This window comes from Choloepus didactylus, chromosome 3, assembly GCF_015220235.1.
Source record: "Choloepus didactylus isolate mChoDid1 chromosome 3, mChoDid1.pri, whole genome shotgun sequence".
NCBI lineage: Eukaryota > Metazoa > Chordata > Mammalia > Pilosa > Megalonychidae > Choloepus > Choloepus didactylus.
Window position 1 is genome coordinate 187,917,118 of NC_051309.1, and position 288,358 is coordinate 188,205,475.

At 37.5% G+C, this 288,358-nt stretch overlaps 4 protein-coding genes across 5 annotated transcripts in view; 2 read left to right on the forward strand and 2 right to left on the reverse strand.

The window, feature by feature from the left end:
* Positions 1–60,840: 60,840 nt before the first annotated feature.
* On the forward strand, positions 60,841–215,874 carry GALNT7 (polypeptide N-acetylgalactosaminyltransferase 7). Its single transcript, XM_037831018.1, is given in 13 exon segments — positions 60,841–61,058; positions 148,062–148,522; positions 190,161–190,327; positions 194,114–194,244; positions 194,830–194,909; positions 196,848–197,030; positions 200,245–200,362; positions 201,845–201,927; positions 201,929–201,968; positions 205,737–205,955; positions 209,043–209,141; positions 209,871–209,999; positions 213,471–215,874. Coding segments are annotated over 13 exon segments (1,974 nt in total). The 5' UTR covers positions 60,841–60,932; the 3' UTR covers positions 213,609–215,874.
* A 6,166-nt stretch (positions 215,875–222,040) lies between these two features.
* HMGB2 (high mobility group box 2) lies at positions 222,041–224,773 on the reverse strand. Of its 2 annotated transcripts, none has more exons than XM_037831020.1 (5): positions 224,620–224,773; positions 223,849–224,018; positions 223,381–223,526; positions 223,129–223,303; positions 222,041–222,568 (listed from the first exon to the last, which is right to left on the reverse strand). In XM_037831020.1, exons 2-5 carry the CDS (start codon positions 223,996–223,998, stop codon positions 222,407–222,409), a joined length of 633 nt encoding a protein of 210 aa, XP_037686948.1. In that variant the 5' UTR covers positions 223,999–224,018; positions 224,620–224,773; the 3' UTR covers positions 222,041–222,406. The 2 variants fall into 2 exon arrangements, with proteins under 2 accessions (XP_037686948.1, XP_037686949.1); XM_037831021.1 differs by having other exon boundaries at positions 223,849–224,014; positions 224,620–224,744.
* A 42,507-nt stretch (positions 224,774–267,280) lies between these two features.
* SAP30 (Sin3A associated protein 30) lies at positions 267,281–272,453 on the forward strand. The gene is made up of 4 exons (XM_037831019.1): positions 267,281–267,946; positions 269,461–269,586; positions 269,998–270,096; positions 272,118–272,453. The coding sequence occupies exons 1-4, from the start codon at positions 267,632–267,634 to the stop codon at positions 272,238–272,240; spliced, it is 663 nt and encodes a 220-aa protein (XP_037686947.1). The 5' UTR covers positions 267,281–267,631; the 3' UTR covers positions 272,241–272,453.
* Positions 272,454–283,174: 10,721 nt separating this feature from the next.
* Positions 283,175–288,358, reverse strand: part of SCRG1 (stimulator of chondrogenesis 1) — a 23,661-nt gene continuing 18,477 nt past the window's right edge. The window contains exons 2-3 of the mRNA XM_037831022.1: positions 285,198–285,452; positions 283,175–283,398 (exon numbers count right to left, since the gene is read on the reverse strand). Coding sequence (XP_037686950.1) covers positions 283,344–283,398; positions 285,198–285,445 — 303 coding nt within the window. The 5' untranslated portion in view covers positions 285,446–285,452 and the 3' untranslated portion in view covers positions 283,175–283,343. The remainder of the gene's footprint in view (positions 283,399–285,197; positions 285,453–288,358) is intronic.

Here is a 288,358-nt window from a genome sequence, read left to right on the forward strand (position 1 = left end):
TGTTTAAACCAACTCACACAGCAGCACTGGCAAGCTAAGATAGATACCTTTAAATATAGAAAATAAGAAATAGACTAAAATCTACCATATTTGTCAATAATTTGCTACTTATAATTTTATGGTATAAAGCAATAGGGTCTTTGCAGTGTACATAGTCCCTAGGAGTAAAGACTCTGGTGCTAGATATGTCAAGGTTCAAATCCTAGCTCTTCCACCTACTAGCTGTGTGACCTTAGGCAAGTCACTTAAGCTCTCTGTGCTTCAGTTCTCTCATTGTCGAAATAGGGGTAGCAATAACTCCTACTTCACAGGATTGTTGGGAGGATTAAATGAGCTAAACAGAAATGCTTAGAGAAGTGTCTGAGACATAGTCAGTGCTACTTTCATTTTTGCTCTAATTATAATTTCTAATATTTCCATGTTAGCTCCTGTGGCAGGCAGACCCTAACATGGTTCCCAGTGTTCCCCACTTCCTGGTGTTCACACCTTTGTGTGATCCCCTCCCCTTGTGTGTATGTATGTAGCAGGGGGGACCTGTGATGTGCTTCTAATCAATAGAATATAGCAATGGTGATGGGATGGATGCCACCCCCACAATTCGGTTACATAAAATGGAGACTTCTGCCTGGTGGGTGGCCTCTCTCGACTGCCTTCTCAGCTTGCACACTCTGATGAAGCAAGCTGCCATACTGGGGAGGCCCATGTGGCAAAGGACAGATAGGAATGGAGGTCCCAGGCCCACCACCCTCAAGGAAGTCAATTCTGCTGAAAACCACATGAGCTTGGAAGCAAACCCTTTCCCAGTAGATCATTCAGATGAGACTGCAGCCTGCTCCCTGAGGGCAGCCTGATAAGATCCTGAGCAGAGGAGCCAGCTAAGTCCTGCCCAGATTCCCACCCCACAGAAACTACAACAAAAGGAATGTGTTGCTTTATGCTGCTGAGTTTCTGTGGTACTTTGTTAGTCTGCAATAGATAACTAATATACCTACTTAGTGCTTAACACGAAGTCATTGTTCAATAATTGTTATTTTTCTCTCCCTCTTTCTTTATATTAATTTTTTTAATGTGATTTTACCTCAAGACCATTCTTTAAAGCATTGTTTACCATAACAAAGGCACAGGATGGGCCTGAACTGGGCTTTTGGTCTCTTGGTGAGCATTATTTTTCTCTCTTTGCTACAGTTTCTTCAACAACACTAATCGCTCTTTATGGAGTGCTTCCGTGTGGCAGGCACAGACACTGTGCTACACACCCTACCCGCGTCACCTCATCCAATCTGCACACAAACCCCAAAAGGTGAGTGATATTACCTTCTGTTCACAGATTCGCACCTCCCACACACAGGACGAGCGTTCCACGAGACTGAACTGAACCCTTTTACCAGGGTGACACCTAGACACCACAAATTTTCAAAACAAAACAAAACAGAAGCCACTGCTGTTTATGATCACAGCTGTTCCCAGGATGAATGTTGTCTTAGCACAAATAGTCCATAGTCCACAAAGACATAGTCCAAGATGCTATTTCCCTTCTTTCCTCCTTTCTTTCATCTAGAAAATACATATGCATCAAAGACCACTCAATCTGCCTCTCTCTGTGTAGTGACACTGCAATCCAGGCAATTGGATTGCAATGCCATCTGGCTGGTGTCCAATGTGAAGCGACATCTTGATACACAGCTATATCTGAAAAAATTAGATGGTGACTTCAATTGCTTAGAATCAAGCCAAATGCTATCATCACAATATGCAAAGTGGACTCAAAAACATTTTTCTGCCTAAGTTAAAGGCTTAGGCAGAAACAGAGCTGAGATTTATGCCCACAAACATCAAGTTCAAAATTATGGTTCCCATGACAGCCATAACTCATCCTCAAGCACACAAGCAGTATTTTTAGTCATTAGGTTATAGTAGGAATACTGCAGCTTAAAATATATGTGTGATGTGGTTAGATTGCAGCTAATACAAGATTGGTTAATTTAGGTTTCCTTTACTCTAAGGTTGTTTATATTTATACATAAACTGATTCACTTGAGTGTGATTTTCACACTTAAAGAAAGATGCATTTCGAAATTCAAGGGGTAATAATTACTTGCAAATTTAAATTAAAGTACTTAGAGCTTAAAATAGGTAGTGTTTGAGCTAAACAGTCAATGTCGTTCAATGACAGGTAGTGGGAATAAAATAACCTCAGAGCATATTTAAGTTAAGAAGTTTCAGTAGGAAGGAGGGCTGTTTCATTTATAATGTAGGAGAGAAACCTCAAGGCTGAAATAAACCATACAGCTCAATACGTGCAATTTCTTTCATTAAGTTTCATGTCCTAATGATCAAGATACAATCATACAAGTTATTCTTGTACATGGATCTCTAAAAACATAGCATAATGTAAATAGGAACATTTAATCTTGAAAACTAGCATGTAATCATGTGTCCATGCCTGGAAATAAATCCCAGGAAAGAAAAGAGAAACAGGATGTAAGACAAAAGGAAGCATTATAGATTTAGTCTTTTCTTCTGTTTTGGTTTCTTAGGTACAGTTGGCTAATTTTGGAAAACCATGTGTGGATTGACTTCAGTAGATGATTAAATTACGTAAATTAGTCTCAGAAAACGCTGTAGAAATTTGTCTGATACATAGCATTTTGGGGCCTTTTAATCTTGTAGAAACAGATTTCTCAAACAATGATTAGGTATCCAAATCTTCTTTGCCTTTACATACCACATATTTATATATCCAAAGATACATAAAATGAAGTATTTTGTCCCTTCTTTCAAAATTTGATCTATGTGAAAATATTGAGATCCAGAAGGCAACAAAGGGTATAAGAGCACTCAGGAGTGGAAGAAAGATTTGGAATTCTTTTAAATGGGCAGAAAGCATGGAAGGGGTTACTTAAAACTTAAAACCATTGGAATGATGGAAATGTTTTGGTAATGCTTGATGGTGATGGTAGCACAACATTGTGAATGCAATTAGCAGCTCTGAAATATATATCTGAATATGATTAAAAGGGGAAACGTTAGATTGTATATATGGTAACAAAATAAAATTTTAAAAAAATCCATGGGCACCACTACAAAAACAATGAACCCTAAGCTAAACCATGGACTTTAATTAATAGTACAATTATAAAGATGTGCTATCATCAATTGTAACAATGGTTCACACCAATGCAAGGTGTTGGAGGTGGGGTGGAGTCTAGGAATCCCATATTTTATGCATGATTATTCCGTAAAAACCCATAACTTCTCTGATAAAGACAAAAAGATCATAAAAAAACTTAAAACTAGCATTTTAGTTGTCCTTCCCTTCAGCTTTGAACAACAAATTATCAAAAACTTGTAGTATAAAAACTAAAATTTGTTAAAATGAATCAACCTTCTGAAATTAGATCAATATGATAAACCACATTGCACTCCTTACTGAAAGTCCACTAAATGATAGAAATGACATTTAAAACAGTGATTCTCAAAATGTGGCTCCCAGCCACCAGCATCAGCTTCACCTGGGAACTTACCAGAAAGGCAAATTTCTTGAGCTACTCCCTACAGAAGCACTAGGGGTGGAGCCAAGCAATCTGCTTTAACAAGCCCTTCAGGTGATTATGACGTAAGCTAAAGTTTGAGAACACATAATATAAAATCCATAACAGCCCATAAACTTAAGAAAGAATATAATCAGAAGACCAAAGCTTTTGAGACATTTCTGAGAAATTGCAAGCTGACCAGATCAGATCCTCAAAGCAAAAATACAAGGGGAAAGTACAATCTTCATCACATGCAAAAGAAAGTGTGTAGTTGGCACAAGCAGTTCTGGTAAAGGCTCATTTTACCAGGGGAACCCTTGGTGATGAATTAAGCTGCTTAATTAATCAATTAATTGAAGCAGATGGACGGGGTTAACCATTCACCTCATCCCCTCTGTCCCCCAGACAGCCATGGCCTTGCCCTTCACAACAGTGGAAACAACAGAGCAGGCCTGGGCCCCAGGTGCTCACTGACGAGAGATATAAGTGGCCCCACACCAAGGACATGCCACTGCCCCTCCCCAGCATCATGTGTCACTTCTCCCCAACAATCATTATTCACAGAAAAAAGTAATCTCTACAATTAGGAAGTTAGGGCTTCTTAAATGAAGAGATGAGCCATCACCTAAGAATTGTAAGTCACTTGACACCATGAAAGAGGAGGACCAAAGTCAATAAGCTGAGGATCTAAAACTAAGAAAAAAATAAGTTAATAGAGCAAACAGAAGAGAACTTTAAAATCAGCTGTTATTGATCAGGGAGTGCAAATGGCTATGTATAACAGAAAACCCAATTAGAAGTGAACTGAACTATTAAAAGTTTCTTTGTGTCATATAAAGAGAAGGTTGGAGGTAGGTAGTTCAAAGCTAGTGTAGCTGTTCGATGAAACTATCAAGATCTAGGCTCTCGTCATCTTTCTGCTCTGCATCCTTAGAGTGTGGCATAAGTTCTACTGGTGCAAGATAGCTACTAAAGCTCCAGACTGCATGACTGCATCCCAGGAAGGGAGAAGGAAGTAAAAAGACAGCATCAACAAACTTGGACCTATATCTCACCAGCCAGAATTATAGCTTACAGCCACATCCAAGAGTAAGATTTTTTTAAATTACAACACCTAGGATAGAGATAAGCAAGGAGTGAACCTACAGAGTACTGCATAAGCGTAATTATTTTATTCAGAGAGATTGAGAAGATATTGCAGTTGTGAAAATTAAAAAATGTAATTGGCAAAATAAAAATTCAATTGATGGACAGAATAGCAGAGTGAACACAGCTGAAGAGCAACTTAGTAAGTTAGGAGATCACACTAAAAATGTTAGAAAATTTTCCAGAGCTGAAGATTCACTACATATCTTTCTTTAGAAAGAAAGACCGAGTTTCAAGCAGGGAAATTGAAAACTATCCACTGAGAAATCGTAGAAGAATTTCAGAACACCAAAGATAAAATAAAGTAATCCAAAGAGCTTCTAAAGACACCAAGCAGGCTACCCACTCATGTTAGCTGAGGATAAGACCTTTCTGTTGTCTTTTCCTCCAACTTGCCATCGCTAAGTAAGCAAGGCCAGCACTGAAGTCCAGGAGCACTTGAGTTGATTAAAGATTCCCACCCTCAGACAGCTGTAACAACGTGGTTCGTTCCTAGTTGTTATTTGAGCATTATGCAGAACAGGAAACACAGAGCAGGTGAACCCATTTCTGATCTCGATCACATGGCATTTCTCTTACTGCAAGCAAAAAAAATAAAATTATGAGATGAACCAGAGAGGTGTAGGCAGCCTTAGGTTTGGCAGACCTTAAAACAACAAAATTACACAAGTAAGTTAAAAATAAAGGAATATAAAAAGGTGCATCAGATAAATTTGGGCAAAAAAGTAGATGCTGCGATATTAACATTTGACAAAATAGAATCGTAAAGAAAAAGCATTTACTGGTTTAAAAGAGGCATATTTTATACAGATACAATATACAAACCACAAAGAATGTATCACTTGTAAATTCTTATGCACTGCCGACATAGCTATGAAAGCATAAAACAAAAGCTGATAGAGATTCAGTAAGAGTTGAAAAATTTTACAATTAAAATGTGAGATTTTGATACTTCTTTCTTAGAAATACAGACCAAGTCAGATGAAAAATAATAAATGTGATATAATTTATATTAGTTCTCTCTGTGTGTATCTTTATGTATGTATGTACATGTACATATATATCTCAGTGTACCCAACAGTGAAAATACATCCTTTTCAAACACATACAGAATATGCATAAATATTTACCTTAAATTTGGGCATAAAGAAAAACCCAATAAATCCTTCGAGGCCAATATCACATAGTCTACCTTCTCTGACAACAAAACAGTAAAATTAAAAACCAGTAACAAAATGACAGCCTAAAGTACACAAACAAAAGCCCTATCCATTCCAAAACTTTAAAATACCAATTTGATTAATTGCTGGGTAAAAAGAAAATAAAACAAAATAAACAAGAATTTTCAGAATGCTATAAATCAAAATAGATGGCATGCTGAGTAAAAATTGTTATAGCTTATATACAATTGATAGAAAGACAGAGAGATTAAAAATAACTTTACCAAGCATTCACCTCGATAGAGTATAAAAAGAATAATAAAGCATAGCCAAAGAAAGTAGGAAGATGGGATCAATAAAAATAAAGCAAAATTTTGTAAAGTAAAATTGACTTGATCAATGTAAACAAAAGTTAACAGCATGGAAAGACAAATAAAATACACAAACTTTTGACAAGAAAATAAGAGAAAAACTGCAAAGACAGAACATTATAAAGTAGAATGGAGTATGACCTCAGATACAGACAAGATTTTTTTAATTATAAGAGAAGATAAAGTATAATTTTGCTCCAATAAATCAAAAATCCTAGATAACAGATGATGTTCAAGAAGGAAAAAAACTGACTCAAAAACAGATAAAAACTTAATACACCAATATCCATAGAAGTTTAAAAGATGGAATGAAAAACAACCCCTAAAGTATGCCATTACCTGGACATTTTAAGGCAAGTCCACAAAATAAGGAACAGATCATTTCTGTGCCACATAAACCAATCAAGAGAATAGAAAAATGTGAGAAACTTGGCAGCTCATTTTGATACCAAAGCTAGACAATACCATACAAAAATTAAAATGTATGTCAGTATTACTCATAAATATAGACAAAATTGATAACAAATATTAGCAAATTAAAATTCTCTTACTGTATGTGTAAGTGGAGCTTATACATGGAATGCAAGGAAGATTTACTACACTAAAAGAGAACTTGAGAAAAACAATCATTAAACTTGGGAGCCAGAAGATCTGTGTTCTATCAGATCAGACATATCATTTAGCCTTTCTGAATTGTGGTGATGTTTATCTTTAAAATCCCTTCCAACTTTAAAATAATATATGAAAAATAAGATTTCAGTGAGTAGAAAAACTCTTTTTTTATATAATGCCCTCAAAAAGATCATAAAGTTAGGTATCTTAACTATAAAAAAACAAAAAGGAATGGAACTCGTGAGTCATATTTGTTGGACAACTGCTCAACAATTTAACTAAACAGGATTTCTCAAGTGGAAGGAGGATCAGAGTCAAGTAGTACTTACAATATGCTGATTATTCAAAAAGTAGTTATAGAAGGTAAGTAACTGGGTGAACTTGTAAATTAAGCACTCTTAATTCTCAAGTGAGTCTAGAAGAAAGACAAAGGAATCTGAGAACCATTAGGTCAAGCAATTTAGGTCAAATGTTGAATTTTCTAGGCACAGTGAGAAATACCTTTTCCCTGACACTTACCTAATGCTCCCAAACTTTTCTTCTGAAGTTGTCCTCTATAAGATATTGGTAATGAGTGTTTATTCAACTTTATAAAGCATCATGGCTTCATGGGAGAGCCACAGGATGGAACATGATGCAACCAACAAAAATGAAGTTTATGAAGAATAAAAATATGAGAATGCCTGTAAAATGATGTTCATTTTTAAAAAGCAGAAAATAAAATTATAAATACAATGTGATACCACTCTATTCAAAATACACGTATTTTATCTATACATAAAATATATAGTATATATAAGCTTAGGGTCTTTAACATTACAGCTATTTCCTTCAAAGCCAAAATGATATAATGCCTTCCTCAATTTTTCTCAAGATTCCTGGGGACAATTAGGGAGGTTATATTCTTCTTGAAACAGCTCTTCCAGCTTTTTCTTGCCCCTCCAATTTTGTGTATTGCTCTCTTCTCCTGGCCCCCCATCTTTAAGGGCAGGCATCCTTAATTGCACTATTCCTTATAGTACCACCAACACAAAGCCATTGTGTATAAAGACCTTTACTAAAAGTTGAGGATTATAGAGAGGAATTCCTATTGCATATATAGGAAACTACCTAAAACTAGTAAAAATAAGGAGAGATTGTCCAATTGTGTATTAAAAGTTATTGTAAAGCTACAATAATTAAAGCATTATGGTACAGTATCCAGAATAGATGGATGGAATAAATACTATGTCCAAAAATTAAATCAAATATATATAAGAATTTTGTTCACAATAACAAAAGTATTCCTAAGCAGAAGGGAAATGATGGCTTCTTTAATTGTCAGTAAGACTACTGGCAAACTACTTTTTAAAATTAATTTAGATACCCGTCTCATGTTGTATTCCAAAATAAACTCAAGATGGATTGAAGATTTACATATACAAAGTTGAAATACACAAATTTAGACATTAATAAAGCAAACATCGATAAAATCTTGGAGTAAGGGAAGGATTTTAAACATAAGAGAAAAACCTGAAACTTTGAAAGGAACTAGTAAATACACTTCCAACAGTTGGTCCAAAGGAAATAATTAGGCAAGAAGACAAAGGTTGTGGTAGTGTTGTTTATAAAAACTAAACATTTGAACTACTTTAAATACTCAATAGGATTTAGTTAAGTAATTTATGGTATATCCATATAATTGAATACTGGGTAGCAATTAAAATGATATATGTTTATATTTGTAGATACGGAAAGATGTCCTCTAAATGTTTATAAGTGAGGGGAAAAGTAGTTACAAAAGCAGTGAACAGATTTTTTAAATGTTCAAACATACAAGGAAAATTGCATCACTTCCCTCATCACAAAGCTTGCTGTGGTTTCCTAAAAACTGCAGAACAGTGAGTCTTTTTAGCATGACATTCAAAGCATTCTATATCTAACACTCCTTTTCCTCACTCCAGAGAATACACTTCATTCACACAAACCAATTCTCCTGTTCCAAAGTACAGCATGCTGTCACATTTCCATAATGCATATGCTGTTCTGTCAGTCTGGAAGGAGAAATCTTTCACCTTTGATGAGGAAATTCTCCTCATCCTTGAAGCAAATGTCACCTTCTGCTTGAAGCCATTACTGAACCCATCCCCATTCCTTCCCCACATTCTCACTGGACAATATTTATATGCCTTTTAAACATTAAAAATTTTGTTGTGTCTGTGTGTATAATTTTTCTACAAAAAATGGCATCATACTAGCAAAATTTTTATCAGATTTGCAAGGTTACTCTCCCTAACCTCTTGATGAGAAAAGTATAGAATAGTGTATTTCTTCAAAATTCTTCTCCCTAGATTAAACTAGATACCTGCTTTTAATTTTATTTGACCCCACCTATAAATCCACGATTTGCCAGGCACTTTCACAATAAGAAGGCAATAATTAATTGTGACTCAGCTTGTCTGTTGGGACCTGTCTGTCTGTCTGACTCATGCCTTTCACCCAGTCTTTGAGCCTTGGATCAACTGGCTCTGGGCTTATGTGGTCCTAATTTTGTATTAGTGAGGTACACACAGAAATCACGCAGTGTGATGGTTAAATTCATGTGTCAGCTTGGCCAGGTTATGGTGCCGAGTTGTTTGGCACCATGTGAGGACATTTCGTGGACTTAAATCATTAGTATGTTGATTGCATCTATAGCTGATTACATCTGCAATCAACTGAGGAGATGGTCTTCAACAATGAGAGACGTCTCATCCAATCAGTTGACGTCTTTAAAAAGGAGAAGTGATGATTTCAGCAGTCAGAAGAAAGAATTTCCACCTCTACTTCATCAGCCAGCCTTTCCTGGGAATTCATAGAAAACCTTCTTCAGAGTTCCCAGCTTGCAGCCTGCCTTATGGAATTTGGACTTGTGCAAACCCAAAGTCGTGTGAGATAATTCTTATGAAAATCTCATAACATTTACAGATATTTCCTGTTGGTTCTGTTTCCCTAGAGAATCCTGACTAATACACATAGTACCTGTCTCTTAAGCATTAGCTTAAGGCTTTATAGAACGAGAACTAGGCTGGTGATCAAATCCACAAACTTTAGTGACCGCAAATGATTAGTCCCCTAGATGTCTGTCTCAGTTTCTTAATTGATGAATGAATGAGTGGACATTAGAAACTTTCAAAATGTGCTCCAAATAGCTCTAGAAATCTGAGAACATGCCCCAGAGATTTCCAAGAGAAAGGCAGAGGAGAAGAAACTTATTTAATAGATAATTAATTAATAGAAAAATCAGTGAGTCAAATATTTTATCTTGGGAATCATTAAAAGAACTGTAGGCAGCATATTTATCCCTAATGCCTAGCAGTGTGTGGCATTTAGTAGAAACCAATCATCTGTTTGTTAAGGAGTAAAACTTAGGTAGCATCAAGCATAATCTTTAAAAGTTATTTAAAATTTAAAATACATCCTTTTGTTGTTGCTATTGTTTCACTCCATCTCTATATCCTGCCCCCACTTCACCCCCCAATCTCTTCTAAAAATGAGATCTCACACCAACTTAGCATCACCTGAATATTAAGTTTCTAAGCTTGATACAAATAATGTAATAGAAAGAGTTCTGGATTCAACCAGGCAGGGAACCTGAATCTGAGTCTCAAATCTACTACTAAATTGTTTTTGACCTTGAAAAACTCACTTACCTCTCTGGAGCTGTTCCTTCAGGCAATTGTTTATCAATCAGTTATTGAGTGCCTATCATATACCTGCTACTAAACTAAATGTTGGGAATGCTTTGGTTGATATGACCCCAACCCAGTCTCCAGGAGCTCACATTGTGATTGGAGAAGGTAGAGAGACACATAACCACAAATACACAAAAGTCAATGGGAAGAAAAGCAAAAAGACAGCTTTGTGAAAGTATGGCCATGGGATGGCCAAATCACTTTCAAACTCTACAAGTATACAGCTCTGTGAAAAGAATAAGGTTTATTTCTTCAGGAATGTAAATATTACATAGGTTTCCTGCTCAAAACTCTGAAAAAAAAAATAAGGCTAGGACTTACAAATATGTAATGTGTGTTAACTGGCACCTTCCCCAAAATATCCCTCCCAAGGTGTCTGAAATTGCCCCCAACAGTCAGACACCAGAGGCAGGGATGCCATCACCAGTGTCTGGCACATGGCTGGATCTCAATAAATATTTGTTGGGTTAATTAATGCCAAACAGGAAGGATAGGGGCCAGAGCAGAGGGAAGCGTCTAACTTTTTTCTATTGGTATGGACTTGGTGAAAGCTAAGAAATAGAAAATGTTACCTTGGAGAGAGAAGAAGAGCATAAAAGGCACTCCTTGGACGTGAAACTGGAAAGTTGCTCATTCCTGCTGTGTTCACAAAGCCAATTTTCCAGCAAAATGATGATGATGGTAGTGGAGGTGGTGGTGGTGACGATTCTGCAGGCTGGGAGATAATTGCCAGACCTCCTAGAGTTATTGGTGAACATTTTGGCATACAACAAAGTAAAATTTTTTCAAACATGGAATTTGTCTTTACATTTAGCAATCATACCACAGACCTCTGATTGAAAGCAGATGTTCATATTTTGGTTAAGTCATTTAAAAATGACCGTGAGTTTCAGGTATGTGCAGGGAAGAGTGGTGATGGACTTTTTCACGGTGTGCATCACCTAGTTTGGCTGGTCTAGTGACATTCTACACGTCCAGGTGTGGCATCGAAGCAGGAAAGTGTTTCGGCAGGACTGCAGCATACAGCAGCTGTCTCGGGAGCAGATTCAAAGCACAGCTGTTTGACTCAGAGAGCGGCAGATAAAAAGAACGCTTCTGCCTGCCACAGAAGTCAGCTGGGATATCTGCTATTCTTGCAAACTGGTCTATATTAAATACGTAATTTGGGGACTAAAATTAAAACTAAAATGAACTTACAATTTCTGGAGCAGCCTTCAACCATTCTTGTCATAGCAGCATTTCTTTTAAGACAGCTGCCATCTTCCTAGGCTAAAAAGAAATTTTTTCTAAGCAGAGAAGTCTGAAGAGAGTTCTTCAAAGATCTTTGAGGGGAATTCGTTCTGAGAGCCAGAAAGGAAAGTTTAAGATGCCTCAGAGACTACATTTATGGAGAAATACTTTAGGCTGTCAAGGTGAGAGGAGATCAACTTAGAAGATACATGAAAACACAGTCTCCAGGTTAGAAATACTGCTCAAAACTAAAAGAGCAAGAATACTATTAGAGATATAACCTTATAAAACAAGGACCCAAGAACACATATACTTATGTGAAATACGTTATATGTGTGTGCATAAATGTAAATGCAGGAGTGATGTCCAAAATATTAAACTGTTATTGCAGCATAGGGTGACCAACTGTCCTGATTTGCCTGGGACTAAGAGGTTTCCTGTGAAGCAAGATTTTTTCTCAGTGCCAAAACTGAGATAGTCCTGGCTAAACTGGGACAGTTTTTCACCCTAAGCAAGGGCACTAACCAACCTGAACAGATGCCAGCTCTGAACAACTGATACAGCCTTACTGATTCTAAGCCTGATGCTCTCACCCTGGGTATCTGTGCCAGTTTGTATGTATTATATCCCCCAGAAAAAGCCATGTTCTTTGGTGCAGTCTTGTGGGGGCAGACATATTGGTGTTTATTAGGGTGGAATGTTTGGATTGGATTGTTTCCATGGAGATGCGCCCCACCCAAATGTGGGTGATAACTCTGGTTGGATGGTTTCCATGGAGGCATGGCCCCACCCATTCAGAATGGGCCTTGATTAGTTCACTGGAGCCCTATAAAAGCTTAAACAGAAGGAGTAGCTTACTACAGCCAAGAGGGCACTTTGAAGAATGCTCAGGAGCTGAGAGAGGAACTTCAGCTTACAGAGACATTTTGGAGATGGCCTTTGAAAGCAGACTTTTGCTCTGGAGAAGCTAAGAGAGGACAAATGCCCCAAGAGCAACTAAGAGTGACATTTTTGAGGAGCTGAAGCCTAGGGAGGAACGTCCTGGGAGAAAGCCATTTTGAAACCAGAACTCCGGGGCAGACGCCAGCCATGTGCCTTTCCAGGTAACAGAGGTTTTCTGGACGCCAACTGGCCATCCTCCAGTGAAGGTACCCAATTGTCGATGTGTTACATTGGACACTTTATGGCCTTAAGACTGTAGCTGAGGAACCAAATAAACCCCCTTTTATAAAAGCCAGTCCATCTCTGGTGTTTTGCATCCCAGCAGCATTAGCAAACTAGAACAGTAGCTTTGGGTGTCAGTACCAAATAGACCTGTGCTCAGTTGCCCAAACTGCTCCTGCCTCTGAGCCTTTGCACACACTGTTTCTGCCACCTAGAAAACCCTTTCCTGGCTGAATTAGGTAACTCTCCAAGGGTCTTCCATAGGACATTATATTTACTTCAGAATTTGGGGCAAAGGTGAAGCAGAAAGAAACAAGACTTTCCAAAGAAACAGGACTGTTAATCCCAATTTACTTACAAACGAGGAAGAATCAAAGAATCGAAGATCATCTCCCCAAATCCCCACCCCCAAATTCTGAATCAAAGGATTTTTGTTACAGTTGGCAATGTTATCCAGGGAGCCACTAAATCTACTGTGGCCTTTTGGTCATGCTCCCAGGCCCCCTGGCAAAGCAGAAAATCATCAAGTCCGGTGATTTTAGGCACCATAATGAAGACCCACTGTTTCTGCAGGTCTGGGCCAAAACCCTGCTAATACTAAAGGAAATGTTTTTTCTTCAGATTAGGCTGGTCTATGTTGTCTCTGAGAAAATATCTAATGCATGTCCTTCAAATTTGTAATTAGTTATTAAGGCACTAGCAAAGCCTCCTAAATAAAAGACCCTCGTGCACACTTCCTCTCTCCCTAGGCCCACAGTCCTACTTGAGACTGCAGGATTGGAAAGAATAGAGTTAAATGTTCCCCTTCTATGGAAGGGAGTCGAGTTTGCCCAAGAAGGAGGTGAGGCATGGGTATGAGCTGAAGGTAGAACCAGGTCAGGGTGGGGACCCAGAAGGGCAGTTTCAATTAGGGTCCTAGCAGGAAACAAATGGCATACTTGTGACAGGAAAATCCAAGGAGAGTTTAATAAATGGCCTATTTACAAAGGTGTGGGCAGGGTGTAGAGAAACCACAAGGGATTAGCACAATTCCTGCAGCTGGTACAGCAGGTGTTACCGTACCTGGCCCGAAGAGGTGAAGGTTGGAAATGGTTATCAGAACCCAAGACAGAGAGGGCAGTGTGGAGAAGGCTGTTGGACAGGAGGCTGACACCTGTGTGGAGGGGCTCAGCCAGTGGGCAGTGACTGGCAGAAGTAAGTACCCTGCCCTCACCACCCCTCCCCACAGTCCCCTGCTAATGCTCCCCTTGAGGTCAAAGGGTAAGGGAGCCATCCGTGTAATCCAAGATTATTCTCAGGGCACAAACTGAGTGTGGAAGGGTAGAGAGGGGTCTGGAGGGGCAGACAGAAGATGTTCAGCACATGGACACTTGTTTTGTGAAAGCCTGCATCTTGACGTCATTTCCTTCAAACATGCAAAGAGAAAGCCAAGTGACTTAGAACTTGAATATTGGCAGGGGTTAAAAGCATTGTGAAACTGCCCAGGTTAAAATCCAAGCTCCACCATTAACTAGCTGTGTAGCCTGCGGCATGTTGCTTTAGCCCTCCAAGGCTTGGTTCACTCACCTATAAAACAGGCCTGATAATGGTACATACTCATAGAACCATTGAGATTCAGTAAAGTACCCAACATAGAGAAATGGTGCATAGCAAGTGCTTAAAACTATTAATATTAATTTTCTTATTATCACTATTATTGTTTTGTTATACATTATACAAGCCAAGTCATCTGACGTTTTCCTATTAAAAAGGCTAAAGGGTCAAGAGAACAAAGGAAAAAATAAAGGCATCTTTGCTATCCCATTGTTTCTAGCATCAATAGAAAAGAGGAGCCGGGTCCCTGGATGTGCCAAAACACAGAGACTATTGTGGCAGACAAGAAACTCAGAGAATCCCAGAGACACAAAGGGGATATGCGGAAGAGAGACGGTAGGTCCAAACCTTCCTAATTGTCCCAAGTGTGTTAAATATTACCCTCTGAGTGCAGACAGGGTTGAGAGGCTCACAAATTCCTGTATTATATTTAAAAGATGAAATAAATTTGGGTTATTTCCACTCTCTGACTAAGGTGAACAGTTTTGCTACAAACATTCATTTACAAGTTTCTGGGTGGACATATGCTTTCATTTTTCTTGGCTAATACCTAGTAATGGAATTGTTGGGTCTTATGATAGGTGACTCTATGTTTAATCATTTGAGGAACTTCCAGACAGTTTTCTAAATTCCCATGACTCCTTTGTTTTTTCTACTACCTTTAGTCCTGTTATAATCCTAATCAACTTAATATCTAAGTTTAAGCACAAAATGCTAGATTGGTCCCTACTCCAGTCACATCCAAAAAGAATTATCTCCCAGAATAAAGATTCTGTTCCCACTTCCCCATCCATTCTGAAATCTTTACTCAGTCTCTTTAATAAGTCACAGTAAATCTTGTGAGGGACTCAAACAAGAGCTGTGTAGTCCTTTGTAGCAGCTCTGTGAGATGCATTCATCCTATTTATTTTATTTTCAGAAAAATAAGTGAAACAGGCAGGAGGATTATGATTATCTCCTTTAAACAGATAAGGAAACCAAAACATAGGAAAATTTATAACTTGCCTTAAGGAACTTCTAAGTGATAATGCCACGGATATCATTACATTTTTCAATCTCTGCCCTCAAGGAAATTATAATCCAATAGTAGAAATGATAAACGCTTAAGAAAAATAATAATGCAAGATGCATATACAATGAATCAAATGGATCATATGAGCCAAGATGTAATAAGAGCAAGGTGAGAGCAGATGGATGTGAGTGAATATTGGGGAGGAAGGAGGAAGAGACAAGGAAGAAGAAGAGAAAGTGGCCCTGGAGGTGGGCCTTGGAGGATGCATATGTGTTCTGAGAGTTTGACGGGCCAAGTTGAGAGAAGGTGCTGCTGGTCTACAAAGCAGCAGGACCAATGGCTTGGAAAATACAAGCATAGGCAGGAAACAGGGGGTAGTCCAATTTGAGTGGAAAATATTCCCTTATTTGTAGTTGAGTAGTGTGAGGAAGTTAAGGACACACTCAGTGGCCATTTCTCAGCCCCCGCCTACCCCCTTCCCTTTTCTTCTCTTGTTTGCTTGCATGCAGTTGTTTAGTGTGTTTACATTTGTGCTTGTTTGCTTGCAGGGGTTTGGTATATTTCTATTTCCAAGAGACCTCAGGCAGCCAGGGGAGGTTTTAAATCTTAATCAACCCCAGCTGCTTTCCAGAGCATGAAGTTTGCTCATTGGCAGATCCCCCTCCCCCTAGATGTATAAAAGCTCAGGAATCAGTCTGAGCAGGTATCCCTCATCTCTGGAGTGAAGAGGGGTGTGTGGAGCTGCCATCCACTGACACTGACCTGAGTAGTTGCTCTCCCTGGGGGACTGGCCAAGATGGGATTTTTTTCCCCTTCTCTTTTGGACCCCTTGTGCTATGCAAGCAATAAAGTGGACATTTGTTGATAGCCTCTGTTGTCCCCAAGCCTGTGTTCCCAAAATGCACTGTGTAGCAACTCACTCCACAAACAGCAATCCATTATGTTAGAAATGTAGGTTGGGTCTGATTACAGAAGCCAGATTAAAGAATTTGGTCTGTATTCAACAGGCAGTAGAGGAAAATCAAAAGAACTTTTATCAAAGGATTGTCATAATCAATATGGTGCTTTAATAATATTACTTTGCCAGTTCTGCTTGGAAAAGATTAAAAGGACAGGACTTGAGAGCAGAAACACTGTTTAAAAACTCACAATAGCCCAAGTGTAAGATAACAAACGTCTAAACCAGTGGTTCTTCACCAGGGGCTATCTTGCCGCCCCAAGAGGCATTTGCAATATTTGGAGACATTTCAGTTGTCTCAACTGGGGCAATATGCTGTTGGTATCCAGTGAGTAGAGACTTAGGAATGAGGCTAAACATCCTACAGTGTGCAGGACAGCATCTGGCTCAGAATGCCAAGAGGGCCAAAGTTGAGAAAATGGGTCTAAATCAAACCAGTTGCAATGGAAAGAAAAGCAAATGACAGATATCAGAATTGTTTTCAAGGAAGAAGTGATAAGATTTTATGATTGATTAGGTCTGGGGGCAAAAGATACAGAGCAGCAGGTTTATAACTTGCATGATTAACAAAATTATAATAGCAAAGGAAAAAATTTTAAAGGGGGAAGAGAGAGTGTAATCAATATGTTTTTTTTTTTTAATTTCCTCAGTATCTCTTCCTCTGAAAACAACTTCCTTCCCAAATTATAATAATTCTGAACCATCCATGTAACTTGGGTAGGCAAGATATGCACCAATCCCACCCCGCAGGGTACTTTCCCGACTTCAGTCTGGCCTATCAAATTCCACTGCACACGTAGTCTTACTGGATTGTTTTCTAGGTGGGCATGTGCTTTGCAAGCCAGACTAATCAGAGTTCTTCCTGGAACTCAACAAGACCATACAGAAATATACTAACCTGTCTATGGAATTGCAGGCTCTATAAGGATAGTATAGGTTTGGGACTGCTAGTGAGCGTCTTGTCACACATGAAGCCAACCTGTGTAAGAATGCTATCAAACAAAAGGTAGCAGAGTAGAGAAAGAGAGAGAAAGAGACAGAGAGACATAATTAGTGATATTGTTTATACCATATCCAGCTATGCCTGAAATACAATATTTCAATTTCCCAGTTAGATTAAGCCAATAATTTCCTACTTAGCTTAAGATAGTTTGAGTTGGATTTCTGTTATTTGTAAATGAGAAAGTATCAGCCAGCTAACAAAAGAATGAGATTAGATTCAAATGTGTAAACAGGTATGATTCACTGAGTAGGTACAAATGGGAGAGCTAGAATTTAGGCAACTAGATTGAGTTAGGAAATATATTTCAGAAACTTTTTCTTTGGAAGTGACAGTTGCATGTGAAAATAGTTGCAATCAATGCAAGAGTGGTTGCAATCATTTTGGAACAGGCTAAGGATAGAAAACAAGACTTGGCACTTTGAGGAGATAAAACCAGAGCTGGACTCTAAAGGCTGGAAAACCAAACAGTAGAAAGCAGAATTAGAGATAGCATTATGTGGAACAAAGGACAGAGTGAGGAAGCAGGAATAGGAGGGTGTGTTCATGGAAGTCTGAAAGAGGAAAAAGTATCCATTGTCTAATTAATGAAGCACAGAACAAAGGGGTCTGAAAGCTGGCTTTTATTCCTATTACCCAACCCACTTTATAATCTTAAAATCTTTAGGGTCTCAATTGCCTAATTTGCAGGGAGAGATAATAATAAGTGAGGTTCATCTAAAAAGGTTAAGATTTTTGTTGTTGTTTTCCAGATTATTAGGTATTTTTAAGATTGTTTCTCTATGCCTGATCTTATGCTAGGCCTAAGATTATGAGGTTAGTTCTCTTTTTTCCAATGTCCAATTTACTCCTACATAATAAAGATGACTGTAGGTTGCATAACAGTAACCAGACAGACAGTGTTTCCTCCACATACATCTAGTTCTAGAACATGCTGGTTAGAGTGGTAACTCTGACCTTAAAAAATCAAACACCCACCAGGAAGTGTTTTAGGCCCAAGGAGTGGGGGAACCTATATTGATCAATAAACCTCTTAAAAGTGCCATACTAAAAAAAAATATTTTATATATAATTTTAGAGTGGAAGAAATGAAACAACACTTTTACCATAGTTTATTAATTGCTTTGTACAAGTGGAAGCAAACATAAACCCAAGAATAGAGCACATCATTTGAAATTTGATGTATATTTTGAGAATGAAAATGGAAAGAAACATTAATGAAAGGATTAAAAATTATTTTAGGACTATAAGTGGATTAGCTTGACAGGTGGCTGATGAAATAAAATTCTACATCCCATTTTATATTAAAGTGAATTTGTTTTGTCATATGTATTATAATTCACATTAGAAAAGCTAGTAATCATTCTACTGTTACCTCCACTTTTATTGTGGAAAGAACCCAGAAGAGCAATAGCTTAGCTCTTACACAGTGCCAGGAATGAATTGCAGTTGGAACAAACAAAAGATTTAATTATAGGCTTTAAGTGAAAGCAGGAAAAGAACACGTGGAACTGAGATTTTATCCAAACAAATTTATTCTTTTAAAAAAGAAAGAGAATAAAAGAAGGGAAAGCCAACTGGAATTCTAGCATTTGGAAAAAGAATTCAAGATTAATTTCTACCCTTCTATAAATTGATATTACTATAAAAATTAGGTTAGTTTTCTTTTTTCCAATGTCCAATTTACTCCTACATAATAAAGATGCCTGTAGGTTGCATAACAGTAACCAGACAGAGGGTGTTTCCTCCACACACACCTAGTTCTAGAACATGCTGAATCGAGTGGTAACTCTGACCTTAAAAAATCAGTCTATGAAAAGGATTTTCATCTAAGTTTGAGTTCATTTTTTGTTACCTTCCCCCAAATCAGTGTTTCAGAACAGATAATAAAAGGGATACAGTAGATATATGTAGTCAACGTGACTTTATGGAATAAAAACACATATATGACTTGGGCATGGTTTGCAAAATATGTAATTTCATTTATGGCTTAAGCTGGGGGCAAAGTGCATTTAATAGAAAACACATACAATAGACCTTTCAACAGAAGGCAAGTTAGAATTTACAAGAATCACATAATCAAGTCATTTGGTAAAATGAACAGGCCAGGAAATGAAGATACATTAACCCAAAGGCATTTGCAGTTCTGAATAACAACATAGCAAGTCAAGTCAGCTTAACTATGGCACTTCTATGCTATGATGATACTGAGCCGTCTCCTGGGTTTTACAAGATTTTCAGCTAACCCTTAATTGTTAAGTCATTATAACAACTACAGTTGTGTCATCCCTGCTATAATTGCTTCAGGCTCTTTTCAGCACCTGTTTTGCATTTACTGTTGGTATTAAGAGATTTAACACAAATATAAAATGAGACTATTTTGTCAACTGCTTGTATACATTTGTTATAAAACATTAACAAAAGAGAAACAGTGCAATGGAATTAGCCTGCATCTCTTTGCTGTGCAAATGGGACTGACTCTTTGATTTCTGGAGGTCAAAAATTGTAAAAAGAAAAAAACAAAAGCAACTGAGGACAACAAAGAAACTCATGCAGTCAATCCAAAAGTAATTTCATAAAAACTTTGAAAAGAGAAGAAAGGAACATTTCTCACATAGCCAATTTATTGTTAGGGAAGAGGATTTACCTTGGTAGTCACTACATCCTCCCCCCTTCCTAAAAAGCCTATTCCTCAACATTATTTATGTAGCCAAACCTGCTTTCAATTCATCCTTGTGGCCCACAGAAAGACTGGAACATAGAGGCTGACAAGTCATGGAAAGTGAAATCTCTGGAAGCAGAAGACGAGCCACTGCTTCCCTGGGTCGTGTCTGCTGCTGTAAGGGGCAGATGGCTCATAAAATAAAATAAAGCCCTTGATAATCACCTTTTCAAATTCCTGTGCTTTCTGCAGTCTCTAAAAATTGCATTTGTCCTTATCTGAATACCTTTAAATTGAATTTATGCAGAGAATATGCATGAATAGTTTGATCTACACTGATTCAAATTGAGGTTTCATGGGATATAACTATAGTCTCAATTGTAAAAGCCTTGATGTCCTTTGTCAGTAGCCCCAGAATAACTTATTCTCATCATAGCATTAAAAATACATGTAAAGGATGTAGCTGTGGGACCTAAATACCATTGACTTTCAGATCTCCTCTCTCTTCTCCGGAGGAACAAGAAAATGCCTTTACTCTGAGTATTAGGTCAGCGTGGATCACAGACCAGTGTGGCCAGAGACAACACTTCTGTGACAAGAACTGTTACGTGCTGGTTAGATTGGCCGTGGGACCCACAGAGTTCCACCAGTCCCACGCTGATTACCACCTTCACGTTGGTGCCCCAGTGTTGGCATATAGCTGATCATCCACGGGGATATGATTTTGAAACCCTTCTGATAATTCCTCAGCCCCAGAGTTGAAGTTAACTTGTTTTAGAGCTGATGTTTCAATTTTTCCCTTAACATGAAATCTCAGTGGATCGATAGGAGTTCTGATAATCTGAATGTAGAAAGATTTATCAACTATAGTCTATTTTGTCATCACTTGAGAGAAGCGTAGACAGCATACCTCCCAACATGAACAATCTAGAAAAGAAGGGAATTAAAATAAACCATGTAAGAGAGGTATTACATTACATGAAAGCAAAAACAACAACCACAACACACAAAAAACAGCAGTGGCTATCCAGGATATAATTTTTTTTTATATTGGTAACAAAAATAATATGGTATAAAGTCAGCACCTAAAATAGCAGTACTGGGAAATGAAGCCACAATATACACTATTTTAAAAAAACCCTCTAAAATTCTCTTAGAAGAAAATACAATGCTGAGAGGTCTCAAAGCTTTTTTTGTATACCTACTTTACTAAATAAATGGCAGAGTATATTTTTCAGAAAGAGAATCAATTCACAAGACACCAAGAGGTTGTCAAAGATGACAGCAAGGTTGTTCTTGATTTCCAATCTCCAAACTCGCTTCTCTAACCACAGTTGTCTTACAGGTCACTTTACATGAGAGCATGTTCTTTTTCATTGCCAAAGAAAAAGAAACAAAAGATTTTCTACCAAATATATTGGAGCAGGTTTAGGTATTAGAGGGGAAAAAAATCACTTACTGTTTGTTGTAGCTGCCTTAATGCCCTATGGACTCATTTTCTTAACGGTACAAGCCACTAAAATGTATTACTTTGCACATTTTTTAGAAGCCAGTTGAAAGTCAGCAGATAATTTCTTTCACAATGGCCTTGATAGGCAGTTTTTCTGATCTCTAACATTGTGATGGATGAGGTATAATTTGTAGCACAAGAATTTTATGACAGACTGTGAGGATAGAAGAAAGAAACAGGTGTCAGGTGATATAAAGTTAGACTTGAAACACCATTTCTATTTTTTCTGACTTGAAAGTAAGAAAGGGGCTTACTCCCTATAGAGAGCAGATTTCTGAAGATGAAATGCAAAATTGAGTGTTTCAAACTTAAACTGTCTCTCCGTCATAGAAAATGCATGAGTTTCATGGCTTTTGGAGAAGATTAAGGGAGAGATGGGTCTTTGAGAAAGACCTGCTAAGTATATGAATTGTTAGGTTACAATAGTGCAAGTATGGCAAATTCTTCTACTCTGTGTGAATGGCACAGAAGGAGATATATAATTGTATCTGTGGATTTAAAAGGCATTCTAAAGATTTATGACTTAAAATGAATGAAAATATGAGTCTAGGAATGTCTGCTTTTTGCAGTTATTGCAGGTTTGATTTGCAAATGCATTTGATTTGGAGAAATGGCACTTTGTAATTTATCCACTGGCATAATAGATGATCGAGCATTCATTTAATCCTTTCTCCATACTGCTAACAAAACACGTGATTTAGCCAAATTAACAGGCATTTGGAGGTGCAGGGGCTGGGGAAATTTGAGGTGAGAAAGGGCTGTACTACCGAATGATGCCTTATGGGAAATAACCTTGCCTTAGGGTGATATAAAATGATCACCCGGTAAAGACAGTTATAGAAATTCTCATATTTGTTTTTCTCAGCTGAGTCTGGTAATACCTGATGGTTGGTATTAACAGTACGCACACTCAACTATATTGCATTTCTCTTGCTTTTCCTCTCCTCTTATTTAATATTCCTTCACAACTTTTCACTTAAAACAGTGCATGAAGATGTAGAAAGAAAATCATGTAGTTGCATAAATAATTCATGCACACCTGAAGGCATAAAAATCATGCTAGACAAAAACAAGTCGTAAGAAAGGTGAACAAGAAGTTAAATTTAAATGTTGTTAGGAAAAAATACACCCCATTGGAAATTTAACTTAAGGAGTCTGAAAACTAATAAAAAAATGACATTGCTCTCTCAACAAGGATGTATGTAATCTTGCTCTTGGCCCACATTGTGACAATTGAATTAATTCATCAGGGATCGTCTTGGACTTGAATGGCTTCAGTGTCTGGAAGACTGTTAATGTTAAGGTACAAAATTGTCAGCTCAATACAAAAAGGTTTCCAACTTTATTTACCCAAGGTTCTTCTTTACTTTAGAATAACATTCTGAACCATGCCCATGCTTCTTAGAAGCACTTGTCAATCCACTTACAAACTTCAATGGCAATAGCATCTTGCCTCCAGACTTTAGAATACTAGAGATTCTAGTACTGAACAAAAGACAGCGACTGCACTCTCTAAAGATAGTATATGTGTTTAAAACATGAAAAATATGTTGAAGGAGAAAAAATTGTAATAGCCTTAGATATGATGATACTTTTCAAAGCATTTAATCATTTTTCATATAGTACTATAGCGTGGAAGTATTTAATAATTTTTTCCTGAAAGTATTGAAGCATATACAAAAATGGAAAACTAATACATAGTAATCTAAAATCTCAAAAAAAATTTTAGTATGCATATGTAAAAGGGAGCTGAATTACCTTTTTATTAGTGTTACCCTTGCCTATGTTTATATTTCCTTTTATTCTGTATACTGACAGATTAATGATAATAATAATAGTTAACAGTCAATATTTACTATGTGCCAGATACTATGAGTTATCCCATTTAATCTTTCTAACAACTGTCTGAATTAGCCCCAATTTATAGATGAGGGAAATTAGTCTGGATGATGGAATGTGGATAAGAAACTTGTCCAAAGTCTTACAGCTGGTAAATGATAGAGTTGGATTGATATTTTAGCAGTTTGAATCCTTTAATATGTGCTCTTGTATACTATGTTATTTTCTGGGCCCATCAGAGAAGAAATTATCTTTGTTCCTATTGTTATGAGGTAAAATTTGGTATATTTTGAGTATGTCTTAAATCCTTATCAGTGTGGTCTACTGAACTTAAAAGACTTCATTTCAAAGCATGGATATAAAAGATTATGAAATTACAGTTTTCCACACCATTATCTTCCAATCATAATATCTCATTTTTTCATTCAACGAGCATTTATTGATCATTTACTATGTACCTGGCTTCTAAAAAATAGTAGGAAGGATAGGACAGGAAATAAACTATACAGACATTTTATCTGGCTAGTTATCTTTCAGCAAATTTCATTGATATTTTTCATGCTCAGCTTCATTTAAAAAATAAGTAATGCTTTTAATGACAGAATTTTCTGGAATCCAAATACACTAGACTTTCTCTCTGCCTTTGATCATTCTTCCTTCCTTATAATGAAAGGAAAAGGGAAATAGCACATACCTATTTAGAATTTCCTTTTCTGTGACAGTTTAGGTTTGTTTCTTAATTACCTTCAGCCTGGGTAAGGAATACTCAAGGAGATAACAGTTGTGGCCTGAAAATCATTTCAGACTCCTCACAGGACTGGAGGTTCAGTGTGTACCAACTGACCTGGCCTAAGGGAAGTAAAGAGAGCAAGAGAAGGGGAAAAGGTGGAGAACTCAAAGGAGGGGTAGAGCAGCAGTGATCCTGCCTAGCTCTACAATTTCTCTATACTATTCAGTGGCAAACACTTTATTTTTTTATTTTTTTTAATCATCATTTTATTGAGATATATTCACATACCACGCAGTCATACAAAACAAATCGTACTTTCGATTGTTTACAGTACCATTACATAGTGGTACATTCATCACCTAAATCAATCCCTGACACCTTCATTAGCACACACACAAAAATAACAAGAATAATAATTAGAGTGAAAAAGAGCAATTGAAGTAAAAAAGAACACTGGGTATCTTTGTCTGTTTGTTTCCTTCCCCTATTTTTCTACTCATCCATCCATAAACTAGACAAAGTGGAGTGTGGTCCTTATGGCTTTCCCAATCCCATTGTCAACCCTCATAAGCTACATTTTTATACAACTGTCTTCGAGATTCATGGGTTCTGGGTTGTAGTTTGATAGTTTCAGGTATCCACCGCCAGCTACCCCAATTCTTTAGAACCTAAAAAGGGTTGTCTAAAGTGTGCGTAAGAGTGCCCTCCAGAGTGACCTCTCGGCTCGTTTTGGAATCTCTCTGCCACTGAAGCTTATTTCATTTCCTTTCACATCCTCCTTTTGGTCAAGAAGATGTTCTCCGTCCCACAATGCCGGGTCTACATTCCTCCCCGGGAGTCATATTCTACGTTGCCAGGGAGATTCACTCCCCTGGGTGTCTGATCCCACGTAGGGGGGAGGGCAGTGATTTCACCTTTCAAGTTGGCTTAGCCAGAGAGAGAGGGCCACATCTGAGCAACAAAGAGGCATTCAGGAGGAGACTCTTAGGCACAAATATAGGGAGGCCTAGCCTCTCCTTTGCAGCAACCGTCTTCCCAAGGGTAAAACTTATCGTAGAGGGCTCAACCCATCAAACCACCAGTCCCCTATGTCTGTGGTCATGTTAGCAACCATGGAGGTGGGTTAGGCAAATACCCCTGCACTCTCCACAGGCTCCTCAAGGGGGCACTACATCTTTTTTTTTTCCTTGTTTTTCTTTCTTTTTTTTTTTTTTTTTAATTTTCCCTTCTTTTTTAAGTCAACTATATGAAAAAAAAGTTAAAAAGAAAACAAACATACAATAAAAGAACATTTCAAAGAGACCATAACAAGGGAGTAAGAAAAAGACAACTAACCTAAGATAACTGCTTAACTTCCAACATGTTCCTACTTTACCCCAAGAAAGTTACATAATATAGCAACATTTCTGTGAACTTGTTCCTACTATACCCATCAGAATTTAAAAGACCATAGTCATTTCTGGGCATGCCGAGAACGTTAAATAGCTTATCTGTTCTTCTTGGATTATTGTTCCCCCTTCCTTAATTGCTCTCTACTGCTAGTTCCCCTACATACTACATTATAAACCATTTGTTTTACATTTTTCAAAGTTCACATTAGTGGTAGCATATAATATTTCTCTTTTTGTGCCTGGCTTATTTCACTCAGCATTATGTCTTCAAGGTTCATCCATGTTGTCATATGTTTCACGAGATCGTTCCTTCTTACTGCCGCGTAGTATTCCATCGTGTGTATATACCACATTTTATTTATCCACTCATCTGTTGAAGGACATTTCGGTTGTTTCCATCTCTTGGCAATTGTGAATAATGCTGCTATGAACATTGGCGTGCAGGTATCTGTTCGTGTCACTGCTTTCCGATCTTCCGGGTATATACCGAGAAGTGCAATCGCTGGATCAAATTGTAGCTCTATACCTAGTTTTCTAAGGAACTGCCAGACTGACTTCCAGAGTGGCTGAACCATTATACAGTCCCACCAACAATGAATAAGAGTTCCAATTTCTCCACATCCCCTCCAGCATTTGTAGTTTCCTGTTTGTTTAATGGCAGCCATTCTAACCGGTGTTAGATGGTATCTCATTGTGGTTTTAATTTGCATTTCTCTAATAGCTAGTGAAGCTGAACATTTTTTCATGTGTTTCTTGGCCATTTGTATTTCCTCTTCAGAAAACTGTCTTTTCATATTTTTTGCCCATTTTATAATTGGGCTGTCTGTACTATTGTCATTGAGTTGTAGGATTTCTTTGTATATGCAAGATATCAGTCTTTTGTCAGATACATGGTTTCCAAAAATTTTTTCCCATTGAGTTGGCTGCCTCTTTACCTTTTTGAGAAATTCCTTTGAGGTGCAGAAACTTCTAAGCTTGAGGAGTTCCCATTTATCTATTTTCTCTTTTGTTGCTTGTGCTTTGGGTGTAAAGTCTAGGAAGTGGCCGCCTAATACAAGGTTTTGAAGATGTTTTCCTACATTATCTTCTAGGAGTTTTATGGTACTTTCTTTTATATTGAGATCTTTGGTCCATTTTGAGTTAATTTTTGTGTAGGGTGTGAGGTAGGGGTCCTCTTTCATTCTTTTGGATATGGATATCCAATTCTCCCAGCCCCATTTGTTGAAAAGACCATTATGACTCAGTTCAGTGACTTTGCGGGCCTTATCAAAGATCAGTCGGCCATAGATCTGAGGGTCTATCTCCGAATTCTCAATTCGATTCCATTGATCTATATGTCTATCTTTGTGCCAGTACCATGCTGTTTTGGCAACTGTGGCTTTATAATAAGCTTCAAAGTCAGGGAGTGTAAGTCCTCCCACTTCGTTTTTCTTTTTTAGAGTGTCTTTAGCAATTCGAGGCATCTTCCCTTTCCAAATAAATTTGATAACTAGCTTTTCCAAGTCTGCAAAGTAGGTTGTTGGAATTTTGATTGGGATTGCATTGAATCTGTAGATGAGTTTGGGTAGAATTGACATCTTAATGACATTTAGCCTTCCTATCCATGAACATGGAATATTTTTCCATCTTTTAAGGTCCCCTTCTATTTCTTTTAGTAGAGTTATGTAGTTTTCTTTGTATAGGTCTTTTACATCTTTGGTTAAGTTTATTCCTAGGTACTTGATTTTTTTAGTTGCTATTGAAAAAGGTATCTTTTTCTTGAGTGTCTCTTCAGTTTGTTCATTTCTAGCATATAGAAACATTACTGACTTATGTGCATTAATCTTGTATCCCGCTACTTTGCTAAATTTGTTTATTAGCTCTAGTAGCTGTATCGTCGATTTCTCAGGGTTTTCTAGATATAAGATCATATCATCTGCAAACAATGACAGTTTTACTTCTTCTTTTCCAATTTGGATGCCTTTTATTTCTTTGTCTTGCCGGATTGCCCTGGCTAGCACTTCCAGCACAATGTTGAATAACAGTGGTGACAGCGGGCATCCTTGTCTTGTTCCTGATCTTAGAGGGAAGGCTTTCAGTTCCTCACCATTGGGTACTATGCTGGCTGTGGGTTTTTCATATATGCTCTTTATCATGTTGAGGAAGTTTCCTTCAATTCCTACCTTTTGAAGTGTTTTTATCAAAAAGGGATGTTGGATTTTGTCAAATGCTTTTTCAGCATCTATTGAGATGATCAATTGATTTTTCCCTTTTGACTTGTTAATGTGTTGTAATACATTGATTGTTTTTCTTATGTTGAACCATCCTTGCATGCCTGGAATGAACCCCACTTGGTCATGGTGTACGATTTTTTTAATGTGTCTTTGGATTCGATTTGCAAGTATTTTGTTGAGGATTTTTGCATCTATATTCATTAGGGAGATTGGCCGGTAGTTTTCCTTTTTTGTAGCATCTTTGCCTGGTTTTGGTATTAGATTGATGTTAGCTTCATAAAATGAGTTAGGTAGTGTTCCATTTTCTTCAATGTTTTGAAAGAGTTTGAGTAAGATTGGTGTCAGTTCTTTCTGGAAAGTTTGGTAGAATTCCCCTGTGAAGCCATCTGGCCCTGGGCATTTATTTGTGGGAAGATTTTTGATGACTGATTGGATCTCTTTGCTTGTGATGGCTTGGTTGAGGTCTTCTATTTCTTCTCTGGTCAGTCTAGGTTGTTCATATGTTTCCAGGAAATTGTCCATTTCCTCTACATTATCCAGTTTGTTGCCATACAGTTGTTCATAGTATCCTCTTATAATTTTTTTAATTTCTTCAGGATCTGCAGTTATGTCACCTTTTTCATTCATTATTTTGTTTATATGGGTCTTCTCTCTTTTTGATTTTGTCAGTCTAGCTAGGGGCTTGTCAATCTTGTTGATCTTCTCAAAGAACCAACTTTTGGTGATATTTATCCTCTCTATTGTTTTTTTGTTCTCTACGTCATTTATTTCTGCTTTAATCCTTGTTATTTCTTTTCTTCTACTTGGTTTAGGATTGGTTTGCTGTTCATTTTCTAGCTTCTTCAGTTGATCCATTAGTTCTTTGATTTTGGCTCTTTCTTCCTTTTTAATATATGCGTTTAGTGCTATAAATTTCCCCCTTAGCACTGCTTTTGCTGCATCCCATAGGTTTTGGTATGTTGTGTTCTCATTTTCATTCGTCTCTATATATTTAGCAATTTCTCTTGCTATTTCTTCTTTAACCCACTGATTGTTTAGGAGTGTGTTGTTTAACCTCCAGGTATTTGTGAATTTTCTAAGTCTCTGATGGTTATTGACTTCTAATTGTATTCCATTGCGGTCAGAGAATGTGCTTTGAATAATTTCAATCTTTTTAAATTTATTGAGGCTTGTTTTATGTCCCAGCATATGATCTATTCTGGAGAAAGTTCCGTGAGCACTAGAAAAGTATGTGTATCCTGGTGATTTGGGATGTAATGTCCTGTATATGTCTGTTAAATCTAATTCATTTATCAGATTGTTTAGGTTTTCAATTTCCTTATTGGTCTTCTGTCTGGTTGATCTATCTATAGGAGAGAGTGATGTGTTGAAGTCTCCCACAATTATTGTGGAAACATCAATTGCTTCCTTTAGTTTTGCCAGTGTTTTTCTCACATATTTTGTGGCACCTTGATTGGGTGCATAGACATTTACGATTGTTATTACTTCTTGCTGAATTGCCCCTTTTATTAGTATGTAGTGGCCTTCTTTGTCTCTCAAAACATCCCTGCATTTGAAGTCTGTTTTATCTGAGATTAATATTGCTACACCTGCTTTCTTTTGGCTGCAGCTTGCATGAAATATTTTTTTCCATCCTTTCACTTTCAGTTTCTTTGTGTCCCTGTGTCTAAGATGAGTCTCTTGTATGCAACATATTGATGGTTCATTTTTTTTGATCCATTCTGCGAATCTATATCTTTTAATTGGGGAGTTTAATCCATTTACATTCAACGTTATAACCGTGAAGGCATTTCTTGAATCGGCCATCTTATCCTTTGGTTTATGTTTGCCATATTTTTCCCTCTCTCTATTAATATCCTTTATTGTACCCATACCAAATCTCTTTAGTACTGAACCTTTCTCCAAGTCTCTCTGTCCTGTCTTTGTTTCTCTGTCTGTAGGGCTCCCTTTAGTATCTCCAGTAGGGCAGGTCTCTTGTTAGCAAATTCTCTCAGCATTTGTTTGTCTGTGAAAAATTTAAGCTCTCCCTGAAATTTGAAGGAGAGCTTTGCTGGATAAAGTATTCTTGGCTGGAAATTTTTCTCGCTCAGAATTTTAAATATATCGTGCCACTGCCTTCTTGCCTCCATGGTGGCTGCTGAGTAGTCACTACTTAGTCTTATGCTGTTTCCTTTGTATGTGGTGAACTGCTTTTCTCTTGCTGCTTTCAGAACTTGCTCCTTCTCTTCTGTGTTTGACAGTGTGATCAGTATATGTCTCGGAGTGGGTTTATTTGGATTTATTCTATTTGGAGTTCGCTGAGCATTTATGATTTGTGTATTTATGTTGTTTAGAAGATTTGGGAAGTTTTCCCCAACAATTTCTTTGAATACTCTTCCTAGACCTTTACCCTTTTCTTCCCCTTCTGGGACACCAATGAGTCTTATATTTGGACGTTTCATATTATCTATCATATCCCTGAGGTCCATTTCGATTTTTTCAATTTTTTCCCCATTCTTTCTTTTATGCTTTCATTTTCCATTCTGTCATCTTCCAGGTCACTGATTTGTTGTTCAACTTCCTCTAGTCTTGTACTATGAGTGTCCAGAATCTTTTCAATTTGGTCAACAGTTTCTTTAATTTCCGTAAGATCATCCATTTTTTTATTTAGTCTTGCAATGTCTTCTTTATGCTCTTCTAGAGTCTTCTTGATTTCCTTTATCTCCCATACTATGGTCTCATTGTTCATCTTTAGTTCTTTGAGTAGCTGCTCTAGGTGCTGTGTCTCTTCTGGTCTTTTGATTTGTGTGCTTGGGCTTGGGTTATCCATATCGTCTGGTTTTTTCATATGCTTTATAATTTTCTGTTGTTTTTGGCCTCGTGGCATTTGCTGAACTTGATAGGGTTCTTTTAGGGTTTGTAGACCAGTTGAAGTCCTTATCTCTAATTTATCAGATCTACAGCTTCGTGGAGTACACTTTCTCTAACTAACCAGCAGGTGGCGTCCACGAGCCACCTGTTCTCCACAAGCCAGTTCTCCCCTGCTTAGCCTTTTTGGTGAGTGGGGGAGTGAGTCTTGTGGGGTCCAATTGGTGTACCAAGCTTGCGTGTGTAGTTGGTGTTGCCTGCCCTGTATATGGGGCGTGTTTCTGGGCAGTCGGGGACGGGGGGTGGCCCTAACAATCAAATCTCCCTGGTGATCCTAGAGTTTTAAAGCTGCTGCAATAGTCTAATCCTTCAGTTCAGTCCTGCCACAGTTTGTCTCTGCCACTGACCCACAAGTCCTTGGTATTGGTGTATGGCTCCTGAGACCTGCAAGTGGGCCCCTCTTCCAGGCTGTGCACCCCGGGTCCTCTGTTGAGGGATGACTGTGCTATGTCACAGGTGAGTGCCATCCCCCCAGGGCAGTTCTGTGCTGCTGGGCTGTGTAGGGAGGCTCCCAGTCTGCTCAAATGATGGCTGAGTGGGGCTTTGGTAATTCACACTGCTCCACCTTCCCAACTCTGGGACAATCAGCTGAGGTTGCAGGGAAGGCTAATGTCCACGCCCAGTTTTGTGGTGTGTGCCTGTTATTTGAAGCACTTGCGTCACACTGGGTTGTCTGGGGCAGTTCTGGGCTATGGGACTGGCGATGGGCAGGAGTGTTTCCTGTCCACCAGGATGGTGGCTGTGAGCGGACACCCCCCTTTTCTTGGGAAGTTGTGGTGTTTAGTGAATTTTCTCAGCCACTGGATTATTGCCTTTTGTCTCAGAGCTCTCTTAGTTCTGCTCTTGACTTGACGTGCCCAAATTGAAAGTCTTTGAAGCTTTCTGTATTGGGCTTCTTAGAGTAATTGTTTTAGAAAAAGAAAAAAGGATTAAAAAAAAAAAAAAAAAAAAAGGGCCCTCCTCAGAGATCTAATGGGTTATTGAAATGCTAATAGACAAAGCAACCAGGGCCATTAAGGAAAGGTCCACAGGGCAGAGAGATCAGCTTTTCTTTGGGATTTGCATATGCGCCTGAAGGCCTGAGCTCCGCCCTTCCCCTTTCTGTGTTCACCAGAACTCCAAAAATCCTCTGCTTTTATTTTGGAGTTTTTCGTGTTGTTTTTTTTTTTCTATGCCTGTCTCCTCTCTGCTGGGCTGGCTGCTCTCAGATCCTCTGGTGTCTGGTCTCCGTCTATCTATGGTTGGAGTTTGGATCAGTAGAATGAGTTTCCAATAAGGGCTGCCACTGCAGTTCTCCCTTCTCCTTCCCGGAGCTGACAGCCCCTCCTCCCACGGGACTGAGCCTGGCAGGGAGGGGCGCGGGTCCCCTGGCTGCAAAAACTTACAGATTTCGCAGATCTCAGCAGTTCGACATTTTCATGAGTGTTGTATGAAGTATGCCCAAAGACAGATTGCTCTGTGGTGTCCAGTCCACGCAGTTCCTGGCTTTCTACCTACTTTCCTGGAGAAGTAACTAAAACATACAGCTCACCAGTCTGCCATCTTGCCCCGCCTCCCCAAACTCTTTATTTTAATCCTCATGTGCTCTGTCAAGAATGAAAATATTCTGCTTAAAGACAATCCTTAATTTCTAAGAATAGTTGCTATTCTAAAGCAGAAATGGTAGTGTCCACATGAAAGAGGTGGTGGGGAAAATGTAAGGGGCATCCCCCTATACCCCCCAAAAGCAGTAAAACACAGGAGAAAACCTGAAAATAAATATAGTACTTTCTCCTACATGCACCTTAACAAAAACTCATTAAGAATTACTTAAACCATTCCCCAAATGAGGCAATCTATGGGCTCTAAAATTTCTTATCAATTGTCACCCATTCACTTCTTTGGGAAGTATCCAGGAAAGGAGTAGAACCTCTTTGTTGTATCCCAGACCTCCTGATGATGGAGGTTTGAGACTGTATTCAGTTTCCAGAATGAATGTATTTCCCAAACAACAACACAGTTTTCTGAGAAAGGCACTTGCAAACTCTGGAGAACTATTCGTTCTTCTCTCTTGGAAGTGGACTCTTGATCCATATGACTTAGTCCAAAACACAAATCTCTCTTAAGAAAGTACATGTGAGAGAAATATTTCTAACATAATCTTCTCATGCTTTTTTCTTACCACATGTTCCAACCCAGTTTATCCCCAAGACCAAAGAACACGCCTGGCACAGAGTTACCTATGAGTTTAATTAGGGACTTACAAAACAGATCTTTCCCGATAGCAGTGGGTCGGGAGAGTGAAGTCAGCTTTCCGCCATTTCTCAGAAAGAGAAAGAGGAGTGCCAAGGTAGGGGGGTGCTTATAAAAGTTTGTGACAATGGAGTTTCTCATGAGATTTGGTTACTAACAGTGATTAGGGGAGGGAAGTTTTAGTGCTTCCCTCCTGGTGGGGAGGGCCCGTTGCCTGGTCATGTAGGCGGCTGTGTGTATCTCAGTAATGCTGGAGGGAGCGGGGCCCCAGGTCCTGGGCCCTCACACCTATCATATTCTTGAAGCTGGGAATAAAGTCAGGGGTCATTAAAGCAGGAGTCTCCTCTAAAGTTTCGTAGGAAGCAGTCACTTCAGTGTTTACTCAACACTGTGATGGGAAATTCTGTCTTCATGAGATTGTCCATTTCTTCCTTATGCTGAAATCAAGTCTGTCTTCTTTCACAATTTCACTCATAGCTACTAGATCTACCTCTTGAAGCATTAGAAATTTCTAATCTCTCTGCCACAGAGCAATTCTTTAACATTGAAAACAGTATGTGCACATAAGCTCATTCTTTCTTACTATTTTGCAGAGACATGAACATAGGATTTGAGGTCAATCTTAGATTGAAAACCTGGCTCTGCCATTTACATTTATTTAGATCTGTATATTGTATTTATTGTGTTTAAACCTCAGTTTTCTTAATGAAAAAGTAGAGGAAATAACAGCTATCTTGTTGGGTTTTTGTACGGATTAAATTAGTTAATTTGTGCAAAGTACCATACTTTGGAGGTTCTGCATTGACTGTGGTGTGTATTGTTATTAACACTGTTACTAATACTGCTTCAAGTCCCTTTCTTTCATCCCAACTGTTGTTATCCCAACACAAAGTCAGAGCTTCCCACAAGTGTATTACAAGCTGCCAAAATATTATCCGTTTCTGTGGGTGTCATGGCCTTGGTGTGTGTGAGGAAGAAAGCATTGAATTCACTTTTATGTTCTCTCCTATGCATCATAGCTTTTTTAGAATTTAAAAAAGTCTCTCTCCCTTCTCATATAAGCATTCCTCTGTCATCAGCATTTTAATAGCAACTTCTATAGAAATACAGGATTCTCTAAGAGAAATATTTTATTTCTTGACAATGTTTCAGTCCCTTAGCCCTAAACGTGGTCCAGCAAGGCCTTTTTAGCCCCTTGTATCCTACATATATTATCACTTTCTTGGGGACAGTATGATGTAAAATGTTAGGGAAATTGCAATAGAATTTATTAGAGTTTGTCTTAGTAAGTGGTACTAGAATTAACTAAACATTATACTCCAAAAGGCTTAAGTAGAATGAATTGTATTTTTTTATTTGTCCTGGATTTGATACTTACATTATTGCAACTTAAAATGGCATATGGGTTTTCAAAGAGCCACATCGGACTATTAACACACATTGACCTTGCAGGTAATGAAAGCTTCTAGCAAAAAGACAGATTCATTCATCTGTTCAAAAAATACTTATTTTTATCTATTTCCTCTGTGCAGTATTCCAGGTAGAGGGTTGTAGAGTTGAACAAGATCAACAAGATTCCTTCCCTCATGAAATTAAAATTATACATGGAAAACACAGACCACAGACAAGTAAACCAATAAAAGTTTCTGAAAATGATTAATGCTCTAAGAAGGACAATATGATGAAGAGATGAGGGCATGGGGAGGCAAACTCTGTTGAATAGGGAGGTCTGGGAGCTCCTCTCTAAGAGGATGACATCTGAGATCTGAGGCGGAAAGCTGGCCTGTGTACAGAAGGTAGCGAATGAGAAAGCGAGCCAGGCAAGGCATGACTAGAGAGAGGCAGTGAGTGAGCTATGTGACTTTTCCGATTCACACATTGTATCAGTGATTGGAGCGAAAATTCCACTCTTCCTTCTGCTTTCCACATACTTTTTCATTTTCAATGTGGAACTACAGTGAGCTGGTACAACTAAAAAATTCTGTTTTTGTAGGGCATGATTCCATCATATGTTGTCTCTTCCCACAGCGTTGTAGAGTTGCCTCCACTCGTATAATCACTGACTTTTAACCGTTGAGAATTTGAATCCTGAAACAATAGGAAAAGGATAGGGCAGATGAAGGAGTGGAATCTGCTGCTGATGGTAAACTGTGAGGAGGTTCATTGACTTTGTGTAATTCCTTTAGATGTGTTTAATTCAAAACTTGGAAAACCTTAAAAGTTAATAAAATTTTAATTAAAGTCAGTGGTGTCTACAGTGCATTTTGGGTTTTTGTTTTGTTTTGTTTTGTTTTGTTTAAATAAGGACTTCCAAGTTGCTGCCCTGGCTCATTTCTGGTCAGGAGTATTAATATCAGAGCCCAAATGGAATGGGGAAAAACTACTTTAAAATGTAAATGCCAATATTTCTCCTTTCAACTTAATATAAATAAGTGCATAAGAATGCCCAATAATGGGCTTGTCTCACATAGCTAGCATTCTTCCAGCTATTGTGTTTTATAATATGCAACATCTATCCATCCCCATTTCACTAGCCGCATCTGTATTAATATTCAAACTACTTGACATAATTTGGGACATCTTTGTCATAGCATCCATGGGTGTTTCTTTTGATAAAACAAAATGGAGACAGAGAATCTGTCCTTATCTCACTCTCAATGATAAGGATTGATTCTTTTATACTTCTATGTATAGTAGGATAGGCTACGTTGTGCCATAGTGACAAACTCCACAATCTCAGTGTCTTAAAGCCACAAATTTTATTACTCCTCACTTGTGCTATGTTTCTAACACAGGTTGGGAGGGAGACTGTGCTTAGACAATCACTCAGGGATCCTGGCTGGACCTGCAGCTGCCATCTTAAATATTGCCAGTCACTGAGCCAAAGGGGAAAAAAATGATGTGGTGAAGGATACACTGGCTCTTAAAGCTTTTATTTTCTCTAGCCAGAAAAATTACCACACCTAATTCCAAGGACACAGGGAAGTACATTCCTACCATGTGTTGAGAAAGAGAGAGTCTGGAATTTATGAATTGTGATAATGGTTACCATAGGAGCACTATTTATTAATGGTACTTTTCCCTCCCAAAGTAATATTACTTTCAACTGTACAGCATCTTACTTTGACATTTAAGCTAACATGATCAATTGGTGCGATTTATAATAGTGCCTCAAATTTAATAAAGTTCTTATATTATCTGTCAGGTGTCGTAATAAGTCTTGACTCTATTCTCTACTTATATATTTCACTTCTTAATGTCAAAGAAGTAAATCATTTTATACTTTGTTGTAGATGATATTGATATAAAACACATAACTTAGGTCCCTGTGAGGTATGAATAAGTCTACAATAATGTCACCGTCTCACCTTGGACTGTAATTTTCTCTACTGCTAAAATGACATTAATTCACTGCAATAAATGGTTTTTAAGTGATTTTTGGAATTTTTCTAATATTTCCTTAAATCCTTTCATTCATATTTTTGTGGGAAAAATATGAGGCACTCATGGCTTGTCAATGAATTGGATTTTGGGAATTTATCAATTGTAGATGATTTTGGATGGCCTGAATGGTAACAATGGCAAAATATTTTGTGATCTCTCCCGTGGTCCTGTTGGGCTCCTTTTAACTGAACCACTCTCTGAAGCTCAGTTTGTAAAGATGTGTCTGGCTAATAGTTTTTTCAGACTTAGCTTTCTTTTCTGAAAATTCGGTTGCAAATAACATTATATTTTCTTTCTAAAATTCACCTCTAAAGAACCTGATTTTGATCTTCCTTCCCTAGTTTTCCCCAGGCATTCCGGCTTGTGCCTATTTTGTTTGTGTTGATGCTCTATTTCTTGTACTTTCAATAGAAGTGAATATTTTTGTTACAATTTGTTTAATACAGAAGGCTGCACTGTGCACTTTCCTCTTTTACCAGAATGCATTTCAAACAGAGTTTCAGAACTCCCACATGAGTACGACAATGAAAGTAGTCAGAAATTTGTTGATGAAAGCTTTGGAAATTCTGCATCATACAATAAAATTGAATTGTTAAGAACAAAAGCTGGTCCCTTATTGTTCTTTGTATTCCAAGAAGGCTTACAGGAAACTCAGGTATAGTCTGAGCATGTTATTGTTAAAATTTGGCAAACGCAAAAGAATACACACAATCTGATAAAAATTAACAATATAATTAAATCTTTAGACGTCTAGAAAATATTCTCTCTGAGATTATAGGGTGTTCAGATATTTAAGAACTGAGTTAGATTGGAGAAGATTTACCCATCTTTTCATTCACTATTGCCATAAAGTCTCCACAATTATCTACTGTTTCTATGAAATTTTTACAATTTTTTGAAGGCTTATGTCTTTGTTGGGAGCAAAAATTGAATCTAACAGCTTGTCCAACTTATGAGTTCATTTATTCCCTACATCATTAGGTTTGATATAATTTTAAAAAAATCCTACAGTACAAAAAGAAAACAATAATTGAGCAAATACAGTATATAAGAAAAATATGAATAAGAAAAATAAATCTATGCCAGCCATTAAAACTGAGAATCACGTGTAAAAAATTGAACTTGGAACCAGATCTCTGAGTCTCTGAATTACTAAAGTTTACACTAAAATTTCAAATAATGAAACTTCTTAATTCATGTTGCTCTCACTAAACATAATTGTTAATCAGATAATATTTAAGAGCAAAAATATTTGTGCTCTTATTAAATAATATAAAAAGTATTTTTGTATTTAATTTAATTTTTTTTTAATCTTAAATACTCATAATACGGTAGCAAAGTATTTCTTGTATTTGATAAATACATCTAGGGGATATGGATAGCAGGGACACAGCTGGGGAGAGCTAGGCCATTAAAAGGTTCTAGGTAATGAGGGTGAGGGCATGATTAGATTTACATTTTGGTGGCTGTGTGGAAGATGAAATCTGAGAGAATACCAGCGAGAAAGCCATTACAGTAGTCCAGATGAGAAATAAAGGTGTGAAATAAGGAAAAAGTAAAAGAGATGGCAAATTCAAGAAATATATAGGAGGGAAGTCATGGTTTAACAGATATAAAAGTTGTCTTAATTTTGCATGTCTCCCCAATGTGTAGACTCCTTACACATTTCTAAAATGTTTTGCTCCTTACACATCTCTAAAATGTTTTGCTTTGTATATCACGCATACAAAGGGTTTATAATATATATGTACAGTCTAAAGAATAACAAAATGAACACTTTTTCCCTACCACCCAGCTGAAGTAAGGGAATATTATCAGCAACTTGGAAGCCCCCTACATACCCCTCAGCAATCACAGCCCCTTACTGCCTCTAGAGCCACCATGCTGAAACTTGTGTTAAGCATTCTTTTGTCTTTCCTTAGAGTTTTATCACATGTATTGTTAAAGATGGCATCCCCAAACAACGTATTGTTTAGTTTTGCCTGCTTTTGAGTCTTATATCAATGGAATTGTGTCATACGTATTATTGAGATATGTTTCTTTCGTTCTGCCTTTTTCATGAGAGCCATCCATATTGATACATGTGATGGGGTGAATACTTGTAGGATTATACCAGTTTACTTACCCATTCTCCTATTTATGGATAGTTGAGATGTTTCTAGTTTATTCCTATTAAGAATAATGCCCTATAAACATTTAACATATCAGCTGGTCAAGACATGCAAGAGAGTATATATCTAAATGCAAAATTATTGCGCCATGGGTTATGCAGATGTACAACTTCTCTAAGTAATGAAAAATTGCTTTCCAAAGGGAATGCACTAGTTTACACTTCCACCAGTAGTTATGAATGTTCACATTGCTACATATCCTTGATAAATATTTAGTATTATAAAATATTTTTGCTTTGGCTGTTCTAATGGGTATATCATTGCCTTTAATTTTCATCTCCCTGATTACTTATGTGGCTGAGCATCTTTTTATGTTTATGGCCATCTATATTTCTTCTTCTCTGAAATGCCTGTTCATAGATTTTGTCGAATTTTTTTACTGGGCTGTACATCTTTGTAAGAATTGTATATATCCTAGATATTAATCTTTTGTCAGTTATATGTGTAACAAAAGTCGTTACCAGTTTGTCTTTTCAAGTTTCTTAAATTATATTTTGATGAGAAGTTTGAGATATAGTCAAAATTCTAATCTTTTCTTTTGTGATTTGCAATTTTTATGTTTTGATGAAGAAATTCTTCTAAGATCATAATGATAACCTCTATGTTTGCTTCTCAAACTTTTAAATTTCTGCATTTCATATATGTCAAAATACTGTTTTAATATCATTTAAAATAATTCCTCTTTGTATGTCTATGTCACCAATTTTATATATTCAATATTTGTTTCATTTGGTTTTCAAAATTTAGGGATTGCTTATTTAAAATTTAATTTTTTAAAATTACATACAATACTTAACATGATTATAAAGTAAATTCTACAACACAAGGTATATTAGAGAAATCCACCTTCTATCCTTGTCCCCACTACCCTTTCCCCTTTCTTTACCTATAAGTAACTTGTTTTTTGTATTTTTAAATATATATATTCATATCCTCTCTCTTTTCTTAGACAACTGGCAGAATCCTATGCACATTTTTTCCCACCTTACTTTTCTTCACCTAACAATATAGTCTGGAATTATTCCATAGCAGCATATAAAGATAATTAATGAATGTGGCAAAAAAGGAGGTTAGAATGGATCTGTATAGACCATGCGCCCCAAACTGGAGAAGACACATTGTTTTTAAGCATTCACAATATGTCCCAGTTATTAATGGGGTGTAACAATCCCAAACTGAGTGGCATAAAACAACCTTGGTTAAATGCCAGCAAATATTGACCATATGAAACGATAACAATAATGTCTAATTTAGGAGTTTAAAAAACACTAACAGTAGTGCCAAAATCCTGGCCAACAATAGCATGTAAGTGGGCAAGGTTTGAGTGAAAAAATGTGACATAATGATTGAAAAAGAGAGAGAGAGAGATTTTGGAAGACGCTGTGCTGCTGGCTTTGAAGATGGAGGATGGCGTCATGAGCCAAGGAACACAGTTGGCTTCTCAAAGACGGAAAAACAACGAAATGGATTCTTCGCTAGAGCCTCCAGAAGGAAAACAGCTCTGCCGACATTTTGTTTTGGGGACTTCTGACCTCCCAAACTACAAGAGAATAAATTGTTGTTGTTGTTTTAAGCACGTAAAAAAAAATTATAAGCATTGCCAAAATCCTAGCCAACAATAGCATGTAAGTGGGCAAAAGATGAAGGAGGGAGGCAGCAATTCGAGTTAAAGTATTGTAAAATCTTTCATTTATTTGGAAGGAGATTAAATATATTGACTAACTTTAAACTTTGTGATACATATATACATTTATATATGTATATGTTAAATTTTCTGGCATATCCACTGAAAGAACAGTTAGCAGTCCCAAGAAAGCCCAGCCCAGCCTTTGAGTCATTTCATCCCAGACAGCAAACATGTGAGAGAAGCCTCCAGAAACCCCCCACTGCTTGAATCACCCATTTTTCAATTCTTAATAGCTGAGGCTTCCCACATTATAGAGTAAGTGATCTCCATTGAGCCTTGTCTGAACTCATGACTCACAGAATCCATGAACATAACAACATGATTCATTATTTTCAAAGAAGTAGTTAACTTAAAAACTGAAAAGAATTTTCTTGACAATTTTGAAATGGAATGCACATTGTGAAGCAAGATAATCAAGGAGAAAATGTGAGTGGAAGAATAAATAACTGGTCTCCAAGGACAAGTCAATAGCTATATATGTGGGGAAATATGACACAGATGATCAGAACTTGTGTTTGAATGAAAAGTAGCTGATAGTAAGGTATTCAACTGCAATTGAAACCTAACATATTGGCTTGGTAACTTCTTACTTACATCTGACATTTATATGACTTTGTTATTGCCATATTCATTTCCAACAGAGTAATATGAACTTAGTATCAAACTTTAAGGCAAGGATATTTGCTTTCTCATGTAAACCACCCTCTTCCTTTACCAACTGTATTATTTATTGTGTAGTAACTGCTAGGTTAAACAATCCCAAACCTCAAGGGCATAATGCAATATACATTAATTTCTTGCTCAAGTCCAATGCAGGTGCAGTGGGAGGAAGAAAGGGAAAACTATTTCACACACTCATTTAGAGTGCCTCTTCGATCCTCTAGACCTGTCTTTCCTTGAACTCCGAGCACCTGAACAAAAGCAGACATGAAAAGAGACAGAACTTGAAGAACTGTGCAAGAGGACTTCTAGGGGCTTGGCTTGCAAGTGGTGGGCATCATTTCCATTGGCTAGAACTCAGGCACACGAGAACATCAAGGGCATCTGGGAAGCATACTATAGCTGTGTGCCCAGGAAGACAAGGAGAGTTTAGTGAATGCACAGTGGTCTCTACATATCTATTGGCCCACCTGGGGATATAAATCTGCGCTCTGATGAAACTCCTCCCACAAACCCTAAGTGATTAGTTCTTCAATTTATAATTTTCTTGTATTTTACACTTTGAAACAGTGATTCTTCCAAATTTATAGAAATAAGAAGGGGGGTTTTTGAATCTTAGCTAAGGCTACCCAATAAGCTCTGAACTAGATAGTAGATAATAGGCTCCCAATGAACGGAACCACTTGTGCTCAAACTCTGGGTGATCAATAAATGCAAGTTCATTGAAACTACATGGTAAAGTTCCTCTTTTAACTCACTGATCCTGAAGTATGATCAGTTTTTTTAAATGTCTACTTTTACTAGGCAGGTGTGAATTCTTATGCATAGCACCTTCTATTTGTGGCAATTAACATTTTTTAAAAACCTACCAAGTAACACAATCTGCACTTTAAGTTTACATATAATACTATGAATTCAATAAACTGTCACTGGAGACTATTTGAAGAAGAAAAGATTAATGTAATGAAAAAGTCTGATTTCTAATGATGAGATTTCAAAATTAAAGAGGAATAAAATCTAAAACCTCCAAGTCAACCGATTTGATCTACTATTTTTTCCCCTTTGATTGATTTGTTTATTAAGCATTAAATGACTCATGAAATCAGACACCAAATACTCCTTTGCAATCATTTATTTAATTGACCTATTTCCAGGCGAGGGACATATTTCTAGTCACTTGGTAGACTTCACGTGAGCAATTGGTGCCTGAAATTTTATTTAATGCTGAATTAAGAAATTGCAATAAATTATTTCCACCTGTTAACATATTGTTTTAGTTTCCTGGCTGCTAAAACAAATACCATATGATAGGTTGGTTTAAACAATGGGTATTGGCTTATGATTTTGAGGCTAGGAGAAGTTCAAAATCCATGTGTCAACAGGGTGATGCTTTCTCCCCAAAGACTGTCTTTCTGGGGCTGGCTGTCCATGATCCTTGGTTCTTGGCTTTTTTTTTACGTGGCAGTGCACCTGGCACCATCTTCTCCATTCTCCTCTGGTTCCACTGACTTCCAGCTTCTGGCTGCTTCCAATGGCTTCTCTTTCTTTGTCCAATTTCCTTTACTTATAAGGATTTCAGTCATATTGGATTAAGCCCACCCTCTTTCAGTTTGGGTATACCTTAACTAACTAACATCTTCAAAGGTATTATTTACAAATGGTTCACACCCACAGGAGCAAGGGTTGGGACCTGAACATGTGTTTTGTGGTGGACAAGATTCAATCCCTGACACATTACTATTTAGGCTCTTCCCAATTCTTTGCTTATGTAATCGAGGATTTTATTTAGATTGCATTGCCTGATCATTAACCTGTTTTCCCAGCCTTGGCTGCAAACAATTCTGATTTGCTGTAGAATTCTATTGATACTTCATTTTTTCTCTTTTCTGTGTTCCCAAATCACTGCTCAAAAAAAAAAATTTAAATAATTATTATTTAATTATTTAATTTTTTTTTTCTTTTCTTATTACACATCACCCATAAAGAGCTTCAGCGGTACCTATGTTCATTAGCATTTTTCTTCTTTTCCTTTTTTTTGAAACTTAAAGAGTTAACCAGGTGTGAATCATAACAGTGAATCTCCTTGATAAGTTCATGGTGGAAACCATTATGGCATAAAATAAATGAAAGATAACTAGAAAAGTGTTTTCACAGAATCTAATAGAAAAAAAAAGGAATATATTTAAAATACTAGTAAAATGTGATCTTAACTTAAAAAAAAACGTTAAAGATAATAGCAAGGAGAATGGCCAAGCAAAAGATTAACTTTCTTTAACCATTAGTCATTCAGTTCAGATTCTCCAGCTTGTAAATTCCTTAAGGGTTGGACATTGTATCTTCTCTCTGGTACAATTAGTCACTTGATATTTATTGAATGACTACATCATGAAATCAGATATGAATGGTGAAAGCTATGCATGTTTCAAATAAAACCAGAAACCTTTTCCTGTGGAGATATGAAAATTGGTGTGTATCAGTAAGAAGAAAGCTATACAAATCCTTTTAATACTATGAAAAAGGTCATTTGAATTTTTAAAAAAAAGAAAGCAAACTGGACATTTCTATAAAATTTTCTGGAACCTAGTCCATTGGTTGATTTTCTTTAACCTGTGCTGACAGAAAACTGTCTGATCACACTCAAAATGTCTCCTGATGATTAAAACAATTTCATTTCAGGAGTGACATTTGCCACCCATTCTTTTTCTAATTATCCAAAGACTAATTCCCCAGACAGGTAGTGGCTCATCACTTTTATTACTTTATTCGACATTTTATTATATTTAGAAAATTTTATAAAATAGGGATGTTTTGGTTTTCAACCATTCTGTTTAAAATTGTGTAAATAGACTGCCGTCCCCCCTACATGGGAACTGACACCCAGGGGAGTGAATCTCCCTGGCAACGTGGAATATGACTCCCAGGGAGGAATCTAGACCCGGCATCGTGGGAAGGAGAACATCTTCTTGACCAAAAGGGGGATGTGAAAGGAAATGAAATAAGCTTCAGTGGCAGAGAGATTCCAAAAGGAGCCAAGGGATCACTGTGGTGGGCACTCTTACGCACAATATAGACAACACTTTTTAGGTTCTAATGAATTGGAATAGCTAGCAGTAAATACCTGAAACTATCGAATTACGACCAGGAACCCATGAATCTTGAAGAGATTGTATAAAAATGTAGCTTATGAGGGGTGACAATGTGATTGGGAGAGCCATGTGGACCACACTGCCCTTTGTCTAGTTTATGGATGAATGAGTAGAAAAATGGGGGAAGGAAAAAAGAAACAAAACTACAACAAAAAAGGCACTCAGTGTTTTTACTTCAGTTGTTCTTTTTCACTTTAATTTTTATTCTTATTATTTTTGTGTGTGTGGTAATGAAAATGTCAAAAGTTAATTTTGGTGATGAATGCACAACTATATAATGGTACTGTAAACAATTGAATGTATGCTTTGTTTTGTATGACTGCATGGTATATGAATATATCTCAATAAAATGAATTAAAAAATTGTGTAAATAGAAAAAATGCAGAATATACATTCCTCTCATTTTTATAAAGTATGAGGGAACAAATTAACAAATTACCTAGTTTCCCACATTGCTTTGTTAACCTGCTTATCATATATTTTCACTATATGCATATGTACTTGTTCATATGTCTATAGCTCCCTCTAATTTGTAAGTTTTCTGAGGACAGGAAAAATGCCCTCAATTTGTGTAATATAAAACTGAATCTAGTTCTTAATTTAAGAAAAAAATCATAGATTCAAAATCCAAAGAAAACCAAAAATTATCTTATGTTTGGATGTAATCCTTAGATCTACTTGGTTGTTTATTAAAACAGTAAGCAGTCTGATGATACCTGTTTGTAGATACTATTCTATACTTGAATATAGTTTTCCTTGTGATTTTGGCCTAGCACTTTCATTTTGTTTTGTCCTATCTTCCCATCAGATTAATGTAAAAAAAGGCCCTCTGTTTCACGTATAATAACCACAACTCTAAGAGTATAATAGGCAAGCAGAGACACCCAATAAATGTTTACTAGCTCACTGAATCTTCAATAGTGCCTAAAACATTGTGGTAGATCCCTTGAATACAGCAGATATTCCATTAACATATAGGGAATAAATTGAAGGATAGCATCAAGTGAAAAAGCACTGGCTTCTCTTTCTTCCAGTTTACTTTCAGGAAACTAAATATTTGGGTACCCATAGCTTTATCAGATAAGATGAAGTGAGAGGGGCTCTGATATGAATCATGCATATTCTGGAGTGCTTAGGAAATGCTAATGCTTTCTGTGGCTCTCAATCCATATTTATTGACTGCCTGTTTTCTCCTCTCTGATTGTGCCTTCACTTCCCATTGCCTTTAGGATTACTTCTAAAATCCTTGGTTTTGCTATTACCCACCCTGGAACACTCACTCCACTATATGGAGTCATCTCAATTCCTCTATCCTGTCTCAGGAATTCTGCACATTCTCCTTCAAACCCCACCCACTTGATAGGGGAATACCTATTCATCTGTGAGGTCTTCTTTTAAATGCCACTTCTTCCAGAAGGCCTTTCTGATTCACTAGAACCAATTAGGTGCTGCAAGGTGCTCCTACAGTACCCTGCACTGGATCAAAACATATCTCTTATCAAAATGCTCATCATATCATTTAATGTTTGTCTTTCTTCTGGTCCATAAGCTTTGTACAGACAGGGAAATTTTTCTATCTTGTCCACCACTATATCTCCAGCACCCATGCTCAGTTTAGAACTACTTAATTAAATTTAACAAACTAGTCACGTCTTCAACTTGAAATAGGAGATCCAGCAGAGTAAAGGGAATCCTAGACTGGGAATCTGTAAAAATGGGTTCAGATCCTATTATAGGCACAGTGTGATCTCAGCTCAGTTATTTCGACCCTCATCCCCTCCTTCTGTGAAAAACCTAGTTACATAGCTTAATTTATCTTGCCCATATCATAGTTTATGAAGCTAAGAGATACACTATCAAGAGAGGAGAGGTAATTTGGTTCACCTGAAGATGACTGCTGTCTATGCAATGTGGCTGAAAAGGCCAACATTCAAACAATAGCGTTTCCCTCATAGCAGTGGGAGACTATCCTTGGAGGTGCAGTTGGAACCACTCACAGTGTAACGAGCTAGGGTTGCAGTTCTGCCTCTTGGGGATGCACTGCCTAGAATGGGTCAAGGGGTACATCTGTTAGTTTTCCCAGCAGTCCATGTAAGAGAATAATTTCTATTATTTTATTTATGAACTCTAGCCATTATACCTCAGTACCAGAACAACTGAAACAAACATCTGCGGGTCTCTATTCTCATATAAAGTCTAATGAGATCGGTCAAAACTGAGGCCAAATTCACCATCTATTATTTGTTGTTTATATCCAATGTCAAAAAGGATGAAGCCATCTAGGCTAATATTCACATGAAATAGGCTATTTAAATCAAATATTAAAAAGAGAAAAGATCCAATACTGTTAGAGGAGAGGAAGAAAAGTATGCCAGGACATTGACCTCTGAAATTATAAATGGTAGGGGTCAGGCTTCAAGCAGGTGAAACACAGAGTTAGGGTGACATTTACCACAGACTCTTGATCCAGGGTGTTTCATTCCCCTATTTTCTTGCCGTTTTTCCTTTATTTTGTACGTATACAAATATTACTTTTCAGATTTCAAAGGGAAAAAGAAAGTGATTCATAGTTTCTTATTAGTAAGGCAATACTAGGTGCCCTTCTTTCCAATTATTCATTTCTTGGTTCAATAATTAAAATACACTCAAAGGTTGACTCACATGAGTGAATGACCATATATAATAGAAGCTCAGTCACATCTAAGTGGTAATAATGACAACTAGCCTAGCCAATGTGTTTATGATGATGAGCCAATGTGTTTATGATGATGAGTATTCAGTATTTTGGCTTATTCCAAAAATCTGTGCTCCGCGGTGAATGCTGGTCCTCATTAACCAACTGTTGTTCTATGGGATCCTCCATGGACCGTGTAGATGGAATTTGTGTTAAAGATTTTTATGTCTTTTCTTTTCAAAACACAGGTAAAGAAAATCTAACCAAATTTCACTTAAAGTACTTTGTTTAACAACTGCTTAGGTATGCTTCTCAATTATTATTTTGCTGACTTCACCCTGTCTTGGCCCTGCTTCCACCCCTTTCTTAATAGTTGGCTTAAAAAAAAGAGTGATTTAATCATAATAATCACAAAGCCAGGAAAAAACTAGAAACCAAATCCATACTTTACACAATACATAAAACATCCCAAACAGGATTTCTTCAGACAGAGATTCTATAATTGCCTTCATATTTTCTTAAGCATCTCACAATCCAAAGCTTGACTTTTCTATGTTTGTCATTCAAAAAGAAATTTTTATTGAAAATGTAAAAGTAATGATCATTTTTTGTTTTTTATTTAGTTAAGTCCTCTGGGAACAGAATTATGATCTCAAGAAACAGCAGACACTTCTATTTTACTCATTTGAACTATGTTCGAAGCAAAGAATGCTGGCCTCCTAAAAAATGTTTCATATATTAACCAACTTATTAAGTTTCACCATAGAAACATTCTATGTCATATCAGTGGACTTCCACCAAAAATGGGGTCGGGGCAGGGAGGGGAAGATAAAGATTGTTTAAAAAAAAAAGGTCATTAAAAAAAAAAAAAAACCAGTCTGTATAATTCCTTTTAAGCACTCACTTTTTGGTACCTATATAAGAACATAAATCATAAACTAGGCCATAAATCATGAAACCAGATTTTCTACCAGCTGAGCAAAACGTGTATTTTTCATGGTCCACAAACACATAGACATTTGAACCAAAATATAAAACATTAAATAGGTAAATACAACACATGATGGGTCAGTGATTCCCAAAAGGTGGTAAACCTGGGGGTAAAAGAGATGATTAAGTGCAACACAAATATTTTAAACTTTGATAATTATGATAATTATTATAATATGTGCAGAAAAATTAATACCACAAATCTGAGAATTTACTGGTATTATTATTTGGTACAAAGTTAAATTTAACTTTATAAAATGTAACTAATTCTAATGAAAAATATTAAAACAATTGTATATGTGCTACTCCAGGTGTGACTGAAAATTGTAGAAATAGTACCAAAATGGAAAAAGTTCAGGAAACACTAAGATAGGTAATTTACTAGTATTGGTATCATATCTACAGTACAATTTAAGTGTAAAACTGAAATCAGGGTAATCATATACAGAAAAAAGTGTGGTAATTTGGCTCATCAGTTACCACATTTTAAATAGCATTAGTAGGGAAATAACAGTTTCTTAACATTTTGTTCTTGGGCTTTTTACATTTAATTACTTGGTGTACATTGATTCAAGCAATGACTATTTATTAAGCATTTACTCTGTACAAGGCCCTCTGATAGGTGATTTCTGGGTAAAAAGAAACCTTTTAAAGACACTATTTTCTTTCTTTAAAAATATTTTTGGTAAAGTTTATCTTAAAATATAACGGTTTCATTGGAAGTAATTTAGATAATACAGGAAAATCTTTGGAAGAAGATTCCCAACAATCCCACTACTCAGACATAGATCAAAGTGCTAACAAGGTGGTTCCTTATAGTTGTTTAAAATTAATATATGGTTTATTTTATTAACAGAATCAGAGTACATTCACTTTTGCATCATAATGTTTTTTCCCCACTTAATACTTCACTTTTCCTTTTCCCTGTTACTAAATATTTTTAAAAAACATGATTTGAAGGACCATATTAAATTGTTTAACTTTTCACCTACCACTAGGCACATGGCTGAACCCTGGCCGATAAAATGTGGGCAGAAGGGAAGTTTGCCATCTCTAGGTCTGGTCTTAAAACAACTCCTGGTGATTGATGCTGCATGTGCTTTTTTCCCTCAAATGCCAGCTGTATACAAATAATCCAGTGGAGGACTTTGAATCTCCAGGGAGTCTGTCACATGGCAATGCACACAGTGGCCTTTCCCGTCTTTCTGTTCCCTTGACTTTCAGCTTCTGGCTGCTCCCTCTGTGCCTTTCTCTCTGTCTGAATTTCATTCTGCTTATAAAGGACTGCAGTAGTAGGATTCGGTTGGGCCACAAATTCACTGAAGTAACTTCATCAAAATGTTCTACTTACAATGGGTTCACACCCATAGGAATGGATCAAGTTTATGAACCTGTTTTTCTGGGGTACCAACATAGGTGCAAAGGAAAATGTCAGTGATAGAGTGGTCCTGACTTGTGAATAATTAAATCTGGAAGGATAAAATGGAAGAAACTCTGTGAGATGTCTTAGAAATTTCTTGTTTGTATCAGTGGCTAACTCAGGAGCCTAGTAAAAATAGATTTGTTGGGATAAATAAATGAATTTCACTCTGGAAATGCAGACTTGGCAGAACTAATGGAACGTTCAAGTAGAAAATGTCCTGTGCATCTGTCTAATGCTCAGAAAATAAGTCTGTGCTAAAAGTTTAGATTTGGTAATTATTAACATAGTTGAAGCCTTGTGAATGGGCTAATTCTGGAAATAATTAAAAACTGAGGAAAAGAAAAAAACTAGAACTGAATTCCAATTGGTGCCTTCTTTTTAGCTATAGTAATAGAATCAAAGAGAATAAGTGGCTTGAAAGATAAAAAAAGAATCAAGAGAGCCAAAGAAGCCAAGGGATATAAAAATTACAATTATTCTAATAGGCTGTTTAACCTTTCCATTAACTTTAAAAATTTTAATTCTTATATTTTTTATTTCTAGAAATTAGGACTTTTCTGTTTTACTGGTATTTTCAGGGCTCTCTTTATTTCTTGAAATATATTAAACATACTTATTTTATATTCTGTGTCTGATAATATCATCTGCCAAATTTTTATGTATCATACCTTGTCTATTTTTTCTGCTGGCTCTCTCTCATGGGGCCTTGGGTGTTTAGTGATTCTGAACTGTGAGCTACTCATTTTCTTAGACCATATGAACAGAACATTTTCAAAGCCTGAGGTGAAAGGGTCCCTTCAGAAAAGGTTTGTACTTTCTAGTCAGATGCTTGGTGACATTATTGGTGTGGGACCCTGTGCTGATTTGAATCTTTTATGTACCCCCAGAAAAACCTATGCGCTTTTAATCCAATCTTGTGGGGGAAGACTGCTGTGGGTGGGACCTTTTGATTAGGTTGTTTCCATGGAGATGGCCCCACCCATTCAAGGTGAGTCTGAATCCCCTTGCTGGAGTCCTCTAAGAGAGTATAAAAGGCAGAGACATTTTGGAGAGAGCTCACAAAAGCTAGGAAATGTAATCCAGAGTTTGCCCCTGGGAGAAGCGAGGAGCACCCACAGGAGCTCAGAGAGCCATTTTGAAACCAGAAGCCGGCATATCAGCAGATGTCTCCATGTGCCTTCCTATGTGACATGGGGACCCCGAATGCCAGCTGCCTTTCTTCACATTGGGTATTGTACTGTTGATGCCTTAATCGGGACATTTTCATGGCCATAGAACTGTAAATTTGTGAACTAATAAACCCCCATTGTAAAAGTCAATCCATTTCTGGTATATTGCATTCCAGCAGCTTTTAGCAAACCCTAACAGACCACTTCAAACTAAATTCTTCATTTGTGGTTGTTCTTGCCATCCAGATTGTGTGAATTCAAGCTGCAAACCAGCAAGAGGGCCAGTTTATGATTACTAATTTCTTAGATATTGTGGGTATGTATGGGGGAGGTTTCTCTACAGGAGATAGGGAAAGTGGGTTAATTTTAATCCTCTCTTGCCTTGGGGATGGGGCTCTTTGGGGGGGGTCCTAGTTTTTGATGTCCTATTAGACTTTCCATTTTGAAAGGAGGGCCCTGGAATTGTTTTCTGCCTCTAAACCCATGAACACAGAATATAAATGATACTCAGGTACCTCAGGTTTGGCCAAAGCCCTTACGATGAAAGCCAGCTTCAGGGCTCAGCTTACTTCCTTTACTGAGTCTCTCAACTTAGTATTCTTTCTTTTCCTTTTTTTTTTTGTTTGTTTTCCATGAATACACTTAAAAGATTTTTAAAAAAATATTTACCTGGCATTTTCAGTTATTTTCATTAGATTAGCTGATCCTTGCACCTAAACTTCCACGTTACATGGGAAATTTATTTCCAACACAGATTGTACCATTTGAAATATTCTGTCTAGATAAAAACCTAAACAAAGGAAGTTAATTGTCGTGTACCTTTCTTTAAATAAGGTGTTGCCAGAGCATTTAAAGAGTTTGTTTACAGGTTATTAACTACTTACAGGGAGCCCTAATAGTTGAAGAAGAATCAAATATATCCAGATTCTGACCTATTCTAACCACTTCACCACTTCACTGCCATAACCCTATTTTCTTGCTACCATGATCCCTTGCCTGGATTATTAAAATAGCCTCCTCACTGGTCTAAGCCACCTATTCCAAGCTGCCAGAGTCTGAGATCCTATTAACGTATAAATTTAGATCACGTCACTCCCCTGCTCAATGTCTTCCCATCTCACTCAAAGTAAAAGCCACAGTGATTGCTATGACCTAATGCTGTCCCCTCACTCACTCAGCTATAGAGCTCTCCTAACATCCTTGCTTTTCTCAAACTTGTAGAAAACGTTCTTACCTTAGGGGCTTTACACTTGCTGCTACTTCTGCTTGGAGCCATCTCCGTTCAGAATATACCCATACGGCTAGTCCCCTCATCCCCTTCAGATGTTGTTCAGTGTTATCTTCTCAATGAGAGTTGTCTCAGACGATTTAAAAATTGATTTTCCCTTTCCCCTATCTATTCTGGATTCAGCATTGTTCTCACTTCCCTGCTTTCTTTGTCTCCACAGCATTTTTCTTTTAATATACTATCTGAATAATTAGTTAATCTTTGTAAACTCTTCAAACAATTTATCTTGTTTATTGTCTGACTGCCACAAGAGCAAATATTTCTGCTTTTTAGTTTATTTATACTAAAAAACATCTATAAATATACATTAAAAAGATCATAGAAAATGATTCATTTATTAAAGATCATTTTATACAGTTTGAAAAATAGAAGTCATCCCATAAGACCAAGTCCTCAAAGACCACTCTTGAAAAAGAAATGTAATTAAAATTCAAATTTCAAAACTCTCTGTAGTATTCCAAAAGGTATATTTACTTAAACTATAGTCTTTTGAGTTTCCCTAAAGATCAGCACTCTTGGCTCACAACTCCCTGGCACAGTTCTCCAAATAATCATTTAACATGTTCAAATAAAGAGAAAATGTACTTGTTCATTGTTTAGTTGTTAGAAAAACAACTAAAGAAAAAATTAAATTCCCAGGTATCAGCAAGATACAGTATGGCATAGTTGGAGAATAAAGTTTTGGGAATGACTCTGTCCTGCCTCTAATTACTGGATCATTAGGATAATCTCAACATAATCTCTTCATGGTCTCTATTTTGTATGCAATCCTGTTTATCTCCCCTGAAATATCTGAAAAGGGCTATTTGCATTGTTCCATTACTAAAAATAACTGAATCTTATTGATAACTAATCAAAAAACATTCAGAAGATGGTGCAAAGCACTTTGTTATTCCCATCATGTCTTTTAGACTGCGGCATCTTGCCTTGCATATCCCTCCAGAGATCCAGTTTATCCAGCTACTGCCCTTTGGGGTCAAGGCCACAGAGATTCAGTAAAACTCGTTGCCCAGAACTTCACATTCTTTAATGTGGGGACCTGGCACCTACAAACAATCTAGTCCCTCTCTTACCAATACTGATAATCTGTTAGAGCATGACTTTGATGTAATGGGGATGGAATGGAAAGAAACGAAAGTTAGTAAAGGGGACAGAGAACCCCCTCTGCCACATGTAAGTGAGGGGTTTGGTTAGATTCTAATTTCTAGTTGTCCCTTCAAGTGCCAAAATTCCATAAAATTTGAGTATGAAATTCACTGAAGAAGTTCTGAGAGATTCTGAAGTAATGGTTTAAATGACGTGAAAAAAATCCTCAAAACTGAAAGTTGTCAAGGTATTACTGTAAGTCCTGTAACAGTGTATGCATGTAAACCTCCACATCAGTTAACAGATCGGTAGTTTCAAAGAGCTATCACTTTATTATCAAAGAATTATAGCACTCATTTTGGTTGGATAAAAATCTAGAATATGTACATACCCTCCTATCCCAACCCCCAAACAAGGGCAAAGTAACCTACCTGTAAAATACTTCTGCAAAAATGCAGATATTACTGTCTTTTAAAATCTGTTATTCATACTTATTAAAGGATGGGGAAGAAAAAGTATTTCTACTTCTATAAGCCCTATCAAGTTGTATTAAGACTCCAAAATTCAAAAAGTTTAGAAAAAAATAAGTAAAGGATTAAATTGGGGGTGGAATGGGGATGGGAGGAGTATGTGGCAATGGAACTTTAGTTTCTAAGATTTTTTTTTTTTTTAGTGGCAAAACTGCCTGGTATGTACAAGCAACACAACTTGTATTACACAATGCTTTTAATCTTCTCTATGCTTAAAACAGCAGACATATGAAATATACTTTCACTCATTAACTATCTCAAATACTGAGCATCTCCCAGGCATGGTGAACATCTAGAAATATATTACAAATGAGACAAACATGGTCCTTGCCCTTGAGAATCTTGTCCTAGTAGGGTGACTGACAATTGAAAAAACGATGACAAAGTAGGGCTCTATATACCATGAGAGAGAAAGTACAGGGTGCTCTGTGAGCATCAAGCAGGGGTTCCTAACCTTTCAAGAGTCACCCTGAAGAGAATCAGAGGCTTCTGAGAGAATTGACGAGTGAATTGAAATCTGAAGGGAAAATCAGGAGTTAAGGGGGTGGGAGGATCAGTGCAGAAACTACTAAGAGAGTGTCCCAGGCAAGGAAATAAAGTGTGAAAGCCTGGAAAGGAGAAAGAACTTGCCTGTTTGAGAAACAGAGATGGTCAACATGGCTGTGAATTAAGTTGGAGGAGGTGACTGACCAGCCATTAAGCCGTGGAAGTGAGCAGAGGCAAGCTCACAGACGTCTTCATAATAAATTAAGGAGTTTAGGCTTACTTCTAAGAGCAGCAGGAAGCTGTTGAAGAGGTTCAAACAAGAGTGGTAAGATCCAGTTAAATCTGTTTCAATAACCTCTTAAATGGTTAAATCAGAAGAGCAACTTCTTAATTATTCATAAATTCAGCACTGAATTATGATTCAGTGCTGAATTATGAAGAGGTAGTATTCTGCAGTGTTAAATCTAAGAGGGATTTTAAATAAGCATTTTGCTTTCAAAACACTATGGGAGACCATTAACCTCATTAAATGCAAACCCTAGTAACAACAGCCTTTTATTCCAGATGAGCACAATTCTGGAATTACTCATCTCTTAACCTTATGATAGAAATAGCAATACATCAGCAGAAAGGACAAAGGTAGAATTTGACTTTGTTGTATTCCAACAATATATTAGCATTCTAGGAGAATCACAGAATTTCAGAGTTGGAAGGAATGTTAAGGATAATCCAGTCCAACCCTTTCATTTTGTAGATGAAGACAGTATATGGAAGTATTTCTTTGCAAGGTAATCATAAATAAGCAATTATTTAAGACCAGAACTTTTTGAAAGACTTCAGCATCTCATATTGGTAACTGAATTGCCACAAATAATAAACAGAAAAACAAAACAACTAGTATTCTAACCCAGATATTTGATTTCAAAGACTCTTCTTAAGTCTCCAAAATGTCTCCCAATGATCCCAACCTCCTGATATTTGCATCCTTGTTTATCCTTTCCCACACTGTACCAGACCTAGGCTTCTATCTTGAGTTCTTTCTCTCTCTCTTTCTCCCTCCCTCCCTCCTTTGCATTGCTCACTCTGGGGAAAGCAAGCTGCCAGGTCATGAACAACCCTATGGAGAAGCTAACAGCATGGCAGGAAACAGGCTTCCTGCCAACACCCAGCAAGGAGGTGAGGCCTGCCAACAACCTGAGAGTGAGCTTGGAAGCAGATTCTCTAGCCCCAGTTGAGCTTTGAAATGACTGTTTGCTCAGCTTGACAGCTTGGCAACAACCTCATGAGAGACCCTGAGCCATTCAGCTAAACCACTCCTGAATTCCTGACCCTCCAAAACTGTCTGAAATAATAAATATTCATTGTTTTAAGCTGCTAAAAGTTGGGATAATTTGTTACACAGTAAGAGATAACTAATAAAAACTACACAAAATTAATATATTCTTAACAAACTTAAACTACAGACACTTTTCTTAATATCTGAATAGTGATCCTTTTTCTAAAGAAAAAATATATTGTGACTTAAAAATACTAGCACTGGAGTCCTTCTTTGAGGTGATAAATGGTTTACAGAATAGTTAATAGGATATTTAACTTGCTATATATGTCTGTGTCATTTAACCTGAGTTCTTGGCAAACAGATGTAGGCTAAAATTGAAGTATCATTATAGGTATTAATTACCTGTGGCTACATTTTCCCATCTCAATACAACTTAAAAAAAAAAAAAAACTCAGTTGATATGAAAATCTGAATATAAATTAAAACTAAATATTACTTTCTTCTTAGCTTTGAGTAGACTTACTAGGATGCTGAGTAAGGAGAAAACAACAACCTATAAATTGATGATGATGTGTAAAATTATCACTTTTCTAATTAAATAAAACCTCCAAAGTTTTTATCCCTAGAAGGAAAACCTCCAGGAAAAGAGAAACAGCAGTTGAAGTAGCCCTGATCCCTCTTCTAAGTTTCATCTTCCCTTTATAGTTCTCAATCAAATGATTCATTCAACATTCTATTAAAAAGTAATTACTGAACCCTTAGACACAGGTATACAATAGTGAACTAGAAAGACAAAGCTCCAGGCCTCCTCATGTACATTTTCATGTTAGTGGAAAAAAGAAATTAAGCAATTACAAAGTAGAGATAATTATTGATGTAAGAGAAGCAGAAGGTACAATGGAAGTATCTAGCAGGGCCCCTACCGTAATATGTCAGGACGGCGGGTGTAGGGTGGTGGGATGGTGTGGAGGGTGCTTAGGGAAAGCTTTTTGTAACTGACATCTGAGCGGAACACTCAAGGATGAGAGGGAGCCAATCAGGCTAAGACGGGTTAAAATGTCAGAAGATACTTCAGGCAAAAAGAACTCCTCGTACAAAAGCCTGAAGGCAAGTGAGCTCAAGATTCATTTAGAAACTCAGAAGTTCAGCTTGGCTGCCCTGAAGAGAAGGAGGGATAGAGTGGTGAGAACCCCAGGAGGATGCAGTACACCTTCAAACTACAGCCCAGGAATGAGCAAAAATCCTTTTGGTTGGTTCCCCTTTAGCGGAGTTGACATGGTGAAGAATTAAAAAACTAACAGATCTTTAGGCCCTGACCTTTTTTTTTTTTAATCTTCATTTTATTGAGATATATTCACATACCACGCAGTCATACAAAACAAATCGTACATTCGATTGTTCACAGTACCTTCACATAGTTGTACATGCATCACCTAAATCAATCCCTGACACCTTCATTAGCACACACACAAAAATAATAAGAATAATAGTTAAAGTGAAAAAGAGCAATTGAAGTAAAAAAGAACACTGGGTACCTTTGTTTGTTTGTTTGTTTCGTTCCCCTATTTTTCTACTCATCCATCCATAAACTACACAAAGTGGAGTGTGGTCCTTATGGCTTTCCCAATCCCCTTGTCACCCCTCATAAGCTACATTTTTATACAATTGTCTTCGAGATTCATGGGTTCTGGGTTGTAGTTTGATAGTTTCAGGTATCCACCACCAGCTACCCCAATTCTTTAGAACCTAAAAAGGGTTGTCTAAATTGTGCGTTAAGAGTGCCCACCAGAGTGACCTCTCGGCTCCTTTTGGAATCTCTCTGACACTGAAGCTTATTTCATTTCCTTTCACATCTCCCTTTTGGTCAAGAAGATGTTCTCCGTCCCACGATGCCAGGTCTACATTCCTCCCCAGGAGTCATATTCCATGTTGCCAGGGAGATTCACTCCCCTGGGTGTCTGATCCCATGTAGGGGGGAGGGCAGTGATTTCACCTTTCAAGTTGGCTTAGGTAGAGAGAGAGGGCCACATCTGAGCAACAAAGAGGCATTTGGGAGGAGGCTCTTAGGCACAGTTATAGGGAGGCCTAGCCTCTCCTTTGCAGCAACCGTCTTCCCAAGGGTAAAACCTACGGTAGAGGGCTCAACCCATCAAACCACCAGTCCCCTATGTCTGTGGTCATGTTAGCAACCATTGAGGTGGGGTAGGCCAATACCCCTGCCTTCTCCACAGGCTCCTCAAGGGTAGGCCCTGACCTTTTGCATCCTATTTGATAACACTTGTTTCTATGCCAGGCCCAGAAGGCTAGTATAGCTTGGCAAGGATTATATATGTAGTGGCAAGAGCTCGGAGGTCAGGAGACCCACTTTGAATCCTAACAGTAATACCAACCTCAGTTTGTGTAAAGGTCAAATTAACTAACACACCCAGGTGCTCAAAAAAAAAGTTCTCTTCCTTCCTAGTCACCTTGCTGGCCTGCTGGCTGAACGCACAATGTCACCACCCACTGCTTGTGACCTTATAATCTGGCAGGGGAAAATGTTTCTTTCTGCCATCCTCTATGTCCCTCCCATTCAATTAAAGTCTCTATCCTCTTCCTGGTGAACATTATCCTGGGCTAGACAAGCCAGAAATATTCCAGCGTAACAATCTCTGTCATCCAATTACTGTAGCATTCATAAAGTAAGAATTACACCCATACGGAACCGGAGACTTGTCCCATCACACCATCTGTGCTTTTTATTTGCATACACTTACTTGATCTTGATTATTCCTTTTATAATATTGTGAGGTAAGGATTGTTATCTCCATATGGCGGATGAGGGCCCTAGGTTCAGAGAGGATATGTGACCTATCCTGACCTGAGCCTAGAATGCAGCTCATTTCCTAAACTGAGTTCTGTCACCTTGTAGGAAAGCTGCCTCCCTAAAGTTGCAAAGAATATATGTTAAGGTATACTTTTTAGCTCCGTTTAAACATTGTTAGAACACAGAGAAACGAGGCCTTTTACAATTACATGCCCTATTCATCAGTTCCCAACATTGTGTCCTTTCAATGAATATTTTAAATTCTCTATGTGAAAAACTGAGTGCTTGTGGGGGTGGGGGGTGGAGTGGGGGGGTAGTGGTGGCAGGATCTTCTCAGAATACTATTTCTGCCAAAGAACCATTCCAATCAATTTGTGATAAGTACCACTTTCAATTTACATACCTGCCCAACTGTGCAGAATAGTAAAAATAAAACTTCCTGTGTTCTTAATAGTAAAACACTATCTCCTCTGACTGAAAATGAGAGCACAAATGAAAGGCTTAATTACTCCTGACGGACATCATCTGCTGATTTCATATGAAACTATTCCCTTATGTGACCATAATCAGGACTCTTGAAGGTCACCTTGTCCAAGCCCAGTCTCTGCCTAGGGAAATCCCTACTTTGCAAAGGAGTCCACCTCATTTCTGAACACCTAAAGTTCCTAGAAGCTGGGTCCATAAATGGTCCTATCCCTTCCTTCCAAAGATGCCTAAATAAATCTTTCCCCACCTACCCCATCCTTTCAGGTTTTCTCAGGAGGTGGTGCACAGATTACTCAGGTCAGAAACACCTGGGTACTTATTAATAGCAGATTCCTCAGTCCTAACATTAGCTAAATCCTTATCCTGGAGTGGGGCGCTATTTGTATGCATGTATGTATGTATTTATTTATTTCTTTGGCATCACATGGTCTTGAGCTCAGTCTCCCACATCTTATACTTAAAGCAAGGGATTTTTCAGTCAACCAAGAACACATATAACTATATTGTCATCCATTCTACATTTCCCCATCTTGTCAGTGAGCATGACTTTGAATATTTCATGTAAATTCTGATATTATAGCATCTACATAATTCCCCAACATACCAAGCATTGTAATTCAAACAGTGAACATATGAAATTAGTTTGGTGTAGTTCTTTATCTTGATGATTCAAATTTCCTATATCATCCTAAAATTTTAAATACCCAGATTTTTCTTGTTTTAAAGTACTCCTAGATATGAAACAGGGTGCTCCAGTTTGCTAATGCTGCCGAAACGCGAAACACCAAAAATGGACTGGCTCTGATAAAGGGGGTTTATTTGGTTACAAAGTTACAGGCCATAAAGTGTCCAAGGTAATGCATCAACAAGCAGGTACCTTCACTGAAGGATAGCCGTTGGTGTTCGGAAAACCCGTTAGCTTGGAAGGCACATGGCTGGTGTCTGCTTGCTCCCAGGTGGCATTTCAAAACGGTGTTCCCGAAGTGTTGCTCTTGGGGCATTTTATCATCTCTTAGCTGCAGCTGCTCTTCAAAATGTCACTCTTAACTGCTCCAAGTTCCCTCTGTCTGTCAGCTCATTTATATGGCGCCAATGATTTAACTCAGATCCACACTGAATTGGTGGGGTAACACCTCCATGGAAATTGTCCAATCAAAGTATCACCCAGTTGACTGAGTCACATCTCCGTGGAAACACTCAGTCAAAGATTCCAACCTAATCAACACTAATATGTCTGCCCCATAAAATTACATCAAAGATAATGGTGTTTGGGGGGACATAATACATCCAAACTGGCACACAGGGGGTCTTTCAATATCAGGAAAAAGAACAGACTTTCATCACCTTAAAATTTAGGATGAAGTCTTAAATTAGGCATTTCCAGGGGGTGGTACACTGAAAATGTAATTACATACTATTCCCTGATATAGTAAAGTGATAGACATTTTTATTGGAAGATATTGATGTAACCATTTATTCATTCCAAGTGGGCATTTTGCTAAACATTTCACAGTTACCTTCTCTGAAAATTTTAGGTTTCACAGGCAGAAATGGTCTTTGAAAATTATAAATCAAGGAGCCTTCATCAAGGGAAAAAAAAATCAGATCTGAGGGAGGTAATGAAATGCAGTATTGTTTTAAAAATCCGAAATCCTTGGTCCTCCCCAAAGAAACGTATTAGCCCGTGAAAACTGTTGATATTCTATTTATTAGCATGGTGGAAGAGGTAAGGTTGGCTTTCTTCTAATTAGCTCAAGGGAAAATGAAATGCCGGCTTTCCAAGGGAGCTCCTCTAGACGAGTGATATTTGCACATCTCACCTGGGCCTTTCAGTTACAAATCCACCTCCTTAGGAGCCGTGTGAAAAAGCAAGAACAATCAATAAAAAAAATCCTCCCAGCTATAAATCAGCCACGTGGAGCTGCTGTTGCTGCGGTAGCCCTGACTTCCTGGTTTGCTTCCTCCAAGTCTCTCAGCGGGGGGCCCAGGGCAGTGGGTGTAAAAGAAGAGGGGTGCGACAAAGGGTGGCTCCAGGTCCGCCGAAGGGGGCGGCGGGTCCGGGAATACTGGAGGGCACAGGCGTTAAGGACGGAGTAATGGTCCACAATTACAATAAAAGTTTGGGAATCTGGTAGCTTTAAGGAGCTGAGCTTTGGGGCAAAGGCTAAGTACCAGACCCGGGGAAAAGTCTAAGTTAGTTATAAGGTAACGAATAAAACACCAGGAACTGCGAAGGCGGTCGTGTGGACAGTGGTGTAGGAAAGAGGGGACTGCGGATCTCGAGGCGGGGTGGGGGGGCAGGCTGGAGAGAAAGGAAGCTTGGAAGAGCCAGGCAGTTGGGGTCGGTCGGAGCTCTGCGGAGGCCGCCGCAGCGGAAGGGGCCGCGGCGGCCGAGCGCGGTCCCAGCCGGCCGGTCGGCCCCGGGGAGGGGCGGAGGGAAGAGCCAGGGGAAGGTAGAGCCGAGGGGAGTTCCGGATCTGGAGCTGGAAAGGGCAGGCAGCAGAGAGGGCGGCAGCCGAAGCTGCAGGGTGGGGGGAGGAGGAGGAGGAGAGCCGGAGGAGGGGGAAAGAGGGAGGGGAGAGCTGTGGCGGCGGCTGCGCCGGGCTGTGTGTCTCTCGCCGCCGGAGGAAGATGAGGCTGAAGATTGGGTTCATCTTACGCAGTTTGCTGGTGGTGGGAAGCTTCCTGGGGCTAGTGGTCCTCTGGTCTTCCCTCTCCCCGCGGCCGGACGACCCGAGCTCGCCGAGCAGGATGAGGGTGAGTGACCCGCCCGGCCCCCCTCCGGCGGGGGCAACCTGCAACTTGTTTTGTTTGCGCGCGCGTGTGTGGCGGGAGCAGGGGCGGCGGCGGGGTCGAGGAGCGGCGTTGGCGCCGCAGCTCCGCAGGTGGTGCAGACGCAGCGCGAGCCGGTCGGGGGCGCCGAGCCCCGCGCACACCCGGTTCCCCGTCGCTGGCCCGCCCCCTCGCCGCCCCTTCCTCCCGCGCTTCCCCGCCCGGGACTCTGCCGCCTACACCAGCGCTGCGGCGGCGATTAGGGCGGCCACACTCTGTGTCAGAACTGCCAGGCGGAGAAGGAGGAGAGCGGGGGCCGGGAGCCGCGACCGCCCAGCGCCCGACTCTTTCGTCCTGGGTCCGCCACGGCCGCAGGCGGGGGACGCGGGATTGGTCCAGGTTGCGGCCTGTGGCGCGTGCAGGCCTGAAGGAGGCGAGATGCCGCTTCCGCTGCCGCGGGTCCAATGGGCCAGGCCCCTCGGTCCAGCCTTTCCTCCCGCCGCTGCCCGCCCGGGGTGCTCGCAGCCGGGGTTCTCCCCCAGCCCGGGCGCCCGCCGGGAAGTGGGACGGCGATGGCGCCCCGCCTCCAGCTCTTACGGAGAGCGCCGCCTCTCCTCAACTCCCGTGGCCGGGAGATGGGTGGGATGAGCTGCTGAGGCCTCGCCCTGGACTGGCCCTTCCTCTCACCGCCCTTGACGAGGAGGGGCGGTTGGTCCGGGGAGCGGCCGATGCCCCCGCCCGCTCGTCTCCTTTCCTCCCGGGGACGGCGCTTGGTGTAGCCCGCTAGCCTCCTGAGGCCGGAGTGGTCCGGGGGTCGTGGAGCCAGTTCGTCTTCCCCCGGCTGCGGCAGGGCCGCTCCGGCCGGAAAACTAACTTGCGCCGGCGCCCCGCGGTGGCTGCCTGCTCGCTAAGCCAGACGCCGGGGGATGCCCGGCGCGGAGCTCCCGGTGGCTCCTCAGGGACGCATTTGTCTATCGCCCAAGGCTCCAGTATTAGCTTTGACACTCCCTTGCTTTTGAGGGTTTAGTCGGGCGCCTCTGAACATTAGTTAACCGTCAGCTGCGCCGGGAAGGGGCCACGGAGACTGCGGCTTCGCTGACCCATCAGGTCGGCGGCGCGACCGAGCGGCCCCTGATCGGCCGCGCCCCCCAGCCTGATCTGCTTCCACTAAGAATGAACCACTGCGGATCCCCTTTGCCAGTCCTCCAAGCTTGGGGTGTCCCCCTGGGCAGCTGTCCGTAGGGTGGGGGAGGGCGTGAGTTCAGGACCACAATAGGTTGAGGGACATGGGGGAGATGAGCGTTCTGTTGTGGTGTCTTCTGCAAATATTATCTACATTCTATCTGTGATCTCTTTTATAACTTTCCTTCTGAAAAGTTAGTATTAGGAAGTTAGGTTGAGAAGGCTTGTGGCATCCTTTCTCGAGAGTAAGAATCCCAGAAGGAGATCCCCTTTTCAGTTTTTGCCTGTATCTTAAGATTGGACTTACTTTAAGTATTTGAAGTCTTTACTGCAGTGGAATCCCTTTATAATATCTGGAGTGGATGGGACATTAAGTCATCTAAGTTAATGATAATAAAAAGTACCAAGTTTTCCTTTTCAGTGTGTTTGTGGTTTTCTACTTCTCTGTTCTGGAGTGGTGGTGACCTTTTTATAAGATTTTGCTTTCCAAATGATTTGTTGACAAAGGATGACTGAATATTGCAATTGTTTGAGAATATTTGTGATGTCATCAAACAACCTTTTACATAGAGACAGAAAGGTTAAAACTCCATTTTCTAGAGGAGAAATTGAGGAAAAAAGGACAAAACTAGCCATGTTCAGTATGTCCTGCAGTTCAAATGGTGTCTTTCAAGATGTGGGGGAATATCTCCAATTCCCAACTCTTGAAATATAATTTTAGTAGTGCTGATGTAGACAAGTACTAAGCCACCGTGCCCATTTAATAACTGTATAAGGTGGTGATAGCTTGATTTTTGATCTACCTTGTTTGATAAAGTTTGTCAGTTCATCCGGTGTAATTTGCATCATTTGCCAAAGACAGAAGCTAACTTAAGACTTTCAAACATAATTAACATTAAAAAGAATGCTTGTGAATCAGGAAAGCGAAACCTTTTTAGTAACTTTCCAGGCAAATGATAATTTAAGCGATTTAAGATATAACTTATAAATCACAAGAGCATAAATAAGGAACTATTGGCTGCCCATTAATTAAAATGATCCTACGAGTAACTGAGATGCAGTACTGTTATCTTCCTTTGGGGAAGATTCTGACCAAATTATTGATTCTGACTCCTGAGTTTCCCCTTCACGTTCTGGTTCTTTTACTTTGATTATGACTGCAGCCATCTCTGCCCTGTTCCTTCTTTAATGCTGATCACACATGGACTTCTTTGGATTCCTTTAAATGACCTAAAAGAGGCTGAAACAATCCAATTTACCAATATAGGTTCTGCCTCTACTCCAGCAAGCTTGTACTCTGTGGCTCTACCTTGTGCTAATTGTAAAGTCTGTTACAATTTAGTCCATCCTCACCTGGACTTTATCTTACCTTTTGACCTGCCCACCCTTGGAGGGCACTATTGCAAAGAGTATGACCCACGGTCATGACAAGAGAAACACCATCCTTATGTTTCTCCCAGCTCGGGGCCTCTTACCCTTTCTCTGAGGTGAGTGATGTGAAAAATGACCTTATTCCAACTGTATTCTCCGTTATGTGATTTTTCACCGATTTATTTGACAAACATTTTTGAGTGTCTACTATGTACCAGGCTCAGGGCTAGCTAAGGAAACATTCCTTGCCCCTAACTTCATGAATCTTGCAGTCCACTGAGAAAGACACATGTTAATCAAGACTCCACAAATAAAAATTGTGCTACATGCTATGAAGGAAGACAATAGAGGGCAAGGAAATGGAGGAGCTTGGCCCTAAAAGCATTACCTGAGAAATTGACTTTTGAGTTGATAGCTGAAGATCTGAAAAAGAATAGTTGTTGATCAGTGTGTGTGTGTGTGGGGGGGCACTCCCAAGACAGAGCAGTGTGTGCAAGGTCCTGAGGCAAGAGACAGATAGCATGGTGAGCTGAGAAAATGGAAGAAGACTAATTTAGATGGAGCATGAAGAAAGGGGAGTAGTGGAGATTAGGCTGCAAAGGTTAACTATGGCTCTTATAGACCATGCTAAGGGTTAGGTCTTAAGAACAGTCAGAAGCCACTGAAGGATTTTAAGTAGGAGAGAGACGTGGTTAGATTTGTGTTTTGAAAAGATCACTTTGGTTGCAGAAAGTACAAATTGACCTACAGCAAGAGCAGATAGTAGGTGTCCTGTTGGAGGTTGTTATAATAGTTCAGGTGAGACATGATGTTACCTGGTTTGGCGAGATTACAGTAGAGATGGAGAAAAATAGTGATTCGAATGATTAAAGATGCAAGGCATCAGGATTTGGTGATTGGATGTGGATTGAAGGAGAAGGTGTGAAGGAGGCCCAGGATGATAGATTATTTATTATGTTATTGGACGTTCTGAAGAGAAAACTTACACATCCTTATGCTCTATTTCATGATTATGAGAAGGCTTGTTTTTTTAGTCTTTGTCCTCTTGATATTTTAAGATCAGCATTTAAGGCCTTCTGTTCTCACTTGGAAAGTGCAGAAAGTTCCCTTAAATAAATTGTAGTATTTCCCTGACTGCAATGGTGATTTCAAAAGATCTTTAGGTTCAGCGGTTCTCTTACAACATATTCCATACTGGTGAGAAACTGCATGTAAATGGATGATTCTCTTCATGTGAAAATGCTGCTTTAGTCAAGCCATTAATGCCACTTAGGTTCAGGGTATTCACAGTAGGAATAATTCTGGAACCACTCCTAATCAAGTTAAGACAGGTTTGAAAGGAATATCACTGAAATGAAGTTAAGTGACTCTGAATTGATTACCCTCAGTCAAGTTCAGCCCTATTCAATAAGTTTGGTTGTAACCTGCAAAGTTTTGCCTTTGACCATGTGATTTCATTTCAGATGGAAGCTCCATTTATACTACTCGGAATGGAGCTATCACTTAGTAGCAAAAATGTAGTGTCTTTAGTGGTCACTGTTCTCTCAGTTTCCCAGCTTTCCTGCCTGAGGTTTGATTTTTATTTTCTTTTTCTTTTCCCTCAGTTCCTCTCACCTTCCCCTGCACCCTTAACAATAAATAATCCCATATTACCAAGTCTAAGAAATCTGGGGTTTACAGACTTCCTGAAATTAATGCAAAAATTTGTGTACATATGCATTTCCCTGGGGTGAGAATCAGAAGCTTTCATGTTCCTTACAGGTGCCTATAAACCAAACAAGGCTGTAAGCCACTCACTAGCATGTAAGTCCTTTGGAGGCACAGGATTCGTGTTTCCTGCTCATTGAGTATCTTCCTAGTCTGTGTCCATGCTGAGCTTACAGAGGCACATTTTAAATTTTTGTCAGAGTGAAGTATGACATATTCATTTATGTCTCCCCCATAGGTCCAGGGATCTTGCAGTTGTTGGGTGAATTCCTAAGAATTCCACAGTATCTGTCAGTTCTGTGGAAGTGTTTCCCATCCAGTGGTCTAAGGTCATGCATCGGTCCTGTTACTTCCCCCCTCAACCCTGAGTCAGGCCCCATGGGAGAATACCTGAAGTAAAATCCATGCTCTCAAGGGCCAGCATCCTCCTTGAAGAAAAAAATGCAACAGTCACGTGGTCTGAGTTCTCCTCTCTCCCTGTTTTCCCTTCTTTCTTAATTCAGTAGCAGTATAAAAACAACATGAGAGCCAGCATAAAGATTGATTAGTAGATAAACCAGTAGGTGGAGAAGGTTTACAATAGCCATTTGGGAAATGCACAATTATTAGTAAAGAGAGAGTGAGAACTTCGTTGAACAACAGTTGCATTTAGATCACTACTTTATGATTTATGACAACAGTGTGGAATGGGAGATAAGGTGTGGGATACAACTTAGATCTCTGTATTTGCCACATTAGATTAGTTGATAGTAAATTGAAGAAAGAGGGAGAGAGAAGATAATGCATCGTGAATGAAAATGAAACTTCTGAGCTTGGGCCATTTGTAAGCAGAATATTTGTAATTCTAACTTCAGAGTTATAAAAAAAGATTTGGACAGAGAGATTTGAATAGCTACTGAATGCAGGAAAATAACTGTTTAACTTCAACCTAGATAATTGTCTTTGTTCATATTTTGTATTCTAATTCTCATTCCCCAAAAATAAACACATAATCTGACAGAAGGAGAAAAGTAGTTAAATTAAGAAATAAAAATATTTAGTACATAATGGACAAAACTTGAGGCCATAAAAGGCATGATTTTATAGTTGGTCTATATATATTAGAAGTGGGGGAAGAATGAGGAGGGAATATATGTTAACAATGTGGACAGAAGTCTTTGTAAGATTTAGGAGATATGTATATATATATTATAAACATGGCATGTCTAAAAAGAGCTTTACTCTTTATAAAAAGATATTTTGGTAAAAAGATTCAAATAAAAGAGTCAAAGGAAAAAGTAAAACCTCAAATTCAATCAACCAAAGATGAATACTGTTAACATTTAAGTGAATAGTGGAATAGAAAACTCTGTGTGGATATATATAAATACATATTGCTATCATACTGAGCGTAATTGTTAATGACTATAGAGCATTCCCTTATATGGATGTGCCATAATTTATTTAAGCAGTATCTTATCTGTGGACATTTAGATAGCCTTATTATTTTTTTAATTCAATTTTACTGAGATGTATTCACACAACATACAGTCATCTAAAGTGTACAATCAGTTGTTCACAGTACCATATATACTTGTGCATTCATCACCACAATCAACTTTTGAACATTTTCATTACTCCACAAAAATAAAAATAAGAATAAAAATTAAAGTAAAAAAGAGCAACCAAAACATCCCGTACCCACATCCCACCCTCTGTTCTGGTTTGCTAATGCTGCCATTATGCAAAATACCAGAAATGGATTGGCTTTGATAAAGGGGGATTTATTTGGTTACACAGTTCCAGTCTGAAGGCCATAAAGTATCCAAGGTAAGGCATCAACAATCGGGTACCTTTACTGGCGGATGGCCAGTGGCGTCCAGAAAACCTGTTAGCTGCGAAGTCACATGGTGGTGTCTGCTCTGGAGTTAGGTTTCGAAATGGCGTTCTCCAAAATGTTGCTCTTGGGGTATTTTGTCCTCTCTTAGTTGCAGCTCCTCTTCAAAATGTCACTCTCAGTTGCTCTGAGTCTGGGCCTGTGTGGCTCTTTTAAGTACTCTGGTGATCCAACAAAGACTTATCCTGAATGGGTTGGGCAACACCTCCATAGAAATAATCCAATGAAAGGTCTGGCCCATAGTTGATTGAGTCACATCTCCAAGGAAACAGTGAACCAATAGGTTCCAACCTAATCAACACTAATAGATCTGCCCCCACAAGATTGCATCAGAGATAATGGCATTTTGGGGGACATAATACGTCCAAACTGGCACCCCCCCATTATTCATTTCATTTTTGTTCCCATTTTTCTACTCATCTGTCCATACACTGAATAAAGGGAGTGTGAGTCACAAGGTTTTCATAATTGTACAGACAAACCATGTAAGCTTTATAGTTATACAATTATCTTCAAGAATCAAGGCTACTGGGTTCAACAGTTTCAGGTTTTTCCTTCTAGCTATTCCAATACACTAAAAACTAAAAAGGGATATCTGTATAACACCTGAGAATAATCTACAGAATGACCTCTCAACTCCATTTGAAATCTCTCAGCCACTGAAACTTTATTTTGTTTCATTTCTCCTCCCCTTTTTGGTACAAGAAGGCTTTCTCACTCAGATATGTCGGGTGCAGGCTCATCCCCTGGAGTCATGTCCCACGTTGTCAGGAGATTTACATCTTTGGGAGTCATGTCCCACGTTGGGGGGAGGCAGTGAGTTCACCTGCTGAGTGGACTTAGAGAGAGACCACATTTGAGCAAGAAAAGAGGTTTTCTGGGGGTGACTCTTAGGCACAATTATAGGTAGGCTTAGCTTCTCTTTTGCAGTAACAAGCTTCATAAAGGCAAACCCTAAGATCGAGGGCTTGACCTTCTAAATTGGTAGTCCCCAGTGCTTGTGAGAATATCAGTAATTCCCCAGGTGAGGAAGTTTAATATTTCCACATTTTTCAAAGCCAGTCCCTCAAGGAGGCTTTACAAATACATTTTTATTCCCTTCCCAAATTACTCTGTAATGTATCGGTTTTAAGGCCATAAAGTATCCAAGGTAAGGCATCAACAGTCGGGTACCTTCACTGGCGGATGGCCAGTGGCGTCCAGAAAACCTGTTAGCTGCGAAGTCACACGGTGGTGTCTGCTCTGGAGTTATGTTTCGAAATGGCGTTCTCCAAAATGTTGCTCTTGCGGTTTTTTGTCCTCTCTTAGCTGCAGCTCCTCTTCAGAATGTCACTCTCAGTTGCTCTGGGTCTGCTCCTGTGTGGCTCTTTTAAGTACTCCGGTGATCCAACAAAGACTCATCCTGAATGGGTGGGGCAACACCTCCATAGAAATAATCCAGTGAAAGGTCTGGCCCATAGTTGATTGAGTCACATCTCCAAGGAAGCAATGAACCAATAGGGGCTTCACACGAACCTATAAAAACCAACGAGATCTCACTCCTTATTCAAAGTTCTCTGTAATTATGGTGTTTGAATAATTTGACCATACATGTTAATTTATATAGTGTGCTACAGAAAAATAGAGATTTTGCACTGAATAAACACCTTTTCCTTTGGTCTCACACAGAATTTGAAGTTTGAAAACACCGTCAATATCGTCCTTTACCCTTTAGTCTGATTAACCTTATTCCTAACCAAGTCCATTTCATTCATACCTGTAATTAAAGTCTGATCTCTTTTTCAGCCTGTTTAACATTTGCTGTATGGGGTAATGCTGATATTCATAGCTGCTGAACTCTGGCTCTGAGACTCAGGTGTTACGCAGAAACCCATAGTGCCAGGGACTGACCAGGTTGTACACAAAAAGCTCAGCATCTCAGAATTTAGAAATAACTATTACAACTCAGGAATAGATGTAACTGATGTAAGAGCTTACAATCTAGGAATCTTTAGTATATGCCTTTCCCTGATAGCCTATGTTCTCGGATTCAATTCTCAGGGTTTATCCATTATAGTTAGTCCATATTATTGAGGTGTTATAATGTTTGTCTTTTCATTTCTATTTTGCTCAACATACTGTCCTCAAGGTCCATTTACCTAGTTGCATACCTCAACACTTCATTCCTTCTTGCCACCACTCAGTATTCCATTGTATGTGTATACCACAGTTCACCATTTTGTTCATCAGTTGATGTACCCTTAGGCCACCCCCATCCATTGCAAATTGTGAATACTGCCACCATAAATACAGGTATACAAATGTCCATTCATGTCCCTGATCTCAGTTCTACCAACTATATACCCAACAATGGAGTTTCAGGACCATATGGTAACCCCATAGTTAGCTTCCTGTGGAACCACCACACTGCCCTCCAGATGGACTGCACCCTTCTACTTTCCTACCAACATGATTGGTATGAATGACTAGGTACATTTCTCTCTTTTGGAGGCTTTTGAAGTGGAATCAAAGGAGTGGTGACACACATGTACTCACCAACTCTTGATTCAATCATTCACTTCTCATATGAAGTATTTCAGATATTTATTGTTTACTAAGTGCCATCCTTTGCTCTAGGCACTGGAGATATTACACAGTGGTAAATAATAGCAACAATAATAGCATTTGTCTCCATCTAAAATTATCCTTCTATTATCCATATATCCCCCGCTTCTAACTTGCAGGGGTTTGCCTCTCTTGTTAAAAGCTGTAGTGTAGGGTCAAAGTGCAGCTCTCAAGTCAGAAGGCCTGGGATTGAATCCTGGCTCTACCACTTACTAAGTGGATGTCCTCGGGCAATTAGGTCACCTCTGTATACCTCAGTGGCATCTCGAAAGTAGGGATTAGATCATACTTGGATTAGAGGGTGGTTGTTAAAATTAAAGAACATACCACGTAGAGAGTGTTGACCTGATACAAAGTAAGGGATATGTAGAAAATAAAAAGATCATTCCAGATAGGGAGAAATGCTGTGAAGACAGTGCAACCTAACATGAAAGAGACTTGAGCTGGAGGAAAGATCAGGGAAGGTGATGGCTCAGCTGAAGTCTAAAGAATGAGCATAAGCCTGTTACCCAAATCTGAGGGAAGAGCATTCCAGGTAGAGGGAATAGGAAGTGCAAAGCTCCTGAGGCTGAATGAGGCTGCAATGTTAGAGAAATAGATAGAAAGCTAGTATGGCTGGATCACAGTGAGTTTGGAGGGAGTGCAGGACTTGGTGAACTCACTGATGTAGGCAGGGCCCAAATCATGTGGGCCTTCCACTCCATTATTAGGGTGATTATTTGTTTTAATTTACATTCATTGTCCCATAGCAATTATTAATAGTGCCCTCTTTCACTCTCAAAATTTTCTGTGTTGGATAATAAATTATATGGTCATCTCACTTGCTATGTATGGTCCTAGATAAGCAAAATGAGTAAGAAAGCCTTTTGACATGGATTTTTGGGCCAGATGCACATATAAACAATTGCAGTATGGTGAGACAACTCTACCAGCTAAGTCCACTGGGTCCTAGGGGATCACAGAGACAGGGGCATCTAGTTTAAGCATCTGGGTGCTGTCAGAGAGCTTATTTTAGAAAAGGGCATGTTGGAAGGATGAGTATGTGTTTCTCAAATGAACAATCCCAAGCAGCGGGAGAGTGTGTGCAAAAACATGAACGATTGTGGCAAATTCTAGGGACTGCATGGCTGCAACATTGGATTGGGAGTGGGCTAGAAAGATACATAGAATTTAAATCATGAAAGACTTTGAATGCCATGAATGGGCAGAGCTGGGCAATACAAGGAATAAGCTGGAAACATGGTGTACGATAGATTTCCATGAGGACAGATTTGTCTCTGAGAGATAATGAGGCCAGAACTTGGAGAGGGGCCAGGGGATGGATATGAGGAGAGAGGTATTATGGAAGTAGAATTACCCAGTGTGGCTGGTGGGAGGAGTCATTACTGGATGGATGGGGAAAGGATGCTGATGCCTTTAGAAGGAATCGGACTGTCTAAAGCAGAGGCTTTCAAACATCTGCAGACATGAGAAAATCTCCTGGAGGGTATTAAACCACAGGTTGCTGGGTCACAGATTGCTCAGTTTCTGATTCTGTAGACCTGGGCTGGGGTGGAGAATTTGCACTTCTAACAAGTTCCCACTTTCCCAGCAGCATTAACTGCTGGTCCAGGGATCACACTTTGAGGAGCACTAGTCTAGAGGAAGTGGAGATTTGGGAGGACTGCACAACAACAAAAAGTTGTTTGATTTGGGGCATATAGTATTTTATGGACCACAGGTCAGTCAAGTGGAGGTGGCTAACAGGTAGATGGAGTTTGGAACTAGATCCACAGAGTGCAAGTCATTGGCAGAAACGTGATGGCTGAAGCTCCAGGAGCAGACTGTTATGTTAAGGGAGCAAATGTGGATGAAGGAGAAAAACCTGGGTAGGGAGAAAATGCTAAGGAGAATGTCTTCTTTTAGGCCCTGCAGAGAGAGCTATGAAAGAGGGCATGGGCAAAGGTAAATGATTTGGAGAGTATATCCCTGTAGAAAGCATGGGCAAAAATAATTTCTCAAAGAACAGGGTCATCAACAATTTCAAGTGCTACAATATTTGGGAAAGAACCAATCAGAATTAAGGATTCAGCAAATGGCTGTGGAAGCGTTACCTGCCTGGTATATTACCCAGTAGTACTTCTGTCTAAAGAGGGACTATAATAGCATCTTCATTGGCCTGTCAGTAAAGATGACCCAGGAGGACTGGCTCAGATGAGAAAGAAGTTCAGATGGTGAACAATCATCTTCACTTGGGGAGAAATACAAACAGAAAAAGGAAGGGTTTTGTTAGAGAACCATGATTGTCAAAGAGAAACCTAACCTCCTTTTGGTTATATCTGTTCTGCCTAATTAGGCACCTCTCTACTGTGTGTATGTGTGTGTGTGTGTGTAGACACGTATGTATATATTTTCTAAGTTGGGCCATAATCATAATCATGTAGTGGTGATATTATATAGTAATAAATACTATATATAATATTATGATATTGTATGATTGTAATACATATTAGGCATTTTTGCATTCTTTTGATCTGAAATCCGGTAACTTGAAAAGCAGTTTAATATTTGAAGTTGGAAAATAAATTTTATCCTGAGTGTATCAGGCAATTTAACTTTTAATACATTAATTTGGCTGATATGCATTTAAAGGAAAAAAATAATAGCTAAACTGTATGCTCAGCATTTCAATAATCTTAGAAAAATGAGGTCTGCTATTTAATTCTGGTTCAGCTGTGTGATCCCAAAAGCAGCACTGAGGCAACGTGAACTGCAATTACGCAGGGCTTAAGTCTTTTTGGAGAGGGAGGAACTTTCAGTTGCTTCATTTGCTAAGAATCGTGAATATTTCAAAATGAGAAATGTTCTCATTTCTGTTCCGTTATAAGTTCCCTTCTGGGCTCCCAGCCTTCTAACAATTTCAAGTGTTGCTCCTGAGAAGCATTTAAACATGCCAATAGGGAGAACTGATTCAGTTCACTGAGTATAAGAACTGGTACACTGAAACTTGAGGAAAAAATTAACTTTGCATTATCTAATTAGGTTTATAGAATTGCTACAAAGCAGCCTGGTTTCCTAAATCTAGAAGGTACAATTAGCTTCAGTATTATATCAATACCAACTAGTCTGTTAATAGGCTTCCAAGCAAAGCAATTGGAAATTGTTATTACCGAGGATATTTTAAACTAGATGAATTAAAATTAAATCATGTACTTTTGGGAACAGTTCTGTATGAGCATTGAATAGATGACCTAATCATGGTTTCATCTTTAATTTTTATTGATTCCCTGAGTTTAGGAATACATTTGGACTCTGAGAGCTATTGTCTTCAACAGTAAGGTTACATGCTTAATGATTATCTGGCTTACACATAATTTTAGCATTTATACTTATTACCTTTATAAAATATTTTATAATATGCTTTAGTGCTTAAGTATTAAGGTACTTACCATGAAAACTATGTATTCACTGGTGTATACCTTAAAAAAAGACATAGTTGGTATTAATTAAAGAGTAAGAGTGACTTAAATAAATAGTCACTAACTGAGAAATTGCCAAAACTATTCTTTGCCACTCTTAGGAGAAACTGGGTATGTCAACATTTCTATTTATTAAACTGTCTGTAAATATTTATCTTTGACTTCAGATTTTCCTTTTAATTAAACCTCCCCCCCCCCAAAAAAAACCCAAAACCTATGATAAGATACTCCCTTTAATGTGAGCAAGGTTTGCATTGCAAGTAGTTCTTGCAACTATGCAAATACCTAAATATTTCTTCCACTCGAACCATTGATTTAAGACTAACTCTTTGATTCTGGCTAAATGAAGCAGTAGACTCTTAATGTTGTATAAGAGACACCTGAATGTTACGGAATTTTAAGAAATAATGGTTTTTGAAAAGTGATATAGTAGCAACATAATTGAAATATCTCTTATGTTTCTATGATAATTTCTTTACTGATAAAGTGTTCAGAAAACTTAAGAGAAAAAATAGAACTAGGCACATTTGTACATGCAAAAAAGTTTCCCTAAGTCATGATGCTTGAAGTGCTCTAGAGGTTCTTTGCTGGTCAACATTTCTTATTGCACTTTAAGTTCTTTATTCTCTTGAATTTGAAGTGAATATTTCATATATGTTTTTATTAGCATCTATTATTGTAAAAAAAACAATACCCTTCTAACCCTAACACAAAACAAAACTATCAGTATACGTAAGTGAATCATACCAGTGTTATTTTGCCAGAATGTATCAAAGATATCCAGATGAAGATGTTCATATATTAAATATCAAAAAGAGAAGCATGGTATGGAGATTCCATTTCTATTTAAATTTGTAACAGTTTATGGTCAATTGTATAAACATCTCAAAAATTACTCAGGAACAATCTAGGGAGGTGTTTGTTTAATACCGCTATGAAAAATATATATTTGTGATGGGAAATGTTTGCCTGAAAGAATTTGCCATGTGTTCTAGTTCACTAAGGCTGCTGGAATGCTATATACCAGAAATGGACTGGCTTTTAACAGTGGGGATTTATTAGCTTACACGCTTACAATTATAAAGCTGTGAAAATGTCCAAATTAAGGCATCAACAGGATGATACCTTCTCTGAAGACTGGTTACTGGTGAGCTTGGGCTCCTTTGTCACATGGCCAGGCACAGCAACATCTGCTGGTCCTTCCCTCCCAGGTTTCACTGCTTCCAGCTTCTGGCTTCAGTGGCTTCGTCTCTTCGCTTCTGTGGGCATGTCCTTGTATCTCAGCTTCCCTCTGTAGCTCTTTTTCTGTGAGCTTCTCTCAATTTCATCTCTATGTGTTTTATCCTCTTATGAAGGACTGCAGTAAGAGGATTAAGACCAACACTGGGGCAAGCCTCAACTGAAATAACCTTATCAAAAGGTCCCACTCACAAAAGGTCTGCACCCACAGGATGGATTAAAAGACCATGGCCTTTTCTGGGGTACATAATAGCTTCAAGCTTCCATGCCATGCAGCCAGTATATTATATTGCACTAAAGTTCTTTGTCAGTAGCGACCCATTTACCTATTAAATCAAAAGTCGATTTTATATAACCATTTCAAAACTTGTCGTAGGCATTTTCTAATGTATTTGACTTACTAGATACAGCTTGTTAATTATGCTCATTTGAGATGACCTAAATCCTCCCCCCAAATTATTCTCAATATTTGTTACCTTTGCACTCTGTTTGCCAGATTTTACATAGTTTCTTTTGAAAGAACTCATTTAAAACCCTCTGATCAAAACTGCTAATTCTTGCCAGGGTAATCTAAAATGAATAAAAAATCCATTAGATTTTTGGCAAGTAAGCTCTCAATTATGGTACAGAATAAATGACTACAGAGTGCTTTTTAGATTAACAGAAAGCAATGACTGAAATCATATTACTTTACACATGCAGATTTTTATACTATGGTAGCGTGCTTAGTTTTGAAACTAAAAGATTACTGTCAAGATTGGGAAGTGAAAATTTTGATCACTTAAAATATACAATTATATTTTGACATTTCAGTAAAGGATTGGTAGGATGAGAAAATACAGACATACAGTTTCATTTACTCTTGCTCCCTTAGTGATGGTGCTCAGAAGACATTCCAAGTCAAGTATATGTAAAAGGAGGTAGGGGGACAATATGTCCATTCTGGGGTTCAATTAAAATAAATTTTCTTGCAGTCCAGGGAGATCATAGTGGGTGGTAAAGAGAAAAAATACCAAGGTGTTTGGAAATCACCCCCTTTTAGCACATTTGTAGGACAGAAAATTTTAGAAAATTATTTGCTAAAACACCTTGGTATTTTAAAGAACTAAATTTTCTTTATGAAATTAAGAAACCCTTGCTCCTCTTTTTGTAGCTAATATTTATACCCAGATCCATGGCACATAGGACACTTGTATTTAAAAATAAATGTTGGATACATGGAAGCACAGTTGTTAACTTTGAAAATTTTGAAAAGTGATATCAAATCTGCAAACCTAAGAGAGCCAGAAATACCATGCCTTTTCCAGGTCCTGCTGTTTTCTTAGGTTGAGAAAAGAACTGCTGGTATCATCTGAATTATGGATGTGTATATATATATACTACACTACATGGCTTCTCTCAGATTGTTTTTCTCAATGTCGTCTTTGAAAATTCTGAGGAAGGTTTTAATTAACATGGCTTCCTTTTACTTTCCATGAATTACTACTGTAGGAAGAATGCCAGCCACTCTTGTTTGAGCAGCCTATACCTGTGACTAAATTGAAGAAAATCACAGCCAGAGTCCAATAAATAATTTCACAGTGGTACAATTATGGCCGTTATCATCCTTGACCTCCACTCAATTAGCTAATGACACCAAGGGAAAAGTAAATGTTAAAATCTTTGTTATATGTTGGCAAAAATTGCTTCCTGAAGATAAGGTGAATGACTTAAAACATTTATTCTGATTTACATCTACTTCTTTAGCTTATGTAACAGGTGCCTGTGTTTAAAAGCAAACATGTCTTCTGTAATGATTTATGACTTAGAGGGGCTGATAAAATGCAGAGTAGCTAAAGGGAAGTTGTTGTAAGTGACATTTAAAGGATAGATGATTTTTTAATATTATGGACAATCAGAGACATAAGTTAATAACAAAGGTAATATATGTTGCTCAGTATTTTTGCTTTCTAATGAACTGAGTCATCTTTCATACTATTCCTTCAATTTTCCAAGAAAATAACTGTAATATATTTAACTATTTTTTCTCCCTTAGGACAGAGGATTCCTTCCTCTGAGAAGGCCTGGCATTTACTGAGTGATTGGTGGGTTTCTTTGGGTTCCAGTGGGTGTTAAATGTAAGAATGATGCCTTCAGGGTTAAAAATGCCAGTCTTACATTTTATTGACTACTAGAAGGTAACTAGAAAAACCAACCCTGTCATTTGGGCACACAGCATGTTGTTTCTGAATGATGAGGTGAACAGCTTACTTGTAATTTTCAAACATGGAGAGAGAGGTTGCATTTTCTGAATATACCTAATACTTTTTGATTAAAGATAGCCAAAACTTCTCAGTCTTCTGTCATACCCATGACTCTTGTATGACAGGGTTAATGAGAAAATAAAATTTCATTTCTAGAAATAAATATCATGAAACTTTTTGTTATTGTTGTTCTGTGTGATCACTGAGTACCTCTTCCCCACTACTCCTCTCACATGCCTCACTTTTTTTATCTTCATTTTATTGAGACATATTCACATACCGCACAGTCATACAAAACAAATCGTACATTCAATTGTTCACAGCACCATTACATAGTTGTACATTCATCATCTAAATCAATCCCTGACACCTTCATTAGCACACACACAAAAATAACAAGAATAATAATTAAAGTGAAAAAGAGCAATTGAAGTAAAAAAGAACACTGGGTACCTTTGTCTGTTTGTTTGTTTGTTTGTTTCCTTCCCCTATTTTTCTACTCATCCATCCATAAACTAGACACAGGGGAGTGTGGTCCTTATGGCTTTCCCAATCCCATTGTCACCCCTCATAAGCTACATTTTTATACAGTTGTCTTCGAGATTCATGGGTTCTGGGTTGTAGTTTGATAGTTTCAGGTATCTACCACCAGCTACCTCAATTCTTCAGAACCTAAAAAGGGTTGTCTATATTGTGCATAAGAGTGCCCACCAGAGTGACCTCTCGGCTCCTTTTGGAATCTCTCTGCCACTGAAGCTTATTTCATTTCCTTTCACATTCCCCTTTTGGTCAAGAAGATGTTCTCCATCCCACGATGCTGGGTCTACATTCCTCCCCGGGAGTCATATTCCACGTTGCCAGGGAGATTCACTCCCCTGGGTGTCTGATCCCACGTAGCAGGGAGGGCAGTGATTTCACCTTTCAAGTTGGCTTAGGTAGAGAGAGAGGACATGCCTCACTTTTTAAGAAATTACTTTAAGAGGCTGTTGCATCCTGTGAAATGCCACACATATTGGGAGGAATAAATGTTTAAAGTTAAGCACTCAGATGATTGACTAGGAGTGGAGGAAAGATTAGGGATTTGTTTTCTTGCATAAGAATTCTTTCTTTCATAGGACTGCTGATCTTCCGGATGGCATGGGCTTAATTTAAAATCGTCTCATATATGCAATGATGAAATAGATATTAAATGAGTTAGTGGAATATTTTCTTGATGATATTTATAAGAAACAGATTTAGAACAGTGTTCTTGGTACTTTGAAATAATAATATTTTGAAAGTTGAACACTGAAGTTTCAGTTACCATCTCCCCATCCCCACCACCTCTCAGCAGTTGACCATAAGCACTGGTTCACTTGTCATACAGTTTTCCATAGTAACCACTTTTAAGTGGAAAAAAAAGACCGGAAAATCTATAGTACTTTATTAAGTCACAGTCCTGATTTGTTTCTAGTGCCTGTTATTTAGATCTATATTCATCTTATTTTATTACCTAAATACATGGGTCATACTGGTATTCCTGGCTGTCTTTATTTAGAATATTGAATGTGTACATTTAAAAACATATCTGTAATAAATGACTGATACCCAAAATAGTAAACAAACAAAACAAAACAAAACAAAACAAAAATTTTTAACTGGCTTTCAGTAAGCAAAAAGCATGAGAAATCTGCTGCATTTCAATCCGCTTGTTATCAGTTGGAAATCACATTTGCCTTGCCCAGAGAAAACTTAGTGTTGGTTTAATTCTCTTAACTGTTCTGTGAAAGCACAGAGCATCATACGTAACACTCATTAAATACGTTTAAAGAATGAATGGTGCGCCTTGTGGCACTGGGCATCTTGAAAGGACAGCGTCTGTTAGATGCCTAACTTAATACAAGGGGTAAAGATGAGCCTAGGGAAAACTAAGATCAATAAGTCTCAAAAAGAAAAGTGGAAAAATTCATCTTGGGGTTGGGGGAGCTAGTATAAAATTGGGTCTTGATCACTACAATTACTTCACTGAAAGAATTACCTGATTTTACAACAATATACGTATTGCGTTTGTATGATTTTCCAACACAGTTTAAATGTTTCCTGTCCCAGGCATTATAATGCAATAAAATGCATTTGATATTTAGCACAAGCAATAAAGACCTACAGCTCAGGAACAGTTAATTTAGAATTTTATATTGTGAAATCGTTACCAGGAAGTACTGGAGGTTAAATCTGTGCTATTGGGAAAGTTTAATCTCCTCTTATAAACCTTGCAGGCTAGCCTACGGGTCTCCTACTTTTGCTGTTGTTATGTGAACTGTATGAAAGTCAAGTAAGAGATAGAAGCTCTGATTAGGTTCAAGAGATTCGGTAATCTCATGGTTTTGGAATAATCTGATATTCTGGTGGTGTTTTCTTGTCACTGTCTCATCTTGATTTTGCAAACCCCAAACAAGTCCATAACTAATTGAAGGGATTCCTAGGTATATTCAAGTTGATTATAACATTCTTTACTGGTTAAGCATAATAATTTGTACATAGTTTCAAGGGTGCTTAAAAGAAATGATACAAATTTTTAATAAATTCACTAGTTTCATTTGTAAGGGGCTGGATCTCATCTTAACTCCTAGTCTTTTAGACTTTTGCCTTGAAAGTTATATCCCTACAATGAACCAATATTCTAAAAAGAGGAAAGAGAGATACTATCATTTATTTAATTTTAAATATATTCTTTCTTTCTAAATGTAAATCTATGTTCATTGTAGAAAATTAAAAAATGAAAGCAAATAAGAAAGTAAGAATCACCTATAATCTACCCCACCCAAAGATAATTACCATTATTAACTGTTTGATGTATTCCTTACCCCAATTTAAATATATATAGACATATAGACCTCAATATATACACTATCTTGTGAATTAACTTTTTTATTTCACTGTAGAAATAATTTATACATGGTTTTTCTGGATATATATGTTTTGTAAAATAATTCTTTTAATATCTGGTCATTGTAGTACTGAGATGGTTTAAGGAAAGAGGACATTTTAAAAATAAAGGAAGAAATACCTGTCTGCTGGTTAATTACAGATCCTAAATCGTCATGAACACTACATTCGCTAAATTATTTTTCACCCGCCCCTTTAAAAAAGCTTATGGTATACTTCCATGTTGTGTAAGATGGTTTGTTTGATTGCTGTTTAAGCTAATATGGGGTGTTTCCTGGTTAAACTGCCAGTCAGATGGAGACAAACAGAAGGAATCTAAGGGAGAACAAAACTGGAAGGGCAGCTATTTTATGGAAGTCAGTTATTTCACTATCTCTTCCTTATTTCCTCCCCAGCATAGTCCACAATTTAATTTTGAGTTGTAGTAGCTCAACACTCTAAAGCTTTAAAGCTTTTAAACATCTGCTTAGTAAATAAGGATAAAGAAATCTAAGTCACAGCCATGGGGTTTAGTAAATGCATTGTTTTCTTGCTTTTATTTGATTATCTAGTTCCTGTCGTTTCTGTGTTGTGAAGAATAATTTATCCTTTCTACTGATTCCTTCAGCTACTTGTGGATTTTCTCAAATGTTTTTCTCCATATTATAAACTCTTTAAAAATGAAAATTGTGCCCTTTCTTTTAGTTGACACATTGTTGAGCTTCATTCATTTCACTGTGCAGTGAAAGGTCTCTTCTTTCCTGTGTCCTTAAGTTGTGTGTGTGTGTGTACATACTTACACACACATTTAATTGATTAACATATTTATAAGTAGTAATGCCATGGGGTCAGCATAGTGTCTCTCTACCCATGTAGGGGACTGAATTCTAGTCCGAAGATTGATTGGTGAGCATCAAATAATCACTGATTTTTATTGAACTCTCACTATGCCTTCTTGCAAAACACGATTACATTCTCAGTTTAACTGTCTTCTGACATTTCACAAATCAGGAAATTTGAGGCTCAGGGAAGTTAAACACCTTGCCTGAGGTCACTTGGCCTTGTAGGTTGTGGAACCAGAATTTAAACCACACTGCAGAGCCCACCCTCTCGGGCACTATTCAGTACCACCGAGCAGCACTTCCCAACTGTGTTCTATGAGCCAGGATGTATTAGCAGGTGTTATTTTAAAAAGAATTCTTGGACCACTAAGTTTGAGAAATGTTGCATATTGTATCATCTCTTCAGAATATACAGTGCACGCTGGTATGTAAAAAGCTCCCAGGAGTCCTAGAGACTTTTCGAAGAACATGTAGTGTTCTGAGACAATTCGCTAAGCTGAAACAAAGGAAAAAAATTACCTGGCTGGTGTTACTGGCCAGTGCTTGATCTGTCTCCAAGGGAGGAATCTAGCTGTTGGTGGCTTGCAAAACTCTGCGTTTGGTTCTTTACCTACATGTTCAAGTTTGGCATGTCATCCACCAGCTGTCTAAATGTTAGCCTTCCTTCATAGTCACTTCAGGTTTTACCTCTTCTCTGAAGCTTTTTTTTTACCACTTTTGTCCACACTGCTATCTTCCGTCTCAGAAAGTTTTCTCATTTTGGTACATGATGATAACATTGTTCTTTAGCAATGGCTGTTTCCCCAGTTGATCCTAACTAAGCTCCTTGAGGACAGGCCCTATTTTACACTACTACCTTGGTCTGCAGCTCATGAGCCCCTGGTCTTACCGTCCCAGAGGAGAGGCTCCAAGTTGTTCTGGTGCCTTTTGTTCAGTTGATGAATAGGCACTCTATCCCTGGTCACAACCCCTAGTGAGACCTGCACTTATTCTTAAACCTTAACCTTGAGGAATTCATGTAATCATTTTACAAAGCACTGACATCAGCAGTCATGCTTCCTTTATTGCTTTCCAACTGGATACAGCTCACTGATCTTGCTCTATTATTAACCAAAATGATTTCAGTTCTATAAATTCTCACACACAGCACGTATTTCACAATTACAGAAAATTCTACTGACCAGTTAAAATAGGTTTCCTAGAGCAGCCCCTGGTTGGCAGTCTCCTACATCTTTCTCCATTGCCTCAGCAGCCTGATGAATCTGCTAAGTATTTATATTTAAGAATTTCTTTTTTTTAATCTTCATTTTATTGAGATATATTCACATACCACACAGTCATACAAAACAAATCATGCATTTGATTGTTCACAGTACCATTACATAGTTGTACATTCACCACCAAAATCAATCCCTGACACCTTCATTACCACACACACAAAAATAACAAGAATAATAATTAAAGTGAAAAAGAGCAATTAAAGTAAAAAAGAACACTGGTTTAGTATGGAGTTGGATAAATTCTGGGGTCTGGGATCACTTCATCTGTCATGGTGCCTTTGTCTGTTTGTTTGTTTGTTTCCTTCCCCTATTTTTCTACTCATCCATCCATAAACTAGACAAAAGGGAGTGTGATCCTTATGGCTTTCCTAATCCCATTGTCCCCCCTCATAAACTACATTTTTATACAATTGTCTTCAAGATTCATGGGTTCTGGATTGTAGTTTGATAGTTTCAGGTATCTACCACCAGCTACTCCAATTCATTAGAACCTGAAAAGGGTTGTCTATATTGTGCATAAGAGTGCCCACCAGAGTGACCTCTCGGCTCCTTTTGGAATCTCTGTGCCACTCAAGCTTATTTAATTTCCTTTCACATCCCTCTTTTGGTCAAGAAGATGTTCTCCGTCCCACGATGCCAGGTCTACATTCCTCCCCGGGAGTCATATTCCACGTTGCCAGGGAGATTCACTCCCCTGGGTGTCTGATCCCACGTAGGGGGGAGGGCAGTGATTTCACCTTTCAAGTTGGCTTAGCTAGAGAGAGAGGGCCACATCTGAGCAACAGAGGCATTCGGGAGGAGGCTCTTAGGCACAGTTATAGGGAGGCCTAGCCTCTCCTTTGCAGCAACCGTCTTCCCAAGGGCAAATTCCGTGGTAGAGGGCTCAACCCATCAAACCACCAGTCCCCTATGTCTGTGGGCATGTTAGCAACCATCAAGGTAGGGCAGGCCAATACCCCTGCATTTAAGAATTTCTTTTATACAGAGAATCCCAACATGAGGTGTTCCTTAACTTTGGTTATAAGATGAATGGTTTTAAGTATAACCCTTATTAGATTGCTATCCATATAGAAGTAGATAGATGTCCAGTATATAAATTGCATTTTTACTGGAAACTCATATCATGAAAATATCAAAATAGTTCCCCCCAAACCAAGTAGATTCTTTTGAAAACATTTTGCAGGCTTGTAAAACCAAAGCCATATTCATGTATGTTTTTCCAATAATTTTTTTTGTGTGAGTAGGCAAGATTGAGTGAAGCTTCTCAGAAATATGAGTCTAATAAAGTTTGTACTGAAAGTGCCACCTTTTGGAACCTCTCTACAGTAATCATGGATATTCTTCTTTTGCTGTAAGGAACTTCTGTGTACAAAATTAACATCATTTGTCTTGAACATTTTCTACTTCCTATTCAGTGTGCACAGATGCTTCTGGAAGTGTTTGAACGGTACCTTCTGGGAAACAGATGATTTCTACCACCATCCCAGCCTTCCCTGTGGAAATAGGTGAAGGACGGGCCAACTGTTCAGTTATCAGTTAGCTCTCTTGGGCTTTATGTGACTGTTAAGGGGTGGTAGCTAGATATTTAGGGTTTAAATTAATTAGAATATATATTCAGCTACTGTAACAGAAATCCAAACAGGTGTTTTTTCTCTTAAGCAGACTGATATGGCAACTCTTCATAATCCTATATGACCTCATCAGAGATCATGCCACTTCTATCTTGTTTTTTTTCATTCCTAGAGAGTTGCTCTCATCTTCATGGTCTGAAATTTCACTGCTTTGTCCACTTTCCAGCAGTAGGAAGGAAAAAAACAGAATGGGGAATTTGCTTCACCCATTTGTTCATATCACTTTGAGCTACATCCTATTGTCAAAATGTCGTCAGTTTGAGAGAAGTTGGAAATGTTTATGCTGGGTGGCCATGTGCATAGCTAAAAATTGGTGAGGGGTGAAAATTATTTAATAAGAGAGAAGGGGAGGAAAGATATTGGAAGGAATAGTAGTCTTTGCCACAAGGTAGTAGCATAGACTTTATAGACTTTATATTTATAACATTGTGGAAGCAAGGGTGTGAAGTAACTTATAGTTCAACTTTTAGTTCCATCTAACTTCTCTTTCCCTGGAAAGATCAGCATGGTATTGGTATCTTGTGTAGGTTTAATTGTCTTATCCAAACATAAAATTTGTCACTTTTTGTATTACTTGATTAACTGTTGATTCCAGCTTCCTTTTCAAACTTGTCTCCCAAGCTTGTACCAACAAAACCAGGTGTTAAGTTTCTCTTATGCACCCATTATCACTAAGCAGTGCTTTTAAACATAGATGTTCAATAAATTAGTATCAAATTGAATTATGATCTAGTAAAATTCTATTTTGTTTGTTTAGTTGTTAATAGATTTAAATGGTCTCTTGTCTTTTTTTTTTCTGCCAATTGGAGCACATCCCTTTCATCAGATACTTTTATCTACAATCAGAAACGTAGAGGAGGTATGGAATTTTCAGAGTTGGAAGAGATGTTTTACCATAGAGTTATTCTCAGGCCCTTTGGTGTTCGTAGCAGTTAGAGGACCTTGGAAGGGGTTTTGGTCATTGGAGGAGTGGACAAAAGTCTGGATTTTCATAACAACATTAAGGGGTGGGTTACAATGTATAGAAGAACAGAAAAAAAATGGGATTATTGAGGAGAGAGAGATAGTGATTGCAAGAAGAGCTACCACCTTTAAGACTAGGGGGATAAAAGGAAGAGGTTGGGATTATCAAAATTTAGAAGCTTAGGGGAGGGCCCTGCAAGGAGGACTTCAGACCTCAGGAGGTGGAGTTGGGGGCACTGGTTGGCTGCTTGTTGTATCTTAGAATGCAATGAGGCTGGTTTAGGATGGAGTTGGATAAATTCTGGGGTCTGGGATCACTTCACCTGTCACGGTGAAGTGCCTTTACTGGGGTAATTTGACAGCAAACAGCAAATCTCTTCTGTCACCAGCCTTTCTGCTTCCCTTTGGTGCCCCCTGTTGGTGAAGCTTAACAGGGAGACAGTTGGCAAAGGAGAAAGGATTGCACTGTTCTAGACCCAGCTCCGCAAAGCAGAATTTAAGAAGAGTGGGTTTGAAGCTGAAAGATAATATAGTTTAATAATCGTCACGTTACTGGACATAAAGTCTTTCTTTGAAGAGTTCATTTTGGAAGTTTGGGGCCAAACAGTACTTTGAAAGGAATTAGAGGGGTAGATCTGGACTGGACATGTCATGGACAAGATAGACTTCTTGATATGGGCAAGAACAGATTTCCTTATCTGAGTGCCACTTATTTGCATACAAAGTAGACCAGTGGTTCACTCAGTCTTGTATTCTGTTTTACATCCCTACCAAAGCCACTTTTATGAAGAACATGCTTTCCATGCCTTCATCCTTATAGGTTAAGGATGCAGCCTATATTTTCCTTTCTTTCCTTTAGAAACCCATTATGAACTGTTATGCATAAATTTTCCTTGAGGCTTTTTAAAATTTGTTTCTTTCTAGTGCCTGTGACTCATTTAAGAAACTATTTAGTGAGACTTTCTAGGTTTCTTGCATTGTGTTGGGCCTTGAGGATACAAAGATGACTAAGATACAGTCTCTCTCCTCAGGGAAGTCACAACCTAGTTTCTAGTACAAGGCCAGTGTGAAGAAACTTGTATATTAAATATTAAAATAGAGTGAATTGTGCCTTGCAAGTCAAATAGGGCAGGCCCTTGGGAAGGAATTAACTTTTTGAGCATCAGTTTCAATAGTAAGACTTTGCCAGGCTGAGGGAGAAGTTTGGGTAGGTGTGTGTTGGGAGGGGAGGAGAGGACAGGAAGTAGAAACTACAAATTTAAAGCGAAAGGGGAAAATAATTATTAAGATGACAAGTTGCTATATGTTTTCCAGTTGCTGTATAAAGAAGTGTTATTCATCTGCCTTAAAAATTTCCTTGTATTGATTTTGAATTTGTTGAGCATTCCCCCATCTGTTACGATTTTCTGTACTTTAGCCGTATCTTCACTGAGGTTTTTACCTTTATGAGCAAAACAGTCTATTATTTTTTACTTTATCTTTAAGTTGAAGCAGTATCATTCCTGTTTTTATATTAATTGCCATTTGCAGAAGAATTTCTAGTTTCTTTATGTAGGCCTCCCTGCTTATTAAAGGTTGTCTTGAGAGGTATCAGAATCACTGAAAATGAAAGATGCCCCAAATGCCATGCCACCAGAAAGGGGCATACAATGTCAACTTTATATGTAGAGTTGTGTTCTTAAATTGTCATCATTAACTCGAAAAGCAGCAGAGTTAACTTGTAGGGAAAGAATCAAAATGTCCCTGCCAGAGACTTTCTCCCTTTGTCTTCATCTTTGTTTCGGTGGGTTAATTTGTCATCTGTATAACATTTGAATTCATCAGGACCTTGTAATACAGGTGCCTATTATATCATTTTAAGCCACATCTGTTCTGAGGTTTTTGTACCTGTCTGTGGCTTGGAAGGAACATCCCTGTCCCATGGACATGGCTGATTGGAATAGTGGTATCCACACTAGATCATTTTGATTCTTCTAGGGTTTTTGAGTCATGTGGCATTGCCTGTTAGAGATGGGGAAGAGTCAATCTGTGGACATGGAGCCAGGGTCAACTCCTTAAGCATCAAAGTCACATACGAGACAGAGGTTTGGGGAGAAAACCTAAAAGCCCTGCCAAGGAAGCAGGTCGGCAATATGAAGCACACTTTCTTTCAAGAAGCAGAGACAAAAGATGATGTGGAGAGGGACAGACGGAAAAATAGACTCTGCCTCTGCCTGAGGATCTTCTAAGTCCCATGGACCCATCTTTGCTTCCTGCAAATTAGGTTCCATGACATTTGCTGGAATCCTTACAAATACCATTTTTCTTAAGTTAACTTGAATGGGTTTCTGTACCTTGTATGCATATGGTTCTAGAGTAGCATATACCCCATAGAGAAATAAATAATATTCTGCTTTAACCTAAAGTAATTACTATTATGGAAATTTCATAGGTAAGCCAGAGAGGGAGATTCTGGAGCAGGACCCTCAAATCACATATATGAAGTTGCTGCCCAGCCACCATATGTCACTCTGTTGCTACCTCTAGCTTTATCTCTCTCCCAACCCAACTTATTTTTTTAAGGTGTGGCATTCAAGGAAGATGAAGCATGTTTTTATGCAAGTTTAAAGTTTGTTTTTCTACAACTTTTTATGATGCTTGGCTTTTTGTTACTCTCTTTTGACAATATAGAGACATTAACTGTGATATACAGTATGAAATTTGTAGAAGGTTCTGGGTAAATGAATGATAAAACTAGAAGGCAACAAAATAGAAAAAGACAGGAAATTGCTCGCCTCTCAACTTGTTGGCATTTAGTTAATGTTGTTGATAAATGGTACATTTGCTCTAACCAAGACCCCAAAACTTAAATTTTTTTCTGGTTAAGGAAAAATATCAATTTTAACTAGCTTTCTAAAGAATGTGAATTTAGTGAGTTTGAAATAAATCTGCCATTTACTAGGGAGGTATCTGAATAGCTTATGAGATAGGTTAACCTAAAACCATAGGTTGTTAAGTTAAAAAGAGGGGAAGTGAGGCTAAATATATTCAGTATGTTAACAAAACTAATAATTAACAAAACTTTAATTACTCTGAATTTGGTTAATGTAAATTTGTTCATATGCGACATAGTTATAGAATTGTATAATAAAAGCAATTAGACTTTAGTTTTCAACCTTCCTATTTGTAAATGGATTTAAGTTCTTTTTGATGGTCTAGGAACTAATTAAATATTTCTTTAATGGTTTGACTAATTGCTTCATGACTTTATTATTTATTTTACTGTATTTGGTTATGGTGCAGAGAATTAAAAGCATTAAAAGATAATAGAGAGTTAAGGAGACTAATGATGTAAACTAATTGGGCCTCTTATTTGTCATACTTAATATAACATGTTAATACACAGCCTTTATAGAGTCATGTTTTGTACATGCCCTGGATTGTTTAAAGGGGCTTGAGTAGGTAATTTTTTTATCTACTTAGAAAGTCTGTTTTACTGCCTGCGGATTAGTATACACCATATTGCAACTTTAAAAAAATGTTTGAAAAGCTGTTGTGAACTTTCTCGCCAACATTTTCAGATTCACAGTAATGTTCTGTGGCTTTGAATTTAAAATCAGGAATCCTTTATATTCAGAAACAAGGGAGAGATGATGTTAGTGAGAATAAAATGAAACTAATAGCAGGTTTTGAATCTAAGCACTTGTTTTGGAGGTGATTTTCTTTGAGTCTTTGATTAGAATTTAATCTTACAGGAGGTAAATTTAATCTGGTTATCAACCATAGAAGCATTCACACTGAACCTTGAAAATGTTTTTGTTGCTATTAAAGAGATCAATGAAGGGTTTTGTAAACCAGAGAACTTCTGGCTTAGATTCCCTTAGCTAAAGTTTTTACCACGGATCACTGGTTAAGTGGCAGTTCTGTAATAATAATGGATTATCCAAACAGTAACCCTAAGGCACTAAAAGATTTGCCATGTTCCTTCTAAACCAACAAAAGTTAAAATTTATTTGGAATGGTTTTAGCACTCTATTGATTCCTAATTCTTAGAAAATTGGCAGTTCATGGATAGAATAGGAAAGTCTCAGTTGCAGCAAACATTCAGTTAACTCAAAGAACCCATTCCCTAACCATTTTAGATAAATACAAGATTTTTATAAAGCTAAAGAAATTATTAAAGTTCTATTTGTACAGGGAAGAAGCCGTTTAGTTAACAAGTTACATATCTAGCTTCTGCAGCAACCCTTCAGAATTAATCTAATTACATTCTATTGAAAGTCACTCACTTTTTGAACATGACAATTTTATGCCAAGAAAATGAAATGTCAAGTCTTTTCATTAAAAAGTGCCAAATTTCCCCTGGATTATTTAGGGCACATAGAAAGCTATTCATATTAATCTAGTTTTAAACTATTTTTAGTTACCATATACACATGCTTCCATAATTCTAAACCACTTTGTTCTTGGATATGCTTTCCAGAATCTATAGACTTCTACTCTTTAAGAAAAGACAAAAATGAATATCTCACTTGATATGCCATCTTATTGTGGAGAATCCTAATTAGCACACAAATATCAGAGAACTGACAACCTCCTACATATTTTAGGGTTTCATGTGCAAGACCATGTTATTATAGCTATTTGAATAGTATATATTTTCTACAACTTGTCATTCATATATATATTTTTTAATTTTTAAATTTATGCCTGTCTGGTCTGTAGAGTATGCTAAGGAGTGGGAGATAAGTGTATTTTCATAAAGGATTTTGCAGCAGTTATATTTTGCAGGATATAGTTATTTCTGATTTTTTATAAAGGTTCTACAATCCTGAAATTCTGTATTGTAGAATGTATTGTGTGTTGCTTTTTATATTAAGTGAAACAAAAATAACATTCTGAATGAAAAAAGGATTAGAATAACATTTCTCAAATAATCACTTTTGAATCTCAGCTTAAAATAGAGACATGCATCACAGAAAGGTCTAAGAGAAAGGAAAGAAAGAACATTTATGAAATAGCTAATTAGTGCTAGGTTTTCTTCACAGAGATGTGTAATTGTTGCTACAGACCTTCAAGATCAGTGATATTATCCATCACAAACTTGTTCAGAGTAAGTGTATTACTTGATTTGTTTTATGAACTATTGCTTTTGTCTTTGTTTTAACTTTTGGGAAGTTCAGAGCCTTTTTTTTTTTTTTTTTTTTTTTTTTTGTCTACTTTTAGCAACTATTGGACATTCTATAATGAATTTTGTTTTCCTTTTTTTTTTCATGATTTTATGCCCTCTTTTTTTCTCTCCATTTTTAAAAAATTTTATTTTTACTCTTATGTTTTTAAATAGGCCACCTCGTATTCTTTTCAATATAAGATGGGATTTTAAATTTATGAAGTAACTAATTACAAACTTGGCCAAAGTCACACAGGTAGGAAATGGGAGAGCTAGATATTATTACAGACTTGAATCTGATTAATTTCTAAGTACTTACTATTCCCAATTCACCTTGCTGCCTTATGAAATCAAGATAAAAATAAAGAAAAAAATTAAGTGCTTTGACAGGATTCACAGTTATTTGTATGACTAGCATACAGTCTATTTTGGAGCAAAGAGAACTGGGTTATATGCTATTTCTATTTTGAGCCCAAACCAGTAAATCATTTTCAGTCTATAGGAGTCAATTCAACATTGTATTAACATTAATAGAAATGCCAATTCCTATTCAGAGCAGATGACCCACAGGTGATAACGCAGAAGACATTTTAGAAAACACCCTTATTTCTAGTAACTGCTGATTGTGTCCTATAGCCTTCCGTGTTACTAGCTTTAAGTGCCTGGGTAGTGCAGCCATTTTGTCCAAAACTACAGGCATCTTTTTTTTTCCTTGCAATTTTATTGAGATATAGTCACATACCATACAGTCATCCAAAGTGTACAATCAGATGTTCACAGTATCATCATATAGTTGTGCATTCATCACCACAATCAATTTTTGAACATTTTCATTACTTAAATAAATAAATAAATAAATGTAAAAAAGAACACCCAAAACAACCCATCCATCCCCCCGTTATTAATTTACTTTTTTGTCCTCATTTTTCTACTCATCTGCCATACACTGGATAAAGAGAGTGTGAGCCACAAGTTTCACAATCACATGGTCCCACTGTATAATCTATATAGTTATACACTCATCTTCAAGAATCAAGGCCACTGGGTTGCAGTTCAACAGTTTCAGGTATTTCCTTCTAGCTATTCTAATACCCTAAAAACTAAAATGAGTATCTATATAACGCATAAGAATAACTTCCAGAATGACCTCTTGACTCATTTGAACTCTCTTAGCCCATGAAACTTTACTTTGTTTCATTTTTCTTCCCCCTTTTGGTCCAAGAAGGGTTTCTCAATCCCACGATGCGGGTCCAGACTCATACCCGGGAGTCATGTCCCATGTTGCCAGGGAGATTTACACCCCTGGGAGTCATGTCCCACATAGAGGGGAGGGCAGTGAGTTCACCTGCCAACTTGGCTTAGAGAGAGGCCACATCTGAGCAACAAAAGAGGTTATCTGGGGGTGACTCTTAGGCACAATTATAAGTAGGCTTAGCCTCTTCTTTGCAGTTACAGGCTTCATAAGGGCAAGCCCCAAGATCAAGGGCTCGGCCTACTAAATTGGTAGTCCCCAATGTTTGAGAGAATATAAGGAATCCCCAGGTCGGTAAATTTAATATTTCCACATTTTTCCCCAGTCCTTCAAGGGGCTTTTCAAATACTTCTTTATCCTCTGCTCAGATTACTCTGGGACATATCAGGGCTTACACTAACCTGTACAAAACAAACCAGATCTCCCTCCTTATTCAAGTTTCCATGTAATTATAGTGTTTGAATAAACTGACCATACAAGTTAAATTATATAGCATGCTACAGAAAATAAAGATTTTCCACCAAATAAAAGTTTCTACTTTTGGTCTCACACAAATGTTGAAGTTTTAAAACACAGTCAATATCATCCTTTACCTTTAGTGTGATTTACCTTAATCGTAACCAAGGCCATTTCATTCATATCTCTGATTGAAGTCACAGACATTTTTTTATCAACCCGTTAGGATACTATGTAGCCTTTCCTTAACAGGAAGGCAAAAGACTCTGAGACCCTGATATCTCTTGGTGGATTGTGAAGTTTTGAGAAAAATAGACGGTTTACTGTAAATGGATGCATGGTCTTATACTTCTGAAGAGAGGAAAATCTTTCTGAAAGAAAACATAGCAGATCCTATGTTTATGAATTAGTTATCAGGTAGTCTGGTTTTGCTTAAGGCAGCTTTGCTGGGCTAGAAAGTTCATAATATTTATTGATTTTTCTTCCCTCTGATCTTGTTATTTCTTAGTATTGTTGATATTATATAATATATGTATTGTTTTTATTTTGCCAAAGGGTAACACTTCTGTGTTTCTGAAACCAAGAAGCAAGCAGTATGTAAAGTGCTTTCTCTTGTTCATACCCAGTATTGGGCATATGGCATGGTCCCAAGGAAGGTTACTCTGACATCTGGGGTGCTGTTGAATGGGTCTTCTGAAAAAGAAGCGCAGATCACTGTGGGTCAGACATTTCAGAAGGCAGAAACGACTACTACCTACTTCTTCCTAAGTGTAGTAGACATGAGAGGGAGGCAGAGCCTGTGAAATGGATTCCTCGCGTAGTTGTGCAAGGGCCATGGAGCCTCAGAGGTCACTGAAAAATAGGGCTGGCTCTGACTTCCTGCCTTTGGTCATGCTGTTGCCTTTTCTTGGATTACTCTCTTCACTTTTTGGCTTCTTCCATCCCTATCTAGCTGTCAAAGTATAGTTCAAATCCTACTTCCTCTAGGAAGCCTTCCTTACCTGCTCATTCTAGCTCATCATAATCTCTTCTTTCTTGGCCATTTTCAGCATTTGTGTGACTACATAATTTGGCTTTTGATTGCACACTGCCTGGTATTTCCTTTCATTAGTTACCTTTTTGTTATATACCTATTATGTGCTGGTAAAATTATTAAATCAATCCTCTATTTAGGTTGTTTCCAACAGTTTTGTGGTAAGAGTCGATATAGCTAATTATTTGTGTACATTTTAAATACTGCATTTCTTCTTTCTTTCTGGTTGCTTTTTTCATTTTTTTAAGTAATGTATATCTACATGAGTGGAGTAACTAAGTTGCTCTCCCCCCAATCCAAAGCCTCATGATTTTCTTAGAATGTTTCTACATTTCTAGAATTTTAATTGTTGGGTCAGAGGTATACAGTATAAAATTTTAAATCACTTGCCTTTCAGAAAGGTTATGTAAGTTTACTCTTAGCAGTAACTGAAAACCTCGCCAACACTGGATATTATTTCAGTTTTTGTTTGAAGAAAGGAATCTCATTGTTTCATTTCACAGTTTTGTTTTTAAATTAGTAGTGGAGCTGAATATCTTTTTAATTTACTTATTGGCCATTTGGGTGTTATTTCTTTTGTAAATTGCTTATTTATGTTTTCTACCATTTTTTCCATAAATACATTCATTTTTTTCTATTAAGAGATTTTTGGGGGGAGGTGGAGATTTAAGAATATTAACACTTTGGGTACCATATATATTACAAATATTTCTCCCAATGTTATCTTTTCTATTATTTGTGGCATTTTAAATCAAAATATTACTCATGGCTAACAAAGATTTAAAAGCTAGAAATGAAAAGCTGCAGTTTATTGCTGTTTCTCTGTTTTCTATTTAACATTAAAAATATGCAGTTTTTCCTATTTTTGCTTCAATGTTAGATTTTTATTGACTCCTTGTCACAGCCTGAGGGGGCTTTGCCAGTCAAAAGACCAAAGAAGATGCCAAGCATTTTCTGAAACATGAGCTTTATTTGGGGCTTACTCACAGGGAGGCAGAAATCAAACAGCTTTTTTCTTGCTAGGCGGGAAATTGGCCGCACAATTCAAAGAGGACAGCAAGCCAGTTATAAGGGTTTAAGACAAAGACATTCCTAAGGGTGGGAGAGCATCCTGACATGGGGATGGTTCAGGAAGGAAAGAATTATAGGATGGAGCTTTGTAGATAACCTCAAGAGTGATAACAGGGCGGGGCAAGATGGCAGACTGGTGAGCTGTATGTTTTAGTTACTCCTCCAGGAAAGTAGGTAAAAAGCCAGGAACTGCGTGGACTGGACACCACAGAGCAATCTGTCTTTGGGCATACTTCATACAACACTCATGAAAACGTGGAACTGCTGAGATCAGCGAAATCTGTAAGTTTTTGCGGCCAGGGGACCCGCGCCCCTCCCTGCCAGGCTCAGTCCCGGGGGAGGAGGGGCTGTCAGCTCCAGGAAGGAGAAGGGAGAATTGCAGTGGCTGCTCTTATCGGAAACTCATTCTACTGATTCAAACTCCAACCATAGATAGACTGAGACCAGACACCAGAGACTCTGAGAGCAGCCAGCCCAGCAGAGAGGAGACAGGCATAGAAAAAAAACAACACGAAAAACTCCAAAATAAAAGCGGAGGATTTTTGGAGTTCTGGTGAACACAGAAAGGGGAAGGGCGGAGATCAGGCCTTGAGGCGCATATGCAAATCCTGAAGCAAGGCTGATCTCTCTGCCCTGTGCACCTTTCCTTAATGGCCCTGGTTGCTTTGTCTATTAGCATTTCAATAACCCATTAGATCTCTGAGGAGGGCCGTTTTTTGTTTGTTTTTTTTTTTTTAAATCCTTTTTGCTTTTTCTAAAACAATTACTCTAAGAAGCTCAATACAGAAAGCTTCAAAGAATTGAAATTTGGGCACGTCAAGTCAAGAGCAGAACTAAGAGAGCTCTGAGACAAAAGGCAATAATCCAGTGGCTGAGAAAATTCACTAAACAACACAACTTCCCAAGAAAAGGGGGGTGTCCGCTCACAGCCACCATCCTGGTGGACAGGAAACACTCCTGCCCATCGCCAGCCCCATAGCCCAGAGCTGCCCCAGACAACCCAGTGTGACGGAAGTGCTTCAAATAACAGGCACACACCACAAAACTGGGCGTGGACATTAGCCTTCCCTGCAACCTCAGCTGAATGTCCCAGAGCTGGGAAGGGGGAGCAGTGTGAATTAACAGAGCCCCATTCAGCCATCATTTGAGCAGACTGGGAGCCTCCCAACACAGCCCAGCAGCCCAGAACTGCCCTGGGGGGACGGCACTCACCTGTGACATAGCACAGTCATCCCTCAACAGAGGACCCGGGGTGCACAGCCTGGAAGAGGGGCCCACTTGCAAGTCTCAGGAGCCATACGCCAATACCAAAGACTTGTGGGTCAGTGGCAGAGACAAACTGTGGCAGGACTGAACTGAAGGATTAGACTATTGCAGTAGCTTTAAAACTCTAGGATCATCAGGGAGATTTGATTGTTAGGGCCACCCCCCCTCCCCGACTGCCCAGAAACACGCCCCACATACAGGGCAGGCAACACCAACTACACACGCAAGCTTGGTACACCAATTGGGCCCCACAAGACTCACTCCCCCACTCACCAAAAAGGCTAAGCAGGGGAGATCTGGCTTGTGGAGAACAGGTGGCTCGTGGACGCCACCTGCTGGTTAGTTAGAGAAAGTGTACTCCACGAAGCTGTAGATCTGATAAATTAGAGATAAGGACTTCAACTGGTCTACAAACCCTAAAAGAACCCTATCAAGTTCAGCAAATGCCACGAGGCCAAAAACAACAGAAAATTATAAAGCATATGAAAAAACCAGACGATATGGATAACCCAAGCCCAAGCACCCAAATCAAAAGACCAGAAGAGACACACCTAGAGCAGCTACTCAAAGAACTAAAGATGAACAATGAGACCATAGTACGGGATATGAAGGAAATCAAGAAGACCCTAGAAGAGCATAAAGAAGACATTGCAAGACTAAATAAAAAAATGGATGATCTTATGGAAATTAAAGAAACTGTTGACCAAATTAAAAAGATTCTGGACACTCATAGTACAAGACTAGAGGAAGTTGAACAACGAATCAGTGACCTGGAAGATGACAGAATGGAAAATGAAAGCATAAAAGAAAGAATGGGGAAAAAAATTGAAAAACTCGAAATGGACCTCAGGGATATGATAGATAATATGAAACGTCCGAATATAAGACTCATTGGTGTCCCAGAAGGGGAAGAAAAGGGTAAAGGTCTAGGAAGAGTATTCAAAGAAATTGTTGGGGAAAACTTCCCAAATCTTCTAAACAGCATAAATACACAAATCATAAATGCTCAGCGAACTCCAAATAGAATAAATCCAAAAAAACCCACTCCGAGACATATACTGATCACACTGTCAAACATAGAAGAGAAGGAGCAAGTTCTGAAAGCAGCAAGAGAAAAGCAATTCACCACATACAAAGGAAACAGCATAAGACTAAGTAGTGACTACTCAGCAGCCACCATGGAGGCAAGAAGGCAGTGGCACGATATATTTAAAATTCTGAGTGAGAGGAATTTCCAGCCAAGAATACTTTATCCAGCAAAGCTCTCCTTCAAATTTGAGGGAGAGCTTAAATTTTTCACAGACAAAGAAATGCTGAGAGAATTTGCTAACAAGAGACCTGCCCTACTGGAGATACTAAAGGGAGCCCTACAGACAGAGAAACAAAGACAGGACAGAGAGACTTGGAGAAAGGTTCAGTACTATAGAGATTCAGTATGGGTACAATAAAGGATATTAATAGAGAGAGGGAAAAATATGGCAAACATAATCCAAAGGATAAGATGGCCGATTCAAGAAAAGCCTTCACGGTTTTAACGTTGAATGTAAATGGATTAAACTCCCCAATTAAAAGATATAGATTCGCAGAATGGATCAAAAAAAATGAACCATCAATATGTTGCATACAAGAGACTCATCTTAGACACAGGGACACAAAGAAACTGAAAGTGAAAGGATGGAAAAAAATATTTCATGCAAGCTACAGCCAAAAGAAAGCAGGTGTAGCAATATTAATCTCAGATAAAATAGACTTCAAATGCAGGGATGTTTTGAGAGACAAAGAAGGCCACTACATACTAATAAAAGGGGCAATTCAGCAAGAAGAAATAACAATCGTAAATGTCTATGCACCCAATCAAGGTGCCACAAAATACATGAGAGAAACATTGGCAAAACTAAAGGAAGCAATTGATGTTTCCACAATAATTGTGGGAGACTTCAACACATCACTCTCTCCTATAGATAGATCAACCAGACAGAAGACCAATAAGGAAATTGAAAACCTAAACAATCTGATAAATGAATTAGATTTAACAGACATCTACAGGACATTACATCCCAAATCACCAGGATACACATACTTTTCTAGTGCTCACGGAACTTTCTCCAGAATAGATCATATGCTGGGACATAAAACAAGCCTCAATAAATTTAAAAAGATTGAAATTATTCAAAGCACATTCTCTGACCACAATGGAATACAATTAGAAGTCAATAACCATCAGAGACTTAGAAAATTCACAAATACCTGGAGGTTAAACAACACACTCCTAAACAATCAGTGGGTTAAAGAAGAAATAGCAAGAGAAATTGCTAAATATATAGAGACGAATGAAAATGAGAACACAACATACCAAAACCTATGGGATGCAGCAAAAGCAGTGCTAAGGGGGAAATTTATAGCACTAAACGCATATATTAAAAAGGAAGAAAGAGCCAAAATCAAAGAACTAACGGATCAACTGAAGAAGCTAGAAAATGAACAGCAAACCAATCCTAAACCAAGTACAAGAAAAGAAATAACAAGGATTAAAGCAGAAATAAATGACATAGAGAACAAAAAAACAATAGAAAGGATAAATATCACCAAAAGTTGGTTCTTTGAGAAGATCAACAAGATTGACAAGCCCCTAGCTAGACTGACAAAATCAAAAAGAGAGAAGACCCATATAAACAAAATAATGAATAAAAAAGGTGACATAACTGCAGATCCTGAAGAAATTAAAAAAATTATAAGAGGATATTATGAACAACTGTATGGCAACAAACTGGATAATGTAGAAGAAATGGACAATTTCCTGGAAACATATGAACAACCTATACTGACCAGAGAAGAAATAGAAGACCTCAACCAACCCATCACAAGCAAAGAGATCCAATCAGTCATCAAAAATCTTCCCACAAATAAATGCCCAGGGCCAGATGGCTTCACAGGGGAATTCTACCAAACTTTCCAGAAAGAACTGACACCAATCTTACTCAAACTCTTTCAAAACATTGAAAAAAATGGAACACTACCTAACTCATTTTATGAAGCTAACATCAATCTAATACCAAAACCAGGCAAAGATGCTACAAAAAAGGAAAACTACCGGCCAATCTCCCTAATGAATATAGATGCAAAAATCCTCAACAAAATACTTGCAAATCGAATCCAAAGACACATTAAAAACATCATACACCATGACCAAGTGGGGTTCATGCCAGGCATGCAAGGATGGTTCAACATAAGAAAAACAATCAATGTATTACAACACATTAAAAACTCGAAAGGGAAAAATCAATTGATCATCTCAATAGATGCTGAAAAAGCATTTGACAAAATCCAACATCCCTTTTTGATAAAAACACTTCAAAAGGTAGGAATTGAAGGAAACTTCCTCAACATGATAAAGAGCATATATGAAAAACCCACAGCCAGCATAGTACTCAATGGTGAGAGACTGAAAGCCTTCGCTCTAAGATCAGGAAGAAGACAAGGATGCCCGCTGTCACCACTGTTATTCAACATTGTGCTGGAAGTGCTAGCCAGGGCAATCCGGCAAGACAAAGAAATCAAAGGCATCCAAATTGGAAAAGAAGAAGTAAAACTGTCATTGTTTGCAGATGATATGATCTTATATCTAGAAAACCCTGAGAAATCGACGATACAGCTACTAGAGCTAATAAACAAATTTAGCAAAGTAGCGGGATACAAGATTAATGCACATAAGTCAGTAATGTTTCTATATGCTAGAAATGAACAAACTGAAGAGACACTCAAGAAAAAGATACCATTTTCAATAGCAACTAAAAAAATCAAGTACCTAGGAATAAACTTAACCAAAGATGTAAAAGACCTATACAAAGAAAACTACATAACTCTACTAAAAGAAATAGAAGGGGACCTTAAAAGATGGAAAAATATTCCATGTTCATGGATAGGAAGGCTAAATGTCATTAAGATGTCAATTCTACCCAAACTCATCTACAGATTCAATGCAATCCCAATCAAAATTCCAACAACCTACTTTGCAGACTTGGAAAAGCTAGTTATCAAATTTATTTGGAAAGGGAAGATGCCTCGAATTGCTAAAGACACTCTAAAAAAGAAAAACGAAGTGGGAGGACTTACACTCCCTGACTTTGAAGCTTATTATAAAGCCACAGTTGCCAAAACAGCATGGTACTGGCACAAAGATAGACATATAGATCAATGGAATCGAATTGAGAATTCAGAGATAGACCCTCAGATCTATGGCCGACTGATCTTTGATAAGGCCCCCAAAGTCACCGAACTGAGCCATAATGGTCTTTTCAACAAATGGGGCTGGGAGAGTTGGATATCCATATCCAAAAGAATGAAAGAGGACCCCTACCTCACCCCCTACACAAAAATTAACTCAAAATGGACCAAAGATCTCAATATAAAAGAAAGTACCATAAAACTCCTAGAAGATAATGTAGGAAAACATCTTCAAGACCGTGTATTAGGAGGCCACTTCCTAGACTTTACACCCAAAGCACAAGCAACAAAAGAGAAAATAGATAAATGGGAACTCCTCAAGCTTAGAAGTTTCTGCACCTCAAAGGAATTTCTCAAAAAGGTAAAGAGGCAGCCAACTCAATGGGAAAAAATTTTTGGAAACCATGTATCTGACAAAAGACTGATATCTTGCATATACAAAGAAATCCTACAACTCAATGACAATAGTACAGACAGCCCAATTATAAAATGGGCAAAAGATATGAAAAGACAGTTCTCTGAAGAGGAAATACAAATGGCCAAGAAACACATGAAAAAATGTTCAGCTTCACTAGCTATTAGAGAGATGCAAATTAAGACCACAATGAGATACCATCTAACACCGGTTAGAATGGCTGCCATTAAACAAACAGGAAACTACAAATGCTGGAGGGGATGTGGAGAAATTGGAACTCTTATTCATTGTTGGTGGGACTGTATAATGGTTCAGCCACTCTGGAAGTCAGTCTGGCAGTTCCTTAGAAAACTAGATATAGAGCTACCATTCGATCCAGCGATTGCACTTCTCGGTATATACCCGGAAGATCGGAAAGCAGTGACACGAACAGATATCTGCACGCCAATGTTCATAGCAGCATTATTCACAATTGCCAAGAGATGGAAACAACCCAAATGTCCTTCAACAGATGAGTGGATAAATAAAATGTGGTATATACACACGATGGAATACTACGCGGCAGTAAGAAGGAACGATCTGGTGAAACATATGACAACATGGATGAACCTTGAAGACATAATGCTGAGCGAAATAAGCCAGGCACAAAAAGAGAAATATTATATGCTACCACTAATGTGAACTTTGAAAAATGTAAAACAAATGGTTTATAATGTAGAATGTAGGGGAACTAGCAGTAGAGAGCAATTAAGGAAGGGGGAACAATAATCCAAGAAGAACAGATAAGCTATTTAACGTTCTGGGGATGCCCAGAAATGACTATGGTCTGTTAATTTCTGATGGATGTAGTAGGAACAAGTTCACTGAAATGTTGCTATATTATGTAACTTTCTTGGGGTAAAGTAGGAACATGTTGGAAGTTAAGCAGTTATCTTAGGTTAGTTGTCTTTTTCTTACTCCCTTGTTATGGTCTCTTTGAAATGTTCTTTTATTGTATGTTTGTTTTCTTTTTAACTTTTTTTTTCATACAGTTGATTTAAAAAAGAAGGGAAAGTTAAAAAAAAAAAAAAAAAAAAGAAAAAAGACAAACAAGGAAAAAAAAAAAAGATGTAGTGCCCCCTTGAGGAGCCTGTGGAGAATGCAGGGGTATTCGCCTACCCCACCTCCATGGTTGCTAACATGACCACAGACATAGGGGACTGGTGGTTTGATGGGTTGAGCCCTCTACCATAAGTTTTACCCTTGGGAAGATGGTTGCTGCAAAGGAGAGGCTAGGCCTCCCTGTATTTGTGCCTAAGAGTCTCCTCCTGAATGCCTCTTTGTTGCTCAGATGTGGCCCTCTCTCTCTGGCTAAGCCAACTTGAAAGGTGAAATCACTGCCCTCCCCCCTACGTGGGATCAGACACCCAGGGAAGTGAATCTCCCTGGCAACGTGGAATATGACTCCCGGGGAGGAATGTAGACCCGGCATCGTGGGATGGAGATCATCTTCTTGACCAAAAGGAGGATGTGAAAGGAAATGAAATAAGCTTCAGTGGCAGAGAGATTCTAAAACGAGCCGAGAGATCACTCTGGTGGGCACTCTTACGCACACTTTAGACAACCTTTTTTAGGTTCTAAAGAATTGGGGTAGCTGGTGGTGGATACCTGAAACTATTAAACTACAACCCAGAACCCATGAATCTCGAAGACAGTTGTATAAAAATGTAGCTTATGAGGGGTGACAGTGGGATTGGGAATGCCATAAGGACCAAACTCCACTTTGTCTAGTTTATGGACGGATGTGTAGAAAAGTAGGGGAAGCAAACAAACAGACAAAGGTACCCAGTGTTCTTTTTTACTTCAATTGCTCTTTTTCACTCTAATTATTATTCTTGTTATTTTTGTGTGTGTGCTAATGAAGGTGTCAGGGATTGATTTAGGTGATGAATGTACAACTATGTAATGGTACTGTAAACAATCGAAAGTACAATTTGTTTTGTATGACTGCGTGGTATGTGAATATATCTCAATAAAATGATGATTAAAAAAAAAAAAAAAAAAAAGAGTGATAACAGTTGGGTCCAGGAAGCAGGTAGACTAGATTAACATCCTTGCTCTTTGGTGAGACCGAGTTTCTCACCTCCTGCTTACTTTCCATTTAAAGTTACAATTTACCCTTTTTCTCTTTACTGGCTTACAAAGATGATAGGTTGAACTTTAGCTGCCTAAGTCACACAGACTGCTGTGTGCCAAGGTCCACAGGCCTGTTTTGTTCAGGACAGGAGCTGCCACACTCCTTGATATAAAAGTTGATAATTTGACCTACCCTTTTCTGTTCACCTCTCATCCTACTAGTATTTGAGATTTTAAAAAATGCATCTCATTAATTTTTGACTTGAAACTATGCACCTAATCCTCTACTTTTTATTCCATTATCATTCAACAACATCTTTTAACTCCCCACTTCATAGGATAAGAATATTAACACCGCTTCCCTTTCTTCCACTCCCTTCCCTTTTTCCACATTCCTTTTACATCTTTACTTTCATGTTGTCAAGACTGTTAATATTTCTTCTGTACTGCAGCCACAAGCAGGTCTTCTGTTCCTTGTTCAAACACTGAGTGCTTACATGTCATACTTTGTGAATATTGCCCCACACTGGCCCACAGAGGTCAGATCACCTTTCCTTTTCTGCTGGTCCAATGTTAGCCCCTCGGCCACTCAGGAGAGGTTTCAATAATGACAAGGTCAAATGAGTTATCTTTTCTCACATGCCATACTTTGTTTTTTAATATCATCTCTTCCTTTAGTGCGCTGATGTTTTTAGAGCAATGCGTAGGCATTGGTCTTTTTTCCAGTCATTGTGCTAGATGTGTAGTAGATTCTTTCAGTTTAATAGTTTATGTCTGCTTTCCTTTTTTAATTCCTTGATAATTTCCCCTCTTCTGTTTTCTTCCTATCTTTTTGAAAAGAATCTTCTGTTAATTGGGTATTGAACCTCCTGTTTTGGCCCTTTGTAACTGTTCGCTTTTTTGCCTCCCTCATATTTTCTATTTCTTTTTACTCTATTCTCAAATATTTCCTTGACTCTGATTTTATCTTTGGAAGGATAATATTTATTTTGTTTTGTTTTCTCTTTCACAGCATCATATTTTTAGTTTATGGATTTATCAGATACCTTTCCAAAAAAGAAAACTGCAGGCACAGATGGTTTTATTGGTCAGTTTTAATGTCATCAATGTAGTAATTCTGAAATCACTGAAGGTATTTTGTTTTTGAATTTTAGTTTTTGTTTGTTTTCCCTGTTGACCAAGCTGTCTCTATGTCTTCTAGGATTCATTTTCTCATTATTTATTTTGTTGTTGTTTTCTTTCTTTCATGCTTGTTTTTTTCATATACCTGACAATGCTTTTGTGGACTTTTTATATTTACAACAGATGAACTGGAAAATTTTTGTGTGGGCTTTCTGTGCTTTTGTACAATAGGTCTGTTTTCTGGCTTCTCCTGCAGGAAAATTGGAGGCAGACTGGGTGGTACAGGTTCTGCTTTGAGGTGAAAAAATGAGTGGAAACTCCCTCACCTTTACCCTCTCTCCTCCCATGCCAGACTGAGAAGGGTGTTGTTCCGAGGCAACATCTTTGCTAGAATCCTTAGCTTTCTACAGCTTTAGTGCTCTTCAACATTTTGTTGAATTTCTTCAGAGACTGGCTGCCCTGTATTTTGCCTGGGGTTAAAAGCCTGCTCTGAATGGGAAGGATGAGGCCGGGGTGCCAATCATTGCAAATGTCTCACACATTATTTAAATTAGTCCCCTGCTTTCTGTCCCTTTCTCTCTCCTGCCAGCCACACCTGCAGACAGCGCACAGAGCTTTTCCAAGTTCTCTAAGGCATATTAGCTTCCTCCTCTTCCAAGTCTCCATGGGAAGCTTCCATCTCCACTGCAGCTCTTTCAGCCTGTTTCAACTCCCAGCCCACGATCATCTGCTTTCTGTCTTCCCAAAAGACTTCCTTCTGTCCTCTGCGTTGCTCTTCCCTGTTAAAGGGTTTCTTCCTTAAATCTTTGTCTTTTTATTTAAAGGGGTTCTCAGGAAGATAAAGCTGAACATGCCTAGCCTGCCATCTTGAACTGAGCCTTACGTGCACTTTGGATGTACAGAATTTTAAAAATTTTTATGTAACGAAATCTACTGATGTTTCCTTTTGGCTTCCATCTTTGGTGTCATGTTTAGAAAGCCATTCTCCAATTTTAAGATTATGTTTTCTTTTAGTACTTTTATGAAGTCTTCCTTACATTTGAATTTTTATTAATCTCCAGAATTTATTTTGGTGAGTAAAATAGTTCGGAGATTTACCTTTTGTCCAAATGATTAACCAGTTGCCCCAATATCATTTATTAAATAATCCAAAGGTTTGAAGTACCACCTTTTATTAAATACTAAATTCTTACAAATATTTGTGTCTGTTTCTGAACTTTGTTCAGAATCTGTTATCTACAATAGTGTCAAACTTTTAATTATTGTGATTTAAGAATTCATTTTATATCTGAAGGACAAGTTCTCTTCTTTTTCAAAATATTTCTTTTCTTTTTGAAAATATTCTTAGCTACTCTTGTGTTCTCTCTTGCCTTCTGCAACAAGAAAAGTTTACCATACTATACATGTTTGAATGAGACTACAGTGAGTCTTTCCTTCTCTTAGCTCTTCTTCAGTATTTTTTTCCAGCTGTGTGGAAAAAGTAGAACTTCTCTGTTACACTATTTCTCTGTCCCACCCAGATTTTGTTCTCACTTGCTCCCAGGGGTAGGACTGAAAAAGGCAGTATATGCCAATAACTCTAGTCGTCCCTGGATATACACCTACATCGACACTCATGCATGGTTACTTGGAACCAAAAAGAAAATGGCCACTTAGCTAGATTTCACTCTCAACCCTGCAGGTGTGCTCCCACTGCCTGGCACCTGCCAGTACCGCCGCAGTCCACCTAACCCATCTCCCTGTCTCTGGCAGTCTGGCTCAGCCTCCGTTACAGCGTTCCTCAGGAATATCTACATGGCCTTAAGGCCATTTTGTCAAGACTCTGTCTTTCCCGCCCCATCTGCCTTCCTTCCCAGTGTGTCAGCATAGAAAATTTCTAACCTCAGGTGCCTCAGTGCACAGGCAAAGCTGGGGCACCTAGCCGTTCAATAAATACTTAATTAAACTCACACAGAAACATTGTAGCGTAAACATGCAGCGGCCAGATAAGTACTTGTTTCCTGGCAGGAAGGATGCCAAGAAACCAGTGCTTTGGAGTCTGTGGGCATGGAGCCTGTGCTTGAGGTAGATAGAATTTCATCCGTCGGAAACTCACCTTCACAGATTCTTTCATAAGCATACTTAGAACTAAGTGAAATCTGGCCCCCTTTGCACAAATCTCTCTTCAACAAAAAATTAAAATGTTAAAATTAAATGTTTTCTGTAGAAGATATTCTGTTGAAACCCTATTCCCGTGCTGTCCAGTTAAAAAATAGAAATATAACAAGCAAGCCACTTACGTGCTTTAAATTTTCTAGTAGCCACATTTTAAAAAGTTAATTAAAAACAGTTGAAATTAAATTAAACATTTTTTATTAACCCATTGTATCCAAATATTATATCATCATATAGTCAATATAAAAAATATTGAGATACTTCAAATTCTTTTTTATTTGAAAATCTTTTTCTTATTTGTAAATTTTACACTTAGAGCACATCTGAATTTGGACTAGCTACATTCCAAGGGCTCCGTTGCCATGTGGATTTGGTGGCTACCCTGTTAGACAGCACAGCCTTCTAATTCTGGGATCATCTTACTTTTTCTTGTTTTGAAAATAACCATTTCTAGCAGTTCCCAACTCAGGGTGCATGCACAGAACTACCTGGGGGCTTTTTCTAAATATGTATCCCTGTTTGTACCCCTCACTAGATCCATTGATGTGAAAATCTCTGGGGTGAGCCCAGGCATGTGTGTTTTGAAAAAGGCACAAAGATGATTCTGATGAATATTCTTAGTAAGACCCACTGAACAGGTTCAGTGTTTGTTTTTTGTTTTTTTTGTTGTTGTTTGTTTGTTTTTTGTTTTCCTATGGAAACACATCAGCATGATCCAGCAACTTTCATGTGATTATACAGAAAATAAAGATATAAACCTGAGTCCCTTGTTGACAACTCTGGCATCCTTTCTGCTCTCTTACGTTTCTCATCATTTCTACCATACTGGATAAGAAAGACTAATATTGGACCCAGATTCTCAATAACAAGAGTTGGCAGCAAAGGGATTTTCAAGTTAATCTTTCATTTACCAGAAAATATAGAATACCATACTCGTGCTTGTGTGTGCATGTGCGAGTGCGTGTACACACACACTGCCTGAATATTCTTGTTAATTGAAATGTCACTGTGATGGGCATTTTATACACACTTCCATTCTCTTGATGTCTTTCAGAGCTAGCTTGTGAACCAATGAATTTTTGGAAACCGCTTTTAAAAATCTATATCAAGATAGCAGTTGGTGACTATGTAATTATTTTAATGTATCTCTGACCATCATGACCTAATATAAATGTTTTTTAATCTACTGATTTTCAAAGTGTGAAGAACACACTCAACTGAGTGTTCAGGTTAAAATTTGTATCTTTAATAACAAAACTGCCTGATAGCTGTTGGCAGTGTGGTTCATCACTGTGTATTTTATGGGAATTCTTTATAGGGTGAGTCACAATGGCTTCCTTCTCTCTTTCACTTAGAGCTGACAAGGGCAGCACAAATACTACACTGAAAGATAATAAATCTCAGAAAGGTCATCCAAAGTTAAGACAAGAATTATTTCAGACAAGTTGAAGGAGAAAGTGCTTTTAACAATGTTTGCCTGAAGTGACTAAACTTAAAGATTATCCAATAGTTGTATACAAGTCAAGTTAGTTTAGCACTTAAGTATTTCCTAGTTTTAAAATTAATCCATATTCTTGTTGCAACTAATTAACAAGGCCAGTTAAATAAAATAATGCTATCCATAGTAGTCTACAAATAACTACCAGATGTAAAAAAACACACGCAACATTTTAAAGGTCCAGGCTGTTTAAATAGATTTTTAAGAGTAATCAGACTGTTTTATGGATCCTAATTGAATAGAGGCTTGAGTTTAGATTATCTAGACTCTTTTTTAACAAATGAAAAATTCAGACTGAGACCCAAAAAAAGGTGAGGGGATTGGCTCCAGGTCACGTGGGGATTCCTTCCAATTCTGGCTCTGCCATTGTCTTCTGACTCGCATTACTGGCTTTTCTTTTTTATCAGCTGTGATGACTTTCTTTTGTAGAATGTAATAGAGTAGTAAGGTGTGGTTATTTGCTATAACGAAATGGTTACAAATATTTTGAGATATATTTATTTGCCTTATCAATACAGTAAAATAAAGATAATCGCAGCATGACTGTCTGTGTTTCAGAGTTCTTCCAGTTATTTCCTTCTGTGTGTCTAGTATGGAGTATTGAGTAGAATAAGAATGATTATTTTGTCAAAGATAGGCTTCAGATGACCAAATACAAGGGCCAAATTTTATAATACCTTTTATGGAAAATACCAAAATTTGAGACCACAACCCTGTGTTTCTAATTTAACATACTTGAACACTTTAGGAAAAAAATCCACTTTAAGCAAGTGGATATAGTTGTGTGTATAATGCACTGGGAAGTACTAGTTACTATCCTAATGTATTAAAAATCTGAGGAAATTTTTAACATTAAAAATCTGAGGGAAAATGTACATTTTTTATTAGTAATTTTACGTTGACCAAATAATAAACAAAAGACTTCTTATTTGGAGGGCTCTGATGTATTCTTAGTACTCAAATTCTCATCTTATCCAGTGTTGTTTTTTTTTTTTTAAATGCTGAATGATGTTTTTATTGTAGAATTAAAACTGATAAACCTGGTCCTCAACTCTGTTTGCTATTGAGGTTCTCCCAGTGAGGAATTGCTCCCCATAAACCTGGGAGTTTGTTAGAAGGTACTTCATTCAGGAGGTATTAGGATTAAGCATTTGCCATTAGAGAAGGTTAAGGAGACTAGGCTGGGAGCTGGCAAGAAAAAAGTTATTATTTCTGTGCCAATATCTGTAAAACTGGTCAGGCAATGAAACAGTAGTCTGATACATATGAGCTATGATGGACAAACATAAATAATCATAAATTTTCTTAGAAGAGTCCCAGATTGATATTTTTATTATGCACAGTAGTTTGCAATCAAATAAAGGAACCTGTTTGTACATATCCTGAAGACTGTAATTTGCTAACTATATAGTGGTTATTTCTTGGTAATTTTTGAATGTCTGTCAACAAAAAAAAAGTTTGTAATAAAATTTGGTTTTACTAAATTAAAGATTAAGTTACAAAAAATACAACTGTTCAGATAACTATTAAAACACTGACATGCATACAGCACATCAAATCTAGCTGTTTACAGGTCATTATAGTTTTTTCCAACTTTAAAAGTCCTCTTTTTCCCCTTGAGTGAGTTACATATACATCCTTTCTTATTATTACTGAAAATAATTCCCCATAATTTTTATAGAACTTTTAGTTTTAGACTGAGGGCCTTTAGATACTCTTAAATGAATTGTTCCACTGTGCCTTTCTAAAATGTTGACCCCTGTAATTTACAAATGTTATATATTTACTTTAAAAGTTAATCTAGGGGCTTTTCTATTGCTCCAAGCAAATTCAGTAAATCTCAATTTCTGGTTTGCAAAGAAGAGCAGGATGCCTCTGGAAATAACAAATGGCCCAAGGTTAATTATTTCTTTTTGTAAGACATAACTAGAAATGTGATCATTAAATAATATGTTAAGTCTCCTGCTTAAAAAAAAATATATATATATATATATACAATGGGTTGGCTTAGCAACAGGAATTTATTGGCTCATGGTTTCAGAGGCTAGAAGGCTTACTTTCCCCCCAGGGTCATTGTCTTCTGGCTGGCTGCCAGTCTTTGAGGTTCCTTGGCTTTTCTGTCACATGGCCACTTGGCAATGCACCTAGCTGCGTCTTCTCATCTTTCTTCCAGGTTCTTTTAAATTATAGCTTCTGGCTGCTCCCTGGAGCTTCTCTTTCTATATCCAATTTCCTTTGCTTATATGGATTTCAGCCACATTGGATTAAGGCCCACCCTCATGCAGTTTGGGCACAGCTTAACTAATAATGTCTTTAAGGTCCTGTTTACAAATAGGTTCATTCACATGCCCAGCGATTGTTGGAACCTGAACATGCCTTTTGTGGGGGATATAATTCAATCCTCAACAGCCTGCCCTCTGGGTCCCAAAAGACATGTTCTTCCCACATGCAAAATACATGTATTCCATCAATATATCCCCAAAGCCTTAAGCCATTTTAAAACAATGCTAAGTGCAGTCTCATCAGTTATGGGTATGGTCCATCCTAGGAAAAAACTCCATCTTATTGACCAGTGAAGCCTAGAACACAAGTTACCTGCTTCCAATATACACTGGAGGGACAGTCATAGGATAGACATTCCTATTCCCAAAGGAAGAAATTAGAAGGAAAACAGGGAACACGGGTTCCAAACAAGCCTGTAACCCACCATTGGTATTAAGGCCTGAGAGTCATCTTTGAATCGATGTTTTGTCATCTGGGCCTGCTAGACCGACAGCCCCACCCCTTCCAAGTGCTTTCATGGTGGCGATGTTCTTCCTGAATACAGGAGTGAAGGCCCTGCCCTCTCCAAGCATTGGGGTGGCAGCACTTTCCTGAAGAACCTGGCTCAGGAACTGTCCCCTCTGAGCACTGGGGCAGATGGCCTGCCCTTCCAAGCACAGAAGCAGACCTGCACTTTCCACATACATGCTCTCTTGGTTCAAGGAGATCTTTTTGATCCAGACTTTTGCTTCCAGGGTTCTGTCCTTGAAGTCATTCTTCCTTTAATACATCCCTTTTCTGTCCCTTTCAATCTAAGCTGGCAGTGCTTCTGTTCATACAAATTGTGCAAACACCTTGTTGACTTTGCATACAGTTCACAGGGGTCCAGAGCATTAGACGGAAGGACTTTCTGTAGATCCTGCTGGATAACTGCATTTCTTATCCTGATTTCCTCTGAAATGACTGATGGATTCATGAGTCATATGCATAATCTCTTTAGCACAGGGCTATTCAGCTAAACCCTTGCATAGAGCCATATTCTCTGGGGGCTCACTTCTTGGAAGCCCAGGGAGATCCTTGGTAGAGCTGCTTCTAGCCCTAGTCTCTATCACACTATCTGGATAGGTTGAGAATTTTCCAAATCGTCAATTGCTGGTTCCTTTGTGCTTAATAGCTTTTGTTTTCTTTTTAAATTAATTTTTTTATTAGAGCATTTGCAGGTTTACAGAAATATCATGCAGGAAGTGCAAAGTTCCCATATACCCATTTCTCCTATTATTAGCATTTTGCATTAGAGTGGCACCTTTGTTACAATATTAATGTTTTACGCTATTAATTTTTTATGCTATTAACTTTAGCACACTGTTTACATTGTGTTGTACAGTTCTATGGGTTTGTGTGTGTGTGTAACTTACATACAACATAAATTTCCCTTTTCAAATGTACAATTCAGTAGTATTAATTACATAGTCAAAGTTGCATCTCCATCTCCATCATTCATTACCAAAACTTTTCCAGCACCCCTTCAGAAACTCCATACCAATTAAACATTTAACTCCCCATTCTCCTCCACATGGCCCCTGGTAACCTCTATTCTGGTTTCTGACTTCATGAATATGCTTATTCTGCTTATTTCATATAAGTGAGATCATATAGTATTTGTCCCTTTGTGTCTCACTTGTTTCATGCAACATTATGTCTTCAAGGTTCATCTGTGTTATGGCATGCATCAGAACTTCATTTCTTTTTACAGCTGAATAATATTCCATTGTACATATATACCACATTTTGTTTATCCATTAATCTGTTGACCATTAATCTGTTGATGACACTTGTTTCCACCTTTGCCAATTGTGAATAATGCCACTATGGATGTGTGTGAGCAAATGACTGTTTGAGTTCTTGCTTTCAGTTCTTTGGGGTGTATACCTAGAAGTGAGATTGGCAGGTCATGTAGTAACTCTCGGATTGATCCCTTTTTATCCCTTTCTGTATATAGTTTAAATATTTGTGGTTACCCTGGCGTTTGTGTTAAATATCTTAAGTCTATAACCTAGTAGTTGTAAAGATAATTTAACCAGTAGTGTACAAAAACTCTGCTCATATCTATTTCCCTTCTTTATATCATTTTTGTCACACATTGTCTCTTTATATTTTGTATGTCTGTTATGAGGAAATATGATTATTTCTTATTGAATTGCATTCTAAATCTTATAGGAAATAAAGAATAGAGTTATATACTGAGGCTATAGTATATTGGGTTTTCTTTTACCTTTACTGGAGATCTTCATTTTTTCATAGTGCTCCAAGCCACTGTCTCCTGGGCTTACTTTTCAACCTGAAGAACTCCCTTTAGCATTGCTCGTAGGACAGGTCTTTTGGTGATAAGTTCTTGGTTTTTGTTTACCTGTGAATGTCTTGAACTCACACTCATTTTTTTAATACATTTATATGCTTTGTCATTTTATTATGAATATTTTCAAACATACAGGAAAGTTAAAGGAATTTTACATTGAAACTTTGTATAATCACCACCTAGATTTTATCAGTAACATTCTACTATATTTGCTTTATCACATAGCAATCCATCAATCCACTCTTCTATCCATCTATCAATCTTAATTTTTGTATTTAAATAAACTTTTTGTTTTAAAGTAGTTTCATATTCACCCTCATTTTTGAAGGACAGTTTGCAGGATAAAGAATTTTGGGGTGGCAGTTTTGCTCTTTCAGTACCTTAAGTGTGTCATACCACGGCCTTTTTGCCCCCTATGGTTGCTAATGAGAAATTGGCACTTAATCTTATTGAGGATCTCTTGTATGTCACTAATCACTTTTCTCTTGCTGCTTTCAGAATTCTCTCTTTATCTCTGGCGTTTGACATTTTGATTAGAATGTGTCTTGCAGTAGGTCTATTAGGGTTTATCCTGTTTGGAGTATGTTGTGCTTCTTAGATATGTATATTTATGTCTTTCATTAGAGTTGGGAAATTTGGGCCCATTGTTTCCTCAAATATTCTTTCTACACCTTTTCTCCTCTTTTCTCCTTCTGGTACTCCCATAATGCGTATGTTGGTTTGCTTCATGTTGTTCCAAATTCTCTGCTCACTTTTTGAAATTTTTTTCTCCATTTGTTCTGCCAACTATTTGGTTTTGATTGTCCTATCTTATAGTTCACTGTTTCTTCTGCCTATTCAGATTTTTTATTGTAGGCCTCTACTGTATTTTAATCTCCATTATGAGGAAATATGATTATTTCTTATTGAATTACATTCTAAATCTTATAGGAAGTAAAGAATAGAGTTATATACTGAGTCTATAGTATATTGAATTTTCCCTATAAGTTCTATTATGTTTTTTTCCCCTATAAGTTCTATTATGTTCCTTTTAAGACTTTCTAATTCTTCTTTTTGTTTACACATTTTCTTCTTAATATCCTTTAGCTTTATATCCGTATTTAGTTTATTTCTATCAATATTTTTCTTTTGCTCCTTGAATTGATTTAGGAAATTTGTTTGAACTTCTTTGATTAGTTATTCCAGTGTTCCTGTTTCCACTGAAGTGTTAATTTGTTCTCTTGAATGAGCCTTGTCTTCTTGTTTCTTTGTGTGGCTTGTGATTTTCTTTGCTTATGTCTGGGCTTTTGATTTTTTGATGTGCTAACTCTGGAAGTCAGTTTCTCCCTCTTGCCTAGGGTTTTATTGTAGATTGGCTATCTATTAAGGCTTTTCTTCAACGTGTAGTCACCGTATACTGAATCTTTATAGCAGCCCCTGTTTAACTGTTCAGATTTTCTCAGGTCTCCTACACCTGTCTCTTGCCCTGGGCAGCATTGCAGCTTTTAAGATTACCCTATTACGTGCAACTTTCACCTCCAAGAGAAGATTTTCTTTCCCTTGTTCTTCCTTGGGGAATCCTGGGCTCTTTTGTTTGTTTTTATGCAAATTTTCCTCCCCAGTGGTCATGATTTGCTGAACCGCTCTCCCATTCTCAGGGCTTGCTACAGCTTTCAGTCCTATGTTCACTCTGCCTTATAGCAGTACAGTTTTCCCCTTTTTCCTGTGCAGCTTTTCTGCTTCTGGTAACTCCCACCCCAGGGAGTCTGATTGCTTTGTACCTGATAGTTTAATTCTCATCTTATCCCTTTACTCCTGCATTTTACTTTAAACTGCAAGGAGAAGCCAGGCTGTACCTTCTATGCTTAGTTTGGAAATCTACTCAGCTAAATGTCCAAATTCATTGCTTTCAAAATTTTCCCTTCCATCCAGCATCAAAACACAATTTTGCCAAGTCCTTTGTTACTTTACAAAAGAATCACCTTTCCTCCAGTTTCCAACAATACTTTCATCATTTCTTTCTAAGGCCTTGTTGGAAGTACCTTTAAGGTCCATATTTCTACTCACAGGCTTTTTCAAAGCAATCTAAACTTTTTCTGTCAAGCACTTAACAGTTCTTTCAGCCTCTTCCCATCACCCAATTCCAAAGCTGTTTCCATATTTTTAGGTATTTGTCATAGCAGCACCCCACTTTCTGGTACCAAAAACTGTTTTTATTTTCCTAGCTGCTAAGACAAATACCATGCAATGGGTTGGCATAACAACAGGCTCTTGGTTTCAGAGGCTAGAAAACTTGCTTTCTCCTGGGGTTAGTATCTTCTGGGTGGCCATCAGTCTTTGGGGTTCCTTGGCTTTTCTGTCACCTGGCTATATTCGTGGTGGCATCTTCTCCTGTCTCTGCTGGATTCTATTGACTTCCAGCTTCTGGCTGCTCCCTGTGCCTTCTCTTTCTGTGTCCTATTTCAGCCACAATGGATTAAGACTTCAGCCACAATGGATTAAGGCCCACCTTTACACAGCTTAGGCACACCTTAACTACTAACATCTTCCAAGCCCTTATTTACAAATAGGTTCACAACGACAGGCCAAGGTGTTGGGACTTGAATATGACTTTTGTGGGGGACTTGCTTCAATCCCCAATACCAGTGGATCCTTAATCTTGATGTTTTTTATAGAAGTTCAAGTGTTTCCTATAAGCAATAAAATTCGGTGCAGAAGACAGAATAAATTAAAAAAGAAAAACACCCCTTAGAATCTACATTGTGATAGTATTTTCAGTCTTCGGATTCTGATAACCTAAGAAGCTTTATTTTGAGAAGTCATTAATTTCTGGTTTGGCCCAGATCATTCTTTAAGATCTTGGAGCTTCAGGTCTCTTACCTTTAACTGGTCTGCCCCTGGGACACAAAGTATGTTCCTAGAGAAAGGGCAAGATCTCAAATTGAGTCCACAGGGGACTGAGGGCCTTGAGGAAACACCAGATTTTAAGAAATCATGGAACAGAAAAGGGATTGACAGAACCAGATGAGCCCTAAGGCAAAGTGAACTGCTTATTGCCGTGTACACATTATGTGCACTCTCAGAAGACGATTCCAACCACGAATCCAGCTCCAGTTCTCAAGCCTGGTAGAGTCCAGTTACTGGCACTTGGCAGGAAAGTGTAATGCCTTGGTGGAATCAAGTAGTAACCTGTCATGCTTGCTTTCTTTTTTGCTTTATGGATTTTTTTAACTTATACTCCTTCCAGCTCCTGCAATTGGTTAGCATTTTCTGAAATGTTATTTAACACCTCTCTACCAGAGGCTGTAATAGCACATTCTGGCATCTAGCCCACAGTTGTACTTCAGGAATATACCGACTGCCTCAGTGATGGCCCAATGCCAAGTTGTGGTTTGGACACATGAACCCATTCCTTTCTGCAGTCATATCATAGTAGCCTGATTTCTTTACATCCCCACCCCCACACCCCAATCTAAGCTCTTAGAAGGCAACTGCTATGACTTTTATCTCCTGAACTGAGTCAGCCAGGAACATGGTGGGTACACAAAGAAAGTTTGTTAAAGGAACAAATCCATCTACCCAAGAGGTTCTGAATTAGCTGCCCTCAGATCTCTGCTTTTCTTATTTTAATACACTGGTGTCCTAGTGGGGACTGGACTAAAATAAGGATCAGAACTTCTAGTTGGATAAGGACCACTGCTGACCTTAACCCTGAATAGTCCTGGATATGGAGTTTTGTCAGGCTCAAGGACTGACAATTATTTTGGCCCTCTGCTTTGGGGCTCCTAAAAGTTGTAGAATTGTTCCAACGGCTGGGATTAGGGTTCCAGCAGTAGTGATACTGGCATTTTTCTGTAGCAGTAAATACGGTAATCTTAAATTTAAAACAAAAAACAGTCAACCAACCAGCCAACCAAATAAAGGCCTGTATTCGAATCTACTTATTTGGATGATCTTATGAAGGCATAAAGTTAAAACATACTGAAGTCTCCATTCTTGAGAAGGATAAAATTATATGAAATTTATGAAAAATCCAGGAAATAGGGTAATGTAATTATGGAAAATCTAGTAGTGTGTTAGGTTTAGCTATCACAGACAGGGTGCTAATCTCAAAGCTTCTTCAGAGATGTAAAATAGTAAAATTTTACTGTTTTGAATTAACTAATAAGATCATGTTTATGGAGTTACTGAAATGTTAGAATTATAGAATCACATAAAATGCTACTCTTCCAGTAATCAAGATTGGGCTTGACAATATCAACAATGCATTTTTACGAACATTCAGATCTTTGAAACTGGTTTTCATGATTACTATGAATGATATCCATATGTCGTTTCTTTGTAAGATGTTAACCCTCCCTGGCTTTAATATTGTTTCAACAAGATTTACTTTAGCAAATGCTTTATTCAAAAAAGTGCAAAAGTAAACTTAAATCATATAAAGGTCAATGACTTCAAATCATTAGAATCTAAATGAATGCAGTGTTTTATAAAAAAATCTAAATGCTTAAAATAGATAGTTTTGAATAGTATTCAATCTTAGTGATTTTAGGGAGATAATATGTTACTAGAGAAAGCGTGGGCTTGTAACATCAAAGATACCTGTGTTTGAAACCCAGCTCTGCTGCTTATTAGTTGTATTGAGTTCGACAAATCATTTCACCTTTCTGAGTCTTCATTTGTCAAAACTATAGTTGTCAACAGGATTGCATGAGATAACTATACACAAAAGCACCTACTAGCATGTTTTAAAGCATTTAGTACACATTGGCAAGTTTGTGATGTTGTCTTCCCCAGAGTATTATTGGTTGCAAGGGTTGGCAGTTTGAGACTACACTGTTTCATTCTGGTATATAGTTTATGAAATTTAATCTGTAGAAAATCTGGTTCTTGCTTTTTTGCCACATTTTCAAATCTCTCATCCATCTACTATGGGGACATTGAAAGGAATGCATAGTCAGTTGGCTCAGTCACCCAGGGCATGGTGCCATTAAAGGGAGGAAAAAGTGCATACAAAAGTGTAGTCTTGATCCTCTTATAGATTAATTTTGCCTAGCTATAGGGTCACAGATCAAATCCTCACCCATCACTCTTCTTACAAATGTGACCCTTGCTCATAGTGGGGACAGAGTTTGTAAGTAAGGGTAGTTGGTGCCAATCTAATGCCACCATTGGAAAAAAATGTCAAAATATGAAATTATGTGTTCTACTTACTTTAGTCAAAAAGTGCTGTATTCTTTTTATATGATAATAGCACATTAATTTGCCCTAATATTACCTAGTAGATATTTGACATCTACTAAGATATAAGGTTGAAATGAAGAATTAAATTTAATACACATCCAATTTCTGTGCAGATTTGGTGAGGCACAGATATTATGCAGCCTGATTTCACTCTGCCAGTCATTATGGAATGGGGTGATGCATTTACAGTCCTGCTTACAGAGGATTGGCCCTATTATAAGATAATCTCTCTTAGAGGAGAACAATGTTAAGGGTGCTGACAATTGTTTATAAAATGCCATCATAAAGCCATTAGGCTCTGGAGAGTTCTTGGATTAAATTTCATAATAACCTTAATTTCTCTGACTGAATTGTTTCATTAAATTTCCTCCTGGCTTCAGGGGACAGGGTGGGAAGACAGTATGTTATTCAATGGTCTTGGCAGACTTTCTGAACAAATTTGAGTAATGGTAAAGATAGATTATAAACTCTGGTTTATCTCCAGATCTTAGCAAAGACATTTTGTGTAGACTAGAAGTCATTTCATTTGTGAATGAAATATGGCTTCTGGTATAAAAAAAATTCATTTTATTCAACTCATGCTGGATTAGAAAAGATTGTTGGAATTTGGGCGTGGGGTAGTTTAATTCTAAATTCTCTTTTAATTGAATAAACTTGAGGTTTTCTGAAAAGTTAAAGAGCTTTATCTATACTAAAAGTGAATTTGGGGGAATTTTTTTTTTTTTTTAATGGAGAGCAAGAGAGTGTCACACTTACTTAAAATTTTCCTGGAATATTTTGTTTCCTTTGCTGTAGAAACAACATCCAACAGTAACCTATGAGAATCGGGTGTGGTGGTGGGGGATGCTTTAATGGAGGGTGTTTAAAGGAAATTCTATACATATCCTCTAAAAAGAGCAACTCAGGTGAGTTTCTCAGCCACTTAGATTTCCTATTCCATTTTAGTTTGAGCATTATTATTCACTTTATGTTGCTTGTGAAAAGGATTGCTAGCATGCAGTACAGAAAATAACAGTAAATAAATTTTCTGCTCAGAATTAATTGTAGAGTAAATATTAAAATATCTTAAGTAGAGTGAAAAGCATATGTATTCTTTTAAATTTTGGCCACTGCCCAGTGCTCTCATTCATTCGTTTGTTTATTTTATTCAACAAGTGTTTATTGACTCTCCTGCTGTTTCTAGTACTGTGCTACACCCTTGGTTTGCAAAGATGAATGAGTCATGCTTCCTCCCCTCAAGGAGCCCCACCAGCTTCTAAATGCTTGGTCATTTTAGTTATTTTATTTTTATTTCTTTTCATCAACATGCTGTCTTCCTGGAGATATGCTAAGTGCTGAGGATATAGCAGTAAAAAGACAGAAGTATTCTCTTCCATTATGGACTTATTCTCTTGCCTGAGAATAAAAATTAAAATAAATAAAATACAGAAGCAATCAATATTGAGCTGAATTTTCTGATAGAGTAGAGCTATCAGTCATATTACTACAGAGAGGCAATCCTTTGTTAAGAGACCGTTTAATAAATGAAACAAAATTGGAGGATTTTTTTAAAAAGAATAATTGAAATTATGGAACCAACAATAGAGAACAAGACTACATTCTAAAATTGCACTTTCTAGACTCAAACTTGGAAGGTTCTTTAAGTTAACTTAGCATTTGACTTATCGAGAACTTTGATATTTCAATAGTTAATATTGCTCAATATTAATATTTCACTAGTTATTTGAAGAAAAGTTAAAAGGCAGACTTACCAGTTTTAAAATCCAGCTCTGACTCAAATGTTGGCAAGTTTTGTTGTCACCATCCAGACTTTATTATTGAGGCAAATATTTAAATTAATTGCAGTTATTTCACCGATATGTCATTCAGATTTATTCCATCCCACCCACTCTTTAATTGCTATTGTTCACAGAGCTTGCTCTAGTGAGAGATACATTTAAATTTTAACATGACTTATAAAAAGGGCCAGATACTTTGTTTTCACCACCTTATGCTCTATAGTAGTGCTTCTCAAACTATCTGTGGTAAGGAACCACATTGGTTTTTTTGTTTTGTTTTCAATCTCCAGTTAGCCATAGACCAATACTTCTATACAATACAATCAAAATAAATTACTAAAATAATGTAAATTTAAAAAGAAGCATGGAAAGTACAAGCCCAAATCAGATTTAGAAAACACAAAATTAAGCTGTCAAATTCCTTTAAAGCTTCCAAGTGCTGACTTTTACCTTTTATATTTCTCTCATCCTGGAGCTGCAGAGTTGCACTGTTCTACAGCATCAGCACATGCTTAGAAGTCCCTCAGTAAATGTTTGCGTGAGTGCAGTGTTTGTTTCACAGAGAAGATCTCAACATTATTTCAATAGTCTATTCCCTAGACTTAATGTTTGGTATTGGTTTTTTTGTTTTTTTTTTTAATTGATTTATTTTTATTTTGAAATAAATAAATAAATTCAAAGTTACAGGAACAGTTGCAAAAACAATACTAACCCCATACACAGAATTCCATCATACCCTGATCCCCCCCCCCCTCCGGATAGCTCAATCCACCAACCTTAACATGCTGTCACATCACTATTTCTTTCCCTCGCTCCCTCCCTCCCTTTCTATCATCCATCATCTATTGCTCTGTCTTCTGAACATATGTGAGCTAGCTGCACACATCCTTGAACATACACTATAATTCACTTATACACTTCCCATGAAGAAGAACATTCTTTTATGCAATCCCATTAAGCGCAGCTAAGAAGTACAAGAGATTCAACAATGATACAAAGCTTACATTCTGTACTTCCTTTACCTTATGTCTCAACTGTGTCCCTTTGAGCCACCTGTCCTCTGTCCTCCAATCCCATCCAAGTTCATCCTTGGCATTCAATTATCATCTATTTAGACTGTCTTTTCTTTTTTTTTTTTTTTTTTTTTCAGTTGTGGAAACGTATATACAGCCTAAATCTTCCCATTCCATCCCCCCTCCCTATCCTTCCATTAGTGGGATTAATCACATTTAGAATGTTGTAATGCTCTTTCCCACCATCCATTACTGGAAATTTCCTTTCACCTCAAACAGCAACTCTTCACTCATTTCTTAACTCCCCATTGCCTCTTCCCCCATTTCTCTTAACCCAAACTCTACATTTCATCTCTATGGTTATATTCTCTGATAATTTCTTTGTGTTTACTGTGGGGCTTAAAATTAACCTCTTAAATCCATATCAATCTTGTTTTTCTTTGATACCACCTTCACTTCAATAGGACACATAAACTATGTTCCTATACTCCTCCATTCCCCCACCTTTATATAGTTGTCTAAAATTACATATTTTACATTGAGTTCAAAACCACTGATTTGTCATTAGAGTTTGTGTATTTTATATCATGTAGGAAGTAAATCGTGGAGTTACAGTTCAGAAATTATTGACTTCTATTTGTATTCCATTGTGGTTGGAGAACGTGCTTTGAGTATATTCAATTTTTTTTTTTTTTTTTTAAATTTCTTGAGGCTTGTTTTATGTCCCAAGTTATGGTCCCTTCTGGAGAAAGATCCGTGATCACTAGAGAAAAATGAGTGTCCTGGTGATTTAGGATGTAAGGTTCTATATATGTCTGATAAAATTCTCTATATCTCTTTCTCCTTTCTTTGTTTCTCTGTTTGTAGGGCTCCCTTTAGAATCTGAAGCAGGGCAGGTCTTTTATTGGCAAAGTCTCTCAGCATTTGTTTGTCTGTGAAAAATTTAAGCTCTCCCTCAAATTTGAAGGAGAGTTTTGCTGGATAAAGTATTCTTGGTTGGAAATTTTTCTCTCTCAGAATTTTAAATATGTCATGCCACTGCATTCTCGCCTCCATGGTGGCTGCTGAGTAGTCACAACTTAGTCTTATGTTCTTACCTTTGTGTGTGGTGAATTGCTTTTCTCTTGCTGCTTTCAGAACTTGCTCCTTCTCTTCAGTATTTGAGAGTCTGATTAGAATATGTCTCGGAGTGGATTTATTTGGATTTATTCTATTTGGAGTTCACTGGGCATTTATGCTTCGTGTATTTATATTGTGTAGAAGGTTGAGGATGTTTTCCCCAACAATTTCTTTGAATACTCTTTCTAGACCTTTATCCTTCTTTTCCTCTTCTGGGACACCAATGAGTCTTAAGTTTGGACATTTTATTTTATCTATCATATCCCTGAAATCCATTTTGATTTTTTCAGTTTTTTTCTCCATTCTTTCTTTTGTTCTTTCATTTTCTGTTCTTTGGACTTCTAGGACACTGAGATGTTGTTCAGCTTCCTCTAGTCTTGTATTGTGACTATCCAGAGTCTTTTTAATTTGGCCAACAGTTTCTTTTATTTCCATAAGATCTTCTATTTTTTTATTTACTCTTGCAATGTCTTCTTTATGCTCTTCTAGGGTCTTCTTTATGTCACTTATATCCTGGGCCATGGTCTTCTTGATGTCCTTTAAATCCTTTGCCATGTTTTCGTTCCTCGATTGTAGTTCTTTGATTAATTGTGCGAGGTACTCTGTCTCTTCTGATATCTTGATTTGTGTGTTTGGAGTTGGATTCTCCATATCTTCTGGTTTTATCATGTGCATTAAGATTTTCTGTTGTTTTTGGCCTCTTGGCATTTGCTTTGCTTGATAGGGTTCTTTCAAGTTGTAAAAAAAAAATAACTATCTAATTTTTCAGAAACACAGTTTGGTGGCGTACACTTTCTCTAACTAACCAGCAGATAGTGTCTGTGAGTCACCTATACCCCTCAAGTCAGTTCTCCACCTTATCCCCACGGTGTGTGGGGAAATGATTCTTGTGGGGTTCAGTTGGAGAACTCAGTTTGGGTGTGTTACTGGAGCCATCTGCCCTGAATGTGGGGTGTGTGTACGGGTGGCTGGGGAGGAAGGACAGCTTTAATATTTAAATCCCCCGGGTTCCCAGAGATTCAAGGCCGCCGCAAGAGTCTAAGACTTCATTTCATTTCAGCCCCAGACCCTCTCTCTCGCTGTCCCACAAACCACTGGACTTGGCATAGAATCCCTGGGTTCTCCGAGCAGGTCCCCCTCCCAGCCATGATCCTCCAGGGCCTCTGCCGACGGAATGCCGTGCTACATCACCAGTGCGTGCCGTCCCTCAAGGGAAGCCCTGGGCCGCCGGGCCATGCCAGGGCGCTTTCAGCCTGATGCAAAGATGGCCGAACGGGGCATCTCCACACCCCCCTCCTCGCACAGCTCCTCCTTCCCAGCTCCGGGACAACTGGCGGGGCTCTGGGCTGTGGGCACGGCCCTGGGCAAGAGTTTATCCAGCCTCCAGGGAGCCAGCTGTTAGCCGTGGGGTTTCTTTCTGCTTCCGGCTCTCCCCTCCATTCCCCCGGCCCCAAGGGTATCTGCAGCAGGCTATCTTCCAGGCCAGACACCGAGAGGCCAACCCAGCCCCCTCTTGCTGTGTTTTGCTGTGTGGTTCCCACTATCGCAGCTGCAGCCACTCCTGGATTTTTCCCTTCTTTTTTTATTTAAAGAGCCAGTTGGTCTCCAAACGCCAAACCCTGGCTTCCCCAGACCGCTGTGCAGCTGCGGGTCTTCCAGCCAGCTTGCTCACTCGTTTCAGAATGCAGACTCCCGGTTTCACCAAGTATACGGCCCCTGGGAACTAGCAGACCTCGTCCAGCTGGCGCATCACTGTAACCGGTATTCTGGGTCACTTTCTGGTTTTTATCTAGTGTTTTTCATGGAGGTGTTTTTTTGCCCTGTCTCACCTAGCCGCCATCTTAGTTTCTCCTCTGGTTTGCTTTTAAAGGGGCTTTTTTTTTTTTAATTATGGGTTTGAAACAGTAGGTTTATATATTCTGAACACTTTTTTAGAAATTTTCACCTACCATCTCCCCATCTTAATCTATTACATTTAAATAAGACTTTTATATAACATAGTCTCACCTACATTATCTCATTTGATCCTCTCCACAGCTCTGTTGGTTGGACAATTATTATTACTCCCATTTTATTAATGAGTTGAGTCAATTTACCAGAGATTATATAGATAATTAGTGGGATATATGGGCTAGAATCTAGAATTCCTCACTCCTGTTTTAGAGCTGAAATAAATTCCCTTCTTTAATTGACCTCCATAAATGTTTTAAATAAAATTGCTACCAATCAATGCACCAAACTGCTCATTTCTAGTGCTGGGTCTTTTTGAGCACTAGTAGCATAATTTTCTTCACCATGAGAATCAACCTAAAAAGAAATGTCCTATTCTACCCTCAGTACTTCTTTAAATGAGTTCCAGGAACCACATTCATGCTTCCGTGCATGCTTATCCTTAAACATGCCTAGGGATAAGCAATGATTTCATTTCCACCAAAAGGGAGCCCTTGGAAAGCTGCCTAATGAGTGGGTTTGAGAATTATGATCATTGATGCTTACCCTAATCATCAAAAGGTCAAATCAGACAGTCTTTATACTCTGCATAGGATTCCATTCAGTTTTAAATGCAATAGTCCTTCATACCCCCTTTTTAATACCATATCCTGCCTAAATTAAATAGTGTAGATTTTTTTAAATTAATAAAAGCAAGATGTCTAAGGTTGAATTACATCTGTAATTTCACTTTGATCTAAGAGACACAGATCATGCTAGCTCTTATGTAAAACAATTCTGTAATTCTAGAGTAATTCTAGAATAAAATACATTATTACTGAATTAAAAAGACCCACACAATGCATTCTTTTGTGTATGCTTTGTATGGGAATTCTTTTACTTCACTTTTGGAGGAAATTTAACTCTCCTATAAATGAGACCCCCTAGTCTAGAATTTGTGTATATGTGTATCTATAATACTGGGTTGAATAGCATTCCCCAAAATTCATGTCCACCCCCCACCCTGGAATCTCCAAATATGACATTATTTGGAAAGTATCTTTACAGATGTAAGTATTCAAGGATCTCAAGATGAAATTATCCTAGAATTAGGGTGGGCCCCAAATTCAATGATTGGTGTCCTTATAAGATGAGAGATCATCCAGAGACACTCAAAGAGAAGAGTCCTGTGAAGACAGAGGCAGAGATTGGAGAGATGCTGCTACCAACCAAGGATTGCCAAGGATTGCCAAGGATTGCCATGAATCGCTGAACACTGGAAGATGCATGGAAGGATTTTTCCTTAGAGCCTTCAGAGGGAGCATGGCCCTCCTGACACCTTGATTTTGGATTGCTGGTCTCCAGAACTGAGAGGGAATAATTTTTTATTGTTTTAAGTCACCTAGTTTGTGATAATTTGATACAGCATCCCTGGGAAACTAATATATACATGTGACTCTTCATATTTTCAGAGTCTCATTATCTAAAACATCTTCTCTGTGCTTCTTCAGAAGATTTTAAACATTACACTCTGTTTTGAAAAACATTTTACATTTATTTGGCCTAACACTTAATACATACTTGTTCTTGCTAGGCATTCAAAGTGCACTCAAAGTATTTTATACATGACCTCATTTAATACTTGCACTAACTCTGTGTTCACATATTATTATTCCAATTTTAGAAATGAGGAAATTTACTTAAATATTTGTAGTCTCTGCTTATTGAACTACTTTACAAGGAAAAAATAAGTTTTCTCTTCTGCCACAGGTTGGGTTATCCAGGAAGCAGACTCTGAGATGGCAGTTATTACACGGGAATTTATGGGGGCTTGGGGGTTGCTTCTTTGGGTCAACACCTTCAGAAAAAAGGGGACAGAAGCACCATTGCACGGAGAAGCTGAGCCAGGAAACAGTTTCTGCAAAGTCCTTGGCCAAGTCCACAGAGAGCTCTGGAGCTAAAATAGTCAATTTGAGTTGTCACATTTTGGGGTGAAGGCGCTGGACCTTTTTAGACTCAGCATTCACTAGTCGTGCACAGGCTGCCCCTGGAAGGAGGGTTGATCTTGAGGGAGGCAGTTTCCTCAGCAGAGGCATCCCCAACAAGGGCTGACAGCCGAGGACCACCCTCCCTCAGCACTCCCAGCAGCTGGAGAGTAAGTCCTGAAGGGGCATGGGGCAGTCATCTGTGTCTATCATGTCATCAGTGTCTATCTCATCTCCAGTGAATTTGCTATACTTTCTCTGAAATAATATGCTCTTGACAAAGACTTTTTTTTCTATTGGATGTTCTTTTCTTTTCTTTTTTTCTATTAAAGAATACATATTCAAAGAAATTTGCTCTTATATGCCATTCACCATAATCCTAGAGTCAGTCTTTCAACCCAGTTTTATCAACGCTTAAAACTCCTTATACGATATTGGTTGGACCAAAATGTTTACATGCAAGTAACTTTTTACTATTTTTCTAAATATCAAGTGTTTAGCATCTCTAATCCAGTCCTCAAAATTTTACTCTGCTTCCCTTTATAACCATGCTTGAGAAAGTGCTCAGGGAGATCAATGCAAGAGAAAGTCCTTATTTAATCAAGCCTAAGACCTCCTGACTTTCAGATCCTTTGTTAAGCATCCTCTGTGACACTCAACATCCATCCTTCTGCCATGACTTTCTAATAAAGAAAGTTACCTCAGCCTTCTCCCCATCTGTTCCAATAGTCTGTCCTCTATTTGAACCTGGAGGCAGAAGGGCTGTGTGCTCTCTTACCCCCTGGGACACAGAGACCCCCTTCCACCTGTTCATCTGGGCCTGTGCATGCCGGGGCTGGAAGCACGGCGTCTGTGACAGCTGCCTGCCACGCACCTCCTGCCTGGTTTACTTCGTCCCTCATACATGGGACTGAGTCCTCTCACCAAAAGAAAGCCCTGATTTTTCATTTGATTTAGGTCAGGCTGTATATTATAAATGTGCTGTTTATCTTCTTGTTTGGAGAGTATATCTGGTCTTGACTTTTATTGGAAGATCTCCAAATGCTTTTAATATTTCTCCTATGTAGTTTTTAAAAGTAAACCATCTCTGAGTGTACTGAAGTTTGGCACCAAGCAACATAAGTTGTTTGCTTTCCAATATTTATATAAACTAGAAATGAGATGCTTTAAAGTTGTGCATATGTCAAATATACTTTACTAAGTGGTTAAAAGCTAATATGATAATTTAAAAAAAAAAACTAAAAATTAATGCTGAAGTTCAACCACTCTTTTTAATTCCTTCTTTCTAAGTTACCATGTATTTCTACTGATGTGGAGAGAAGTCACAATAAGAACTTTTAATTTAAACTTTAATTTTTAAAGTAAAATTTTAAACTTAACTTCTTTTAAAGAAATATCTTGAGGAAGATTTAACTGAGAGCAGGTTGAAGTAGGAGATATCAGTAGAGAACAAAGTGTAGTATATAGCATTTGTTTTCTTCTTTAAAAAAGATGGCCGCATCTTCACATAAAGCCGTGTAGTGTAGAACTTGGGCTTCTCCTTCATGAATGCCTCATTTTGGAAGATTTCATGCAGCATAATTCTCTCTTTACGTTTAAGTGATTGAAAGTTGAAGAAATTAATAATGGCACTCTCTAAATTTGTGTTTTTTGCACTTAATTTTGTTTTTTAATTTGCTAAAGCTGTTTTTTGTTTTTGTTTTTAACACTTCCTAGTTTGGTTATGTTCTCAAATTAAGAATATTCCTAGCTATACTCTGTGCACGAACTTGAGCCCCATCCTTATGTGGTCATAACTGTTGTTTCTCAACTGTGCTTTTCTTCTTCTCCTTAAACTGAGTACAGTGACCTCTTTGGCAACCAACAAATTTAACTGGTAACTGTGAAGCAGAGCTTCCTTTGTTGTAAGTAGTTGCCAAAGGCAAACCTTGTAGTATGATGAAAAAGCAAAATCAAGAGACATTAAAGCATGCATTAATTGGACATTTTTAAAGCCTTCCGCCCCTCAATTATTTTTGTAAATTTCTCAGTTCCTAGGAAGTAAAAATCTTTATCCAGTTTGCAGTGATTTAGCCCTGTAACTAAATGCTCAGAATTAGGAGTTACAGAGACCAGGGTTCAAGTCCTAGTTCTGTAACATACTATTTGGGTGACATTGGACATGCTATTTAGTCTCTCTGATCTTCAGCCTCCGCAATGGTAAGATGTGGGAATAAAATTACAGGATCTATCCCACAGGGTTGTTGTGAGGACTGAAGTATGTAATGCACTTAACAGTGTCTGGTTATTTTAATTTTTTTAAATCCAATTTCCATTATTGTTCTCCCCAAATCCACTTTAAAAACATAAGACAGGCCATTCTTTTGAAACATGGAGCCCAGGAGACATCGTATTTCCTTTTGAATGGGTGTTACTATTGTTTATGGGGTTAAAAATTAGAAAAAGAGAAATGGTAGAGAATTTAGGGAAAAGGATACATAATAGAAACTCTTGCTGTGCAAAAGTAGCCAAAGACATAAGACTCTTCTCAACTAGAGCTTTCAGTCTGTTTGGGAAAGAAAAACAAAGATATAGTACAGTTAGAGAAGTGTAAAAATGTTAAGGAGTAAAAATTCATAAAAGTGGGGAAAATCACTGGAACTGGGTCAGAAGGAGGGGGCTGAATCTTTATAAATGGAATTGGAACTGAACCTAGAAACAAAGAGGAGGAAAATAGGGCAGTACTGTCGGCTGAGATTGATAATCTGAGCCAAACCCTAGGGGCAGGACTGAATGTGATTTTTTATGATCTCCTGAAGAGCCACAGCTGACTGAAGAGTAAGGAAAAAGCTTGAGTGAGTACACAATGGGGGACACTTGAATGCCAGGCAAAGGGGTTTGAGCCTGATGTCATAGAAGTCTATAGGACTTTTTTAACACCTAGTGCAGTATGTCGGGTAGATAATGGAGGAGAATGTGAAGGCAGAAATGCAGAGGCTTTTGGAGTAATACAGACAGCAGTGATGACAATTTGAATCCAGACAGCAGCCGTGGGAATGGAGGAAGAGAAACGAGTCTGTCTGCACCTATTCCCTCCTCCTTATTACAATAGAGGTGTGTCGTCCTCCCCAGCAGCTAGTCCTCCACCTCTGCTTTGGTTTCCATCCTCTCCCACATACTGTGGAACTTTCCACTCTCGATTTCTCCTTGCACGTGTATTTTAAATCTTTCCCTTGCTGTTGGCTTTTAAAACGGCTTAGGACTCTCCCGTTAAAAACAAAACAAACAAACCAAAATCCCTCACACTACCTCGTGTTTTCTCCAGCTGCCTCTCTCTCCATCTCTATCCTTCCCTTCCCGGACAAGCTTTTCACAAATGTGTATTCTTCCTTGCTCCATTTCCACACATCCTAGTTATTCCTCAAACCACTCAAATTGGGCTTGACTCCATTACACCACCAAAATATCTCTCTAAAGTTATCAGTCACCTCCACATCACCAAATAAAATCTTCATCTTACTCACTGCTAAATAGCATTAAGACTGTCTCCTGTTCCCTCTGTCTTGAACACACTGTCTTGGTTTTTGGTTTTCTTCCTTTATTGTACCAGTCCTGTATCCTTGGTCATCTCACTCCTCTACCTATCTTTTTTTTTTTTTTTGTCTTCATTTTATTGAGATATATTCACATACCACGCAGTCATAAAAAACAAATCGTACATTCGATTGTTCACAGTACCATTACATAGTTGTATATTCATCACCTAAATCAATCCCTGACACCTTCATTAGCACACACACAAAAATAATAAGAATAATAATTAAAGTGAAAAAGAGCAATTGAAGTAAAAAAGAACACTGGGTACCTTTGTCTGTTTGTTTGTTTGTTTCCTTCCCCTATTTTTCTACTCATCCATCCATAAACTAGACAAAGTGGAGAGTGATCCTTCTGGCTTTCCCAATCCCATTGTCACCCCTCATAAGCTACATTTTTATACAATTGTCTTCGAGATTCATGGGTTCTGGGTTGTAGTTTGATAGTTTCAGGTATCTACCACCAGCTACCCCAATTCTTTGGAACCTAAAAAGAGTTCTCTAAAGTGTGCGTAAGAGTGCCCACCAGAGTGACCTCTCGGCTCGTTTTGGAATCTCTCTGCCCCTGAAGCTTATTTCATTTCCTTTCACATCCCCCTTTTGGTCAAGAAGATGTTCTCCATCCCACGATGCCGGGTCTACATTCTTCCCCGGGAGTCATATTCCACGTTGCCAGGGAGATTCACTCCCCTGGGTGTCTGATCCCACGTAGGGGGGAGGGCAGTGATATCACCTTTCAAGTTGGCTTAGCTAGAGAGAGAGGGCCACATCTGAGCAACAAAGTTCGGGAGGAGGCTCCTAGGCACAATTATAGGGAGGCCTAGCCTCTCCTTTGCAGCAACCATCTTCCCAAGGGTAAAACCTACGGTAGAGGGCTCAACCCATCAAACCACCAGTTCCCTATGTCTGTGATCATGTTAGCAACCATTGAGGTGGGGTAGGCCAATACCCCTGCATTCTCCACAGGCTCCTCAAGGGGGCACTACGTATTTTTTTTCCTTGTTTTTTTTTAATCTTTTTTTCCTTTTTAAATGAACTGTATGGAAAAATAAAAATAAAAAAAACAAAAACAAAAAAGAAAAACATACAATAAAAGAACATTTCAAAGAGACCATAACAAGGGAGTAAGATAAAGACAACTAACCTAAGATAACTGCTTTACTTCCAACCTGTTCCTACTTTACCCCAAGAAAGTTACCTAATATAGCAACATTTCTGTTAACTTGCTCCTACTATATCCATCAGAAATTAACAAACCATAGTCATTCCTGGGCATCCCCAGAACGTTAAATAGCTTATCTGTTCTTCTTGGATTACTGTTCCCCTTCCTTAATTGCTCTCTATTGCTAGTTCCCCTACATTCTACATTATAAACCATTTGTTTTACATTTTTCAAAGTTCACATTAGTGGTAGCATATAATATTTCTCTTTTTGTGCCTGGCTTATTTCACTCAGCATTATGTCTTCAAGGTTCATCCATGTTGTCATATGTTTCACAAGGTCGTTCCTTCTTACTGCCGTGTAGTATTCCATCGTGTGTATATACCACATTTTATTTATCCACTCATCTGTTGAAGGACATTTGGGTTGTTTCCATCTCTTGGCAATTGTGAATAATGCTGCTATGAACATTGGCGTGCAGATATCTGTTCGTGTCACTGCTTTCCGATCTTCCGGTTATATACCAAGAAGTGCAATCGCTGGATCGAATGGTAACTCTATATCTAGTTTTCTAAGGATCTGCCAGACTGATTTCCAGAGTCGCTAAACCATTATACAGTCCCGCCAACAATGAATAAGAGTTCCAATTTCTCCACATCCCCTCCAGCATTTGTAGTTTCCTGTTTGTTTAATGGCAGCCATTCTAATCGGTGTGAGATGGTATCTTATTGTGGTCTTAATTTGCATCTCTCTAATAGCTAGTGAAGCTGAACATTTTTTCATGTGTTTCTTGGCCATTTGTATTTCGTCTTCAGAGAACTGTCTTTTCATATCTTTTGCCCATTTTATAATTGGGCTGTCTGTACTATTGTCATTGAGTTGTAGGATTTCTTTATATATGCAAGATATCAGTCTTTTGTCAGATACATGGTTTCCCAAATTTTTTTCCCATTCAGTTGGCTGCCTCTTTACCTTTTTGAGAAATTCCTTTGAGGTGCAGAAACTTCTAAGCTTGAGGAGTTCCCATTTATCTATTTTTTCTTTTGTTGCTTGTGCTTTGGGTGTAAAGTTTAGGAAGTGGCTGCCTAATACAAGGTTTTGAAGATGTTTTCCTACATTATCTTCTAGGAGTTTTATGGTACTTTCTTTTATATTGAGATCTTTCATCCATTTTGAGTTAATTTTTGTGTAGGGTGTGAGGTAGGGGTCCTCTTTCATTCTTTTGGATATGGATATCCAACTCTCCCAGCCCCATTTGTTGAAAAGACCATTATGACTCAGTTCAGTGACTTTGGGGGCCTTATCAAAGATCAGTCGGCCATAGATCTGAGGGTCTATCTCTGAATTCTCAATTCGATTCCATTCATTTGTATGTCTGTCTTTGTGCCAGTACCATGCTGTTTTGACAACTGTGGCTTTATAATAAGCTTCAAAGTCAGGGAGTGTAAGTCCTCCCACTTTGTTTTTCTTTTTTAGAGTGTCTTTAGCAATTCGAGGCATCTTCCCTTTCCAAATAAATTTGATAACTAGCTTTTCCAAGTCTGCAAAGTAGGTTGTTGGAATTTTGATTGGGATTGCATTGAATCTGTAGATGAGTTTTGGTAGAATTGACATCTTAATGACATTTAGCCTTCCTATCCATGAACATGGAATATTTTCCATCTTTTAAGGTCCCCTTCTATTTCTTTTAGTAGAGTTATGTAGTTTTCTTTGTATAGGTCTTTTACATCTTTGGTTAAGTTTATTCCTAGGTATTTGATTTTTTTAGTTGCTATTGAAAATGGTATCTTTTTCTTGAGTGTCTCTTCAGTTTGTTCATTTCTAGCATATACAAACATTACTGACTTATGTGCATTCATCTTGTATCCCGCTACTTTGCTAAATTTGTTTATTAGCTCTAGTAGCTGTATCGTCGATTTCTCAGGGTTTTCCAGATATAAGATCATATCATCTGTAAACAATGACAGTTTTACTTCTTCATTTCCAATTTGGATGCCTTTTATTTCTTTGTCTTGCCAGATTGCCCTGGCTAGCACTTCCAGTACAATGTTGAATAACAGTGGTGACAGCGGGCATCCTTGTCTTGTTCCTGATCTTAGAGGGAAGGCTTTCAGTCTCTCACCATTGAGTACTATGCTAGCTGTGGGTTTTTCATATATGCTCTTTATCATGTTGAGGAAGTTTCCTTCAATTCCTACCTTTTGAAGTGTTTTTATCAAAAACGGATGTTGGATTTTGTCAAATGCTTTTTCAGCATCTATTGAGATGATCATTTGATTTTTCCCTTTCGAATTTTTAATGTGTTGTAATACATTGATTGATTTTCTTATGTTGAACCATCCTTGCATGCCTGGAATGAACCCCACTTAGTCATGGTGTATGATTTTTTTAATGTGTCTTTGGATTCAATTTGCAAGTATTTTGTTGAGGATTTTTGCATCTATATTCATTAGGGAGATTGGCCGGTAGTTTTCCTTTTTTGTAGCATCTTTGCCTGGTTTTGGTATTAGATTGATGTTAGCTTCATAAAATGAGTTAGGTAGTGTTCCATTTTCTTCAATGTTTTAAAAGAGTTTGAGTAAGATTGGTGTCAGTTCTTTCTGGAAGGTTTGGTAGAATTCCCCTATGAAACCATCAGGCCCTGGGCATTTATTTGTGGGAAGATTTTTGATGACTGATTGGATCTCTTTGCTTGTGATGGGTTGGTTGAGGTCTTCTATTTCTTCTCTGGTCAGTCTAGGTTGTTCATATGTTTCCAGGAAATTGTCCATTTCTTCTACATTATCCACTTTGTTGCCATACAGTTGTTCATAGTATCCTCTTATAATTTTTTTAATTTCTTCAGGATCTGCAGTTATGTCACCTTTTTCATTCATTATTTTGTTTATATGGGTCTTCTGTCTTTTTGATTTTGTCAGTCTAGCTAGGGGCTTGTCAATCTTGTTGATCTTCTCAAAGAACCAACTTTTGGTGATATTTATCCTCTCTATTGTTTTCTTGTTCTTTATGTCATTTATTTCTGCTTTAATCCTTGTTATTTCTTTTCTTGTACTTGGTTTAGGATTGGTTTGCTGTTCATTTTCTAGCTTCTTCAGTTGATCCATTAGTTCTTTGATTTTGGCTCTTTCTTCCTTTTTAATATATGCGTTTAGTGCTATAAATTTCCCCCTCAGCACTGCTTCTGCTGCATCCCATAGGTTTTGGTATGTTGTGTTCTCATTTTCATTCGTCTCTATATATTTAGCAATTTCTCTTGCTATTTCTTCTTTAACCCACTGATTGTTTAGGAGTGTGCTGTTTAACCTCCAGGTATTTGTGCATTTTCTAAGTCTCTGATGGTTATTGACTTCTAATTGTATTCCATTGTGGTCAGAGAATGTGCTTTGAATAATTTCAATCTTTTTAAATTTATTGAGGCTTGTTTTATGTCCCAGCATGTGATATATTCTGGAGAAAGTTCCGTGAGCACTAGAAAAGTATGTGTATCCTGGTGATTTGGGATGTAATGTTCTGTATATGTCTGTTAAATCTAATTCATTTATCAGATTGTTTAGGTTTTCAGTTTCCTCATTGGTCCTCTGTCTGGTTGATCTATCTATAGGAGAGAGTGATATGTTGAAGTCTCCCACAATTATTGTGGAAACATCAATTGCTTCCTTTAGTTTTGCCAGTGTTTCTCTCATGTATTTTGTGGCACCTTGATTGGGTGCATAGACATTTACGATTGTTATTTCTTCCTGTTGAATTGCCCCTTTTATTAGTATGTGGTGGCCTTCTTTGTCTCTCAAAACATCCCTGCATTTAAAGTCTATTTTATCTAAGATTAACATTGCTACACCTGCTTTCTTATGGCTGTACCTTGCATGAAATATTTTTTTCCATCCTTTCACTTTCAATTTCTTTGTGTCCCTGTGTCTAAGATGAGTCTCTTGTATGCAACATATTGATGGTTCATTTTTTTTGATCCATTCTGCGAATCTGTATCTTTTAATTGGGGAGTTTAATCCATTTACATTCAACGTTATAACTGTGAAGGCATTTCTTGAATCAGCCATCTTATCCTTTGGTTTATGTTTGTCATATATATTTTTCCCCTCTCTCTATTAATATCCTTTATTGTACCCATACCGAATCTCTTTAGTACTGAACCTTTCTCCAAGTCTCTCTGTCCTTTCTTTGTTTCTCTGTCTGTAGGGCTCCCTTTAGTATCTCCAGTAGGGCAGGTCTCTTGTTAGCAAATTCTCTCAGCATTTGTTTGTCTGTGAAAAATTTAAGCTCTCCCTCAAATTTGAAGGAGAGCTTTGCTGGATAAAGTATTCTTGGCTGGAAATTTTTCTGACTCAGAATGTTAAATATATCGTGCCACTGCCTTCTCGCCTCCATGGTGGCTGCTGAGTAGTCACTACTTAGTCTTACGCTGTTTCCTTTGTATGTGGTGAATTGCTTTTCTCTTGCTGCTTTCAGAACTTGCTCCTTCTCTTCTGTGTTTGACAGTGTGATCAGAATATGTCTCGGAGTGGGTTTATTTGGATTTATTCTATTTGGAGTTTGCTGAGCATTTATGATTTGTGTATTTATGTTGTTTAGAAGATTTGGGAAGTTTTCCCCAACAATTTCTTTGAATACTCTTCCTAGACCTTTACCCTTTTCTTCCCCTTCTGGAACACCAATGAGTCTTATATTCGGAAGTTTTATATTATCTATAATATCCCTGAGGTCTGTTTCGATTTTTTCAATTTTTTTCCCCATTCTTTCTTTTATGCTTTCATTTTCCATTCTGTCATCTTCCAGGTCACTGATTCGTTGTTCAGCTTCCTCTAGTCTTGTACTATGAGTGTCCAGAATCTTTTTAATTTGGTCAACAGTTTCTTTAATTTCCATAAGATCATGTATTTTTTTTATTTAGTCTTGCAGTGTCTTCTTTACGCTCTTCTAGGGTCTTCTTGATATCCTTTATATCCCGTACTATGGTCTCATTGTTCATCTTTAGTTCTTTGAGTAGCTGCTGTAGGTGCTGTGTCTCTTCTGATCTTTTGATTTGGGTGCTTGGGCTTGGGTTATCCATATCGTCTGGTTTTTTCATATGCTTTATAATTTTCTGTTGTTTTTTGCCTCTTGGCATTTGCTGAACTTTATAGGGTTCTTTTAGGATTTGTAGACCAATTGAAGTCCTTATCTCTAATTTATCAGATCTGCAGCTTCGTGGAGTACACTTTCTCTAACTAACCAGCAAGTGGCGTCCACGAGCCACCTGTTCTCCACAAGCCAGTTCTCCCCTGCTTTGACTTTGTGGTGAGTGGGGGAGTGAGTCTTGTGGGGTGCAATTGGTGTACCAAGCTTGCGTGTGTAGTTGGTGTTGCCCGCCCTGTATATGGGGCGTGTTTCTGGTCAGTCAGGGAGGGGGGGTGGCTCTAACAATCAAATCTCCCTGGTGATCCTGGAGTTTTAAAGCTGCTGCAATAGTCTAATCCTTCAGTTCAGTCCGGCCACAGTTTGTCTCTGCCACTGACCCATAAGTCCTTGGTATTGGCGTATGTCTCCTGAGACTTCCAAGTGGGTCACTCTTCCAGGCTGTGCACCCCCTGGTCCTCTGTTGAGGGATGACTGTGCTATGTCACAAGTGAGTGCCGTCCCCCCAGGGCAGTTCTGGGCTGCTGGGCTGTGTAGGGAGGCTCCCAGTCTGCTGAAATGATGGCTGAATGGGGCTTTGTTAATTCACACTGCTCCACCTTCCCAACTCTGGGACAATCAGCTGAGGTTGCAGGGAAGGCTAATGTCCACGCCCAGTTTTGTGGAGTGTGCCTGTTATTTGAAGCACTTCCGTCACACTAGGTTGTGTGGGGCAGCTCTGGGCTATGGGGCTTGCGATGGTCAGGAGTGTTTCCTGTTCACCAGGATGATGGCTGTGAGTAGACACCCCCCTTTTCTTGGGAAGTTGTGGTGTTATTGAATTTTCTCAGCCACTGGATTATTGCCTTTTGTCTCAGAGGTCTCTTAGTTCTGCTCTTGTCTTGACCTGCCCAAATTGCAAGTCTTTGAAGCTTTCTGTATTGGGCTTCTTAGAGTAATTGTTTTAGAAAAAGAAAAAAGGATTTTAAAAAAAAAAAAAAGGGCCCTCCTCACAGATCTAATGGGTTATTGAAATGCTAAGAGACAAAGCAATTAGGGCCATTAAGGAAAGGTCCACAGGGCAGAGAGATCAGTTTTTCTTCGGGATTTGCATATGAGCCTCAGGGCCTGAGCTCTGCCCTTCCCCTTTCTATGTTCACCAGAACTCCAAAAATCCTCCGCTTTTATTTTGGAGTTTTTCGTGCTGTTTTTTTCTTTGCCTGTCTCCTCTCTGCTGGTCTGGCTGCTCTCAGATTCTCTGGTGTCTGGTCTCAGTCTATCTATGGTTGAAGTTTGGATCAGTAGAATGAGTTTCCAATAAGGGCTGCCACTGCAGTTCTCCCTTCTCCTTCCCGGAGCTGACAGCCCCTCCTCCCACAGGACTGAGCCTGACCGCAAAAACTTACAGATTTCACTGATCTCAGCAGTTCCACATTTTCATGAGTGTTGTATGAAGTATGCCCAAAGTCAGATTGCTCTGTGGTGTCCAGTCCACGCAGTTCCTGGCTTTCTATCTACTTTCCTGGAGGAGTAACTAAAACATATAGCTCACCAGTCTGCCATCTTGCCCCGCCTCTCCCTCTACCTATCTTTTAATGGTTGGATTCCTTAAGGCAGGGTCTAAGGTCCTCTGCACTTCTCAGTTTATGCTCTCTTCATGAATAGTTTCATTGAGGTCCGTGTGTCGATTATTATCTACATAAAGATGTCTACCAAATTTACATGCTCCACTGCAGACCTCTCCACTGAAATTCAGGTTCTGTGTTTCCATCTCTTCTTGGATGTTTCAAAAATGCCCCAAACTCAGCCCAGCATATCCAAAAAGGATCTCATGATCTTCAATACTGGTCTTTTTCATTTTTTCCTTTCTTATTAAATACATCCAGTTATATGAGTTACAAACCTTAAAGTCATCCCTGACACCTTCCTTTCATCATATTTGTTGATTTTACTTCCTAATTAACTCTTGAATCTCCAAGTCTCTCTCTCTACCACCAAGATGCTCATCTAGATTACCACCTTTCTGTTCCCTGATCTATCCTTGTCCACCCTGGCCACTTTAGTGAAAATGCTCTTTTAAAATGTGCCTGCCTATCCCTTCCAGGTACATTGACGCTATTAGTCGGCTTCTCAGTGCTTTTATATTAAGACCAAACTCCTTCCCATGGACCCCAGATCTTGCTTGGTCTGGCCACTGCCAGTCTTCATGCTGCCTCTTCTGGCCCCAGGCCCCAGGCCTCCGGCCCCCCTCACTCCTTGCTCTGTACCCACCTTTAGTCCTTCTTGCTTGCCGTAGGCCTTCCTGCTTCAGGGACTTGGCACAACACCATGCTCTACCTGGAATCCTCTTCTCTCCTCTCTTTGCCTAGTTAACTTCTCTCATTCTTCAGCTCTCTGCTCAGTGATGCCTCATTCTCATGAAAGCCTTCCCTAACTTCCTAGGTTAGATCATCTCTCCTTAAAGGCTCTTAGCACACAGTGTTTGTGTGATTATTTGATTCTCTGACTTCCCCTCTGGACTAAAAGCTCCATGAGGACCGGGAGGGCCTACATCTGTGTGTGCTCATCATTGGATTTCTGTGGCCTGCCTGGTACATAGTAGGCACTTAATAAATATTTGAAGAATAAATATTAGTGAATTATTCAATTCATCAGTTAGACATTTCAAAGGAATGTCTAGGGCAGAACTGCAATAGTATCACAGTATGTAATGCCTGGTATACCCTAGATGAATAGAGGCTAGTATGATATTACCATTTGCAGCTGGGTAAGAGATAATTGTGTGGAGTCCTGAGGCTTCTCTAGAGCCACGTTCCTGGGCCTCCGCGAGTGCTTTGCATCACAGAGCTGCCGAGGGAGTCCGGCTGCAGAACTGAGACTAAAGTACTTCCCTGGCCTACCCCTTCAGGCCTCATAATTCTTATTAATTTAACATCACGCCTGCAGTTGTTTTTATAAGCTCTGTTGACCACTCCTTCTTTCTTGAAATTCTCTCCCTCATTGGCTCCTCTGCTATTTTATTTCTAATTTTTTTCTTATCCTTCTGAAAGCATCTCGGCTCCTCCTCCTCTTGATTTTCTACATCAGAGTGCTCATTCCAAAATTCAATTGTGATCTGGCATGCTCCCCTCTCATGGCTCCCATGTCCAAGAGTATAAAATCTGACCCTCTTGGCATTTTGTAAGAGGCCGTGTGACACACTTGCCAATATCTTGAGTCTCGTCTCCTTTCACCTCTACTCATTATAAAAAAAGTATTTGGATTGCCCTGAACATTCCACATTATAAAAAATTATTTGGATTTCCCTGAATATTCCACATTCTTCTATGCCTTTGTGCCTGTGCCTCAGCCCAGAATGAATGTGACGCCACGTTTCTCACCCCCACCTCCATACCTGCCAACCTTCCCTACCACCTCCGTGCTAGGGAGGGGCTGCTGCTTTTAAAGCATAGATCAAGTCACTCAGAGCCTTCACAGGCCTTCCCCTTCCCCAGGCAGTGACTCCCTTAGAAGTACGGTCTTTTTCAATAACACAGCACTTTATATTGTCTGGCATATACAGACCTGTAATAAATATGTGGATACTAAAAGAACAGTGCTTTTATCTTTTTAACGATGCATATAAATACTAATCTGAATGCCAAATAAGACTCATGCTAAACTAGAGTATCATTGGAAAAGCATTCCCTCTTGAGATCAGGCCTGTTGATAGTTGAATACTAAAATTTATTACATAAATGACCTCAATCTACTCTGAATGTATTTTTTCTGTCACACAGGGTTACGTTTCCTTGTCACATCCTCCTAAAATAGATTTCTAGTCATGACATGGTAGTGAAATATTGTTCCATACTTTAAAATGATGTATCTTCCCTAAAAACGTGAAGGAATTTTCTTTCCTGGAGTGATTTTTTTTTTTTCAAATTTGCAAGAGAAGATTATCTTATACCATCAAAATGCATGTGTTCTAAAGCCCCATATTGCAATACTTTTTATGAGCTGTTATGGAAGCTAAGCTTCAGGGCAAAGCAAGGAAGCACTAAAGGAAGAGCTGTTTCATGCATTTCCCAGTTGCAGAAAGTAGTAACACTTTGTGTGGGAGTGCTGTATTCATTCTAGAATTTCTCCCCTGGAGGGATAATAGGACACTGCTTTTTTGTTTTTCAAAATGGTATTACAAAACATTCCCTCCCAACACAAAGACCACATTGACCTCATTCTGCTCTCACTCTATAAAATGTTTTTTCTTAATAATTCCTAAAAAGAATTATTGAAGAGTGTTGGTGACACAATTTCATATAAGGTTTTCAGGAAGATTTGGAAATCGTATGGTTTCAACTGGGATTGTCAGATGTGAAGGAAGATTAAGAATTAAACAGTCTGCTTGGCTTTGGCTGGTGTTAAATTATTAAAGGCCTCATCATAGGGAACAGGAATCAAAGGATAGGAAAAATAAACACTTCCCTGAATAAAGACATGTGAACAGTGGGGTTCTCAAGGATTGATGTTGAAATTGCTCTTTAAACCATTATGAAGACAATCTAGAAAAGAATGAAGAGAGCTTCTAAGCTCCTCTAGGTAAGCAAGTAGAGCTGATTGGAACGAGCCAAAAGAAAGTTCCAAAACGCTGTGTGAGTGGGCAGAAAAGGAGCAGATGTGACCTCATTTTCAATAAATTCAGCTTTTAAATCATTCCTCTCTTCTCTACCTGATGAAATTCTGTGATTGTTCTTTTGAAGGGTGTATTCAACAGGGTGAATTTCTTATTTCTTATCCTACTAAGCTATTCAGTTTTAAAATGTATATTTCCTGTCTTCGTGTACATACATAATATATGTGTATATATAAATTATTCATGTGTTTAAGAATCTTCAGACTGTTTTATAATCTTTCCATCATTGCCTTGCTTCATTTTTTTCTACTCACTCTTTCCCAATAACTTTCTTATTTTTAGACAGGCTATTTTGTAGGAATAATGTAGGATTTTTATTGTAAAATATTGACAGTTTTATTAAAATATTTTATGTAACTCTTTTCTATATTATTTTTAGAGTGAAAATGCCACTTAAGAGGTTTCTTTTTAAAATTCTGTAATTATTTAGACCCCAGAGAGTTGACTTCTACTCACTGTAGCCTTTTAAGATTTCCAAGTGGTATCATAATCTGCCCTTGTCTACCTGTGGGAGACGGGGCTTTTAAATAACATTGGTATTCCTTGTATTTATAGCCCTGTCTTGACATCTGTGCTCTTACCCTGAAATGACTGCATTTAATGACTATCGCTTCATCACCTTTTGAAATAAACTACAAAAAGATTTATTGAGCATTTATTTAATGCTCATATTTGATTCTTGAATTTCAGTGAAAATCAGCTAAAAATATAACATTAAATATTCACAGTGAGGAAGATTTTTTTAAATATATATGATTCAGTGTATATATATGAATAAAGTATATATATGATTCAATTCATGAATTAAGGCATGAATCCTTATTAAAGTCTCTGGAAAGTAATTACTTGGTTTTCACAAATATGTTTAAATTTCAAGTGTTTCATAGGCATCTTGGTTAGTTCTTTATGACAGTAACTCTGCTCTGGGTCATTAACAGTCTTGCAAATAAAGGTTTTTTGTGTTTTTTTTTTTTGCAAAAGGATAATCAATTTGTTGTTTGTTGTTTTCCTATTGTAGGCATTAACCTGTATTTTGTCCTTTAATTGCCCATTTCGTTTTCTCATTTATTCCCCCTTGAGGATTACCCAGTATTTTTCTGACCTGATTTAGAATCTCTGTCCTGTTACTCTTTTACAACAAGGACCAAATTTAGCAGGAAACTATTTCCAAGATAAATTGGCCTTGAGGACTTAAGACTTACACCAGCAGAGTTACTTTTTCATGTTTAAATAAAGTATGTGTTTTCCATGAAACACCAAATTGCACTTGCAGATGAGTTTATCCAAATCTGATGAAGAAAAGAAACTAAAAAAAGGGTTATTTAGATTTTAGATTTGTAAGGAAAGTAATGTTTTTAGTTATCTCATTTGGATTCCCAAAATGCTGGCTTAAACCAAGCCAAAGGAGTGGTATAAAAGAATGGATCCAAAGTCAGTTTGTAATCCAGCAAGGTAATAGCAGATGACTCATATCTAGGTATTTATTACTTATTCAGTCTGTGAACAAACAGGCACTGAGTACCTACTGCATACCAGGAGCTTGGGTCACACAGATAAATAATATGCACTGGCGATCCTCAAAGAGTCCTCAATTCGGTTGGGGAGACGCATGTAAATAGATAAGGCAGTGCAGGAAGAGCTGTGTTAGAAATATTTGCAGGGGCCTTTGAGGCAGAGAGTGGGGTGGGGTGGTTTCCTTGAGCTATGATTCCTGAGTTTAAAGCTACTTATTTGAACTACTGTGTGCTTAAATGGAAATTCCACATTTACAAAATAAAGCATTACAGGTTATAGTTGATACAGAGAAGAATTTTGTGTGAAATCTACCTTTTTCCAGTTGTATTTTTACTTTACATGCTGGAAATGGAAAGCTTTTTATTATTAAGGAATTTGCTATTTATTTTGATACCCTTAAAATATACAGTGCATTGACATGGTTTTTAAAAAGTAAACTTCAGCATAATTTTAACCAGTTCAATCATCTACTTTAGTTTGGATGAACTAGTTGTTTACAATTGTGCTATATACTTCTAAGGAAATGTAATGAATTTCTTACCTAGGTTTACTAATATCACTGCTAACTCTACTTTTAAACTTTACCTAATAACTGCAATAATTTAAAGTCCCAGTAGATCAAACTTAAAATAGAGTATTTTTATATTTTAGAAGTTTTCCTTGTTAATAGAACTTATTGTTTATGAAACACTTCAAATAGATGAATGTCCTATAGAGAAATTGAAATTTGTCCACAAAGTTTGGGTTCTGGTGAAACAAAGGTGGTATTTCTTGTCAGTTGAAGGGTGATTTTCCTAAACCCTGAATGAAGAGAAAAGTATATTCACATCAAGTATCCAATAATGTTAATAGATTAGATGTGAAAAACTTACAGAAATATTTGAAATAAACATGGAAATGGACACTGGCTAATTTAAAATTTGGGATGCCATCAGTGCTTAATAATTATCTAAAGATGGAACAGTATGTTTCAGTACTTTTATAAATACTAAGTTGAAAAAAAAAAGTTGACTTGGTGGGAATAAACCTGTTTAACCCTGTTTAAATCTGTTTAAATCCTTAATTTAAATCTATGATTTTTAAACACTCGGAGGGATCAGAGTTTTCCACTCTAGGCAGGCAGATTTCATCATTTATCTGGAGAAAGAGGCCTTCAGTGGACTAAAAACAGCTGGATGACAGTGTGTATCATTGCCTTCTGCCTAAAAAGGGAACCCACAAAGGATGTTTGGAGCAGGATAAATGAGGAGCCCATTCCAGGCATTTCACATTCAGGAAAAGTAGATAATTTTAGTTGGAGTTATTTTCAATAACTCAAATAGTTTATTTTTCAAAAGTAGTTTGTATTTTCCTATCGAGTATATAGTATTTTTAGTATATTTCGTTTTCTGATTAAGTCAGACAGATCAAAAAATTATGTTATCTCATCCTGATAATGAGGAATAAATAACTCCAAACTTAGTTGAAACTGAGCAAAAAGAGCCAAAGGCTTAAAACCAGCCATCTCTAAAGACTCTATAGTTGAGCATGATTATTCTGCAACATACACAGAGATCTTCAGAAATTTATTATGTCAGAACTGATGGGTACCTCTTTTAAAAATACCAAGTGGTTCACATGACAATCCAAATCTACAGATACTGGTTAACTGTCAACTATGAGATTTTCCTGGTAGATATTCTTTTGTAATGGAAAATCTTGCTTTTATTTGAATGATTAATGTTCAAAAGTGTGAAATGACCATCTTCTTAGGAAGACATCTATTAATTTCAGCATTATTGAGTATAATATGGTATAGATCTGTATTATATACTGTATTTTACAGGTCTGTCCTGTAAAACTGGACTGGGAAGTTTGCTTATTTGGTTAGGGGCCGGTGGTATTTTGATGGGCTCAAAATATCCCCTTAGAAACCAGGTAAAAAAATTTTCCAGTAGGTGGTTAAAACTACAGCTCTACCTTACCTGCTTATAACTGTGGTTGCCACAGTTTATCAGATGGAGGTTTTGAGAGAATATAAAAGGAGTTACCATTACCTGTTATGCAATAGACACATCTCCATAGTCCAGAGTCTGGTAAGTTTGGATTAGATTAAACTTGTTTGCTTTTGACTAGTGGTCGCCCTGCCAAAGTACAATATAGAATACTAGAATTGCTACCTTGGATTCCTTTTGTAGAGCAGTTACTATGATGTCAACCATGCTATTTTCTCCATTCTCTTTTATTTTAGTTTATATCTTAACCTGGCACTTAAAAAAAAAAAAGAAAGAAAGAAAAAAAAAGAATAGGAATCCCTCCTGAGTCTATTTCTTTCAGCAGATAATTCTTCTTATCAGACTATCACACTTTATTGGTGTACCTTACTGAGCGCTTATATAGAATTTTTATATTTACACAAAGTCACATAAAGGCACTCCCTTCTTTGTTGTTCTGCACTAGTTGGTAACAGGCAATGCCATTGGATAATTTACGGTTTTAAAATGTACTTGGAATTGGATCCTTCCTGGTAAGTGAAGACATCCTAGATATTCAAGGGCTGATAAGGTCTCTGATCTTAGGTAGTCCATTTTATACCCTGATTAAGCACAAATTGCTTGACCCACACCCCTCCTCCCATGCACAGCAGGGCCACTGACACATGGTGAGTCAACTTTCAGCCCTCTAAAAGGAGCAAAGCTTGAAGGTGTTCAGGAAGTGCAAAATGTCAGCAGGGGAACAATTGGCTTAGAATCCAGCTCTAGCTAATCAGCAGGAAACGAGGGTGCTGATGCTGAAGCACCCCACACTGCTTCCACGTGTTGGTGAGAATGGGGAGTCCCAGGCTATGAGAACACCCTCTTTTCTTAACTTTGGTCCCTGCTTTATTTTTAACACCTCCTTTTCTGGTCTTCTGTCCTCGTTTCTTATTCTCCTTCTAGGTGAGTGAATAAGCATAGTTAGAGGAAGGATACTGGTGTGATTTTTTTCTAATTTAAAGTGCCTTTAATCAAGAGGGTTTTTAAATCACAGAATGAAATTTGACTTGTGTTCCAGTTTGCTGAGGCTGCCATTATTGCAAAATACTAGAAATGGATTGGCTTTTATAAAGGGGATTTATTAGGCTGCAAATTTACAGATCTAAGGCCATAAGGGTGTCCAAACTGAGGCATCAACAATGGGATACCTTCAATGAAGAACAGCCGATGGTGTCCGGAATACTTCTGTCAGCTGGGAAGGCACATGGCTGGCATCTGCTGGTCGTTTGCTCCTGGGTTGCATTTCAAAATGGCTTTCTCCAAAATGTCTCTGGGCTTTTGACTCTGTTAGCTTCTCTCAGCTCTCTGCTTGGTTCTCCTAGGGCATTTCTCCCTAAGCATCTAGGAGTCCTCTCTTAGCTTCTCCAGGGCAAACTCTGGCTTCATCTCCTAGCTTAGCATCTCCAAAATTCCTTCTGTCTGCATCTCCAAGGGTCTCCAAGCGTCAGCGTCTGTGTCAGCTTTTTAGCTCTTATAAGTACTCCAATGAACTAATCAAGACCCATCCTTGAATGGGAAGAGTGTGCCAGTTTGGATATATTATGTCCCGCAGAAAAAGCCATATTCTTTAATTCAATCTCGTGGGGGCAGATTTATTAATCTTTCTGATTATGGTGTGACCTCTTGATTGAGCGTTGCCATGGAGATGTGACTCACCCAACCATAGGTAATACCTTTGATTAGATTATTTCAGCTTAGGTCTTGATTAGTTTACTGGAGTCCTTTAAAAAGAGCAGCACAGGCCCAGATACTTGCTGATGCTGATGCTTAGAGATTCTTGGAGCTGCAGACAGAAGGACGTTTGGAGATGTTAGGCTAAGAGATGAAGCCCAGAGTTTGCTCCAGAGAAGCTAAGACAGGACCACCAGGTGCTTAGAGAGAAGCATCCTGGGAGAAAGAACCAAGAACACACAGGAGATCAGAGAGGAACTGAAACACAACCTGGGATCAGCAGATGGCAGCCACATGCCTTCCCAGCTAACAGAGATTTTCTGGACGCCATTGGCCATCCTCCAATGAAGGTACCCTATTGTTGATTCCTTAGTTTGGACACTTTTACTGCCTTAGGACAGTAACTTTGTAAGCAAATAAACCCCTTTATAAAAGCCAGTCCATTTCTGTTATTGTGCATAACAGCAGCATTAGCAAACCGGAACACAGGGTCACACCTCCATGTAAATAATTTAATCAAAAGTTCCACCCTAATCAAGAGACTAGTAAGTCTGTCCCCATAAGATTGCATTAAAGAACATGGCTTTTGTGGGTGATACGATAGTCAAACCAGCACAGCTTGTTATGCTTTTTAAGTTCTGTGGATCATAAATGATAAGTAAACAGTGTGCATATTGTTCACTTGTGGCCGTTTCCTAAAGCTAAATGTTAATTCCTCGAGATAGCTTGTGACTGTGCACAAGCTCTTCATGAAGAACTTAGTTTTCTAGAATTCACCTATGATTTCAAATCCAAACAAGCCTAGGTAACTTTCATTTGCTCTAAGGACCATTTTTCTAAATCCCTTTGGATTCATATCATTTCTACCAAGACATGACCATCTTGGAAAAATATTATACATAATCTAAGATATATATATATTTTGCTTTGTAAAGTACAAAGTAGATAGTGAATAGTCTAACCTGATTTCTGATAATCCATAATTACCATCTGATAAGTGATTATACCTTTCAGAACATTTCCACCTATGTGAACATATACTGATCTTGGAAGATTACCTACTGCTTCTTTTTTCCATTTCTAGTCGACAATGATTCATTGATTTTGGCTGTACATTAAATCAGCTGGCACTTATGAAGGTATCATAGAACCAGGGAATCACGAATGCAACTACTGATTCTCATTCATGCTCAAGAAGGAGTGTAGTTTTCCTTCTCAGGGGAGTTAAATATTACAGTGCTTTATAGCCATTCCTTGAATCATATAACTTTAAGATTTGACATGATTATTTTTAATTGACTTGTGGTTAGACAGGCAATTCTACTATTTAGTTTTGCCTTTATATTTAATGACATCCAGGTTTTGAGAAGTGAGCAAATTCAGTTTTTCTGATGACTATTGTATAGCTTTATTGAGAGTATATACTGTGCAGAGAATTTAAAGTTTTGTGTCCTGTTCTCTTGCTGGATTCATAAAGTATTGCCAGAAAGGTTCTATCTGATCTAAGACCCTCTCTCCTACTGCATTTTCTCCATTCTCTCTCCTTCCCTTTTTTTCTCAGAGTCTCTCTCATAACCAAAGCAGAAATTTTAGGATTCATTTATTTATGAAGTAAATATTTATTAAGGAATTACTGCGTGCCTGGCTAAGCATCAGGGACTCAATGATGCATACGATGGACATGACCCTTGCACGTTCACAGAAACTTACAGTCTATTGCAGGGGTCAGCAAACTACAACTTTGGCCAAATCTAACCCACAGCCTTTTTTTGTAAATGAAGTTTTATTGGGAAAATGGCCACGCCCATTCATTTACTCATGAATGTCTATGGCTGCTTTCCCTCTATAAATAGCAGAGTTGACTCATTGTGACAGAGAACTTATGGTCTACAGAGCCTAAAATGTTTACTGTTGGGACTTTTTACAGAATATGTTAGTCAGTCTCTAGTCTGGTAGGTAATGGTGAAGAGGTAAATGCAGGCCAGAGCCTGGAAGGCCTCAGTAACCCTGTTTCGGAGGATAAACTCTTCTGAGGACATTGAGACACCAGTGGAATGTTTTAAGCGTGGAAAGTAACATGTTAATGTTTGAATTTTAGAAAAGTCTCCATGGCTGCTGTGTAGGAAAATAATAAAGGGAGGCAGTAAGTACATATGTTAGGATGAGAAGCGGTAAATTATAAAGAGAATGGGCTCGTGAGCCAGACTATCTGGATTCAAATTTTTGCTCTCCTACTTACTGATTCTGACCTTGGGTAACTTCTATGTCACAGTTTTCTGTCTGTAAAATTGGGAAGATATTTCATGGTATTAAAGAAGTTAATAATATATCTGAAGCTGTTAGAACATAGTGTTTGCAATCGTCACTGTTACTATTACTATTGTTGTTATCTTGATAAGAGATGAGGGTGGCCTGAACTAAGGCAGTGGCAGTGAAGATAAAGAGAAACAGCCAATTTCAAGAGCTACGCAGGTGAAAGAATTGACAGGAATTAGTAATTAATTTAATGCCAGCAGGGTAGATAAAAGGGAACAAGAAGTTGAGGATGAGTCACAGGTCTTGGACTTGATCCGTTGAATGGATGGTGGTTCCAGTCCCTGAGACAGGGAACATGGTAAACCAAGCAGGTTTGCAACGTGGAGTAGATGATAAGTTCATTTTAGGGTACATTAATTTAGGTGCCACAAAGGTATAAGTAGAAATGTTTGGGAAACAATTGTGAGGGTTGGAGATAAATCTGAAATGCAGGCTAGAGAATGGATGTAAAAATTATCAGTATAAAACTGGTCACTGAACTTGGCAAAAAATCAGACAGCCCAGAATGAGCTAGAATGCAAGTAGTCTTCTAACAGAATCCCAAAGAACATTAATGATTTGGACAAAGAACCCTAAAGTCAGCAGGCAGGAGTAAAATAACTTTTGGAGGAAGACAAGCATAACATTTGAATCCATTAAAAATTCTCTTGTTATTTATACACATGAATGTTTGTAAATGCATATAACATTTCTAGAGGCATGCAGAAGAAACTGATAGGCATGGTTGCCTCTGCAGAAGGGAAGGCAGAAAAACTTGTTTTTCACTATATACACTTTTGGGTCTTTTGAAGTTTTATCATATGTTTATGTTACCAAAACAAGTAGAGATTTTAAAAATCATTATTATTGAACTCTTTAAAAGCAATCCTTCTTTAGCCAGTCCTTACCATAACATCAACATCAACTAAATTCACATCTGAAGTAACTTGCTTTTCTGTAGAGATTTTTGTGTCTGAATGAACTACCAGTGGATAAGAACCTACATATCAACATCATATTTGGAGCCTTAATTCTCTCTTTTTTTAAAAAAAAAAGAAACTTGAAACATTGCATTTCAAGAAAGTTCTAACACTGTAGAACAGTTTTGATCAGATGGTGCTAATTCTATTATTAACCTGTGAAGGAATCACATATTCTTAGCGTGGAGTGAAGTGGCAGACCAGTTAGCCTAGTTTGCAGTTGCTCTCAGTTCCCCTTGCCTTTTCCCCAGCTGTGCACACTCCACAATCCCCTTGTCTAATTATAGCTAGCGGCTTTGCACGTAAGCCAGTGGTTCTCAAGCTTGGATGCATATGAAAATCACCTATGGAGCTTTTAAAAATGTGATGCCCAGACCAATTAGATCACAATTTCTGAGAGTGGGACAGAGGCATCAGTATATTTTAAAGCCACCAAGCTAATGCTAATGTTGAGAAACACTGCTCTGTGCAGAAGCATCACATTTAATACTTCAGAACCAAAGGCACTTAGGATTTCTGACAGCAAGATCTGATGAGGTGATGAGGAGGGTCCAGTTAGAAAAGGGAGCATCCTTCACCAAATATTCTGTCTTGCAGAATCTGTTTTTACCTGCATTACCTGGCATGGGCCAAAATAGGTATTGGGTGTAGTTTTATAAAGCCCAAGCTGATCTGGTTACAATTATTAAAGTCTTTATAGTTTTGAATTCAGCTAAACCCTCACTGCGTAGAAAATACTGAATTGGGACCATTGAGTGCACATCTCCACCTTGTTCTCCTGCCATTTAGGGCACAGAGCTGGCCTTGTGATAGGTGACATCTGATACCACTGCCACCACATTGCTGTATCACTGTCAAAATGTTATGTTTATCATACACTGGATGTCTGGAAAAAGCAAATTCTGTACAACATGACCTGTTTTTAGGTGCCTGTTTTAATCAAAGGTCCTAGAACCTGTTCAAACTCTTAACAATCTGTGTTAAGAGGTCTTTGATACGGAGTAGGGTTTACAAGGAAGGAAGTAAAAAATTCATCCATTCATTTATTTTGGAGTGGTAAAGTGAGGAAATAGCCTATTTCTTAGTATTTCCTTTCCAGCCTGGAAGATATCTTCTAATATGATAGGAGTCTTGATTAATAGCCTACTTCTGTTTCATGTTTTAACCCATTTTATTATTGCCTCGGCCTTTTTTTTATTTTAACAAGAAAACCATAAACTCTGCTGTGGTGGTTTGCCTTCATGTACTCATTGTATATCCCCCTCCCTTTTGTATAGGAAGACAGAGATGTCAATAACCCCATGCCTAACCGAGGAGGCAATGGATTAGCTCCCGGGGATGACAGATTCAAACCTGTGGTACCATGGCCTCATGTTGAAGGAGTAGAAGTGGACTTAGAGTCTATTAGAAGAAAAAATAAGGCCAAAAATGAACACGAGCACCATGCTGGAGGAGATTCCCAGAAAGACGTAATACAGAGGCAATATCTCACATTTAAGCCTCAGACTTTCACCTACCATGACCCTGTGCTACGCCCAGGAATCCTCGGTAACTTTGAACCCAAAGAACCTGAACCTCATGGAGTGGTTGGTGGTCCTGGAGAGAAAGCCAAGCCATTGGTTTTGGGACCAGAATTCAAACATGCTGTTCAAGCCAGCATTAAAGAGTTTGGATTTAACATGGTGGCAAGTGACATGATCTCCCTGGACCGCAGCGTCAATGACTTGCGTCAAGAAGAGTAAGCACACATCCTCTTCTTTTTAAAGTGGGGCAGCTTTTGTTTTGATAGATATATAGGTTTAGATAGAGTGTTAGAGTGGGAAAAATATTTATACCTTTATTTCAAGGAGAAGAGAGGATCTTTGATTAGCAAGATGGTCAGGAGGAGGAGCTCGCTCCTTTTATGCCATCATACTGAGGATAGCACATATAAAAGCCATGTGGTCCTCAGGCTTGCACCAGTCTGTGAACTTTTTGTTACCAGTCAACAATGAGAAAATGAGTTTGCAGCAGAATGTAACTCAACCACACCATCATTTACTTTGTTTAGCTCAGCCGACAATTTTTTAATAGCAAAATTTTCTTGAAATGTTGACTTACATTCTGGAGCAAGGTCCTTGTCTTGTTGGGGGGCAATAACAAATAATAACACTAATCTAGATATCTCTGCTATAATTAACTGGATATTTATATTTCCTGTATTTTTTTCTCTCAGTACTGAAACTGGAAATTGAAACACCTAAGTATGGGCAAAAGGAGCACTGAAACAGATAAACCTATGGCCTAAACTTTCAAATTATTTTCATATAATTTGATTTTAACATGAAAGATTTCTGACTTTTAACTTATGACAGACAATAATTATTGAATGAACTCAAAGCTTTTTTCCTTCAGTTTATTCAATAACCAGTTTTATTGCTATAAGATCTTAATAGCCTCTATTAAGTGGATGCAAATTCAATTCACTGCTACTAGAAAACTCTCAAAACTGTATTCCCAATGATGTATTATCAGCATATTCTTTATTTTAAAAGGTTAACACAGCGTACATACATGTACCAGCAGGCTTCATGACCATTAAGTATAAGTCCATGCCTAATATAGTGCCACTCAGTAGACTTCTGGCATTGATATATTTATTGGTAAAAGTGAGAAAGGATGAATGAAATATGTGAAGAAAGTAGGAGTGCAAATATAGAACCATGATGGTGAGAAATATGACTTTCTATTGCACAGAGCAGAGGTAGAATGTCTCGAGAGGCTGCCGGAGAAGAGTCTTGGGGCATTTTAATCCTAATCAAAGTAGACACTTGCCTAGTTGTAAGGTTGTCAGATTTGGCAAAAAAAAAAAAAAAAAAAATACTGGGTACCCAGTTAAAGATGGATTTCAGATAAACAATGAAAAAATTGTAGCATAGGTATGTCCCAAATACTACATGAAACATACTTATACTAAAAAAAAAAGAAATTATTTGTTCATCTGAAATTCATATTTAATTCAGTGTCCTGTTATTTTACCCGGCAACCCTACTAGTCAGTGGGTGTGGTGGTGGTTGTGGAGTTAGAACAGCCATGTGAGTACCTGTTAGGACCTATAATAGGATCTGCAGTCCCTCATCTGGGGTTTGTCCTGGGGATATTATCCCAGTTATCTTAAATATAGCACTCAATCATTCTACTCTTCCCTGTTACAAAAGTTAGTTTGAGAAGCTCTTATCGCTTTAATGGGAAAGAAGCGAAGAGGGGGAGAGAACAAGTCTAATATTTATTGATTTTCTATTATACACCAGAGCTTTTACTATTTGTTATCTTATGCAATTCTCACAACCGAATAGTGGAGTTATTATCTGAGTATGTCGGATCTGAAGCTCAGAGAGTTGTGAATTCTCTGCATTCACCTAGCCAAGTGGCAAAGCTGAGATGCAGCGCTTGGTGGTTTGGTTTGAAATCCCCTTCTTTCCACCACACCACACCTCAAGGTGTGTCTCTTCCTGGACAATAAGCCTATATGAAGTACATGGAAATGTTACAATCAAAGGGTGAGTTTAGCCTTGTAGAAAACTGAGATTCTCTACATATAGCACTGTTTAGCACATGAACTATTTATAAAAATATGTCATTTAAAATACCAATATAAATGTAGCTAGCTTTTCAATCTAGGAAATATGCTAAGAACTACAGTAAGAAAATCAAATGATATACAAGATGCAGAGCAGTACACAGGTTTTAGAGTCATCCTTTGTATCTCCTGCCCCTTCACCTCTCACATCCATGAAGGCCTCTTGTTTCTATTACCAAAATGTATTTCAAATCATTCCATTTCTTTCATCTCCCCTGGCCACCACACAAATCCAAGTCATCATTTTCTTTCTTGGAATCTTGCAAGAAACTCTTCAATGGTTCACTCTTGCTTCCTACTCCCTGTTATTAACATAGACACCAGTGTGTTCTTTTAAAAAACACAAGTCTAGACTCTCTAAAACTGGTTATTCTGTGCCTTCTGACTGCATTTAAAATAAAATCCAGGCTCCTAACCTGCAACAGCCACCATGCTCTGACCCTTACCTTCCTTTACAAGCCCCTCTTACTACTGTGCTCCTTGCCCACAATGCTTTAGCTATGTTGGCCTTCTCTTGGTTCCTCTGCAAGTGCTGTTCCCTCTTCCATGAATGCTTTTCCCCTTCTTATGGCTGGTTCCTTCCCTTCCTTTAGGTCTCTGTTGGATCTCTATCCATGCTGTCTAATCTGGTAATGCCCTGGTTTATTCTATTAATGTTCTCTTCCTGTTTCATTCATGAGTATTTATCAAAGTTTGTAATTAGATATTTGTTTATTTCATTATTTATTGACTCTCTTTCTCACTAGATGATAAGCCCCCAGGAGCAAGGACTATGTCTTTTTTTCCACCAGGTACCCATAGTAACTGGCACCTAGGTAGTACCTAATCAGTAAATATTTATTGAGAGAATGAAAAACTAAATGAATGAAAATAGTCAGCCTGGCTTCAAACCTTGGCTTCATTACTATGAAATCTTAGACCAGTTACTTAATCTCTCTAACCTTTTATTACGCAATCCTTAAAATGGGTCTCATAATACTTCTCTCTCAGGTTTGCCATTAGAATTAAATTACATGATAAACTGAAAGTATTTATCATAGGCCTGGTGGTTAGATAGTTAAGTGTTATTTTAACTTACCTTCTTGTCAAAATATGAATATTTTAAGTTACTATTTAATTTTGATATTCTCCATTACTTTCTGGGAAACTTGAATATCACATATTCACATATGTGAATATCACATATCACATATGCCTTACCTACATCATCTTGCTTCTTCCTCTGAGATGACTAAGCCTTCATCTCTCCTTTGAAAATTTTAGAGACACTGATTGCCATCTCAAACTCCTCTCTCCCTAATCCCCCTTACTGTCCTGTAATTTTCTAATTTTTCCTTCCTTCCTTCCTTCCTTCCTTCCTTCCTTCCTTCCTTCCTTCTTTCCTTCTCCTTTCCCCTCCTTTTCCTTCCTCTCCATTCCTCTCCCTTATTTTCCTTTCCTTTTTTACTCCTTTCTTCCTTCTTTCATGCCTTGCATGAGCCAGTTGTTTTCCATGTTCTTTTTTCCTGCATAGCTGGAGCAGCACCTAGAAATAGGATGTTGCATTTTTTGTGTGTTATTCCTGTAAGTATTGTGTTTCTAATTAAATAAAAGTATCTGAGCTATCTTAGCAAATGCTCCTATGCCTCTCCTAAAATTCTATGCTAGGGAGAAAACTCTTTTTTGTAAAATATTTCAAAATACTCAGACATAACAACTCTCAGAAACTTTTTTTAAAAACCTGGTTCTTTCTCACAACTTTTTAGAAATTGAGATACGTTTCATTCCTCTTTGAACACTTAAAATTAAATATAGAACATAACAAATAATTCTTCAGTAGGGTGTTCATAAGTTAGATGTGGACAATCTTAAGAATTTTCTTTAAAAAAATAATTAATAAAACACCCCTAAATTTTGCATATGTTCTAATATGCATATTAGCACTCTTCTGGCAATATATTAAAAACATGCCATCTATCCATATCACACACATATCCCTCCCTCACCTTCATCTCTCATGGAGAATATGCTGCAGTGCCCATCAGCAACCCACCCAGTGTTTAAGGCTTTCTGCAGCTTTAGAATATAGAGCTTATCAGCCTTGATCTCTTGCCTCTGTCAGTCACATAAATGAGCCACCTGCTAAGCTTAGAAGCCAAGACTTGTGCTGTTTGTCCAGCTATGGTATCTGACACTGTGGTTAACTTGTTCATTCTTATGGCTGTTCCAGTCTTTTCAGATACATTCTCTCTACCCTACAAGCAGGATAGAACTGCCCAGCTGCCAGCATGACTCATGCTTATGTATGTTGTAGCTTTGAATTACAGTCACTGAGTAATTTACTGGCAGTTGATTGCTTGTTAAAGGGTGATTAACAGTATTTTGAGTGAACTAAATGCCTACCTCTTTTTTAGAGATTTGAGCCAATAATAACTTCACCTGACTTCACATTTATTTTCTAAGAAAAATGTATATGATTTTCTTCACAGTTCAACAGATATTAATTGTGTACCTCCAATATGGAAGGCATTGTGCTAAGATCTCCAAAAGATGCAACAATGAGAAAATATCGACCCTACCTCCAAGGAGTTCACCATCTACCCCTGGGAGAAAAGAAGGAACACCTTAATATAAGGCAGAATATAAGAATCTTAGGAAAGGTGTGAGCTAAATGATGTGGTTCAGAAGAGTGAAAGGCCACATCAAGTTATAGGGAAGTCAAAAAGGGATTCATGGACTTTGGGGATGACCCCGAAGGATGAGAAGGGTTCCCCTAGGAAGAGGATACAAGGGGTGAAAACATGAGGACAGGCATTGACTAAGAGGAAAGCAAGTGGTATCGTTTACTTGTATCAGAAAGTGTGTAGATAACCAAGCTGGTAATAGGTAGGGTTATGTTTGAAAGATTACAAATGCCATTGCCAAAGTCTTTACTGAATTTGGTAGTTAGGGAAAAGCCACTGAAGGTTTGTAAAGAGAACTTCAGGAATATCAGCCTGGCAGAGGCGTATGGAGTGGATTAGCAAGTAGAGGTGACCTGTTACAAATCAGAGTAGGAACTTCAGTAAAGATTACAGAACCAGAAAAAGGAGGATCAATGTAAGAGAACAGAAGAGTTAGACACAGTAGGCCTTTGGCAGTTGCTTGGGTAGAGTCAAAGATAATTCCAAGGTTTTGAATCTCAATACCACAAAGAATGGTGCCATTAACAGACGTAGGGTGGTTGGGATAGAAGCAGCTGCTCTGTCCAAAGCTCATTTACCTAAACCAATTTGCTTCCCTGGCTTTCGAGTCAGACTGGATAAGGAGCCTGTTTGGGGAAAGAGGCAAAAATTTTGTTTGTGGATATGTTATGTTTTCTTCTAATAAAGTTTCAGATATTATTTCCTTTACTGTGAACTGCTGATGCATACACATGAAAATTATTCTTGCCCTTTTTCTGCCCAAGAAGGCAGACAATCAGAGATATATAATCCAAGCTATTTTGTTTCAAACAAATGAAATAAATATTTTGACTTGAGCAAACTCATCTGCTTCTAATAGTTAACCTTTCTTCCCACCTACACACCTATTGCATTTCTGTTTTGTAGAAAGCTATCTTAGATGCATTTACAAAGTAAAATAATAGACATAAAAGTACTTTGAAAATTCTAAAAGCTATACAAATGTTAATATGATTAATTGTTAATAATTTTCTTAAACTTGCCTGTGGGAAATGGAGGTTTATTTTTTTAAAAAGGAATTTTATGTTCATGCCTCACACACCAGATAATTCTCTTCTTCCTTGATTCCAAAATAAATACTGATTTTCATACTCTAATTTTATTTAAGGTGAATTGTGACTATAAACTTCTTTCTTTCTCTATCCATATTTAAGGCTCTTTTTGATGCCTACCTAGTTTGTTTAGAATATAGCGCTATAATTTATAAAATAGTTGCTATTTTTAAAACACTGATTTAGTTAAAATGCTTTTTTAATTTGAGTTGCTACATATCATGACCCATAGCTTTCATTGATAGCTAACTAAAACTCTAAGGAGCTGCTTGTAAGAGATTAAGACAAATTATTAAAATAATGTATAAATCATATATGCACATATACATGCAAATCATGTCTTTGCATATGTATTTCAGTACTTTGTCCCAGTTTTAATTAGAATATTTGACGGTTCTATATGACCCCATGCAAACTACACCAATGGCTGTTTTTAATGCACAATTCTTTTCTCCCATAAATTGCCCTCCGTAAAATTTGGCAAGGTTATATCTCATCTACAGGAAGTATATTTGAAAGTGGTTTCAGATGACCCATGATTGACATGTTGCTTTTTTTATGACCAAAAAATATTACTCTAACTGGCCTGAAACTTTTTACTTTTGGAAACTACTTGTTGTGAGTCAGGAGATTTACAGATTAACTTTGAAAATGAATTGTGTTCTGATGCCTAGTTTCTTCCTTCTGTTCTAAACACCTGCACACACACACACACACACACACACACACACACACACACACACACACACACATTGCACTTTGGAACTCTCTCAATTATAGTGGCAAAGCCGATTTTTGTTTAAAATTCTGGCTGACAACAGGAGATGTATTTAGCCAAACCAGAATTATTTTAGAGATAAGGGAGTAATTTATGTCACTTCAGTTTCCACAGCAATTTAGGATACAGCGTTCAAAGAGTAAGGCAACAAAAACTGGAACTCAAACTACATTGTTGCTCCAAGTGGTCATTAGCAGAGTAGCAGTGATCTTGAATCCTCTCATCTCCTAGGTGCCTTTCTTCCCTTGATGGTGTTCTGGGATGGCTCACTGTCCTGCCTTAGTGGGAAGGTTCTTCTACTGATGAGACCTCACTTAGTTGATGAGGTCCTTCCCATTCTCTGGATGTTATCCACGTTGGTCTATTAAGAGGGAATTTGGCTTCATCCCTTCCCCCCGCCCCAATCCCCACACACACCACATCCCAACCTGTTCTTGCAATCACCACCACCAATATCACAAATGTATAAGGTATTCTTTATTAAAAGTTATAAACTTACATTGTGTTTTTTTGTTTTTTTTCCCTGCTCTCCTCCCCTAACCAGGAATTTAGAATAAATTTCCTGAGGGCTAGTTAGAGAAATATTTATGGTGGCACTACTAGATATCCAATAATATCCAGTTGCAGTGACAGTCAATTTCAGGAAAACCTCGACTCTTTTTTCTCTTCAGAAGAAGTTTCCTACCCATCAGGAGCAAGGACATGGAGATTAAGGGATGCTTTTTGTACCCTTTCCTGTTGGAGCATCTCAGTGTGGCGCTAATAGTCATTTCAAAGGGCCCAGTCATTGTCTTGTGCTACAGGGTTATCAACTCCTCACAAAAAAGAACCTCTGACAATAGACCCAGACATGCCAGAGTGCAATGTGGATATGTCACAGCACAAGCCCCTCTGTCAGTGGGTTGGCCTAACCCCCTGCTAATTACCAACTCAGATTCTGAGATGCAGCCAGGACCATTAGATACAGCCTGCTTACTACAATGTGTGTTTCTTTAAGGCAGTTTAGCTCTTGTGTGTTTGGTAAATAGGGAAATAGTATTAATTCAATGTGGGAGGTGGTTTCATAGATTTCCTCCTGCATGTTAATATTTGGAAATGCTCAGAGCAAGGTTTCTCACAATTAAAGAGACAGCCATAACAATATATGAAGACCTTAAGAAAAAAGCTGACAATCTGCACAAGTGTTTCACTTTTGTGCAATAAGTGGAGGGTGTAGTGGCTTTAAGTGTTCTGGTACAACATATTGCTGCTATGTTAAGCTGTTTGGGGAAGCTGCAAATATAAACTAAGCTGAGAAGATATCTCCTCCTCTGTGATTGATGAAGAAGGCTATGCCTGGATCATACTTTTAATTTTGGTGCAATTGGTCACTATTAGAAACAAATGTCTCCAAGGACTTACACCTCAAAAAACAAACAAAAAAACCCCCACAACCCCCTGGGTTTTATGGCTGCAAAGGATGGACTATAAGGCTAAGTGCAAGTGCCAGTGGAGATTTTAACTATGCTGATTGATACTGTTTTCATTAGGGCCCCAAAGTTCCTTAAGTTTTGAGCTGTCTAGCCCTTTCCCTATTTTTTCCCCATAAGAACTATTTTTTTTTTAAGTTCATGATTTTGCATACATATGGCATTGTATAGAAATATCTATACAGTATTGCACCATAAGAACAGTCAAAGCCAAAATGCTGGACATAAAGCCATAATATGGCTGCAAAGCCATACTATAAGAGGAAGAGGGGAGATGTTTCCCACATTTAAGATTAATAATTTACATGTAACAGGTTAGCTGTTAAGCCAGACAGAAACCAAGAACCCCAGTTCTCCTTTTATTCTAGAAGCACAGCAACCTTTCAAAACGATAAGCAGTACTCAGTGAGCAAGTACTCATGTTGGGTCACATACTCTGGAGAAACTTTGACCTATTTAGAGCCATATCTCACTACTGCCACGATAGGCTGTAAAAACCCAAGATCACAGTCTCATCCCCTTTCACATATACACATGCACATCTTTACCACTGGAATATCCAGTGTTTAGAGAAGCAAAGAAGGGGATGGAAGGAGAAGACAATCTCTAAAAGTAGTTGAACCAGGTCGAAGCCAATTAGAGAAGCATTCCTTTCCCTCAGATTGAGTTTCAAACTGGCGTCAACTCCTTGATCTGTGGAGCGATTTCTGGCAGCTCTTCCATGGTAAAGGCATGTTGTTGAAGAAAACTGTAAAGGAAGATTAGCAGCATCAATTTTTTTTTCTTAAGGATTCTGAAAGTAGTAATAGGCATAATTTGTTGTATAACTTCTTGAATGCATTTATAAGTAAATTCATTATCTTTGCTCATTTGAAGCTGAATATGTAAATATGCACTTGGTATATCATAAATAGAATTGTTCTTTCAGCCTTTTTCTAGCATATAAGGTTAATCTGCTAAAAAGTAAAAAGGGCTTCGTGCCAAAGCCAGGCTAATTACATGAGTTAAAATTATCTAAGTAATATTGTTTAATTAAATTCAGTTATAGCTCTTAGTGTATCCTGGGAGATAGCCCGTAGCTTTAGCTTTCCTCTTCATTGAATCCTGGGGGAGCTCCCACTCTCCAAAATGTAGCTAATGTGTAGGAGGAGGAAAATCACAACTTTAATAACCTAGTAGCTTATTTTAGAATGAACACTGCCATTTTAATCAAAAGGAAAATATCCGTGTATTCTCAGAATAGCAAGTAAGTCCCAGTGAGCAAATGTTTAAAAAAAGAAGGAAAAGAGGGGGGGGGGGGGAAGCAGGATAAGGGGCTCTGGAGAAAGATTTGAGAATCTAAACAACACGTTCTAAAACCCTGGAATGTACCACTTCACTTAAAGAGTTGTGAAGTCTTCAGTAAAAAGAATGTGAACTGCTGTTCCCTGTGTTTCATCTTTCGTGAGGCAGGAACTCCCTCCAAAGACGATAAGAGTCTAAACTGCAGGGCTGCTGGCGTGGGTCCTCTCCGCAGAAGACGTGGGGTGCTGGCTTCTTCTCAGTTGTAAGGAGGGACATTGAAGGAGTACTAAAAAACTCTCCTAAAAGCCCTTACTGAAGTCTGTGTGAATCACAACTTCCCAGGAAAGCAGCATTGGATATTCCTGTTAAAATCAAATACAAAGAATTTCTTTCCTGAGTAGACAATAGAACAGCTTAGATTAGGATATGGCTGATTCTTGACCTCATATCTTCCATCAATATGGCACTAACTCTGTCTGCACAGTCAGAAATTAGGACTGATGAGAAGGGCTGGAAATAAGAGAGTGCTAGAGGACATATACCATAGACATAGAATGGCACAAAAAGGGAGGTTTCGGCCCCTAGGTATTTATTTATAATTGTTCATATGATTTTTCAGAAATATTTAATCTGTCACTTTGAATGAGGTGTAAGCTGTCTCTTCCACTTTCATGAAATTAACTCTATCACTATGAGTGTACTGCTTTCCCTTATTTTTACATTGCAGCAGCTAATGAAGAAGGCAGTCCTCAGTAAATGGCAGTGAGAATTCATCAGATTTATCTTCTTGTTACTGGGCACCTACTGTTTTTCTGGCAGTGTGCTAGGTTCTTTAATACACTATCTCCCATCATTATAACCATACCAAAACAGTGTATTTTGTTTTTACACTTTATTTTTAGATGATGGAACTAGCTCAGAGAAGTAGATAACTTGAAGGTCACATAACTACAAAATGGTGGGTAGGGATGCAAATCTTCACTTGTGCACTGCATTGCCTTATTAGTGATGCTAAACTAATGCCTGGGGTGGGGGGAAGGGTAGATTTACAGTAAGCTAACATTTTTAGAGAAAAATGGAGAAAGTTAGAAAAGGGTAAAAGGCAATGACTTTGTATCTCATTAATGCAGAATTTCTTCCTGCCTCTAAGATGGGTTTCTTATCCTTGGCACTGTTGACATTTGCGGCTGGATAATTCTTTGTTGTGGGGAGTTGTCTTGTGCATTGTAGGAGATTTAGCAATGTCCCTGGCCTCTACTCACTAGATACCAGAAGCATCCACCCACCCAGCTATGACAAGCAAAACTGACTCCAGATATTGTGCAGTAAAATTTTTCTAGTTGAGTCAAGGCTAAGAGGCCAATCAATATAAGATTGGCTGGTGAGGCAGGTGGGGGCAGACACAATGAAAAAAGCAGAGATAGGATTTATAGCATTATGGAAAACAATGGGATGGGTATATGGAATCAGCCAAATAGGAAGACTTGGGTCTAGGTAAAACGAAGTGTGGGGGTCACATGAGGGGTCCCAGGCTACCTCACAGCAGAAAATACACAATATCTGTTGCAATGCAGTAATCATTCATGGATCACTCTCTCTCTCTCTCTCTCTCTCTCTCTCTCTCTCTCTCGTTTGTTTGGTTGGTTGGTTTTTTGTTTTGTTTTGTTTTGTTTTGTTAATTTTTATTTGGAAATAATTTCAAACATATAGGACGGTTGCAAATACAATACAAACCCCATACAGAGAACTCCAACACCCCCCCACCCCCAGATATCCATATCTACCAATTTTACATTTTGCTACCTTTGCAGTACCTTTCTTTCTCCTTCCTTCCTTCCTCTCTCCCTCCCTCCCTCCCCCCTCTCTTCCCCCTCTCTTTCTTTCAACTATATCGATTATCTTTCTATCAATTATCTATCTACCCATTTATCATCTTCTGAACACTTGGAGAGCAGGTTGCATATATCATACTCCTTGAACTCATAGCACTTCCATGTACATTTCCTACGAACAAGGATATTCACTTATGTCATTAATTTAACTGCAGTTAATTCGAGAAAATTAATATGGATATAAAGCTTAAATTCTCTATTCCAGTTTTTCTTTATGTCCCCTTTGAGTTTTTCTCCTCCATTCTTAGATCCACTCCAGTATCATATATTGTATTGATTGTCATTAACTCTTAATTAACTTTTTTAAAATTAACTATATCAAAAAAAAATTTTTAAAGAAAGATATACAATAAAAAAAACATTTCAAACAAACCATAACAAGGGAGTAAGAAAAAGACAACTAACCTAAAATCACTACTTTACTTCCAGCATGTTCCTACTCCACCCCAAGAAAATAACCTAATATAGCAACATTTCTGTGAACTTGTTCCTACCATATCCATCAGAAATTAACAAACCATAGTCATTCCTGGGCATCCCCAGAACATTAAATTTACCCACGATAGCTTATCTGTTTTTATTAGGTTATCGTTTCCCCCTTCGTTAATTGCTCTCTATCGCTAGTTCCCCTACTACATTATAAACCATTTCTTTTAGGAGAGTGTTGTTTAACCTCCAGGTGTTTGTGAATTTTCTAAGTCTCTGATGGTTATTGACTTCTAATTGTATTCCATTGTGGTCAGAGAATGTGCTTTGAATAATTTCAATTTTTTCTTTTTAATTTATTGAGGCTTGTTTTATGTCCCAGCATATGATCTGTTCTGGAGAAAGTTCCATGATCACTAGAGAAGAATGTGTATCCTGGTGATTTGGGATGTAATGTTCTATATATGTCTGTTAAATCCAATTCATTTATCAGATTGTTTAGGTTTTCAGTTTCCTTATTGGTCTTCTGTCTGGTTGATCTATCTATAGTCTCCCACAATGCGTTGAAGTCTCCCACAATTATTATGGAAATATCTATTGCTTCCTTTAGTTTTGCCAATATTTGTCTCATATGTTTTGGGGCACCATGATTGGGTGCATAAACATTTATGATTGTTACTTCTTCTTGTTGAATTGCCCCTTTTATTAGCATGTAGTGGCCTTCTTTGTCTCTCATAACATCCTTGCATTTAAAGTCTATTTATCTGAGATTAATATTGCTACTCCTGTTTCTTTTGGCTGTTGCTTGCATGAAATATTTTTTCCATCCTTTCACTTTCAATTTCTTTGTGTCCCTGTGTCTAAGATGAGTCTCTTGTATGCAACATATTGATGGTTCATATTTTTTTGACCGATTCTGCCAATCCATATCTTTTAATTGGGGAGTTTAATCCATTTACATTCAACGTTATTACTGTGAAGGCATTTCTTGAATCAGCCATCCTATCCCTTGGTTAATGTTTGTCAGATATATTTTTTCCCTCTCTCTCTTAATGTCCTCTAATGAACAAATATTGAATCTCTTTAGTACTGACCCTTTCTCCATATCTCTCTCTCCTTTCCTTGTTTCTCTGTCGGTAGGGCTCCCTTTAGTATCTGAAGTTGGGCAGGACTTTTATTAGCAAAATCTCTCAGCATTTGTTTGTCTGTGAAAAATTTAAGCTCTCTGTCAGATTTGAAGGAGAGCTTTGCTGGATAAAGTATTCTTGGTTGGAAATTTTTCTCTCTCAGAATTTTAAATATGTCATGCCACTGGCTTCTCACCTCCATGGTGGCCACTGAGTAGTCACTACTTAGTCTTATGTTGTTTCCTTTGTATGTGGTGAATTGCTTTTCTGTTGCTGCTTTCAGAACTTGCTCCTTCTCTTCAGTATTTGAGAGTCTGATCAGAATATGTCTCGGAGTGGATTTATTTGGATTTATTCTATTTGGAGTTCGCTGGGCATTTATGCTTTGTGTATTTATATTGTGTAGAAGGTTTGGGAAGTTTTCCCCAACAATTTCCTTGAAAACACTTTCTAGACCTTTACCCTTCTCTTCCCCTTCTGGGACACCAATGAGTCTTATATTTGGACGTTTTATTTTATCTATCATATCCCTGAGGTCCATTTCGATTTTTTTGATTTTTTTTTCCCCATTCTTTCTTTTGTTCTTTCATTTTCCATTCTGTGGTCCTCAAGGTCACTGATTCATTGTTCAGCTTCCACTAGTCTTGTACTATAAGTATCCAGAATCTTTTTAATTTGGTCAACAGTTTCTTTTATTTCCATAAGATCATCTATTTTTTTATTTACTCTTGCAGTTTCTTCTTTATGCTCTTCTAGGGTCTTCTTCATGTCCTTTATATCCTGTTCCATGCTCTTCTTCATGTCCTTTATATTCTGTGCCATGCTCTCATTGTTTGTCTTTAGTTCTTTCATTAATTGCTCCAAATCCTATGTCTCCTCTGATCTTTTGATTTGGGTGTTTGGGTTTGGGTTATCCGTATCGCCTGGTTTTATCATGTGCTTTAAAATTTTCTGTTGTTTTTGGCATCTTGGCATTTGCTTTACTTGATAGAGTCCTTTTAGGATATGTAGAATTATTCAAAGACGAATCTCTGATTTGTCAGATCTACAGCTTGGTGGCGTACACTTTCTCTAACTAACCAGCAGATGGCGTTCGCGAATCACCTGTTCCCCTTGAGTCAGTTCTCCCTAACTTTGTCTTTGTGGTGTGTGGGGGTCTAATTCTTGTGGGGTCCAACTAATGCACCAAGTTTGGGTGTGTTGTTGGTGTTGTCTGCCCTGAATGTGGGGCGTGTGTCTGAGCAGTTAGGGAGGGAGGGCAGCTTTAATAATCAAACCTCCCAGGTGTTCCTGGAGATTTAAGGCTATTGCAAGAGTCTAAACCTTCGTTTCAGTCTCGACACAGATTGTCTCTACCGCTGACCCAGAAGTCCTTGGTGTTGGCGTATTGTCCCTGGGATTTCTGAGTGGGTCCCTCTTCCAAGCCATGCCCTTCTAGGGCCTCTGCTGAGGGAAGGTTGTGCTACATCACAAGTGCGCACTGTCCCTCAAGGGAAGTTCTGGGCTGCTGGGCTGTGTAGGGGCATTCCCAGCCTGCAGAAAGGATGGCTGAAGGGGTGTGTTAATTTTCCCCTTTTCCCACAGCTCTGCCTTCCCAGATCCAGGACAGTTAGCTGTGGGTGCACAAAAGGCTATTGTCCACACCCAATATTGTGGTGTGTACGTATGCTGCTGGAAACACTTCCTGTCACACTGGATTTTTTGATGTGGCTCTGGGCTGTGGCTCAGGTGCCGGGCAGGAGCGTTCCCAGCCTGCTGGGAAGATGGCTGCAGGGGGCATGGTTTTTTCCCCTTTTGGCTAACCTCTGCCTTCCTTGCTCCGAGACAATTAGCAGCAGGTGTGCGAAAGGCTATCTTCCATGCCAGATATTGAGGCATTCGCACAGCCTGTTCCTGCCGCGCTTCACTGTGCGGTTCTCACTTACTGCAGTAACTGCAGCTGCTTTCAGGTTGTTTTAAAAAAGAACTAGTCTGCCTCCAAATGCCAACCCTTGGTTTCTCCACACCACAGCGTGGCTGCTGGATATTCAGAGGCTTACTCATTTCAGAACACAGACTCCCGGTTTCACCAAATGCACGATCCCCGTGGGCTTGGCAGACCTTGTCAAGCTGGTGCATCGCTGGAACTGGTGTTCTGGGTCACTTTCTGGCTTTTATCTAGTATTTTTCATGGAGGTGTTTTTTGCCCTGTCTCTCCTAGCTGCCATCTTAGGTTCTTGGTTTGGTTGGTTTTTTAAAACAAATACCAGGTATGGGGTGGAGGGAGTCACCCTTTATTCCACTATAAAAAATTGAAAGACCTCATCCTGTCCTTCAGCTGGTTCCCCCACCTCTCAATCAGTGGCGATCACTGATAACATTTTCACAATCTGGCACATATTTGTCTGAACTTCATCCTGAGTTCTTCAACCCATTCCCCTACTGATTTATCCCTTATTTCCATTCCCTTTCTTTGTAATCAGGAAAATTACTAATACTTGTAGGGGGAAATTATTCTACAAGAAAAATATTACTAACCTATGGAGATAATTTTATAATGTAGTTATCAGTAATGCTGTAGAAAATTGACTCATAAATACTTTAGTTACATATCAGCAAGTATCAGACTGAATTATGTAAAGATAAAATATATAAGATACCTACTTAAAAACAGCCTGTTCAGATCCTATACACCTTCAGTTCTTCACCTTTTTTATTTCAGGACCCATTTACACTCTTAAAAATTATTGAGAACCCCAAGTTATTAAGCTCTTGTTTTGTAGGATATATCTATCCATATTTACCATATTAGAAATTAAAACTGAGAAGTGCTTTTAATGAGAATTAATTCATTCAAGAATAACAATAATAAACCCATTACACATTAAAATACAGTATGTTTTGTGAAAAATAACCTAAATTTTCAAAATAGAAAAAAGTATGATGAATGGTATTTTGCATTTTTAACAATTTCTTTAATGTCTGGCATTACAGAAGATAGCTGGATTCATTATCTACTTGTGCATTCAGTTTATCACTATATATTGTTTTGGTTGAAGTATATGAAGAAAATCTGGCCGCACACAGATATGTAATTAGAAAATAACCTTTTCAGATAATTGTGGTGTTCTTTTATCCTACACCAAATTCAACAAATGGTAGTTTCTTAAAGGTAGTCACAATGAAGAAGCTGAAAACACAGAACAGAAATTTTCATACTCTGTTACTGGTCTATCTTGCACTTTGACCAGGCCTTTTACCCTTGAGATTTTGGAATTCACCTCTTTGTCATTCGGAAAATACTGGTTCCCTAAGTAATGCAGCTCTTCCAAATGTTGATACATTTCCTTATATGATAGCAACAACAACAAAATCACGTTTGTTAATATCACCGTCAATCTCATCAGGAAAGTATTTAACTACTGGGGAGCTGTTGAACTCACAGTGAAATTTCCAGAGTTCTAAGTTTTGTTTGAAAACTCAAGTTCTATCATTGGTAACAAATGCTGTCAGTTATTCATTGAAGTAACAGTCTCCCTTCATGCGTGTTCAAGAAAATGCCAAATAACCAAGTTTACATAGTTATAGTTTGTTGGTTCTTCTTTCAAGTTAAAATGGCATTCCATGAAAAAAGCAGCTAGTTCAGCTCATAACTGTTTAGCATAAGTGCTTTTGCTTGAGACAGCCATTTTACTTCAGAATGTAGCTGAAGTTCTTTATGCATACTTCCTAGTTTGTCTCACAGAATGTTAAAAAAGGCATGTACTCAAGGGCAAGGTTTAATACAATTAATGATTGTTACAGCTTCATCAAGGACATTCTAAAATGAAAGTGGCATTATTTTAACCTTGAGCAAGTGGCAGTGAAGGATACAACGAGCATGAGTTCCATTTGGTGTTATTGCCTTGATTTGTGTTAAGCCTCTCTTACCTGCCTTTGCATTTGTGCCATTAGTGCAAATGTCAACCCCAGATAAGGGCCTTGGGGACCCCAGGAATCCATGGGTCATACTTTGAGGACCACTGTTTTAGATTTTAGAATAAACTAGGCTAGTAATAATTTAAAAAATAATAATGAGACTCTTCAGAAGAAATTTGTCATCTTCAGCCTTCCAATTTGGTCACTGACAAATACAATGTTATTTTATAAAGCTAAATTAGGTCTCATATCTGATTCATTGGTAATTTTATCAGTTTGCATGATTAGAAATGAATTCAATACTTGAGATGCTTACATAATCTAAAATTTTATTGAACTCTAACTGATAAAGAAAAAGGACTTGATTTTATATTGTAAAAGTGCTAGAATACCTGCAAAAGGGAGAATGACCTTTAGCATGAAGGCCTGTCGCTGCACTAATTACATAGTGCTAATGGATAAAGTAATAATAAAAAGGTGGCCAGCTTCAATATTCCTGGAACAGAAATGTTTTTAAATGTTATAATGTGACCAACCTCCAAATTTGAAAGAGTAATTTACTTTATCTACATGTTAATCATTAAAAAGATTCAGGAGGAACTTGTGTGCGCAAATGGGGATTCAAACTCAGGGATTCAAAGTTCAGCTGTTTATTATTTGGGTACCTTATTATAATATCAAAATTTTGTATTGATCTCTTTTGGAATTTGAAGAATTTATAGCAGAGTGCCGCAAAGTTATCTGTATTTCCTAAAATCTAGAGGTAATTCTATGATAAATGTAAATGTGTCATATAAATGCATCATAAAAAGATATCATAAGTAGTTACTTGATGAAAACTCTTGGTCACACTTTAGTCTGATGACCCACGTTAACTTCTAAATTGCTGGCTCATTGGTTCAGGGCATCTGCAAAGCTAGTCCATTCAAGACCTTCTCCTTTAGCAAATACTAGACAAACTATGGGCAAAAAAGGATTTTATCATATATAGTATTTGTTTAACCAAAATAATTGCTTCAGAGTTAAAGGTAGTCTTAGGACCAAATTGTTCTTTATGACTGTAAAACTCTTAGCAGATACAGAATGGAATCAGAAGACTTCACGCAAATCCAGAGTAACTAAGATATGTGTGGTTATGATACAAGACAAAATGTTTTAATAAGACAAAGCCAACCCTACAAGATGATGAATTGTCTTATTTACCCACTGATGTTCATCACAAAGTGTAAAATGTGGGTATATACACATTTTGGTTTTGATTCTGTGTCTCTGTCCTTATGTGTTAGCATAAATTCGCTGAGCACACAGTAAGATGAGGCGGTGTACTACTCCCCCACACTCCTATCTTAGTTTCCTTATCTGTAAAAAAGGGGGAGTTGCTCCGTGTTTTTCACTTATTTGTCCACAGAATTCCCAAAATCATTCCTAGGCAACTCTATGCTTCAGTTGTAGGCACTTGCATGAAACCCAAAGGGTTCCTCAAACCAGTTTGAAAACCACTGAACTGGATGTCTTCCAGTGTCCCTCCCATTTTAAAATGAATTGTTTCTATGTCTCCACATCCCCCGCTGGGTCTTCCAGTGTTTCTCTACAGTAGTTACAAAAACTGAATAGAACCAGCCAGCAAGCAGCCGGTGTGCAGCTGTTATCACTCCACCTCAGTGGAACACTTTCAGTTTTGATATTGCCTCTTCCTGCCTCCTGGAAGGACTGAGAGGCCTGGCAACCCCTAGGCTTCCCCGGCTCTTCTTGGAAAGTAATGATAGATGCAGTGTGTGTTAACTTAGCTATATATGGCAGCTGTGCAGAGGCGAGCACTGCTTTGATTCCAGCACTTGAGCAATTAGCACTGTTTGGCAAAACTTGCACTTGGCGTCCAGCCGCTCAACACCCTGCCCAAACCGGCTGGCAGAGCACCAGCTGGGCTGCCAGGGTACCAGGCTCACCCTGATGGATTTTCCCCAAAGCAGGAAGGGGACCAGGATGGATTGGCTAGAAGGCAATCAGCCATTTTATATTGCCAGGCTTAGCCCTGCTAGCATCTTCAGGTTGTAATCCTACTATTAGAATGTCTCCTTCAGTTAACCTTTGTATGTGTTAGCTCCGGAGTGGAGGAAACCCATTTTGCTGCATAGATAAAAAAAATGAAAGTCCTCTTTCTCCTTTCAAGAGGCAGCTTCTGTTAACAGCTTGGTGAATATTTGTCATGTTCTTTTCCTATACATTTATATGCATATATTCATGATTTTTATAACATAGAAGCTTATTTTTACAATCTAAAAGCTCATCACCCCCTACACTTCCTTATATGCCCTATGCTTCAGCCTCACCAGCCTTCTCTACATGATAAAAGGCTTATGACATGGTTAGCACACTGTCTGGCATGTGGTAAGCAGCAGTACACGTTAGCTATTTATAGTAGTAGTGATGGTGGCTTAGGTTCTCTCTCTCTCTCTCTCTCTCTCTCTCTCTCTCTCTCTCTCTCATCACTTGATCCAGGCAATCTGGGATTGCCTTGAAATCCTTCCACACTCCCATTCTTAGTTTTTGCCTCTTCCTTCTCCTTTCTCTGAGTCTAGATCTTTGCTTTAATCTCACTCTCAAATGGCCCACATAAACTGATGAATAGATGGGACTCAGATGCGTAAGACAGCACTTTTGGAGTCATATAGTAGCTGTTCACAGGAATGGTTTGCGCACGTAAAGAACCTTGCTCATAACATATTAAATATTTTACAGGTTTATAGAATTTTAGAGCTGAAGGAGACCTGAGAGTCTGCTTGATACTATTCTCTTATTTTGTAGATGAGGAATCTGAAGTCCAAAGAGTAAGTGACTCTCCAGAATTATATGACTGCCAGGAGTGAATCCAAACCTCTGGGTCCTTTCACCCTACCAGGCAAAAGTTTAGGAAAGATCATTTATCAGAGCACTAGTTTAAATGTAATATTTGTGGTATGCATTCATAAAGCATTTTTCTAGTAATAATAATTTCTACTTAGGAGCTAAATGATTTTCAAGCCCAGAGTGACTCTCTCTTTAAATGTGAGCATAGACTATCCCAACCATATGTAGCCACAACCTCTGCTTAAATCTAAGTTGGATCACCCTAGAATCAGGGATGTCTGACCATGTTAAGAGGACCTGTGAAGTGTAAAAAGTAAGGATCCATTTCTACCCAAAAAAGGGGAAAAAAACCCAAAAGACTTTTTAGGAAAGAAGTCGTCCTAAGAAGAGAGCAGAAAGTGGATGTGGTCCGGGAGCAGAGGATCATTGTCAAAGAAATGGACAATTTTACTACAGACAAATTTTACTATTATACAATATGCCTGTCACTTAGATCATCCTCCAGTCTGGTCCCTGGAATTCAAACCTGAATGCCAGGGAGATGCTGTGAGAGAGCTTTTTGTTAAAATGTCTGTAAAACTCTGAGATGGCAAATCTCCACACTCGAGGGGAGGGCACTGCATCATTTTGGTGTGTCAAAGCGTGTGGTAGATCACAAGGCTGGGGGTTCTGCAGCAACAGGAAACCATGGCCTTGGCACAGACGGGCAGGCATCTTCAGCAGTGGCCTTGCCTTAGAGGAGGCACAGTGATGGCACCAGCTTCCCAGGAGCAGAGTACACTGCAGTGAGCCCAAGCTAGAGGAGAACGGGGGACACCACATGGTACCTGAGAGTACCAGGTACATCAGTACACAGGAGGTACACCTTGGGGAATCCCACACAGAGTTGAAAAAGAGTTGTAAGAGTAATAACATTTAGTGAGCCTCATTTTCCTATTCTGTAAAATGTGGGTAGTAATATTTGGTTCATAAAGCTACTGTGAGGATTAAATGAGATAGAGTGTTAAAGGCTCTCAGTAGGTAAGTTGGGATTAGAGGTCACAGTGGCTGGAAGCCACCCTGGTCCCTTGGTGGTGTAGGGAAACCTTCAGAAGCTTGCATGACCCTACATGGGCTTCTCATCATGCGAGGTATGTGGTATTCAGCCTCTTCTTTAGAGTATATTACCCTCATTGTTATCTTTCATCCTGTCTGCTTCATCATGCCTCCTTCTGCATAAGAAGAGTTGTCATCCTAAAGAAAATGAGAACACGTAAAAACGTCCTTCAGATCAACAAAAGATAGAGAAATAGTAGGGGGTGGGAGGTGGTACAAACAAAATTACAAGGTTGAAACTTGCTTAAAAGTGCTAGAGGATTAAATCTGTAATTTGCGTCATTAAGAACAGTGAAAAAAAAAATATATCATGGCTGCAGGGTTTAGTATGTAAGTAAATGCTTCATAATAATGAACACATTTGTCATTTCTAAAAACATAAATTGGTTTTCCAATTAAACCTTACATCTTCTAACAAATATCTTTGCAGTCTAGACTGTCATTTAAGCGTGAGACCACATTGTCCTTTCAAGGGTAGGTTTGCCTGGGAGTCAAGCTCATTTCTCTGTGGCTGGTTCTTGGTCATTACTGCTGCTAACTGGTAAAGACCTATCCCTCACGGTATTGTCAGCAGCTTCCTTCAGTTTGTTGGGCATATTTTTATCCAAGGGCACACTTTTATTTTACAGAATGCTCCTGACTTACCCTGACTTTTTTATGACCCTACCAATTAAAGTCCTATTCTCTGACACAATAACGTATTTCAAAGCATTAATCTAATTTTAATTTAGAGAATGTGATTCTTTCTCCATCTCATACATCTTGCAGGTTATTTTGGCAGCCAGAAGCATTTGCCCACCGAATGGCAACTCATCCTCACCTATTATGCTTCCCCTTTATCCTGAGCATTACAAGAGTGACAAACTTTGTAGCTGACCTTTTGTAACTATCTCTATTGGTAAATGTAATTTCTGTGCACCTGCATTTTGATACACTTCAGTATATTCCAATATGGAGTACAGGTTAATTACAGAAAAATTTTGTGTCTGTTTAGTGAACAAAGGCCCAATACCCCATTATGTTAAACTCAAATCTCAGTAGCACCAAAAATGGCCATTCTAATAAACCAAATATTTCTCACCTGTTAATTTATGCTGAAGAGAAAAATCTGGTAATGTGTGTTGAAATGTCAAGCCCAAAAAAGCATAGACTGTTAAATTTTATCCATTCAAGGAACAGAAATAAACTGACCTAATTACTATATATTTCCCCCATAATTCATCTTTCTTTTCTCCTCATCATCCCTGCTTCTCTACCTTACCCCCCTCCTCCTTTTACAGATGTCTTACTGCTAAAATGGGCTTGGGAAGGAAGTTGGAATCATGCCGAGATGTGTTCAGCAGCTGCTGCAGTCAGCAGCATAAGCCATGGAACACAGGAGATTTTCTGCACTGTTTGGAATATTTATTGGATCTAGTGCTGAAATAGTCCCTGTCGATTAGCAGACCTAATCTGAATTTCAGAGGGTGCTGATGACCACATAAATGTGATAGGCTCATCACTCAGGCCTAGAATACATCACCTTACCTGATGGTTAGATGATGCCATATTGAACCTGTTTAATTTCCTGGTAAGTACCCAGACTTTATCAGGAACACTTATTAATTTAATATTTTATTTTTCTTTGTCCTGAAAGAAGCAGTTTAAATTCTTCCCAGGTAGCACACAAACAAAAGAATATCACAAGGAAACATATAACAAAGTCCGATAAACCATGTCCATGGAGGCCAGTTGTAATAACACAGTAAAAGAAATTAATGGCTTTTGAGAATCAAACTTTCACATTTTTCTCCCATGGGATCCAGTAAAAGCAGATAACTCTTCTGCACCTTTACCCCCTACTCACAGCTGATGCTGGTAAAGTAGTTTACAAAAATTTTGCAACAAAAAGAACAATGTGTGCATGTTTCTAGAGCCCCAAAAGATAAAATGCTAATAAAACATACTTTGAAGTATAGCCACTAGTTTTAAAAATCCTTCAGAGTTACAGAGCTATTGTTACTGGCAATATGTGAAGATAGGGATGGTTTTCTGGAAAAATCTTTTAAGTTTAGGCAGGAATAATTTAGAGGTAAAATAGGCAAACTGGTTTTTTCCTTTAAACTTACGATTGTCTATGCTTCCCAGAATAAAAATTTAGCAGATTGATATCAGCTTCAGAAAATGAGACCGTAGGTATCCAAGGGGGTGGGGGTGGTGCATGTGTGTGTATGTGCTTTTCTTGTGGCAGTGTTTTGTGAAAAAATGGGGGAAGAGGAAAATTGGTATTCTGTGTTCTAACATCTTAGATAATGAGGCAACTGCAGAAACAGTCAGATACACACTTCCTTTCTTTTATGAAGGCATTAGTATAAAAGATCACATGGAGGTCAGCGTGTAATGCTGTGTGTGACCACTGTAACACTGTGATTAAACCAACCACAAGCAGCTGTCAGCACATGGCGTGACATAAAAGAAGCAGCTCTCAGAGAGTGGAGGAACTGAGAAGTCAGTTAAATGCATTTAAATATGTATTTTTATATTTAGGTTCCTGTGAAGTGATGTCCACTTACTCCTTTCTAAAGGAATTCAGAAGTCAAACTTTTTTACTCTTGAAAAATGTAACTGAGTTTATAATTTGCTTCAGAATATCTGGGATTTTTTAATCGTTTCAGAATATCTAGGATTTCTTAGTCTTTTGATGGATTTTTCAGAGGTAGAATTTTTCAATGACATGAAATACTTCATTTCTAAAGTTGTGATAATTGAACATATTTACTCACTAATATTTGAAACCTTATACTGGAACTCCGAAGAACTGCCTTTCCTATTTGCATTTATAAACCACCAAAAGTTGGCATCTAGCCCTTGCTAAAGATTTCATCCAGCAGAGCTCTTGTATCTCTGTTTCTGTTTTCCTTTCCCATGTGAGCACCTTTTATTTCTTCTAGTTGCTCCAGACCTCTGAGGAACTGTAGTCTTCTTGGAAGCTCTTCTCTGTATGCTCTGTAGTATGTGAAAGAGCCATATCATTAATATGGAATTAGATGGAATAGCAAGTTATTATCAGAAGGGAAAAAAATAGTAGAAATGAAGTACAGAGGTACCTTAAGCATTATTTGCAAATCTGTCAAATATCATACTATTGAATCAAAATAAAAGTGTAAATAGTAATGTTTTGTGAAATGTGCCCTTGCCTCTTCTTGGAATAGATGCAATTCAGCAAACCCATCTACAAAGCTTGATCTAATTCTATTAGTAAGGTGTTACTCTAGTTTTGGAGAATGCAGTCATGCCATAGTTTTAAGAAGAACAGAGGTATCAGGGCAGAGCTCCAGCCTCATGGTTTGTTGATTATGAAGCTGCCAGAATTATGTTCTGTTCACTTGCAGCAATTTTAAGTAGTGATTTGGTTTTTAAATGTTTTGCAAAAAGTAAAGAAGTATATATGTTTAATAGAAAATTTAAAGGAAGAAAAAAATAAAAATCACCTACCTGTAATCCTGCTACTCAGGTAGGATTTTTTTTTCAATGAGATCCATTAGTACATATTATCTCATAAACTGCATTTCTCTATTATAATATAGTAAACATTTTCCTTTGTCCTTAAGTGTTTTTCCCACAATACCATTTAAAAAGTTGCATGGATGACCACAACTTGTTTTACCAGTCCTTTATTTGGGGACTTTTGGGTTGTTCCCGGTTTCTTATTATTATAGATAAAACTCTGACGAAGAAGTTTATGGCTAAATCTTTGTGCCCATAATTAATTATTTAAATAGGACAAATTCCTAGTGAAATCTCTAGATGAAAGGATTAGTAACTGTTTACATTTACTTGGTAGTATTTTTTCAACTTGCAACCTCTCCCCCACTGTCTACCATATCCCTACTCCACATTGCTCTGTCAGCTTCTACCTCACACAGGTACAACAAAGAGAGTAGATTTGTTTTGCCCTTTCCTTTTTTTTTTTTTTTTTTTTTAGTAGACTCCTCCTATATATGGGGCTATCTATAGACCTATTAGAAATTAGAAATTCGGAGAGAAGGCCTCCAATCCATCATATATGTCTCAAGATAGCAGTTGAAGGCACCTCACTTAGAGTGTTCATATGTGTGCCCTCCTTGTGTTCCCTGCCAGATTTTAAATAAACTAAAATGGTTTCCAGAATTGCAATTTGAGATTTCCTGGCATCTTGTCTTCTTCAGGGTGGGAACTAATATACCGTTTTAGCTCCTAGCTAATCATTCCATTCCATCTTTGAGCCCTAAATCTTTTGATAACTAACTTCAACTCACTTTTGGTGCTAATTAGCCTCAGAAGGATTTGATTTCCTGGAAAATTACAATGAAGCAAAGATGTAGGAGAGAAGAAAAGATAATCCAGTTAATACAGGAAAAGGAGACTACTTTAATGATTTCTCAAAATAGTATTACCAGATGTTCTCCTCCACAATATTTATTAAACATCTCATATGTATCAATTATCTTATATACTAAATGAATAACCTGGCTTCCTAATACCTTTAACAAGATAAATTACCAAACATAGCTAATAAATTCTTATAGCCCCAGAAATTGCTTACTGTTGTACATTATATTCTCTATTCCACATCTGTAATAGTTTTACAGCTTGAAAGAATCTTCAAAAGATGATTAATGCATTTCCCTACTTTACTAAGAGACATTAGTATCAAACATTTTTTAAGTCTTCCATAAGTAAATATTATTCAGCCCACATTGGTAACTCCTTTAATAGCTAACAGTTCTCTGTTGGAAAATTTTTTACTAACTCCAATCTAAAGTTACCATGCTACCACTCTAAGCTTAGGCCCCTTCTTCAGTCATTTGCAGTGTCAAAATTTGGTTTGGGAAATTAAAGTTCTCCATATGGTTGATGTGATTTCCTTATTGTAATTAGAGTACATTGAGAAAGCATATAATCACTCACTGAGTGGTGAAACATGGAATAAGAAGATGACTCAATAAACATTTTAAGGAATGTTTGCAAAGTGTGATTTTCAAATCTGTGTTGAACTTAAATCCCCAACTTGGTGTCTGCAGAATTGTTTTTGCTAACTTGCACTCTGGTATAATGTGATCAGTCTCTGTTCTGGTTTGCTAGAGCTGCCGCTATGCAAAATACCAGAAATGGATTGGCTTTTATAAATGGGTTCATTTGGCCACACATTTACAGTTCTGTGGCCATAAAAGTATCCAAACTAAGACATCAGCAAGAGGATACCTCCACTGAAGAATGGCCGATAGCATCTGGAATACCTCTGTCAGCTGCGAAGGCATGTGGCTGGTGTCTGCTGGTCCTTTGTTCCTAGGTTGTGTTTCAAAATGGCTTTCTCCAAAATGTCTCTGGGCTTGTCTCTCTTAGCTTCTTCAACTCCTGTGCATTTAAGTGTGGGGGTCCTCTCTTGGCTTCTCCAGAGCAAACTCTGGGCTAGCATCTCCAGATGTCTCCAAGTATCTCTAAGCATCATCTCCCAAGTGTCTCTCCAAAAGTCTCTCAGCTACTCTGTGTGTGAGCTCCATTTAAAGGACTCCAGTAAACTAATCAAGACCTACCTTGAATGGGCAGGTCAAATCTCCATGGAAACATTCAATCAAGAGGTCACACTCTAATCAAAAAGATCAATAACTCTCCCCCCACAAGATTGGATTAAAACATGGCTTTTGTGGGGGACATAATGTGTCCAAACAGGCACATTCTATTGACAGCCTCTATGAAAAATGGCCTAGTGAAATTCATCATTGCATTTACCATGAGGAGACCACCTGGAAAAATCCCATCTGGTCTTCACACCAGGAATAGTTATACTTCTGAACCAACTGGTTCGTTAAATACAGACCCTGACAGAATTTCCCTGTTAGAAAATTCAAGCCCAATTGTGCTCCACCCATAATAAGTATCTGTAGGGGGACAGAGGGGCGGGTCACATGAGTCCGCCATGTTGCACGGCTCAGAGTGATATCATTCATGGTGTATTCTGTGTGAACAATGCCCCAGAGTTGTGCATCAGGAGCCCTGGTACTATGCATGTTTAAAGCCTCATTGTTGACTCATCTTCCTTTTTTCCCTCGTCCTTTTTTGTTTAAATCCATCGTGTTTTCCTCCTACTTTTAATTTTTGTAATCTGGGTGCATTCTTTCTGCCTTTGTAAGCTGCCCTAAGCCCTTTGTGGAATGAAGTATAGCATAAATCAATAAAGATCCAAGCTTTTGTTGGCTTATGCCATCAGTATCTACACGTATGTCACAGCACCCAATATTGATCCCTGAGCCTTTTGGTGATTGTTGTTTCAACTCACATATTGGTGCTTGATAAGCTGGTACTTCTATAAAATTAGAATATGGCCTGTAAGCTCATATTTGAAGGGAGAGTCCAATATAGCTACAAACATATGGTTCACACTGTAAAATGTTTTTTTCTTACCCAGGGAAGTTTTTAGAAAACGGACAAGAACATATGTCCAGTACTAGGATTCCCTGCCAGATTTTTTTCCTAAATTGTACTTGAAATTTCAGATCATTAACTGGACATATCTGTCTGAGTATATTTTGCTTTTCAAAAAAAAGAAATTTGATGACAGCTGTCCAACAGAGTTCAATATTCTTCATTTTACCTGCTTAGTATCATCAACCCTTAAAATCAGGCAGAGAGCCTCAGAGCAGTGTGCAATCATTTTGTTAGTGGCCATATAATCCCTGGATATTGGATGAAAATTAAAAATTCATTTTCATGTTTGTTTTGAAGCATATGTTTGTGAATAAATCTTAGTAAATCTGTGGTTTAGAGGAAACATCTTTAAGTTAGAGTCTTATGATTTGTTTTTAAATCACACCTCTGTCACTAACTGTGACTTTAAACAAATCATATAACCTAATGGAGCCTCCATTTACTTATGAATGAATTGAATAATACTAATGCCTGCTTGACCTACCCCACAGAGATACTGCAAAACTCACATGCAATAATGTGTGTGAAAGTGCTTTGGAAATTGTAAGAATGCTTAGAACAGCATTTCCCCTATCTGGGATAAAATGAGATCACAGTAACAAACAACAAAAACACCATTTGTTTAGCCAAACACTGTCCACTCTAAGAATTTTAGCTCCCTCAGATTCCTCCCAGCTTGGTCTGGGATTCAGATGGGGATACTGAACACATGCTTGGGAACTAATCATCTTGGATTCTAAAGGGCTCTCGTGTTCCTTCTCTCCGGCTTGCTGCAGTAATCTTTCCATTGCTGTTCTTGTAGCTGGCACACATTGAATCCATGACCTCAGGTCACTGATGGCTCCATGTCCTCACCAAAGAGACAGAGAGCCATTCCCTGTTACCACTCTTGATGCCTGCCAGCTGTGAAGTTCTCTCCCACGTCTTTTGTTACAGTATCTCAAAATGGAGAAAATGCCCATGACACCTGATTGGGCTTGTTAGAATCCCAAATGGCATAGAAGGTGAATCAGTGGGATGGCTGAGATGGAAATGTTTTCTTTAAGTCATATCCGAAGGCTTCTGCCACAGAGATTGTGCATATTACTTAAGGTTGCTGCAGAGATTGCAAGCTGAGTGATCCAGTGATGATGTTACCTTTAGGAAGCCTCTGGCTTGTTCAGAGCTGTGCACTCTAACCATACTGGAACTGCGTTAGAGGATAATTGGCACCTGAGCTCCAGATGGGGAACTGAGGGAAGGCAACATCATGGCTAACGAGTGGACAACTATATCCCACTAACTGTGGGGATGCCTGGAAACTGGCTACCTCGGAGAAGGTTAGAGAAAATGGAAATAAATACAAATACTGAGTTTTCACGGAGCCCTGAATCACAGGAGGTCACAAACGGTCTGGGCAGGCAGTGTTGCTGCTCTTTGTTACATGTTACCTAAAGCAGTGGTTTTTATTAGCTCTTTTTATACGTCCCTTGCCTTAGGATTTAGTGTAATGGCTGGAGAGTTTCTGGTCCTAGTCTTTCTGCTCTGCTAAGAATTGCCCCTGTCCTCCAAAACACTGATCATTTGGACTTTGAAACACACCTGTGCACCTCAATTCTCCGCCCATAAAATAAAATCTGTCCCAGGAGAAGTTTGGAGGCAGCAATCTGGTTGGAACTAGGGCTAGGGCACTTGTCTTAAAACTACGCACACTTGGCAAACACGTTTTGTTTTTTTGTTTATTTGTTTGTTTGTTTTTATTGAGCCTGAGTTGATTGGGAGAGGTGGACGTAATAGAGATTATAGGTATGATGAGCTAAAGCCACTTGTTGGCCCTGCCTCCGTACTTGCTCTGGTTTCTTGCCTTCCGACTGCAACACCGTACAGTGCACTCCAAAGCAAGGGTTATAGTTAACAACTCTGCTTTCTCAGTGACCTAGTTTTATCCAGAAAGATGGTATACTTGAGAAACTTTTGCAGGCCCAGCCATTGATTCCGTGCTTATTTATTTTGACTTTCAACCAATATAGTGCAGAAGTTAAATTTATTATCCTTCTTTTCATTTAATTTTTATTTCATTAATGAAGAAATTGGTAGGTGTTCTGTGATACCATGCAGTGTTGAAAAAAGTAGTATGCTTAGAAAAATTTTTAAAATCAAGTCAATAAATATTTATTAGATGTCAACATAATATATAAAAATGCTGTTCTGACTAAAAGCAGAACTTCTGATGATTGGCTTTACTGACATCTTCATCTTGCAGATTGTTAAGGAATAATGAGTTCTGTTGCTATGGACTTAATTTTGACTTTCAAGGTGGGACTGACTGACAAAGAAGTGGTAACAACATTGGGGAAAAGTAACTAGGTCATCTTAGAGTTCCTAGTAGTCAGGGAAAAGGATTTAAACTCTTCAAGGGAGAGTTCTGAGAAAATGGTATAATGAAAAACAAACTATAGACTCAATTTTATTGTGCCTAGTCATAGAAAGGATATATTATTAAGAAGGAAATAGTCTGCCTGGAGGTATAAATAGGGGAGCCAAAGAAAAGATGCAATCTCCCAGCTGTCCAATAGAGAGTTGGCCCCAGCCATCCAGCCTGAATTTAGTCTGTTCGGCAAATCCTGTTGTCAAGCAGGATGTACATGCATGGAGCTTTCAAAACTGTAAGGTGCCAATTAAAACAATTAGATTGCATCTCATCAGGCAACCTTCTGATTGTAACCAGAATTGGCAGGCAGTTTGTCTAGTGATGACTGAGCTACATGAAAATTATTTTCTCATTTCCAATTAGTATTTTATATTTCAGTCTCCTATTTGGTTAGCATATGTTATTCCCATAAGAATAATCAATTTTATCCATTGATAAAAATTATATATAGGTTCTACCTGTAATACTATCTAATATAGTCATCTCTTAACTTATCCTTCTGTAACTTCAACAATGACCATAGACAGATCTCCAATAATCTCAAATTTTAAGATAGATCAAAAATATAGTGAAAATCTCTGTTTAATTCCATGAAGACATAAACAGTGAACTAAAGCTTACAAAAATGTTGAGATCATGATGTCCTGGATTACTTGCAAGCAACAACTCTATTCAAATAGTTTGAGCTGAAAAACTGGAGGGAGGGGTTAGTAATTAGAGGAATATAGGAGCATCTTTTAGAACCCAAGGTCAGGATATTCATAGGAGATTTGGAACCAGGAACTGAAAAGTTGAGAACCAAAGTCACATGCTCTTACTCTCTGAGGGTACATGAACTCTTACCTCCACTTCTTTCTGCCTCTGTTTTTGTATGGAAATGGCTGCACAATGCCTTGTGGTATCATGCCATTCAAGAGCCCTAATAGAAACCAAGTAGAGTCTTAGAAGTCCAATGTTCAGGGAGAGGGTTCTAACTGGCCCAGCTTGGGCAAGTCTTCACCAGTAGTCCATTCTGCTGGACAAGGTATAGCACCACATGGTCTCTCTTTTACTCAGGAACTGCTTTTTAAGGAGATTCTTCGAGAAAGGGACCTCAGCAGGGCTGTGGATGATGGGCAGTTTTCACAGAAGCAGGAGCTATTCCAGACGGGCATCCCAAGTAGTTTCTGCTAAAGATAACCAAAAAAAGGTTTAAAAAAATTTGGAGTAAAATAAAGAAAAATACAGAAATATTTTTGCAAGATTATTAGGGTATGTTATGTGATGTTAATATATGAGAAAAAAAAAACATGTGGTACAATGCTTTTTTATTTCCTTAGCAGAAATGATCTCCATATTGCAAATTACATAACAAACCTGTAACAGGGAATTAAATCTAAAAATAATGAGAACAGAATAAGAAAGCACCTAGGTGTGTTAATTTTTTTGAGGTCTTCAAGCACAGTTTAATTATATCATTAGATATTGAGGAACTTGCCAAAAGAGTTTTGAGAGGAAGTGCTGTAAGTAATCCAGAGGTATTGCGGAGAAGAGGAAAGATTTTAGGAAACTGAAAGTGGGAAAATATCACCTTATTGTTGAAAGAGGAGCAAGAGAGTTTGTTTCTGGAAACTTGACACTGATGTACAATAAGATCCTAGGGGCGATCGTTTATGAATACTTAAAAAACAGCCGTCACTAGGTGCTGATATCTGCCCATGAAAAGGAGACAGACCAAACTCGTAACTGAATCTAAAAGAAGACATTAACTTACACTAGTAGACCAAGAGACTGTGTGATACCTAATATATCTTCATTTTAGTAGGATATTTGAGTAAAGTCTTCAGATCCCTGTGGACAAGATAAAGTAATGTGGTGTGAATGGCAGTGCACTTAGATGAAATTGATGAATGGTGTGATAACTCCTTTCAGGAACAACACATAGCTTTAAAGTACAATATTTAACCTTCTCGTATTCATCTATATCAATAGTGGATAAAGAAATAGAAATCATACAAATCCAATTTTCAGCATAGAAAATAGGAAGGATAGCAAACTCATCAGAAAGAACAGAATTTGCTGGAACATGCATGTAAACCAACAATGTAATATGCAATAAGTGTGAAAACATGGTAATTTATACTGTCAACTAGAAAAATACAGAGTGGGAAATATTGAGCTCAGCAGTAATTTAGGGAGAAAAGTTCTAGGGATTTGTGAGCCAGCAATATGATATCGTTGTAAAAAAAAATGCAGTACCAATGCAATTTTAGGTTATGCTTATAAAGGAATTATATCCAGAATAAGGCTTGCAATATTGTCCCCTTATGTTAGCTAGTCCACATCTGAATTATTATAGCAATCTTTCTGGGAAATACATTGACAAAATGGAGCGCATCCAGAGAGTGGTGATAAGGAATTTGAATCTGTAAATTTCTTCTGAGGCTTCAATTCTTTATTTTGCTATATTCAATGCACTGTAAGGAATTAAATCTATCATGATATTGCTCCTGTTCTCAAGAAGTTTGCTTTGTATAATTCCATCTAAAGTGCATAGAAACAGAATACTTAGGTAAAATCCACTCCCTGATCCTCCCCCACAATCTGTTAACTTCAGCAATAGGGTTTAACAGTTATAATTCTACTTTCATTGAAAGTGTATATTGGTTACTGAATGCTAAGTTAAATTTTAATATTCTACATAACTAATTTATTCAGCCATTGGGTATCAACATTGTTTTATGTAGATTGTAAATATTTTCCCTTGTCCTTTTAACATGGAAATGAGCAAAGGAGGTTTAGAAGCAAGAAAATTTCTCAATTTATTTAAAAATGAAAGTGGGTAGTTAGAAAATCAGTGTTTGTCAAGTTAAGGGTTTGTTTCCTATGCATTATAAATCTTCCCCATTAGATTTGGACTGCTTGTAGAATTAAAGGAAGGGAATCCAAATGACTCTTTTATTAAGACTCTTGGCAAATGATCTAGAAGTACATTACAACCTTAAAAGGGGGAAGATGACTTCCACACACAAGTACACAAGCCCATACACAAACATCACTGTAGATTAATCATAGCATAGCAGGGACTTGCTGTTTTAGATTTTATTTATCCATAAAGTCTAAATCCATCAAGGTTTTATATGAAACTACAGTTATTAAAAACATAGCTGGTACAGAGAGAATGTAAGTCAATTACAGGCATTTCGTGCTTCTGAATGCCCAAGCACCTGGCCCAAACAACTGTCATGAAAATATTCTGTAAAATTCTTTAAGAATAGCTCGATAGCTTTAATCATTGCGAGTCTGTAATCTAGATGTGAATATTTGAGATCAGAGCAATTCTTTAATATAGCTTGAAGCATTACTATCCTTGATGTTAGAAGATTTAAAAGTTCTCTTGAAAAATGGAAAACCAGAGAGCAGAAATTAGTCAAAAATCTATAACAAGATCCATCCTTTTATTTTTTTTAATGTGGCATACTTGTTTCATTTGGACTTTTTTCTTTTTAGAACTTACTACATATTCTATGTCAAGAAGGTGAGAGAAATGATGCTAAATTGGGGGTTTTCCCACAGTTCCAGAGTGCTCCTTTCAATACCAAGTCTTAACATCAAGGCTTTGTGTATTATAAGCAATACTTCTGTGTGCTGTGCCATGGCTTCATCTAAAAATAGAAAACCAGAAAAACTGTCAAGCATAAGATAGTTAATAATTATCATCAGTAATCTTTTATCAGTATTTAATGATCATTACAATACATACAATTAGTCCAGAAATTCTCAAAGAACTAGAATGCTGCCTTACAGTAAGAATATTAACATAACCAGGCTAACTACACTCAGGCAGTGATCCTTCAACTTTTTAGTTCAATGATCCCCTTTAATCTGATCAAAAGTGTGAGTCCTCTCACCTGAAAAAAATGCATTCATGCAAGATACATCCACTCCACATACAACAGTTTCACACAGAATTCCACTGAGGCACAGATTTCTTTTTGTTTAATCAGGGTTTACAGACCCCTGTTCTAAGACTCTGAACATGTCTCCATTCTGTAAAGCAGCCATACAAGTCAATACATGGCAGTGTCATGAGGAAATTGGTCATGACTAATTGAAATAAGTCCAATTGTAAACAATTAATTTTAATAAAAGTCCAGTTATAGTATGTAGCATGAACACCATGTACATAACTATCAAATGTTTTGTTTCTATGAAATTGAAAATCGTGCGCAAGAATATTAGGGCCATTTAAAATTGAAACAATTCATACCATAATTCTTAGATAAAATTTAGAAGTGTATGTGGCATTCAAGCTTGACATCAAGCTAGTAGCATTCCATTCTTCCATAAATATCTTCTTAGTCAGTGTTTTGCTCGTCTGTTTTTGTCCCTAGCTCTTAAAGGGAGAAAAGAGTTTGGGAGAACTAACATACTCAGGCTCAATAGATACTGTCAGATACATTTCCAAAGTGCTTTTACCAATTTATAATCCCACCAGTAGTATATGAAAATTCCAGTTGTTCCACATCCTTGACAGTAGGTGGTATTGCCAGTTTTTGGTTTGTTGTTGAATCTTTATTTTAGCCATGCTGGTGGGGATACAGTGATCAAATTATGGTTTTATTTTCTATTTCACTGATGACTAATGAAGTCTAGCACTAAAAGGCTTCCTGGCCACTTGGATATCTTCTCTTGTGATGTACCTTTTCATGTATTTTGCCCATTTTTCTATTGGGTTCTCTGTCTCTTAAAAATGATTTTTAGGAGATTATCCATACTTGGGATGTGACTCCTTTATCAGATGTATGTAGTGTGCTTTTTTACTTTCTTAATTCTTTTTTTTATGAGCAGAAATTCTTAACCTTAATGCGATCCAGTTTATTCACAGTTTCTTTCATAGTTCGTCCTTTTTGTGTTCTGTTTAAGAAATCTTTGCCTACCCCAAGGTCATGACGATATTCTCCTATGATTTCTTCAATAAGTTCATACCATTTTTCCTTTCATGTTGAGAATTTAGAATTGATTTTTTTTGTTTTATGGTGTGAATCAAGGGTCAAAATTCATATTTTTCCATATAGATAACCAGTCGACCCACCACCATTTATTGAGGGGAAAAACAGCATTTTCCCAATGCATGTTAATATCACCTTTGTCATAAATCAAGTGACTTTATGTGTTTGAGTCTGTTCCTGGACTCGGAATTCTGTCCTACTAGTCTATTTATCATTACATAATTACTGCCTTACTGAAGCTTTTATATCACAATATTTTATATCACCAGCTTTGTTTTTTTCTTCAAGATTGCTTTCACTATTATTAGCTCTTTTTTGCATTTTTCTATAGAATTTAGTCAGCTTATCAATTTCCAGTTTTTTTAAAAAGTACAGGGATTTCAATTGGGATTGCATTGAATCAATTTGGGGAGAATATTATCTTTACAATATTGAGCATTTCAATCCAAGAACTTGATAATATTGCTTCATGAATATTTGGGTCTTCTTTAATTCCTGCTATCTTCAGTTTTTAAAAATCTTTTGCCTTCAGCCAAGCGCCATGTTTTCAACAACCTTGCAACATAAGTGGATAGAATTTCAAACTTTTCGCCATAATTAGTCATTCTTTACCTTCTTAACATTAAAATTGTATTATTGTCATTCTTTACCTTCTTAACATTAAAATCGTAAAGTTACAAAACAATTTTGCATTATCTTGTGCAGACATTTAAAAATCCTTTACTGTAAATACACAGCCATTGGTGAGACTCTTATATTGTAAATGAACAGAAATGGTAAATGCTGGCATTTTCTGATAATCTCTTCTAAATTATCCTATATTTTTGCTTTCTTCATTTACACTTGCCAGTACTTTCCTTTGCAACAGAAGTATACAAAAGTAATTCAATGTTTCCTTAAGGACAGTAGTCAGTTTCTCTGAAATGGAATCATCAGGTTTCCTGGGAGGAGAGGGGCCTAATTTCAGGTGGCTCCGAATTGCAAACTTACCTCCCATCATAAAGGTATCTTGAGAACATGCAAGTAATCGGTTGTATCATCCAGCTGCTTAAAAAGGGTGACGTTTTCCTTCTGTTTTTGTAATCTCTTTAGCGGATTGCATCACGTTCTGACCTAATGCTTATTCAATAATAAAATTTATTTTCTTTCTCTTCTAAAAAAAAAAAAAAAAAAAAAAAGTAATTCAAATGGGGTGGTGTTGCAAATGGGCAATATGTATATGAAAAGATACTCAATCTTATGAGTGATCAAGGCAATGTAAATTAAAACAAGAAGATACCATTTACACTTCCCAAAGTTAACTTTATGATAAAAACATGGGCCATGGGTTCTGCCTGATGGTAAATCCCAAGTTTGCCGTTTCCATGGCCAGTTAACTAAATCTCTACATTTAATCTTTTTACATGTTAAATGGGCATAATTGTATTTCCCTCAAATGTGAAGATTAACATTAGACAGCCCACATAAAAACACTTCCACTGTGCTTTACACATAGTGAGTATGTATTAATATTAACTATCACTATCATCATTATCCTTATCAAAATAAGTAGAGAGGCGGGGCAAGATGGCAGACTGGTGAGCTGTATGTTTTAGTTACTCCTCCAGGAATGTAGGTAGAAAGCCAGGAACTGCGTGGACTGGACACCACAGAGCAATCTGACTTTGGGCATACTTCATACAACACTCATGAAAACGTGGAACTGCTGAGATCAGCGAAATCTGTAAGTTTTTGCGGCCAGGGGACCTGCGCCCCTCCCTGCCAGGCTCAGTCCCGTGGGAGGAGGGGCTGTCAGCTCCGGGAAGGAGAAGGGAGAACTGCAGTGGCAGCCCTTATCGGAAACTCATTCTACTGATCCAAATTCCAACCATAGATAGACTGAGACCAGACACCAGAGAATCTGAGAGCAGCCAGCCCACCAGAGAGGAGACAGGCACAGAAAAAAAACAACACGAAAAACTCCAAAATAAAAGCGGAGGATTTTTGGAGTTCTGGTGAACATAGGGGAAGAGCCCTGAGGCGCATATGCAAATCCCAAAGAAAAGCTGATCTCTCTGCCCTGTGGACCTTTCCTTAATGGCCCTGGTTGCTTTGTCTCTTAGCATTTCAATAGCCCATTAGATCTCTGAGGAGGGCCCTTCTTTTTTTTAATCCTTTTTTCTTTTTCTAAAACAATTACTCTAAGAAGCCCAATACAGAAAGCTTCAAAGACCTGCAATTTGGGCAGGTCAAGTCAAGAGCAGAACTAGGAGAGCTCTGAGACAAAACGCAATAATCCAGTGGCTGAGAAAATTCACTAAACACCACAACTTCCCAAGAAAAGGGGGGTGTCCGCTCACAGCCATCATCCTGGTGGACAGGAAACACTCCTGCCCATCGCCAGCCCCATAGCCCAGAACTGCTCCAGACAACCCAGTGTGACGGAAGTGCTTCAAATAACAGGCACACACCACAAAACTGGGCGTGGACATTAGCCTTCCCTGCAACCTCAGCTGATTGTCCCAGAGTTGGGAAGGTAGAGCAGTGTGAATTAACAAAGCCCCACTCAGCCATCATTTCAGCAGACTGGGAGCCTCCCTACACAGCCCAGCAGCCCAGAACTGCCCTGGGGGGATGGCACTCACCTGTGACATAGCACAGTCATCCCTCAACAGAGGACTCTCAACAGAGGACTCTCAACAGAGGACTCATCAAAAAAGGAAAATGCACAAACTCTTTTACCCAGAATGCTTATTCTTTTGAATGGAGGGAGGGGAATGAGGGTGGGGACTATATATTAAACCAAGATTGTAAAAATAGTTTATTTCTCTTTATCTAGGGTGACCATATGTCCCAGTTTACTTGGATTGTCCCAGGGTACTTGTTAATAGACTCTCCCTTTACTCTCAAAAGTATGTGGGTTTGAACCATAAATCATGTGGTCACCTTATCTATTAACTTTCTCATGAACTTGAATTCAGTTTCATGCTGGCAAATGAAAGTTTGTAATTAAGGTAACCCAATCGACTTTGGTTTAAAGCTGTTGCATTTGAGCTAAGTGTCCAATCTGTGTAAAGTTCAAATTCCCTCTCTGGCTGTTGCTGCACTCTAGAGTGTTTCCTTCCTTCTCTTCCTTTCATCTATAGCATCCAGAGTGCAGAAGGTTTATGTATCCTTGAGGTGTTGTGGGGTGGTTCTGACCTGCACGCCCTCCATCTCTGCTGCCTCCTCCTGGCTCTGGGTGAGGCGTACCCTCTTTCTCTAGGTGTATGTCCTTTTGGCATCCACAGCTGGAGGAATCCTTGTGGGAGTAACTTCTGCTCAATTCTCTTGTTGCTCTTTGAGCCGGTGGATCTTTCTACGCTTACCACACCTGGGGGACTCATCTCGATTTTACTTTCACTCGTACTGTGGATCCTGAGCCCCACTGTGCCTCTGAGGAGCAGCCCCTGGCTTAGGCCTTCCACCCCATAGCTTACTGCATGCCACCTCACCCCTTACCACAGTGACCCCTGGCAGGCTCCTGGCTCTTAGCTCTGGGCTACCGTCCATGTCACAGAGCATGCGGAAACTTCTGGGTCCCAGAGCCAAGGGAGACCACAAAGAAGGGGAGGACACAGGAATTATATCTCCCTCCCTAGGTGCACTTCAACATCATTTTTATTCCACCCTGTAGTTACCCCATGTTGGGTAGTCCCTCCTAAAGTTCAGAAAGGAGATCTAGACACAAGTCCCTTCCTTCATTTGCCTTGTGTTATAGCTTCTTGTTCGCTCCCAATTTTCCACCTCTGCCTGCTAGAAGGGCTTCTGCTCTCCCTTCCTATGGAAGAGAACTGCCCCTTTCTATTACCTGCCCTATGGGCTTATTTGTTTTTGAGTGTACCTTAAGATAGAAGGAATGCAGGGTGGAGGGTAGACATTACTAAGAGAAGAAACTACATCGAGAACCATTTAAAAACATTATCCCCAAAGCAATTCAATAAATATTTATGGACCAGCTACTTTGTGCTAGATGCTGGAGACATGGTGGTGAGAAAAATAGTTGTGACTCCTGTCCTTAATGAGCTTGCAGTCTTGAGCATTTTGTAGGAATGATTCTAAGGCAATGGCATAGGGATATATGCATAAGGATGGTCATAATTTTATTTGTAGAGTCAACTTAAATGTCCGTCAATAAGGGAATGGTTAAATGAATTATGGAACAGCCATACTATGGAATATTATGTAACAGTTAAAACGAAATAGATAAACCTATATATACTCACATGAAGAAGAATCTATAACTAGTCATCTGAATATATGTCATACGTACATATAGACATGTATTTATATGTATTAAAAACCAAAAAAAAATACACAAACAGAATTATAAATGCTTTTTCCTGGGAGGTAAGCTATGCCATAAGTAGGGATTGATAAGAGAGGGAGCTTTCACCTTTACTTTACAAATTTTCATATTGTTTGAATTTTGTATGATAAGCCATGTGTTACTTCTATAATTTTTAAGACAAAAAGTAATAAAAATGTGTACCAAGAGTTGTTACTGGACCACAGTCTAGTTTACATCTTTAGAGTTAACATTTCTAAACTGCACATAATAAGGGAAGATGGAAAGTTTGGACAACACACTTTATTCCAGTTCTCTTGTCCTTTGTCCTGTGTAAGAGTGCAAGACAGTATGGCCAGACCTCAGACTGATTCCACATGGAGTTCCCGAGGACAGCCAAGGTTTCTCTAATGGACCCTCTTTTCCTAATTGTCCCTTTTCCTCCATTCCTTCAGTCCCTCTGTTTTTTTAAATTCCTCCTCATCTCCCATCCAAAGTCTTTGTTTTGCTTGTTTCCCTAAGTTGCTACCTCCCGCAACTTGGGGAAACAGCAAGTCTTAAATCTCCTTCCATGTTTTAAATTTTTTCACCAATTCTAGGGTCTGCAGTGAATCAAAATTGCTGTCTGTCCCACAGTTCTGCTGCTTTAAGCCCAATGGTTAGAGGCAGAGAAAGAAAATGTTGCCCAAGTCTCCATCTGGCTTATAGTTGGCTTTTTAGTGTTATTATCCCTACCCATCTAAAATTAGACATACCTTGTTCTGCCTGGGTTAGTTTCTCTCCAGAAACATCCATCTTCTTACAAGATCTATATTCCTCCCCTGCTATGTTTCTGAATTTATTATTCTGGAAGAGCATTTGGCCCCTCTGACTTTGGGTTACACTTGAAAGCCCTCTTTGTTTAACTTGATGCTGAAAGATGCCATGCCCCACCACTCTTTCTCCTTCCTCGAGTTGTCGAGTTGTCGCCTGGCCGGAATGGCAGGAAGAAGGGGAGGGAGGAGTGCTCCTATTGCATAACAGTGATCTCTGGGAGTGCCTTATCTTTACTGTGTGAATCAATATCCGTATCCATTCTTAGATCTTAGATCAATTCTTAGCCTTTCATACACAACTATAGCTAGAATTCTTTTGTCTTATGTTTAGCCTCATTATTGTTTGTTATAAATTCAAGACAGCCTGAGTTTATTTCCTGGCTTCATTACTTATTAGCTGTATAATCTTGGGCAAATCATGCATCTCTGTGCCTCAGTCTCCTCATCTGTAAAATGGGTACTATTCAAATAGTACCAACCTCATGGTGGTGTTGGGAGGTTAAATAAGTTAATATAAGAAAGCACATAGAATGATGCCTAGCATATAAATATATGTTGTTATTTGCTATTATTCTTCAATTCCCTTTGTAACTTTTCTTCCTTAACTTGTTTATTTTTTCGTATTTTAATTACATATGCCAAAAGTATTTATCTATTCATTTTTTAAGTTCTTACAATATATGTATTGAATGCACACAATTTATTCTTGTAGTTTTATCTTTTCCTCCTCACTCCCTCCTCACTTCTTTGGTCTCAGTACTTCTTTCTCATCAATCTGGTATCACCTTTCACATCACTGTCTCCAGGAGGCCTTTCTGAGCACAAGAACTGAGACCCAACGAGGCCCACCTGTCACAGGCACCCTGTGTTTCTCCACTGACAAACTCAGGGGACATACAAAGATTCATTCTGTGTCTTTCATCCCCTTTCATCCCCTATGTCTTTCATCCCCCTAGGCTTCATAAGGACAGAGACCATGTCTGTCTTATTCACTGTCGTAGCTCAGATGCCCAGCTCAGAGCATGGTACGTAGGAGGTGCTTAACACATATTTTAGTGAGAAAATTCAGAAATAATAAGTAATATTAAATAAGTTACAAAACTCAGTCTGCCTTTCTATTAAAATAACCTCTAAAACATGGACAACTTAGACCAATTTTGAAAGGAAAATTAATACCTGTAGAAAAGATTGTTTCCATCTTTATTGGGTTTAGACCCTGTTCTAAATGCTGATAAAAGTTATTGAACTAATAATGTTAATTTACTGCTTTTATATATCTTAGTTTTAAATTTAATTAATTTTTGATACAAGTTTATTTGCTGCTTCATGAAAAGCTTTTATATAAAAAAATCTTTCCCTTCCATTTATCAAGGACAAGGTGATAGGCTCCAAATGCTAGTTCTGAAAACTGACTCCTGAATATCTTGCCCTTCTCCTATAACCAAACAGAAAAAATATATAGAGATATATTTATATTATTACATTATTTATTTTATTATTGATACATATTATTTTATTGATACATAATACATTATATATATTAATGCTTCTGTGAAACTCACTAAAACTTCTCTTGTGTCTTTATCAGGCCCTGTTTTTTGTTTTCTTCTGATTAGGAAAAGGTTTCTGGCAACTTCATTCCTGTTACAGTTGTTTCAAGCAGTTTCTTACAGACCAGCTAAATATCATTCTTTAGTCAATCTAATAGCTCTAAGCAACATTAGAACTTTGCTTATGCCACAGTTCAGCCCATTTGCTTTTTTTTTTCCTAAATAATTTAGCTATTTAGAACAGAAAGCTTTCAAACACAGTTACACAGTGCTTTATTCACAGCAAGTGAAATAACTCCCTTGCACCAAAAACTCAAGTTTCAAAAAGGAAAATAAAGAAAGATGTAGGTCATGAGAGAAAAGAAGAACTGGTAGCTGTAATGTCTTAAGCATCCCTAGCTGAGAATAATAAATTCATAAATTAGCTCTCTTTATCAAACAAATACAAGTTGGTTAGGAACTAGCTTTGTCTGGGAGTGACTTCATCTCATAGTAGCTTCTCTCTTCTGTCTTGTGTTTCTGTTAGAATATGAATGGTTAATTTATATTTTTTACTTCACTTACCTTAGTTAAGTCAATTATATTTAATCCAACCAGAAGATATAATCATGGTAAGTTTGGAACCAATAGATTTCCCCTAAATAAATATGATGAAATTTTCCTTTGCAGATGCAGGTATTGGCATTATGATGAAAACCTGCTCACTTCCAGTGTTGTCATTGTCTTCCATAATGAAGGATGGTCAACCCTCATGAGAACAGTCCACAGTGTAATTAAAAGGACTCCAAGAAAATATTTAGCAGAAATTGTGTTAATTGATGATTTCAGTAATAAAGGTAATGGTATACAATTAACATTTTGTCTATAAAATAAGTTAATTATTAGTAATTGAAAAATGTGATCTCAGAATAATTAGTCTGTAAAAATTAATAGTTACCATCTATTGATTTTTCTTAAATCAACAAGCATTATCTAAGAATTACTTTGTTTAATCCTGACAATAACACTAGGCAAAGGGTATTATTATCTCCATTTTACATAGGACGCTCAGAGATGTTAATTAGTTTGCTATCAGTCAGAAAGCTAGTAATAAACAGCTGGATCCAAATCCACAGGCTCATAAGTCTGGGTATTTAACCACTATCTTTACACAATACCAATTCTTTGGTCTTTGGATTTTATAAAAAATTTAGTCATAGAGGTAACTTATTAAAAGACTGAAAAATGCAATTGCATGTATATTGTGATACTACGTGAAGGTCCGTCCATACTTGTCAAACTGAAATTCATACACCTATTTCACAGTCTGTATTTTGCATTTAAATGATGTATTTGACCAAAAAACATGGGCTATTTTTATTAAAATACGAAGCATCTGTTAAAGCTTATTTTATTCTAAATTTGATTTAGGATATTGAATAAAAGGAAAATATCTGTTTTATTTTTTATTCTTTTTAAGGAGCCAGCTATTATAGCATTTAGGGAGGCATTGGTTAGTCTTGATCCCACTTGGCAAGAGAGAAATTGAGCAGATTTTCCAGATAAGTGGGTTTTTTTTTAAATTAATTTTAATTTTTTCTTTTAAATAGATATATTATTGTAAAGTGAATATGTTTTCTAAATGACATAAATATCAAAAGATAGATAATTGCTACAGTTCAGACCCAAATCAGCCTGCCAAATAAAAATGTAATTGCACTGCGACCATCAAAATCCTGGATATTTATTTATTCTTCTTTTGTTGCCACAAAAATGAATTGCAACCTTGTAAAACTGACCAAAAGAGCTCAGGCCACCCAGTAGTCAATAGGATATTTGATTTTGACAAATACATTTACAGACAATTTTTGTGTATAAGTAGTAATACCACTAAATATAATATTAGAAAAAAAAGATCGTGGGTAGCATGAAAATACAATTCAAAATTTTGTGACTTTATAAAAGCTTCCTCCACAACTTAATTTAGAACTCTGGACAGGCTAGATATGAGTTAAACCTCTGCTGTATTTGTGAGGACGTGACCAGAATCTTGATCCTGTACACGTGTTAACATAAATAAGGAAAGTAAATGTGGGTGTCTAGTCCTCTTCCCCTGCTGTTTGTGCAACTAGTAACTTTTTTTTTCCAACTATTCGCTTTTAATTACACTAGAGAATATATAGCTTTAAAATTTTAGTCACGCCAAATGCGTTAACTTAGGCATCTTATCTTGGCAGCAATTTTCTATGACAGGAATGTTTTCATTAAGAATACTATTCCTGTCTCTCTGACAACAAATATTTGAAAATATGTTTTAAAGTGATATTGTTGGGACCAACAATATTTTAGATTTAGATAAAATCTGAACTTACACATTAACTTCAAGAAATCCCACATCTAGGATTATTCTGATTTTAAGATCCCAATGTTATTGAAACAAGTGAAAGCTTAGCATTTGCTAAAAAATAAATAAATAAAAAATGTGGAGATACACCAAAAAGCAGCCATCCTAAGGTAACTGCTTCATCCAAGAAAAGGAGAACTGAATTTTGGACAGTTTTGGACATCTGTCCATTGTGCTTTCATGCTTTTATGATCAGTGCTTCTATTGTTAGAAATATCAAATGTTCAGTCTCTTGTAATACATTTTGAAGGCAGTCACATACGGGGTCTGCTTAGCTTAGAGTATGCAGGGAGACACTTGTATTACCCTTGAACAGAAGTACAGTAGATCTTGAGCTTTCCCAATTTCAAAACAACCTTAAAATCTGTCAGCCCTGTCCTCAGTAAAATCATACAGTGTTTGGTTAATCTGACCTGAGTGAAAATTTGATTTGTTCTTTCCCAAATATTTTCAGAAGGTAAAAACTTTATCATAGTTTTTCTTGTAAAGACAACATACTCATATAAAGGAACTGACACTGATAATAACACTTGGGTTTCTGAAAATTACCGTGTCCTCCCTAACCAAGGTTTGGGGCCTTCCAACAGAGCACATGCTTCTCCCCACATGCATGAGGCAGCTGAGGCCACGTGGGGCCAGGGCAAACTGCAACTCGTGTACTATAACCCTCAGTGAAGGGTTACCTCTCACTCATGGGACATGCTCACTGCGGGTGACCTGACCTGCCCCATCTCCTTCACTCCCGCACGGGCTCACAGAGCAGCCTGATCTCTGACTCTGCCTGTGTCTGAGCAGAGGGAAGGGAGAGACGTGGGGAAGCACAGGCCATCCCTTGATGCCCCAGCTCACAAGTGTCTGTGCCATTGCCACCCACATCTCATTGGCCACAGCAAGTCACGTGACCCCATCCTGTATCAGTGGGTTGGGAAGGCTAATCATCCCCCAAGGAGAGGTGGTGAGTATTTTGAACACTAATACACTTTACCTCCACAGTGTGAGCTCCCAAAGAAGCCAGAAGTCATTTGATTCATTATTCCCTTTGAGCCCATCTTAAACAAGATTCTAAATTTGAAGAACCACTTGTCCTTCTCTAAATACAGCTGTTTTTTGTTTTTGTATTCATGGGTCATTGTTTAAACAATTTTATAATAATTTTTGTGTCCTCAAAAGCATCTTTGACTAGAACTCTGGAACTGTAACCCATAACAGTTTTTGAAATTACCTATATAATGGCTTATTGAGCTGTACATTGAAAGTTAATAGTGTATATATGTTATATTTTACAGTAATGGAAATAGCTGAAGTTGTGGAACTGTGACCTATGACATTCTTTGAAATGTGCTCTCTACTTATTAAATCATACTTTGAAAGTTATCACTGTTATGTACGTATGTTAAAGTTCACAATAAAAAAAATGCATTAAAAAAAAAAAATCTCTGAAGTATCCAGGAGCTAGTTACAGCTGTAGCAGCCAATTTCTTGGGCTCACAGTAATATAAACAAAAGCTATTCTCTTGCAACAGGGAGCCAAGAGGAAAACTTTGGCAAACATGTCTGATTTTTATAACACAAAATTTCCTCTACCAAATTGCAAAACAAACAAACAAACAAACAACTTTTTTTAGTATATATAGACTTGTCAATGCTTACAATTCAGAGAAAATGGTATCTTTTGATTGTTACTTGCCAACTTGATAGGACCCATTCTCATCACACCAGGGCTACGTTCAGTCTTCACCACTGATTTTGGTTAAAGAAAGATGGCCCAGAAACAAATGTTAAATAAACAGTACTCTATAGTGGATTCCAGTGAAGTCATAATGTTATTGATAGATAATGTATCTCCAGAAATCTTGAACCATTGCTTCTGCCAAAAGTAAACAGAATGTTGGCTTGAAAGCATTTAGGTTTGATATTAACATGTGAACTTTAAAAAAATTAACATATCTTAGCCTCAACTGTCAGTTGGCAGTCATCACTTAATTTAACATTTAGAGGGTTGTTTGATAATTATCAGGCTAATCAGTTCTCTATTAGGCATCTTAAGCTCAAAATCTAACTTAAATAACACACTTTACCTTACTTCTTTGTAGATTAAACAGCCAGTCTGATCTGTTTAAAATTATTGACTGCCCAAAGCACCTGTTACCCATTCCTGTTTCATGGGAAAGTAATAGTTTAATTAATTTATATACATACATTTAACTTATAATGTTGATTGAACTTCTGTTATTCATAGAACACTTAAAAGAAAAACTAGAAGACTATATTAAGCTGTGGAATGGCCTGGTGAAGTTATTTCGAAATGAAAGAAGAGAAGGTTTAATTCAAGCACGAAGTATTGGTGCTCAGAAGGCTAAACTTGGACAGGTAGGAAACATTTGATGTCTACAATGTCACCATTTTGGATTTGGTAACTAAAAGAACATATACATTTTTTTATTCAATTTTATTGAGATATTATTCACATACTATACAGTCATACAAAGTGCACATTCAGTTGTTCACAGTACCATTATATAGTTGTGCGTTCATCACCAAAATTAATTTTTGAACATTTTCATTACCACACACACAAAAATAATAAGAATAAAAATTAAAGTGAAAAAGAACAATTAAAGTAAAAAAGACACTGTGTGCCTTTTTTTTTTTTTTGCCCCCATTTTTCTACTCATCCATGCATACACTGGACAAAGGGGAGTGTGATCCATGTGGTTTTCCCAATCACATTGTCACCCCTCATAAGCTACATTTTTATACAATCAAAGACCATATACATTTTTAATCACCCTTAAGCATTTTTTAAAATTGAAATGAGAATGCAATCTTTGGTAACTTTTGTGTCAGAATTGACTATAATGCTAATTTTTATTAGCATCTGATTTTAAATTGTGCATGATATATGATGTATCATATTTAAGGAGTATTCTTTCACCCTGCCTTTCTTTTTTTAAGGTTTTGATATACCTTGATGCTCATTGTGAGGTGGCAGTGAACTGGTATGCACCACTTGTAGCTCCCATATCTAAGGACAGGTAACATTACCTTGCTTTTTTTTCTTTCTTGGTTGAAAAGTAAATCTCCTCCTAGAAGGACAAATAATATCCACATTTTTCTGGTTCCAGTTCTATTCAGTGCATCAAGTGTTGTGTTCACGTGTTATCATTCAGCTAGTCAGTCATGTCCTTGGGTGGAGCTATACTGATACTTAGGGCTGATTCACACATGGGGAGTCAGGTATTTGGGATGTCTAGGGTGTCTTATTCTAGAACCACCTTGCAGTTGGGGTTGTTAAAGTGACTTCCTCTATCTCCAGAAACTTGCTTTAAGAGTAATATTAATTGCCCCTTTAAACTGTAGTAAGAGTTCTAAAGACTTGAAAGAGCATGCTTTAAAATTAGAGCATTGTTTTTTTATGCCCTTTTAAATTATTACTTTAGATGCTGAGGACTAGCTGTTGTGTGAAATCTTTGGGTTCCTATAGAAACTTTAAAGATTAAAAATAGCTATTCTGTGGAAATACGGTGACCACCAGAAGATTTCCAGATATTTCTGGAACTATAGAAGGCAGAATCAATCTCCTAGATCCAGAAGTATCCCTGCTTCTATTCTAGAATTCTGACTATTTCAGAGTCTAGAAAAATAAGACGTCGCTGTGGCGAACCCATGAGTCAAAGGAAGAACTGCCCACTTCCCCTGGTGTAGCTGTCGTCAGAGGATTTAATGCTGTAGGTCTATCAAAAACATTTTTCACATGCTATCTGATTTAATCCTCACAGCAACCCTGCAAGATAGATATTGTTAGCTCCATTTCATTGAAGAAGTTACTGAGGCTTAAAGAAATTAAGTAATTTTCCCCAAATCAGATAGCTAATGAATTATTAAACTGAGGTCTCTCTGCTTTACATTCCACCATTTATTTTACAATGTGAGAATGATAGGAAGTGAAGAAAGAGAAATCTGACTTTCCTCTCTCTGGGTGAATACTAGCAGTCCTTCAGGGTGGTGAGGAAGTAGTTTTTCAGAGTCCTGTAGGGATCCCACATAACCTACAGTGACTCTGCATTGTCCCATAGAAGTTCATAGTCCAGAAGGAGTACCACACCCTTCTCAAATCTACTTCCTCCATATCCAAGTGCCATACCCCACAGGTTTTTCTCTTCATCTTGGTTTCTAAACATCCAAAAAACACCTTAACGTGATTATGAAAGGCTGCGATGTCCATTTCAAGAAATGAATTCTAAAATCCTTTCTGATAAAATGAGCAGTCAAGCAAACGGTACCAGATTATCTTTGTAATGTAGTACTAGCATTTTCATGAAGCCCAAATACAAAGGATTTTTTTCACTCCAAATTCTCAGGTTTTGAGGCATTTTTTGCTTGTTTGTTTTTTAAAAAGCAAGAATACCGTACATTTTTTTGCAATAAAAGTTATTTTATGAAATAAAAGGAGGCGACAAAGAGTGAAAGTACTGAAACAACATTTTCATAATAACTGCTTCCAGAGAAATAGAAAGCAATAAAAAGTTGAGAGAACTGCTAACAGTGTGGCAAGTACTGTCTGTCTATACATATCCACAGAGTTACACACACACACACACACACACACAAATATATATATATATTTTTTAAATAGGCAATAGGGACGGAAAATAACAGGTAGAAAAATCTCATAGATACTGCAAAATTTCCAAAAGAAAATTACCTGTAGGTCACCAAAGTGAAAAGGAGAAAACACTGCAAAGTTCAGTGACACTGCTCTTTGTCTATAAGCCTGGGGAAAAGTCGCCTCCAGTCTTCCCTTACAAACAGGCTCCTTGACTTTTATGGAACAGTCATTTACTTCTCATTGGATATTAAGGTCCTCTAATGCAAAACAAAACAAACAAACAAATAGAGGAATGTAGTTAGGCAGGCTAAACTAGTAAGTTTTGGGTTCTTAAATGCTTTTTCATTTTCTGTAAATGTTTCAGAACTACATGTACTGTGCCTCTAATAGATTACATAGATGGGAATGATTATTCCATTGAACCACAGCAAGGTGGGGATGAAGATGGTTTTGCCAGAGGGGCCTGGGACTGGAGTTTACTATGGAAACGTATTCCTCTAAGCCACAAGGAAAAGGCCAAAAGAAAACATAAAACTGAACCCTATCGGTAAAGATTATTACCTTATTTTCTTACATTGAATGTTTGTTTATCTAAGTACTTTTTCTTTTCCTTCCTCATGACCTCGTATAAATATGTGGGCCTATACATACCCTTCCATTTCATCTTTGCTACCATCATCAACCCAATACAGAACCATTTGCACTGTGCCGATTATAGATGTCATAAATGGCAACACATATGAAATTGTACCCCAAGGGGGTGGTGATGAAGATGGGTATGCCCGAGGAGCATGGGATTGGAGTATGCTCTGGAAACGGGTGCCTCTGACCAGTCAAGAGAAGACAAAGAGAAAGACAAAAACTGAACCGTATCGGTAATCACTAAATCACTTACATATTTTTCTTTTCTCCAGTAGCTGCTAACCTACTAACCTACTGCCAGGCTAAAATGTTGCTAAAATTATAGACACTGTCTCAGATTCAAAAGGGCTTCTTTCCTTGCACTGACTACTTCAGAGCTTTGAATTCACATTTGTTTATTTGTAATTGCTTTTATCCTAAATGCAAGCTCCGCTGCTGAGAATTACACTTTTGCTTTGGGGAAAAAAATCAGTGTTATATGGCACTAGTTCCAAGTACAAGTGAAAAATAAAAAAATCTTTGCTATCCCATCCTAAGAGACTAGACAACAAATTTTATTCTTTGGGCAATAATGTCATTCTATAAATTTAAAATACATAAATTACTTAAAATCCAAGACTATTATTTCCACTTTGATGCCTTGGTTGTAATGTTAACAATAACAGGCACTAGCAAGAGATTTTTGTTTTTTCCTCCCTTTTGTTTTATCTGCTAGCTCTTGAATACTAATCTTGTCTGTTATATCTGATGAATAAAAATGCATGACTTTGGAAAATGTTACGTAGCACCCTTTATTGCTTCATTCTCAGAAAAGCATTGATTAAAAAGAAACTAAACCTTCTTATGGTCTTCAAATAGAACATTTTAGGCTACTCTACTCCTTTGTTCTTTTAATTGGAAAGACATTTTTTTAATGTCTTTCAGAAATGTGACCCCGAATGAAATGTTCTAGTGTAGGCCTTTCTTGAATGTGTCTAATTTTATTTGTCTGATCTTATGGTTCTGCTTTTGGTCTCTGTCTCCCTGTTACACTGTTTTAGGGAGACAGTGTTTTAGGAATGGGAGAGCTCTGTTTTAGGAATGTGCTTCCAATGTCATGGAAATGCTGGTGGGATTTGGGCATATCATGATATAAAGATACATTAGCTTCTCACTGAAATGGCAAACATAAGGAAATTATAGAACTTTAAGCCTTATTTGATACTTTCCAAATTTTCATTTTGGAGTTCTTACTCTCAATAGTCCAGGAATCCACTGCTGGGAGAAAAAATTAAGGGTGCTGATTACCTTTATATTTCTAACAATTCCATGTGATAGAAAAGAAAATTTTTTAATGTGAGCTAAAAAAATTTAAGGGAGCTTTCCCTTAAAATAACTCATGGTTTTCATGTTAAGATGCATTTTTCAATATATACTGAGATGAGTAGGAGTAGTTTTAAAAGTCAGGCACAGTTATTGTAGAGTAATTTTAAATGACAGTAAAATAAATGTTACACTATAAATAACTAAAAATGTAATAATGCTGCTTACTGAGTTAAGCAGCTTACTTTATGAAGAAAATGAATGAAAGAAAGACTTTCCTCAGATGTAATTTTCCTTTAGTATTGAGAATATCGCTCAATTCATTATTCATCCACTCAAAAAATATTTATTGAGTGCTTATACTATGTACCAGACACTATTTTCTGGAGATAAATTTTAAAAAGTATGTTCCTTCATGGCACTTAAAATATAGAGGGCAAGACAGATATAACAAATAACACACAAATAACTCTGGAAAGCAACTGTGATAAGCAATATGGAAAAAAAGTACAGGTGCATGGGACTTTGGGAAGAGAACCTTATCCAGCATAGAGGATCAAGAAAGGCCTCCCTGCTGAAGTGTCATATAGACTGAGACCTGAAAGATGAGGAGACAACCTTAAGGAGAAAGAAGAAGAACATCTCAGGAGAATGGATGGCATAGGAGCCGGCCCGGGGACAGAAAGGAGTTTGGCATTCTCGAGGTGAGAGCAGAGCAGTGAAGAGCTCATTTAGAGGAATGAGGCCAGGTGAGGCCAGGTGAGCTGTGAGGGTGGGGAGAAGCTGACCTCACACAGGCCATATTGAGGATTTTATTCTGGCTGCTGTGGATTTGCTATGATTGTATTTGGGTGGGGCAGGGGCACAGTAGACTAAAGAAAACAAGTTAGGGAGATACTGCAGTAGCCCAAGCAATGGTGTCTTCGTCTGGAGTGGTGCAGTGAAGTTGGAAAGGAGACAGATTCAGCATATGTTTTCAAGGTGAAATCAATAGGACTCCAATAGGGAGAGATTGGATATTAGGTGTGATGATCATGAAGGTATCGTAATAGAGGAATCTACGTAAGAATCATGATTCATTAATAATCAGTTATTTTTTGGAGAACAGGGAGCAGGATGAAAATTATTTCACCTATCACATCTCCCAATAGTAGGAGTGACTTATCTCTAAAAAGCTACCAAATCTTTTTTTCTCTTGTCCCTAAAAAGTACCAAATTCAAGATCCCATTTCAAGAGGCCCCACAGATCACCCTTTTGCACTCCTACCTCCTGACACAGTAAATAGCTGTGTCTGATTCTCCTGTGTCGCTTCTGTGCAACATTTGCAAACTCTGAATGAACTGTGGCTGTTCCACAATGATTTACACCCTTATTTGGCAAGTCCCTGAGCTATAAAATTAAAAAATGACAGACTACTTCCATGGTGTATGGTTTTGTTCATCCCAGAGTGACTCATAAATCACTTTAGGAACAGTTAGCAGACCACGGACGGCTGTATGCCTCAGTGTTTTTAGGAGTGAAAAGAGAGAAAATTCTTTTTTTTTTTTTTAACTAAAACTAAAGCTTGATTTTTAAAGATATCAAGGTGCCCTCTAATGGTGAAATGAAGCAGTGCTCAAATTTGTAACTATTGGAAATTGTGGTAAATTCATTAAGGAATTATTAACATTGTTTTGTGAAGGTTTTATAATTTCCTAATGTATGGCCATCAGTTTTGCCTCTTCCATGCATTGTTTAGGCTGTATTCCAAAGGCTTGTCCATTGTAAGGACATTGGGTTTGTTTTTAATAGTTATTGCATTGTTTCTTTTTCTTAGGTCCCCAGCCATGGCTGGAGGATTATTTGCCATTGAACGAGAGTTCTTCTTTGAACTGGGTCTCTATGATCCAGGTCTCCAGATTTGGGGTGGTGAAAACTTTGAGATCTCATACAAGGTAACATTTCATTTAAGCAAATGCAGTTTTCTAAGCAGTTACTGACTTTTGTGACTTTTTAGATAAGGCTGTTTCTTTGGAAAAAAAAATGTATAATGCATCTCTCCAAAGTATAAGGAGTGACTAACAAAAATGTATGCCTTTTGGGAAAAATAAGGCAAAAGGGAAACTCCAAACTTACCGCATATTTACATGGCTCAGCTCAAAATTGAGGCCTGCAACCTTCAGAAATTAAAATACCTGCCCCTTCTTCACCCCCATACCCCATGGCTTTGTATACACTGGAGATTTTTATTATAGAAGCCCTTTTTGGGAATCTGCATGTGTTGGGGCCACAGTTTGACCATCCACTGACATAGTCACCCTTTATCACTATAGGACATGATGATTCAAGACAGAAGCAGATTCCAACATGACTGTGCATCCTCAGACTGACATTGGAACTGTCTTCCTGCAGCATCTCCCCTGTTGCTGAGGCAGTCCTTGAGCAATATTACCTTCTGTGTTCCAACCCCCCCTTCTCCAAAAGAGAGAGAGAGAACTGTATCAGAATTTGAGTTAAACAGATATTTATTACCTCTTGTTTTAAATGCCCTGTACTCACCAGTGTGAGGGATAGAAGGGGAGTAACTAAGTCCTTGCTTTCAAGGAGCTAACAGCTGATAAGAAGGGATTAGAATATATCTAAGTGCATAGTACAATAAGAAGGCAGAATGACATTTAGTTGGCATGATTAATAAACTGCATCATGCTGGAGGCAGAATTTAGGCAGGGCTAGAAAGATGGGCATGATAGCAATACGCAGAAATAAAGGGAAGGTGGGGGGAACTTCTAGGCAAATAGAATGGGGAAAGTATGGGGTGGGGGACATAAAGAATATATTCAAGAAGCAAGAGCACATTGGCAGAATCAGACAGCATGAGTAAGGAAGACATGTAAGAAGATAAAGTGGACAGGTACGTTAGGACCATATCGATAAGAGCCTTTAATGCTGAGCTAAGAGGTTTTTACTTAATGTGATAAACAATAGGGAACCATCAAAGATATTAAGGAAAAGAATAACATGACCTAAAGCTTCCCTTCTTCAGCTAGAATGATATGCTTGCAATAAATAAGGAATAGAGTTGAGGAGAGAGAAGCTGGGGGTGAAGAAGCCAGCTAGGAGGTTATTTGTAATAATCACCCAGGTGGGAAATATATTAGCAATGGAAATGGTAAGTGATGTTAGGAATAAAGAATCTGCATGTTTTGCAAGATTACATGAGGAAAAGGTTGCTAGAGCTACGTTTAAAATAGAGGCTTCTTAGTATCAGTTTATATTTCTTATTGTCTTGTTATATGAGTTTTAACTCATGTATTGTATGATTTGTTTAGTTTATTAATTCCCTGTAGACGTTTTATCTAATCTAGATGTTGTATTTAAATATATAAGACAAATTTTTGCATTTGAAAGAACTTCCACGTGGTATTTTTCCTTGGTAGATATGGCATGCGGTGGCAAATTATTGTTTGTCCTTGTCTCGTGTGGGACACATCTACCGTCTTGAGGGCTGGCAAGGAAATCCTCACCTGTTATGTTGGGTCTTCGCCAACTCTTAAAGAGTGAGTCGTTCACTAAAAGGAGAAAAGATATGGGAACTAACATTTATTACCACATGCTGTAGTATTCATGTATCAAATGTACACTCACTGAATGGAGTAAATCTTTTCAGCCATCATGCTTGTCCTCCTCCTTTAACTAAGACCAAGTTGATTCATGAAGTATCGTTTGTTCTTAAAGATTATTTGTTTATACCACATTCTGATTAAAATTCTAAAATTGAGTGTCTTCCACGAAGACATCTCAATTCGGAACCGACTACTACTTTTGTACGTAAGTAGTTGAAAGGAAAATACCAGCTTCTGCTCTTCACACCTAGTGTAAAATATTTTGTTTGGTTTTTAAAAATCATATTAGGAGTTAGTGTATTTAAAAAATCAAGTTGTTGAACATTGCTTATAATTAATGTCTTTTGTCCCTCAAAGATTTATAAATTCATCTAAATATCCTCTTTCCAGTTGCAGTCTCCCTTCAGATTCTCCCATCTCTCTCACATAAGATGGAGGACAATTACATCGTGACATTTTTCATTGAGACATCCATATTCTTTTATTATAATGAATAATAGTACAATATGAACCATTTATTAATCAAAATCATATCTCCTGTACCAAAGATGTAGAACTAAGATGGATAATCTGTATTTTATCAAAACTCAAAAGCCTACAGGGAAAAAAAAATGCAACTTTAACTTAAAGGGTATCCCTAAACAGGGCTGTTTTAGTGGGAAGGGGTCCTCCCTGGCTTCTTCCCCACTCACAGCTATTGGAAAATTAAATCACAATTCTAGTTTCTTCTTTGTTTATTCTCACCATTATATACAGTGTTTCTCTCTCTTAAGTTTCTAAAATGAGATACATTCTAGACACCTTATTCCAAGAGAACAGGAGTGTTTAGTTGGGGAGGGTAGTTGAAGAAGCAATATCATGGTGAAGGATATGCCGTTGATCCAGTGATTGCCTGGCCATTGTGGGGTTACCCAGCTCTTTGACATTCTGTCACATACTAGGCACTCTCAGGGCTAGCACCTGCAGTTCTGGAACAAACCAAGGAAGCTTCCCACAGGAGGCCAAATGTCCCACTGCTCGAAGGATGGAGGCCCTTATCCATAGCAAAGCCATTTTGAAGTTTCTTTGGTCGGGCTGCTTTCATAAATTCTAAGAGGGGCCTGTGGTTTCTGATACTCCTTGTTTTCTGGAGCCCTTAACAAAGTCAAAAGCAGAAGACAGTTCAATCATTAGCTGTAGATACAGCTTGGGATGTTTCACAAAACAGAGCAGAGACAAGCTAGACTTAAGAACCAATATAGATTTCTAACTGGCAAATTATCTTAGGAATGACCAAGTGGAGTCCCAGCTGTCACAACAGGGAGTGAGATTAAAATACCTATGACAATACAGAGGTAGCACCAAAATTAACACTAGACCTGACTGGTGTTGCAGGAAAAAGAACCTTCTCTTGGAATTGGGGCCCACAATCATTGAAGGACTAATGACAAGTCATACACTGATTCAAGAAGGTCTATGCTGCAGAGGAAAGGAAAAGAGATGAGAGAGGAAAAGACTCATCCGTTCTAAAAATTAACAGGAGATACCATTCAAACTATCCAACAAATGTAACATTCAGCATATACTTAATGGAGTGCCTAGTGTGTGCCATGCACTTTATGTTCTCCAATTTTAGCAACATCCATTTCAACTACCATGTGCCAAGGGCCCCTTGTCTATTTCTCCAGCCCTTTTGTTTCCTCTGAGTTTTGAACCTTTACATCTGCTAGAATTTACCCTCTTGGATGTCCCCAACAGATATTTCAAACTCAACATTGAAAAAAGTGAAAGCTGAACTTTTTAAACTTTTTTCCAAAAGCTATTCTGTTTCCTATATTCTCAGTTCACCCAGGAATGAACTTTAGGGGCATGTTAGAGTTTGTCCTATTCCCCTCACTTATAAGCACTGATGATTCTACCTCATACATATCTCTTAAACCCACCCATTCCCATGCTTAGTGCAGGCCTCCACACCTCTCCTACGGATATTAAATAGTCTCCCCACCTGACTCTGCCATCAAACTCATCCCCTTCAGTCCTTCCTCCATCCACTCGCCACCAGTGTTATTTTCCTAAAACTTACAACTGATGTCAGTTATCTGCTTAAAATCTTTTGATAGCTCTCATCTCGAGGATAAAATTCAAGTCCTTAAAACATAATATTATTGGTAATATTATATTAATTAATAATAATTAACACTTATTAAGTGCTTACTATGTGCCAGGCACAATTCTAAATGCCCTAAATCAATTAATTTCTTAATTTTCACAACATATTATGAGGGTAAAAAAACTATAATTATTCTCATCTTAAAAGAGGAAACTGAGGCAGGTTTTCTCTCAGTGAAACTTGCGTCCAGTTATTATAAACTACTTGCAGGGCTCCAAATGTACCATTATCTCTCCTGCTTTATTTGTTTTTCCCTGAACCCGATTATCATTCCCACCCTAATTAACTTCTTCAAGACTGAGCTACACAAGGCCCCTCTGTGATGCCCTCTGGCCCTCTTACCCCAAACAATTAAACACTCCTCCTCCTTTTTGTTGCCATAACATTATGTGTGTGCACTTAACTCTGTCTTCTTTAGTATCCAGAGGTCATGGACTATGTCTTAAGTTTCCTCTGTATATCCAGCACAGAGATGAGAGACACTATATGGATTCAAAATATTTGCAGTAATGTTGTGTAATCTTTTAGGATTCTGCTGCTTAGAAACCCATGGGCTTCTGTGAAACATTCTTACAGGGGCATGTTCAACCCTTGATAGTTATCTTGTAGCCTAGAAAAAAATTAATATAAATGCCAGCTGTTCCTACTGGTGATTTAGTTGGCAAACCATGGGCCACGGGTGAAATCCAGCTCTTTTATTATAAATGAAGCTATATTGGACACAGCTACACCCATTGGTTTACATGTTGTCTATGGCTGCTTTCTCACTACAAAACGGAGTTGAGTAATTGCAACAGATCAGATGGCCCACAAAGCGCAAAATATTTACTATCTGGCCCTTTTCAGAAAAACTTTGCTGACGCATGATGTACTAAATCAAGGGAATAGATTGAATATGTACAAATTTCATGGCATATATTCATGCATGACACATTCAGTAAAATCTCAGAAGTTAGATCATTGTCAGTTATCACAATATCAATTTATTTTATTGTTGTTTAGCTGCTTTTCCATAAAGTGCACTAGCTGGGGGAAATATTGTTTACTTCTAGTTATACTGAAATGGTTTATTATAATTATCACAAGATTAACAAAGCCACCTGCAAAAATGTGTTTTATTAAACATAACTATTGTTTTCCATGATGGTTTCTAAAATGAGATTTTTATCTACACATGACCAGTAGTAGTGTGGCTCTAATAGAAAGAGATTGTCTGGGAGAAAGAGAACCAGTATACAGTCCTTATAAACCCTCTCAAGGCTTCAATTTCTTCCTCTATAATCAGAATAAATATGTGATCCTCGAATATCTGATTTTTCATCTCAGTGATATCAGATTCTCTCTATATATGTTTTTAGTTGAACATGCATGGCATCTTAATCCTTAACAAATGACATATTAGAGTTATTAGCTCACTTGCTTTTTGTTGTTTAATTAAATACCAGGTCCTATTGAAATGAGTTTGTTATATGTTGGTCAGAGTTCATGTCTCTAAGATAGACTATGTATGACATTCCAAATATTTTTATTTTTACAGTGGTATTTTCCTTTTCACAGAATTATGTTAGAGTTGTAGAGGTTTGGTGGGATGAATACAAAGACTACTTCTATGCTAGTCGTCCTGAATCAAAGGCATTACCATATGGAGATATATCTGAGCTAAAAAAATTTCGAGAAGATCACAACTGCAAAAGTTTCAAATGGTTCATGGAAGAAATAGCTTATGATATCACCGCACACTATCCTTTACCACCCAAAAATATTGACTGGGGAGAGGTAAGGATCAGCCAATATTCAGGGCTCAAAGTTTATGTGTGTTTGGGACGATGTAGTAAAAGAGATGGAAATATATAAGTAAAAGAGAAAAATTCTTGGGGAAAAGTTTGGATACAAACCGTCTGGTAACTTCCACCACCCTTCTGCCAGACAAGTTCAACTACCAGCCCACTGCATTCTCTCCTCCCAAAATTACACGTGGGGCTCCCTCTTCTGGAACATTGTCCGCTCCCTTCTACTCCCCCACCCCTCATTCCAACTCCCTTTCTTGGCTAATTCAAATTTATTCTACTCCTCTTAACTTAGATATCACCATACTGAAAAACCTTTCTTATTCTTCCCCACACCATCAAAAAGACTCGGTTCTGTCTCCCAATTAGTCTGTCTGTGTTTCAGGACCTTGTATCATTGGATCATTGGGATATAATGGAATAACACAGAGACCCCCGTATTTAGTAGGCATTCAAACAGTGCTTGCCAAATGAATGAATGAATGAATGAATAGTAACTAAAAATACTTGACATCAGACAAAGGCACAAATCTATGTGTTATTTCTTCATTTCTTCAAACTTGTCTTTGTAACTGTAGTTCTGCTTCTACTCATGTGCCGTATGCCATCGGCAGGTAGGTGGTTTTATGGGACTGAATGAGATTACCTAAGGAGAAAATACAGACAGAAAAGGGAAGGCAGGATCCATCCCTAAGGAACTCCAAAATTTAGAGTTTGGGAGTAAAAGAGGAAGCCAACGAAGGATACTTATGCTGCTCTCTCTCATCCTGAAATTCCTTCTCCATTTCCCTACCCAGCAAAGCCCTCCACATCTGTCAAGACTCAATTTAAATGCCATATCTTCTGTGAATCCTTCCCTTATCTACTCAAGTAAAAGAAGAATGAATCACTTTTTTGTCTGCACTTCTTGTTTTAATACCTTCTTTTTCTATACCCTTATTTCATCCCTATGTTCTCATATGGCAAAAATGGTATCTAATTCCCCAATTAGATCAGGACCCCATTTGGGGTATCTTTTAATCTCCTGGAATACCTATTGAGTATAGTGCCTTCCATGTAAAAGGAATGAATTTTCTTGGTGATCTTTTCCAGTCTTGTAACTTTATAGCTGATAACTCTCAAATTTCTGCCTTTAGTCGGTCTCTCTCTCAGGCCCCAGACAAGTATATCCAACTGCCTACTTGACATCTCCACTTGTTTGTCTAATAGTCATGATCTCAGCATATCCAAAATTGAACTTCCTATCTGCCGTCCCCAACCCACCTTTGTTGACTGCTCTGTCTTCCTCGAATCCTCTTTTCTCTCACACGTTACATCCAATTCAAAATATATCTAGAATCCATCCCTTTCTTACTGTGTTCTGAGCCACCATCGTCTCTTACTGGGACTAACTTTGGAGACTGTGTTTACAGCCTGTTATAAACACAGCAGCCAGAGTGATCTTTTTAAAATGTAAGAGAGGTCATGTCATCCTCTGTTAGAAAACCTGCAGTGACGCTGCATTTCACTCAGAGTGAAGCCAAAGTCTTTTCTAATGGCCTCCAATTCCTACAAAATCCAGGCTTGTTCTCTGTCTTCATCTGCTACCACTGTCCCTGCACCATTCAAGCCACATTGTCCTCCTTACTCATCCTCAGACTTACTCCAGCATGCTTTTTTGTCTTGGGGCCCTTACTGTCCTTGGCCTGAAATGCTTTCTCTCTGCCATCTGCACGGCTGACTCCCTTACCTCCCTAAAGTCTTTGCTCAAATGTCACTTTCTCAGTGAGATCCACCCTGTCACCTACTCCCCAGCACTCTCCGCATTAACTTGCTCTTCTTTTTCCCTTTTTCTATAGCTCTTACCATTTTCTAAATAATAAATAATTTACTTGTCAATTATGTTTATTGCTTTTATTCTGCTCTTTCCTTCCTAGAACGTAAACTCCCTGGGACAGAAGATCTTTATCTGTTTTGTTCACTGATGTAGCAGAGCCTGCAGTGTGCCTGGCACACAAAAAGGCATTCTCTTGAAATGTGATGAATAAACGGATACAGGCATCATGAATGAGAGAATGGAATTTTAGGTCCTCTATTATCTCATCCTTAAATATATTTTCAGTTTAACCTCTCCCCGTTTTGGCACCCACCCGGCACCTTATACTTCACCTCTCAGCATTCCCTGAAAGAATGAGGGTAAACCCCTAGCTGTATAAAAGACATATTCCTGGGGCAGCTCTGAAAGTGGAGCGAGTGGTCCCCTCGTGCACATACACATACCTATATCCTAATGCTTGCTTCTCTTTTTCCACAAGACTAAGAGTCCTTACGACCACAACTCACTCCTCTTTGTATCTTCAAAAGTACTTTCCACTGTAGGTGTATTTGCTTGCTGAATGAAACAATAAAGCATTTTATCCAAATACTACAGTAATTTATAATGAAATATAATATACAGTATCCAAAAAGGTTATTTTTATAGAAAATGTGCATTCCAAAATGAAACCTGTCTTTACTTCTCACATACATTATCCATAATCAGCGAAAAGCTTCACGGCCTGGCCCACATGCCAATACCGTATGCCTGTAGGCCCCCAGAGGCAGCTCCCCAAAGTGCTGACACAGCCACTTGGGAGGGGGACCTTGCAAATCCAATTCTGTTCCAGATAGGACCATATCAGTTACCACTGTGGGTAGGTAACTTCACCCTGTTTGCTTCTCATTTACATGAATTATCTGATTCAGAAACTCTACTTAATGGAGTGTTTTTCTTTTCTTTCTTTCTTTCTTTCTTTCTTTCTTTTTTTTTTTTTTTTTTTGTCTTACGTGGTACTTTAGGGAAATATTTCAAGGCCAAGGTCCTCAGTTGAAATGAGTCTTCCAATGTTTACTTCAAGGCCATAAATTATTTCAAAGATGTCTGGTATGCTATAAACTATTCAGACTGACAATATATAGTAATAACCTGGCACTACACATACCCAGATTTCCACTATGACCAGCCATATTTAACATGAAACTCCTTTACTCTGATGTTGGAGCATATTAAAAACTAAATAAACTTTGCCTGCTCTTTGATTCTTTGTTCGCCTTTTAGATCAGAGGCCTTGAAACTGCTTACTGCATTGATAGCATGGGGAAAACAAATGGAGGTTTTGTTGAACTAGGACCCTGCCACAGGATGGGAGGGAACCAGGTAAGTAACATTACTTTGTGTTTAAATTGGTCATCATTGAAAGCTGCCAGGAGTTTAGTTTGGTTTTTAATTTGTGAGTTTTGTTTGTTTTGACAGTGTAAAACAGTCTGTGAAAATTGACAGTGCTAAAACATTCACTTAAATGAGGGTGTTATAGTAGTATTGGTTTTCACATAAGCAATCAGAATCTAGAATTTATGTCTAATATAAGAGGTTAAAGTATATTCTTGTGTGGGTATATATTTCTGTTACCACAACAGCTATGTAAATCTATTTCCTGAACAATTATATTTGCAAATAGTATTCAGTAATCTACATTTTTTTTCTATAAACTGGGATCTTACCACCAGTAATGTATATTTCACTAATATATTTTCTTACTTCCTTCTTGTGGGTATTTTTCTTGTCTCTAAATTAGATTGTGAGGCACTTATCAGGTCTGTTTCCAGTTTTTCATTTTCTCACATTGTTGGTACATAGTAAATATGAATTAATGACCCATTATCTATTTAGGAGGCCAAGGAACTTAATCATTTAAGGGTTAATATTGGTCTTTCATAACAGCAAAATAAATAAATTGCTGGCTTGGACTTAGATAGTTCTGAACACACACAAAAAAATACAAAAAATAAGATACTCATTGAGTTCAATTATAGGAGTTAAATTTCTTTTGTAATGAGGTCACATGGAGGTACTTCTGATATTTTTTTCTGTTCCTTTTTTAAATAGCTTTTCAGAATCAATGAAGCTAATCAACTCATGCAGTATGACCAGTGCTTGACAAAGGGGTCTGATGGATCCAAAGTTATGATTACACACTGCAATCTAAATGAATTTAAGGAATGGCAGTACTTCAAGGTATTCTAGATTTCAGCTCCTAAAATAATATTATATGCTGTCTCATTTTCAAAAGGGAAATTAGATGTCTTAAAACCTGCATTCAAATTGACTTGCATTTTCCTCTCATTTAGTCATTTGTAAAGGTTTTCCTTAGCACCAGGTGACTTATTGTTCCATAAGAAAGCATCACTTTCTACTCTCTAGTGCCTTATTGTCATGTAATGAGGTCACATGGAGGTCCACGAAGACCCACTGCAAATTTCAGTAACACAAGATCAATGTTCTGTGAGGCAATCATCCTCATCTTTCCAGTATCAGAATCTGATTTTAAAAATCTTAATGAGTAATTCATTAAAGTAAAATATATACATAGTTATGCCATAAAAAATATTTAGTTGTTATCTCATGATGGCCAGCAGGTGGAGACAGACACGAACAAATTAAAATGTTGGAACTAAACTTTCCCAACTTCCTATTCATTGTTTTTCTAATTACAACAGAATAAATGTAGCCAGTTGCTTGTTTTAAAGGCTGCATTTAGTTACTCATTTGACAATGAGGCACTTTTTCTATTTCAGCTGTGATTATTAAAAGTTCTGTGGCAAGATGAGAATTGCAACATATTAGGCATTTATGTATAGTTTTCAAGGTCTAGACTTGATTAAAATAAATCAATTTATGTGAAACAAAAAGTTGGGAAAGCCATGCCAAACTGAAAGAACCTGGCAACCCTCAACTTTACTTATTCATCTAATGTTTGTTATACTCTGTTATGCAAGCACTTGTGTGCCATATAGTAATGATATTGTGACACTTACCATCACTCCTGTTATCATCATTCATGGTTAACTACCATGAAGTGGTAAACGTGCATCAGTTGCTGATTTTTTTTTCTTTTAACTAGTTAGGAAGGAGATTAGCATAAACCCTGAAGAACAAAGCATTTATTTTCACAAAGAAAGATGAATAATAGCAATAAATGATAGAAAATCAGAACAATATTAGTAAAAGACTAGCAGACCAGAAACTACCATCAAGAAGTAATTAATACAAAATGGAATGCACATGTTTTAGGTATTTTTAAAGACACAGCACTGAATTTACATATGCATCAGACATTATTAAATATTCACTGGGGCCCGGTGATGTGGTAGACTCTGTGGGTGTTCAAAACTAGTTGAAGCACCTCATGCCATAATGGCAGGGAAGAAGAAAAATGCAAGCCTAAAAATAAGCGCAATGCTGTAGGACAGTAAAAGAGATTAATAGTAGGAATTATTTTTGATGAGTTTCACAGAGGAAGTATCATTGCATCAAGTCTTGAGATATAAAAAAGCTTTCCATGAAGGATAAATAAAAAAACTGGCTGAGCAAAAGCATGGCATGAAAGTGTATGGAAAATTCTAGGACTCCGGTTTAGTTTGGTATCTCTAAATTGTATTCCATATGAAAGAACTTGAAATTCATTTCTGTCATTTTCTAAGTTTTAGAGAGTATTTGGTGTTATTTGAAAAACGCAATGATAGGGAACAAGTCATATTTTAGGAAAATAATGCTGGAAACATTGTGAAGTTATGGACTGATGAAGCAAGGAAATCAGCTAGAGCAGCAATTCCCAAACTTTTTGATCTCTGGATCCCTTTACACAATTACAAATTATTGTCTTCCCCCCAAATAACTTTTTTTTTATGTGGGTCCTAGCTAACAATATTTCCCAAATTGGAAATTAAATCTGAGAAAATTTTAAAGTATTTATGTATTCATGAAAAAGTAACAATAATAACCCTATTACATGTTAACACATTTTTAATGACAAGTAACTATTTTCCACAAAAAAATAATTAGTGAGAAGGATGGCGTTGTTTTAGATTTTTACAAATCCCTTTAATCTCTGATTTAGTAGAAGAAAACTGGATTCTCATACTGCTGCTGTGTTCAATCTGATGGCAATGTGTTGTTTTAGTTGACGCTTATGAGTTGAAAAAGAGAGGGGCAATTTAATAGCCTTTTCAGATAATTGTGGCTATTCTTCTTTGATACTATACCACAGCTCAATAAGTAGAGTTTCTTAAAGGTTATTTGATGGAGTCTGAAACCATATCAGTGAACATTTTGTCCTATGTTACAATAAAACCCATTTGTCTGAATTGTCTTTGAGTGGATCTTTACCCATGGGTACTTTTGTAACATTATGCATTGCACATTTGGAAAATAATGGTTCGCTGAGTTATGAAGATCTTCCAAATGTTGACACAGTTCATTATACAATATCAAGAAGTCACACTCAAATATAACTCATCTGAAAAGTCTTTAAATATTGTGAAGCTGCCAAGTTCGTGGTAAGTTTTCTAAAACTCTTATTTTTGCTTGATTTCAGCTCAAATTTTATTAACTACTGTCAGTTTTTTCCCCCTTGAAGTGACAGGCTCAAATCATTTTTGAGAAAGTGCCTGCCCTACCCAAGTGGGACAGTTTGGCAATGAGTTGTTCTTTCAAGTCAAAATGGTATTCCATTGCAAAGGCAGATAGTTCAGCTCAAGCATGTCAAACAATCACACAAGTGCTTTTCTTCAAGATAACCACTATACTTCATTATGCAGAGGTGCTTCATGCATATTTCCCCTTTTATCTGTTAGAATATTTAAAGAACATATGATTGAGGGGTTGAGATTTAATAGCATTAATAAGTTTTACTACTTCATTAAGGACATTCATAAGTGAACCTGGCATTTTCTTTTTTTTTAACTGTGAATGTGTAGCAGTGAAGAATACGATGTCAGCTAGCACAGCTTGGTGCCATTGCCTTGATTCATTCTAAGGCTCCAGCAGTTTTATGCACCACTGCTTTTTCACTGTCAGTATAAATGTCAATGTAGTGAAAAAGGCTAATAAGGTCTTTGTGTTATTGTGAAAATAATTTTGACTCCTTTTGATACTGTAAAGGATCTTGGTTAACCCCAAGGGTCTGTAGACCATGCTTGGAAAACTGAGCCAGAGGGTTATTGAAGAAAAGTAGGTTGTCCTACATAAGATGATAAGGGCTAAACTAAGCCATCTGCAGTGGGGATGGAAAGGAATAAATACCAAAGACATTGCAAATTCAACTGATCACTCCTCAGTGACTCATGGGATATGAATGATGAGGGAAAGGGTAGTAGGAAAGGCCTATTGGGGACTGGAAAACTGGTGTTGTCATTAGCCAAGATAGAAATGAGAGAAGTTTCAAGGGAAGGATAATAAATTTGGGTTTGTATACATTGAATTTGAGATACAAGCAGTACATTATAACTTAAAAATAAAAGGAATTGGAAGACTGACAATCAGAGAGAAATCCAGAGACTGACGTATGGTTGGTATAAGTATGGTTGGTGTAAGCTTGTCTAGTTTGCTTAAATTGTCTCCTTGTGGAAGCCAGGTAATGACTTCTAATGTAAGTGATATCAAAAGAAACCAAATTTAAAACTACTTTTTCCCTGCTGTGTTTTCCAGAACCTGTACAGATTTACTCACATTCCTTCAGGAAGGTGCTTAGATCGCTCAGAGGTCCTACATCAAGTGTTCATCTCCAATTGCGACTCCAATAAAATGAGTCAAAAGTGGGAAATGAATAACATCCGTAGTCTTTAGAAAGAACAAAAGAAACCAATAACCTACCTACTGACAGGTAAATTTATTCAGGACTGAAAACCGCCTGAAACCTGCTGCAGCTGTTAACTCTGTACAGCTCCAAACCTGGAACCTCCTAATCAGTTTGAAGGACATTGATGATAAACTGTGATTTTATGATAACATTATCATCTGCAGTTACTGTTTACAAAACTGCTTTTACCTTAAACTTTGTAGATGTTTACATCATTTTTGTTGTTTTAAGATGATGTTGGTTATTTGTATTTAGCTCTGTTGTACTAGAACAGAGTTAAAGCATTGTTCTCTTCTTTGGGATTACACTCAGGGTTCAGAAAGGCAGTTTGATTTTTTTTTTTAACACACTTGAAGAAAAGGTTGGAGTAACCAGACTTTCATATATAACTTGGTGATTATCAACCTGTTGTGTCTTTATTTAATTTCACATCATTTTGAAGCACTGCCACAGGTTATTAGCCAAGGTGGCCTTCCTTCACAGTCATGCTGCTTTTTTGAAAGGTGAATTTCAACACATTTAGTGCCTCTTTCATTTCTCAGTATATATTTCAAGAGCTTTTGATGAAATTTATAGGATGGATATGATGGAATTGTCACCTGGAAGAAGGAGACTACTCAGAAATGAATTTATATGTAACCATTCACTATGAAGTTTAATGTTGTACAGCTTGAAAAAGAAATGACAACATGGAACATTCCAAGGCTATTCTATAGGGTTTGTAGATTGTGTGGCATTAACTCCCTTACCTGCTGGCATTACCAGTGCCTCGTATCGATATTAACCCTTGATATAGCCAAGGGGTCTTCTAGCAGAGAGAAAAATTATCCACTCACATTTGGGATTTACTTTTCTCCAGTATCTGTCACTTGAGAAAACTGTAAATAATTTCCAATTTTAAAACCTTGAAAGGGAGATAGCAAAACAACAAAACACCACTGTAAACATGTCAAAGGTTCATTCTAACCTAGGTAAGACTTTCCAAGCCCTTTTTAGATCAAGCCTGACAGAACTCCTGCAAATTGTAACCTAAGCTGTGCAACCTACGAAGCCAAGAATGAATTGATGTTTCATTTATCTTCATCCAAATAAATTCCCTGCACATTTTTTAAAAATTTTTAAAAAGTTATCTAAGAATACAGTTCTTTAACAAATACAAACCACTTTCTGTTAGATTGGTTGTTAGTTCCTAAGTGTGTTTATCTTTTTTTAGAAAATGTATTTTTATTAGTATTTTTTTCAATGAAAAGATTTGTTTGGATTTAAACATCTTTCAAGACAGTTCCTACTCTAGGAGAACCAAATACTGTAAACAGTCATTTGATTTTAATTTCTAATTAGTCTCTTATTACATAAAAGATAGAAAACCGTAAGTTATAAGTGCTATAAAATGTGGTGAGGTGAAGCATGGCAAGTGAATTAAGTATTTTTGACCCTGAATCATGATATCACTACAATGAATGTAATTTACAAAGTACTGGCAGAGGGAAGTATTTTTAGTTGAAGCTTAAAAAAAGAACTTACATTTGTTTAAAAGAAAAGCCTATAAATTTGATTCTTCAAGCTTGGCCCCTAAATTTGGAGTAAAAGTTAACATTAAACATCCTAAACAATCAAGTTTTATTTATAATTTTGAATTGTCAATTTGTATTTTGCTACTGATCTGTGATCAGCCATTTTAACTTTCATTCATCTCTAGGGATATTTAAAAAGGAATACATTTATATGGTTATATAACTGTAAAATAAATCAACTATAAAAGAAGAAACTAAGAGAGAATTGGTACTTTAAACACTTGTGTGTTTGCAAATAGACCCCATTTTCCATGTTGAATAGATTATAACCTTGTTAACTATGCATAGGCCTAAGAAAGGTGGCACATGAACTGTCCATGTAAATTTTAAACAGTTATTTTCTGCAATTCATTAGAAGTTACTCTGAATAATTCTATACATTTAATCAGAAACTTTACCAAACACACAAAAACATCAGAAGCTGCTGCCATAATGACTATTTTCTACTGTAGGCTGCTTTGGAAATAATAATTCCCATGTCCTTGCTTTGTAAATTGATAATATCACTATGCATTTCTACACATTTTATAAATTTGATTTATGCAGATTTTGATACACTGTATGTTTCTGTAGAAATTGTATAAATATTCAAGATTTTATTAGGGATAAATTTGAGCTTATGTATATCAATTCTGGGTTGCTTGTTTTTTAGGTGATAAAAAAATAAATACTGTATTTTATTCCATAGGTTTTTCGGTACTTGTAATCATTTATAAGTCTAAACACTGCACATTTGAAGGGATTAATTGATTTTATTGTTTAGAAGATACACTAACATAATAGCTAAAAATTATAAACCATGGTTATAAGTCGATTATGTGCTTGAGTATTGGTTAGAATTCTATTTCATGTGCTTAGAATACTCAGAGCTTATCTATCTGTAGGAAGGAAACTTAAAGATTTGTTTTTGCCTCTGGTTGCCTATATATAGCCATTAAAAAAAAAAAAAGGTCATCTATCCAATTATAAAAAATAATCCAAGCAACATTTATCTACAATCTTTCTTGGTGGTCTGTTTTACTATATAATCATTTCTTACAACCAAGAATTTCTTTAAGTCAAAATTCTTTACAGCTAGACAGCCTGACTGAGTGGATAGAGAAATGAAAAGAAGGGAGGCCTTCCAAAATGAAATTAGAAATAAGCTACTAGGACCTTGTGGTACAATACACCACATCTCAAGAGAAGATAAGGCTACTAACAGATTCAAGTGCATGGGAATATTGACTTGGAAAACCGGTTTTACCCTCAGCTGGCTTTCTATTGTCATGTCTTCCAATTCTCAGCTGCTGTAGAGAGAAGCTAAGAAATTTGAAAAAATGACATACCACTAGACTAGAGTAAATGGGAGCTCACTTAAGCATACAGTTTCTTATAGGGATCTGAGATATATTTCATTTCTGGACAGAATGTAATTGAAAAAAATCCACATATAATTCAATAAAAAACATGACAGGTACCTAATTTATGTAAAAATTAATCTGTGTGAAAGGTACTAATACATGTAAAAGGTATCAAGCACCATGAAAATGCGTATTATTCATTAGAATCAGTCTATTGTGCAAAAATGGACTAAAGTCAGAGAGAATGGTTTGGGGGGAGCGGGACACTGCCCCTGGAATTTGATATTAAAGGAAGGACTGTCATTGCGATTCTGATTTTTAAAATTCTGAAACGCCCATAGTTGAGCTTTGTGGATTTCAGTTTTTTGAGTGAACCAGGCCCAGGGCCCATATTGGAGCAGATGGGGGATGGAGGGCTCCTTAATTTTCTTTCAATTAATTAACTTTCAATTAATGAAGTGCTGTCACAATCTAATGTTAGTACAGTGTAGTGGGCTCTGAACTCTCACCATTTGGTTTTGAATCCTTAGTCCATGACAAATTACCTGTGTGACCCTGAACAACTTGTTTAACTTCTATGCCTGTTTCCTCATTTGTAAAATAGAGAAAATAGTACCTATCTCATAGGGTTGTTATTGGGGATGAGTCAACATACAAAGAGTGTCTAGAATAGTTCCTGGTACACAGTCAGGGTAATATAAATGTTAGCTATTATTTTATTATCTGACTTCAAAGTCTTAAAATCTGTCTTTAATTAGAAGAATGAGACAGCTACACTGCAGAGTCTGTATAAAAGGTGAAATTGATAGGCCAAGACATTTTGCCCAAGAGAAATTTCATTTCAAGATCATTTAACAATAAGCATTCTTCAAGATGCATTTAATTCTATCCAAGGGTTAAATTAGACCACTGAAAACTACATTCTTAAGACTGTTTTATTTCAAATATATCATTACCCCCTTCTGAGGAATGATGCTCAGAAGTTAAACTAGGAGGGAAATGGTTATTCTTAAAGGGAAAAAATTGTTATTTCTACATCATGCGGTTGCAAGAAATAAACCCCAGATATAATTAAAGATTAAATGGCAAAAACAGAACTAAATCTTTTAGTAGAAAATAGAAATGAATAAATTTCCACTTCTGGCTATGACATAGTAATTGGCATTGGACTTATCCTGCTGTCTTAAACAACTATAAAACTGAACAAAATATATAAGGCAACTATTTTCAAGGACTGGATAACAGGCAAAGCAGATTGTGATACTTGAGAGAAGGGAAACACAAGGTTGAACCTAGGTTTCACCACATCTGACTTCTTGGGAGAACTTCCAACCATGGTGCAGGGAGTGGTGATACTGCCTAAGCTGAGGAGGCCAAGAGCAGGAGTCTGGGGCTGGTGAGATAGCTAGAATTTACAGACCAGGTTACTCGAGGGGAGTGCACTTGAAAATCAGACTTATACAGGAATTTTTATAGAACCACTATTTGTAATAGCAAAAACCCCAGAAACATCCCAAATGTCCATCAACAAGAGAATGGATAAATTTTTAAAATCACACAATGTAATGTTACGCAGTGAACATGAATGAACTAGATATAAACAAGTAAGTCTTAGTAATATAATACTGAATGAAAAAGATAATTTCCAAGACTTCTTCAGCAAGCCCTTCATATAAATTTCAAAAGCAACTATAATTAGGCATATATTAAGTCAAAAATTTATATATGATAGGCTAAATAACTTGCCCAAGTTCACAAATTTAGCATTGGAGTCTAGGATAAAGTCAACTCCAGTAATAAATATCTTCAGGACACAGAAAGAGAAATTTCTATTTGGTGCTAGGAAAAATCTCCACAAGAACATGTTTCCCATGTAATTACTCTAATTTTCCTCCCTACCTTAACTGTAAGAATCTCTGAAATCAATGATACTCTACCATAGCAACTGAATTAACCTACATATCTTAGCAAGTATTCTTTTAGCTAACATTGAGTATTTGCTATGTCTTGACATTAGGAAAAGTGTCTTAAATGTATTCTCATTTAATCCTCGAAAAAACAAATTAATTTCACAGATGAGGAAGCTGAGACTAAGAGATTGAGTTCTGTAAGAACTCTGCAAGAAGCAGCCCTATACAAGCCTGATCTGATACCCCAGTCTATCTGAACACCTCGTCACATCACTCTTAATTTCTTTCATAACCTTGTGTTTGTATTATAGTTTGTTCTTTTTGTTATTTGTATAAGCCATCTCATCTTTACTGAAAAATGTGAAGTGAGTAATAACACAGAAACGTAAATGAATTAGTGTCTACCTCTTACCTGACCTAGGGCATTGTCCAGGTTAACCGCCACATCTTCCTGAAGATGAGACTGGGTCGAATGATATAAAGATCATTTCCAGTTCTAAAATTTGATGCTACATATTGCTTGTTATTTTTTCTTTCCTTTTAATGTGACAGTCTAATTGTGCTCCTAAGCCACCGTTCTATTTGTGTGCTAGGATGAGACCCCATAAGAAGTCTGCACTGTAAATCTTAAAGAACAAAGGCCCAGGAACAAATGAAGTTCCATTAAAACCTCAGAAACAATGTCTGTATTTACCTTTACTTCAAGATAAGAAATTAGATGAGTTTCCAATCAGGGAGAGGTTTCTTAGACAACTATAGAAATGCTTAGCCAGAGGCATATATAATTTTTAACATATTAAGTTATTCTTTGACACCTCAAATCAGCAGGAAAAGTGCATTGTGTGCAAAATCTAAAAATCTAATGACTAGGCCTTTCTGAGGACCCATTATAAAGGCATTTTGCATAGAAGTTCATGTCTTATAAGACATTGTCTTACAGTTAATAGGCTGTCTTTTCCTCTGTTCCCCTAGGCAGGGGCCATCTCACCAGCCAAACAAGAACTTAAGAATTTATCAACAGCCCTGACTTAAGTAAACATTAATAATCTTTCATTTGCTTAGTTTATGTAACAAGCAGAAAACTAGTGGCCCATTGACAGAATCTTGCATGTTTTCTTTGAGCCCTCAAATTTGAATTCATTGACATTTTAAAGTCACATTTTAAAATTTAGTTTTTAAGACATCTAGGTTTTCTGGCTCCACTTAAAAATTGGAAGATTTGGTAATCCTAGACCCACATAGATCCACATTTCCATCCAGCAACAGGATTGCAAGTGGCTGTCCCTTTCTCTTGAGGATTTATTCATTCAACCAATATTTATACAACACCTATGTTTCTGACACTAGGGATACAGCAGTGTACAAAAGTAAAGGCATCACTCCCTTCAGTTTACTTTCTTATATGTACCTCACTTCACCACACCCAGCCCTTTTCCTTGTCTAGCCCCTCATAGGTCTTCACATTTCCTACTGTCAATATTCTGCCTTTCTCTAAAAATGTCAGTCTCCAAAAGGAATCTCACAGCTTATTTACAGAGTAGTATTAAGTTTCATTTAAAAGGACTGGATCTTATGCAATGGCCTAAGTTTAGCTTTCTTCTTGCTATTCCCCAAGAAATAAAATTACTGCTTTGTAAACATTTTTAGCAGCATATATAGCAATATAAAGTCAGGTATAAGATAAGCTACATTCATACTATTCTAAGGTATATTCATAAATTATGATTTACTATTTACAGTACAAGTTAAAATACTTACAAGGCATGCTGTCATCTACTGAGCAAGTATGCGAGTGCTTTGCTGTCTAAGAGACCTTAGGGTTTTCTAACCCATACATACATGTACATGTATACTTCTGTGTGTGTGTATATATATATACACTATATATCCTTTTAAATTTTGTACCGTTATATGGACCAATTTTAAAAAAGAAAAATAAAGGTGTTTTCTTAAACATACCCCCAAGTAGTGGCTGGCATGAGAGCAAACCTAATTCTTAACCCCCATTTCAGTGTTTCCTAACATATTTACTCCTGAAGTCATCTGGTCTTGATTGAGTACTGGTTTAAATCTTTCAGTGATGTGAAGTTTTGATCCACACTTTGAGAATATCAAACATGAGCCAGGCAGGACCCACCTCAAAACCTGAGTTTACTCTGGAGCAGCTCTTAGCTTCAAAACTTCAAATAAATTTTACATAAAAAACAATGAAAGCAGTCACAAAGATTCCTAAAAGGAAACATGGAACCTTAATAGGCCTCTATCCTGGGTCTAACCCATAGACCTAAAAATCCTCAGAAAAACAATTGATCTCTATTTCAATTTTAAAAACTCTCACTTAACATCTCTTCCATGTTATCAGGTAGTTTTTAAAAACTTTACAACATTCCCATTTAATCACTAAAACACTGAAGCAGATACCACTTCATATGTGAAAAAGTAAGTTTAGAAGTAAAGTTCATTCAGCTACTATTTGTTAAGAGAACTGAGATCCAGACTAGGTATGTTACGACTCAAAACACATTACTCAAAGTTTTTAGTATATTAAATTACCTGACACCAGAAAATATTGAAAATTAAGTTTCCATTTTATCAGTGAAAACCACATATTTGAATGTCTAATCACTGGGATGATTAACGGAAGGCAATCATAAAGAGGTTTGAAGATTTTTCCTTAAGTATCCATTTGTTCTGGTAATTATGTTAAATCCTCACTTCCGTTTAGAAACTTTGGTTAGTATTTCCTGTTTAAGAAACAAAATAATCCTTACTAAATATTTATTGCAAAAATGGAGACAAAGTCTCCATGGTTGGGTAATAAGAATCCTGCCTTATGTATTAAAACGTGATAGAGGTAATCAAAATTGTCAGGTCTAATTATACAACTGTCAACAAAGTGGTTTCTTCTGAACTTAGCAGTCAAATTTCACTTATTACTAAACTGTTAATTTTTCAAAACTTATCTAAATTGAAATACAAGCAATTGCTTCCTCAAATAAGCAATTCTGTCTTCCCCTGTAAATATAAGTTCTAGTGAAATTTAGCTAAATTAAAGTCATCGGTATCACAAAAACCATTTCAAATGCTTTCTTAGGCTAAACTACTTTGAAAAGACATAACTCAAAATTCACTCTGGAATTCTACCTTGAGCTAGTTCAAGTTATTAAAAGAAAACTTAACCTTGTTACTAATTATTTTTCCAAAAGTATGTGTGCTTTTAAGTATGAATTCATCACACTGGATCCTGTGTCTCACATTAAAGAAAAAATCTTTCCCAAAATAAAGAACAAGTTAAAAAAACCTTGAGGGAGGAATTAGCTACTGAATGGCAGAAATATTAATTTTCATCCTGAAAAACTGCACAAATTGTTAAAGTTCATTAAATTCCAGACCTAGTTTCTGAAGAACACTTTTTATATATGATTAATATGGGCATGTCTGAGATTCTCTTAACCATCAAAACATTTTATGAAATCAACTATGTCTAAGAAATCTTAGACAGAAATACAAAAATTAAGACAGGTTTCAGACCATAAATGATTTTTAAAGTGAAAGTTAACATTAAGACAAAGACAATAGAAATAATATACATAATTTTATTACAAAATTTAAAAAAAAAAAATGCAACATCCTAAAAAACCCAAAATTTACTACTGATACTAATTCCTAGGAGTTCACTGTGCTACCATTGCAAGTCAAGAAATTAAAGAAACCATTAAATAGAAACATTCAACATCAGAAGCTTTAAAATCTAACTGTATGTAGTAGCCCCTCAAAAAGCTACAACCTGCATTTTTAAAAATGTATTTTCTCTACAAAGAATCTTATCAGCTATACAAAAATCTGTACAGTTTTTATACTGAAGCTAATATTGAGCTGCACTTGAATTCACATTCTTAGCAAAACAATTGCCTGAGCACACATGCACACTCCACACACATCATTACAGGACAGCCATTTATTCTTCATCTTCATCCTCTTCCTCCTCATCTTCATCTTCTTCCTCATCCTCCTCTGCCTCTTCATCTTCTGGCTCATTCTTCTTCTTCGAGCCTGTTGGCCTGCCAGGGCCCTTCTTTCCGGCTTCACTTTTGCCCTTGGCACGGTATGCAGCAATATCCTGAAATATTGTCAAAAAAAATTTTTTTTTAAATCAGCATCCGGTGTCATTACTCAACTGTGAAAACTATTTAGTTGTAAACAACCTAAGATTATTGACCAATAACCCTGATGACTGTCTAAAAAGGTATTCAGAGTTTAACTCACTTTTGAGAACATTTGTTCCCTCTAAACTTTAGAAAGCTAATGACAGAAAATGCATTAAAATCAATGATTATTTTCACTACCGAAATCCGTTCTCCTCATACATAGTCCCCCTCTAATCTCACATTTTCAATAGATACTGCTACATGAAAACAACTTTTTCAACTAAAAGACCCACATAACTACCATCAGATTTTATGTGCAGGGATTTACCATTGCTAAAAATACTGATATCAGTCATAAGAAATGAGGTTTCAATTAACTTGTGTTGCTTACCAATGACAACCACTGATAGAATATCTCAGCTTCCTAACTCTCTTCTACAGTTTATACACCTACTACTCTGAGCATACTTTATTTAGAAAATATCTACCTAATTTTAACCTCAGCTTTTAAAAAGGTAAGAAAACAATGTACCTTCTCGTATTTCTCCTTTAGCTTAGCTGCTTTCTGTTCATATGGTTGTTTATCTTTGGCTGACTGTTCAGACCACATTTCACCCAATTTTTTTGCAGTATCCCCAATAGACAGGCCTGGGTGTTCACTTTTGATCTTTGGACGGTGTTCAGAACAAAACAGGAAGAAAGCAGATCTGAGAAGAAGCAACCGAGTTAATAAACTGAAGGAAAAACCCAAGTGGCAATTTGGTTGAGTTTTAAATAAACTTACGGTGGCCTTTTAGGGGCATTGGGATCTTTTTTCTTTCCTTTTTTATCACCTTTGGGAGGAACATAATTTTTCATCTCCCTGTCGTAACGAGCTTTGTCACTTTTGGCCATATCTTCAAACTTGGACTTTTCCTTTGCAGACATTGTCTTTGGGCATAAAATGAGCAGGAGAAATAAGTGTTAAACATAATACAGCAAAATTGTAAGCTACACACACACATACCCCGAACACGAAAAAGGGCTACTACATGTGTCATTTCCTTAAGATTCATTTTCCTTAGCTGGGAGCATTTTGTTTTAGGAATCCTAAAAATAAACATATAAAAACCTGTCGTGGCCTACCTAAAACCATAAAATATTTGCATGACTCATTAGTACAGGAAATTTTAGTTACAAGTTGCATGTCTCCCAGAGGCCCTAGCCAAAAAGAACACCTGAAAACTAGAAGCTGTCTGAATTCCTGCCTCACCTTCCATCTCTCAGAACATTTCTTGGAGAATTCGGCGAAGTTGACGGAAGAGTCTGGGTGCTTCTTCTTGTGCTCTTCCCGGCAGGTCTGCACGAAGAAGGCGTACGAGGACATTTTGCCTCTCGGCTTGTTGGGGTCTCCTTTACCCATCTTGACGCGGCGGCGCCTATCTGGAGGGGAGAAAGCCTAATGGTCGGCGCCCAGCCCGCGGCTGCCCGGGCGGGTGCTGGCGGGGCTCAGCTTCCCGCCCAAACCCGCCCCGCCCCCGCCCCCGCCCTCAACAGGGCCGCAGCGAGCGCCAGGCTCCGCCACCACCCCGCCTCCGCGCACACCCTCCTCCCGGCAACCACCAGAACGGCCCGGGCCAATTAGTTCTCACGCGTGATCAGCAAGTTCCTCTCGGGGCGGCGCCGCCGCCCGCCCTTCACGGAGGCCCGGGCTGAGGAAGGGAATAACGCGGGCGCCTTCCAAACCCCTTTCCCCACAGAACTGTCCCCCGGCTGCCACGACGCGATCCCCACTCGAGATGCGTCGTCATTTCCCTACGGACACTCAAAAACGACCCCCAACCCGACCCGGGCGAACTTCCCGTCCCACCGCGCCTGCCCCCACCAGCCACCCTCCACAGCCCCTGGCCCTCATCCACCCGCACTCCAGATTCCCCTCGTCGGGTCGAACCCCCACGGCCAAAGCGCCGAGTCCGGATAAAGTACCATGAGGAAAGGGGGAACAGCGGGCCACGAAACCGAGGGGATCAAAAGGGCTTCCTACCTGGTGCGAACCACGGAACTTTCCCTCAGAGTCTCGGAGAGCGGACGAATCCCACCAAGAAGCTTCCTTCCGAGTGCTCCCGAGTGAACTGGTTTATCGCTAACGCAATCCTCAGCCTCTTGTTTTGCAGAGTTCTCCGCGCCACCGCAACTTGATGAGCCGGATCATGGGCAACACCCCCAGCTCTCTGATTGGGTCTGGTGATTATTCAAACCCGGAGAATCCCCGCCCTCTCACCATGACGGCTTCCGATTGGCCGATGTCTCACCAGGCCCCGCCCTCCAACCCCAGCCTAGCAGGTTCGGTAGGTCGACCAGGTCGTTAACTCCCAGACCCGTTAGAACCGGTCAGGAGAGGAATGTACTGCTCGATCCTGATTGGTGGCGGGAAAAGGGTTTAAAAAATGGCGGGCCTGACGCTGAGTGGCTACGGTAGTAAAAGGGGGGAGTGGTTGGCCGGAGAAGGAAAGCCCCGCCAGATTTAAAACTACGAAGTCAGGAGACTGGGGGTTCTCAAAGTGGCTAGCAGCGGCGGCTCGGTTTGCGGGCACCAAAGTAACAGGAGCCTGCTCTGCTTCCCCCGCCCCATCCAGCGATCAGGTGCTGTCTCATCCGCCGGAGCTGGGCTTCGCAGCGTTGTCTCCTGGGAGCTGTAGTCGCTCTGCCCTTATGGCTCCACAGGACCCCTGCGCCGTCCAAAGAATAATAAATGGGGAGAGACGGGAGTCTGCCTTGAAGAAGGATTGCCCAGCTCCGTCTGTAGTCTCTGAAGCTGGGGTAAAACCCAAGGAAGACGAGAGATGGCGGAAACTGGGAGGGGTGCAGGGGCTCAAGAGCGCAGCTGTTCCTGCCTGTCGCGGGTATTGAAAAACGATTGGAAGCAAGGCGCTTCCCGCCGGCGGAGTAACGCTCAGGAGGACCCTCCCTTCCCATTTTGGTTCGGTGTCAAATATTGAGGTAAACAACAGCGCCCTCCAGGGCCGGAAGGGGCGGGGGCGGGTGGTGTCTCCCCTGGCTCCGCCCCCTGCACTCCCGTTCGGGATTCCCGGCTGTGACCGCCCGGCGGGGGCTGCGCGTAGAGGTGTGAGCCCTGGTGGCTTCCCCATCATGAGGCCTAGCCGGCACCTCGTCTACTTCTTGGTCCTTCTAATTTGGTAGATTTTAAAACTTTTTTTAAAAACTTCAGTATCAAAGATCCCTTTGAGAATCCGATAAAGACAATGGGTTCCCCCCTCTCCAATTGCATGCATTCGCCAAACTGCGCATACCGCAACGTTTTACCGATTCCTCCATGTCCAGGTTTTAGTATGTACTGGGAACGCACCACTAGCGTTAGCACTTACTTGCGTTACAAGCAGCTTTCCCCTAGGAAAGAGGACTTTAATTGTCATCTTAGTATGCTATTTTTGTGTTGTATTTAGCTTTAAGGATTTGTTTTTCCTACAATTATCCCATGTGTTGCACTGACAGATGGTTCCAACAGATTGTAAGTTTTCTGTCATGTTTTCTCCGTAATTTCGTTGGCATGTGTTAAACTGTGTGCTCCTATTTGCTCTGTGCATGGTAATCATATTCCACAGTATCTCAGTACCAGCAGCCATTTATCTAAATTTACTAATAAAAACTAGGTTTTAAAAAATGTATTTTCTTGGACTTAAGTGTCCCAGAAATGTGTTAATCTTAATCCTTGGTTTATAACAGCCTTCCCTCTGTAGGAAGCCTCTGTACCTGCAAAACCACAGTTATTGTTGTGCTCTAAAAGTACACAAAAATATAAACTGATAAATCACTACATCATTCAAGTAGTAATAAACAGTGGTATTACTAATGCATTACAATTTTTAAATTTACTTTTAAATTTTATTTTTTTTTATAATATATTATCTTTTTAAAACCATGGGATAAAGTAAGTTGCATTTATGCAAAAAATTGGGCATTTATTCAAGAACTGTTCATTGATAAATGCCAAAAGCTTAGCAGTAGAGATATAAAGATGAAAAGTCATGGTCTTTGCCCTCAGAAAACTTGCCATCTAGAAGGAGACAAAAATTTAAAACTACAGTACGATGCAATAAAATGGTTTGGCAAACTGTGTTTTTTCTGTCACTTAATGCAAATAGTGGATTTATTCACATCCCAAATCAGACGTACTACCTGAATTTGTTTTGTTTCAATGCTCCTATTTTCTGCCAATGATTCTTAGACCTCTTCGCTTTCCAGTTTCTTCTAATTAACTTCACTAGCAGTGGGTTTGACTTGAGGAGCTATTTTTCAAAAACGTTTTTTAATCCTTTCCCAATTATTGATCCCTAGGAGGAAAGGAGAGGCAAGGGACGATAAAGGTAAGGTAAAAGTAGATGTTAGGCTCACTGAGTAATCTGCTTAGGAGAAAGAGTTGCATTTATCTTAGCCTGACTTTTGGTTATTGCAAATAATAGAAACCACAAATGTTAAATCTGCAAATGCCAAAGGCCTAATGTATACTTGAATTCTAGAGGAATTCTGTTCACCCATTTTAATATAAAAAGAAACAAGTTGTGCAGCGAGTCCTAGGAACTATACATTGTCAATATCTTAGTTTCCCAGGGCTGCCTAACAAAGTACCACAAACAGAATGTCATGAAACAACCGAGTTTTGTTGTTTCATAGTTCCAGAGTCCAAAATCAAGGTGTCAGAAGGGCCATACTCACTGTAAAGTCTTTACGGAAGAATCTGTTTAATGATTCCCTTTTGGTTTCTGGTTGTAACCAGCAATCCTTGGCATTCCTTAGTTGTAGCATAACTCAGTCGCTGCCTCTCTGGTCACATGGCTGCCTTCTCATCTCTCCCCTTCTTTTTCAGGACATCATATTGAATTAAGGCCCATCATAATCCAGTTTGACATATTATCTTAATGAATAATATCTTCAAAGATCCCATTTTCAAATAAGGTCACATTTACTGAACCAGGAGTTAAGATTTGAATGTGTCTTTTTCAGGGACACAGTTCAACCTATTACAGTCAACTCTACTGCTTGTGAGTAAACAAATTCTAAAGATTACTCTAAGTGCCTTCATTTACTCTGTATGATTACCCTGTATCTTCCATATGCTGCTCTATAATGGTGTCAGGATATCCTGAGGTTAGTGATTTAAGATTAATTTCTTTTGTGGCAGTATTAAGGAGGAGGAGCAATTCCAATTTCCTCTCTTTCCTCCATCAGAGCAGAGTTTAACCTACTTTTTACTCTCATGGCCAAGACTTCACTTTCATGTCAGTAGTTCCTGACCTAGAAGTGACACAGAAGCATCAATGAAGAGAGAAATGAAATAAGGTTTAAGTGAGATCTATTCAGTACTTGGTTATAGAACAACCCCTTTTTTATACAGAATCTGGTAGCACAAAAAGTCTAGGCCCAAATGTAATTCTGAAAAGGTGGATTAAATACATGCAAAAAAGGAGACCTGGTCACTATACTCTGAATTATTTGGTATACTATTATGACTTTATCAGAAAATTAAAATGTCCCATAAAGAGGTAATATTGATGGTCTTTCTCTACTCATTGTATTTCTAATCTTGTTATGCTTCTAAAAGGGCAAATAAGATTGTATTTGTAAAACTCAGCTTTAAAGCCAATTTTTTTTCAGGAAAACAGCAATTGATATATTCTAAAACTAACTCCCCAATCATATTTTATTAAATGATACATCTCAAAATGATGATAGAGCAAAATGTTTGTGTTCTTCACGCACACAGAAATACACACACACATACACAAAGTATATATAAAAAAAAACTAGCAAGGACTTGTGATTTTGAACAGTTTACTTAGCATTTCTGAGCCTTTGGTTGACAAACCATGAAATGAAGTTTAGGGGACAATCTCTAAGGTACTGTTCCACTCTTAAATTGTATGATTCTGTAATTCAGTGAAACTATGATCATAATGTGGGAAATACATTTTAACTTTTGCAGTTGTTATACAGTCAGGATATATTAAAAAACTAAAAGGTAAAGAATTGGATGCTAGGAAATCCTTTATTTATGAGTATCAATTAGTTTCAAGCCCAGTTACCTCAAAACAGTATTTGATGAAGGAAAAATTGATAGCTTCTCAAATGTAATAAGATACGTAGACCAAACTTTAGATTACACAGTATTGCTCAGTCATTGTTTTCTGCTATCAAAATTATCAGGCATTTTTTATCCCCTATGTGATACCAGTGTATTACTTTGCCAAAGTTTGCCGGAGTTCAGCATCTCATGAAATGTAATAAACATAACCATTTAGCAATAAACCAATTATAAACTTCAGGTTGAAGCTGTTTCCAGAGTAATGTATACTCACCTATATGTATAAGTAGCTATTCTGCAGTGGTACATAACCACTTATCTAACTCTGTCTATAAATTTATTTATATTTACATTTTAAAAATGGAATCATACACTGTAGTACTTTGTGTCTGGTTTGTTTCACTTAGCATAATGCTTTTTTAAATTATTATTTTTTTAATTAGGGTGTAGGTTTATAGAAAAGTCATAAAAAATACACGATTCACATATACACCCCTATTGTGGACACGTTGCATGAGTTTGGTACTTTTGTTACAATTGATGAAAGAATATTAAAATGTCACTGTTTACATTAGGTGTATTTTTTCCCTTATTTGACCCTGTTATTATGTAGGGCTGTGAAAGGATAAAGGAATTGAGAGGTGACTGCTAAGGGATATGGGGTTTTTCTTTTTGGAGTAATGAAAATGTTCTAAAATTGACTGTGGTAATGAGTGCATGACTCAGTGATTATACTAAAAGCCATTGATTGTACACCTTGGATGGATTGTATGGTATGTGAAAATATCTCAGTAAGACTGCTTAAAAATAGCTATTCTGTACACAAACTGGAATTTATCTACAGTATTGACAATCTGACAGGATTGGCAGAAATGACTGGGTTATGCTAGTTATTGAAATTCCTATCATTTACTAAGTCACCTAATTACTTGGAAATTATATCATTGGGTCATCATTGAACCAGAATGGAAGATCATGATGGAAAGAGAATATCATATACATTTTTCTTATTCCCTTCTCTCTCCAGAAATATCTAACAACAGTCTGTATAAATAATAAATTCTCAATAATTACTTATTATGTACTGATTAATTAACTCATATAGTTAGCCAAAATGAAGTAACTTTATAGAAAGTTGGTCGCATATGAAATAATTATGCTCTCAGATTGCATAGTTAATGTAAAAAACTAAAAACTACTCTGCACACATATTAGTTTTTCAATAGTGAATTCCTATAACGGAGTTCAGTATATTCAAGTTGTATGAAAGGCAGCCCGGGGGGAACTGAAGCATATTATCAAACAAGCAGCATCCATTTGTGGGTAGATCACTGATTCTGAGGTCTAGTTGTATAACCACTTACTACAGAAATTCAATTTAGTGATGTAGTTCAATGATATATTTTTGAACTAGAAATACAGTTTAAAAAAAAAAAAACAAAACACCCTCATTCTGCTAACATTTTCAATGAAAGATGGTTTAAAAATAAATCATAGTCAAGGGTATTTTGTTTTTTTCTTCCAAAAGCTATTATTTTTGTGAATCGGGATAAACTGAATGTCCACAAAAAAGTTATGTACTTCCTAAAAGCCTCCACTGCCTCATGTAGGGACAAAAATGGGGGAGGTGAAATTGCAAAAATTGTGTTCTTAAAGATATTGGAAAACTGTAGAAACAATCAGAAAATAACTACATGAACTAACATTCAAGACAGGGAAGAGCTTTTCCTAGATGTACTAATTATTTTTTGAGAACATTTGTGGATTTTAGGCATGGAATTGAGGATCAAACTGACTTAGGGCCAGGAAAAAGAACATTTACGAAGGGAAAAAGAATCCAGCAAGCTTATGGTAGTTGTGTAGGACTGGCACAATGGATCAGAAATCTTAAATATACATACTGACCTGTTTTCCACACAAACATTTGCTGAATTCTGGAGTAGTGTGGGAAGCTAGAAGGTGTGCCAAAGTTTCTAAAAGTCAGGATGAAATGTCTCCAGGTCTCATGGTGTTTAGGGGACAAAAGTATTGCTGGAGGGAAGAGGTCTGACTCAAACACATGACTGTCTTCCTGAAGACGTGCCAGATTTTGAAACTGCATAGGAATGTAAAGAGATAAGCTTAAAACCTCCAAAGAGCAGAAGTGAAAGTTCCGTAATCTTTTACAATTGGGAGACAGAGACCATCAAGCCTTCAGTCATTCAGTCATAAGCTGATGTGACAATGTCTTTTTTTTCCCCCCTGAATCTCTCCCTTTGTTATCGTAATTAACCTTAACCTTCATTTGGAAAGGAAGCACTAAAAACCACTCGGTGTCATTACACTATTACTTTCAGTCAAAAGGAGACCTGATGTTTTGGGTGTTCTTCTTTACTTGTATTTTTATTCTTGTTTTTTACTATTATTTTTTTTTTTTGGAGTAATAAAAATGTTCAGAGGTTGATTTTGGTGATGAATGCACAACTATATGATGGTACTGTGAACAATTGAGTATACACTATTGATGATTGGTAGGGCATGTGAATATATCTCAATAAAACTGAAAAAAAATAAAAATAAAAAGGAGACCCAAGAAGGAGGATATGGAAAGGGACTTCTATACCTTATACTACACTCTCAAGTTAAAATAGGCACTGAAAGAGACCAACTCCAATTCCAGGCAAGCTGAACTTCCATCATCAGTACTAAAAGCAGAATAAACCTGTAAATACTTAAAAACCAAACCAGAGGTGGAATACATCTTCCTGAAACTTTGCAACCCAGCTCAATCCTTCACTGGATAGAGATAACCAAACCCTTACCCTTATGCCTAATAAAGGGGTTGATTCTGACTAATAAAGAGCAAACCCTCTTTAGTAAAAGATATCAGCTGGAGTCTCTATAGCACTTTCCACAATATCTAACAAACAATAAAAAATTTCTAGATGTGAAAAGACAAGAATGTGACTTACAACCAAGAGGAAAAACAATAGAACCAGATCCACAGTTGATCAAGATATTGTAGTTAGCAGACACAGACTTTAAAATTTGTGATTAATCTGCTTAGAAAATATAGGAAATGGTGAATAGATAGTTGAAAGGACAGAATATTTTAGCAGAGAATTGAAATACATAAAGAATCAAATGGATATTCCATAACTGAAAAATATCTGGAATAAAGTATTGGATGGCCGTTTGATATCGAGTCATGAAAAGGCATGTTCAGATCCCAACCCCTGGTCCTGTGGGTAGGAACCCATTTGTAAATAGGACCTTTGAAAATGTTACTAGTTAAGATGTATCCAGTGTACATCTTACATACATAAGGATACAGTGTATCCTTAATCCAGTGTGGCCAAAGCCAGAGAAGAAGCAAGAAGCTGGAACTCAACAGAAACAGGAAGAAGATACACCACTATGAGCATTGTCATGTGATAGAAAAGCCAAGGAACCCCAAAGATTAATGGCCAGTCAGAAGATACCAACCCTGGAAGTAAGTAAGCCTTCTAGCCTTTGAAACCATAACTCCCTGTTGTTAAGCCAACCCATTGCATGTTTTATCATTTGCAGAAACTAAAGCAACAGCTAGAACAGCAGACTGGCACAACTGAAGATAGGATCACTAAACTGAAAGAGGTCTATAGAAAATAGGCAAATGAAGCATAGAGAGGAAAAAAAGGATGGAAATAACATTTAGTAAACCTAACATGTGTAACTGGACTTCCAGAAAGAGAGGAGAGAGAAAAACTAATTATTTGAAAAGATAATGGCTGAGAATGTTCCAATATTGGTGAGAAATAGCCTACAGATTTAAGAAGCTTAGTGAATTCCAAGAAGGGTACATACGAAGAAAGCTATATCTAGGTATGTCATACACATAGGTGTTGAAAACTAAAGGCAAAAAGAAAATCTTAAAAGGAACCAGAGTAAAAAGACACAGTAACTTGGGAAAAAAAAAAGTCTCTAAGTCTGAAGCTGAATTACAACAGAACTATGAAAAGAGGAAGTTCATGGAGTAACATCTTACATTGCTGAAGGAGAAAAAACCGCTAGCCTTGATTTTTATATCTAGGGGGAAAAGTCAGAATTCAGGCAAAATAAAGATGTTTTCAGACAAATAAAAACTGAAAAGATTCACTGTCAGTAGTCCTGCTTAAAGTAGTCCTGGATGGAAGCATGGAAACTCAGGAGAGAAAATAGAGCACAGGTAAACATAACTATATGAATTTAAAAAAAAAAAAAAAAAGAATATTGCTTGTTTTAGAAGGCAACAATAGCATAAAGGGTACGAGAAGTGCAAGTGGAGTTAAAATGTTATAAGGATCTTTCATTGTTTAGACAATGGTAAAAGAAATAATTTGCAATAAACTGTAATAAGCCAGGAATGCTTTACCTTGATCTGGGTGCTTGTAGTGGTTTGGAGCTGTATGTACCCCAGAAAAATATGTTCGTAAACTTAATCCATTCCTGTGAGTGTGAACCTATTGTAGATAGGACCTCTGATGAGGTTACTTCAATTAAGAAATTGCCCAGGATGGGTGTTAATCCTATTAATGGAGTCTTTTATAAGTAGAATGAAATTCAGAGAAACAGAAAACCACAGAGAGAGCAGCCAGAAATTGATTATCAGTGGAACCTGGAAGAGAACAGAGAGTACAGGAGAGGCCACTATGTGTATTGCCATGTGACAAAGGAGCCAAGGACCAGGGATCCCAGGCACCTATCCCATGACTCCAGTCTTTGGGAAGAAAGCATCACCTTGATGACACCTTGATTTGAACTTCCTTAGCCTCAAAACCATGAGCAAATAAATTCCCACTGTTTAAGCTGATCAATTGCATGGTATTTGCTTTAGTAGCCAAGGAAAACTAAAGAGCACTAGTTACATACATATGTATTTATATGTAGTCAGGTACATGTAAAATTTCATCCTTCTACATACTTAAGATTTGTGTACTTTATTGCCATATTTTATATGTTAATAAACATTTTTCATACAAAAGAAGTAGATATTTGTATTTTAATACCTTTTTCAATAACTACTTTTGTACCTACAAAATAAAATATTGCAAAAACTAAAGTTGGACACAAATTCTATGTGAAAACTACACAACCTCTCAAAATCCTTAAAAAATTCATAATCCCATAGGATACCAAGTCTTTTCTTAGCCTACACTAAATGGCCAATGATTAATGGCTAATAAATAAACATGATGTTTAACATCTTAGGGAAATGCAAATTAAAACCACAAGATACCATCTAGCACCCACTAACATGGCTGTAATGAAAAGAGAGATAATAACAAGTGTTGGTGAAGATGTGGAGAAATTTGAGCCCTCATACATTGCTGGTAATAATATAAAATGGTACAGTCACTATGGAAAACTGAAAGATTCTCAAAAAGTTAAGCATGTATTTAATATACAACACAATGATTCTACTCATGGGCATCTATATATCCAAGAGATATGAAAACTTACATCTAAAAAAGAAAGTTTGTATGCAAATATTCATAGTAGCTTTATTTGTAATAATCAGAAACTGGAAACAATCCAAATGCCCATTAACTGATGAATGAGTAAGCAAAATGAGTTATATTCATACAGTGAAGTACTGTTTGTCAAAAATAAGGTATGGGGGGGGCAAACACTATACAAGCTACAATGTGGATGAACCTTAAAGCATTATGCTAAAAAAAGAAGCCAGACCCAAAGATCACGTATTATATGATGTCATTTAATTGACATTTCAAGATTATATATTGTACAATGGAATTTAATTGAAATTTCAAGCAAAAATCTATAGAGACAAAAAACAAGAGTAATGTACTAGGGCTGGGAGTGGGAACAGAGACTGACTTCAGAGAAGTTTGAGGGAGTTGATCATATCTGGGGAGACCCTCTCACCAAAAGGTTACATAGAGGCAGGGCAAAAATCAGGAAAACAAGAACTGAAAAACTCTGATCAACACAACAGAAATTATCTTAGAGGTCTAGAATAAGTTGAACTGAATACCAAAGAACAAATAGAGAACAAAGTCAAGCAACCAGAAAACCCTGTGTAAAAGAGTGAAAAAGAGCTCCAGAATAAACTAATGAAGAGAATTAGATGCCTAGACAGCTAAAAATAAAGAGCCATGCTAGGAAACATGAAAATATGGATCAGCCAAAGGAACTAACCAACACTTCAACTGAGATACAGGAATTGACACAACTAATTAAAGATGTTCAAACAAATCTCCTAAATCAAATCAATGAACTGAAGGAAAATGTGGCAAAAGAGTTGAAGAATATAAAGAAGACACTGTAAGACCATAAAGAAGAATTTGTAAGCTTGAAAAAACAAATGGCAAAATTTATGGGAATGAAAGGCACGATAGAAGAGATGAAAAACAATGGAGGCATACAACAGATTAGAGGAGGCAAATGAAAGGATCAGTGAACTGGAAGACAGGACATCTGAAATCATGCATGCAAAAGAACAGATAAGGGAAAGATTGGAAAAACAGGAACAGGGTTTTAGGGAACTGAATGACAATATGAAGCGCACAAATATATGTCTTATGGGTGTACCAGAAAAGACAGGAGAGAGAGGTTTGGAGAAGAGTGTAGAAATGAAGACTATTAGGAAGGGTAAAAGGAGAAAGAGAAAAAAGTAAGTTATGACATATAAAATCCAAAAGACAAAATGGTAGAAGAAAGTACTGCCCTTACAATAATAACACTAAATGTTACTAGATTAAACTCCCCAATAAAAAGACATAGACTAGCAGAATGGATTAAAAAACAGGACCCATCTATGTGCTGTCTCTAGGAAACTCACTTTAGACACAGGGAAAAACACAGCTGAAAGTGAAAGGTTGGAAAAAGATATCTCATGCAAACAAGAACCAGAAAAACATAGGAGTAGCTATATTAATATCAGACAAATTAGACTTCAAATATAAAACAATTAACAGAGACAAAGAAGGACACAATATATCAATAAAAGGGACAATTCATTATGATTCAGTGCAATCATAAATATTCATGCACTGAGCCAGAGTGCCCCAAAATACATGAGGCAAACACAACACTGAAGGGAGAAGTAGAACCTTGACAATAATAGTTGGAGACTTCAGTACACTGCTCTCATCAATGGATATAACATATAGACACAGGATCAATAAGGAAACAGAAATATTGAATTGTATGGTAAATGAACTAGACTTGACAGACATTTGCAGAACACTACACCCCACAACAGCAGGATCATTCCTAGGATACACCATATCTTGGGTCACAAAGCAAGTCTCAACAAATTTAAAAATATTGATATTATATAAAACACTCCCTCAGATCATAATGGGATGAATTTGGAAATCAATAACAGGCAGAATGTTGGAAAATTCACAAATATATGGAGGCAAAATAACACACTCTTAGACAACCAGTGGTTAAAGGAAGAAATTACAAGAAAATTAGTAAATACCTCAAGGCAAATGAAAGTGAAAACACAACACATCAAAACTTATAGGATGTAGCAAAGGTGGTGCTGAGAAGGAAATTTATTGCCCTAAATACCTATATTAAAAGAGAAGTAGGAACAAAACATGAGGAATTAACTGTTCACCTGGAGGAACTAGAGAAAGAACAGCAAACTAACCCCAAAGCAAACAGAAGGAAAGAAATAACAAAGATTAGAGCAGAAATAAATGAAATTGAGAACAGGAAAACAATAAAGAGAATAAAATCAGAAGTTGATTCTTCAAGAAAATCAATAAAAATGATGGACCCTTAGCTAGGAAAAAAGAGGGAGAGAGGAGAGTGATGCAAATAAATACAATCAGAAATGGGAAAGAGTCATAACTTCTGACCCCGCAGAAATAAAGGAGCTAATGAGAATACACTATGAGCAACTACATGCTAATAAACTAGACAACTTAGATGAAATGGACAACTTCCTAGAAAAGCATGAACAACTAACAGTGACTCGAGAAGAAACAGACAACCTCAACAAACCAATCACAAGTAAAGAGATTGAGTCATCATCAAAAAGCTCCCAAAAAAGAAAAGCCCAGGACCACATGGCTTCACATGTGAATTCTACCAAGCATTCAGAAAGAATTAATACCAATCCTGCTCAAACTCTTCAAAAAATTGAAGAGGAGGGAAAGCTACCTAACTCATTCTATGAAGCCAACATCACCCTAATACCAAAGTCAGACAGAGATACTACAAAAAAAGAAAATTACAGACCTATCTCTTTAATGAATATAGATGCAAAAATCCTCAACAAAATACTCACAAAACGAATCCAGCAGCACCATAATTACATGGAATTTTGAATAGGAAGTGAGATCTGGTAGTTTTGTACAAGTTAGTGTGAAATCCCAAAATATCCCAAAGTAATTTGGGCAGAGAATAAAAATATGTTTGCAGACCCCCCTGAGGAACTGGGGAAAAATGTGGAAATGTTGGACTTCCCCACCTGGGTTATCACTGATATTCTCACAAACATGGAGGACTAACAATTTAGTGGGATGAGCCCTCAATCTTGGAGCTTGCCCTTATGAAGCTTGTTACTGCAAAGGAGAGGCTAAGCCTACTTATACTTGTGCCTAAGTCTCCCCCGGAGAACCTCTTTGTTGCTCAGATGTGGCCTCTCTCTCTAAGCCCATGTGGCAGGTGAACTCACTGCCCTCCCCCCTACATGGGACATGACTTCCAGGGGTATAAATCTCCCTGGCAATGTGGGACATGACTCCCAGGGATGAGCCTGTACCTGGCATCGTGGGATTGAGAAAATATTCTTGACCAAAAGGGGGAAGCAAACTGAAACAAAATGAAGTTTCAGTGGCTAAGAGATTTCAAATGGAGTTTAGAGGTCACTCTGGAGGGCATTCTTATGTGCTATATATATATCCCTTTTTAGTTTTTAGTGTATTGGAATAGCTAGAAGGAAATACCTCAAACTGTCGAACTGCAACCCAGTAGCCTTGATTCTTGAAGATGATTGCATAACTATGTAGCTTACATGGTGTCACTGTGTGATTGTGAAAACTTTGTGGCTCACACTCCCTTTATCCAGTGTTTGGACAGATAAGTACAAAAATGGGGTCAAAAAACAAACGAAAAATAGGGTGGGATGGGGGGGATGGTATGCTTTGGGTGTTCTTTTTTACTTTATTTATTTTTTGGAGTAAGGAAAATGAGCAAAAATTGATTCTGGTGATGAGTACACAACTATATTATGGTACTGTGAATAATTGATCGTACACTGTGGATGACTGTAGGGTATGTGAATATATCTCAATAAAACTGCGTTTAAAAAAACTTATTGGATGTAGTGAAGTCGGTGCTGAGAGAAAATTTTTAGCCCTGAATGCTTACATTAAAAAGAAGAAAGAGCTAAAATCAAAAGGCCAAATGGCACACCTGGAGGAACTAAAACAAAATAGCAAACTAAAACCAAAGCAAGCAGAAAGAAAGAAGTAACAATGATCAGACAGAAATCAATGAAATAGAGAATGAAAAATAGAGAGCATTAACAAAACCAGTGGTTGGTTCTTTGAAAAGATCAATAAAATTCACAAACCATAGCTAGACTGACAGAAAAAAAAAGAGAGAAGACACAAATAAATAAAATCAGAAATTAGAGGGGGACAATAGGACTGACCCACAGAAATGAAAAGGATCGTAAGAGGATATGGTATGCAACTGTATACCAACAAATTAGACAATCTAGATGAAATGGACAAATTCCTAGAAACACACAAACAACCTACAATGTCTCAAGAAGAAATAGAAGATCTCAACAGACCAATTACAAGTAAAGAGATTTAATCAGTCATCAAAAACCTCCCAACAATGTCTCTTTCTCTCAGCCAACTCTGCGAATAAACTCACTACCCTCCCCCCTATGTGGGACATGACTCCCAGGGGTGTAAGTCTCCCTGGCAATGAGGGTCACAGGGATGAGCCTAAACCCAGTATTGTGGGATTGAGAATGTCATCTTTACCAAAACAGGGAAAGGAAATGAAACAAAATAAAGTTTCAGTGACTGAGAGATCTCAAATGGAGTCAAGGGGTCAATCTGGAGGTTATTCTTACACATTATATAGATATTCTTTTTAGTTTCTAGTGTATTGGAATAGCTAAAAGGAAATACCTGAATCTGTTGAATGGTAATCCAGTAGACTTGATTCTTGATGATAATTGTGCAACTATATAGCTTTTATCACGTGACCATATGATAGTGAAAAGCTGGTGACTGACCCTCCCTTTAACCAGTGTATAGGCAGATGAGTAATAAAATAATGACAATAAATAATAGAGGGTAAGGGGTGTGGGGTGGTTTGAATGTTCTTTTTATTTCTTTTTTTTTCTTTTTTTGTATATTTTTTTCTTTATTTTCATGTAATGAAAATGCTCGAAAATTGTGGCAATGAATGCACAACTATATGATGATACTGTTTGCCATTGATTGTATACTTTGGATGGATTTTAAGGTATATCACTATATCTCAATAAAATTGCATTAAAAAAAAAAAAAAAAAACTCCCAACAAAGAAATGTCCAAGACCAGATGGCTTCACAGGTGGATTTTACCGAACATTCGAGGAAGAATTAATATGTATCCAGCTCAAACTCTTCCAAAAACTTGAAGAAGAGGGAACACTACCTAACACATTCTATGAGGCTAATGTCACCCCAATACCAAAGCCAGATAAAGACACTACAAGAAAAGAAAAGTATAGACCAGTTTTTCTTATGAATATAGATGCAATAATCCTCCACAAAATATTTGCAAATTGAATCCAACAGCACATTAAAAGAATTATGCACCATTATCAAGTGAAATTTATCCCAGGTTTACAAGGGTGGTTCAACATAAGAAAATCAATTAATGTATTACACCACATTAACAAAAGGAAGGGGAAAAAACACATCATCTCAACTGAAGCAGAAAAGGCATTTGACAAAATCTTTTCTTAATGAAAGCACTTGGAATAATAGAAATAGAAGGAAACTTCATCAACATGGTAAAGGGCATATATGAAAAACCCACAGCTAACATCATACTCAATGGTGAATGACTGAAAGCTTTCCCTCTAAGATTGAGAAAAAACAAGGATGCCCACTGTCACCACTGTTATTCAACATTGTGCTGGAAGTTGTAGCCAGAGCAGTAAGGTAGGAAAAAGAAATAAAAGACATCCAATTTGGAAAGGAAAAAGTAAAACTTTTTGTTTTTACAGACGCCATGATCCTGTATATAGATGTTCCCAAAAATCTACAACAACACTACTAGAGATAATAGATTCAGCAAAGTGGCAGGGTACAAAATCAACAAGCAAAAATCAATAGTGTTTCTATATACACTAGTAATGAGCAATCTGAGGAACAAATAAAAAAAAAATTACATTCACAATAGTAACTAAAAGAATCAAGTATTTAGGATAAAATTTAACCAAAGATGTAAAGGACTGATATGTGGACAACTACAAAACTTTGCTAGAAGAATTCAAAGAAGACCTAAATAAATGCAAGGATATTCCATGTTCACATATTGGGAGGCTAAATATCATTAAGATGTCAATTCTACCCAAAATGATTTACAGATTCAATGCAAAACCAATCAAATTTCCAACAGACCTCCCTGCAGAAATGGAAAATCCAACTATCAAATTTATTTGGAAGGGTAAGGAGTTCCAAATAGCCAAAAGCATCTTGAAAAAGAAGAACAAAGTCAGAGGATTCACACTTCCTGATTTTAAAATATATTACAAAGCTACAGTGGTCAAAAAAGCATGGTACTGGAACAAGGATAGATATATTTACCAATGGAATCAAATTGAGAGTTTAGAAATAGACCCTCTTATCTATGGCCAATTGATTTTTGACAAGACTTCCAAGTCCACTCAATTGGGAAAGAATAGTCTCTTCAACAGTTGGTGCTGGGACAACAGGATATCTATATGCAAAAAGAGGAATGAGGATCCCTATCTCACACCCTATACAAATATTAACTCAAATGGATCAAAGACCTACATATAAGAACCAGGACTTTAAAACTCCTAGAAGAAAATGTAAGGAAGCATCTTCAGGATCTTGCATTAGGCAATGTTTTTTGGAGCTTACAAAGCACAAAGCAACAAAATAAAAAATAGATAAATGGGAACTCATCAAAATTAATAACTTTTGTGCCTCAAAGGACTTTTTCACAAAAGTGAAAAGACAACCTACTCAATGAGAGAAAATATTTGGAAACCACATATCTGAACAGACATTTCTTCAAAGAGGATATACAAATGGCTAAAAAGCATATGAAATGATGCTCAACATCACTAGCTATTAGGGAAATGCAAATCAAAACCACAGGATATCATTTCACACTCACTAGAATGGCTACTACTTAAAAAAGCCCAGAAAACTACATGTGTTGTAAAGGATATAAAGAAATAGGAACACTTATTTATTGCTGGTGGAAATGTAAAATGGTACAGCTGCTGTGGAAGACAGTTTGGCAGTTCCTCAGAAAGCTAAGTAAAGAAGTGCCATCTGACCCAGCAATCCCTCCTCTAAGTATACACCCAGAAGAATTGAAAGTAGGGACTCGAAGAAATATTCGCCCACCGATGTTCGTACAGCATTATTCACAATTGCCAAAACATGGAATAACCCCTGTCCATCAGCAGATGAATGGATAAACAAACTGTGGTATATACATATAATGGAATATTATTCAACCGCAAAAAAGGAATGTAGTACTAATGCATGCAACAACATAGATGAACCTTGAGGATATTATGATGCATGAAATAAACCAGACACCAAAGGACAAATATTGTATAATTTCACTGATGTGAACTAATTAAAATAAGCAAATTCATAGAGTTGAAATCTAGATCATAGGTTACCAGGGATAGATTGATTTTAGAGAACAAGAAATTGAAGGTTTGGGAATGAATAGTGGTGATGGTAGCGCAATATTGACAGTGTAATTAAGAGCAGTGAATTACACAGGTGAATGTGGTTAAAAGGGGAAACTTTAGATCATACATGTTACTAGAATAAAAATTAAACAATAAAACATAGGACTGTATAACACAGTGAACCCTATTATAGATGATGGACTATAGTTTATAGTACAATTATAAGCATGTTCTTTCATGAATCATAAATGTTCAACATGAATACAGGTGTTATTAATAGGGTGGTTTATGGGGAAAAATACACCTAATATAAACTATGAATGATAGTTATTAGTACTACTTTAATAATCTTTCATCAGTTGTAACAAAGGTAACTACTGTTAAAAAAATAGTACAATTATAAAAAAGTGCTATCATCAATTGTAACAAATGTTACATAACAATGTAAGGTGTTGGTGGTGGGGCAGTATATGGGAATCCTGTAATTTAGTATGATTATTCTGTAAACCCACAACTTCTCTAATTAAAAAAAGAGAGAGAGGTGGATGTGAGATCAAACAGGAATTGAGACTTCTGGAGTAAGCTGAGTAAGTAACTTTAAGTTTTCCTAGTGCTTTTGTAAGCACAAGTATGTGGATTCTTGGCCTTGGCTTTTGAGGCTTATATTCTATTATGTGATAGATTTTTACGGTTATATAGCTTACTTTTACATGCTGTGTTCTCTGAGGGTCTTTAAGTCTTAGGTTACATAAGTCTTTCATGTTGGTGGGCCACTGAAATTTATGGCTATAGACAGCTATTTTTATAGGGCCCTGCTAGGCCTAAGCAAGTATGCATGAGTTTTAGCAAAGAGAAAGCCTCCAAAAAGTGAATGAGCTCCAACAAACACAGATGAGCCTGGCTGGCTAGCCTAAAGCAAAGCCACAGCTTAACAGTTGAGCTAGGCTCAAAATCCTATAAGGCCTTCAGAGACCTTAGGGAAGGGAACACCAGGAGAACCTTACAGACACAGGCCTCAGAGAGCAGACAGCAGTACCTTGCCTCTCTTATGGGTGTGTAGCTCCCCCTAAATCAACAGATTCCTATGGGCTGTTGGGGCCCCAATAGGTTGTGAGATGATGATAGGAAAAAGAGTCTTTCCCTATACAGACCCATCAGACATTAGGGGCAAATCAATTATTTGCTGGTTGTACTGCATTTTTTTAGCAAGGTCTGCAGCTGAGGACTTAACCAGCACCCAAGTTTCATGTTTGTTATAAAACACTATCATCAATTGTAACAAATGTTACATAACAATGTAAGGTGTTGGTGGTGGGGCAGTTTATGCGAATCCTGTAATTTAGTATGATTATTCTGTAAACCCAAGGTTTACAGAAGGTCAAATGTTTGACCTTCTAGCTTTAAATTGTTACTGCCAGGCCTCATTAGACATCATAGATAGGCATGTTTAAACCCCATGCATTTGTATATATATTTTTATCTACCTACAGGGCCAAAGGAAGAATCTGTATAGGTATTAACCTCCTGGATTCACGTGGCTTGTATACAGGCTCTTGATGATCACTCCCTATCAAACTGACTTTGAATTTGTTAATTCCAAATGGTCTAACCAGCCTTATCTGCCAGCACTCGAAGTGTAGCTGCATTCATAGCTGGGAAGTGGATTTTGATGAATAAATAGTAATGGGAGCTCTTTTTATAAAGACTATGCTATCTTTTGGGGCTAGGGTAGAGAAACAACTGAATGAAATTATTGCAAATCCAAAGGCACTTAAAAAGAGTGTACCTGGAATATTATCTCTAGAAATCAGTTTTGCTCAGGAAATCAAGGAGAATCTATTAGGTTGTCTTTAAAAGTATGCTTCAGTTTTATTTTCAGAATAGGAGTGATAAAAGAATAAAAATGAATAAAGTCAGACAGGCTGATTGCACTGGAGAAAGAAAGAAGTTTCCTTAGAAGAATGTGTGACCTCTTTGGAGAGAGCTTTAGGGGACACAGACTAAAAAGATGGGAAATGGGACCTTGAAGTCCAGGATAAACAGGAAGATAACAGGAGATGCACCTGGATCTAAATGTCCTTTAAAAAGCATTAGAAATTGCTTAAATAAATAAAATAAAATAAAATAATTTTTAAAAAGCATTATAAAGTGTGAAAATGCACCCAGGTTTCATACATATTATAAAACAATAACATTTGACCTTCTTGCTTTAAATTGTTACTGCCAGACCGAGTTGGACACATGGATAGACATATCTAAATCCCATCCATTTGTAAATTATTTCTATCTACCTATAGGGCCAAAGGAGAAAACTGTGTACATTATTAAATCAGAAAAATGATTGAAGCCCAAAGAAATTAACAGAAGAAGAGAGGCATGATCTCAAGGGGTAGACTTCCCAAAAGGATTCAGGATCTAGTAAACTACTGAGATCCAGTCTCTAATGGCACAGACTGCCTTTGTAAGGGCATTTAGGGAGCCACCTCTTAAAGACTGTGGCTTAACTTGCAGGAGATTTAATTATTGGACTTCAATTTTCTGTGGGAATTTGATAATGGGAGATGGTTTAATTAAAATGTGACACGTCTTTGTATTGTTGGTATTTTACTATTGACATATTTTTATGTTTTAATTTGAAGTCATTAAAGAATCTCTGCTTCTGTGTGACTCAACATGACTAGATACAATTTGGGGTAGGAAGTAGAATAGTGAATTTTCAACCATAGGCACAAACTGGTCTTGGAATTGACTCAATTAATGTCCTCTTTGGGTTCATTTTAGAGCCTTCTGGGGAGCAGATCTACACCATACACTTTGTGAAGTAGGCAAGTTCACAGAGAAGTCATGATTAGGATTGGATGGGTAGACTTCTGAAAGTGGGAGCAAAGTTATTCTGGTCAACTGCTGAGCTCTTCCTCAAGAGGATAATCACATCCCTGGACGACTCTAGGCTTAATGTGTAAGCAAAGTCAGTTTATAGAAGAAAACCTACAGAATGGTGTCTGGGCATGGGGCAATGCTTCGTCACCTCACTCAGGTCCCTCCATCCCTCCTGCCCTGGGGAGGTAGAATGACTTATCTGACTTGTGAATTTCTAAGAAAAAACTGGATGTTCCTCTTCCAGCCCCTGCCCTCAGATAGCACATGTTCTGCTCTGGTTTCTGCCATGTGGCAAAAGAGAAGAGGCCTGTGGTTGTCCAGCTCTCCCTGTGATTTGGTGGGTAGTGTGCCTAATTTCTGGGGTTCACTATTATTGCTGGCAGAGGGGAACTGCATTTCCTTATATCACCTTTATCTGTGATAAAGGTGATGCTATGGTCCTCCACCTGCCTCACTCTTTGGTCTTATTTATAAAATTGTTTCAGAGCTCAGGTGGGGAGTACTAGTACTATTTATTTGTTTCCCTAAAATTCCCAGGAGAATGGTTTCAGAGATAAGGTGATTCCAAAGTAGGCTTTTAAGGATGAATAGAGTGGGTAGGGTAAGGGAAAACAATGAGGACTCCAGAAGGAGGAAATAGCATGTGAAAAGTACAGATACTTTAAACAGTACAGTGTGTTCTGGGAACTATGAGGGGTCTCGGCATTACAGAAGTGGAGACTGCAAGGCAAAGAGTCGTAGCAAGGAGGCCAATTTCTAAAGCGCTCAGACTATCCTGTAGGTAATGGGAAGCAATGAGGGTAGGAAGACAGAGGACAGAAGAAGAGTTTTAAGCATTAGAAGTAAATGGGAGGGGGAGGTAAAGACATGGAGATAAGAAGCGTAGACTGCCTCTAAGGAGCTTGCTATTAAGGGAGTCAGAGAGCTAGGTAAATATCTAGAAGGCCTCCTAGAGTTAAGGGACGGGTATCAGCTTGTGTGGGGTGTTTGTTTTAACATGGGAGAAACTTGAGCAATTTGAAGGTTGTAAGAAGAGACTGAAAATATAAAGGGAGGGGTTGTAATTGATGGAACAAAAAATTTAAGGATATGAGAGGAAATGAAATCCAAAAAACAAAAAGATTCTTCCCTCTTCCACAGAAGAGGCAAAGATGTGAACATGCAGATTGTTTTGTTGGTAGGCACAAGACAACTAAGTGATTTCTGACTGCTAGCCTTAATTTTCTTTGTTAAATAGCAGGTTGGTCTTTGGTGAAAATGAGGGGTAGCGGATGGTGGAATGGGAGGCCGGAAAAAGTATTGATGATTCAAATCTAGCTTTGGATGGACGCACAGTGCAGCACTGCAAATGAAGGGGACTGAATTATGACTGGATTGAACCAGGGTTAAGTTTTGTCAAGTATTGAGAAAGAAAGAGTTCAAGAGAATTGATGTTGAAAGTGGCTGAGGTGACAGAACACAGGATATGAAGAGAAAAATAATTGGTAAAAGTTAATTCCTCATTATATCCATATCTTGAAATCATTGTTGCTGGGTTTTGTGGGTTGGATTGTGTCTCCACAAAAGATATGTTTAAGTCCTGGCCCCTGGTACCTGAGTGTGACCTTATTTGGAAACAGGGTCTTTGTGGATACATTCAAGTTAAGATGGGGTCATGCTGGATTAGGGTGGGTCCTAAATCCAATGACTAGTATCCTTGGAAGAAGAGGGAGACTTGGAGACCCAGATAAACAGGGAAGAAGGCCATGTGAAGACAGAGGCAGAAACAGTTAGGCTTCCACAAACCAAGGAATGGCAAAAATTACTAGCAAGCACCAGAAGCTAGAAGAGCAAGGAAGGTGTATTCCCCAGAGTCTTGGACCACACTGGACAGTCTAGCAAAATGATTTATGATGGGGATTTGGGGCCATGCTTTTGGTGGGAGCATCATCCTGCCAACACTTGATTTTGGATTTCTCCAGAACTGTGAAAGAATAAATTACTGTTGTTTTAAGCCACCTGGGTTGTATAATTTGTTACAGCAGCCTTAGGAAACTAGTACATTGTGAACTGGAGTGACATCTTCTGTAGCTGGACTGAACCGTGAATCTTAGATACCAGCAGCAAAAAACAGACATAAGTACCGTATTTTGTCTTTTTGTTATCAAAACAATTCCTTTAATTCACCCTAATTCTTTTTTATTAAAGCAGGAAAACATGGCCTTTTATATACAACCCAAACTGAAGCTAACATAGTATTAAAATAAATGTAGTGAGAGCTACCGGTATTACAAGGAAAAGTTCATAGAAACACACAAACAGTAAATCCACACATCCACTCATAAAGATCTATTGTCTGCATATATAAAATATATCCAATCAGTAGTCATGAATTTAAAAATCTGCTTATGTATTATTTTGTGACAAAACTTCAAAAACTTCCTGCAAAGCAAGGAGAGCAGTCCATTAGGGATCACCCTACTTCTCACACCAACTTCCAAGTGTAGGATTTCCCAAGACGACCCTCAGCTGCAATAATTCACTTGAAGGACTCACAGAACTCCTTGAAAGCTGTTAGGCTCATGGTTATAGTTAATACAGTGAAAGGATGGCAATTAAAATCAGCAAAGGGAAGAGGCACATTGGCAGGGTCCAGGAGAGTTCCAGACACTGAGCTTCCAGTTGTCCCTTCCCACTAGTCATGTACAGCGTCACTCTCCTGGAAATGATATGTGATAATAAATGGGGAATGTTGCCAACCAGTGAATCTCACCTGAGCATTAGTGTCCAGAGTTTTTGTTTGGGCTAGCTCATGTCGACAGGGTTAACTCCCATGTGGGTGACCTGTAGTCTCCAGCACCTCCAGCCATTCTGAATGTAGAATGAATATCTCATGGCCCAAAGCCCCCAAATAAATTGCATCATTAGACTGTCCAGTCTGGCCAAGGCCCCCAGGTAAACAAAGACACTATTCTTAGTGATGACCTCCCAGGAGCCAGGGCAAAGGCCAAGCTTCTCCTTAGATAAGGTTAATTCTTTACTAAGCATTTCTCAAATGCCAAAATAATCCATTTGCTGGATATATTGTTATAAAAAGTAGACATTAATAACCTTTTGTATGGCTACTTGCTACCTGAGTCTTATATTCAATACTGTTTTGTGATTTTATTTCATGGCTGTGATTGATTCATTAATTTTTAAAAATTCATGTTGGAATATTGGGTTAAAGATTTCATCTGTTTTATGGCAGCAAAGTTCTGGTAAATTTTCACCTGCATTGGGAAAACTGTGCTACTCTATTTCATACTTTTTCTTATTGTAGTTTTAAGTGTAGACTGCTTATGACTTTTGTATTCCTCATATTTGAATGAGTTGAGTTCCCTGGACTATTAACAGGAGGTGGAAAGAAGGGCTATGATAGCTTTACAGGATTCATCTCTTGTAGACCCCCTCTTCTGTTGCTATCGCAAAAGACTGTCTTCTTAAAATATGATAATTCTGTGAAGCAACACTTCTTTGGCCTCTCAGAATCTAACCTGGTTCTGAAGGACTTCTACACACAGTCCTGGGCTTCCTGATTTATTCACAGGCAGCAGGGATTGGGACTTTCTATTCCTTATCTCTTTCCATTCCCAGTGTTTAAATCCTGTTCCATCTCAGCCTAGTTGATAGCAATTCCCCCTCAGAGTACAGCTACCACCGGGCCCATCCCCATTTCCAATTCTTCCCCCAAAATATTCTCTGGCATGGGTTTCCTGCCTTTGGTCTCAGTTGCCTATTTTAGCACTCACATGTAATTTGGAAGTTTGGGGATTTTCTTGGTCAGATGTTTGATGAAAATTCAGTTGCTTTGAATTTATATTCACTTTCCCTGTTGCTATGGATAGATTTCAGGAAAAGAATGAAAAGTGTCAGAAATAAGCACCCCCTATGCTATTACAGAACACTGATATAATTTATTTTTATTCCATGTTTTCAAAATATAAGAAGAAAACCCCTGAAATTATTGTGATTATTGGCTTCAGATAATGAACAAGAATGTTAGGACTAATTAGAGCCAATTATATACATTCTCACACCTGCTTTGACATTAAGGCTATGTCTAGAAGATAATACCCTAAGATAGTTTTAGTGGAAAATTTTTCGAGACATACAGTGTAGGTAAAAATAGCTTTAAATGAAAGATCCTTGGCTAGAAGCAGCATTTTATTCTGTACACTATAATAAGGATTTTTTGTCAAAATATTTTCTCCAAATCCAGGCAAGTAGAACACTGCACAGGAATCTTTGATAGGATCTCATTCCAATTTAGTTGAATTATGGATGAGGGGATGTCCCAAGAATTCTTCTTTTGGTCCTGAGAATGTTAAGCTATGTTCAATTTATTTTTGAAGACTAACACAAGTCTATCTGGTTAGTCAGTCACAAATAATTTTGTACCCAGAGTAAACTCCAGTATTACCTGAAACTAATCTGCTTTTTGTATGCTTCGTGCTCTGATGAGAAGAAAAATCAAGGTAGAATCAGCAGAGACATGCTGTCCAAAACGTTACACCTCAGACAATGTTAGAATGAGGATATTGTTTTAACATAATCAGGACTGGTTATATCCAGGCAACTTAAGGTAGGAGGTAAAAGGAAAAGCTTAGCATTTGGTAGTCACTTGGTTCAGGGTTAAAGTCTCATATGCATTAAGGTGGCAACCCTCATGAAACTTCCCTCATTCTGGGTTGGGACCCCATGAATCATACTCCCAAACTGGGGAATGAACTAGAATCACCTGATTGGTTCAGAAATTCTCAAACATTGGCTCAGGACTTTTGGCATCCTTAAGCACTTGATAGAAGGAAATTAAATTCCTCTCTGTAGGAACATAACATAATCTAATGCTTCAAATTATTTTTGTAACTAATTTTTTAAATAAAACAAATAACAAACAATCAAAGATAATTGGTGCAAGAACCATCAAAATAGTATGAGCCAGTACAGCAGAAACAATAGATATAAGAAACAAACTTAATACCAGTCTGCAAACTACTATGCCTACTATGTCCATAGAAGAAAATGTCACAGTTATAAATTTTGTCAAGGAACTAGAAGTCATAAAAAGTAACATTTAAGATTTGAAACAGAACCAAATAGGAGTTATAAAACTCAAATTCAAATAACTAAAAGAATAACAACTATGAATAAATTTTAGAGCAGATTAGGCACAGCCAAAGAGAGAAATAGCAACTGGAAACTAGGTTAAAAGAAACATCCCAAAACAAAGGAAGAGAGACAAGAAAATAAAACACATAGAACACAGGGCAAGAGATATAGTGAGAAGATTAATATATATTGAATTGATGTCCCAGAAATGGAGAATAGAGAAAGGGGCAGAAACCATGGTTGAGAATTTCCAAGAAGATTGATTTAAAATATTAATTTGTAATTCAAGAATCCCAATGAAGTACAAGCAAGATAAAAATAAAATGAAATAAAATGTATGCTACTTGAAGTGAAACTGTAGAAAATCAAAGACAGAAAAACTTAAAAGAAGCCAGAGGAAAAAAAAGACAAATGACCCTCAAAGGAACCTTACATTTTCTGAAAGGAGGTTAAAAAAAAAAAAATGATTAATATTGGACTGTAAAAAGTAAAGGATACATGTTGTAATAACTAGGGGCAAAATAATTCAAAAAGAACATATAATTTCCAAGCTAATTTGGGGTAGAAATGAAACCATAAAAATAATCAATCCAAAATAATGCAGTAAAGGAGAATAAAAAGAACACAGAGCAGGCATGACAAATACAAAGCACAAAGATGATGGATAGTTTATTAAAAGCAAATAAATTAGTAATCACATAACTATAAATAGACTAAATGTCCTAGTGAAAACACAGATTTGTAAAACTATATTCTGAGGAACAAAACCATGTGCTACAGAGACATGTAAAACATGAGGATACAGAAAGGCTAAATGTAAAAAAAAAGCAAAAAAAAAAAGAAAAAAGAAAGGCTAAATGTAAAAGGATGAGAAACACAAACACTAAGTAAAAGGCAGATGGTGTAACTATATTAATATGAGACAAAACCAGATTTAAGGCAAAAATCATTACAGAGGTAAAGAAGTCTACTTCATAAAGTTAAAATATACATTTCCAGGTCAACACAACAATTCTAAATTTGTGTACATCAAATAATATGGTCTCAAAATAAGTATCTGTGTGACACCTGAGACACAGAGCCAGAGTCCAGCAGCTATGAATGTCAGCATTACCCCATACAGCAAATGTTAAAAGAGTCTGAAAAACAGATCAGACTTCAAGTAGTGATATGAATGAAATGGACTTGGTTTGGACTAAGGTAAATCAGACTAAGGGGTAAAGGACAATAGTGATGGTGTTTTAAAACCTCAACCTCTGTGAGAACAAAGGAAGAGATGTTTATTCGGTGTAAAATCTGTATTTTTTGTAACACATATAATTTTAACTTATATGGTCCATGTATTGAAATACCATGATTATACACAACTTTGAACAGGAAGTGAAATCTTCTTGGTTTGTACATGTTAGTGTGAAGCCCCAATACATCCCAGAGGAATTTGGGCAGAGAACAAAAATGTATTTACAAAGTACCTTGAGGAACTTGGGGGAAATGTGGAAATTTTAAACTTCCCACCTGGGGAATTACTGATATTCTCACAAGCATTAGGGACTACCAATTTAGAAAGCCGAGGTCTCAATTTTGGGGCTTGCCTTTATGAAGTTTGTTACTGCAAAGGAGCGACTAAGCCTACTTAAAATTGTGCCTAAGAGTCACCCCCAGAGATCCTATTTGTTGGTCAAATGTGGCCTCTCTCTCTCTCTAAGCCCATTCAGCAGGTAAATTCACTGCCTTCCCCCTACATGGGACATGATTCCCATGGGTATAAATCTCCTTGGCAACGTGGGACATGACTCCCGGGGTTGAGCCTGGTCCTGTCATTCTGGAATTGAGAAAGCCTTCTTGGGCCAATAGGGGGAAGAGAAATAAAACAAAATAAAGTTTCAGTGGCTGAGAGATTTCAAATGGAGTCAAGAGGTCATTCTGGAGGTTATTCTTATGCATTATACAGATATCCCTTTTTAGTTTTTAATGTATTGGAATAGCTAGAAGGAAATACCTGAGACTGTCGAACTGCAACCCAGTAGCCTTAATTCTTGAAGACAACTATATAACTATATAGCTTACATGGTGTGACTATATGACTGTGACAACCTTGTGGCTCCCACTCCCTTTATACAGTGGATGGACAGATGAATAGAAAAATGAGGACAAAAAGTGAATGAAGTATAGGGTGGGATGGGGAGTATGGGATGTTTTGTGTGCTCTTCCATACTTTATTTTTTATTCTTTTTTTTGTGTGTGGTAATGAAAATTTTCAAAACTTGATTGTGGTGATGAATGCATAACCATATAATGGTACTCCAAACAACTGATTGTACACTGTGGATGACTGTATGGTTTGTGAATATATCTCAATAAAATTGAATTTTATTTTAAATATTTTTTAAAAAGACAAACTATAGAATGGAGAAAATATGTGCAAACCACTATAAGTGGCTTAATATCCAGAATATATAAAGAACTTTTTTATAAGTAAGCAACAAAAAATAAACAACCCAGTTAAAAAAATGGGTGAAGGCTATATAGATATCCTTTTTTTTTGGTTTTAAGGGTATTGGAATAGCTAGAAGGAAATACCTAAAACTGTCAAGCAGCAACCCAGTAGCCTTGATTCTTGAAGATGATTGCGTAACTATGTAGCTTACAAGGTGTGTCTGTGGGATTGTTAAAACCTTGTGACTCATGCTCCCTTTAGTGTATGGACAGATGAGTACAAAAACGGGGAAAAAACTAAAGGAAAAATAGGATGAGATGGGAACGATGGAATGTTTTAGGTGTTCTTTTGTACTTTTACTTTATTTTTGGGGGGGGAGTAAGGAAAATGTTCAAAAATTGATTCTGGTAATGAATGCACAACTAATGATGGTATTGTGAATAACTGATTGAACACTGTGGATGATTGTAAGGTATGTGTATATATCTCAATAAAACTATTAGAAATTTCATGAGAGACTTGGGGGCTAGAAGACAGAATGGTGAGGTGTGGAATTTAGTTACTTATCTAAGACAACTGGTAAATAGCCAGGCACTTTATAGAACAGCTGTTTCGGGGACTTCTGTTACCAGTCACACATCGTACACCAGTCTGGAATGGATGGAACAGCTCAGATCCCATAAAAGACCTGTAAGTTTCCCTGGCCAGGGGGCTGGCACTCCTACCCCCCCCACCCCCAGGCATGGCAGTTGGTCTTGGAGCTGGTTCCCCAATGGTAAAAGAAACAATCTGTGCTGGGAGCAAGGAGGGGTGCTCAATCTAGCCTCATTGCAGAATTAATGAACAAATTCAGACTGCTGAATAAAAGCTGCAAGCACAGATAAATCAACAGCAGGCATGAAAGGAATGGGGAGGAGGTGGGGCTAACAACAGCAGCAAAAAAAAAAAAAAACAGAGACTTTTGGAGTTGGAGGTGTTCCGAATACCAGAAAAGGCAAGGCTCAAGAAAAAGGGGAACATAGAAACGAGTACCAACTCGGGCTCTCATTTGCAACCCAGGGAGCTGGGATCTGGCTCTGAAAAGGGTTTTTTTTTTTTTTTTTTTTTTTTCCTCTTCTTTTTTCTTCCTCTCCAACTCTATATCTTTTTACTTTTCAATTGCCCATCAGAGATCCTGCTTCAGCACTGCCCTGGATGAGGGCAGAATTAAAGTAGTCTGAAAGTAACTATTCAGGTGAAAGATATAATAACCTAAAGGTAGGTTCTAAAATAGTCTATACTGGGACTGACAAAACTTGGAGACTGGGGAAAGGCCTTGAACAGGGATTTTTTTTCCCTTTCTATTTTTTTAAAAATAATTGTTCTAAGTAGCTCATTACAGAAAGCCTCAGATATTTGCAATTGGCCACTGGACCCAGGCAAGAGCTAAGATAGGTCTGAAAGACAAAACAATGAGTCTAGTGGGGCAGACAATATCCTAAATGACATAAGTTCCCCAAGAAAAGGGTTCTCCTTTGAAGAACCCAGACCCCAGAGACTGGAAAATAGAAACCACCTTGAGTCAGCCATGCCCCTGGTAGGGACAGGGTCTGAAGAGAATTAAAGGCACCTGTGGCACCTCTTTACACTGGTGGGGGGCTGCAGACTGACAAGTGCCAGCTACTGGATAGGACAGGAAAAGCACAGTCTAGAGGCTTCACGGGAGGGAATGACAACCTGTGGGGTCTCATTCTCAGCAAATCTCCATACCCTCCTCCTGAGACCTAGGCCTGTCTGGACTGAGAAAATCTGATTGGGGTCAATCATATTGGAAGACCCTCTGTCAAAAAGGTTACGTAGAGGCAGAACAAGAACTAGAAAAGTAAGAGGTGAAAAATTCTGTTCAACTAAACAGAAACTGTTAGAGGTCTAGAATAAGTTCAACTGAATACCAAAGAACAAATAGAGAACAAAGCCAACCAACAAGAAAACTCTAGGTAAAACAGTGAAAACAAGTTCCAGAATAAACTAATCAAGAAAATCAGATGCCTAGACAGCTAAAAATAATGAGCCATACCAGGAAACATGAAAATATGGACCAGCCAAAAGAACAAACTAACACTTCAACTGAGATACCGGTTTTGAAACAACTAATTAAAGATCTTCAAACAAACATGCTAAATCAAATCAATGAGCTACGGGAAGATATGGCAAAACAGATGAAGGATATAAATAAAACATTGGGGGAACGTAAGGAGAAACTCAAAGTTTAAAAAAACAAATGGCAGAACTTATGGGAATGAAAGGCACAACAGAAGAGATGAAAAACACAATGGAGACATACAAAAGTAGATTTGAAGAGGCAGAAGAAAGGATCGGTGAACTGGAAGACAGGCCATTTGAAATTATACATGCAAAAGAACAGATGTGGAAAAGAATGGAAAAATACGAGCACGGTCTGAGGGAACTGAATGACAACATGAAACTCTGGAACATATGTCTTGTGGGTGTCCCAGAAGGAGAAGAGAAGGGAGAAGGAGCAGAAAGAATAAAAGAAGAAATAAGTACTGAAATTTTCCCAACTCTTATGAAAGACATAAAATTACAGATTCAAGAAGTGCAGCATACCCCAAAAAGAACAGATCCCAAGACACCTACTCCAAGATACTTATTGATCAGATTTTCCAATGTCAAAAACAAAGAGAGAATTCTGAAAACAGCAATAGAAAAACAATTCATCATGTACAAGGGAAGCTTGATAAGACTATGTACGGATTTCTCCAGAGAAACCATGGAGGTGTGAAGACAGTGGTATGATATATTTAAAAAACTGAAAGAGAAAAACTGCCAAATCAGAATTCTATATCTAGCAAAAATGTCCTTCAACAGTGAAGGAGAGAGTAAATATTCTCAGACAAACAGACACTGAGAGAATTTGTTAATAAGAGACCTGTGCTACAAGAAATACTAAAGGGAGTGCTGCAGGCTGATAGGAAAAGACAGGAGAGAGAGAATTGAGGAAGAGAGGAGAAATAAAGATTATCAGGAATGGTAAAGTGAGAGAAAAAAATAAGATATGACATATAAAATCCACAAGAAGAAATGGTAGAAGAAAGTACTGCCCTTACAGTAATAACACTAAAATTAATGGATTAAACTCCCCAATAAAAAGACATAGACTGGCAGAATGGATTTAAAAACAGGACTCATCTATATGCTATCTACAAGAAACTCACTTTAGACACAAGGACAAAAACAGGCTGAAAGTGAAAGGTTTGAAAAAGATATTTCATGCAAACAAGAGCCAGAAAAAAAGCAGGAGTAGATATATTAACATCAGACAAATTAGACTTCAAATATAAAACAATTAACAGAGACAAGGCACTATATATTAATAAAAGGGACAATTCATCAAGAAAACATAACAATCATAAATATTCATGCACCAAGCCAGTGTGCCCCAAAATACATGAGGCAAACACTGACAATACTGAAGGGAGAAGTAGATACCTCTACAATTATAGTTGGAGACTTCAATACACTGCTCTCCTCAATGGATAAAACATTTAGACAGAGGATCAATAAGGTAACAGAGATTTGAATTGTGTGATAAATGAACGAGACTTGACAGGCATTTACAGAATACTACACCCCACAATAGCAGGATACACATTTTTCTCAAGTGCTCTTGATCATTCTCTAGACTAGACCACAAGTGGGTCACAAAGCAAGTCTCAACAAATTTAAAAATATTGATATTACACAAAACACTTTCTTGGATCATAAAGGAATGAAGTTGGAAATCAATAACAGGCAGAAGTTTGGAAAATTCACAAATACATGGAGGCTAAGCCATACACCCTTAGACAACCATGCGTAAAGGAAGAAATTACAAAAGAAATTAGTAAATACCTTGAGGCAAATGTAAGTGAAAACACAACATATCAAAACTTACGGGATGCAGCAAAGGTGGTTCTGAGAAGGAAATTTATTGCCCTAAATTCCTATATTAAAAGAGAAGTAAGAACAAAACATGAGGAATTAACTGTTCACCCAGAGGAACTAGAGAAAGAACAGCAAACTAATCCCAAAGCAAACAGAAGGAAAGAAATAACAAAGATTAGAGCAGAAATAAATGTAATTGAGAACAGGAAAACAATAGAGAGAATCAACAGAATCAGAAGTTGGTTCTTCAAGAAAATCAATAAAATCGATAGACCCTTAGCTAGGCTAACAGAGAGAGAGAGAGAGTATATGCAAATAAATACAATCAGAAGTGGGAAAGGGGCCGTAACTACTGACCCCAAAGAAATAAAGGAGATAATGACAAGCAACTATATGCTAATAAACTAGACAACTTAGACGAAATGGACAGCTTCCTAGAAAAGCATGAACAACCAACACTGACTCAAGAAGAAATAGACAACCTCAACAAACCAATCACAAGTAAAGAGATTGAGTCAGTCATCAAAAAGCTCCCAAAAAAGAGAATCCTAGGACCACATGGCTTCAATGTGAATTCTACCCAAGCATTTAAGAAAGAATTAATACCATTCCAGCTCAAACTCTAAAAAAACAATTGAGCATGAGAGAAAGCTACCTAACTCATTTTATGAAGCCAACATCACCCTAATACCAAAGTCAGACAAGCATACTACTATAGAACAATCTCTAATGAATATAGATGCAAAAATCCTCAAAAAAATATACGGAAATCGAATCCAGCAGCACATTAAAAGAATTATACACCACGAGCAGGTGGGATTTATTCCAGGTATGCAAGGCTGGTTCAACACAAGAAAATCAATTAGTGTAATACACCACATCAATAAATCAAAGCAGAAGAACCACGTGATTATCTCAATCAATGCAGAAAAGGCATTTGTCAAAATTCAACATCCTGTCTTGATGAAAAACAATTCAAAGGATAGGAATAGAAGGGAACTTTCTCAATATGATAAAGGCAATATTTTAAAAACCCACAGCTGACATCATACTCAATGGGAAAAGACTGAAAGTTTTCCCTCTAATATCAGGAACAAGACAGGGATACCCACTGTCACCAGTTTTATTAACATTGTGCTGAAAGTTCTAGGTAGAGCAGTTAGGCCAGAAAAAGAAATAAAAGGCATCCAAATTGGAGAGGAAGAAATAAAATTTTCACTGTTTGCAGATGACGTGATCCTATATGTAGAAAATCCAGAAGAATCTACAGCAAAGCTACTAGAGCTAATCAATGAATACAGCAAAGTGGCAGGCTACAAGATCAACATGCAAAAATCAGTAGTATTTCCTTTATCCAGTGTATGGATGGATGAGTAGAAAAATGGGAACAAAAACTAAATGAAAAGTAGGGGGGGATGGGGGAATGATTTGGGTGTTCTTTTTTACTTTATTTTTTATTCTTATTATTCTTTCTGGTGTAAGGAAAATATTCAAAAATAGATTGGGGTGATGAATGCCCAACTATATGATGGTACTATGAACAGCTGATTGTACACTATGGATGACTGTATGGTATGTGAATATATCTCAATAAAGCTGAATTTAATTTAAAAAAATAAACACTGGTTCAAACTGCAAAAAAAAAAAAAAAAAATCAGTAGTTTTCCTATATGCAAGTGATGAGCAACAGGAGGAGGAAATCAAGAAAAAAATTCCATTTACAAAAGCAACCAAAAGAATCAAGTATTTAGGAATAAACTTAACCAAAGCCACAAGAGAGAAAACTACAAGAAAGTGCTAAAAGAAATCCAAAAGGACCTAAAAAAATGGAAGAACAGACCGTGTTCATGGATTGGAAGACTAAACATAGTTAAGATGTCAATTCTACCTAAACTGATTTATAGATTCAATGCAACACCAATTAAAATCCCAACAACTTACTTTGCAGAAATAGAAAAATCAATAATTTAATTTATTTCAAAGGACAAGATGCCCCGAATAGTCAAAAAATATCTTGCAAAAGAGGAACGAAGTGGGAGGTGTCACACTACCTGACTTTAAAGCATACTACAAAGCTACAGTGGTCAAAACATCATGGTACTGGCATTAAGATAGATATATGGACCAATGGAATAGAATTGAGTGCTCAGAAATAGATGCTGTCATCTACAGACAACTGATCTTTGATAAGGCAGTCAAGCCAAAGCAACTGGGACAGAGCAGCCTTTTCAATAAATATTGTTTGGAGAACTGGATATCCATAGCCAAAAGAAAGAAAGAGGACTCCTCTCTCACACCTTATACAAAAATTAACTCGAAATGGTTCAAAGACCTAAACATTAGCTCTAAGACCATAAGACTTTTTGAAGAAAATGTAGGGAAATATCTCAAAGATCTTTTGATAGGAGGTAGCTTCCTAGACCTTACACCCAAAGCACAAGTAATCAAAGAAGAAATATATATATGGGATCTCCTCAAAATTGAACACTTTTGTACATCAAAGGACTTTGTCAGAAAAGTAAAAAGGCAGCCTATACTATAGGAGACAATATTTGGAAACCACATATCAGATAAAGGTTTAATATCCAGAATGTATAAAGAGATCTTACAACTCAACAACAGAAAGACAAACAACCCATTTAAAAAATGGGCAAAAGACATGGACTGACACTTTTCTGAAGAGGAAATGCAAATGACCTAAAAACATATGAAAAAATGCTCAACTTCACTGACTATTAGGGAAATGCAAATCAAAACCACAATGAGATATCATCTCACACCTACTGGAACGGCCATTATTAAAAAAAATAAAACAGAAAATTACACGTGCTAGAGAGGATGTTGAGAAAGAGGTACACTTATTCACGTTGGTGGGAATGTAGAATGGTGCAGCCACTCTAGAAGGCAGTGTGGCGGTTCCTCAGGTAGCTAAGTATAGAATTGCCATATGATCCAGCTATTCCATTATTACGTATATACTCAGAGGAACTGATAGGTAAGACATGAATGGACATTTGTAAACCAATGTTTATAGCAGCATTACTCATGATTGCCAAGAGATGGAAACAGCCCAAATGTCCATCAACAACGACTGGATAAACAAACTGTGGTATATACACATGATGGAATATTACACAGCTGCAAGACAGAACAAAGTCATGAAACGTATAACAATGTGGATGAACCTTGAGAACGTTATGTTGAGCGAAGTTAGCCAGAAACAAAAGGACGACTACTGTATGGTCTCACTAATATGAGCTAATATTAATGAGCAAATGTTGAGGGTTAATGCTGAGAACACAGGTTATCAGGAGATAGAAAGTGGGTAGAGATCAGGCATTTCATGCTGAAGGAGTATAGAATGTTCCACAGGATTGATGTTATAGATCCAGAAATGGATAGCATAATACGGTATGATGGTAGCACAATATTGTAAGTACAATGAACAAAGAGGTCTGTGAGTAAAGCTGAAAGAGGAAGGCTAGGGGCATGTATGACACCAGAAGGAAAGATAGATGATAAAGACTGGAACTATACAACTTAGTGAAACCTAACATTTTCAATGATGGTGACTAAATGAACAAATACAAAAATGTTTTTAATGTGGGAGAACAAATGAATGCCAACCTTGTAACATGTTGAAAAAGGGATGGTATTGGGGAAAAAATATAATCAATGCAAGCTGGAGTCTATGGTGAACAGTGACATTATAATATGCTTCCATTAAATATAACAAAGGCAGTATACCAAAGCTAAATATCTTTGAGAGTAGGATATAAGGGAGGGGTATGGGATTCTTGGTAGTGGTGTTGTTGTCTGACCTTATTATTGTATTTAATTTTTTATCTTTTTATTATTTTTTTAAAATGTTTTGGGGTAATGAATAAGTTCAAGTGCTGATTGTGGTGATGAATGCACAACTATATAATTCTGTGAACAATTGATTGTACACTGGGTGATTGTATGGTATGTGAATATATCTCTATAAAAGTGCAGGGGGGAAATCATGAAAGAACTGTAGATAATATTTTGAACTCAGTGATACGAAGAATAACGTATATCAAGAATTGTGGGATGCAGTAAAAGCAGTATTCTTAAGGAAATGTATAGCTTTGTGCATATATTAAGAAGTTAGTAAAAGAACAGTAAAATAAATAAAAAGAAAGTAGAAGGATATAATAAAATGAAAGAAATGAACTAGAAAACAAAAATACAATAGAAACATCAACAAAGTCAAAATTGGTCCTTTGAAAGGTCTAGTAAAATTGATAAAATTCTGTTGAGACTAATCAAAAATGAGAGAAGACACAAACAACTAATATCAAGAATGAAAACAGACATCAGTACAGATCATATACACATTAGAAAGATAAGAGGGTATAATGAACAATTAAATAAAATAAAAATTTAGATGAAACAGTATTTTTAGCAAACAGAATATTTAAGGGTGACACATTGAAAGTTTTTTTGAGACTAGAAACAAGACAAAGATTTCTGTTAACATCACTTCTTTTCAATATTGCTCTGGAGTCCTAACCATATAGTAAAGCAAGAAAGAAAAGTATATGAATTAGAAACAAGGAACTCAAATTCAGTGTTTGTAAAAGATATGATAGGGTGCATTGACAATCCAAATGAATATATAGATAAATTATTATTAATACGAAATTTTAAAAGATTGCTGAATATAAAAATTATTTTGGAAAAACAACTTAATTTCTACATACTGGCTACAAAAAAGAAGAAAAAGAAATTAAATATAAAGAAGATATTGCTTATAATAGCATTGAAAATATCAAGGGCATATAAATAAATTTAATAAAAGATATGCAAGACTTCTGCAAAAGAGTAGATAAAATTTTATTAAAACATTAAAGAAGACCCATATGAATGGAAACACATATGCTCATGGATTAGAAGTCTCAGTTTGTGAAGATATCCATTCCCTCCCAAGTTAATGAAGGAATTCAGTGCAATGTTAATCAAAATCCCAACAGGTTTTATCATTTGTTTGTTTTGTTTTGTTTTGTGGAACTTAATAACCTGATTCTAAGATGTTTAAGAAAATGCAAAAGGTCAAGAATAACAAAGTCTGTCTTGAAGAAACAAAAGCAAGGTAGGAAGACATACTTCTGGGTTATCAAGACTTTTATAAAGCTTTGTAATTAAGACAGTGAGAAAGTGGCTAGACAATTGGCAATACAAGGTCTAGAAAAGACTAGAGTTCAGAAACAGAACCACATATATAGTGAAACTTGATTTATGACAAAGGTGACACTGTAAAAGAGTGGGATATGGATGGATTTTCCAGTAAATGCTGATTGGTCAAATGAGTAACATATAAAAAATGAAATTACAGAAATTACACCTCTACCTTTCACCAGTACACAAAAACCAATCATAATTCTAAACAGGAATGGCAAAACAATGAAGCTTTTAAAAGATATTGTTGGAAAATATCTTCATGAGTTTGAATAAGGACTTATTACTTAAGTCACAAAAATCATTGGCCCTAAAAGAAAAGATTGACATATTTTTTTCAACATTAAAACAAAAGATTTAATTAACTGAAAGTTGTCATTTCAGAGTAAAAAAGCAAGCTATGGAGTAGGTAAAAGATATTTAGAATATATAAAATTGGCAAAGGGCTTATATTAAGAATATATAAAGAACTACTACAAATTAATAGAAAAAGATGCACACCCAAGAGAAAAATAGGCAGAAAACCTGAATAGAAACTTCCAAAGAGGAAATCCAGAAGGCCAATTAACATATATCTTGTTAGTAATTGGGAAAATTCACATTAAAATCACAATGAGATAACATATCTATCCATAAAATTATAAAAAAAAGAAAGAAAGAAAGAATAAACATCAGGCAAAGATATGGAACCATAAACTGCTTGTGAAGTATAAAAAGTTTGGAAGTATCTAGTAATATTGAAACTAGGCATATTCTATGACTAGGGAATCTTACTCATAAATATATATCCTACTGAACTGCAAGCACATATGTATGATGATATGTAAAAGTATGTTCATGGCAACATTGCTTTCAATAGCCCTAAACTGGAAACAGCCAGTTTGTCCAATAATAGAATGTGTAAATAAATTGTAGTTTATTCATACATTGGAATATTTACAATAATGAAAAGAGTGAGTTAAGCTACGCAGAAGAACATCTTGAAAACAGAACGAATGAAGCCAGAGAAAACAGAATCCGTAGTATTTCACGTATATAAAGTTCAGAAATGGGCAAAACATTTTTTAGAGTAGAATAATTTTGTGGTAAAATTACAATGAAAAGTGAGGTAGTAAATATAAAAATCTAGAATAGTTGTTACTGCTGGCGGAGAAAGGCGTTTATGATGAAGAAAGGCAGTAGGAGTTTCCGACTTGTGAATCAGGGCCGGCTACATATGTTGTGGCCAGTGCAAAATGAAAATGTGGGGCTTCTGACCTTTCATCCAGGATCTCCCTCCAGATGTGTCACGTTATCTTATTTGCTATTTACTGCCCCAATCTCTTGGGCCCAGGGATTCCTAGAGTTTGCGTTTGGATCCTCACTGGGGCACAGGGCGCTGCCAGTAACTCAGCATAGGATGTGGGGAAGGGAGGAGGAGCATGCGCACCTGAACAGAACTTCAGAGCTCAGACTCACAGCAGAACAGAGGGTGGCTTGGTGGGAGGGAGCAGCGAAGGAGCAACTGAAAAACCCATCCTAGGGTCGCCAGGAGGCTGCAAGTGTGTGAACTACCACGCAGGAGCTGGGGCTCCAAGCCCCTGGCTCATGCTCCATTGTCCTGTTGGACTTCACTTATAAAACACAAATTCAAAGATAAAAAGTATTAAGAATATTATGATGTTGATTGCAGAGCATTAAACCCCAAGAGGCTGTGGTGGTTCCCTGATTGCGCATCCATGGAGCTGGCCCTGCTGGCAATGTTCTATCTCTTGACCTGGGTAACAATTATATGGGTGTTTGTTTTATTGTGTTTCCTTCAATTTGACATTTATCTTTTATGTACTTTCCTGTATGCTTTCTATATTTTAAATTAGGTAAAAGAAAGCGTGGTACAAAACAATGTGATCCTTTGCTGTAATAAAATAGAATAATTCACATACAGAGATGTATATACTAGTATACCTGTATAATTTTTTTTTTTCTAGAGGGAAACAAGAAACTGTTAACAGTTGTTGCCTTTAGGAAGAGGGATTTGGGGATACCAGAAGAAAGCGTCTCTCACTTTTCACATTGAGCCTTTTTGTATTATTTGAATTTTCTAATCATCTTCATGTTGGGATTATGAGCCAATTTGTGTATTTTGTAAATCAAATAAGCAATACATGTTATTTAAAAATAAAACTAGAAAAAAATCAACCATATTAAAAGCCCTAGATGTAAGGAAGAGAGGGGAAAATATTTTTTAAAGATTCATATTATGAACCCTTTCAGAAAACAAAGAATAGTTTGATGATATGAACAATCTCCCTAAAACTTATTTTTCAAAAATCTGTATTTTCATATGGTCTACTATGAGGTCATTTACTATGAAGTGAATCGGTTAAGCTTCAGAGTTCCTCCCTTGGACAGGCCATTCAGAAAGCCTATACCTAATTTTATATTCATAATTTTACATGCTTTTACAAACTGTTTAAACTTGTGGCCCCCAAACACTTGATTCCAACCTTGACCGTGAATTATACTTAAAACAAGGAATTCTTGCCTGTCCTCCATATGATTTGTACAAATAGATAATGAACTATGGTTATGAAAATTTCTTTGAACAGATCCACTGAAGAGGTACTTTAAATCTAGCAGTGATAATTTACGTGTCACCAACTACAGGAATCCTTTCTACTTGCCAGAGATTAATCATTCCCTCCTTTGTGCTACATCTATATTTCTCTAATTTTATTAAGGTATTTTTTGAAATGTGCTTATTAAGCTACCTGTCTCCCCTACTAGACAGTGAGCTTCAAAATGGCTCTGAACCTCTCTCAATCAGTTTTGAATTCCCAGCCTAGAAGTATCCCAGAATACAATAAATGTTTAATTTGATCTTTTTTAAAACACTGTATTGTGGGTAAAGGAGGCATAATCAGTCTTCACTTAAATTCATGTAAAATTTGTTTCAGTTTGCTAAAGCTGCCAGAATGCATTATACCATAAATGGTTTGGATTTTATAAAGGGGATTTATTAGGTTACAAATTTATAGTTCTCAGGCCATAAAAGTGTCCAAACTAAGGCATCAGCAGAGGATACCATCACTGAAGAAAGGCCACTAGCATCCAGAATACCTCTGTCTCCTGGGAAAGCTCATGGCTGGTGTCTGCTGGTCCTTTGCTCCTGGGTTGCATTGCTTTCAGCTTCTGATTCCAGTGGCTTTCTCTTTAAACACCTGTGGGTTCTCACTTAGCTTCTCCAGGGCAAACTCTAGACTTCATCTCCTAGCTTAGAATCTCCAAATGTCTTTCTGCCTACATCTCCAAGTGTCTGAGTCTGTGTCAGCTCTGAGTTCTCTCTCCCTGAGCTCTTAAGGACTCCAGTAAACTAATTAAGACCCACATTGAATTGGTGGGGTCACATCTTCATGGAAATAATCTAATCAAAATGTCCCACCCACAAGTGATTGGGTCATACCTCCATGGAAACAACCTAATCAAAAGATCCCACTCACAGTAGGTCTGCCCACATGAGTGGATTAAAAGAACATAGTTTTTTGTGGGGTACATAACAGATTCAAACCAGCCCCAAATTGACACATACAGACATAAATGAACTAATTTAGTCTTTTTGCAAAACAGAGATTATAGGCTTTTAAGAGAAAGAATCAAACAATATCATGAATTATTTTAAAGTAAATAGAAATACAAAGATAAATTTGAAAATCCAAATCCCACTTTCATGCTTGCTTCAGATTTTTTTTTTACTAAGTAAAAACTTACAAATAAAGCAGAAACCAATTTTAAGCCATGCACTTGGCCTGCTTCCCAAGAGGTGACCAACACCCTCAAGTTGGGGAGTATCCATCTCAACCATATGTTCTCATTTTTACCATTCAAGAAAATATATCCATAAACAACATACAGCATTATTCTGTGTTCCTTTAATCTAAAACAGCATTATCTAATAAAAATATGTGAGCCACACATGTAATTTTAAATTTTCTAGTAGCCACATGTAAAAAGCATGGAAAATTGATTTTAATAACATTTTATTTAACCCAGCATATCCTAAATATCATCTCAACATGGAAACAATATTAAAAAAAAGTATGTATAAGCTATTCAACATTCTTTTTTGGTACTAAGTCTTTGAAATCCAGACTATAATTTGTACTTACAGCACATCTCAATTCAGACACTAAATTTAGATTTCATAAAATTTCAATTGACCAAAGATTCATATAGTCAAGCTGTCCCAAGCATACTTAAGTTTTACAAAAACTGAATCGAGTAGTTTTTTAATGAACCAAAATTAAATTAACAATTCAATTTTTCAATCACAATAACATTTCGAGTGCTCAATAGCCACAAACATGGCTAGTGGCTACCCTATCAGACAGTGCAGCTTAAAAGACAACATATCGTACTTAGAATTCATCTTATTTTCCCCCAATTTAATATTTTAATTGTTTTTTCCTTTGTCATATTCTAGAACTAAAATGCACAGGTGAAATGACAGCTTTGAATTTCAGCACAGATGGCATTTTACACTATTTTTTAAAAAAGAGTCTATCACTAAATTTAAAAGAACTTTCCAAAAACCTACTGCCTGAAATACAGTATTTTTGTTCGAACATTAGAATTGTTAAACAGTGGGATTGTTTGTGGATTGAAAAAAAATGATGAGCTGTTCCAGTTATTGCAAAGCTGCAGCTTTCATATTGCCGCTCCCACCCTTCTACTCTGCCCTCCACAAGCACACATGCACGCACGAATACACATACACGCACACCCGTGCATGCAGTCACAACAGACGCACGCGCGCACACAGACACGCACGCACGACCCAGAAAATGCGGTTTCTTTCTACCCCTTACTCGCTGGGGGACCTCACGCTGCCAAGTTTCTGAGGAGCGCACAACTGGCTTGGTATAGGTAATGACTCCTCGTGTGTGTGTGTGTGTGTGTGTGTGTGTGTGTGTGTGTGTGTGTGTGTGTGTGTGTGTGTGTGTGTGTGTAGGAAGGGACGACACATGGAGAGAAAAGCTCAGAGCAGCTGAAATGCAATGAGCAAGGAGGAGTGTTTTGTGAGGTAAACATGAAAAAATAAAATACAGGATCATGACGACTCTTGAAGACTCTTATAAGGACTTTGAATTTTTTTTTTACATGTAAAGGCACTGAAGAGTATTAAGTACAGGAACAGCATAATCAGTTTGTTTTTTTCTTTTCTGCTATGCACTGGTGAATGTAAGTTGGAGTGAGTGGAAGTGTAGAAACTAGTTAAGACTAGTACTGGTGATGGCTCCAAGTCTCCTTTGAAATGATACCAGACTCTGTCTTCCTCCAGAGCCCTGTGAGAAAAAACTGAAAAGATTGGAGGTGGCGATAAAGAGAAGGTGTGTTATTATCAGTTAGTAGTCCCACCTCAGGAAGCAGCAGATTTCGTGCGTCCGAGAATAAAATGTGTTCCTTGCAGACATACGCAAAGTTTAGAAATGGTCCTCAGCTACGGCATTTGTGACGAGATCATGTTAAGGTCAAGGGGTCGGGATGCGTATTCTTCACAGAGCAATTTAGTGCGCGATCGAATGGGGCTGCAAGCCAGCCGAGATGTATGCTGCGGGACCGCCAGGGTCCGAACTCCAGGTGGCTCTAGGTTCCCTTGGTTTGTGTTTTCAACAAAAGCGTGGTCACACCAAAAACTGTTTCTCCACAGCGACCAGAGAGGCTCCGAAATTCTTTTTTTCACATGCTCACTACCTGCTTCCCCCTCCCCCTTTTGTTCTTCGCCTCAAGAGTCGGGTTACCGCTTCGTCTGAGCCAGGCGATGGGGGTCAGTACACTAACTCTGCGAAACCCCAGGAGCCAACAACTTAACTTCCCAGAGAGACCAGAGCGGAGAAATCACCATAATCCCCAACCACACAATCTGCAGTATTAAAGAATACTGTGCCGTATTAAAGAATAAAAAAGAAAAGAAAAGCCAAACTGCTTTTTACGCCGGCCCATCGCCGCGCAATGCATGCTAGGACGAGTAGTTCCTCCAACCCGCGGGGCGCGGGATCAGGACTGAGCTCCAGCTAACTCCGCCGCAGTCCCCGTGGTGCACCGCGGCAGAATGGAAGTGGCGGGACGGAGCGCACTGTATTGCGCCTGCGCAGATCGAGAGGCTGGACGGAGGCGGGGAGAGGTGGAGGCGCTGCGGGGCTACTGCTGAAGTGCCCAGGTGACAGTGAGTGGGGTCGTCACTCTACACACCGCCGATTTCCGGGTCCCTACCCCAAGCACATTCCACTGTCCCGGAGCCAGAGACATCTGCAGTTCCGGGGCGCCCGGTGTTTGGCGGTGCCGCCACCGGACGCCGGGTGCGGACAAAATTGCTGCCTCCGGGGCCGCCGGGGCAGGTGCCTGAGGGATCTGGCCGCGACTCCAGTGTCTCTGGAGCACCTCCGACAGAGGCGGAGTTGCGAGACAAGCGGGGTTTCTGTCAGCGGTGGCGTCGCGGAGCGCGGAGACATGAACGGCTTCACGCCTGAGGAGATGAGCCGTGGCGGGGACGCAGCCGCCGCAGTGGCCGCCGTGGTGGCTGCCGCCGCCGCCGCCGCCTCGGCCGGGAACGGGGTCGGGGCGGGTGCCGGAGCGGAGGTGCCCGGAGCCGGGGCGGTCTCAGCGGCGGGGCCCCCGGGAGCGGCCGGGCCGGGCCCCGGGCAACTGTGCTGCCTGCGGGAGGATGGAGAGAGGTGCGGCCGGGCGGCGGGCAACGCCAGCTTCAGCAAGAGGATCCAGAAGAGCATCTCCCAGAAGAAGGTGAAGATCGAGCTGGACAAGAGCGTAAGTGACGGCGAACCTTGTCCGCCCCCGCGGGGCTCCGAGAGCTGTATAAAGACAGGAGTTGTTGGGAATTCAGAACTCCTCACCAAGAGCTGACTGCACTGCGGACCCGTTGTGGGGTATCTGTTTTTGCAAACAACAAAATCGCTGCAACTCCGACGGCCACCTTCAAGACACGCACGCTGTCGGCCCCACCTCCCCGCGCCTTCTCTTCCCCTTTCTTCCTTCTCTATAGTTGGGAAACCAAACAAAGGGGACTGCCGCACGGAGGGCGAGTAGTAGTTTAGTTGGAGCCCGGCAGCCTTTGTTTTGCTGCTCGAGCTGACGGAGCTCCCCTGGTCTGGGGAAAGGGGAATCCTGCCGGACCTCACAGCCCTGCCAAGGAAGATACGGTTCTTTTATGTGATCAATCTCTTTCTTCCGAGCCCAGAGTCGAGAGGCAGGCCGAGCTAACCCCGGGTCGCGTAGGGAGCGGTGTGGGCGGTGTCAGCTCCTAGGGAGCTACTCCCAACGTGGGGAGCACGTAGCCTCTGCGGGTTTGCCATCCGCTTGGCAGCCATCAGGCTTTTTCCGTCCTTTTGCACGTCTGTTTCCTTGCCCATCTATGAGCGTGTGAGAAACAGCCACTGCCACTTTTTGGAGCTCTGACTGGCGGTAAATGAATAAGATGTCAGAACCTAGAACACGTTCTTCATGTTTTTAACTCGCACTTAGCTGAGAAATAAATTTTAACGCGTATTTTCTGTAAAGGATCGATATATATGAATCCCAGTATTTCAAATGTTACTATATAGCGCTCGATAGTATATGTAATTAAAGTTTTTGAGAAGTTAAGTTGTGATACTTCCCGCCTGTTTGAGTTGTGTAGTTTAGAAACTCTTTAGGTGAACTTGGATAAGTTCAGATTGCTTTGATTAGAAAAAAGTGTTACAGATAAATACGTTCATTTTAAACTCAGGAAGAAAAGTTTGTAATTGAAATTTAAATACAGTTGGGTTATGAAATCAATAGTTTGTTTGTAAAAATGGATAAAGTTTTTGTATCTGGAATATGAGTATTAAGTTAGAAAAAAATCAGGAAACATACATTTTAGTAGTTTAAGTATAGAAAATACTATCAAATACCAGAATTGTAAGCAACGTTGTCTTTTCCGTTGTCAGTTGAAAATCCAGCAGTAATCTACTTAATTCAGTCCACCCTCACTGCAATTTGATGACAAAACCCAGAGGGTTGGACTTTCTCATTCTCCTCTGCCCTCCCCTTTCCCCAACTGGCATCCGCCTCCGCCGCCCTCCCCCCTCCCCCCATGAGCATTATTGCCAACTTTGTCAAACATGGTATGTTTTATTAGGATCAACGCAGGGCTTAAGATAGAAACAGACCGTTTTCTTAACAATGCCCTTTTTTGACTGTTGTTTTTATCCTTAATAGTTCTCTGTGACCTACGTATTTCACTAATCCATAGACACAACATTTTTCTGTAATAATCAGTCTGTAAAACTTTTCTGTTTCAGGCAAGGCATCTCTACATTTGCGATTATCATAAAAACTTAATTCAGAGTGTTCGAAACAGAAGAAAGAGAAAAGGGAGTGATGATGATGGAGGTGATTCACCTGTTCAAGATATTGATACCCCAGAGGTAGATGAAAGTTTTTGTATGTTAAATGTACAACCCAAGAAATTCATTCTGAAATGGAATAAAAAAATGATGAGTACATTTTTTAAATGTTTAAAGTATTTGAGAAATCTGAAAATGAAAGCAAAATTAAATACAACCAGTTAACATTCAGTTACAGAGTTTGGCTTGTTATATTTTCAGTTGGTGATTCTTGCAGCCCTGTTGTCTTATTACTTCCTCTTTTTCTGCCCCAAAGAGTTTTGAATACATTTACCGCCCCCCCCACCAAAAAATGTTTAATACATTTGTAGTGTTTTTCCTAATGGAATTACATTTTTACTGTGCTAGAATTGAAATTTTGTCACTGGACTTACTAATGATAAGTTTTCAACAGTTTGTATGAACTAATTTATATATATTAATTCTTTCTAGGTTGATTTATACCAATTACAAGTAAACACACTTAGGAGATACAAAAGACACTTCAAGCTACCAACCAGACCAGGACTTAACAAAGCACAGCTTGTTGAGGTATATATCAGTTGTAGTTATTTAAACTTTAAATGAGCTTGTTCCCACAAATTATATGCTAATGAATAATTAACATAGTGATGTAACAATACATTTCTTTTTTGTAATGAGTGCTCAATGGATTGTGTGCAATATTCTTTGCTTCTTCTAATACTGGTTAAGAAATATTTAATGTGAATTTTTCTGTCCTTTTTTTAGAAGTATACTTAAATAGTTTTAAAGTTCCATTCAATCAGTAAACATTTATTGAGCACCTAACTGAGGCATAATAAAATAAATTAATACGCTCTAATGTCTTTGGTAGAATTCGTTTTGAGGGATTTCTGGTGACAAAAGTCTACAGATGAACCCTTATACAGTATGCCCATAACTTGCTGATTTAACTCTTTCAGAATTTGTTGATATTAGTTTGCTTTATTTTAGTCATCCATGTTTTCTTTTTATCTTGAAGAGGCAAAAAAGTAAATTTTTTACAAGTTTTTACTAATCGTTTGTCTTGATATAGGACTTTTATTGGATCTAGTCCTTTAATGAGTTTTGAAAAGCTGACTGTGTGTGTGTGTATTCTCAGGAAATAATAGAACCAAGAAATCTATTCATCATATTAAGATGCTTATAGATTTATACATTTATACTTTAATCATACTTAAAATCCTTAACCCCCTCAACAGACAAAAAAAGGTAAATGTGTAAATTAGTTTTCTCCTATTCTTCAGCTAGAATTTAATGGTTATCCAATATTTTCTAAAATGTACATATTGAATAAGACAAAAGATGAATAGAAGGTATAATTCTTTTGCAGAGCACTTCAATGTTGTTAACATCCAGTCAATTAACTTTTTAGCCAGAATTTCTTCTTTATTTCTTGGCTAAGCAAACAAACCCAGTTTTTCTTTAAATTTGATTTTAAAGATCTAGTCCTTTTTGGATTGTAAAGCACATTAAGAAAATATAAATATAGATAACTCCTACCATGATGAAACTACATCAGATAATAATTGAGTGATGGCATCTCTGCTTTGGAACAAATGAGAACTGAAGAATGATTATTTTATTAATGTCATATTTAAATATATTTTAATGCATAAATCAAACCTCAAATTTTTGATAATCCAACCTTCTAAAACAACTATATTATTTCTAGAATTATTTTCTTTTTTGAAAATGAGAAATAGCTGTAAATGTTATAGTTTATAATCAGAAAATAGTTTAAAGTCCGAAATGCAGATAATTAAAAGTGTTTCCAGGCTCAATTGACTATCCTCTGAAGTCTCTTAATTATATTGTGGATGGACTTTTTTTTTAAGCTATTTATCTTCTAGAATCTAGATGTGCATGTAAGTACCTCAGTTTAGTGTATTATACTTCTACTGGTAGTTGTAGTCCATATGTTAGATCAGCACAACAAAAAGGCAAGAAAACAGATAGACATTCTTCAGTGAAAATCCCTCTTTCTCCTCTCAATTTCCATCCACAATTTTTAATCAAAATTTTTTTTCAAAGGACCGTAACAGAGTACTGCCAATGAATGAATGAATGTAAGTGCAAAGGACATATCTGTGAGCCATTTCATGAATTGTTTCTCTAATACAAGTCTTCTTGAATTTCATATTTATCCTTTGCGTGTGTAGGGTCTAAACCATTATGGGTGTGATGCAGTTGGATTTTTAACATTCTGTTTGTTTCATTGATATTTAAAGTTTAAAAGTAAAAATATTTACTTCCTAATCTAGATTCTGATTCTTAAATTTTAAACAAATAAAAAGAAATAAAATTTCTAAGCAATGTATATTTAATAGAGTAGGCTGAAGTGTCCTTTGAAGTCACACTACCTTGATAACATCTTATTCTTACATGCTTTTCATCTCATTGCTATTTTGTAAATACACAATTTCTTTTTCATAGGAAATAGCTCTTATCACATATCACTTTTACATTTGATGAAGCAGTACTTTTTACCTAGTTTATGAAATCCGTAAAATACCTATAATTTAATTTCCTCAATTTTTTTTTCTTTATAGATAGTTGGTTGCCACTTTAGGTCTATTCCAGTGAATGAAAAAGACACCTTAACATATTTCATCTATTCAGTGAAGAATGACAAGAACAAATCAGATCTCAAGGTTGATAGTGGTGTTCACTAGGAGAGATGGAATTGAGACTAAGACTTGGATGTTCAGATGTTAAGACTGTTTACTGTTTTTTCACATGTAGAAATGTTCTTTGTGTATTTTTTTTACAGAGGATTTTCTCTGGTTTTATTTTCTTTGTCTCTGACTCTAACAATTAGTTGGAAACTCATGTAAAATGAGCTTTCCTAGATTAAAAAGTATTTTAAATAAAGGTTATTACTATTACAGTTGTTTCAGTGTATTTATTTGGTGAAACTTGATTTTTTTTTTAAACTGACATTTAGGGACCAATATTGAGATTTTAATGTAAGGGTCTTACATTTTGTTTCTTCCTTTCCTCCTCTTTTAAATTCCAAAAAATTAACAGGTTAAAAAGGAGTAATAAATGTAGCACATTTACTATCTCTGGGACAATTTAACTTGAAATTAAGTATATCTTACATAGAAGGTTTTCTTTTAAAGTGCTTTATAAAGCTAGCAGGTTTGAAAAATAGATTTCCACTGGAATGCAAATTCTTTTTTATTTCCTTTTTAAATTATTATTACATGATGAAGCATCAGAAAAACAAATAATTTTTTTTAATATGCTCACATTCCTCCAAAGGAGACATTAATTTGCCAGCAAAGATAAACATAGTGCTGAAAGTTGAAATAAGAACATAGAATTAAATAGTTTTAATTGTTGAAATTTTGTCCTAGAGAAAAGATTTCTATGGCATGAATATAGAAAGTACCTCTGTAATGCCCCTTAATTTTCTGTCCTTGTACTGTGCTGTTTATACTGCAAGTTAAAACTAATAAGTTAGTGCTAAAAATCTAACAAGATTTTCATTTGAATTTTGGTTAGACAGAGGTCTGACTTGATTTATATTTACTTTCTATGTTTCATTCTCTGTCAGTTTTCTGTTAAACATTTTTAACTTCTTTTTCCTGAGACTAATTGCTTAACCAAATTCTTATAATTACAAATCATATTTATGGCTTATGACATGGAAAAAAAAAAAAGAAAGGCAAGCTTCAGTGAAATGTCCTGAGATTCTGCTGCAGATTTTAGGCTGGAAATGGATGAGACTATTAATGTGGCTCAGGGTTTCTCAGGGTTGACATTTTGGGCCAAATAATTCTTTATTGTGGAATGCTAATGCAATGTAGGATGTTTAACAGCATCCCTGGCGTCCATCCACTAGATACCAATAGCAGCTCTAATATGTAACAACTACAAATATGTGTAGAGATTTCCAGATATTCCATGGAGGGGCAAAATCACCCCTGATTGAGAACCACCAGTGTAGCTAAATCTGAAGTGCTAGTTCATTAGATGGTGAGTTTTGCCTATTTTCTAGTGTTCTGAGTGTATTGACAGCTACAAAACATGGTGAATAATAAGCAACTGGTGTGTGTTCTCGCTATGAGTATGTAAAGATTTACTTGCTAGTTTACTGATGAGCAGAGACCTTGATAATTAGTATTACAGAAACGTCATTTTTGGAATTCCAAACATTCCTGGGAGAAGTTGTTTCTTAGCTTTACCAAAATGAACCACATAGCTACAAAATGTGGTAGTTTATTTGAAGAAAGTATTACTTTTCACATTTTTTTATTTTTACCTAGAACTACAGACTTGATTTTTCTGTAAAACCTTGGCTATAGGCTTATTTTTTTCCTGACAAAGCACACTGCGTTCTTGTGGGAAAACCCTGAAATTATTTGCTTGCTTTAAAGTGTCTTTTTATGAATATAACTTTTGACTAGCAATGTTAATTTCTTATAATTAATTATTTGCATAACATATTATAGTATAAAAAGTGAAAGAAGTTCTGAGTGGTGATTATCCAATGAAATTAAATACTTATTAGAGCAATTTAAAACATGAAAAATGGGATTTTGTGAAAGTTTGTAGAACCTCCTAACCAAAGCTAAGGAATGAAACATGCAATGTAAAAGTTGGTTTTAATAAGTTTTTTTAATTTTTTCCTATTGGAATTTTAAATAAAATATGAATCACTTGAAATATTTTTACTTATCTACATCTGAAGAAAAGAAGTAAATGAAAACTCATATTTCTCTAAATGTACAGTTTACTTTTAATGTTAGAGCATCAGAGAAGAATCCATTGGGGTGGGAAGAAGAAAACATACTCAATGTGTATCAGGGGCTCAAAAACTAAGACAGTTATTTGGTAACCACACTTTACCAAAAGATTCATCAAAAGGTTAAAAATTAATGTCTGAAATACATTTCTTTAAAAAATATAGTGTATATATTATTAAATACAGTGTTGATAGCAAAATTCAGATTATGCTATCTAGGCAAGTGATGGTCAAAATTAAATTTTTGTTATATTATTGCCCATACATTTAATTAAGTTTTAAAAATCAAGAAAAGTCTTGGTTTTATGAAAAGAAGTATTCCGATTTCTGCTACTTAGTCTGAGTATACACACATATATACATATATACACATATATATATCCTTTTTTTTCAATTTTCAATACTGTTTACTACAGAATTCATTCCCTTGGCAGTATGTAGTTCCTTGCATTGCTAGCTGAAAGCAGATACTTTCTATAAACTTGGGTTTATAGTATATGTCATATCCTGTGTTTCATTAACTGTCTACATGTTGGACTACAGTAACATTAATTACTATTAGATTATCATACATGTATTTTAGGATATATGTGTGTCTATATATATTCCCTTTAATGTATTCTCAGTATAGATATCATGTGAATTTTACCCATAATATGCAACAGACTTATCTTTTGATTTCTAAAACTTCTGGAAATATAGATTGCATATACTTATTTTTGCTGAAATTGACTATTGGTTAGACTTAGGTTGTTTGCAAAACTGCTTTAGAATAAATTGGACTCTTTTGCCTTTTGGGAAAATTATTTTAAAGCCTGTAGTGCTTTACATATATGCTTATTTACATTTTTGAAGCATCTGCCATAATCTTTTGCAGAAATAATTTATTATGGAAAGAACTCATGTATATCTATTGGCAGTTATAAGGAAGTTAAAGTTACAAAATGATGTGTAAATGTTCCATCTGTCCTCCCCTTCCTCCAACAGTTGTTGCTCATTGTTTTGGTTGTCCATGTTGCCTGTCTCTAAGAATCCTTTAGAATTAGAGCATAATCCAGCAAGCAAAAATATTCAAGGATTCCCTATGGGATTATGATAAGGAAAACAGAAATTCTGTCAAGAAAGGGCGAGCTGTTAGTGCATACTACTGTCAACTTTGTCTCATCACAATGGGATTCTTCATAAGGACAAGAGTATAGAAAATCAAAGATAAAGTACAGAAATTGTTACTTAGTAAGCATTAGCATATATAAGACATCTGAAAAGTACAATTGTGTGACCATCCAAGTAGAAGTTTCCTTTCCAAATAAGGAAATAGATTAGATAATGCTATAATGTGGTGGTTAAGACTAGATGCTAGAGTAAGACTCAACATATTCAAAAACTGGCTCTACCTCTCACTAATAATATAACCTTAGACAAGTTACTTATCTTTCTAAACCTTGATGTTTTTGTCCCTAGAACAGGGATAACGATAGTACCTACCTCGTTCAGTTGTTGTAAGACAATGTCTAAACAATGCATGGCACATAGCCAATTTTTAATAAAAACTTAGTTGTCTTGTAGGTAAAGCTATTGAAGAAATGAAGGATCTGTTCATTTTTACAATTGAATAAAATATTTGCTTTTAAGAACACTTATCAATTCAGAAAAAGTTGCATAAGTTTTGTGAACATTCATGTTTTTCCATTTAATAATTTAGAAAACATTTATGTGATAATATAAAGTTGGATGTATGCTTCTATAATGCATTCATTTATAAAAGAATATAGCTGAATTTCATATCACAAAGTAATTTCCAGAAAAGATAGAATATGTTGAAGAAGAATCATTATAATCTGTAGAATTTCTTTTATGAAATGCTAGCTTTTTTATAAATACTGTTTTTGTACTCAGGTTTTGATTGCACTATGAGGAAATATTTATTAAAAATCCATTGTTGCCTCACAGCTGCCTCTTGCTAATGAGTCATTTGCAAATAGAGACACCGGATCTTTCACACTTTTTTTTTTCAGGTAGAGTCTATACCCATTAGAAAATGAAACAGGATTACTGATGGTTTTCTTATTTACCTATTCCATTCACTGTTCCAGAAAGGATATAAGACTTCTATTATTCAGTTAATCTAATTTTAATACCAGATAACTTGGTGAAGGAAAAAAAAAAAGCCCAAACAAATCACGTGCTATGTTGAGAAAACAATTAATTTGATTTTTTTTGTAGTTCTTCTTAAAGAATTTTGTAGGAGGTCATAGTATTTGAAAACATGTTCTGACTTGTGTTTGTGCAGATTTTAAGAGAAACTGAATTCTGACTACCTAAAAATTGTCTGGCCAGGCCAGTAATACTTATTGAACGCTTAATATGTACCAGATACTGTTCTGGGTGTGGTCTTCAGAAGAGGATCAGGGGCCTCAGAAGATTATTTCAATGAAATAATGTCATTTTTATTCCCAAAATCTTATCTCCTAGATTGGCTAAATGGTATGGTGTTTCTCAAACTTCCCAAGGCAATATTTTATATACTAACCTATACTTCTCTGTAGCAAAGGCTACACATTTTAAAATAACTGTTTGTATTTATAAATTTTTGTAGCATGCAAGTACTAGGAGGACAAGTTTGTCTTATTCATTACTATATCCTCAAAACTTAATAATGGCTGGCACTTAGTAACCACTTAACAAATTGTTATAGCATGACATGAAGGACTTTCTGAAATTACCTCTGATGGTCACTGTTAGTGAATGCATACCTCTTAAGGATCTGGGGGCGTAGTCCAAACCTGCCTCTAACAATCAAAAATTATCTCTGAAGGCACCTGTTTTATTTATTTTTAAAATTCATGTGAATTTTTTAAGCACTTTTACTGAGTTAAATTTGCATACCATACAATCCATCTAAAGTGTACAGTGCCTTCTAGTAGATTCAAGCTTTGTGCATTCATCACCACAATCAATTCTATATTTTCACCCTCAAGAAGGTTCACTAGGTTATACAGTTCCGTGTTTCATCTTCTGGCTTTCCTTCTAGTGACATACCTGACACTACGACTTTCCCTTTCAACCACAATCGTACCCACGTATCATCACTATTAATTACACCCACTACAGTGTGCTACCATCACCTCTATCCCTTTCCAAATGTTTAAAGTCAACTTTATATTACATATTCTGTACAAATTAAGCATCAACTCCCCATTCTCTGCCCTCATTCTATCTTCTGGTGACCCATGTTCTAGATATTAACACCATGAGTTTGCTAGTTATATTTAGCTCATATTAGTGAGGTCATACAATACTTGTCCTTTTGTGTCTGACTTATTCCACTTGACATAATGTCTTCAAGGTTCATCCACGTAGTCACATGCTTCATGACTTCATTTCTTCTTACAGCTGCATAATATTCCATTATATATATACCCCACAGTTTGTTTATCCATACATCAGTTGATGGACAACTGGATTGTTTCCATTTTTGGCAATTGTGAATAATGCTGCTAAGAACATCAATGTGCAAATGTCTTTTCCATCCCTGCTTTCAGTTCTTCTGAGTATATACCTAGTAGTGGGATTAATGGTTCTTGTGGCAGTTCTATACCTAGCTTCCTGATGAACCACCACACAGTGGCTGCACCATTCTACATTCCTACCAACAGTGAATGTGTGCCTCTTTCTCTACATCCTCTCCAACACTTGTAGTTTTCTGGTTTTTTTTTAATAGTGACCATTCCAGTAGGTGTGAAATGATATCTCAGTATAGTTTTGATTTGCATTTCCCTAATAGCTAGTGATGTTGAGCATCTTTTCATGTACTTTTTAGCCATTTGATTATCCTCTTTGGAAAACTGTCTATTCATGTTTAATTGGGTTGTTTGTCTTTTTATTATTGAGTTGTAGGATCTCTTTATATATCCTGGATATTAAACCCTTATTGGATATGTGGTTTCCAAATATTGTTGCCCATTGAGTAGGCTACCTTTTCACCCTTTTGACAAAGTCCTTTGAAGCACAAAAGTATTTCATTTTGATCAGGCCCCATTTACCTATTTTTTCTTTTGTTGCTTGTGCATTGGGTGTAAGGTCTAAGAAATCACTTCCTACTACAAGATCTTTTTTTTTTCCTGATTTCATTTATTTTTTTGATTCAGTTTTATTGAGATACATCCACACACCATACAATCATCCATGGTGCACAATCAACCGACCACAGCACCACCACACAGTTGTGTACCCACCACCCCAATCCATCCCTGAACATCATCCTCATACCAGAAAGAATCAGAATAAGAATAAAAAATTAAAGTAAAAAAAGAACACCCAAATCATCCCCCCCATCCCACCTCACCCTTCATCCAGCCTTTGTCCCCATCTTTCCACCTATCCCTCCACACACTGGACAAAGGGAGTGCAATCCACAAGGTCTCCAGAATCACACTGCCACCCCTTGCAAGCCACATTGCTATACAATCGTCCCCAAGAGTCAAGGCCACTGGGTTGGAGCTTGGCAGCTTCAGATATTTACCTCCAGCCACTCCAATGCATCAAAACCCAAAAAGTGTCACCCATATAGTACATAAGAATGTCCACCAGAGTGACCCCTCGACTCCACCCAAAAACTCCCAGCCACCAAAGCTCCACTTCATTCCACTTCACATCCCCACCCAAGTTAAGACGATGCCCTCAATCCCATGATGCTAAGTCCAGACCCATGCCCTGGAGTCTCATCCCACATTGCCCAGGAGATTTACACCCCCGGGAATCAGGCCCCATGCAGGGAGGAGGGGAGCGAGACCACCCGCCAAAGTGGCCTAGTTAGAGAGAGAGGGCCACATCTGAGCAACAAAGAGGCACTCGGGGGGAGACTCCTAGGCACACCCACAAGTAGGCTCAGCCTCTCCCTGACAGTAACAAGCCCCACGGGGCAAGCTCCAAGACAGAGGGCTCAGCATATCAAGCCATCAGTCCGCAGTGTTTGTGAGAACACCAGCAGCAATCCAGGTGAGGCAGTCCAACACCCCCGCATCCATCCCCAGCTCCTCAGGGGGCCCTGAATATATACTTCTATTCTCCACCCAAATTACCCTAAGATGTGTTGCTATTTCACTCCAACCTATACAGATCCACCACACCCCACCTCCCATTCAAAGCTCCATGCAACCACCTACCACAAGATCTTGAAGATACTTCCCTACATTTTCTTCTAGGAGTTTTATGGTTCTTCTATATATAGGTCTTTGATCCATTTTGTGTTAATTTTTGTATAAGGTATGAGATAGGGGTCTTATTTCATTCTTTTGCATTTGGATACCCAGTTCTCTGAGCACCACTTGTTGAAGAAACAGCTCTGTCCTAGTTGGGTGAATTTGGCAGTTTTGTGGGGAAAAAAAAAAAAAAAAAGGACCATAGATGTGAAGGTTTGTTTCTGAGCTCTCAGTTTGATTCCACTGGTTAAAATTTCTATCTTTATGCCAATACCATGCTGCTTTTAGCGCTGTAGATTTGTAGTCAGGAAATGAGGGTCCTCTAACTACATTTTTCTTTTTCAAGGTGCTTTTGGCTATTCAGGGCCCCTGACCCTTCCTTCCAAATAAATTTGGTAATTGGCTTTCCCAATTCTGCAAAGTGGGCTGTTGGAATTTTGATTGGGATTGCATTGAATCTGTAAATCAATTGGGGTAGAATTGACATCTTAATAATAGTTAGTCTTCTAATGTGTGAACATGGAATGTCCTTCCGTTTATTTAGGTCTTTGATTTCTTTTAACAATGCTTTGTAGTTTTCTGAATACAAGTCCTTTACATATTTGGTGAAGTTTATTCCTAGATATTTGATTCTTTTAGTTGCTATTGTGAATGGAATTTTTTTCCTGATTTCCCCTTCCTTTCTGATTTTTGCTTGTTAAATCTTGTGTCCTGCCATTTTGCTAAACTTGTTTATTAGGTCTAGTAGTTTTGTTGTAGATTTTTTTCAGGACTTTCTAGGTATAGGATCATATCATCTGCAAATAGTGAAAGTTTTACTTCTCCCTTTCCAATTTGGATGCCTTTTATTTCTTTTTGTTGGCTTATTGCTCTAGCTAGAACTTCTAGCCCAATGTCAAATAATGGTGGTGACAATGGGCATCCTTGTCTTGTTCCCAATCTTAGACGGAAAGCTTTCAGTCTTTCACCATTGAGTACAATGTTAGCAGTGGGTTTTTCATATATTCCCTTAATAATGTTGAGAAGATTTCCTTCTATCCCTATCTTCCAAAGTGTTTTTATCAAGAACGTATGCTGGATTTTATTGGACGCCTTTTCTGTATCAATCGAGATGATCATGTGGTTTTTCCCCTTCGCTTTGTTAATGTTATGTTTACATTAATTGATTTTCTTATGTTGAACCATCCTTGTATATCTGGGTTAAAACCCAAATGATCAGTGCGTGTAATTCTTTTAATGTACAGTTGGATCTGACTGCAAGTACTTTGTGGAAGATTTTTGTATCTATATTCATTAGAGAGACTGGTCTGTAATTTTCCTTTCTTGTATATTTATCTGCTTTTAGTATTAGAGTGATGTTGACTTCAGTGAATGAGTTAAGTAGCATTCCCTCCTCTTCAATTGTTTGGAGAGCTTGAGCAAGATTAGTATTAATTCTTTTTATAAGGATTGTTAGAATTCACCTGTGAAGCCATATGGTCCTGGGCTTTTCTTTCTTGGGAGGTTTTTGATGACTGTTTCAATCTCTTTACTTGTGATTGGTTTATTGAGATCTTCTGTTTCTTCTGGAGTCAATGTAGGTTGTTCATGTGTTTCTAGAAAATTGTCCATTTCATCTAAGTTTTCTAGTTTGTTGGTATAGAGTTGTTCATAGTGTCCTGTTAGGATCTTTTTTATTTCTGTGGGGTCAGTAGTAATGCCCCCCCCCACTTCTGATTTTTTTTATTTGCATCTCCTCTCTTTATTTCTTGGTCAGTCTAGCTAAGGGTTGTCAATTTTATTAATCTTCTCAAAGAACCAACTTTTGGTTTTGTTGATTCTATTTTTTGTTGTTGTTCTGAATTTCATTTATTTCTGCTCTAAGCTTTGTTATTTATTTCTTTCTGCTTGCTTTGGGATTAGTTTGCTGTTCTTTTTCTAGTTCCTTCAGGGGTGTAATTGGATCTTTGATTTTAGCTCTCTCTTACTGTTTAAGAGCTATAAATTTCCTTCTCAGAACTCACTTTGTTGCATCTCATAAGTTTTGATGTGTTGTCTTCTTGTTTTCACTCATCTCGAGATGTTTGCTGATTTATCTTGCAATTTCTTCTTTGATGCCCTGATTTTTTAAAAGTGTGCTGTTTAATTTCCATAAGTTTGTGCATTTGCTAGTCCTCCACCTGTTGTTGATTTCCAGCTTCATTCTATATGGTCAGAGAAATTGTTTTGTATAATTTCAGTCTTTTTAAATTTATTGACATTTGTTTTGTGACCCAACCTGTGGTCTAGCTTGAATGATCCATTTGCTCTTGAGAAGAATGTATGCCCTGCTGTTTTGGAGTTCATTGTTTTGTATATTTCTGTTAGGTCTAGTTCATTTATCAAATTATTCAAGTTCTGTTTCCTTATTGATACTCTGTCTAGATGTTCATCTATTGATATGAGTGGTGTATAGAAGTCTCCAACTATTATTGCAGATACATCTATTTCTCCCTTCAGTTTTGCTAGTGTTTGCAAACACTAGTATTTTTGGCACCATGGTTACTTGCATATATATTTATGATTATTTGTTCTTGGTGGATTATTTCTTTTATTAATATATAATGTACTTCTTTGTCTCTTATTACAGCTTTGCATTTAAAGTCAGTTGTGTCCAATATTAGTATATCTACCCCAGCTTTTTGTTGTTGTTTTGATACTGTTTGCATGTAATATTTTTTTCCAGACTTTCATTTTTCAACCTATTTGTAGCCTTGGGTCTCAAGTGAGATCTTGTAGACAGCATATAGATGGCTCATATATATATATTTTTATCCATTCTGTCAGTTTGCACATTTTGATTGGGGAGTTTAATCCATTAGCATACAATGTTATTACTGTAATGTCAGTACTTAATTCAACCATTTTATCCTTCGGCTTTTATATGTCATATCATATTTTTGTCTCTTTTTACACCCTTTTAGCTACCTTTACTGATAGTCTTCAGCTTCTGCTTATCTGCGAAAATCTTAAACTTCCATGTGACCTTTTCCATGATATGTTTCTTTTAATATAAAATATGTTTTGCTATTCTCAAGAAAAAATCATGGACCTGTACTGTGGTTTGGAGCACACAGGTGCATGCATGCATGTATGTATGTGTGTGGATATAGTAAGGGTTGATGAAGTTTAAGTTGTGATGGTTAAGAGGTTTTCATTTTCAGAACCAGGGTATTAGAAAGAATGTGGGCATTTTAACTACAACTTTTTAAAATTCTGCCTTTCTGCCTTGAATGTTAGCAAGTATTTTAAACTTCAGTTACCATCTGAAAATGAGATTAAGAATACTTACCTCAAAGTTTGTTTCTGTTTTTTTAGAGGGTGAAATGAAAACATGCTTAAAAGCACTTGGCATGCATAATATGCACTCAAACATTGAACTCCCTTTTCCCTATTACTAGAAAATGTATAGTTTCCCTTCTAAGAATGTCAGTTTATACCTAGGTTGTTCCGTTAAATATGCATTGTCAATAAAACTGTCAATTAAGAACTGAAAGTGTTGTCAACATTTGAGCCAGGATTATGGCTATTCGTCTGGGGGAAAGAATTATTTGACTGATCGTGGTAAACAACCTTGTAGATGAAAAATTTCTAGTCAAAATTTTTAACCAGTGCCAACAATGTCCACAGAGAAAAATTAAATTGAATCAACTTTTATTGCTACTTGTTTAACACAGGTTTACTTGTCCTAGACAAGTAAGAATATGTAGAATCTGTGCTTTATTACACTGGGTAGAATGCAATCACACTGATATAATGTAGTTTGTGGGAGATTAGGGATGGTATTCTCTGGAATATGAAGATTCTCAGTGATTGTTGCAAGGAATCACAAAAGAGATCTTTGGCCCAAAGAAGATATCTCTGAAAGAAATTAGAACATCCATTAATTTCAGCTGACAGCTAAGACATATATTAATCTTTTCTGGGTTAAAAATGGATAGTTATTTCCAGGATTTCAGATGTGACTATTCTTTTTAGGTAAATAAAGTGCAAAGAAAATGAGTGGGAGGACTTGCTACAGGAGGAACAAAGACCAAGAAGGTAATCAATTCTTCTGCTTTCCCCTCATTTGCCATTGATATTATGCTATTACTTTCTATAAATGAAAGGAAAGATTAGCATTTCAAAGCCTTATAGTCATATATAATTTAATTTGTCTGATATTGGTGGGGATGGGCCATGAAGTTTAAACCTGCCGGTAAGAAACAGAAGATTGAAAACATCTTCGGAAAGTCATTAAATAAAATTCTGTGTTTTATAGGGAATGGAGAAATGTTAAAAACTCTCTAATGTAATATAAGGAAAGATCAATATAAGGTAGCATGTATAAAATATATGGAATAATATAAATATTACATATGTGCAATATATTATTACAATTATGGCTTATCAGAAATATATAGCAAGGTAAAACTGTTGCTGCTATGAAAATGGTATCCCCAAATTAGATAAAAATTACAGTTGCATACCCATATTGCTATTTTCATCTGTTGACACAGATTATATATAAAATTATATCATAAAGTAAATGCAAGTCCATTTCAGTAAATTGGTTTCAAATCATACAATTCCAAAAATGTGCACAAGGTATTTTAATATTAGATGGCATTTCGTTTATGTAGGCAGGAAAAATTAAGTTATTTCATGGGATCAGTCAACTCAAGTTCTTGGTGTCAGTTTAGTACAATGTATCTCAAACTTTAGCATGTGTCAAAATCACCTGGAGGATTTATTAATACATAAATTGTGGGACCCCACCTCTCGAGTTTCTGATTTGGTGAGTTTGGGATGGGAACCAAACAGGTGCATTTCTAGCAAGTTCTCAGGTGATGCTATTGCTGCTCTTCTGAAACCATACTTTGACAATTACTGGTTTGTTAGAAAAGATTTTGGTCTAAGTCAGAAGAATTGGGTTCTTGTCCCAATGTTGATATTAACTAATTACATGCAGTAGTGCCAGCCACTTCTCCTCTCAGCACATTTCCTTTGTAAGATGGTAATATCTGCCCTTTCTACCTCACAGGTTGCTTAGGGAAATAAAAATATGATGGTAAATATTGAAAATAGCTTGAAAAAGCTAATTTCAGTGTGAAATATCCAAAATCATAGTATTTAAAGATTACTCAAAAACCAGAGGAAAATGATTTCAAAATCAAGAACTAAAAATATTTATTGATTCATCTATCATTGTTTTATATTTAAAATAAACCTACTTTCTACATCAGTGGCAGACTTTTATTTAGCTCATTTCTGGTTAACTCGGGACCAGAAAGCTTTTCTTTGGCTTTTATTACTAAATTTTTCTTTCCAATTAATACTTGATCCTATCCACTGGGATTGTTTATCTAAAGCAGTTTGTTAGTTTTCAAATGGTTTAAGAAGGCAACTTTGATGTTGTGGTAAAAATCTGATAGAGAATTTAAAAGATTATTAATTTTCTGGATTTCATTTTTTATTAGACTCTGCCAAACTCCATTTCCTAGATGAAAACATTCAGTTCCTTAGACAATGGTGCTGATTCAAAAATAGTTTGGATTTTGAACATGATTTTACTAAAATGTGTAATTAATTTAAGCAAACTCATTTTGGAGAAGGCTTCCTAAAAAGAGTTTTTATGCATACATTTCATAGCAATACATTTTGTGATTTCATTTCCTTACTTTGGGCAGCAGAGCAATTCGCTGAAATTGCAGTAGCAGATCATCTCACATCCCTTCCCATCCCAGAAATGATCCTGGACATTTACATCAACCTGTGTCAGGTCAGTTATTCCTTCTGGAAGATTGTGACAATTGCGATCCTTCAGAATCTTTCTGTAACAAGAGAGGCGATTTGCAGGCATGGCTTGAACTCTTGGCAGCAAAGTTAGCCCAATGGTGATGGTGATGGCAAGTACCATAAATTTCATTTTGGCCCTGAGATAGAAGAAAAACCAAAAATATGTTATTTGTTTTTCTAAAAGATTGTGTCTATCTGGGGAGGCAGGGCAAGATGGTAGCATAGAGAGGTGTGGAATTTAGTTAGTCCTCTAGAGCAACAAGTAAATCGCCAGGAACAACTAGTATATAATCTGAAACAACTGTTGGGGGACATCCATGCTTGGACACGCAGGGTACACCAATTGGAATGGGTGGAATGGCTGAGATCATAGCATAAACTGTGAGTGGAGCTCCCCAAACTGTGGTGCCAGTGCCCTCCCCCACCAGCAAGGCAGGCTGAGCTGAAACACTTCCCCCTGGAAAAAAGCAGCTGGTTACCTGGAGCGAGGGCAAGTAACTCAACCAAGCTCCAATTGTGGTTTTAATGAACACATTTGGACTACTGAATACAAGCTAAAGCACAGATGAACCAGAGGCAAATAGGAAAGAAATTTGAGGTTCATCCCAGCAGAGAGGAGGCAGGGCTGATGAGAAAAAGAATACATAGGTGAATGAAAGCAGAGGCTTTTGGAGATGGCTGAGCTCAGAGTCCTGGAGAAGAGGGGCACAAAGAACTGGGGACCAACAACGGTTGACCAGCAAAACTGGGGGGTTGAGGAATGGCTCTCAAAAGGGGCATTTGCTCTTTTTCCTTTTTTTTTTTCCTTTCATTCTAAGCAGCATACTAGAGAAGGCCTCAGGCATTTTCAATTGTCAGCACTGAACCAGGCAAAGGTGGAGTTAACAAAGTCAGAGACAAAGGAGGAATTCAAGCATGGAAGACAACTCTCTAAATTGTGTATCTTCCCTAAAAAAGGGGGTGTGGGGCCCAGCTCAATATTCAGACCCCAGGGCCTAGCGGGGGAAAAAATGGGAAACAACTTAAGCTTGGCTTCTGACACCCTTGGCCCTGGCCAGGACAGGGTCCACTGAGAATTTAAGTGACCACACCTCTTTGCACCAGTGGGGAGCTGTGGTCTGACAAGTGCCACCTGCTGGGCAGGATAGGAAAAGCACAGAGTCTAGAGGCCTCACAGGAAAGTCTAACAACCCGCTCCTTGGTGAAATTTGATATTGATTAAACATTTCTCCTGAGACTTGAGCCCATCTGGTCTGGGAAAATCCAACTGGGGTAATCAAGGAAAACAGATGCCTAGACAACAAAAAATTATGAGTCACATTAGGAAAAATGAAGATATGGCCCAATCAAAGGAAAAAATCTGCACTTCAACTGAGATACAGGAGTTGAAACAACTAATTAAAGATCTTCAAACAAATATGCTAAATCAATTAAAAAATCAAATTAACAGGATGAGGGAAGGTATGGCAAAAGAGATGAAGGATATAAAAGATACTGGGTGAACATAAGAAAGAACTCAAAAGTCTGAAAAAACAATTGGCAGAACTTATGGGAATGAAAGGCACAATACAAGAGGTGAAAAACAATAGAGACATACAACAGCAGATTAGAAAAGGCAGAAGAAAAGATTAATGAACTAGAGAGCAGGAAATCTGAAATCCTACACATAAAAGAAGAGACAGGGAAAAGAATGGAAAAATATGGGCAGCATCTCAGGGAAGTGAATGACAACATGAAGCACATGAATGTATGTGTCATAGATGTCCCAGAAGGAGAAGAGAAGGGAAAAGGGGCAGAAACAAGAATGGAGGAAATAATGACTGAAATTTTCCCTTATGAAAGACAGAAAATTACAGATCCAAGAAGCGCAGCATACCCCAAGCAGAATAGACTTAAATGGACCTATGCCAAGACACTCAATCAGATTATCAAATGTCAAAAACAAAAAGAGAATTCTAAAAGCAGCAAGAGAAAAATGATCCATCACATACAAGGGAAGCTCAATAAGACTATGTGCAGGTTTCTCAGTAGAAACCATGGAGGTGAGAAGGCAGTGGTATTTTTATTTTATAGATAGATAGATAGATAGACAGATAGATAGATAGATAGATAGATAGATATAAAATATTGAAGGAGAAAAAGAGAAAAACTGCTCACCAAGAATTCCATATCTGACACAAATGTCCTTCAAAAATAAGGGAGAGTTTAAAATATTCTCAGAACAAGCAGACACTGAGAGAATTTGTGAACAAGATACCTGCACTACAGGAAATACTAAAGGAAACACTGCAGGCAGATAGGAAAAGACAGGGGAGAGAGGTTTGGAGCACAATATTGGATGATGGTAGGACAATAATGTAAATACACTGAACATAGATGACTGTGAGTACAGTTGAAAAAGGAAGATTAGTGCATGTAGGATACCAGAAGGAAAGATAGAAGATAAAGACTGGGATTGTATAACTTAGTGAAACCAAGAGTAGTCAACGATTGTGATTAAATGTACAAATATGTTTTTACATGAAAGAGAACAAATGAATGTCAACTTTGCAAGGTTTAAAAATGGGGTGATAATGGAGAAAAATAGAATCAATGCAATCTAGAGTCTGTAGTTAATAGTAACATTGTAATATGCTTCCATTAATTTTAACAAAGGCAATATACCAAAGCTAAAGATCTATAAGAGGGGGATATAAAGGAGAGGTATGGGATTGTTGGTGTCAATGTTGTTGTCTGACTTTTTATTGTATTTTATTTTTATTTTATTTTTTCTTTTGTTGCTTTTTAGTTGTCATTTTTTCTCTTTCTTTTTCTTTTTTCTTTTTACTTTTTTCACCTCTTCCTCTTTCTTTGTGGAAATAATGGAAATGTCCTTGTATAGTTAGTGTTGGTGAATGCCTAACTATGTGATTATACAGGCAACCATTGATTGTCTACTTAGGATGGAATATATGGTGTGTGAATAAAACCATCTAAAAAATAAACACAGGGGTACAAGTGCCAGAGAAAATGTGGAGAAAGGGATATACCTAATCACCACTGA

Coding starts and splice junctions, on each gene's coding strand:
- HMGB2 (XM_037831020.1), bottom strand. CDS start 223,998: ATGGGTAAAGGAGACCCCAACAAGCCGAGAGGCAAAATGTCCTCGTAC. Junction 223,527..223,848: donor AATGTTCTGAGAGATGGAAG/GTGAGGCAGGAA, acceptor TTATGCCCAAAG/ACAATGTCTGCAAAGGAAAA. Junction 223,304..223,380: donor AATGCCCCTAAAAGGCCACC/GTAAGTTTATTT, acceptor GCTTCTTCTCAG/ATCTGCTTTCTTCCTGTTTT.
- SAP30 (XM_037831019.1), top strand. CDS start 267,632: ATGAACGGCTTCACGCCTGAGGAGATGAGCCGTGGCGGGGACGCAGCC. Junction 267,947..269,460: donor AGATCGAGCTGGACAAGAGC/GTAAGTGACGGC, acceptor TTTCTGTTTCAG/GCAAGGCATCTCTACATTTG. Junction 269,587..269,997: donor AAGATATTGATACCCCAGAG/GTAGATGAAAGT, acceptor AATTCTTTCTAG/GTTGATTTATACCAATTACA.